Source organism: Colias philodice, chromosome 19 (assembly GCF_061535455.1).
Source record: "Colias philodice isolate Cphi_HAF_F1 chromosome 19, ilColPhil1 Martin Lab GWU primary, whole genome shotgun sequence".
In the NCBI taxonomy this organism is placed as follows: domain Eukaryota; kingdom Metazoa; phylum Arthropoda; class Insecta; order Lepidoptera; family Pieridae; genus Colias; species Colias philodice.
In genome coordinates, this window is record NC_143104.1 from 446,232 (window position 1) to 690,024 (window position 243,793).

The following is a 243,793-nucleotide window of genomic DNA, read 5'->3' on the forward strand; positions in this document are numbered from 1 at the left end:
TAATGAAAATGGGCAAATATAAAACACATTATGTAAAATGATTAAAAATAAATAAATGAAGCAACTACGATTCAAAGAAAACATCTTTTTCAGTGTGAAAATGCTCTAAGCAATCCTGGATGATGAGTAGGTATAATATCATGTACTCTCATCCCAGTACGGTCGGTACCTCGATAGCCATAACGATAAATATTATAATCAGATAACAGCAAAGTCAGAATAAAAATCATAACTTGTACAGTTGTGAGTGCAAAATTTATGTTTCATTTGGCAATAACATTTTTTTCGGTACTAAAACGTAGTAGTTTGATATGTGGTTGGCTGCCCCTCCTCTCATTCCTGAAAAATATCCTCCAAAATTACCCGAGATACTTCCAATGATTGAACCATACGTTGGACATTAACTTCAGTCAAAAATTGACGAAGCGGATGATTACTAATTTCCACTTAATCCTTGCTGCCACTATCTTCATCATCAAATCATCAATTTTCAAGTGTTGTTGTAAAATTGTCAGCAGAAATAGTCTTCCAAAGGCGATATAATTTTATGAACATTGAATCTGTAAATAAAAAATCAAACGTTAATAATTGTAAATCAATAAAAAAAGCTACTTACATATAAAATTTTATCAACAAACTACTGTTCCCAACGCACCTCAAAATCTTGTAAAAGTCAAAAAGCATTCATCATTTTATTATTTCATTCTAAAAGTGTAATATAAAACCATTATAAAACCAATAAAAAACATGAATTGCTATCATTATAAAAATAAATACCTATAAAAGTAACAACTTACCTTTTGTGGGAACGCATGGTGAAAATTCACAAAACACGAAGATTGAATTTGATATTTTTGGTTTTATGACATTTATTTTAATTTTATTTATTTATTTATTCAAATGCTTTATAAATATAAATTTATAAATAATAAATTTATAAAGAATAGAAACATTCGATCACGAAATTATGTGGGTTCGAGTCCCGCCTCGTGATCGAATTTTTTCTATTCTTTATAAATTTATAAAACACGAAGATTAAAAATGTAACCAATGAACACAATCAATATTAGATTAATTGTAATGGTGTCTAGTTTGACTTAAAATAATAAACATCTACCCTCACTTTTAAAAATGTAGTAAGTATATTCACACGAAATATAAGCGCACCTTATAGGGAAGGGAAGATATGGGTTAAAGAGTTAAATAAATAACATGATTATATTTAAATTATTAATTTTCAACAGTTGTTCAGTAGTGATAACATGTAAATTGATTTGATTTTTACGAAATCTCATAGATGGCGCTGTTTCAAATTTTTCTTTATACTACTAAATTCATTAAACTGTTTCTCTGCCCAAATTACGTAAATGACATAGTTTTTATTTTGTAAAGCTAGATAATAGCATGGCTTACTCGAAACCAACATTTAAACATGAGTCTTTAGATTGTACGCTGTCGTAGTACACGGAATATGTAAGAAAAATAAAGGCTCACAGCTCCTCCCCCGAAGGTGATATCTTGATAATATGTTTAAACTATCCTCACCCGACCTCTTAGGAATATTCATGCAAAATTTGAAGTAAATCTATGCAGTACTTTCTGAGATTAGCCCGGAAATACATACAGACAAACAGACAAACAGACAAACCGACAAACAGACAAAAATTCTAAAAACTATATTTTTGGCTTCTATATCGATTATAGATCATGGATCAAGTATTCTTTTAAAAAAATATTCAATGTACAGTTTTGACTTTCCTACGATTTTATTATATGTATAGATTAAAGCAAATGTTTGGTTTGCGAGAATTTACTGCGAGATCCCGCTCTGAGCGTAATAAAATATTGGAAAACTTACACAATAAAATTAATGTTTCCAAGGAAATGTAAATAATACTAACTATTATTATGTAAAGTGATACGAAACTGGGCTATTTATTGGATGCTTATAGTACTTTCAGTGGAAGTGTACTAAATCATTATAATGTTGTTTATTTATTTGTGTGTTTGACACCTGAACCTCTGCACTGATAGATGAAAGAACTGATATGTGAAACATTTTGCTATTTTAGTAGGACAAACGCCTATTATGATAACATTAATATACAATGTTTATTTGTACAAAAATTCAATTTTATATGTTTTAATATATACTAATACTAGCGGCCCGCCCCGGCGTCGCCCGTGGTACATATGAAAAAAAGATGTTGGCCGATTCTCAGACTTACCCGATATGCACAGAAAATTTCATGAGAATCGGTCCACCCGTTTCGGAGGAGTATGCAGACTAACATTGTGACACGAGAATTTTATATATAAGATTATAAAGCTGAAGAGTTTGTTTGAACGCGCTAATCTCAGGAACTACTGGTCCGATTTGAAAAATTATTTCGGTGTTAGATAGCTCATTTATCGAGGAAGGCTATAAGCAACAGGAGCACTGCGGGTAAAACCGCACAGCTTGTAAGTTATAATAAAGCTTTTTCTATAATATATCATCACGCTAAGACCAACAGGAGTGGAGCACTGCGGGTAAAACCGCAGGGCACAGCTAGTTCTAAATATTATCTAGTTAAGTCTTTATAATGTGCATTTAAAAACTATTAGAAGTCTTAACTTTACTTGACATTTAACTACACTATAAAATATCATTCATATCCTCCAAAGACTGTAAAAACCCGCATAGCATTGTCTCAAGGCTGTGTACGCGGTCCGTGCGCTGTTTGGCTCAAATATGTGATTTTTCAAACCAGATTGTCCATCAACCACTTATCTTACAAACATATGAATTACTAATAATTTTAGGAAATTTTATTGTCTATGTAGTTAGTTAAGAGTTTTTTTCAATTAATACAGTATTTCTGAATACCATCAAGATAACTGATCCGATGATTACTTGATTTCACTTTTAGTGTCAATTTCGAAGCTAAAAATATCTGAAATTGCTGACAGATCTAACACACAATTATTTTAACTAACTGCAAAAATCCTTATTAAAATAGTTAGTTAAAAGATTTTTTTATTTTGGACTCCCAACTTACGAAATTAAAATCCGAACAATGTGAATTTTTTTAGAAATTATAGTCGACAAAATTATTATTTTCACCAAGATATTTGACTTTATTGAATATAATTTATACATATTGCAATAAAAGAATGTCTTACTTATAAGATAAAATTTAAAAAATCAACTAAGGTACCTCTATTATTTTTCTACAATTTTTTTTAAAGTACTATAAAACACTGCGCGCGACCCGATTAAAATCAGTCGGCAGCGAGCCTTTCCAGAGAGAGGACATGTTGCTCGGCGCTCTCCTGCGGACCTATGCTGTTCATAGTAAAAGGATAGCGCAAGCCGCGATCTATCGTAATAGATCGCGGAGTTTTTGACTTGCGTTAAATAGAATATGCGCTCTTAAATGAAAAACAAAAACAAACACCACGCGGGCGAAAAGCGCAAACAGCGCTTATTTGTTTTATTGTTTGCTTGTATTGTAATACTTCGATCGAAACAGATTGTGTATTCAATTTTCTCTCGCGCTTTTATTCAGCGCTGTAATCCGAGTAAGTGCTCGGTTTGTAGTTTGTAGTTGCAAATCTGCGTCTTTTAAGCTATTTTGAATTATTTATGGCGAGGATAACGTAAAGTTTAAATAATGCGATATAAATAATCTACTAGCGGTCCACCCCGGCTTCACCCGTGGTATACATGTTTACGTTTTCTCTACATAAGAACATATATTAAAAAAAATAACGAAATCGGTTCAGCCGTTTTCCAGTGTTGCACTACACATTTGGCGATTCATTTTTATTATATAGAAGAACAACGTTTTCTTTATATATTTTCTTAGTTCTGGATAATAAGCTTACTTAAAAAGGTTTATACATAATTCATTTATTTAACTTAATCTAAATATTATACTGCTTGCATCTTGATAACAATGTTTTAATATAATAACAATAAATTTTTCTTCCACCCATGAGAAATATAATTTAGAACATTTATTTATTAATCTTTAACGTAAGTACTTCTAATGATTTGCAAATGGAAACGACTGATATAATTTTATTCTCTAATGTAACGTTCATAGTTTCTGAAACAAAAATTTCCCAGAATCAAAGTTACTAGAGTATAAGATCCTTTTACATCAAAAATAATAAATAGGAAGCTTTTCATGATTATTTCCGTAACAATATTTAAAGCTGAATATCAGCAACATCATCAATACAAGTATGTACTTAAATACAAATACATGAAGGTTTTAAGAACTTACAGTTATTAAAGTGGTAATTTCATCCTTAAAACCATACCTATTTTTATATTTTTCTCTCTTATTTACCGAAACATCTTCGTCCTAATTTATCATTTATGTTCAAAAGAACTTGAATACCATAAAATCCAAGCCGTTCAACTCTAAATTTAACTACAATTTAAGTCTTTTATCTAGAATCCTAAAAATATTTAAAGAGTCGTTATCGGCTACAATTCAAAGGAGCGTAGTCTTCGAGGCATGGAGCAGACTTCACACTCGATTAACTCAGCATAAAGCCTAATACAAGTTAATATAGACTCGACTCTATAGCTTTAGCTAAATTGTTCTGTTACAGTTTAACAGCAAATTGCTATCATTTTGAATTTTGTTAGTAGTTGGAATAGCAAAACTGTGGACACGACTGAAACATATACAAAGTAAAATCAACTATATTTTTCTATTTTCTCACATAGTAACTACTATTATGTCGTATAAATGTGAGAGTTGTCTGTTACACTACTGAACCTATTTGGATAAAATTTGGTTCAACGATAGTTCTCCAAATTATCTCTATACCAAATTTAACTATTACATGATAAAGGACATAGGATAGGTTTTTTATCAGACATCTAGCAGGTGCAAGATCTCTATAAGTTTATTTGAAAACACGGGCGAAACCGCGGGCACAAGACTAGTAATCCCTAAAACCAATAGTCCAAAATTATCGCAGCTGATCCGAAGTCTCAAACAATCCATATTGGATCAGCTTATTAGATCTTACCATTATCTAGATCCTAGAATATCTTTGAAGCACTAAGACTATGATTCAATTCAGTCTGCTCTATTAATCCTTGTTTAATACTAGCTTTCCACCCGCGGCTGCGCCCGCGTAGTAAAAGGAAAACCCGCATAATATCAGTATCAAGCTATTTTGCAACTAATTTTATATAAATCGGTTTAATGGTTTAGGCGTGAAGAAGTGACACTCGTATTGACAGTGTAAGTGACGCATATTCATGTACCACCATTACTAGAATACCCTGTACTGTATATAACTTTAAATAAAAGTTAATTTTACTTATTGTTTCCAACTATTTTTACAACACATCATTTCACTATTTTTCAACATACCTACATTTTATATAAACAATTTCAAGTTTTTTCCGGTTTTTGTAACCACATAGCAATTGAATTCTGAGTACGAAGTGGTCTTTTGTTTTCGAATGACCAATCGATACAAATATAGCACAGCCAGCAAATGGTGTACAAGTGGTGTTGAGTACACTGCAGGACATAATAATGGTATACTCACTTCACATTTGTATAATTGTTCAAAATTATTTTTAAGGGCTGATGAATATGGAGATACAAATTGATTTGTTTTCTTTTAATTAAATGTGGATTTTGATCAATTCATTCATATAATCATAACTTAAAATAAATATTAAATAGTATGTTTGTTAGTAGAATTGATAGTTTCATAAAATTTTCGAACACCCATGTCCATAAAAGACAGTTCAAACAGTACATGTAAATGTTTCGTATTCCTTTTTTGCATGTTTGTTGTAGTTTATAAGGAATAGGATGGATGAAATCCTGGAATTTAATATTCTGAGCGCTATATTAGATATTTAATTTCATATAAACATTATTTTGTGTAGCTATCTATTTTTTTATGTCCATAACCCTTTTTTAAAGGGCATATTATGTTGTTAGCCTATAATTAATTGTTGCACTTGATATTATGTTAAATTGTATTTTCCTTGTATTTCTATAATTAGTGTTAACTATAATTGTTGGCTATCCTTTGTAAATAAATAAATAATAAATAATATGTATATAATCTTATATCTTGAAAGACAAATTGGAAGTGTAATATCTATCCATTTCTTTAAATAGTTCCGATAATTTTGCACCGCACTGTACTTTTCAGTGCAAACACTATAGAAGTTTTAACTTTTGTCTAAAACTACAAAGTGGCTTGTTGTTAGCATTGATAGTGTTTTGTTTTTAGAAAATCGCGCAAAGTATTTGCGTACAAAGCGAGGGAAATGGTTGAAAAATTTTAACCAACTTCAAAAAACGCGGCTCTGAATTTGTCCGACTTTTTGTGTTGCGTTGGAGAGGTTTTGCTTGATCTTCCAAAATTTGATAATGTCTACCTATTTTTATTATTTTAAGGCACTTATACATTATTTGTTACATGTAAGTAACCTAATTATAGTTTCTAAACTACGCTCTACCAACCATTGCACCTACTTATCATAAAATAAAACCTACCCTTGAAGCAATTTTTCCTGACCTGCTTAACTGTAAGCTAATATCAAGACAGAAATGTATTCTTAAAATAAAATATTACAGCGCTGCTGACGTAATATTATAACCTGAAATACATGTAATATATTTTACGAAATATTCCTTATACAATAATGGAAAATTTTCTCGTCGCTCTTTGATCACGTATCTTCTAGTGCCTACGCGTATTTTCCATTTTCCTGCTCAAACTTGATTGAAATATACTACCTGACTTTGTCCACATTGTGTAGTTGTATGGTATAATTTAAGTTATGTATAAAATCGTATAATTGCAATTTAATATATATTTTATACTTTATTAAACAATTTAATACTTTAATATTATAAAGCTGAAGAGTTTGTTTGTTTGAACGCGCTAATCTCAGGAACTACTGGTCCGATTTGAAAAATTATTTCAGTGTTAGATAGCCCATTCATCGAGGAAGGCTATTATAGGCAACTGGAGCGGAGCACTGCGGGTAAAACCGCACAGCTTGTAATTTATAATAAAGCTTTAAGAACTGACCAACGAGAATCTTGTTTGACTACATGCATATGTCGGTATAAAACATCTAATCCAATCTCTACCTAATACAAAAATCATAAAATAATTTAACTTTTAATCGCGCTACGTGAATAAGCCAACTCTATTTAAATTATTTGAAATAGGTATCTCATTAGTACCTAAGTATCTAGATTTTCAATAATAAAACAATTCACACACACACACACTTAACCAAACACTTTCATACATTTTTGTAAGGATAAACTTATCACTAAATACACAGTATTTTATCGAATGTTATTCGAGTAGTGTTTATATTTTAGCGAGCATATTTCCTTTCTCGATGCTGACTAATGACCCAATTTAATGGACCAAGGACTTGGTAGACCTCAGACAATTATTATTATTGTGTTACGAGTATTGAAAAGAAAATTAGGTCAGTCCTGAAAGTAATCGAGTTTTTTAACATTATTGTTTCTTTTGAATGAAAAATTATGTAATAGATCGATCAAATACTGTTTTGATTGAACAACGGTGAAACAAATGTTAAATTTAAATTGCAATGTAAGAATAACTTTAATGGTTACTTTTATGTTTAGTTAAACAACGACTGCAAATCATTTATTTTATTTTATTTAAATACCAGAAAAATGAAAACACATACAGTAGGTTTTTTTTGCATTTGGGTATATCAGGAAAAGCTTCAAATGAGTGAAAATGTCGCTATTTTCTAAAACCTTTAAAATATTGTTAAAAGTTTGATATCTTCAAGCTTGCCTGGAAGAAATCGCTAAATATTACTTAGCATGACGTGTCAAATGTACAGTTAATTTGTTAATTACTATTAATTATGTTTATCAAATCAATTATTTTATTTATCAGAGTTATTTTTTACAAAAAAAAAAAAACATTATCTACAAACCATAGTACCAGGCGCACAGAAGTCAACAAGAGGTCCGCTACGCGTGTTTATTGCATTGCGCTGTCCGCATCAATCTTCATCGGCCGAATTGACAGCGGCCGCGCAATGAATACAAATGAACTGTTCATTTGTTTTCTTTAAAGATTGGATAATTGACGTTTATTGGACGGCCGAACGTTCTAGCGACATATACTTTAGTATAGTATTTTGTTTGGTCAGTAATGATAAGGGTTAGTCGCCACTATACGTGGTCTTACTAGTGGTTATTTACTTTATTTTACTACTATCTACTACGGGTTAAAATATCTGCATATATATGTAAGCAATAAACCGATAGAGTTACATTATCATAAAAGTAAACGTTAGGTATATAAGAATTCAATTAAATATATAATTAGCACGCTCCAGGTGAACCTGTATGTTTGTATGTAACCGACTCTTAGACTCGATTTTCACCCACTATAAACTATTTAATTTAAACTTTGTACACTTATCAAGGATCGGTAACAATATGATAATTTCATAAACATTAATAACAATGATATTTATAGCCTACTAGCGGTCCGCCCCGGCTTCGCCCGTGGTACATGTTTACGTTTTCTCTACATAAAAAACCATCCTCGTACTTCAAGGAATATAATAAAAAAAGAATTATCGAAATCGGTTCAGCCGTTCTCGAGTTATGCGCTTACCAACACATTTTGCGATTCATTTTTATATATAAGAAGAAAGAGAGAAGATATATTATTATAGCCTTCCTCGATAAATGGGCTATCTAACAACAAAAGAATTTTTCAAATCGGACCAGTAGTACCAGAGATTAGCGGGTTCAAACAAACTAACTCTTCAGCTTTATAATATTATAAGATTACAAACTACCTTCCTTCCTCAATACTCAAAATCGAAACCCTTAACACTAATCCCAAACCATCGTTGTTAGAAAGTCGAATAAACAAGAAGATTGGCTCCGTCTTCGATTAAACTTTGCCCGTCTCATGTAGGAACTACGAAATAGCCTATGATGGGAAGTATGTGAGAACTAGACATCCTAGGCTAAATACTTGTTGGAAATTAGTTGGTAAATGTATTGGGTTTTTATAATTTTATCGGTTATCTGTAATCCATACTAATATTATAAATGCGAAAGTAACTCTGTCTGTCTGTCTGTTACTCAATCACGCCTAAACTACTGAACCAATTTTCATGAAATTTGGTATGGAGATATTTTGATACCCGAGAAAGGACATAGGCTACTTTTTATCCCGGGAAAATGATGCCATCCCGTAAGTCCCACGGGAACGGGAACTATGCGGGTTTTTCTTTGACTGCGCGGGCGAAGCCGCGGGCGGAAACCTAGTCTGTTATATTTTGTAGCTACGAAGTATTTTTACCAAGCAAGGTTATATGGTAATGTATTTCGCTTGATGATATTGCTATTTTCTCTTTTAGATTCGATCAATTTAGGTAGTTAATATAATTTACCTTTTATTACTCAATAGGAATTAAAATACGTTAATATTGACATAAGAAGAGTGATTTTGTTGGTCGAAGAAAGAAAACCAATATTGAGCGCAGTTTCAAGTCCAAATTCCAATTTTTACGAATAAATAAGAAAATTTTCATGAAACCAAAAATTTTTAGTAAAGTTTTCAATAAACATAGATACAGTATACCGTTGTTATAAATTCCTGTTACATTAAAACGTTTACAATTAACCATGTAGAAGGGCTGAAAACTTAAAACGCATTTGGAGTATATACAAAGCATAGCAGAGTTGAATGCTAAAGTCGCCTGGAGCTTTATAAATAAAGTTTCGGTTCAAAGTTAACTCGGAGCACGTGTCAGGCGGAGCGGATTACGAGCTCGCAAGGCATAGGATGAAGCGATTTAAATTTGTAGTAACATTTCAAAGGTGTAAAGATAGTGTTTGGAAAAGTTTTTAAATGCATAGAAATAAAGTGTAATTTTTCATTTTTTCTTTTTTAGGGTAATGTACTTTAAAATAAGAGTAATACATAAAATATTGAACTGAGATTGTTTACGGTATTGCGAAGACTATTTTATTCATTCAAAATTAGTGTTGCATTCAGTATTTTAACTGCAAAAGCATCAAATAGTTACCATAACACTCGGTTATATTTCAATGTCCGTGTTCCATACATATTTACATCTCCTGTCTTATTTCCTAACACACTAAAGTTAGATTTCAAGGCAAAAATCATCAACTTTTCTCTATATTAAAATTTAGACTAATTGAATTCAATATTAAGTATCTCTCTACCAAAAACCACAATATATTGAGATTATAAAAACTATCAGACAATCTCTATTTTCCAATTTACAACGCATAAACATGCACCTTAAACGTAAAGAACACTCAGGAACACAGAAACACATCTATAAATAAAACACAATTACAATAACATTGCACCAACCGTCCCCCGGGATTACAGACACTCACATGTATTTACCCTGGGACAAAACGCTCATTGAATTTCATAAGGTGACTTATGTGACAACTTTTGTGGGAACCTTACTGTTTTAAGCTATGTACTTGAAATGTGATTAACTAAATTGTAATCCAGGGTGTTTTAGTTTTTTTTTAATGGTAATAGAAAATATATAAGGATGGAATTGTAGAATTTCTGATATTCAAAATAAGACCCATTTTATGTTTAGGTTAAAAACATGTGCCTACGTCTTTTTTCATACCATACCACAACCATACACCAAGAAAAGTTGCTGAAGGTGTACCTATGTATATTATGTTACCGTGATTAATAATATCATTATATCAGTATACATATTAAATCTCGTGATATTTTAAACTACCAACCGAAAAATTGTGTACGGTAGCAAACTATTTTCAATTCAATATTTTTCCAAGTTGGTATATACCAGGGAAGCATAAATGTACTACAAGCATAACCGTACTAAATTATTGAATCGAATGCATACTAGTAGTCCGTTTTCTTATGGGCATGCTTGTATGGAAAGGTATACATTTTTGAGTAAAGCAATGAAATTTGGTTCGAATGTTGTACTCGTCCACCTAAGCCCAAATCGCCTGGTAGCCAGTGTCTACTCCCCGGCAGAAGGGAGGGAGGGGGGAAAATTCTGGCGGATTCATTTGGCCCTTTGAGTCGAGTTTGGTGTCGTTATCAGGTAACTAGATGATGCCCGATTCATTTCCCATACCAGTTTTTGAGGGTTCCGTAGCAAAATATGTCACAATTTTTAAAATAATAAACTTTTGGCAGTGGCAAAATCCAAACAAACCAGTATATCTTTATATTTTTGTATGAAACTTGGTTTATAAAAAAATATTGTCTGAAAGGCCATTTCATGCAGATTATAAAAACATTAACATGTAACATATACCTTACCATTTTTAATGTGAAATAAATTATAGAAAGTACAGGAACGTTCGTCAGCGCAGCGTAGGGTATGGCTAATAGACCCGAAAAATAAGCAATAACATAAAACAAAAACCAGTCAAGTGCGAGTCTGACTCGCCCATCGAGTGTTTCGTACTTATTTGTCCTATACCATGTTATCTTCTCTGGTAGGACCTGGTTAACTGATACACACACACTTTCGTCTTTATAATATTAGTGTGATTTTTAATCATCTTTAAATTATAAATGAAGTCAGGTAACATTGTTAATAATAAAGATATATAATAATAGAACGTTTTTGTATTAATAATAATGACAACCACCTCCACAATTACATAATTCGGTACATTTGAGCTGGCGTATAAAACACTTCAATCTGGAATTGCAAGATTTCACGCACCGACATATTATCAATTCAAAGCTTCTCTTTTCTTTGTATTTCAGATGGGCAAGGAATATTTTGATTTTTTTAGGTCCCTAAATATATACAGCCTGTAAAACTGCCCTTAAGGTATGTTGTTTAAGGGCAGCTTCTGGGGGAGGCAAATTTTCGATTTGCTTGTCCGTTTTTGTTAAAAATTTGTTTGCGACCCTCATTTACTGTCTCAGCGGGGTACAATGTGAAAAACAAACATGTACTTATAATAATAAAAAAAAATAAAAGTTCTGGATAAGAGTATCCTTAAAATATCGTGACCGTCCTTACCTATCATGCATTGTAATCACAAACTTTTCAATTTCACTGTCTGCATATTTGCCACTGTAAAGTGCTTCAAATCCTCGTGTGACATTCGGATATGCCTTCTATACCTTAAATGCAGGTGTACCTATAGTTATTTTAGACCTTCTAGCTTTGGAACACACGATATAGTAGTAATAGCCAAAATAATATTAAGAACAGTCGACAGATATGGCTAGTACAGAATATCATGTATTCCAAGCAAGAAGGTCTAAAAGAACTATAGGTACACCTGCATTTGAGGTATGGAAGGCATATCCAAATGTCACACGAGGATTTGAAGCACTTTACGGTGGCAAATATGCAGACAGTGAAATTGAAAATTTTGTGATTACAACGCATGATAGGTAAGGACGGTCACGATATTTTAAGGATACTCTTATCCAGAACTTATATTTTTTTATAATTATTATAAGTACATGTTTGTTTTTCACATTGTACCCCGCTGTGACTATAAATGAGGGTCGCAAACAAATTTTTAACAAAAACGGACAGGCAAATCGAAAATTTGCCTCCCACAGAAGCTGCCCTTAAACAACACACCTTAAGGGCAGTTTTACAGGCTGTATATATTTAGGGACCTAAAAAAATCAAAATATTCCTTGCCCATCTGAAATACAAAGAAAAGAGAAGCTTTGAATTGATAAGATGTTGGTGCGAGAAATCTTGCAAATCCAGATTGAAGTGTTTTATACGCCAGCTCAAATGTACCGAATTATGTAATTGTGGAGGTGGTTGTCATTATTATTAATACAAAAACGTTCTATTATTATATATCTTTATTATTAACTATGTTACCTGACTTTATTTATAATTTAAAGATGATTAAAAATCACACTAATATTAAAAAGACGAAAGTGTGTGTATGTCAGTTAACCTGGGGCCTTAGACAAAGTAACAATTAAAAAACGATAACGAAGTTAGAAAAGGCAAAAATGTATGGGATTGACATACGCCGCGTTAGATCACGTGGTCTATCTAATGTCAATCCCATACATTTTTCCTTTTCTAACTTCGTTATCGTTTTTTAATTGTTACTTTGTCTACGGGCCCTGGTCCTACCAGACAAGATAACATGGTATAGGACAAATAAGTACGAAACACTCGATGGGCGAGTCAGACTCGCACTTGACTGGTTTTTGTTTTATGTTATTGCTTATTTTTCGGGTCTATTAGCCATGCCCTACGCTGCGCTGACGAACGTTCCTGTACTTTCTATAATTTATTTCACATTAAAAATGGTAAGATATATGTTACATGTTAATGTTTTTATAATCTGCATGAAATGGCCTTTCAGACAGTATTTTTTTATAAACCAAGTTTCATACAAAAATATAAAGATATACTGGTTTATTTGGATTTTGCCACTGCCAAAAATTTATTATTTTAAAGATTGTGACATATTTTGCTATGGAACCCTAAAAAACTGGTATGGGAAATGAATCGGGCATCATCTAGTTACCTGATAACGACACCAAACTCGACTCAAAGGGCCAAATGAATCCGCCAGAATTCTTTTTCGAGCGCCGGGCGCTCTGTTCTATAACCCCCCCTCCCTCCCTTCTGCCGGGGAGTAGACACTGGCTACCAGGCGATTTGGGCTTAGGTGGACGAGTACAACATTCGTACCAAATGGCGTTGCTTTACTCAAAAATGTATACCTTTTCCCATAAGAAAACGGACTACTAGTACACAAAATGTCCTTTAATTTCGATTCAGTTGTGATCGGGTGTGAGAAAGGGAAGGGGATGATATTGATAGGGGTCCACAAACTGTTTCTGGTCACATGAAATGCTACACATAAATATGTAGTAACGCCAATGTTCTGTAGAGTTCGTAAGATTTACATGAATTCCACTTTCATAATGTAATTAGGTGATTTTATCATAAGAAGGGTTATGCTTTTCTGTGTACCTATTTATTTTTTTGAGTGCTGTCGCGCAAGCGGTTTCCTAGATTTTTGAAGTGAAAACTTTTTAGCGGCGTTGGGTATAAAATCTTAAACTCGCGTCAGGACACTTGGCCTGATCGAAAAAGCGTAAGACGGATGTTTTTTTTTTTAAGCCCTTATATTCCATGCGTAAGTCGGATACCATTCCAAAATATCAAACATGCTGAACGTTAATAATCAAGTTTTCACTTCTGCCGACATTTAAAAAATATCTAATCTTATATATAAAAATGAATCGCAAAATGTGTTGGTAAGCGCATAACTCGAGAACGGATGAACCGATTTCGATAATTCTTTTTTATTATATTCCTTGAAGTACGAGGATGGTTTTTATGTAGAGAAAACGTAAATATGTACCACGGGCGAAGCCGGGGCGGACCGCTAGTAATAAATAAAGTTTATCGCGAGGTAGGATAACAATTTTCAAATAGGTACTTGTTCTCTATGTTTTCGATATAATATGTTGTTGTAAATTCGCATGGGTATACGAGAGCGGGGGGGATAGCGAGCAGGTGTATTCCGTTTGCTTAACAGTTCAGTTTGTCTAAAGGTTTAGTATAGTTTGGTAAGTAGATTCGATTCACGCAAATGTTTGTTCGCCTCTAGTTCAATGAGAACTGTACTAACTTTGGCGACAATGGTCTGTATGCGCGGTTATATATTGCTATTTAATTTGGTTGCTTTCATTCTAGTTGCTTGAACTTTTATTGATAGAAATAAATAGAAGCTTTGGTAGTTTATATTTGACAAAGTATAATTATTTGATTGCTACACTTATTATTATATATTTTTTGTATTTCTGTATATTAATATTATGTTATCGATCAAGTATTAATTAGGAGAAAAATCATAATGCCTGGGCAAAGTCAACAGATATTTCTCCTATATCTAAGAACATTGTTTCTAACCTAACCAAACCCGCCCCGCATATAATTCATTACGCCTCATAGTCATTGTTCATAACGGTCGGGCATTAGGTATCAATAGTGCCTATATACATTACTTGATCCATAACATACACATAACTTTATAATTTTTTATGTGATTTAAAATCTGCGTTAAAAAACGTCTAGTACGTTTTAACCTTATGCTATTATTTAGACCTTTAGGATTCAGCAGCTACCTTATGTTATTATTTTTTATTCCCCACAGTATGTATATGGAAGAGGCATTATAAATTGCATTTTCGCGAGCTCGAACAAACCGAGTGCTTCGAATGAAGAGAAATTTAATATAAAACTACGGACGGCTATATTTCATCCCGCGGACCCATCTGTGACGAAGTTGTATTTTTAAAACTGTAAAAATTTTCCAACTAGTTTCGTTCGAGTTTGAGAAAAAAATTGTATTAACTGTGAAATATTACTATCGGTTTTGAGGAAAGTTTAAATTAAATTTGCGTCCCGAATGTAGCTATTACGTGGTTAATATTAATTATGAAAACTACAATTTTGTAAAAATTTGCATCTAATTTTGTATAGCAGTTTTTCGTTTTGCTTGACCATGTGTTTTAAAATCACATACACATAGAATTCTTGGTAATAATTTTGTGTAAATTTTAACAGATTTTTAGAACATTCGTTTTCCTCAAATATCTTCTATGTATACGATACTTAAACTTTTAAATTAGTCCTACGGCTTTCCATCCACCTAAACTAATCGCGCTTCAGCTACAAATTTCGTATGAGAAACAAAAATTTCACTTTTTTTACTATATTCAACTCTGAAACGGCTGGACCTCGCATAGAACAATAGATACAACTAAGACAATAGAATGTAGATATATTCCCGAATAAGCATCCTCTAGATGAATAGGTACGAATTAGCTATCCAACGGGAGATGAGATCAAAAAATTAGGAGGCTTCTCTGACAAATGGACGTATTTGTAAAGGTCAGTCGAAATGAGAGTCGAGATAAGCTTTGCGTGACTTGACTCCTAACGTCGCTGTAATCATGTTTTTCAAGTGCTTTTTTACGAGATAATTCTTCAACGTTAGTGAGCTTTTTTAGTGAACTGGATAGCGTTTGGAAGCTTTGGTTTTGTTAATTGGCAAAACGAGGTAAGATAAGATTGGTTTGCTGTGTGACTGTGAAACTTCTCGTAATATTAGTCTGTTTATTTATTCGATTTTATATTAGGGACTAGTACTTATTAGTTTGAAGTACTCTTTAAAGTTTTTTAACCTATTCAACTCGTCAAAACTAAGTAAATGTTCAGAACTGCTTTTCTTTATTTCTTACTAGAGGTCCGCCCCGGCTTCGCCCGTGGTACATACCTACCTATTATTATTTCGCAATAAAAGGTAGCCTATGTCCTTTCTCGGGTATCAAAATATCTCCATACCAAATTTCATGCAAATTGGTTCAGTAGTTTAGGCGTGATTGAGTAACAGACAGACAGACAGAGTTACTTTCGCATTTATACTATTAGTATGGATTTAGCATTTCCATACACATTCACAAAAAATTCGCTAATTCCTAATTAATAATCGTAATTGCTTAAAATAACTAAGCTCAAACAGAGCATAAATTGTAGATTTCAGCAAAGAATTATGTTTTTCTGTTCACGTCTGGTTCAAAGTCGTTAAACATGCCAAGAGTTATTAGTTAGTTAACTGTTAAACGCAGGTTTAGTTTAACTAGAAAACTAGAATCTACAGTTTAAATTAAATTAATCATGAAATTTGCCTTTAAAAGTGAGACTGTGATTCTATTATCATTTTTATGAAACTTATTTATGTCTTAAATAATAAACTTAACTTAAAACTTGGAAGGTTTGAGGCATAGGAATAGGTACCTACATATTAATAATTGTCTAATGAACGTAAATATTACTTCTTAAGACATTTGAACCATATTTTGCAAAGCTTCTATTTTTAAACTAGTCATAGCATAATCGATTAATATCACTGTATTCATAACATAACACTATTTATTTTAAGTAGATACGCTTAATTATATTTTTTTTTAATATTAAGACGGACCTCAACCGCCGGTGCAGCCTGAAAATCAGCGCTGTTTTTGTGCAGCATTTTGCTGAGGCTGTATCCGTTTGCTAATCAATGTTGTTGGCTGTGTTTTTTGCAATAAATTTATTTTCTTTCTTTCTTTCTTATTATAAATGTGAAAGTTTGTATGGATGTTTGTTACTCTTTCACGTAAAAACTACTGAACCGATTACAATGAAATTTAGCACACATATAGAGGGTAACTTGGATTAACACATAGGATAGGTTTTATCCCGGTAATACCACGGGAACGGGAACTATGCGGGTTTATCTTTGAAAATGCGGGCGAAGCCGCGGGCGGAAAGCTAGTAACACTATATTTTATAACAATAACATAAAATACAGTTCCGTAATCACCATCACTTAACCGGTCAAAGAATGTTATTATTGTAATAATATACACCAGACCATATTCAAGATATAACATCATCTAGATATAATTTAGGTCATTGTTCCACATGTACCGTAGAAAACACGTTGAGAAGTGTAATAGATACCTACTATAAATAACTCGAAAACTTTGGAGTAGGTTCTACTTCGACAGGAACGCTAGATTTACTAAATTTAGAACTTGTTAATAGGTTACAGGAATAAGAACATAAAGACAACTGGAAATTTTATGTATTTATGAAATTAGATAAATGTATGAGTATATTGAATAAAATATACAGAAATGTCTTTAAGCTAATTAATCATGAATTTGGATAAATAATAGATACCTAATAGCTTGAAAAACAAAATTTAATCAAACTTTATAGTTATGCTTTAAAAATGTTAGGCCATAGTGTCATATTCTTATCACAAATACTGTATACAAATATAATAAAGAAAAACATAATATCTATACTAATATTATAAAGAGGAAAGGTTTGTAATTATATATGGTTTTCACGCATAAAACTACTGGACCGATTTTGATGAATTTTTTGAAAATTTAGACGCTGAGAAAGAACATAGGCTACCTTTTATTGCGAAATATGTACCACGGTCGAAGCCGGGGCGGACCGCTAGTCAACTATAAAACCAGAAAACAAATGAACCATTACTAACATTTGCGCACAAATTTTCAAAGATTCTCAAAGAACACTTAAGTGAAAGAAGTAAATAAGCACAGCTCTACATAATATAATACTGCCTTGGGTGTCGCTTTGTGTCGACAATCAACTCGTTTTAATTAAACACATGAAAGGAAAGGACAAATATTGTAGAACAGATAAATACTGTGTTATGGTACGAAGTTAGGGTGTGGGCACACTTGGCTTTGAAATAAATTGTGCAATTATTTAAAGTTTGTGTACTGGAAGGTTAAATGTTTGGAGGGCAATTTTTTAAATCGTTTTTCTTGTTTGGTGTATTTAAACCACATAATAATATTATTGAAGACAGCAACAACTTGTATAATATAAATTACTATATGAATATAAATTGAAATGCAACGTACTTTATTGTGTGAGATGATAATATAATAAAAATATATGATGCAGACAACGAAAAGATACACAAAAAAGTATATTTCAATAATATATCTCAGACAGTGTTTTTTTTCTGTCAGTTTTTACTTGCACCGAATTTTACAAAACCGAATACCTTCCACCCGGTGTGTACCCAGCTTAACTGACTCCTGTCATATACCAAATGCGGGTATATCACAAAGTAATTTAGCTTTATAATAGGGAAATTATACGAATTTCCGCAATGAACAATTGTTCTGCTTCATCTATATTACGTATCCATAATATTCACGGTATAATATGAGAATGCGTAATCACAAGTATTTGTATCAAAAGATGTAATGAAATGCCTATTAATAAGTTTATCAATTAATTTTAAATGACTTTCTGTACGATTTTAATCAATTGGAGTGTTTGTTATCACATAAATATATACACTATACATAAATATATACAATATATACACATAATATATCCAGAAATCAATTTAGCCATTACTACATCGATTTTAACAGAATTTCACTGACTAATGTTTCATTACTAATGACTACCCGCAATTTAAAAAAAATAGTTAAAAATTTCCGCTATTGTTAAGAAAAAATTCACGAGCATAGTTTGATTTTTGAACAATTACTTACATTATCTTTCGAAAATAAACATATTATTATTTAATACGCATTTGAAAAAGATCGTTTAAATTTAACTCAACTGTATATAAAATGTACATAGATATTGATATAATGATTAAGCTATCACTATTACCCGACAGTCCGTAATATGTTAAGCCGTTTAGTACAGCTAGTGCTTAAATTAACGACCCAGATCCATCGCAAAGGAGAAACTATTAAATATTAACAGCACACCTGAGATCTGAAATCTATCAGCTAACACTGCATTGTACCCTAATGTTATGAATTACTTGTAAGCGTAACGTATAGGTACTAACATTCCGCCCGCGGCTTCACCCGTTTTGACTAAAACTTAATAAATTATTATATACCAAAACCTTCCTCGAGAACCATTCTATCTATTTAAAATACGTAATTTAAAAAACGTTGCGTAGTTGTAAAGATTTAACTATACATAGGGACTAAAGGAGATAGACCACTATACTTAATAGTTACACTTTTTTGGGTACGTTCAGCATAAAAAGATTTTGAAATATAATATATTTTAAACGATTTTTAATAACGATTTATCCATTATTCATCCGACGAATCGAACACATATTGACTGGTCATTGGAAAAATATTTGCATTTAAATTAATTCAAATTGTTTTTTTTTTCATTCATCACAATCAACCAGACAGTATAACTGTTTTAAACTTATATACGACAACAATATAATATTATATTGTGTTAAAATAAGCAGTACCACTACATAGTAGCATCAGTAGAGATTGTGATACACAAAAAAGTAAATAAAAACAACCCTTTGTTTCAAAGTTACAAGCCTCAAATTCATTTGACACTCAAAACTCCCGAATTGATTTATTACGCTTTCAATCGCCGCCAAAAACATGAAAACATGTAATGTTATTACGAACTTCGCAAAATAACATCAAAACCGATTCTTATCAAACTCGTAAGAAAATCAATTTAAGCGTTTTAACTGGAAATGAGTGATGTAACCACAACCGCCAAAACTTGCCTACGAGTTATGTCAATCAAATTTGTACTGTAATTTATAGGTAATTAGACTTAGTTTTGAACGTCTTGTACATGGGAAAGGAAATTTGGTACAGGTGTTAGAGTCAAAATGTGCAAATTGGAAGCATGGCGTCACGGGAGGTGTGCGGTCTGCGATACACGCGACGTTTGTGACCATACCTTTATGAGTCCTACTATCCTAGTACTTTTATTTAATTTTACACAAAAACTTTAAGCATTTTAAACACTTTAATAAAATGTTCGCTCACACTCGTTATGAAGTGTTCAAAAAGTATAAAATAAAATAAATTAATACTTTGAATAAATGGTGCTTAAAATCCATTAAAAAGTCTTTAATATATTAAGGCTAAAATTAAACAGAACACTGTAAACGACACTTGAATTTAAATGATCAAATACATTATTAATGTAAAATGTTTTTAAATTATGTCATGTAAAGGTAATTAATGTATTTGTAACTGACAGTTGCTATATTCATTTTTCAAAAATAATAATTCAAAAAGAATTTGTCATATTATATAAAAGGAAATAATTTATAATTTTAAAGGAATAATTGCTAAAAACCTTTTATCAAAATTTTATTTCTTTTGATCAATGAAACTTCAAATATACCTAATAAAAAAAAACAAACGGTACTCAAACACAAAAAATAAAGGGTGTTTCCAAAATTATCAGACATTATTTTGATCATCACAAAAAATAACAAAATGACGCGATAAAACAGGGCGCACTTATTTTCGGAATAATTTGAGTGTCCAATTCTGACGCAGGCTAAATCTTTGAGGGTTTTTTAATGAGATTTTCGTATAATTCGGTGCTCAATAATCTTGCCGGCGCTGAGAACGTCACGTTCTCCTGAATAAGTTGTATCGACAATAAAAAATTATATGCTAATGCTCTGTACGTGGCCGTGCTTGTCTTGTTATTTTGAGAACACCCTCTGCCCACGGCGAATGAATTATTTATACGGAAATAAAGGTGAGACTATGAGACCATATTCGAACGCATGTTCTCCTAGTATTAAAAGCCCACGTGCGTTTACAATTTATTACATAACGATTGTTATATATCTCTCTATAAAAGAGTTTTATCTGGAGGAATAACAATGTTTTAATAATAAAATAATAATGGGTGCTCCTGTTGCTGCTGCTTGCCTGCTCCTGGTGCTTCAGGATATTCATTATTAACTCACGCGGAAGTAAAAAAATAGAAAAATCACTAAAACAAAAAAAATCTGCCGTTTTGTTACATGGGGTGTTTCAAAAAAGTCTTTCTTAATTAAATAGATTTTTTAAACTTAAACGATATTAATTTTAATTAATCTTTGAACTCCATTAAATTTTAAAGGCTTAATATTTAATAATAACTAAGTACTTTAAATAAATGAAGTTAGACACAAAGGATGGTAACACTAGCTCGTTTGATTCAATTACCCGAGGTGTTAGTAATTAGGTGCGGCCGCAACTATCGCTGTCAGTTCTTATAGCTGCTGCCGTCTTATGGTGGCCTAGTACTTTTATGTGTTGGAATGATTGACTGACTTTAAAAAAGGAGGTTCATTGTTTTTATAATTCTTTGTGAGACAAAATGCAAATTTATGTTGTGTACATTGCCATATTTGCCTGGTTTGACACAAAATCAAAACAAATTTATCTATAATATCAATTTAAAATTATATAATTTAACAAATCATCATAGTGATGCATTTATATATTTTGACATAAATTCTTGTATAAAATCTTTTTGTTTGACAAAGAATACAATGTATCTGCCATCTAGATATAAGAGAGAACTTGCTATGTTAATCTTATATATAAAATTCTCGTGTCACAATGTTAGTCTGCATACTCCTCCGAAACGGGTGGACCGATTCTCATGAAATTTTCTGTGCATATCGGGTAAGTCTGAGAATCGGCCAACATCTATTTTTCATATGTACCACGGGCGAAGCCGGGGCGGGCCGCTAGTAGCATATAAAATTATTAACCAGTCTGATACATGTTCAGTAGCAGACCATCGATCTACTATAATTTTATGTAGTAGTAATTATATACATCAACCTAGGTTAAGTGTTGATAGACAAACTAGCCCTAAGCTAGATTTAAACTAGTATGTAAGACAACAGCTAAGCAGCCTTTTTCCATTGTACATCAAAATATTCAAGGCTTGGCTAGCAAATTATTAGAAATAGAATTATTTTTAAATCATAATAGAATTAAAATATTTTGTGTAACAGAACATTGGCTTAAACAATGTCAGTTGTTAATAAATATTGATAATTATAAATTAAAAAGTATATACTTTAGGACAAATGCTATTCATGGAGGTTCTCTTATTTTTGTACACAATAGTTTAAAATGCAAGGAACGAACTGACATTGTTAGCCTTTCTGTAGAACGCACCATTGAACTGCCCTGTGTTGAGCTTGAGCGTTACATTATTGTTTGCGTATACAGACCTCCTTCCAGTGACTATAATTTGTTTGAGACAGTCATGGAAGAAATATTAAAGCGTTTAGGCAGGAGTAAAAAGAAGGTAATAGTATGTGGTGATTTTAATATTGATTTACTTTCACACACACAAACGGCAACACGAATAGTTAATTTGTTTCATTCATTTAATCTGTATAAACTTTTTGATGAGCCCACACGAATAACACCTACTTCTGCAACTTGTATTGATAATATATACTGTGATTGCAAATGTTTAGAAAAATATATTCTCAACACGCTAACTTCGGATCACTGTGGCCAGAAAGTAGTTTTTGAATGGGATTGCATACCTACATTTAAAAGAATTAATGTTAGGCCTATAACTAGAAAAGGCATTCATACATTTAGAAATAATATTGATAATAAACTACCTGACCTGAATAATCAATCCTTTCATAAAAATCCTTGTGAAATGTTTACAAATCTTTTTAAGTTCATTCATAGTGAATATGAAAAAATATTTAAAATTAAATCTTTAACTATTACCAAGGATTTACCATTCAGCCAATGGGCAACTCCTAGTATACACAGATGCAGGAACGTTCTTTACGAGTTATATGGTATGAAACAATATAACAAAGACTTGTCATTTCTTAGTTATGTAAGAAATTATTCAAAAACATTTAAAAAAGTTTGTTTCACTGCCAAGAGTTTGTATATCAGAGACAAAATACGCAACTCTGACAATAAAGTTAAAACGGTTTGGACAATTATTAATGGTGAATTGGGCAAAATCCGATCAAACGATAGTACCATAAAACTTGTCAACTCTGGTAGGGTCATTGACAAAAGTGCTGATGTTGCGCTTGCTTTTGAAGATTTCTTTAGTAGTGTCCCTGCTAGTTTAACTAAGAATTTAAATTCGTCTTCAGCGCTTGCAGAGTCTTTATTGAGGGATCACGTTGCTGAGTGTAACAAATTATTTGAATTGCGACACGTGACTGCTGATGAAATTGTTAAAACTTTTAAAACATTAAATTTAAAAAAAACATGTGATCTCTGGGGTATGTCTGTAAATTTAGTAAATAATATCATAGAAAACATTGCCAATCAACTAGCGTTTATATTTAATCAGTGTTGCGACTGTGGTATATTCCCTGATTTACTAAAGTTTAGCAAAGTTATTCCTTTATTTAAAAGTGGTGACCAAGAAGACAGTAATAACTATAGGCCAATTTCCATATTACCAACTTTGAGCAAAGTCTTCGAGAAACTAATTTTAAACCAATTAAATAGTCATTTTGCATCAAATGGTTTACTGCACGCCAAACAGTATGGTTTCACAAAGGGGCGCTCTACCACTGATGCCGGAGTAGCTCTTTTATCACATATATACAAAGCATGGGAAAATTCAAAGAATGCTTTGGGGATATTCTGTGACCTTTCTAAGGCTTTCGACTGTGTAGAACATTCCACTCTATTACGGAAACTAAATTTTTATGGTATCAAAGGTTTAGCTCAGGATCTCATAGCTTCATATCTTCAGAACAGGGTACAAACCGTTGTCGTTAATGGAGAGAAATCTCGCGGTGCGCCGATTAACATAGGTGTTCCGCAGGGATCTATCTTAGGACCGTTTTTGTTCTTAGTGTATATTAATGACCTACCTTATTATTTGCAGGATATGTGTGAAATAGTACTGTTTGCAGATGACACCTCATTAATTTTTAATGTGGATAGACATGACACAAATGTTGACGAAGTAAACTCTGCTCTTTTACGCATATCCAATTGGTTTAATGCTAATAATTTACTATTAAATACAAAAAAAACAAATTGTGTAGAATTTATCCTCCCAAATGTAAAAAAGGTGAAAAGGAATATTATTTTAAACGGGGAGGTATTATACCCTGTGGAATCGACTGTTTTTCTTGGTTTGACATTAGATGAGAAGCTTCAATGGGGGGCCCATGTTACCACCACCGCTGCTAAGCTCAGCTCAGCTGCATATGCAGTTAGAAGAATAAGGCATCTCACCGATGAAGAAACGGCTAGATTGGTTTACTTTAGCTACTTTCATAGCATAATGTCCTATGGAATTCTGCTATGGGGCAGGGCTGCAGATATAGAAACTATATTTATATTACAGAAAAGAGCCGTACGCTCTGTATATAATTTGCGTGCTCGAGACTCACTAAGAGATCTCTTTAAGAATACTGGTATCCTTACTGTACCGTCGCAGTATATATTTAATAATATTTTATATGTACATAATAACGCTTACTTACACACAAAAGTAGGAGATAGACATTGTTATGACACAAGAAACAGAAATAAAATTGAAATGCCATTATTCCGGCTAGCTAAAGTTAAAAATTCATTTATGGGCCAAGGTATACGCTTTTACAACAGAATTCCTCATAATATTAAAGAGTTTAGTAGTTCTAAATTTAAATCTTATATAAAAAATGTACTTGTCAAGAGAGCCTATTACAGTATTAAGGAATATATGGAAGATAAAAACCCATGGAGGGTTGTCGCGTAAAAACCACAGGACAGTTCTTTGATATATTATGATAATGTTAGACGTAACTTTTGATTTAATATTTTTGTGGATGAATAGTTGTCAACATAGCTGTCACTGTCACCTGTCAGAACATGCTTAGCTGTCGAATACTATAAATTGCCGCTTTCCTTTGACTCGTGGCGCAATCGTACGGATCGTGCCTAGGGGCTCGGACGTTGTTTATACGACGTTTGACCCAACTACCTTCACTTTGCTAATAGTCGTTTGACTAGCTGCGATTTGTTAATCAATTAGGTAGCTGTGTGGAATCGCAGTACATTCTTATTACATTTCAACCTAATATTTAACCTAGTCTCCCTTGTTATTTCTTACATCAGAATTGGGATAGAATTCAAGCCCACTATTTTTAAATGTGTTTAAGTTTACGTAGTTTTGTAACTGGCATTTGTGTTTTTTTTATTTCGTGCGTTGTGTAAAGTAAAAGTTTGTTACGTGGATTATTGTAACGGGAATGTAGTCCATCGAAGAAATTGTGTGTGCTATCTGGGCTGCGGTCCAGTGTTTGTAATAAAAACCTCTCAGTTCACAGGTAAATTAGATTGAGGGATGCGAGGGCCCTGCGAAGTAGTGAACATCCTGCCTAGTGATCGATACGAGTTGAAACTTGTTGTGGTGACTACGGAAAGAAGACTCAAGCCGCGGCACAGCATAATATGGTGCCCTGGCGTGGCGAGTGGTGTCCTGAAGCATGTGCCGAGTTTTTTTTTGACGATGAATGTTATTGGCTCGTAGTGATTCAAATCGCTAGTCGAACCCTGGCGTTGAGGTATTGTCTAGTCGCTGACGTATCGTAGTGATGTATTTCACTAGTCGTACGAGCGTAGATATACCGTCAAGTCGCCGTCTGCATGTCCGTAGTGAGTTGTCTCGCTAGTCGGATTTGAGCGTTGAGGTATTGTCTAGTCGCTGACGTATCGTAGTGATGTATTTCACTAGTCGTACGAGCGTAGATATACCGTCAAGTCGCCGTCTGCATGTCCGTAGTGAGTTGTCTCGCTAGTCGGATTTGAGCGTTGAGGTATTGTCTAGTCGCTGACGTATCGTAGTGATGTATTTCACTAGTCGTACGAGCGTAGATATACCGTCAAGTCGCCGTCTGTATGTCCGTAGTGAGTTGACTCGCTAGTCGGAGTTGAGCGTTGAGGTATTGTCTAGTCGCTGTTTTACTAACGAGTGCGTAGAAAAGTATGGTCAGTGTGGCCGAGGCAGTGTGTTTTTGAAATCCCGAGATGAACTACCGTTGTATTGTAATACGAGAAAAGGCGTACGAGGACGTACGTTTGTCAGTATGGCCGTGTTAGACGTAACTTTTGATTTAATATTTTTGTGGATGAATAGTTGTCAACATAGCTGTCACTGTCACCTGTCAGAACATGCTTAGCTGTCGAATACTATAAATTGCCGCTTTCCTTTGACTCGTGGCGCAATCGTACGGATCGTGCCTAGGGGCTCGGACGTTGTTTATACGACGTTTGAACCAACTACCTTCACTTTGCTAATAGTCGTTTGACTAGCTGCGATTTGTTAATCAATTAGGTAGCTGTGTGGAATCGCAGTACATTCTTATTACATTCAAACTAATATTAAACTAGCTTCGCATCTTATTTCTTACAATAATATATTATGATATTACATATGTAATTTGTAAAATTGTAAATCTGACATGATTAAAAAGAGCAACTATGGAGTTTCTTGCCGATTCTTCTCCGTAGATACTGCTTTCCGAATCGGTGGTAAATGTTAAAAACATGTACTTAATGACGTTTCAAAAGTGCTTCTAGAAGAAGTCTAATTGAATAAATAAATGTTTGAGTTTGAGTTTGAGTTTGAGTTTATTTGCGCTTATTAACAATTGCATTTTATTTTCATTAAATTCATGAGATCTCTACATTAAATATTATAGAGTATTCATTCGCTCTTTACTCACTTTTATTGTTTTTATGGTAATATTTTTTTGTAAATTTTAGTGAAAAAAGCTGCATAGTACATATGGAACGATTCCCTTTTCAAGTGCGAAACCCTAAAAATGAACCAAGAGCGAACTACGCACAAGTATTCCATAGTTCCCAACTTACGTACCCCAGATCTAAGTCGCAGACTAAGGAACTGCCATAAATTAACCTCGGTCTACAAAAGACGGCCCGTGAATGGGAGCCCCACATTGTTCTGGCAGTTCAGACAAAGACACGTCTGCTGTGAACTGCGCGACTCATTTTAATTAACTTATCTTTACGGATGATGCCATTCATGCTGCGATTTTTTAGTGTATCGATTGATATGCACTTTATGAACACTAGACAGAGATTTAAAATATATTCATTTTACAGTAATTTTAATCAATGACAGTGTCTCTTTTAACTATTTTACTTTCAGTTTATCACTTGCTCATTCTCTCGTCTATTAAGTAAAACTTATATATTAAAACGTTTTGAAATAAGCTAGAAAATTATAATATTATGTGCTACCTACTGTACTCCTTATTTTCTCTCTACAACTCTACTGAGCATTACGTAAAATTCGATGACAACAATGAATTATATTTAAATTAATAGAGATGTTTTCCTAGAAACTTACATTACGCATTTTAATTTTACAGTTATTACAAAAACAACACCACAATCATTGGCTAGGTATTATTTAATCAATTGCATACACGTCCTTTCCAGAAAACCAAGCATTTTTACTCCTTTTGTACCACCCATTATCACATTAGTACATTCCACTTCAGTTTAAATAAATAACAATCTAGTACCATGAATTATCTTTCAAGCAGGCCATAGATTATAAAGGGCGACAAATAAATCGCACCGTGAACAGGCGTCTTTAGCAATAAATCGTAACACAGGTGGGTACCTTTATCACGGACGTATTTGCGGACCGACTTGACGACAGATTACTTTTATAATTGCCTACATCCGACTTTAATAATTAAGGGCTTAAGGGATTCATTTGTTTGGGTGCGTTGTTCTGTAAAAATACAATGAATTAGTATTTTATGGGTGTTTGAGTTTTTTAAACGTTTGATAAACCATTTCATTATATTATTTGGTTTTCAAAGTTTTGAATAATAGATATTCCTGGAAAAAAAAAACAAAAATAAATTAATCGATGCGAACATGCGTATAAAATGAATAAATATGATTGAAAAAAAAATTAGTGAAATTGTAATTTTGATACTTACCTACTTGCTGAAAACATCCTACTAAAATGTGAATTATGCTTTTAAATATTATCATAATAAGATCTCCAATTTCAGTGGATTATATAAATTACAATAATGTCTGACTGTAATAAGTCCTGTATCTATAATGAATATCGAATCGAAAAAATGACTATTCAAAAATCTTATTTCAAAACACAATTTTAGCGCAACTCACAAGCAAAAACGGAAAAAGCAAAGTTCGTGAAACAAGTTTTTTAAGCTCACAAAGAGAGCCGATAAACAATCAAAGATGGAATCAAGGATCCTTAATGGATAGAAAATGGATAGTGTAGGGGTCGTTGGAAAACATTGGAGCAAATTTTGCATCGTCATACAGTTAATATAGAGATACTGGATGGGACTAGTATACTTTTTTTTCTGCTAAAAAAAACCTTTAAATTAGCATGATGCGATCGAGAGGACTCAGGATATAAGTTCAGGTCAAAAATATGTTTTGAATGATTTTGTTCAATATGATTTTCTATTATAAACTAAGGTTACTAAGGTGGCAGCACATTTGTTCCTGGAATAGCTTAAGCTGTCCTGTATTTCCAAAAAGTGATTGAAAATGGAATTTGGCTAGCTTTTATTTCAGTTTGATAGTCATATAAGACAATTCGTAATTGAATTTTATAAAACGACCTTGCCACATTGTCTACTTCTATTCAACAAAATTAGAAAAAACAATTGTTATATTGTAGTCGTTCGCCATAAATAACTTTATACATTTACACCCCATATGAAAAGTTGTATTACATTGAATAATATATTTTGGCAGTTCATATTTTGTATTTGTTTTTATTCAGGATATACATAGGTTATTTACTTAAAAAATCATAGAGCTAACGCATCCAGGTTCTTTACATCCATGTAGTAGGCAATCGTGGCCTTTGGATATCCGCCAAGAATCCACTGTTAGGATAAAATTTAATACTGACGCCATTGAATATTTATTTATGATAATATGTAATGATTTATGCCCCGTTTCTCTCGGCTAATGATTTTTATTCGGAGGCCGCTGTATTAATACAATATGTTTCAATTTTCGTTTATGATTGTTTTTATATAAATTATTTATGAATTTTCTATACTTTGTTCTGCTTTTCAATTTTAATAGAATGTTGCCAAGGTTCTTTGTATTCGGTATTATATTTTATTCAGTAAGTTTCGCTCAATTGGAATAGCGTCATAGTCCATACTAATATTAATATTATAAATGCGAAAGTAACTCTGTCTGTCTGTTACTCAATCACGCCTTAACTACTGAACCAAATTGCATGAAATTTGGTATAGATATATTTTGATACCCGAGAAAGGACATAGGATAGGTTTTATCCCGGAAATCCTACGGGAACAGGTTTTTCTCTGAAAACACGGGCGAAGCCGCGGGCGGAAAGCTAGTTGTTTATAAATTGATTAGTGATTCGGCTCGGCTCAATACAAAATGCATGGAAAGCAGCCATGAACGTTTTTTTCTGTAATATGTTTCCCATACATTAATACACTGTTAAAATTCGAATAAATCATAAATAGTGAGTTCATACTATAATAGCTACATTTCTTCAAAATATAAGGTAGAAAATTGACATCTCAGGCCTCAACCATAGAATAGCTGTTTTGTGTGTTGTTTCTTTAAACTTTTATTACATCGTCTCAAACTTTTTGGCCTGTTTAGCGCATGTCGCATGACGGTCGAACCGTCCGCGTCGTACGGTTTATTATTATCGTAAAAATATGATAATTTTGTGCCACAAGTTTCACTTTTACCGTGGTTTCATAAAACCACACAACATTTTATTAATCTAAGACGTTTGTCTGTATTGCCTTTATATTGTTACCGTTACGCGATATCAAATTATTTTTCTATTTGCATAGCTTGAAGCTGAATAATTTTATGACGCATGAATAATTAGTACTGATGGTATTTTTAGTATTGATGTCATCCTGGTACCTACTTCTTCTAGCGTCAACTATTAAACTGAGTTTGATTGTATTTTGAAAGAAAGATAGATGTCATGTAGATAACGAATTTAGTCTCAAAATCAAAACATGAATAAAGACGACAAAAAGTGTAAGTATCGGAAAACCACGAAAAGCGAAACGAAAGCAAGGATGAATACAGAATATACAATCAAAAGAACCCACGAAAAAGCTAATCCCGCCAAAATTTTTGACAAACAAACAGATATTTTATGACCATCGCAAAAAGACCTAAAATCTTTTAATACGGAAGGGGTTGCGAATTTTTTACTCCATTAATTCAGACCGTGTATAAAAGTGATGAGGTTTTTTTAACTGAAACATAATTTTAATAAAATACGGGCGGCGAGAATTTTTTCATTTGTTCCCTGTCATGTCCTTACACTGGGTGGAATTAAATGGGTGAGAGGATATGGGTAATGGTTTATAAGCAACATGTTGCGAATTCGGTACGTCTGAAACTGTTGAGCTGATATTTAACTGTCGTTAAAATATTAAACCTGTGTTAGAGAGAAGAATGTGGAAACTGTCTTTTGTAAAAATGTGTTACTTACTTAAAAAAAAACGTTTTTTTACATAATACGAGGTACGAAGGCTTCGTACAAAAATAGTAAGTAATTAATATATTTACTTAAACAAAAAGGTTATTGGAATTATACCTGCATCATTAATTTATTAGCAGATAATATTATGAATAACATTTGAAATCATTCATGAATTAATAATCTTTTATTTTATACAAAGCCCTGAAAATTCTATCTTATCCATTATTTATATAATAAATATTAGCCATACAGAAACTAAGCAAAATAAACATTACATCCAAAATGATTCGCAGCACTTCGCAAAGGAAAGCCTACAATAAACTAAAGTTAGAGCCTTCGAGCGAAATAATTGTCGATGTTTTAGGTCGTGGAATTTATAAAGGGCCGTAATGGACGCTTCATCCAGAGGGACTTGTTACATTTAGTCGGATTATACGAATGAAATGTTTGTGTATACTTTTGCGTTGATGTGATGCAAGTATACTATAGTTATAACTGTTGAAAACAATTTTATTTAAATAAACGTTTAATGTTACTGAAAAATTCAATGCAGATGATAATTTTCTGCAGAGTTGTGAAAATGTTTTTTCATCATAATAAAATTATGTAGCTTATATTTACTTATATATCAAATACTTGTAAAAAGGTTTTAAGTTGTAAATCATACCTTGTTCTAAAGTCTAGTACTATTTATGTTTTTCCAGAGTTACTTAGGAGTAAAAAGTGATGATTCACGTTTTAGAGGTACTGTTAGTTTGTATTAAATGTACATAAGGGAAAATTCGATACTTTAATTTTAAACTCTACTTTCCTACCATTCAAAAGATCTTTCTTTTATATTGATACTAAGTATATTTAATCATATAATTTAATACATAACACCACGATCTACCAAATGCTACCAAATGTAGCGAGTACCAACTACGAGGTCGGAATTATTAATTTTGTTCCACTCGAAACGATTTCCTCTAAGAGCCTAAGCGCAATTTTTCATGAAGTAATTTTGAAATTTCGGATTGAGACTGCCTTCCGAGGAATGGCGAATCATCACAACGTGCCGAAATGAAATAGATTACATTTTTGTCACTTTGTTTTGGAAAAATATCGCGTATTTTGTAAACAGAAAACGAGTAAACAATGTTTGTTATTTCTTAGAAAGTGACTTGTTTAATTAGGTAAGATTATTGATAAGATAATTAAGGTTTTCTTAAAATAATAACGTGTGTTTGTTTTGATGTAAGTATCTCTGAAACGGCTAGATCTTCACGCGAGACTTTCATTAGCAAAAGGTGTTATGAAGCTTAACAAAACTACTTTTATAAGAAACAGGAATACACAATAAATACAATAATGTATAAAGTTGTAAGCTTAAACTAGTGGAATATAAATTTAGCATAACAGTTAGTATATAATAATATGTCCTTATCTATATTGCCTAAACGGTGATATTATTTCAGGTCCATTAAATCCAACAGCTGCGTACATAATGATTGCTTAAAGCTAAGTGCTTTTGTAATGCGCTATCAGTTACGAAATAACTACAATGTAAGGGTGCTCGTACACTTGATATGCCATGCAACATCTGAATTTATGGAATATTCTAAATTATTTTTCTGGATTTGCTTTTCTGACCGTATATTATAGAATTAGTAACAGTTTAAAGGATTATAACAAAAAGAAATCAAAAGGTAAGATATATAAAACTTAAACTCTATATGTAATGGCTCTTTTAAAATAAATACCTAATACCACAGACTAATAATAATAAAATACTACGTATATAACTAATACCTTAATATCCACATGACATTCATAAGTTAATTATCACAATCCTTTACCCAATTCATACCAAAAACTATCATTATCCATTAAGTACCCAGTTCATACTTCAACCTACAAAATACCTTATATTCATACCATTTCCATGCAATATAATATAAAATATTCATAGTGAGCTTAGTCATCACTTACCCTAACTCCAAACTGGAGTGCTGGAGGAAAGCCAAAGGCGATAATATAAGAAATTTTAAAGCGAATACCGATGACCGCGGCTAGTTTCATATTAAGCTTATGAATATCTAGGGCTTATTTAGGACCGTAAAGTTGGATTTTGTTGGGTTTGAACTTATTTTAATGTTATAAGTATAGAAAAAGATTCTTCTGAAACTAATGGACGATTTTACGTTGAAGCTGGTGTAGAATAGGTTTATTTTTGCTCGTGTTTATTCAATTTATCGTAAGGTAGCAGATAGTAAGTATACATCTGTATTAAATTAATATTAATCGCCTTTTACAAAAATCGATCAACCTGCTTGGAAGGCAGGGCCACTACCAACCAAGCCAACCGGCCAGTCTATAAGTTATCTCAATAAAAAAACTTAATTCAGAGAGCAACTTTGCCCACCTGCGTTACCAGCTGCTTACATATTATAGCCATATTAGTAACTACAGCATATTAAAAAGTCATTTACTAGAATTTCACTGAATACAAAGAGCATAAGTAAGCAACAGTAAAATAATGTTAACCATTCTAACGACGAAAATTATTTCCACTCTAGAGCAATTCTGTTTTAAGGCAAAACAAATACAAAACAGCAACTAGAAATTTACCTAGATGGTTAAAAAAGATCAAAGAGTTCTAAATAAATCTTCCTTGACTTAGGAATGAGCTTAGGAATATTGTTAGCGCATTTTTTAAGGTCCGTAATTAAAGCCCTTGTACCTTAGGCCTTAGCCTAATGAGTTTGTTGGCAATTATATCTCGAAGTCGTTGTGATATTTGATATTAATAGTTATAGTTATCATCTGGGGTAATTTAATCCTTTAATTTTTCTATCTGGGTTAAGTAATAATAATAATAATTCATTCATTTATTCAAGTAACCAGGACTCACTTAAAAATTATGTTAGTAAAAATACAATTTATTATGAGTGCTAGAAATGCACTCCACCGCTACAAAGCTATCAAAGAAGCAGAAAGTTTGCAGCAGTGGTGTACACACCAGCTGCAGCAGTCGAGCCGACTCGCTATACAGCGCATGATTGCATTAATAAAAATGTTAAATGAAAATATTAGAGAAGCGACATGAAGAGCAGACTGATTTTATTTAATTGATTGATATTTTATTTATTTATATAATACTATTATTTATATAAAACTATATAATACTTATATAATACTAATAGTAGTACCATAGTATTGAATAATCCTTCTTATTCATGACTCTTATCATGTGATGAAATATACATTCGAAAAATCACTATAGATATATGTATAAAACGTTACACATACTAAAGCTCTCCAGTCCTCATAAACGATCACAAACATAAAGAATTACAAAGCCGCAAACCGAACTCGACAGATATCAATAAATAATGAACAATTGTACGGAACCACAATCATACTCACATCGACGGCTAATTTATTACCTCCAACAAAAGTTCCGTGGATCATTACACTCGGTCCAAATATTTATTTCGCTCGCACTTACATCCCTGCTCCTTTATACGTGATTAATGGCAGGCGACTTTCATTCCTTGATAAGGGATCAATAGGAGCTGCCAAGCGGAATCCTCGGATTGTCTTTCGGGGTTCCGTATGTGTTTGTAAATGAAAATAGTGTTTTTTATGAAGTGAAACTTCTTTAGGCGCGTTCAGAGTAGAATTTAAGTCGCGTCAAGGCAATTCCTTCACGTCATGGAGCAAGGCGACGATAATCGTATATTTGAATCTTATCAAAGAAGTTTTAATTTATAAAGCTGAAGAGTTTGTTAGTTTGAACACGCTAATCTCAGGAACTAATGGTCCGATGTGAAAAATTATTTTGGTGTTAGATAGCCCATTTATCGAGGCAGGCTATAAGCCTATAGCCCGATATCATCAGGATATATAGCCATATATCATTACGCTAAGGCCAATACATGAAGAGCGATGCGGGTAAAACAGCACAGCACAGCTAGTATTTATAATAAATAATAAGTTCAAACGACGACAACGGTTAAGAAAATAATCGCATAAAACATACTTGTTACGGAACCCACTTTTCAAACTCCGCATCGTTCTTAGCCAATTACAATTTGTTTACCTTTGAACCAGTGATATTCTTAATTTTCCTCGGAGATCTATTTTTATTTATATATAACGAAAATTTATATTAATATCCGAATACGAGAAAATTCCAGTAATGAAAAATAATATGAAACATATTGAAAGCATACGTACCTACTATCTTCGTTTTTGTTGAAAATTCATACTTATATTATTTTTCCGATGAAATATAAACTTTTCATACAACTATAAAATCCATTTCTGCTGAAATTTTATATGCATTTAAATGAAGGTCTGAAATAACATTACAGGTACTTTTATCCCGATATTATGCGAACAAAGTGCGGACTGAAACTGTTAAATTAATAATTCAATTGTAAAAAGATTTTAACTTTAACGTTTTACCTGGCGCTCTCGATTTTGTAAAATTCACATAATCTTATATATAAAAATGAATCGCAAAATGTGTTGGTAAGCGCATAACTCGAGAACGGCTGAACCGATTTCGATAATTCTTTTTTTATTATATTCCTTGAAGTACGAGGATGGTTCTTATGTAGAGAAAACGTAAACATGTACCACGGGCGAAGCCGGGGCGGACCGCTAGTATTAGTATAGATATAAGTATAGATTGATGGAAAATTACGTCTGCTCTCATATTAATTAGAAACAAAACCGTGTTTACAACTACAGCTAGTTAAACATTCCCCACCCATAAAGCTCCCAAACCAAAATAATAGCAGACTAATCCAAACAGCATTAATTAGAAAATAAATTCAAATACATTCAAGGCTTAAATTTCGGTGTTCACAATTAAACTGTATATTATTAGCACATCCAATTGTGGCTTGTAAAATGTATTGGATGTATTCGGTGTATGGTTCAAAATACCTTGTAATCTGTGGAATAACATTCATCGAACGTTCTAGAATTTAGATTGTTATAAAATTATTCACTTCGTTTTAGAATTATTAGCTGCGGTCCAATGTGTTGAATTTTGTGTATTGAACTTTTTACAACTGTATTGAAATTGTAAAAGCAGTATTGAAATAGTATGACATAGATGCCCTACAAAAATGGTGGTCCACGAAGTCGGAATTTATTTTTATTTTCCGACAATTGCCGGGGTAAATTTGGTCATTTGATTTTGTACGGCATCTGTGTCATACTATTTCTATACTGCTTATAATCCATTATTTCGCAACGCCGTACAAAAATCATGGAGACAAGGGGAAAAAATCTCTACCTGTACTTTCGAATTCTCATTTGCACTCAGTTGGACAGGTTACAAGTGACGTCATAGTGCTGAATCTTATTATTTTATGCTCTTGTATCGTTCTAGATAGGTCACCTGGTGGTTCAAATGACCCATACATTTCTCAAGGGCCTGTAGTCTATCCCTATTATTACTACATTTTACTAAATAAAATACATACATCGCAATACAAGAACATAAAGTTTACAGAATAAAATTCGGAATCCTTTACAACATTTCCAGAAGAATTAATGTGGATTTTATTTCCGATCACAATCCGTTCGGCAAATAAATTACATTGCAACGGCATTAGAAACCAGCTTACGTGTCCTATATTCAGTATATTGGGTTAAGAAGGACTTATGTTTATTATGTACTAGCTTTCCACCCGCGGCTTCGTCCGCTTTGTCTAAAACCAAATAAATTATGTACTAAAACATATTAACATTGATAGACTTTTTATAAATACTCCATCAGCTAAAAACAAAAATTTTAAGCTCTGCTCGAGTTATAAACGATACGATTTTATTTAATGAGTCGTTTTCTGTAACTAAATATATAAATTGTTCGCTGTTCGTGTCGTAACATTCTCAACTTTAAACAAATGCTAATATTATAGATTACTAATATATGAATAACATTATGAGCTGCAGCGGAACACAAAAATTAGTACATATTTTGGCAACATGGCGGTTGTAAGACTTTTGCTCTATGTTTGTGTCATGCGCATTTTCATCATTCATTCATTGTTCATCTAAACAGGATTTCTATATCCTAACAGGAAATGTCTTTGAGAGATTACTTTAAAAAAAATTAATTGAATTATATTTTAAGGTAAAAAACATCTACATGATTTCTCAGTTATCCATTTAACAAGACCAATGTAAATAACCAAACCAATATCAAAGGATTAAACATAAAATAAAAGCTATCCTCGATTCGTTCACATAGTTTTATTCCTTCTATAACTTTTAATATTCAGCATATTGCAGAGGTAGGAGCGAAATGGAAACGATTCAGTGCCCGGAATATTGTCCACATTTCCCGGGAAGGTCATAAAAAAACATTATAATTTTAGTCCGGACACCGATCTTGAAATGTGGGACGTCTTCTATACGGGTGTGTAGAGTAGATATTTATAGAGACATCGATTTTTATTAACATTTTGATTTCTAAGAATCAAAATATAGAGGAACGGGAACAACTTTCTTATAAAAAGAAAATATAATAAAGAAACACAAAGGTAAGTAAGAAATCTAATTTCCTTTTCATGATATGATCGAAATCGTAAGTATATTTTTAGGTTTATTACTATCGCGCGTTTTTTAAAATGAACGACTGAAGATTTATGCCAAATAGATTCGTCTTAAGAAACACTAAAACAGTAAATAGTAAACTTCTTTTCGCCACAAATCACAATTACAGTACCATAACATAATTAACATTACATAACTGCAATAAAGAATACCAAATTATCACAAAACGTTATACATATAGAGCAAAGTGAATAGTTCTCTCATACCAAATAATACCTCACACTCTATACCCCCCTAACCTGTGCACAGGAAATTGAAGCCCGTACGTTTATCGCGAGCGGGCGAGGCGTGATCGAGTGGCGAGATTGTGGCAAGAAAAACATCATACCGATACCGTATATTGCACTACTATATACAATATAGTACATAGTATATACTATACAGTACAGGGAACATACGCTAGTGACTGATTGGATATTGTCTTACAGCTGCGAGACTAAATAAAGAAAAAACAAGCTATATTGCCGGATAACAACTTGAAACTACTCTTAAAAAGTACATAAATATGGCAAGCAGGACAGAGTTAGCCATGCTGTCGGGATTAATTAACAACCAATAGATTTTTGCCTGGACTAGACTATAATGTAGTAAAATACATTAATAATATTCATGGACTGGACTATAAATTTGTGGATAATAATAATGTAAGCAAATTAATTTAAGCTTAATAAAGCAAATTCATTAAATTCTTAGCTTGCTTATTTGTATTTAATTAGTTTCATTACCTAACCTAATAATTACAATTTAGAAGATTTTTTTCTTATCTAAAATAAAGTTAAACTTTTTACTTATTAGTTTCCAATTAAATAATGATGAAATATTTTTGGGACATAGCGCCAGAGAAAGCGACTCTGTTTTGATTAACTACTAGATATAATATTCTCAATATCTCCTTCGAACTTTTATTCGAGCATTCAACGCCCCCATTGCACTTCCAAACTTAAAAACAAAAACATTCGAATAAAAATGAGTACAAAACATCGAGAGAAAAACTCAATTTCACAGTCTCGATTCGATTTTATCGAGAAGTTGCAACGATTATAACTTGCCGGTTGGAGTGAACCGAGATCTTATTCCAAAACTTGTTATTTTGAATTCGACGCCATTCCGCGGTGACTTGTTGTGTTTTGTTTATTGTGTTTCTGTTGAATTTTTCAGTTGAAAGCGCTGTACGGTTTTACTGAATTCACAGGTATAAAGAGGTTTTTATGGTAATAGGATTTGTTTGTAGTGATTGATACTGTAATAAAGATATATCTCTGAAGCGATTGATGTTGGAGGAGGCACTTATATATTTTATATCTTTCTTATAATTATATTGTCATAATCGAACCGATTAATGTAAAGGTAGAAAACAAAAACGAAATTTCAAGTGCGTGAAATAGCTGTTGGAAATGTAATATAATCGGAGATATGGATTACATATGTAGGTATACATACATACTAAATGTTTAATAGCAGATAACTACTACCTACTTTTGTGTAAAGTGGGAAGAGAAATACGAATGAATTATTGGCACGGTATTTTGATAGGTTTGCGATGAAATGAAGAATCAAACAAGGACTCCAAACAGTCCTTTGACCATATTCTCCACCTAAAATAGCTTACTTTAACAAAACAGTCCATAACTAATTGTGCCCAAACCGGTAAGCCTCTAAATATTTTACTTCCTTAGATTATATCAGTACTAGATTTCCGCCCGCGGCTTCGCCCGCGTTTGCAAAGGAAAACCCGCATAGTTCCCATTCCCGAGGGATTTCCGGGATAAAAACTATCCTATGTGTTAATCCAAGTTACCCTCTATATGTGTGCTAAATTTCATTGTAATCGGTTCAGTAGTTTTTACGTGAAAGAGTAACAAACATCCATACATCCATACATCCATACATCCATACAAACTTTCGCCTTTATAATAGTATTAAGATTAAGATTAGTAACATTATACGCGATATAGAGAGTCTGCAGATCATAAAAACAGAGGCTGCGTTATCTACCCGCTTATGGCGTTACGGCCATACGCCTCTGAGATATTACACTGTACATGTAAAATATATGTTACTGTGTACAGCTTGTATAATCGTAATGTTCGAGATTATGGTGTGTATTTTGGTGGGAATTTAAGGATATTATAGTAAAAAATCATTCAGTTTGTAGTAACTACTAAAGAATCCGCGTACTTAAATAGATTGAATTTAAATAAATGTTAAGGTTGCGTATTATTTAATTTTACTCATACCTAAGCGAAAGAAAAAAAATGTGGGTGTAGATAAATAATAACAAGTTCCGTTAGGTTAATTCAACATTATAGTTTTTAACATAGCAGATAAAGTACGAATTTATTTTATATAACTAAGATTATAATATTATGATAGAATAAATTATTATTGCATACAAATCTTCAAATTACTCAAATACAGTCGTTTAAAAACATAACCTTGTATAAACGTAAGTATATTCTCTTAGTCTTATAACAATCCACCTTTCACAAAAAGAAACACTGTATTCCCCGTAATCCCGCGTAAATAATTCTCCAAATCATGTTTCGAATCATAAAAAATAATTCCTCGCACATTCCACAAGCGCGCACTTACAGAGCGCGGGAGAATTTGAATTTCCCCGGGCATTTTCCCGAGAATTTCCCGGGCATTTGCTGGGTATTTCCCGGGTATTTTTCACGGCAACGTCGCGGGTAATCCGACATTGGAGTGAGACACAGTTTTAACACAGGGATGAACATAAAAATTAAACCCTGACGTGTTCCATGGTGCCTTTGTGCGAAACAAAAATTTGTATTTGGCAATTGTACCGTTATTTGATAAATACATTGTTTTTTTGCTACTTCCGTGAATGGATTATTTGTTTTTCCGTTTTGTTGTTTATAGAGGAACTTTTCCTTATTAATTAGTGATTCCTTGAAGGTATCAACTATCATAAACAGGTAGGTACTTACTTTGCATAAATAACATAAAATAATTTTCTTATTTTAGTATAGCATACCTTTTCATATTCCTATCATATTTATATTTAATTGTCTTTGTAATAATATTTGACAAAAATAGCATTTAAATTTGTAACAATGATCTTTAGAAATAAAAAATTTCGTAACTGCTGTTTATGTACATTTTAGCGATTTTACCCAATAAAATACACAGAAAGCTACTATTACCACATATTACTTAATAAATACTACAGTATGTACCCTTAGTACTTCTTATCATTGAAAACTATTTAGCACTAAATCTATTACATATGCGATAAATCTGTGCAACGCCACCTTGCGGCAGAAGTGGACAACTTAATACTAACTGACTGGCTAAGACTGTGATACAACAAGCATTTAACAGTGATTACACTGACTAAATGTAACGTTTAGTAATAAACTAAAGCTATTTCTCAACCTCAAGCTCAATATTTTTAAGTGAATTTTTTTTTATCTCTATTTCATGGAGTAAGGGGACGATTTTAGTAGGTTTGAATCACACCAAAAAAATTTTACTTCTGAATTAAGTATACAAAGTTCCATGAAAAAAATATAACTGTAAAAAATGAAACAAAATATAAGACAGATTATTTTCTTTACTAATCCATACTAATATTATAAATGCGAAAGTAACTCTGTCTGTCTGTCTGTTACTCAATCACGCCTAAACTACTGAACCAATTTGCATGAAATTTGGTATGGAGATATTTTGATACCCGAGAAAGGACATAGGCTACCTTTTATTGCGAAATATGTACCACGGGCGAAGCCGGGGCGGACCTCTAGTAATTAATAAGCTTAGGACATAATAATTAATAATATACTGATACTTTTATAGACATGTAGGTTATGGTTACAACGACGCCAATTTTATGTAATTTATGAATATTTGAAATATGTAGATATTCTACATACCTGTACACTAAGCGCATATTTGCCTTAGTTAAAGACTTACAAAGTGCATCAATCGAGATTTGTTTCTAGTGATAAAATTCCCTTTAAATTTCAAAAGCTTTCACAATAATGACAGTAAACATTTAACGACCGCAGTCGGGGGTAATAGCTAGTTTTATATAAAACATTATCTTTAGTGGTATTGTGACCAAATAAAAACCGTGTCATGAGTTTTATGGTCGTATTTTTCCTGGATTTCCTTGGAAGTAGGTTATGGTTCCAGATGGTTAAGTATATAAGTTAAATTATACACCAATTATCAAGATAAAAATAATAAAAATGTTAATTGTGTATATTTATTTATTCCCAAAAATTTTAAATTCAATATTATAGGTAGATCTCTGAAATAACATTTATGTTTTAGAAATAGGAGAGAGACAAAATAAAAATAAATTTGAACTAAAAATACATAATATGCCTTGTGCATGTGTGCCATGTCAAGCAAGTCATAGACAAAAGCGTTATTATAATAATGTTATGATATGAGTACCTATAGCATCATCAGTTTCAAACCTCTACATAAATCCTATCACGCATTGCAGCGAAAATCGCAATAAAAGACAAATTCCATTTCCAATCATTACACTCAATTCCAGTCTGTAAAGTTAAAACGTCACCCTTTCGAAGCCACTCACCCAATCAAGTGCTAGCTGAGAATACGAACGAACGACTCCGCCACATCTAAATCGCCAAAATGAGCAATTTTCAGGCCATTTCAGATGCATAAAACTTTATGCGGCATAACAAAATTTGCCACCAGTACAACTTGACCTATCAGAGTTCAACTGACGCTCGCATAAAGTACATTTACGCAGGTCTGGTTCCACTGGTCAGGGGAACGATGTAACTGTTAATTTTCAAGAATAGTCGAAACCGTGGCGTAACGAGCAGAGGTCATTAAGGAGTGCTTAAACACCGCCGAAATATTTGACCCGCAAGGATCACGAAGTTATATCTAATTAGCTTAAGGATCGGAGTTTAAAAGTCGGCTTTAGATTCTTGTTAGCGTTCCTTGTTTTAGAAGACTCATTTGTTGATTATTCTATCACGTCATTGATTCTATGTTAAGTACTAAAAATCGTTAGGCTTAAATATTTTGCTAGAAATAAAATCAATACGATTTTTTTACGAATTAGTTACGGTCATGTTACGGTCCAGCAAGATTGTTGCAAACACTAATGAAAAATTGTTTATTAGACAAAATTAATATTTAACACTCTTTAATTATCCCAATAAGATTTGATACATAAGAATAAAGGATGTTTTCTCAACAAAACATTATTTTTAAATTACCATTGAATTAGTACCTATTCAAAGAAAAACATGTTTATTTTAAACTAGCTGCGCTTCGCGGTTTCACCCGCGTGGCTCCGCTCCTGTTGATCTTAATGTAATAATATATTATAGCCTTCCTCGATAAATGGGCTATGTACCACCGAAAGAATTTTTCGAATCAGACCAGTAGTCCCTGAGATTAGCGCGTTCAAACAAACAAACTCTTCAGCTTTATAATATTAGTATAGATTGTGCACCAAAAAACTTTACAAATAGACAGAAAAAATCACTACCAAATTAATTAGGTACTTTGTTACGATACTCCTTGAATAATGCGAATACGTTATTTCTATTCGAAGTTGAAACATTGACGGATTAGGATCGAACGTGCTACCCGCCCATTGGCATTCGATGTACAATCATTTATCTCACGTACACGCTTAGAATCTTGTAAGCTATTTTTGAGTTGCTTTGCTGTAAAATGTACATTTCAGTTTAGAAAGAAAAATTTATTTGAGTACGTATAGCTAAGTTGTTGGGTTATTACAATCATAATGATACCTTCTGGAATTAACTTTATATTATGTACTAGCTGCGCCCTGCGGTTTCACCCGCATGGTTCATGGTTCATGGTTATAATATAGCCTATAGCCTTCCTCGATAAATAATTTTTCAAATCGGACCAGTAGTTCCTGAGATTAACACGTTCAAACAAACAATCAAACACACAAACCCTTCTGCTTTATAATAATATTAGTATAGATTAATTTTAAACACATTATATTATCAGCGAGATATTCTACTACAAGTATTTTCATACTTAAAAGGATGTCTCAATAACTGAAGAAACTAAAAGCATTGCATTCTTACTGAATTAAAATTTTTAATTTATTTACTTTTGATATAAGTATTACCACAGATCACAGAATCAAATTACTACAATCAGTGAAGTTAAACGTCCGATGAAACTGGAAAAATAAAATTCCATCTATAACTTCATAAGCATACGTATACCTAAGTGAAGTAAACCTCAAACAGCAAACGTATCGCAAATTACAAACCTCTAAAAAGTTGCCATTGAAAGGCATTTACCGCTAATGTTGTGGGTAGTGCGAAATTGTTTCCCCTCCCCCGCGCCCCGCACACCGCGGCGCTGTCAATCAGAAGGCCGCCAATTAAAGTTTTAATGGCGCGCATGTAGTGTCGCGATTTTGGATATATTGTGTGTTGAGCGGCAGCGAGCGCGTTATTGTGATTGAATCTGTTGATTGCTAACGCCTATCTTAGATTAGTATTTAGTAAACTCCAATTTATCGATATTTTTCTATCGATGTCTAATCTATATATTACTAGCGGTCCGCCCCGGCTTCGCCCGTGGTACATAATATTTAAGTTTTCTCTACATAAGAACCATCCTCGTACTTCAAGGAATATAATAAAAAAAGAATTATCGAAATCGGTTCAGCCGTTCTCGAGCTATGCGCTTACCAACACATTTTGCGATTCATTTTTATATAATATAAGAAGATTATACCAATAGGGAAACAATTTTTTAATCAATGGTTATGCCTTGTGGATACGGGTTGATTGCTGATTATTTATGCGGGCACACGCCCGATGTAAATAATCACTTGCATAATATGACTTTCTTATAATAATTGATAGTGGGTGCAATAGTATGTCCCTCTTTCCCTCTCTACTTTGACTACCTATTTGAATGCTTGCAGTAATAGTTAGCGTGATGAATGATCGCAGTGTTAAACATTTTATCAACAATTCTGTCAAAAAATGTTTATTTCCGAAACAAAAACTTCATCAATATCTAATTACCTAATGAAATAGGTATCTACGTATACCGGTATAATTTATTAAGTACGCTATCGCTGTCGCTTCCGCTCATCTCTATAAACACATCCTTACGTCTAATCTATTTAGAATATAGTGAGTACATTTTGTACGAACAGTATGAATGTTTTTAGCCATAAATCCATTCCCCGTTTTTGCAGTTAAATGGTGCATTTGAATTTTACTATCCGATACTTAAATACTTTTATGTGTTTTCCTCTCGTTATTGCACTACGTTATACACCCCGATTTACGTGTTATATCTTTTAAAACGTTTTTCTTTATTCAACCATCTTCAAAAAGAGGCGGAGATTCTCAATTTCACAGTATTGCTTGACCTCAGAACTTTCGTCTGGATAAACTGATTTTGATGATGCGATGGCGGTTCAGTTTTTATTTAAAATTTTGTTTTCTCTTTACTACGTCCTTAATAGAACAGTAACTAGTATCTAATCTGTGCTAGAACGACTCATTTTTCTTAACACAGGATATTCTGAGCTATGAAATGAGTGCAGTTTGAGCGTGTGTATGTGTATATTATGTATTTTTGTATGTTTGTGCTGTATGTGTATGGATAACACCACATCCGGTCAACCCCATACATGTTTGTATAACAAGCAAGATGTCGGTATCAAATCACGTCGCACCGGCGTCGGTAACAGCCGTAATTGTGTTTCCTTCAGCTACCTGCGTTCCGCATTGTCGATCACACTGCTGTGGTTGTAACGGGGTAAGTAGTTGCCTGGAAAAAATTATTATTATGAGGTAAGTGCTTAAAGTTTAGTATCTCAAACTTTAATGCAAAGTGAAATAAGATCAGATGTGTATGCAACAATAAAATCCATATAGATAAACCGTGACATGTAACAAATATGATTTTCTTGATATTAAGTTTTCCTTTCACTATACCGTATGATCTACATACGTCAAATGTAGGAACATAAATGCTACTTCATTTCTAATATACATATTTAAATAACATGTTCTGTATAAAACTAATAAGATTTCCACACCTATTTTTTGAATTTTTCAAACTCAAACTCAAACATTTATTTATTCAATTAGACTTCTTCGAGAAGCACTTTTGAAACGTCAAGATACATATTTTTAAAATTTACCACCGATTCGGAAAGCAGTATCTATGGAAAAGAATCGGCAAGAAACTCCATAGTTGCTCTTTTAAATCATTTCAGTATTACAATTTTAATTTTACAAAATATGTAAGTAACTGTACGTATATATTATCATAATATGACAAAGAACTGTCCTGTGGTTTTTACACGACAACCTTCCATGGGTTTTTATCTTCCATATATTCGTTAATGCTGTAATACGCTCTCTGAACTAATACGTTTTTTACATAATTTTTAAATTTAACACTACTAAACTCTTTAATACTATGAGGAATTCTGTTGTAAAAAAGTATACCTTGGCCCATAAATGAATTTTTGACTTTAGCTAACCGGTAAAATGGCATTTCAATTTTATTTCTGTTCCTTGTGCCATATCGGTGTCTATCTCCTACTCTTGTGTGTAAGTCTGCGTTTTTGTGTACATATAAAATATTATTAAATATATACTGTGATGGTACAGTGAGGATACCAGTATTCTTAAAGAGATCTCTTAGTGAGTCCCTAGCACGTAAATTATATATAGAGCGTATGGCTCTTTTCTGTAATATAAATATAGTTTCTATATCTGCCCTGCCCCATAGCAGAATTCCATAGGACATAATGCTATGAAAGTAGCTAAAATAAACCAATCTAGCCGTGTCTTCATCGGTGAGATGCCTTATTCTTCGAACTGCATATGCAGCTGAACTAAGCTTAGCAGCGGTGGTGGCAACATGGGCCCCCCATTGTAGCTTCTCATCTAGTGTCAAACCAAGAAAAACAGTAGAATCCACAGGGTATAATACCTCCCCATTTAAAATAATATCCCTTTTCACCTTTTTTACATTTGGAAGGATAAATTCTACACAATTTGTTTTTTTTTGCATTTAATAATAAATTATTAGCAGTGAACCAATTGGAATTATTAATATTTAATATTTATTGTAATTAAAAGGTTATCAACTTCACAATACTTGAACCTAATTTCAAATTAAAACCTAACAACAAATACCTAACAATATTCCGATCTTGTTTTATTAAAAAATAGAAACAATAACATACCGTATTGCGCCTGAACTACGTCACGTGCGGTACAAATTTTCACTCGGCGAACGGCGTGTGGCATTCCCCTAACACGACCTATATTCCTTGAAGAAAACGCTGTTCTATTATTCTTTATCAATGTACAATGGAAAAAATATGATACGAATTCATCGTTTTTGCGGATGGTGGGTTAAATTATACTGTATATTTTTATTTGTGGATCACTATGTTTGTATAAAAAAATTTAAACATTGCCTTTCATTTCTTAGATGAACGACCACCGGCGAATACGAACAAACACCTACAATAATAGCCGATCACAGACATTTAGGCCCTCTACACTATCGTCATTGCCTCTACTCGCCCAACGCTGCCCAGTGTGTATAAAGTAGGGCATGCACCCAGGTTTACCCGGTTTCGAAAAACCAAAGGTTTTTTGATGATCTTGAGAACCGGACTTCGCCCGTGGTACATATTTCGCAATAAAAGTTAGCCTATGTTCTTTCTCAGGGTCTTTTATCTGTGCCAAATTTCATCAAAATCGGTCCAGTAGTTTATGCGTGAAAACCATACATACATACATACATACATACATACATACAAACCTTTCTTCTTTATAATATTAGTATAGATAAAGGGAAACTTTAAATGTAGTTTAAAATAACGAATGATATAAGTTACGGGAGGTAGTGACGGAAGATAAAGTGACGGGAGATAATGTGGCGGGAGGTAATGTGACGCAAGTTAAAGTGGTGGAAGTTAAAGTGACGGGAGGTAAAGTAACGGGAGCTAAAGTAACGGGAGCTAAAGTGACGGGAGTTAAAGTGACGGGAGGTAAAGTGACGCAAGTTAAAGTGACGGGAGGTAAAGTTAAAGTGAGTTAAAGTCAAAATTATTTCGATTTAGGGAATAAATAGATACTTAAAGTTAATAATGGGAAACTTTAAATGTAGTTTAAAATAACGGATGACCAAAGTGACGGGAGTTAAAGTTAAAGTGAAAGTTAAAGTCAAAATTATTTCGATTTAGGGAATAGATACTTATAGATAATAAAGGAAAACTTTAAATGTAGTTTAAAATAACGAATGACAAAAGTGACGGGAGGTAGTGACGGAAGTTAAAGTGACGGGAGATAATGTGGCGGGAGGTAAAGTGACGGAAGCTCAAGTGACGGGAGGTAAAGTGACGCAAGTTAAAGTAACGGGAGGTAAAGTTAAAGTGAAAGTTAAAGTCAAAATTATTTCGATTTAGGGAATAAATAGATACTTAAAGATAATAAAGGGAAACTTTAAATGTAGTTTAAAATAACGAATGACAAAACTGACGGGAGGTAAAGTGACGCGAGTTAAAGTTAAAGTGAAAGTTAGTCAAAATTATTTCGATTTAGGGAATAGATACTTATAGATAATAAAGGGAAACTTTTAATGTGGCGGGAGGTAAAGTGACGGAATCTAAAGTGACGGGAGGTCAAGTGACACACGTTAAAGTGACGGAAGCTAAAGTGACGGAAGCTAAAGTGACGGGAGGTAAAGTGACGCAAGTTAAAGTGACGAAAGCTAAAGTGACGGAAGCTAAAGTGACGAGAGGTAAAGTGACGCAAGTTAAAGTGACGGAAGTGAAAGTGACGGGAATTAAATTGACGAGAGTTAAAGTTAAATTGAAAGTTAAAGTCAAAATTATTTCGATTTAGGGAATAAATAGATACTTAAAGATAATAAAGGGAAACTTTAAATGTAGTTTAAAATAACGAATGACAAAAGTGACGGGAGGTAAAGTGACGCGAGTTATTGTGGCGGGAGATAAAGTGACGGGAGGTAAAGTGACGCAAGTTAAAGTGACGGAAGTTAAAGTGACGGGAATTAAAGTGACGGGAGGTAAAGTTAAAGTGAAAGTTAAAGTCAAAATTATTTCGATTTAGAGAATAAATAGATTCTTAAAGATAATAAAGGGAAACTTTAAATGTAGTTTAAAATAACGAATGACAAAATTGACGGGAGGTAAAGTGACGGGAGTTAATGTGGCGGGAGGTAAAGTGACGGAAGCTAAAGTGACGGAAGTAAAAGTGACGGGAGCTAAAGTGACGGGAGTTAAAGTGACGCGAGTGAAATTGGCGGAAGTTAAAGTGACGGGAGGTAAATTGACGGAAGCTAAAGTGACGGAAGTTAAAGTGACGGGAGCTAAAGTGACGTGAGTTAAAATGACGCGAGTGAAAGTAGCGGGAGTTAAATTGACGCGAGTTAAAGTGACGGGAGGTAAAGTGACGCGAGTTGAAGTGACAGGAGGTAAAGTGACGGCTAAAAAGCCCATTAGAAAAAAATAAAGCTACAACCCATAAAAATCTCTAGAAAGCAAAAGTGGAAAGCCTGCACTCAATTCAGTTCATGTATTTGGAATTTGGAAACAACAACGTTATAGACAAATAAAACTACAAGTACCTATATGTATAAAACGTACGCCTACGTAAGCGTATTTCAAAAGCTTTTATACACCAAAACTTTCTGAATTTTGAATTTGAATAATCTTTCAACAAATGTAAGAATTTGCTCTTCATTTGCTCTACTCTAAATTTATTCAAACAGATGTTTAAAAATAATTAAAAGATCAATAGTTAAATTAAGATATTATTATTTAAAACATTATTGTATGACATTGAACTTTTTTATCGTTTGTTCTCGTAGAGCCGATATCATTAATTTTATGTTATTGTAAGGAAATGGGAACTATTACATTTTTACTATAAACTAATATAATTTGAGCCTATGAAATTCAAAGCAAATAATGTCTACTTCATTAGTACATATTACCTATATTATTAATTTATATATGTTTCATGTGCCCAGTTTAATAACTATAAAGGTCAATTAAACATTGATCAAACCTTTTCTAGTAGGTATTTGACTTTACGTGAGTATTATACATTTAGAAATTAAAGACTTTTTAACGGATTTTTAACGCGATTTATACATTATATTATTTTCAAACACTTTACAGTCTCCCCGTGACCATGCTCGCTGTAAAGTGTTCGAAACGTCGGGAAAATAATGAATAAATCGCGTTTAAAATCCGTTAAAGTCTTTAATTTCTAAATTGATCAAGTATTTAATGCTTCAGAAGTGAAACCTCTAAAGTCAAAAGAAATACATACTACAATATAAACATAACTCACTCTCTGGTGAAGTCGGATAAATAATGTTATCATTAGGAATTGAACGGTTAATATGTTATCTATTATTAAACAATAACGATTTACACTAGCTGTTTGTTAGTACTTACATAGCTATCGTTCAGTCAATGGCATCAAAAGCTGATTAATTGTTTAGTAGTATTCTGGATACGGTTATAAACGAACGTAATTAGGAAGAAAAATTGATTACTATAACAGTTTGAAAACTATATTTTTTTTTGGTAAAATTGAATTATTATGAATTACGGCATAATTTTTTTCTAATCAACTTTATCGTGAAGAGTGAAACAAAAAGTTAATTTTTACTTTATATCTCATGACTATTCTTATTTCGGGTGGTATAAGAGTTAAAAAAGGAATCGAGGAAGTTTATTTAAACAGTTAAAAAATGATAAATATTATGTAATATTAAATTGTGGACTCAGGTTTCCCATTTCAGTGCAAGTGAAGAAATAATTTAAAAGCTAGGTGAAGAGCCAACTTCACTTAGTTTTTTGTGTCTATTTTAAGTTTGATCTCCGTAAAAATTACACCTGTTTGAAAAAAGCGCTAATTAAAAGGTATTTTTAATCGATATTATTGTTTAAATGTATTGAAAAATAACACATTCTTTAACAGAAATGTTTTCATTCTTATAGATCATTTCAAAAACTTAACTTGCAATATTATTTCCTTTACTATTATACCTATAAGACTGTAAAACTTTTATAAGGACCCAGGTTTACGACCCGTTAAAGTTAAACACTAATCACTAAACTAAAGAGTCGAACTACTTGAGAGAATCGATCTGTGACGCAGATGTTAAATCCGGCCAAACCCCACAAGGTCTCGGATGTGGTTTTGTGTGAAATATGATATTTCTCTTCGTTTGTTTATATTATTAACGAATTAAGCTTTTGTTTGTTCTAGTGTAGTTCAATGAATAAATAAATAAAATGTGTTTTGGATAAGCTTTTATAAGAAGTTTTGATTAAATTATTGATTTAGAGAAAAGGAAAGATGAGTTTTTGTTAATGTGTTATTTGGAAATTAATATTATTCTACTATTCATTTGGATAGATAAGTATATTCTGAAGGTAGAATTATGTATTACAAAAGATACATTTTAATTTTTAACCATTAACCAACTAATGGCCGTTCCCAATATCGTATCTATCTTCGGTTTGACCCTACTAAAGATAGAAAATGTTATCTATCTTTTTTTAAGCTTACTAGCGATAAGCTAACCTATCTCTGATCGCTATCTATCGTCTGGAGGACTAACTGCTTACTAGAGGTATATTTTTCTCTTGGAATTTGTCTATTTGAGCGTCCCAATAACGTTTTGACAGCTGTCAGCCAGTAATGTCCGTTCCCAATATCGATCTTACGATAGATAGAACCTTACTAGCTATCGGAGATAGCTGTCTATCTATAACCGTAGTGTGAATATTGGGAACGGCCATAAAAGACTTGAAACATGCTGTTACCAATAAATTTATTTATTTACTAAGAAACAAAGCTTGCTCAGAATTCTTTCGCTCCATTCTTTTGATAAAATTCTTTGTAAATTATGATTTCCTGTGCAAAATGTTAATTTCATTAAATTGTATTTTTTCTTAGAAAGGGGACGAGATGGACAAACAGGATAAACATCTATTTTGTATCCCCTTTGAATCTTTTATATAAAATATTACTGTGTTACAAATGGTACTAGTGACGACTTTTTATAGAAAATAATAAGGGACACTAAAGTGGACTGGCACGTTTAATTATACATATAAACCTTTAAACATAATAATATCTTCAATTATTATTAAATCAAATTTGTGTTTAATTTTTCTTATCTCTAATTATGAAAGATGAGGTCAATCTGCGATCTTCTCACCTCTTATTTTACTAAGTCGGCAACACATCTTCTGACACGTCTGTAGATGCCTATGGGCTGTGGAATTGCTTACCATCAGCATCCACATGCTCGTTTGCCTTCTTTCATATAGAAAAAAGCTTTAGATTATGATATTTCATACACACGTGTTGTCACTGATCGATTTTCTTTGCTAAGTAGGTGACAGCTTCCTACACCGGTAATGACATGTCATGCAATAAGCTTGTCTCATAAACAATATAATAACAATATATTTATAGCAGTTTCATAACTGCTGGATATGCTTTACCTTATCATAGAGATAAAATGACAATTATAAAATAATGTACGAAACAGACACTAACATTTATGCTGCTTATTAACCTCCCATAAAACAATTACATTATGTTTTGTCTCGCATTATAAATTAAAAACGTGATTTATTCTTCAGCCTGCCCGTGAGTACGCTGGATGTATGTATTCGAATGGAATATAAATACATAATATCTGTATACCTATTAGATATTATTGCAAAATACGGGAGTTCTGGCAGCAATTAATTTGAAACCCTGACATTCAACATTCAGTTGATAAAAACAATTAACAATATTTCAGGTAAAATGTTACTCGAAGTTTTATTAACTGTGTTAATTGGCCTTATCGCTTGGTTGTATATACGATGGCAAAGATTAAAGTCATACTGGGCAAAGTTGGGAATACCCTATGTAACACCACAGCCTCTAGTGGGAAGCTTGACTTTTCTGCAACGGGAAAATCCGGTAAGTTTGATATTTTTTTTATCTAAATAACTTACTTTATAGCACACTGTAATTAATAACAAGTACACAATTTAGGTCTAGTAGTGTACAAAAGCTAAATTGTCCCTCAAAGTTGTGATGCAGATGTTATAATTGTATTTTATAAAATTTTTCTTTTGACTATGTTGATTCAAGACTTGATTAGTTTTAATAATGTCCTGTGATAATTATTTAATTTTATAAATCTTAATTAAAACCCCTTTACATTATCTTCAATGTCATCGTATATCAAGATCTTCTAAATAAGAAAGTAACAACGTTACAATAATTTAACGTTTCAATTTGTAAACTATTAAAACGAATACAAAATCGAATTCCTGAAAATAAGTTTTAATAAAGTAATAACTGACTGTTTTCTTCCATCTTTTCTGTATTATTCTAAGTGTGTTTGTAAAATTAAGGGTACCTATAGTACTATTTTAATGTTTTGTAATATTCATTTTCTAGATAACATGGCTACGTCGAATGTACGATACGTACGATTCACCATATGTCGGAATATGGCTGTTCCAAAGACCAGCGCTGCTCATCAATTCACCAGAAATAGCCAGGAATGTTCTCGTAAAAGACTTCTATAACTTTAGAGATAGATTCCTGTCTTCGGGGTCGTCAGATCCAACGGGGGCTTTGAATATGTTTACGGTTAATGTAAGTATTATAGGAATTTTGGTGATATTGACAAACTTTTATAGAGACTAGCCAAATAAGCGATATACCTACATACATATTATAAGCACATAAAGAACTACTTAAGTCCCTTCTATATTACTTTAATAGAGCGATGACTCTTTCTACGATTTTCGATTAAATATTTCGGGACAATTTACACACACGGCACGATCTGATCCCATACTAAGCTTTCGCTTATGTTATAGAAACCAGATGGCTGATAAACATACATATATCATTTTAAATAAATTCTTATATCGATAATTAACACCCAGACACAGAGCAAACATCTATGTTCATCACCCAAATAGTTGCCCCGGGTGGGAATCGAACCCACGACCTCAGGCTTGGAAGTCAGGGTCACTACCAACCAAGCCAATCGGTCGGTCAGCATCTAAATTTAACCTTACCAAAAAAAATCCAGATTTCATCTCTAATTTTATCCTATTAGGATTTATAAATTTTATTTTTCTTTAATATTCTGAACTCAAGACGAAGTTTTTTTTTTTTCGGATATATTTAACCACTTTCACTTCGTATAAAACAGTCTTGAGGACTTCTAGACTAAACATTTAAAATATTATATAATTCAATGTAAATTAATTATAGTAACAAAACAATTTATATTTAAAAACAAAAAAATTTATGAACTTCTTATCTAACGCTTAGTTAACATTAAACTTTTAATGATTAGTTTTCTTATCTTTTTTCCTAAATTGTAGAGTGAAGAGTTTATAAAAAAATACGATTGTTTATTCTACGACTAATTTAGTTAAAAAATATTGATAACATAATAATCATCAGGTTAAGGTCACTAAGTACATGTCGTCGAACTTTTGACTGTTAGAAAAATGTTTCTTCACAATGTCCCTTCTGTAATTTTAGTGTATTTATACTATGCATATTGTTTCTTATAGTTTATTACAAAAGAAAAGATTTTGTTAGAACATAATACCTTAGACGATTTTCATTCTATTTTCACTTTCGAGGAAAGTTTGAGTACATAGTACATATAGTACATACTTTCAAAGTTTAAGATAACGCAAGAGAAGCTGCAGTGAAAGCTAGCTTCATTATAAAAAGTTTAGTAATTTTATGCATTGTCATTGATGGCAGATAAGTCTAGATAGACACATGTTTTATAAGGATTATTTTTCCGACCCAAATATCGACCAATAGAATTGCACCATTCGACGTCACGTGGTACAACCTACATGGTATTATACTGATAATTTTTTGAAAATTTTCTCTGGTCGTTGACGTCAAACTGACAGGTTCAATTCAATCTCGGAATTCAATTGTGAAATTATTGGCCGACATTTGGGACGGAAAAATAATCTCCCGAATACCACACGAGCTTCAAAATTATCTGGCATTTCCCTCAAGGTTCCCTGCAAACAAATAAAGTCGTCAAGTTTTTCAGGAAAAATCACTCGCGCTTCGCGCTCGAGATTTTTTAACTTTGACTAAAAACTTGACTCCTTCATTTGTTTGCAACGAACCTATCGGAAATTACCCGATAATTTTGAAGCTCTTGTGGTATTATAAGTGAAAATACATAACAATATTATCTCGCAAAAATATCATAACAACACCACCGAAACTGCACACCTTATGATAAACTTTTTGACAATATCAAAATATGTTTCGATAACATTCGTTGAAAAGTCACCTTTTCAATCTTACCATATTATACACTTTCGCTTCACGTATCGCGAAAAAATATTAATTGTTTAAAATTGCAACATTGTCGATAGTAACAACATTAAAACAATTTAAACGGATGAAAACTTACTAAAAATTGATTCTTAGAATACGTTTTCAAACGTATTCTCCTAGTAATGAGTTGTGTATTAACGCATCAATAATTTTGAATATTATTGTATACGAAATTAAATATACAGATTATTCACTGAAATTTAAATAAGTATATTTAATTTCTAGGACCCTATATGGACAGCAGTGCGTAAGCGCTTATCCGGAGTATTCACAATGGCCAAACTAAAAAGCCTCCAACCGCTTTCTATTTCCAAATCAAATGAATTGGTACAACGTATTAGTATGGAAAAGAGTGAAAATTTAAGTCTTAGGGTAAGGATACCAACCTTTTAGTAATTAGATTTGATCAAACTGCCTATTTCTTATACAATTCACTTATGAAAACACAGGCGTAGGTACCTACTGTAATTTTTTCATCGTGTAATAATCGATAAGGCTTATTTCCAAATATTGAAATGAACCGAATAAACTGAACCATTTTCTGTAAAATTTGGTAGAAAAGACAAGATAAAACCTATTATCCCGGAAATTCCATGGGATCAAAAACTATGCGGATTTTTCTTCGACTACGTGAAGAATAGCCGTTGCTGAAAAGCTAGTAAAATATACTTTCTCCAATTCCAAAGTCTATTCTCTGACACAAAAACAGGCCATACAGAACATAGGATAGGTTTAACCGCAAATCCCACGGGATCAGAAACTATGCGGGTTTTTCCTTGACTTCTTTGAGTAAGATACTATTTTTAATATTCCAGAGTCTATTCTCCGACATAACAACAGACATAATAGGTGCTGCAGCGTTCGGCGTGGCGGGAGACGCGACCCTCACGGGAGATAGTCCGATGAGGGCCGTGACCCGGGAGTTCATGAAGTTTTCCCTGGGAAGGGGCATCGCGTGGTGCAGTATATTCTTCTGGCCGGAGCTTGTTGATATCTTTAGGTATCTTTATGCAATTTCTGAAACGTTTAAATAGCTTGTATGATTGCTTATCTTCACAGCTTATCTTGATGATTTTAACATATTGTAGTAGATATGTCACGGCTAAAGGTAGGTGAGAACATAAACTTAAGATTAGCCGGCTAAACTTAGGTTTATTTTCGACGAGGTGTTAATGTTAGTTTGTTCTATCTTTAGCCGGCTAAACTTAAGTGTAACCACAGGCCCGTGGCTAAAAATGTCGGGGTGGGTAGATTTGGTTAGCGCCGGGCCGGTGGAGGGCTTGAGGGGCCCGCACAGTGCCAGAAAACACTCGCCCTGTTCCTTACATGTATTATAGTAACCAAATCTACCCACCCCGACTCAGGGCAGAAAGCTGGTGGCTAGGTTAGGTTAGGTTAGAACTCTTAAGACCCGCACGAGCCGAGCGAGCGCAGCGAGCGTGCTGCGGCAGCAGCCGGCGAAGTGCCAGAAAACACTCGCCCTGTTCCTTACATGTATTATAGTAACCAAATCTACCCACCCCGACATTTTTAGCCACGGGCCTGCGGTTACACTTAAGTTTAGCCGGCTAAAGATAGAACAAACTAACATTAACACCTCGTCGAAAATAAACCTAAGTTTAGCCGGCTAATCTTAAGTTTATGTTCTCACCTACCTTTAGCCGTAACAGATATATAATATGTGTGTGTATATGTGTGTGTGTGTGTGTGTATATAACTATTGCCCGCTGCTTCGTTCGCGTTAGAATTGGAAATATTAACTATTCTAAAATCCACGCGAACTGCGAAGACATATTCATTCAAATCGGTCCAGCCGTTTAGGAGTTTCAGTTACATTCATACAACTTGCATATAAATATATAGGTAACTTATTACATTACATTTTCGTAACATGCTCTATTTTTAAACAATTTTATTTCTTCCAGATTTACATTATTTCCAAAATCGTCTATAAGGTATTTTAAGAAAGTATTTCAAATACTAATCGAGAAGAGAAAAGATAATGTTGATAGAGGAGAAGATGCCAAGGATTTACTCGGTGCTTTAATTAAATTGAGGCAAGAGAAAGAATGTGAAGACGTTGGTAAGTAGCAGGGTAAATAACTTTATTACATTAATGTTAATTCGAGAGAAGGCTCTTGAATCATCTTATATATAAAATTCTCGTGTCACAATGTTAGTCTGCATACTCCTCCGAAACGGGTGGACCGATTCTCATGAAATTTTCTGTGCATATCGGGTAAGTCTGAGAATCGGCCAACATCTATTTTTCATATGTACCACGGGCGAAGCCGGGGCGGACCGCTAGTTATATATATTATTATATTTTCATATTTAATATTTTCAGGACAATTTTCACACACGACACGATCTGATCCCATACTAAGCTTTCGCTTGTGTTATGGAAACCAGATGGCTGATAAACATACATATACTATAATTTTAAATAAATATTTATATAGATAATTAACAACCAGACACAGAGCAAACATCTATGTTCATCACACAAATATTTGCCACGGGTGGGAATCGAACCCACGACCTCTGGCTTTGAAGGCAGAGCCAACCAAGCCAACCGGTCAGTCAAAAGTTTAGCATTTGATTGCACAGTGAACAGCAAAAAATGTAAATTATAATGAATTTATCGCCGTTCACTTTACTTGTAAAAAAATAATCGATTTTTAAATGAAACACACTAAAACACTGCCGGAATTATTCAAAATGTTTAATCATTGTTCGAGCTTAAATGATATCTTATTTAATTCGAATATGTTGCAGTATTCACAGATGATCTAATAGTGTCCCAAGGGGCGATATTCCTTCAAGGAGGCTACGACACTTCCGCCGTGACGTTGGCTTTTTGTATATATGAACTGGCCTATAATGCTGAATATCAGGTATTCATTGTATTATTATTATTTAAATTTTCATTAAAATCGTTTTAGGTGGTAAGAAATTTTTTGAAAGATGCAAATTTTTTGGCAGATTTGAAAATTATTTCGCCGTTAGAAATTAACATTATAATATATAAGACAATGGTAAAAATACCATGGTTCCTTATAATAGACCTTCACATTGAATGGGGAATTAAATTGAATAATAATTATGATTAACTTATGAATTAAATTTTATGTTCCTATTCAACAAATAACGGCGAGATTGAATTTCATAGTAAATTATTATTGTTTAACAGTAAATATTTGTTTTAGGAAAGGTTATACAGAGAATTATTGGAAGCCAAAATTAATAATAATAATGCTGAATTAGATACACAAACGCTATCAGAACTTGTATATTTAAATTGTGTTATAAAAGGTAACTGCATACATATTTTCTTTTCATTTTTATACAATTTTATTGAATCTATTTTGCATGGCATTATTTGAATCCACCGCTTTTAAAATAAACTTACTGAATAAATTACCGGCTTTGGCATGGACGTTAGAACGAAATAAAAATAAGTTATGTTTATAACAGAATGCAGAAAGAAGATTACCTTTTAATAATTAACTAACTAAAATTAATTTTTTCGCACCAATGACTTTTGAGCTTATATGAACAACACATTTAACACATTTTATTAGTTTTATGAACTAATTATAATTAGTAATAATAAATAATGCCGCATCCATAAATACGTCAGCTTGTATCTTTGAGCTTAGGAATTCTGAGCTTTTAATATGTCCTACATAGAACAGCAAAGCATATGCGACCACCAGTGGGATTATCAAAGAAAAAGGTACTTAAGCGTTTATTCTTTCTATTTCTTCCAGAAACACTGCGAATGTATCCAGCCATGGGTTGGTTCGATAGAATCGCTGCAAACGACTATAAAATAGACGAAAAACTGACCATCAAAGCCGGAACACCAATCTACGTGAACGCTGTAGGAATGCATTATGATCCTAAATACTTCCTGAATCCTAAGAAATTCAAGCCAGAACGATTTTTACCAGAAAATGAGAAGAATATAATACCGTATACTTATATGCCGTTTGGAGAGGGACCTAGAAATTGTATAGGTAAATATTATGATGTATTGAAATCTATACTATTATTTATACTATTAATATTATAGAGCTGAAGAGTTTGTTTGTTTGTTTGAACTAATCTCAGGAACTACTGGTCCGATTTGAAAAATTATTTCGGTGTTAGATATGTGTGTACGTGAGTGTACGTGCGCAGACGGCCGCCATTTGTGGTCATCTTTCGTGAATCGTACTGTACAGGCATTTTCATAGCTTCTCAACATGAATAACTATATTCTATTAATACTTGATAAGAAATGTATTGAATCCAGAAATATTGATTTCATTATTATGCGCAGTAATCCCATCCCAATTCCAAGTAATTTGTTTTAAAATAAACATAATTTCATAATTTTTTCACTCAGTAACAAAATATATTTTTCAGGCTCACGCTTCGCTAAAATGAACCTTCAGCACATACTATCACGTATCATATTAGCCTACGAATTACATCCACTAGCAAATTCACCAAAACCGTGTGAGGAAAAAATGGAGAAACATGCGCTTTTCCTGGCTCCCGGGGAAAATCTATACGTAAATTTTATACCTAGAAAATAGATAATAAATGTTATTTTCGATATACATATACATAGTTTTTTTTTTCGATACCCGGTTCTATAAAGAGTAAACGACTATCCAAAGAGCTTACAGTAATTTAATCAATTTCAATGTTTTATATTATTTCCTTGACAGTTTATTATTTATTCCTTAAAAAATTATGAAAAAATTAATTGCTTCAATTCATATTACTTACAAAATAATTAATAAACAGATATTTGTGGCCAATTCTTCATTACAATGATAACTCCCTCGATAATTAAAACTAATTCCATCAAAAACAAGAACTTCCAAGAAATAGTATAAAATACTATTAAATATACCTTAATTCTTAACCCTTCCAATATTTAAGAACATAACAAGGCCAATAATAATGACGAGTATTATTAGAAATCAGAATTACGAACACAAGAAGACAGGTAGCATTTTAAATTTTACAGGAAAGAGAGTTAAGTCCCTACTAGACGATAATTCTGCATGACATGCTTTACGTGGTGTCATGCATGAATGATAGTTTAGATGAGGTTACGGTGGCTTTCATGATTGCATGCAAAAGCTTAGGACATGAAGCACACTCAGGTTGCACAGGAACTGTATATAAATGCATATATGCATTATTTTACTCATGTAGCATGACGATTCACGCAAACGCATGTCATGCTTCCATTATCGCCTAGGGACTCAACATTTCTATCACACTTTAACACCTCTACAGTTAAACTTATAGACTTATTTTTGACTGATTTTAAACGGGATTCATTCCTAGATATCTTAATGAATATATTGCTTTAAAATACGTTAAACTTTCTTTATATATAACTCGTGTAAAATGTAACACATAAAATACCCCTATAGTTATTGTTTCCGCCCCAAAGTTCCGCTCATTGAATTTCATAACACGGATTACACCCTTCGCGGATGTGTTTGAAGAATAGATTAAGATCCTCAGAACTTGTTAAGTACTTAGTTATATTATAGTTCGATACAGTATTACTCAAAGTGCACGGTTAATGTAAGACTCGATGAATTTAAGATGCACTTTAGGATGATGTATTCATATGCTTTAAGGCCACTAATGCGAAATTTTGGATCGTTCGTTAAGCTAGATTAGTTGATACGATATTGGAAGGAGTAAGGCGGATATACGAGTATTGGAATTGATTAATTATTAAACCGATACATATTTTGAAATTTTATAATGTGAATAATATTTCAAGACAAAAAGCTTTTTCCCTAATGAATAATCAATATGGTTAAAAAAAAACACTTCTTCATCAAACCTTTATGACGGTTGATAAGTGTACAAAGTGTGAATTAGATCTCTACATTTACAGTGAGTCAAAATAGAGTGCGGAGCACCAACGTCCGTATAAACTATTACCAACTAATCATTGCTCTAACAATAATTTTACACTTAATTAACAATAATAAACTTCCAAGTGCTTACATAAAATATGTACACATTCTTTTCTCAGTCCACATAATGCTCTTTGTCACAGATTAAATAAGTAAGGAGCGCATGCATTCTTTAAACCAGCTTGACACGACAAGATTGTACGGGAATTTTAAAAATTCTCACAAACTTGTGAGTACGGACTAGGAAGGTCTTAATTAAATAATTAGCATTTTTAAACAAGACGTCTGGAGCGAGTGAATATTTAACAACAACTAATTTATAACTAGGAAACTCCGGCGTTTTATTTGAGATGTTGAGTTTTAAGTTAAATGCACTCGACAAAGTATGTTCGTGTAGGAATATAAGCGAGTGATTTATGTAGACTATATAAATCGCTATAATTAGCAGCTCATTTCTGAAATTTCTCGCAATTTATGAATCAACACAAATGTAATTTTTGATGGACATTATATATAGGGTTCTATAGAGGTCCGTTGATCACTCGCTTATTTATTTCTTAGAAGCAAAATTTATATAGAAGATATTTCTTACGTTTCTTTTTCCTTTTCCTCAGACTACGATATAAATGCATTTTTCCCACAATTAAGGTTGCTCCGCGGAAGTAATTAGATTGAATAAAGCTTGTCTGAAGATTCACCTAAGAGGAGTCAGTCTATGATTCCACTTACTATATTTTATATTGCAATATTAGTATCAGTAATTTTCTTCTCGTTTTCTAAACTTCAAATTTAGAGCATTTTTTGAAATGATATTACAGTCTATATTAAATGTAAGTATCATAACTAATATTATAAATGCGAAAGTAACTCTGTCTTCTTCACGCCTAAACTATTGAACCGATTTGGATGAAATTTAGTTAGCTGGATACCTGACAAAGGACATAAGATAGGTTTTTGGAAATCCCTCGTGAACGAGAACAATGTGGGTTTTTATTTAACAACGAGTGTGAAGCCGCGTGTGGCAAGCTAGCAAGTATTGTGTATATTATAATGTCTGATCGTATAGTTACTAAAAAGAAGAGCTTTTACGTAGATGATATAAATGAATACCCACAAACAAAGTTGCGGGCATTATTTAGTATTTAACTCATAAACTAAGCAACTACTGTTAATATTCCTTACTTAATGTTAATACGAGATTACTGAATGCAGAAATCAAACAAACTGCTTCGAGCATTGTTTGACTTTACTTGGACAATCTTGATATTAACTAAGTTTCAGATCTCGTCTTTGTTTATTAATTGGCATTATGATGATTAAGAATTAATTAATTTTAATTTAATATACATAAGTATTACAATCAACGAATTATTTTTATTTACATTTGGAGTAATTATTATTGACAGATTTTATTAAAAACTGTATTTAATATTTTTTTAAACGCAGCATACACCAGGTATGCTGCGTTAGTACCTAGTACATAATATTAAAAGCTAATATAGGAATTGTCTTTTTATATGGTAAATTTTGCTTAGTGGAAAATTGGCCGCTAAGCCACCCATGATGTAAAATTTTTTTCAAATATTTTCCGCGGAGAAATCGAACCCCTCATGGGGTCATAACAATACGTCAAACAGATCAAATATATAGATTAAATATAATTTCACTTTTCTTCATGTTTTATAATACCAATTTATTCTTAACACTACTCCAGTATCTAATATAGTTTTATTAAAACCATAAGTCCTCAATTTTTGTTTTAATAAACCGAACGCGGGAATCTCCAAGGTGTACAGCGAAAAATTTATATCCAAATAAACTGAAATACTCGAGTAAAAATTCAATTAAGTTTTATGGGGCAGATGCTCCTTGAGGGTATTAGAATTATGAATATTCAATATTTTTGTCCCTTCAAAGGATTTTTGAGGGCGAAGTAATTTTGCGCTTTGATATTCTTAATAACATTACACCTTGAAAGCGGGTTATTTTCCCTTCCAAGGAAATTGCTTAAGCAGCACAGTACTAAATTAATAATTTAAAATGGAATACTTGGGTCCTTTGTCCGCTGCCTTTGATCGAGGGCCAGTGAAAATGTCTAAACAAACCGAACGGGGTGCGAATCGCTGGTTAATTCGGAAAATAACTTCCTGTTAATGATGATACTATGCTAATGCCAATATTAATTTAATAGTATTTAAATTAGAATGCAATTTAAATATGTGGTGTATAAATAACCAATCACCACATTATTAGGCACATCTCTCACATTAACTTTGAAAATATCTTTTACAAAGATTGCAACCCGCTTACTGATGAAAAAATTTAGGTATTACTCGATTTAACACTTATTTAGCAATTTCAATGTAGCATTAAAGATTAGGTCCGGAAAAAATAAAAAAACTATTGATCTCTAAAATATTAATACTAGATGATGGGCAAATGTTTTCATCTGTACAAATAAGTTCAAACTTCTGAATATAAGATAATATTATCTAAGATCCACTTCAATTCTAATATCTAACACAACATTTAGACAACGTACAATAATTTCTCAACTACACTTTAAAACTAAGAATAGGTACACGATTTTCGGGTTTCCCATGACGTTGATATATGTTCACGTCAGCTGAACCTTTACCCATCAAATAAAACCCGTGAACCCTCAAATTTGTACACTTTTGACATTTGAAGTGAGGTGCCTGCGAAGGGATTTTTAAGAGAAATATTTGGTGTGCTGTTTCTATCTTTTGGTGTTATCAATAATGTGTAATAATGTATGCTTTGTATTATTCTATAATATAAAAATGAATCCCAAAATGTGTTGGTAAGCGCATAACTCGAGAACGGCTGAACCGATTTCGTTAATTCTTTTTTTATTATATTCCTTGAAGTACGAGGATGGTTCTTACGTAGAGAAAATGTAAATATGTACCACGGGCGAAGCCGGGGCGGACTGCTAGTGTTTATATAAATTGTGAACTATCTGTGCCCGCGACTTCGTTTATGTAGGAATGATAATGATTGATAAAAACTTGTCGTCATAGGAATTTCAGGAAAAAAACTAGCTTAAACATCACCCTATCATTTTGATCCTAGTTTTTGGAAATTATGAAGACGTCTGATTCACGCAAATAATATTTTTAGAAAGAGTGTAATGATTAAGCTCTAGAAATCGATGATGACTCATAAATCACTAGCTGCGCTTCGCGTTTTCACTCGCGTGGCTCCGCTCCTGTTGATCTTAGCGTAATGATATACTATAGCCTAGCCTTCCTCGATAAATGGGCTATCTAACAACGAAAGAATTTTTCAAATCGGTCCAGTAGTTCCTGAGATTAGCGCGTTCAAACAAACAAACTCTTCATCTTTATTAGTATAGATAAGACCCTAAATCGTGACAGCGCTTACCAAACTTCCCAACACAACATGTTAAATCGAATAATTTAAAATCAATAGTGTTCTACCAAGAAGATGGTTAAGGCATGCATGTTTGCAGGACACAGTGTAAGGCCCAAACAGAACATAAATTAAACACAGGCTGCGGGCGGCAATTCATTAATTTGCTGTATTTACTCAGCCGCTTGGTTCGTACGGTTTAAGTTATAAGAGATTATGTTTAGTTGGAAGTATTTCAAATTACTTCTCGACGAAAAAGTAAGTACCTACCTATTAAGCACGTATTAGGTGATTCTTACCTATTGTTATGAATATGATGGCTTGGGCCGGTTTGACTGCTAATAATGTCTCGGGTGGGATTGAATATGTAATATTTTATTGACGTATATTAGATGTCATACATTACTTAGCTGACAGATAAGCTAAACATATCCATCCAGAAATTGTGAACCGGACATAAGTATTATTATAATAAAATAACGTAAATTCTGCATAAGATTAAGGGCCGATTTTTCAATGCTTGGTTAAAACTTATCCGTCCAATAAAGTATTACACGATAATATTAAAATGTCATGTAAATTGTCAAATACGGGCAATTAGAATACGTTTTTAAAATGGTAGTTTTATACATTATTCGACGAATAAGTTTTAACCAAGGATTGAAAAATCAGCCCTTAAAGTGATAAATCCATACCCTCCGATGGGCTTGAATATGCTATACTAATTAACGTATATTTTCACACATTACTTAATAAGCTAAACATATTACACCCAAAAATTGTGCAATCGGACGAAAGTATATTATTCATCGTTAAAAATTTAATTACCTATTGAGAATCAGTTATCGTTTATAATTAATTATAATATCGGTTACCTATTTAAGAACTCGTTTAGAAATGGCAAGCAAGGAAGAAATTAATTAATTTAAAGATTAAGTTACCTACTTTTAATTATTGTAATGCTAAAAACCTATAGGAAAACAAGATAATAATAATAAATAATCAATATTATAGGACATTATTACACAAATCGACCTAGTCCCACAGTAAGCTCAATTAAGGCTTGTGTTGTGGGTACTAGGCGACGATAATTAATATAATATGTAATAAATACATATATAGATAATAACACCCAGACCCAATAACAAATAATTGAGTTCATCACACAAATATTTGCCCTGACCGGAGATCGAACCCGGGACCGTCGGCTCAGTAGGCAGTTACTTTACCACTGCGCCAACCGCGTCGTCAAAATAGGTAAAAGCGATTGATAAAAAATCGAGTAATATGCAAAGTAATTTCCGATGATAAACTTGTAACACTAATTAAGTTGTCTATCAGTGTGTTGCAGTCAATCAATAATACGCTGATATAATAATCCGCTGAAATCTCGTAATTTTACATGTACGAAGTCAGAAGTGACAACGAGTATACTTGATAATAATTAATAATGTAACTTAAGATATTGTAATAAACATTTCATACTACTTAAAAATAACCTTTCTTCGAACCACATTATCATCAAAAACACCTTTCAGAATCAATCAGCAAGCGTTAATATTATTTCCTCGATCAATATTAATTATTGTAATTACTATAACTAATTTACTTTACATTATGTCCACAATGGCCGATAACAATTAATATCGCGAACAATGAACAATGTGGATGCCGATTTAACTATTTAATCGTAATTAATTCTAGTTCATTAAGCGGCTTATAATTATTTGGTGCAAAATTATTTAACGGCAAACGTTCAAATTGTAGTATGTTGGTAGGGTTAACTGATTTGACAAAAGATGGTCATACAATATACATTGTTGTAATCTGGTATACCTCGTAATATAACAGATTTAACTGAGATAATGACAAGTAACTTGAAGAATATTTATTAATGATTATTTTTTTTATTATAAAATAAAACAAATATAAGTAAATAATTAAAATATGACTTCTGAAATAAACATATAATAATAATTCTACATCACAATGTGAAGATTCAGTAGGTATTGCATTTTTAATACGTTGGTACCTACTCATAATTCTGCCCTGAAAAAAGCCATACTTAACCAAAATACATTTTTAAACATCCGCTCCCAAATTACAAAATGTTCAAAGCAGCCATAAAAAATACACCAACATAAAACACCAGTCTAATTAAGAACTTTTAAAAGTAAAAGTAAAAGGGGTGTACAATAACCGCATTAATAATGATTAAATAAAACCTGTTCCGAAGTCACCTTCTGAGAAATTGAATTTCCATTCAAAGGAAATCCTAATTATTTAACATTTTCAACCGAAAACACTTAATAAGTCCATTATGGGTTCTCAAAGAAACTTCCAACCAAGGTGACGGCTGACGAATTTTCACTCAATATTATGACACTATTCAATCCTGACTTCCTTTATTTGATGACGAATACTTAAGACCTCAGAAAGGTCTAGAATAATTCGTGTTTAAGTTAAGGAAATACCTTGTTGAGATTTCGATTAATGGGCTAGGATATTAGGCGTTTGGCTATCGTCATCATCTCCATTTCTGGCTGGTTTCTTAACTTACTATATTTTCTGAATGTTATTTTTTTAAATTATGTTCGTTATGTTCTTCGCTTAAATGGAGTAAAAATTTTATGCAAAGTCTAATAGTTTTGTAGTTAATCGTATAAAACTAGATATTAATAAAATACTGATCTAACACTCCTAATGATGTTGACACATAAAAAAAAACTGAAATAAAACCAACACATCAACACCTTAAACCATGTTTCTATTTCATCATCATTTCAAACACAATAAAATAAACGTTACCACAACTCAAATATACATACAAAAAAGCAAACACAGTTCTCATCTCATTAGACCATTAAGAGGCTAAAAGCAAAACTCAGAAATGAGCTAAATTGAACTGAAAACGCCTATTTCCTAATGCAGCGATAGGGTCTAATTGTCACCGCCTAATGACTTCTGAGTTCCCGTTCATTGCGTCGATCATTAACTCACATTCCCAGAAGCCTCTTAATTCTTTAATTACTGAGAACATTTCAGACATCGACACTTTTGAATGGAATTTTGGCAATCAAGAGAGATCTTGCTGTAAGCGATTCTATGGGATATTAGGAAGAATTGAGTCTTTGCAGTTTGAATTCATTTTATGGAATCATTCTTCATAGAAGTAATTATCTGTGAAAAATAACAAAGCATAAATTAAATTCGTAAAATGTTTTCGTAAAACCATTTATTAGTAGATACAGGTAACTTCATTAAAAATAAATCAATCAAGGGAAATATAGCCGAAAGTGAAAAAATACATTGTAATTAGAAAATGGTTGATATGATTGAATTTTACCTTGAATGATGCGATGTAAAAAAAAAATAATGTAAACATATTCGGAACCTATTAGATATTTCTTTTCTATACAAATTTCCCGTGGAAAACTAAATTATCATAACAGCTATGTTGCCCACACAAGAGTTTTGTAATATAATAACAAATGCCTAGCATAATCGTGAACTTTTCAATCATAAGTGCTTGTAAATGATTAAAAGTAATAAAATTATATTGATAAACGTACATTATTTAAAGCAAATCTGTGAACTGTTTTACTAGGGAAAAACAGTGACATTACAATCAACCCATACATACAACATTAAACTATAACATTTTATGTTTTCTATGAACACAAACACTTATTTTCTACTTCAAAATGCAATACCAACACAGCATTCCCATCGGAGTTTAATAAAAATATCGTACAAGCAAAGTTTACATGTTATAATTTAATAAGAGAAACAACATGGACGAATAATTTTCCATTCCGCTCTGCTTGCTTATCCTTTGCATTATCGTATTGATTTTTATATCCTTTGGGATGGGGTTGACAGTATTATAATATCCTAGTTCTCTAGAACACATGTTTGAGAAGGATATGTGGGTTTTATTATGCTTTAGGTGAGAATCTATACATACCTACTAATATTATTAATGCGAAAGTAACTGTCTGTCTGTCTGTTACTCAATCACGCCTTAACTACTGAACCAATTTGCATGAAATTTGGTATAGAGATATTTTGATACCCGAGAAAGGACATAGGATAGGTTTCATCCCGGAAATTCCACGGGAACTGTATAGTAAATCGTAGGATATCATAACTGAATCTACATTGAACATTTTTTTAAAGTTCTCATCTAAGATACAGGCTCGGCCTAGTTTAGACGATAATGTCCATAGTTTTAAGTATTGTGTTTTTATAAATTGAATGGCATACACAGTGTAATTGAAGGTAATATAGTAGTATAGATAAATAAAGATTTTTATTATAAAAAAAATTGTCTGTTTGTCTGTATGTATAGCCGGGCTAAACTCACAGTCAGAGATAGCTTCTAGATCTACTCATAACTTTGTTTTGTGGATCAGTTGGTAAGTGTTATTAGTGGAATGTTTATATGCAATTCAATTTTAGCTAGACATTTAAATATTAAGAACTAGCTTTCCGCCCGCGGCTTCGCCCGCGTTTTCCAAGAAAAACCCGTTCCCGTAGGATTTCCGGGATAAAACCTATCCTATGTCCTTTCTCGGGTATCAAAATATCTCTATACCAAATTTCATGCAAATTGGTTCAGTAGTTAAGACGTGATTGAGTAACAGACAGACAGACAGAGTTACTTGGTGTCACACGGTCCATGAATCATATTCGTGATAACAACGTTATGTCGGTCTAGATCGGTTTCAGGATTAGTAATCCCCGCACACTTATATATTTTATCTGCCCGAATCCTTTCGACTAACCAAATTAAAATGTGTGCATGCTGCAAGCCAGATTGTTGTCATTCGATTGAATACATCCATCATTGAATAATCCCAAAGATGTGTTCCATTAATGTAACTCATCAGTGATTGGATTTTTTGCTTGAAAACACGTGTGGTGATGTCGTGCCGATCACTTGATATTTGTCCGGGAAGCAGCAGTTGAATAATTTCCATCCATTTCGGATTACATATAAATGTAATGAATAAATCTGGCCGACCATAATGACGAACATATTATTATGTCATTGCATCTTGCGCATATTCACTTGGGCTACCTGTGTAGGTATGTCGCCGGTAAAATAATCAATAGATTAACATTTTCTGCACCTTCTTCTGTGTTAATTGCATCGCATAAATGGATGTAATCTAATTATATTGACCGACCCGCGAAGGCGCAAAAAAAAACCGAAATTTACTTATTAATAATTTATTGTAAAAAAAATTACATGATAAATTATTCCTAACTTAAACTATGTCCCTCCCGTTCGATGTTGGAACAAAGAGTGCTCGTCGTCCTCGGCGGAGCAGCTACAGCGTCGCGGTGGCGATGATTGCCGCAACACTCTCTGGAACCGCAGGTGTGCGCGATGTCGCAATTGCTAACAGGTGCAAGTCCTTCTTGGGTGGCCCCATGCATCCTCTAATAGTTAAGGCGTGTTATATGTAGGTACATAACACCTCCCTCCTGAAGTTCAGCGATTATTGGCGGGCAAGGCTCGTTAATATCGCTGAAATTTCACACTCCGCCGATTGATGTTCTATTTCTTCTTTTTGATTACCATGAACACTCGTAGTTTTAGGCTTTGATGTACGCACTCTCCGTACGACGTACCATGTCACTAGGGCAACTGCACTCGTTATTAATATAACATATATCGGTATGATGGAAGGCTGCATATAGAGAATCTCGTATCCGTTGTTAGTACTGATAGGCATTTCCATTGATATAGCTCTGTTACTAGCGTGTAATTTATCCAAATTTATCGAATTCAACTTCAGAACTTCTTCATCTGTATTATATTGGCTGGAATCTGGCAGGTTTGCAATTTTCATTATCTGTCCTTTGATATGGTCTTCTCTATTGACTATCTTGAAAGCCTCCGTTTGAAGAATGCAGTTTTTGGGTATTGTGGCTAAGTAGCTTCCTTTAATGACGTCATATTGATCTTGCGAGCATGATAGGTGAATTTTTGATGGCTTGGGGAAACTGATGACGTAGTGGGCGTCGTCTAATTTTTCTAGTGCGGGTGCTCCGAGCTCCACAGGCGTGAAGAGACAAGATGCGACGACTCGTTGCGTGGTAATAAGGTGATACACGCGGTCATTTTTGGATCGATGATGGTTCAGCTTGTCCTCACATAGATACCCTAGGCCAGACTTCGGGCATTCTGCCTCCATGTACATAAAATCCTCGTCGTGAATTGCCACAAAAGGATAGGGTGGAATTAGGACTTTACTATCTTTATTAGGAACTATGGATAATTTAAATAATTCAAAGGTAGCAGGAAGGACAACCGGGAACGTAAAAATATAACCATATTTCTATATATTCTCTATAATTAACTTGAAGGATTTGCTCTTTGCCATAAAATTTGTATAATTTATTTAACATTACTATCAAATTCTGGCAAAAGTCTAAGTGCAATAAAAGTCTGACATTTTAGATATTATCGGTATTACCTATATAAAATATATTAAATTTAATTAAATGTATTGTCTTCGTTAGATAAAAAATATATAATAATCTTTACTTAATATATTTAAATTATAAAATGAATTAATTCGTAAAATTCGAAAATTAATTCGTAATTAATTTATATTTAAACTTATTAATCTTTTATCAACCTAATATCTATATTTGAATTTTACAAATTGATTTTGTAAAATTCGAAAATTAATTCGTGATGAATTAATATTTAAACTTATTAATCTATATTTGAATTTTACAATTGATTTTGTAAAATTCGAAAATTAATTCGCGATGAATTAATTTTAAACCTACGCACTACAGTTCCTCGGTTCCCGTGAATGGGTAATCTAGGAAAACTTACAAATCTAGGAATGGCAAGTCACTAAGAGAATTAGTGTACTTACAGGTTTTTAATTTCGGCCTTTCTTGCAGTATCAATGTTCGGATACCCTTCGCGTTGCGGTGGCCAATGGTGTAGGTTCTGGATCCCCGTCGTCGTCCCTCCGATGGAATAGCGATACTCGATGCTTGTAGTTTCGCGTTCCGAGAGACGGCTCTCAAGGATTATCCACAAGACTGCGCCAATTATATTGACCGACCCGCGAAGGCGCAAAAAAAAACCGAAATTTACTTATTAATAATTTATTGTAAAAAAAATTACATGATAAATTATTCCTAACTTAAACTATGTCCCTCCCGTTCGATGTTGGAACAAAGAGTGCTCGTCGTCCTCGGCGGAGCAGCTACAGCGTCGCGGTGGCGATGATTGCCGCAACACTCTCTGGAACCGCAGGTGTGCGCGATGTCGCAATTGCTAACAGGTGCAAGTCCTTCTTGGGTGGCCCCATGCATCCTCTAATAGTTAAGGCGTGTTATATGTAGGTACATAACAATCTTAAAAACGCAATTTAGCTTGTTTATAGCAATTTGATAGCAATATTGTTGACGCAGTCGACGAAATCGCAACAAATAATTGTCAGAATTTTTACATTTTTATAGAATTTTTTAATTAATTAATCGAACTAAACTTCTTGGTTAGTTTCCCCACCAAAAATACCTTATTAATTTCTGAAAACACACGTAAACACAAACATTTGAGGAATTTTTATGTATCTTCTTTTATTGCACTTTTTAATAATTGATTTTAAAATAAATACAAACAATATTTATTCACCCTTTTTATTTTTTTATTATTTTACACATAATACATTTTTGAACGCATGAATGTCAAACATTATTGTCCGTATTTGACAGGATTGACAACTAATGATTGACATGTACGAAAATCAAAATTTTGGGAAAATATTTATTCGTCTAGTTTTTGTTGTTTTTATGATTTATTCTTCTATTCTGGACGGAGACAAATCCAACGAATCTAAAACCATGAAAATTGGTTCAGCAGAACTCGAGTTATAAGTGTTGGAACATACAGACTTTCTTTTATATATATAGATAAATTAGGTAGTTATATTCATCGTATAAACTAAAGCGGCGCGTAAATTAAGCAAAAAATTACGATTTGTAAACGCAATTTGAAATTCGAAAAACGAATACACAGCTTCTAATTCCATTGTAAATTTTCTGTCGCGATTTCTTCAATGTAATGAATATATTGCATCTCTTTCTAACACGCGTCAATTTTGGCGCCAGCGAACACATTCATTTGGCGCCATTTCTGATGTGCGAAAACGAGATAGAATGAATCTTCAAACTTTCTTTCTAATAAAATCATAACGTGATAACATTTTTATATAAGAAGTTCACATATTTTATAAGATTTTTGTATCTGTGGTATGTTTTCTTTTTAAATCGTAGATGTGGTAAGTAGATGTTTGTTGTATATTCTAAAATTGAATAATGAGTTTTCTTTGCATTGGGTGATTGTTGATTTTTTGAACTAATTGTGTGTTAATAAGTGTAAAGGTGATAATGTCTTATTCACGTTATTTTGAAGCAAAAGGATTATATGGTGATTTTTTTAATAATATTATCTATCTTGTTTGTTTCAATAAAAAATATTGTGCTATGTAAGTATGTATTCTTGCATCTAATTGACCAGTCCGTGAAACTATTATTGTGCTATTATCTTGTCAACTGGAACAAACAGATAGACAGACTCGATCCTAATTTACAAATAATTTGGAAAATCCAAAATTGCACGCCTCATAATTTTTTTTTAATAAATATTTATTAATTATTATTTTTGTTTATTTAATAACAATTAAACCACATCGAATCAGACCCTGAAAAATGAAAGGGTTCTATTCCTGAGCATACTCAAGCGTAAGAGAAAAAAAAAGACTCGATTAGTAAAGTATTTCGGTCGCTATCGTGTTAACAAGAAAAAGGATCCGCACATACAGACACACGGACGTCCAAGACAGAACTTTTTTAAACTGTTTTTTAACTAGTTTAAATAACAAAAATGACATCAAAAATATCATGAACGTTAAAAATAGTGTTTTTTCTTAATATGTGTGTGTATGTATTATCTTACAAGTGCAATGTATGATACATAAAGACATTTTAAGTTTGAAAAATCAGATGTTTTGCGCGAAGTGACAGTAGTACCCACCTCAACGCTTCGCTTATGAGGCGTGCAATAAATAAAAACGTAAAAATCCATATTATTTAACGCGATAAAAAAGCTTTTTCCTACACTTAGAATAATTACTTGTTTAGTTTCTTTGACAGCATTTATGGCCGTTAAATTATGGCGTCGTAAACCATGAAATACGAACGAAGCGGAAAACTCGTTTATGTTAAACCGTGGTTTAACCGCTGCTTATTATTTAGTTGAGGGTTTCAGTTTAACTGCAGGTGCATACTTATACATGCAGATTTGCTTTTGTTATATTTTATAGAAATATAAAAAAAGGTTTTCCGTGTCTGTAGTTCATAAGGATTTTTTATTAATTTAAAAATAATAGAGACGTCGTTGATATCCTACTTCTTACTAATATTTTAAAGTTTGTGAGGATGGACGTTTGTTACTCTTTCACGTAAATAGTGATGAACCGATTACAAAAAAGTATAATTTGTTTTGTACAAATGTCTAAAAAACACTCTTATCGATCTTTTCCTCTTCACAAACAACATAAAGATGTTTCATTCAAGGACCCTTTACACATTATTCACGAAGATACTACTGTGTATATTATGTCCATATTATCTATTTAAATCTTCTTGATCTATTTGAGTTTGAGTTTGAGTTTGAGTTTAAAGAAATACACATTGAATATGTTTTAAGTTCCCTGATTTCCATAGCACTCAGTTTCTAACGAGATACCGAAATTAATTTCCTAAGAAGACTTACAACTGACATTGCTCAAAATAAACGATTCCGACGAATTTCTTTCTCTCCTTTCTGTAATTCTATTTCAATATAAGAATCCTGCTAATATATCTTATTTTATTTACGAAGTACAGATAAAACGAGGAATTATAAGATTTTAAAAACAAAGACGTCGTACGCTCTAACATAATCCTTAATTCCAAGGGACGGGCTTTGCAACCGTTTATTCGTCTAAATTCAAAGGCAGAAATATACCTTCTGCCTTTGTATCGTTGTTTGTGCAATAAAGTACTCCCTGTACAGGGCCGGAATTACAATGTACAACACTAGAAATATTTTTAGTTAGTAAGTATATTTTACTAACTAAAAATATTTCTAGTGTTAATTTGTTAGTTAATTTGGCATAGTTTTCATTAACAAAAAGTTACTTGACAGAATGTTAAGAGAACCAATCAAAGGTATTTTTACTCAAAATTACAAAAGGGAAAGTTTTAAAGCTTTGTATATTTTTTGTAATCTCAAAAACTATTTATGGAATACTTTTTTTTTAATCTAGTGCCAGTATTACATATTCCACACTAACTTTTTAATATCTTACAATTACAAATATTTGTCCTACAACAAACACACACAAATATAGACAGAAGTAGGCTTCAGAACTGGGGCCCTATTTTATACAAAGGCTTCAAAAGTCCGCGCGTATTTATTTCGGCCCTGTCTCAGTTACAGTTTATTTGCTCTATTATAGGGAATGTAGCGAGGAAACGGTTTTAATATTTTATACTCTGTGATTGAACGAATGTGAAGAAATTTTATGCTTCGATACACTTATGTGATCTTACAGGTTTTATGTCTTCCGCTTTTGAATAAGTATGCAAAATTTGTAGAGGTTTGTGGTCGGTTCTTTATAAATACATAGTCGGTTTTTATAGTGATTATCGTTATTATAATATGGAAAATAATTATAAATTTTTAATTAGCGTACTTAACTCTGTTAACAATGACAGATTAGAAAATGTATTGATAGATTTTTGTTTATTTTCATAATTTACTTAAAGTACCTACTGTTAAAAAGGTAAAAAATAAATAATTGTAAAGATTACACTGAATTCAATAAACATTTCTGTATTCATACAGTTGATTAATTCTATTTCTTACTTTTATGAAAATATAACAATAAAACTAATAATCCAGACAACCAGTAATTATTTATGACACAGAATAATTCCCTTGGGTCAAAAGTAATCCCAGAATTATATATATTTCCACTAATAATAATAATTTCTTACGCGTATTTTCTACTATTATTTATTATCTTAATCCCCTCGTAGACCTTTGCTAAATTGTTATCTATACTAATATAATAATAATAAAGAGGAAAGGTTTGTAATTATGTATATATGTATGGCACGCATAAACTACTGGACCGATTTGAAAAATTCTTTCGGTGTTAGATAGCCCATTTATCGAGGAAGGCTATACAGGGTGTCCCTCTATTGGTATACTAAGCGCGAAGGAATTTGTAGAGAAAGCGAAGGAACACGAAAATAACACTTAAACTGCAACAAAATTACGTCAAAATTTTTTTGCTAAATTTTTCCTGAAAATCCATGTTTTCTTCTCTAGCTTCGCGCAGCCGGCATATACCGCTTCGCTTATATGAGCATTTTGTCTATGAAAACATAATCTTTAACGATAGCTGGTGGCAAAGTTGGGCGGGTTGCTTGTTATGGGTGTACACATAGAGTTTTAAGAATTCATCTATTTGAAAAAAAATGCGTCTGGAATATTATAAGTATTTTTACGAGCTCAGCGTATGCAAAACTATAACCTCCTTTGAGCTTAGTATACCAAAAGTGGGACACCCTGTATATCATCACCCTAAGATCAACAGGAGCGGAGCAATGCGGGTGAAACTGCGGGGCACAGCTATATATACTTGCTTATCTTTTATCAAATACCGCTTGTCGACAATCAAGGAAGTAAATTATGTAGTGAGACCATTTCTAATCCTTTTCCTATCTTTTTTTAATTGAAATGGAATTGGTAAAGACTAATCCCATATTAATTAAAAATTTCTTAATCTGGAGGGGCTTTTTCTAAGTCTAATTAAATTATAATTAAATGGATATTATTTCTTTCTGAGTCAATATGCAGTAATATTATGCAGGTAAAGTTTCCAATAATTATATATGAAGAAGATATAAATAGATATCTTGTTGTTAATGTTACCAACGCTTAAAGTAAAACTGAACTGCAATGAAAAGTGGAGTTTTTATTCCGTTACATTTCATCTGGGTAATGTTATGTTCGCGTTATCCTTTTTTTTTTCTGTTTTGAGGGATATTTTTGACTCAAGAAGTTATACTTCCTACACAAGAAAAGTTTTTTTTTTAATATTTTTAATGTTAAAAAGAACGTGATTCAATTCGTTTTGAAATACCAATGTAGAGCTATATTAATGTGAAGTTATAATTATTCTCTTTTGTCTGTTAATTCTGGCAAATTTAGTTGTAAAAGATATAGAAAAATTAAAATTAAAAATTATATTTCAGTCTACAACTCATCGACAATATTATAAGGACAAGCCGAAATCTAAACTTATAGTTAGTAATGTAGGTACTAATATTCCAACATTAAGAATGGTAATTAGCTATTTTAGTATTTAGTAATGTGTTTGAAATCAATTGTTTATTACACAACACAATGTAACACAAACTTGAGTATAGCTCAAAGAATAAGTTTAAAACTTCACTCCATAACCTCTAAATCCTCGCGAAACGTACTCATTAATATTTCATGAACAATATTTTATAGCTACGTAAATATAAAGCGCATACATTTTCCCATAATACGATACTAAATAAAATGTTCGTTTCACACTGCTTCTAGAAATATAACGCAATATATAAAATGAACCATGCCAGAAATATTGTATCCCTCATCCAAAAGGTCTTGATTTATAGGCTCCGAGGTATTTCACTTCTATTCCTACGAGCTAGGGATGTGTCGTAAAGAATGTAAGTTTGTAGTCACTGTTATTTTTTCCTTTCATTGCTCTGCCTTCCTGTAAGTTTTTATTGTCGCTAGGTAATCATATTTTCGTTTTGTTACTTTTTCTGATAACTGAGTGTGTATAAAAAATTTATTAACATGAAAAAGAGAACGTTAGTTACACAATTTTGGTTAGTTTTTCTTTACACTTGTGGAAATCATTTTAGTTTTATGAAATTGTAATCTTTTTAAACAAAATCGTCTTAACAAACAAAAGAAAGGCGTGAAAAGTACTTTTACACACTTTAATCAGTTGCTTAAGTATTTTTTTTCAATACAAACATGTTATACAGTGATTTAAATAATCCAGTGATTTATAACAGTGATTGAAATATTGTCACCGTTAAAATTCACTATTAACTAGCACAACACTAGCACAGTCGAGTGTGGCAAATATATATGTTTAATATTCAACTCGAATACGTAATATTTAACCGGTATTGTATTCAATAAAAATCTGATGCAATGAGGTCAACTGATACGGAGCCTTTGTCAAGACTTTGTACTTATATCTATTATGCTTTTCTATGAAGACTGTTATCAGCTAGTGATACCTAATTGTTAATAATATTATTATTAAAGGAAAGCTTATAAAAGCTTTTTGAGCTTATACTGTTTGAGCTTATACACAACTATAAATACCTACTATAGTATTTATAGCCTAACCGCCTCCTTGGTACAGTGGTTGACGTGTGAGCGTAACACGGGGTCCTGGATTCGATTCCCGGTGGAGACGAAGAAAAAAAAAATGTCTCGGTCTGGTAGGGCACAGAAGGCTGATCACCTACTTGTCCCTAAAGAAAATCAATCAGTGAAACAGATGTATAATGCTCTGCCCCTTACCCCACTAGGGGGACACGGAACTTCACTTTTTTTATAAAATAAGTCCAGTTGAATAAAGTTTGAGCTTATAATGAAGTATGTACAGATAAATGATTGTTACTCGTTCTAACTACTGATACGATCTGGGCCTTTAGACAAACGTACGTAACGCCATGGAATAGAAATTGCTAACGCTAATTATTGACATAAGCTCATGACATTTTGGTAATGGTTCGATCACACTACCAACGACGCAGACGACCACGACCAAAGTTCCAATCTTGCGGAAATTTGTCCAAAATCAATATCAAAATCTTCCGTCATTCTGGTACTCGGTAATAAAAAAAATCGAGGTCAATTAATAAAAAGAAATAGGGTTTTTTTGCGATTTTCGCCGAGACGATAAGTTTATCATACAATCACCTGAACCAAAATTGTACATCATCTAATTATCTATAAAAAAGATTAAATACATTTTTTTCTAGGAGCCACCGTTTCTATGAAAAACCTGTTTGTTTATCCATTGATCTCAAAATTTTTTTTCCAAACACCAATACGACAGGAAATTCTTAAATTTAATTTTTAATTGTGTTTTGCACAATTTAATTTAATTGCGACTGGATGAAAATTTTTTTCGTGGTCGTCGTTGTCGTTGGTAGGGTGACCGAATCCTTAGGCAAAACATCATACGCTTATGTCAATTTCTATCGATAGCGTATTCTATTCCTTGGCGTTTTGACGTTTGGCTAAAGGGGCTGAATGATATTTGACATAGAGAAAAATTATATTCTATAGCACAGACTACTACCACAGTATTACAATATTATTTCCTACAGTAAGGAATCGCCTTTGATGTCGCGCGATGCCGCCGCCAGCGTAGGTAATTACGCTGCCACACGAAAATACGCTAGGGTTGCAACAAATGGGAAATAAAACAATTGTGATTATTAATATTATGATGAAATCTTTATTCATATGTACATTCAAAATAATTGCGATTATTAAATCTGATGTAATTATTTGTTCATAAATATATAATTACAGATATTGCACTGCTAAATATTATTTACGTGGACACTTTATTTTTGGATATTCTTAATTGTATATTATAACATTTAACTAAGTAATGCATTCGCATTGGGATGTACAATCTGATTAGAAAATAATGAGGACAACATATACATAGCTTTGATTTTAATTCAACAGATACAATTAATACAATCTTTCTGAAATATTGTTTCCTTCTGGGATTTCAATGTAGATTTACATCCGTAAACCGAACAGTTTGTGCGCGCCATAATAGAATATGTAAGTACCTATATATAATAAAATTATTACCCAAAAAATACGACTGCGTGTGCGTCATCCTTTCGAGCTAGGTAAAGCAAACTAAGCGTGTTTGCTTTACGCGGCCCGCGTTGCCCGACCCCCGCCAGTTCCCCTCCGATTCTCTGCACAAGTACATTCGTCGCACTACTGTAGGAAATAATGGTAATACTGTGCTACTACTATGAGCATATCGTCATAATGCCATACGTCAAAAGTAAGTACATATTATAAAGAGTAATAAGCGTTTTAAATCCATATATTGTTCCTATTTCTAACTTGTAGGATTACTCCAAACTATAGGTTAAACAATAGGCAGGTTCAGTCATACATTGAAACCAAAGCGATTTTCAGTGGAAATCAAATTCAAAATGTGTGTGTATTGTCACGAGCAAGCATGTTTAACGTGTTTTCGTTTCATCGCTAGCCGATCTGGCAGAAGGTTCCAGAACCTTCGAGAATACAAATTAGCTCATTAGATTCCTTCTATCGATCCTCCAGAGGTTTGAATGTCCTTACGTATTTTGTCTAGCAATGTATGAGGCTTAGGTACTATTGGTGTTTAGTAGGAGAGCAGTAAAACGGTATGTACGTTGTGAAATTTGTGTGTTACAAGCTAAATGACTGAACCTTTTTAAATATTTACGTCGCAATGAACTGTATGAACTATTCGTGACGAAATGACAGGATAGTTGTGTGTGTGATATATTATTTAATACGTTGCTCAATAGATTTTGTTTAGTTGTTGTTACTGAAAAATATCTAGTATTATTTTGTTCCTTTTAGTATTACTTAATGTGTTAATTCTATGTTATCTTAGCGATTAGTCTGTTGCATATTTCGGGTAATTAACGGGTATTAATGTTGGCCTATGATTCTAAATGCAATATAATTGTTGTACTTCAACATTTTTTTGTTGTATTTAAAAATTCAAGGTACTAATAAAACCACAATATAATATGTAGTAACAAAAACTTTATTAGTATCTTATATCCCTTACTTCAATTTTATATTTCTTTCAATATGTTAACATATTATACTACATTGCAATCAAGCAGAATAAATCTATTCAATGAAACAGCTCATTTGTTTGACAAAAACTATTTCAGTGAGAAAAACATTTTCCATTCTACCCTCATTTTGTACACAAAACAACGAATAGGGATCTCGGCCGGAGCCGAAAAGTTAATAGTCAATTAATCTAGTAAGGTACTCCGTTTAAATTAGATCGCACATATAAACCTTTTCACTAAGAAGTATATATACATTGCTGCTTGAATTCGAGGGTAGTTTAGAAAATTAGAAGTGATACTTCAATGTATGCGTTTGGATTTAACGTAGTCATATCGATTACTGATTAAGTTCATGGATAATTTTAAGTATTAGATTTCTTTTTATTGTATTTATTACTTTTTGGGTGTAGGATAGTACTTAAAATCATTTTTCGGCGCAAATTGTGTTAACAGTTTCCTCATCTTGATTTGTAAATTTGTAATTAGTTTGTAACAGAAATAATAATAATAGATACAAGTGAACAAAATCTACATTCTCCTTTCATCTGAACTATTCATCCATAAATTCCATTTCAATATAAAAACAACACTACCAAAATTGTATCACCAATGAAACTAATTCCCATTCAAAAACCAAAATAAACAGCCGCTATAAAAACAATTTGTCACGAAAAAATAACCCCGGGATTCCCAGCGAAGCAAATACAGACAGAAAAACAAATATCATTAAGGAAACGGAAGGCTGCATTAGCCGTTTCCTGTCGCCTATAAATATAGGTGCTATAGAATAGAGCTAAGATAGTCTGTAAGTAATGTCTCGTTTTTATTTGAGTTCTGGAAGCGAATTGTGGAAGCATTCGATTTTGAGATTGGATTTCTTTTTTTAATTGGTCAGTTATTAAGTAACTATCATACGGGTAAAATATCGATACTTTCGAATAGGGATGTAACGATACATGATTTTGCCGATACGATACCGATACCGATATTTGTAGTAATGTATCGGCGATACCGATACCGATACCGATATCGATGGCTTGGTAGAAAAATAAATAGTGAATTATGCATAAAAAGTTACCAACATTTAACAGAGACAACTGTTAATCGTATTCTTTTAAATAAAAAATGCCAAATCAAAAAACAACAAAACCATTTATTTTAGTATTATTATTTTACAAAGTCAGTTAAACTTTAAGTAATACACATACAATCAGTACCTAATAAAAGTTTACTATTGGTAGAGTTTTTTCAGAAAACAAAGTGCGCACGCGCGTGCGGCCTCCCGCATCGTTCATTGGGCGCGGGTTTTTTAATTTTTTGATATCAAAAAAATTGGTTGTTTGTAAAGTAGGTTTACGATCGAGATGTTTACGTGATAACATAATGCAGTGGCAGCGCTCGAGATGAAACGGGAGATCGGTCCGTCTCTCTCTCGTTATACCTGCGATCGCGCTCGTGAGGTTTTGGTGTGACACAAGTTTATGAACATGTCACCCGACTAAAACGATTTTAAAAACGTTATCACGTTAAAAATTAAAAAAATTCAAAATTATTTATTTCTTTCCTTTACATAAACAAATTTGCGATTGGAACACTCCTAGTAAGCAAATAAAATGCTTGTGTCAGGAGGTTCCGCTCTTCCTTAACACTATTACAGAAGCAGAAATAAAACAATATGAATGAATACAATGCAAAAACATAAAAGAAAAGAAAGAATTTAATAAAAAAATATCGGTATCGGTTGATTTATTATCGGCGATACCGATATATCGGCTTGCCGATATATCGGCCGATATATCGGTATCGGTATCGGTATCGGTATCGTTACATCCCTACTTTCGAATATACCTATGCAAAACCAATACATATATACATTAGATACATATATATAGATATATTTTGTGAACATCTCAGTCTAATAAAAGGTTGTACAGAATAAGATAATTAAATACATATTTATCATGATGGTCTATTATCAACAGAATTTATATGAAAAATAAAAGTTCATTAGATTATTGATATAGGTATAAGTCGGATTTGGATAGATACAAACCTCTTAACAAATAACCATATCATCACATCTAAGAGAAAGAAGTAGAATACTTAAGTGAGAAAAAAGGGCAAGGAGATAGAAAATATTCAGATGGCAAGCTACTTCAGTTTATCACAAAGATAGCATGCTAGTTACAACTATCTATGTGTTACATTCTTTTCAGAGCATTTCATTTAAATTTTATTTTGTATTCGATCTCGAAAGGAAAACAAAACACTTCGATTCCATTCGAACCACCAGCAGCTATCATAATGGGCTCTAATAGAATTTAACTTGCAAAAAGACCGAAATAGAATAACGATACTGGCATACTGAGACCGACACTCGCCGACAAATGTTTACGCTCCCCAATAACGAGCAGATAAAACTCAAATGGCCGACAATGGCCGACAATGTCCTATATATTACTTAGAATCGCGCCTTCGCCCCTTATTGTTGTTTTTATGCCTTCGACAAACATTAACAAATTTACAAAAAAGAGAAAGAAAATCTTTAATTAATTGGTTTCCATCTGGTAAAGTACATAATTAAAGCCACAAAGGAAAATAAATGATGGCAGAAAAAGGTTTTGTTTTCAAACTCAGAGTCAAACATTTATTTATTCAACAAGACTTCGTTTAGAAGCGCTTTTGAATCGTCAAAATACAGAAAAAAATATCCCTGCGGTTAGAAAAGCAGTTTCTACAGCCTGCAAAAAACTCTATTGTTTCTTCTGTAAGTTTTTTAAGCTATTGCATAGCTTCTATCGCGGGCCTTAAGCGCGGGGACCGAATCGAGAAATTCCGTAACGAAAAAACCTCATGCTCCCCACTCCGACGGGCTCGGAGGTGTGGCTTGAAGGCATGTTATGCAATAGCTTTACCGCGGCAGTCCCCGAGTACCACACGTCTTTTTTTATTTTATCTAGCAGGTAGGAAAATATAGGTTCTGTTGTGAAAAACATTTCTTAAATTAAAATTCCAAGCTTGCATAGCAGGTATCCAAAGAAAATAGGACTTCCTAAATGTGTATCCAGCACAACCGTTTCAATTTTATTCCAGTCATTTTTTTGATTAATGAACACCTATTCTATATTTTTTCCCACACAAATCTACAAACAAATCTATCTCTAGAATAATATATGTAGATTATTACCCGCTAACTATACTGTTAAAATCCAACGTCTTCATAAACAAAGCAAGATGCCATAAAGTTAGGATCAATCCTAGAAGTTTTGGGTTCTCTCGTATATCATCGGGACCACAATGACCTTGGGCTATGGACTATTTATGAGACATTAATATTGCTTTAATGGCCTCTGTAATAAGGGCAATGCACTGTTTATTAGGCTTTAAATGGGAATGTTGGTTTATATAGATGTTGGATTGTAGAATGAAATTGAGTAACAAATAATTGATACTATATTTTTTATAAGTATCGTACAATAATGACCGCGTCCTTGGTACAGTGGTGGCGTGAGCGTAAAACCGAGGATCCTGGGTTCGATTCCCGGTGGAGACGCAGAAAAAAATGTCTCGGTCTGGCGGGACACAGAAGGCTTATCACCTACTTGTCCCTAAAGAAAATCGATCAGTGAAACAGATGTATAATGCATCTGCCCCTTACCCCACGGGACATGGGACTTCACTTTTTTCGTACAATATTGACAATGTGGTCAAAATAAATTTTACAAATTGCCATATGTTAATTTATAAACTCTTGATAGGTATATTGCTGTATGTATTTAAACACAGAAAAAATATACTAAAAACACTAAAGATCCCATTATCGTTTCGACATAAAAATAACTCCAATAAAGATATCCGATATCACAGCGAGCGAGCAAAAAAACAAAAAAATCTCCTTAACTAAAGTTGGTCGTTCACGTCTGAGTTACAGCATAATCGTGGTTTTCATTAAAAATTCAATGCCTATCCAAAGCAAGTTTAGTTTTTATTAAAGTAAATAAGACTACGATTGAACTATTTTCCTACTTCGTGCTGAATATTGAAGGAGTTTGAAAGAATAATCCACGGTTGGTAATAATACTTTCGTTAGTTGTTAGGATGTTATTCGTTGATATGAATTAGTAAAGTTTTAATTTATTTTATAGAAATATCTTTATTATTCCACCTCTTGTTTTTGCAGAAAGTATTATTGTTCATATTATAATTATCACAATCGTAGAATGTTAGATTATGAATATAGCTTTTATCACTTATAATGTGTGATGGTATAAGTATTTAACAATAATATTATGTTAGAAAAAGAGAATAGCATTTTTGTCTCAATATTGCAAATTTTTTTTCTAAATTGAACGAATTTTCAGACATTACTTTTTTTAATTACTTCCCAAATAAAATAATAAATATTAAAGTTTAGAAATAAATAAAAAACCTAATCTAGAGCAGCTACACAGAGTATTTCAGTCCTAGACGCTAGAAACATCTAGAAACCTAATTAGACGACTATTTCTCAACCTGTGTCTCCAAGTTCCAACAGATTGACTGTGATTTATCCACGCTCACTTTTTGTTAGCCTTGTTGGGGACAAACAAATGAAATATTCTACTAGTAATTAAGAATCTACTGTAGTGTTTATAAATTAAAGTATGTGCAAGAACTAATTGTCAGTAATTATGGAGGATTAATCCTATTTCTTTTGTTATATATTTTGTACTAGCTTTCCGCCCGCGGCTTCGCCCGCGTTTTCAAAGATAAACCCGCATAGTTCCCGTTCCCGTGGGATTTCTGAGATAAAACCTATCCCATGTGTAAATCCAAGTTACGCTCTATATGTGTGCTAAATTTAATTGTAATCAGTTTAGTAGAGTTTGCGTGAAAGAGTAACAAACATACACTCCTACACATACATACATCCATCCTCACAATCTTTTGCATTTATAATAATTATTATAAGTAGGAGATAGGACTAGTAGGATAGGATAGGATTGTTCATTTTGTTTTTGGATTTTGATCAAAACTCAAACGCCTAATATTGCTGCATGTTAATATTTCGTTAAGCCATGTAACATTTTACAATTAATTTATTACATGAAATGAAAAGTTAGTGCATTTCTTTTATAATTATAACTTATAGCACACTTATAGTAGCATTTATGCTTCTTTTAATCCGTTAAAATTTAAAGTAAATTTCTAAACACTGAACTTGATGCAAATAATTTGAATGCGAGAAACAACTACGTAGTGAGCTTACTTTCAACTCGAGAGTAAATTTTTCGAAGTTCTTTGACGTGGTCTGTAGTTGAAACTAGAATTCGGAGCACGTCGCGGGTCACAGCTAGTTAACATACCCAATAGTGAGGCTGGAACTAAAACTGAACTGCGACTTTAGTCAAGTTGGGAAATTGTGAGAGAGTCGGATAACTTACAAAAAACAAATGTGGGTGAGTAGATTTTTGTAGTTTATATTTTGTGGTTGTTAGGATTTAGCAGAAGTCAAAGGTCATTGAACTATTATACTATATTGCCAGTTAACTGCTGCTGCATGTGCTGTGGTGGTCATGTGGAATAGTCCTTAAACGGAAATATTTAATTCAAAACTTTGTACACAAATCCAGCATCGGTGACAATACAATAATTTCACGAGTTTAAGCGTGTTTTGCAGTTATCTTTAACTAAGTATGTATGCAGTAATTATTAGGAGTTATAAAATATAAAGAGTCACATCCATTTTACACATTCGGGTACAAATGAACTCCTTTGCCTTAAGCCCCAAAATCGATTACCATTGAACTTATCATTACCCAAACCACTAGGTCACCCCCCTATAAATACATAAATAACAAAATAAAACAACACAAATAGAAATGTTACCTTAAACCTTCGATTGCACGATTTGGCCCGCGGCCAGGGGCGGCTGCTTCTAAATGGAGACTGTAATAAACTGCGCACTATCTGTAATCAGCCTTTGTTCGATTATTGTATGAGAAAATGTTTTACATTTTTAATGTATTGTAAGTTATTTTAATTATTTTTTTAAAGTCATGATACTTAACTAGAGAAAGTTTCACTATTTTAAATTAAAAAAGGTTGGCCATCATTGAATCTCTTTTTGAACATTTTTCCATACAGAATAAACTGCTGAAGGTCTTCAAACAATTGGCGCAACGGTTTCATACATTAATAGAAATAAACAAACAGGCAATTATTGCAAATATTGGTTGTGAAGAAGATATAAGACACGAAGTCACGCGTTCACAGCCAAAGAAATGTCTCGAAGAATAAAAATACAATTTTATACCGACCGAAATAGAATCGATCAGAAATAAAATACAGCCCATGCAAAGTGACTCGTACCTACATTCATACCATTCAAGAACGTTATAAACCCTACAAAACCCAGCATCTCAAACGTCTGAAGTTATCTCCAAGCGGCCACGGGTCCAGGCGGCTAACCGCATGGCATCTTGCCAGAACCATAAATTACGATATATCTTCCACTGTTGCTTTCACGATGTAAACTTGCTCTTGAAAGATTACCTATTAAATTGGCTTATTTAGGGTTTGATAGAATTATTAAATGAATAAATAGTTAAGAGGACAGAATAGAAAATTTGCTTTACACAGAGAACATTAAACATGATACCTACTTATATTATCTCACAAGTTACAAAGGATCAAATTAAAGATAAAACTGTGGAATAAAACGGAAATTTAAATAGTTTTTAACAAAATTGCAAATCAAATGTAATTGAAAATATGTCTTACACTCACGGACAACTTTATGCAACTAGCTTTTTGTAAAAAAAGCGCTTTTTTAAAAAACGATCAACCTGCTTAGTAATAATAATATTATGATGAGTAAAAAACCAGGAGCATTGAACCTTTACAGCTAATAACCATATTAACAAAATTGCATCAAATGTTATTGAAACATATGTCTGACACTCACGGTCAACTTTATGCAACTAGCTTTTTGTAAAAAAAGCGCTTTTTTAAAAAACGATCAACCTGCTTAGTAATAATAATATTATGATGAGTAAAAAACCAGGAGCATTGAACCTTTACAGCTAATAACCATATATGTACGTATCCATATAAATTATAATCATAAATTGAAATCACACGCTTCTGTACAAAAACAAAGCCAGTTACCTCAACACAATAAACACAGTAACATACATCAAAATAATCACCGAAATTCACCATCCGAGCCCATACCCAAAGTTCAAATTAAGATCTACGCAATTTCCATTCAATTTGCTTTTAAAACAGCGATAAATTCGCGACTGACTCTTATATTTTATTCCTCACAATAAATTTTCGTAACTGGCGGCTGTAAAATGTTTATTGGTGGCTTAGTCGACATCTGCATCATTATCTTGTTATGAACTTTTTGTTTATATCCGTTTGTCCGTAGACTGGCTTTGGCACGCGGGGTTGTTGCTTTTTGTGGTTTTGTTTATTCTGTAATTGTCATTTCAATATTAACTTGTTATCTTAACATAAACTAATCTACTCTTTTAGCCAAATCCGTGGTTGCTAATATTTTACGCAAATTTAAGGTCGAGAAAATTACACGAGCAGACAAACAGAACTATTGATAATATTGTATACTAATCAATATTTAAATAACTTTTATTTGTTCTTAACCATTTCTTTCCCAATAAAACTTAAAAGCTTCAAAACCAAACTACAATAAAACAGCAACCAACAACATAAGCCCTCAATTTACTCAAATAATACGTACGTAGAAACGGCGGGAAAGTATACACCGAGTAATACGATGCAAAATACAGTTCCAGAACTGTATAAATTACCGAACGTAACATAAAATTATTCAAAATCCAAATTATCTATTCTATGGTGTTAAAAACCGGGCCAGGGAATTTACGTGGCGCAAAACGGGACGCTTAGTTTAAAATTCAAATTTGAAACGTCTGACACGACGTACCTACGCGAGTAAGGCTAGTACAGCCCAGTCGATTTAAGGTAGGTCCACACTTGACCATTTTCGCGTATCAGACCATCCGCGTCGCGTCGCGTAGCATCGACGCGTATCCAAAACTAGCTGTACCGCGCAGTTTCACCCACGTGGCTCCGCTCCTGTTGGTCTTAGCGTGATGATATATAGCCTATAGCCTTCCTCGATAAATGGGCTATCTAAAGCTTTGGTCTGGTGATCATGACGCACAACGCTGAGGTATGCGGTTTGCGATGCCGGACACTCAATCATATGAAAAACGTCGACAATGTTCTCTTGTTCCGTCGCAGTATGCGTCCGCGGTGAAGGGCAAGCGCGGTGAGTGGGGAGGTGTACTCCCGCACAGCGCGGCGTCATTCTCGATTGAACACTGCGGTGTGCGGGTATGCGTCACGGCATATATGAATGCGACAATATGAATTTTTTCGAAGATAATTTAATAGAATTAGTTCGCAGCTATCCTTCTTTATATAAAAATAAAGACAAAAAACATAAAAGTTTGATAATTACAGCAAAATTGTTCATGTTCACGTCTACCTTGGTAGCTGCGGCAAAATCAACTGACCACCTCTCCGCAGGGACGGTAAATGCTGCGTCGTGACGCTGCGTTGGGGCGCATACCTCAGCGGTGTGCGTCATGATCACCAGACCAAAGCTTAACACAGAAATAATTTTTCAAATCGGACCAGTAGTTCCTGAGATTAGCGCGTTCAAACAAACAAACTCTTCAGCTTAATAATATTAGTATAGATATAAATAGTATAGATGATCGCGATCATGATACATCCCGATCACTATTAACCGTGTATCGGATACGTTTCGTAAATACTAAAAATAATGAATAATGTAATGTCGTAAGATATTATGGTATGGTCAAAATGGGCGTCCACACTAGGATACGCATACTCGATACGATACGCCTGTTAGGGATACGATTACTTGATACAAATGTGGACCCACCTTGACAGGAGTACAGCCCAGTCGATTTACGTGCAAATACCGTCAAGTCGAGGAGTAGCCCCCGACATCGGTATGTAAATGAGGGATGGGACCAACCGAGCGCGGTCGGATAATTCTATTCATGGCCTGCGAAATGCACTGCAAATAGCGAATTAGTTTTATGTTCGGGAATCTAGGATAGCTTTCTTTGCGTTATGAATTGGGTCACGGTAAATTGAGCGCTAAATTTGGAGGGGTAGCGTTTAAAATTCAATCTTGTATAATGACTATGTAAGCTTACTAGCGATCAAAATCAATATGCATAAGAACGTTGTCTGCTTTAAATAACTTATAAAGTGTATTTGTTTGTATACTTTATTATTAACGTACTAAATTTTCGTTGCTTAGTTATTACATAAAATTATAGATCATCAAACCCCACTATTATACTGCCTAGGGTCTAGGGTCCACTTAAATTTATCAATTAAGGTCCCTAGCTTATTATTCATATTAAAAGTTATGTATATTTTGTTTAACCTAACACTTATTAAGTGTTAAAATCTTTTTTCTTATAATATAATGAATTTACAAAGTACTTTACAAAACCGCAGCATCCGTTGGGTTAATTTTTACTGTTTTTACACAGTTTCTCTAAATAAAAACTGAGTTGAATAGAGATTCAAAAAGAGAAGATGAAAAACACACGTGTATAAACCACAATTAGATTTAATTACCTACAGTTTATGTGAAAATTTAAACGTCCACGTAGAAGAAGATGCACAAAGATTCAAGAATCAGTTGGACACATACAGAACAACTTTAAGCAGAATTCAATCGTGTATCCGTTTAGTTTTCTTTCCATTTCCTATTGTTTTACTATTAAGATACCTATATGTTAAAATAAATTGAATAAATTCCATCCAAACATAATAGTTATAAATTTTATAAATATCAGAGGGAGAACAGATTAACCTATATCACTACATAGTATAAAACAAAGTCGCTTTCTCTGTCCCTATGTCCCTATGTATGATTTGGATGCGGTTTTTTTTAATAGATAGAGTGATTCAAGAGGAAGGTTTTAGTATATAATTTATTGGATTTTAGACAAAGCGGGCGAAGCCGCGGACGGTAAGCTAGTTCTGTATATAATAATATACGATAGTGCCAAAAGAATTGACAATAGCGCACCTCCAAAATACTCAAACATTACGAGAGGTAAAAAACTGGTACAATTCAAATCTTCGGCAGCATTTCCATATCAATGGGCCATATTTTACGAGTATCGTAGGGATAAGATGATATATGTGTTGAGAATAATGCACGTGATTTACGTCCGCGAGATACTGTGCGCTTTTAGATTCGTTACCAATTCTAGTATTGATAGGAATTAACACTTTAGTTTTGTTAGGCCGGTTATACATGAAGTGGGAAAGGTGATCTTGGGAGGGCGTAAATTTTTTAATATAGTTAGTATAAATGGCTAACTTATGAACAAAGGCGAGAAGATAATTCAATCTTAGTGTATTTTATAAATCAGAACATTTAGACTGTATATTTGCAATTAAAATAGTAAAAAAATTGTGTATATCGTAAGGCACAGACACTTCAGGGTTGTTAATAGGTATAAATTAAAATGATACACAATGGAAAAGCGATACCAACTTAATAAAATCGAATCGAACTACTGAACAATAACCCTTTCACCAAACCTCTAAATCATCAAAGGAAGACACAATTAGCTTAAAATTCTTTGTCACCACACAATAAAATTAACGTTCAGAAAGTGCCCTAAAAATTTCTTTAACAACATCAAAGATACATTCGCGGAATAAAGTAAAATCAACAATAGCCATAACGTAATTGTAACACAAAAGGAGACAAAATTATCACAAAGACAAAAGAAAAAGTGGAATGAAAACGACGGGACCATTGTTTTGTGTTCATTGATCACGGGTAACGGGTTCATAATGGAATTACTGAACAAACCGCCCGATTGTAAAATATTATAATATTTGTGTTCCTACGCTGGGACGGTTCCGTTGTATTTGTGGAAAGGTGACACCTGTGTTTGGGAAATTGTCAATACTTTTATTTTTATCGCTGTTTATAGGTGTACTGTTTGAGAATATTTCATAATTTTTCGTGTTCTTCTATTATATTTAAATTTTTCATATTCATATCCTCCTCGTAATATCTTCTCGTACTACTAACATAAACCTGAAAGTTTATCAGGATGGATCGATACCTATTTGCTGCTCTTTGATGCAAAAACAATTGATCAATCTAAAGACCTTCAGAAAAATATTATAGTCCAAATTAACAGTTTGGAAGCTTTTCACCAAATATTACAAGCAGCCAGAAGCAACATTGAAACTAGGCGTGTTTCTACCATGTACAAAATAGATATAAAATCCAACAATGATTCGTAATTGTACCAAAGAATGTATGAAAGTCAAACAATTAAACTCAAAAGTTTCAGCAGCGTGCTGAAGTCGGGACTTGGGAGCAGATGTCGAAAATTGCACGTTGTACTTTAAATTCAATATTTTGTACGTGCTAGCTAGTTCTTTGTGTGTACAATTATGTGGAGCAAGTTATCTATTGCATTTTATGTGAATGTATTTCTTTAGACTAGCTATGCAACTTCGTCTGCATTAAAAAAACGTTTTTAATACATTTTTGTTGATGTTCTGCTTCTGTTGGTCAAATTATGGTGATACATATACCTTCTTGCATAATAGACGTTCTAATTTAGCCCATGTGCTAATCAAGGCTCTACCACAGTATCAAGTTTCATCCATCCGATCAACCGCTTTTGCCTGAAAGAGTTTCTCCACACAACCTGGCATATAAAAAACCTATTTAATTTCAAAACCAACCCGGTCTTGACCACCCTGGTCTTCTATTAGAAGAAGCTCATAATGATCACTTAAAACGGCAGCAGATTTTATTAAAATAATTTCATCAAAACCAGATTAGAGGAATTCATTTACTTATGGAAACGTTTAAGCACACGAGTGTCTCGTAATTACTTATCTCTATCTCTTTCCCACTAATTAATAACGCGAGGACGTAGGGCTGTCACTTGATGGAAAAAAATGTTAATAAAATTAATATCTAATAAAAAGAAAATTTGCTGTATCATGTTTTACATATTTTATGATGGCAGCAGAATCAAGTGTTTAAATAAATAAATGCTATGAATTCAAAAGCTCTGGACACCTTGTAAGAGTGGCTCGGTGTGAAAATTCTACAATTAAAATTTCTTCTAATTATCTTTACTTACCTGAAGCCTCAAAATTTGAGAAAAATTGTAAAGAATTCCAGAACGTCGAACAATTTAAAAGACATTGTAGCTTTGAATTGTAATTCGAAACAACAAGGCCTTTAAAATATTTGTATCGTAAATAAAATTATGTAACTGGATATTTCCTTTCCACAAAAACGAACCTAAATAGAATTTAATAACAAAAGCGAGCATATTTGTTATTTATTTTTAAAACAAATAAATACTGTTGTTGTAGCCCTAAATAAACCTAACAGTTTCTATTGTTTCACAAATTCGGGGCTGGATACCAAAAGTTTTTAATTCGCTCATAAAATTATTATAGATGGGTTTGGGCCTGAGTGTAACGACATGTTGGCGTGGGCTGGATTTTATGTTATATTGTGATTGCTGAGGAATATTTTAATTAAATCATATAGTTTTAACTTCATGTCTACTCATTTAATATATCCGGAGACTTTGTCACTTTGAAATGTGTATTCTTTTAATATAACTAACTTTTAATATAATATAACGACCTGTAGGGTCGGACGCGGACAGGATAAAATAAAACTTCCTCAATTACGGAAAATATTCTTATAATAATTTTGGTATGTCAAAGAATAAAAACTCCGACCGTCGTCGATATGACATCTGCCAAACTGCACCTGAAATGATAGGTACCTATCCAATCCCATGTCGCTGGAGTCAGAATAAATATGTAGATAATAAAATATTTCCTCAATCAGCTATCCTTCCATGCATCCATCATTTATTAAGCATGATTCACGCTACGCCGCGGCCGGGAAACAAATTAAACAATATCCATACACAACGCCCTGCCCCATCCGGGCCCTGTGCGTGCACGGCACGGGCCCAAATCGTTTGACTTTCGCTATTTTTCCGTCGAGTTCGACTGACGCCCACGCGACTAAGCCGCCGGTACCAGCGTTCACACCATCATTGTTCTTTTTGTCATTGCGTACTAAGACCCCTGTAGAACCGCCATCCATGTTACAAATGACTCGTTTTGTGTCAATATCTCCCGGTCTATAATTAACGTGGCCCAAGTTCACAACAAACCTTGTCTTAAAATCACAATTCCCATTCGTAAAAAACTATAATATTTTATAATATATACAGATACTATTAAGTAAACAAGAATAAAGAGATTAAAGATAAATAAACCTAAACCCTCCGGTCCATGGAATACATATCGCCTCGCATTCGATAGTCGGGACACGTGTGAAATCTTACGGTATTCAATCTAAGGGGAATTAAGACGAGGATGTATTACTTACGTGAACTTTTTATTAAGGGCAGGCTATGAGAACGGCGATTTCATAGTTTTATATAAATAAATCTTAGTTTTGTACTCATTTATGTGCCGCAGCTTTTGGTTAAATCAGCCGTTTCGTTAATCGCCTAGGCGGATCGCTATACGCACTGATTACGCTTTAAAATAGTTCAAGAAGACCTATATATAATGATGTATAGTCTAAGTTACTTACCCTATCCTATCCTATCCTACTTCCTACTAATATTATAATAAATGCGATAGTTTGTGAGGATGGATGTATGTGTATATATGTATGTTTATTACTCTTTCACGCAAATACTGCTGTAACGATTACAATGAAATTTAGCACACATATAGAGTGTAACTTGGATTTACACATAGGATAGGTTTTATCCCAGAAATCCAATGGGAACGGGAACTATGCGGGTTTTTCTTTGAAAACGCGGGCGAAGCCGCAAGCGGAAAGCTAGTAAATATAGCTCATGAATCGCATATCTAATGGCCTATAACTGAAATTTACTCGAGCTGTATCTATCGTATATTTGCAATTAATTAATCCTTATCCCAGAGAATGTATTTATATCACGTAATATCTTTAAATAATATCCATTGTTACTTAATAAGAGGTATCTTAATTAAGCAAATAATAAATGTATGAAAAAATATTTATTTATGTAGCTGTTTGTGGAAAAACTGATATACGGTATATTTGTATAATATATGAGTATGAATGTTTGTCGGTGTATCAACCTATAATAATTAATAATCTACGTATAATAAATAATAAATATATTATTACCTATGTTATATTCTCACATCTTTTTTAATCGAGAAATTTGAAGAGCTTTATCTATCATTAAATTGGTACAGAAACGAAATAGTAAGTAAAATTACTCACGAGAAATATAAACATTTAAAAGAATCAATTAAATAACTTATTTTTTTCGTTTGTTTCAGTATTTATAAAAAGGGCCATATTTCCACAAGTCGTAAACGTAGAACATTATTGCAATATTACTCTTAAACTACTAATAACAGAAATATCTTCAATAATACTTCATCTTTTCCCTACTATATAAATGAAAACAAAAAGAAAAGAAGATAATTTTAGAATAAAAAGGAAACAGCAAAGTCAGCCTATCATTTAAATACACACACAGATTACAACTAACACATTTTTAACAATCCTACTAATATTATAAATGCGAAAGTTTGTGAGGATGTGTATGTGTGTGTTTGTTACTCTTTCACGCAAATACTACTAAACCGATCACAATGAAATTAAGCACACATATAGAGGTTAACTTGGATTAACACATAAGATGGTTTTATCCCGGAAATCCCACGGGAACGGGAACTATGCGGGTTTTTCTTTGAAACGCGGGCGAAGCCGCGGGTGGAAAGCTAGTACTGAATAAATCCTAAAACATACAGATAATATATTTTTAATTTAAACACATGAACAATATTCCTCGTTGTTTTTTCGCTAGAGCGCGTCTTGTCCCAAACCGTGAATATTTAATACGCAACAAAATAACTTGGAATTCTGAACGCTTTTTTATAATTTCGCGCCATTTTTATTCAAATGTTTTTGTTTTGCGCTTTTGTTTTATGAATAAGGAAGTCTCTATAGCATACGATGATTTATTGTGCTATGAAATTGTATATGTTTGAAATTAATACTTTTGTTGGAAATATTTGTAACAGGAGCGATGTATTTGTGACACACATTTGCAGCGATATTAGGAATCTAATTGTTCCAATTTTATTGGACATTAAGTTGACCTAATATAGTCATAATTAAGGGAAGTGTACCTAACAAATAACTATATTAATATGCTCATAGCTATTGTTATATTATCAATAGTAGATAAAAATTAAAATGGCCAGATACATTTTACACATAATGAAAAATCTTCGCCAAATTTCCGCTAACAAATAACTGAATCAAATAACAAACATTACTATTTAACAGTAGTAAATATTTCAGCTTTTCATCTGCATAATGTTATCAATTTAATATGATATTACATTGTAGATTTACCAGTAATTAATAAGAATAGGTGGTGTTGATTTCTAATTTTAATTAGAACTTACATTTAGGTCTTGAATACAAGAATGAATATAACGCAGAGTTTTTAATGATAACATAATTAGCCAAAATGTTGTTAGCATATTCGTAGTACATATTATATAATTTATTTATTTTATTTTTTTACTTCACAACCTCTATCATAACAGACTAAACGCACTTTAAACATTATGAGTGCCATACTAAAACAACATTATTTCACCAACTTATACTGTTGACTGTTGTACAGGACAACAAAACAATACTACAAAAAAATGTATATTAATAAAAAACTAAACCGTCTTCAACTTTTCAGAACTGAACCATATGGAAACACACGAGAGCTACCAATTTTCAATTTTTTTTTTTATCAAAACACAAAAAAGCAGCCAATTTGAGAACCCCTTTTTAAAATGATTGAAAATCAGTATTTAAAATACTTGATATTTATGTCCTACAAAGTTTCCTATCTTGATAGTTAAAGCCGCGCTTAACATGCCCCGTCATCCCATTTTAAAAATCGCACAAATTCAAAGAGCAATTAACCGGCAAATTGAAAGTTCCAAAGTTGAACCGTTTAATGTAAAAGTTCATGCAAAAAGAGTTTAAAAGCCACCAAGTTTACTTACGTTTTGCTTTTGATTACTAATTTATTTGAAAGTTAGAGTAGTTACTAGTTATAAATTATAATGTAGACGTTAGAAAGGCTTTGATTTAAATTTTTACATTCCTATCTATCTGTTGTGGGTTCAATTCCCTCCCAGGGCAAATATTTCTGTAATTAACGCAATTAATTTGATATAGATATGTGTCTGGGTGTTAATTATCAATGTAAGTAACTATTTATTTAAAATTATATATGTATGTTTATCAGCCATCTGGCTTCCATAACACAAGCAAAAGCTTAGTATTGGATCAGATCGTGGAGCTTATATTATGGGCTGATGATGATGATTGTGAACCTCAGAATAATTGCATCGTTTATAACGTTTGTCACTAATATTCCTTACAATGTTCTGATTATAATTAAGCCATAACCGCCGTAACTTGATCAAGGTCTGTTAGACCCTAATAAGGTTAATGTCCCTTCACACGCAATCACCTTACAATACAGACTAACCTTATTATGAATTATCATATGCAATTTTAATTATTATTATAGAGAGAATTATTGTTTAAACGTAAAAATTAATATATTAACATGGTACATAATAGTACTCATATACGAATATTATCATTTTTTTTACTTTGTAGCGTACCTACATTCCTAAATAAAAATTAATGAAAAGAAAATGTAAAAAATGAAACATAATAAATTGTCAAAAAGATTTTGCTGTTCCGCTAGATTTCCTATACCAGTGTGGTTCTTGTACCAGATATTATCAGACAAAAATAGCAGATATAACATTTAATTTAAGTTAAATTATAAACAAAGAGGTCAAAAATAAAGTTAATCGATGTTAATGGGTCAGTATTAGTATACTTAATTGCAAAATTAATCTTCATCAGGCATAAACAACGTTAAAAAAATAATACTCTTTCGACAATATTTAATTATTTTAATGTAACGGTAACACAACAATTTCGGCATTGTAATTGCTAAGTAAATTCTCGCGAAAACACCTCGAGAGGAATGTAACAATTTGTCAGTTATTATAACTTCTGATGGAATCAATTATGCCTTATTTACACTGCGAGTTGGGGTTGTAAATAATTCTAACAGTTATAAATTATATTTTTTGTTTTTATATTATGCTAATGGACTAGGTCTCTCTTGACTAATTAAACAATGGCGGCTGTATTTGAAATAACGTTATTACTTTTGACAAGTAATTATTTTTTTGCTATCTTATATTTATTAGCACTTTTTTTTACTAATTTAAAATAGAAACATTACTTAAATACAGCCTACAGTAGTTGTTTCTAATTTCCTGAAACATAAAATTTTCACCTGTAAAAGTTCATCTTCACAAAATTTTATACAAAATACAAAATTTTACATAAAACTTTTACTAAAATTCATATTTAAGTAAAACTGCGTTCCAAGTGAAATCAGTATTCACTGCAAGTCCAATGCACTCAAATACACTGACAGAAACATAAGTTCACTCGCGCTTTTAAAGCTCTCTCCAACATAATGTAAATATTACTTAAGGTTGTATGAAAATATCTAAACAATGTAAAACTATATGATTGGCGAAATAAGATGTTCAAATCAAAATGCTCCCTAGTAAATATGTTGCTAAGATTATTAATCAGTATAACAGATAGATAATAAACATAAAAATTCAATTATTGAAGTCTATTTTTCTCAAGTTTGGAACTTGCAAAAACTACGTAGTAATAAATTAAATATTACATTAAAAAAACTCACTATCAAATATAACATTATATTTTATTAAATAATAATAATATTAAATCTAAGGCAATGGATATATCGCTAAAGAAAAACATTGTTATTTATATTTTACAATGTAATCATAATGTTTATTTCGTTATCTGCCTTTGTATAAAATGGATCTCGAAATATTATATGTCAAGCAAAAGATTTTGAAATAAAACGACTTCTAAACAAATTACATTACTTCTTATGTCTGGAGAATAACAGTTACGTAATGACAAAATTAACTATTTGAAATTCATGTCAAAGACACATAATAAATCATAAGGCTATTCAGTCTCCATTTTATATGTAACATAAAAGAAAATGTATTGTGTGTAACATAACCTTTACTATACGTAGTATTAACAATTGGTTACTTTAAGTCCTTGAGCGAAAATAAATAGATCGTAATTCGTACATAAATGTAATTGTCACAGTAAATACTAAATAGCTTCTGGATAAATAACTACAGATGCAACACAATATCTTTTTCACAATATTGATTAGGTACCTATTATATAATGTCTCTCTCAGGTAGTAAATAATAGAAAATTACTTACTTCTCACATTAAATGATATGAAGGATTTGTGCGTGTGTGTAAATGTGTTTGTGTGACTGTTTATAAAACACGAGCTGCGCTTCGCGGTTTCACCCGCGTTGTTTCGCTCCTATTAGTCTTAGCATGATGATAATATACAATTTTACAAATCGGACCAGTAGTTCCTGAGATTAGCGCGTTCAAACAAACAAACTCTCAAGCTTTATAATATTAGCATAGATAAGAATAAACAACGTTGGGCCCCAAACTCCGCCAAGTCCGCGTCACAACACGTTTAACGAACCTTTTAAGCAAGCGGCGCATTTTTAAAACAATTTCATGAAACGCTTGTAATGTTTTAACATGATATCCGCAGTTTCACTCCGCTGTATCCAACTTTAATTATTTAAAAACGACAAAGTAATGCTTTTTGTATGGGAATGGATTTATTTTTGTTGGCTCGTGTCATATTTTTTAATATCGCCACGGCTGCATGCATTATTTGCATTGTGTATATTAATTTATATGATGTCATATGTGGATACATCGATGTGTTCATTTAAAATTTAATTTATCATCTAAAGCTTATTTTTTTTACTAACCATTATTTTTATTAAAATATACCAGTGTAACAAAATATGAAAATGAAATTGGCTATAATTACGAGTGCAAAATCAAAACAACGTAGGTACCATTTAAGTTTTTCGCGCATACCTAACACTGCAACTGCTATCTTCTTTTAACTTAGCTAAATCATTCAAAAAATTACGCACGAAATGGGACTCTAGACCTCTTACGTTTACAATATAGCAAGATCAGCCTTAATAAACAAAACCACACTATATAAATCTTCACAAAAACCTACGAAACATCTCTTAACTGGCACACTTAAAAATGACCCAAATTCACCCTTGCCCCATAAAAATAGCAACACCGTTAATATTTTATACGTCGTTCATCCCTGTTTACGATTACTTTACATAACTGACCCTTATATAACATTAATAATGGCCGCTAAATAAAACACCCTGTTCACTTTTATGTGAAGCAAGATGTATCGAAGATTTATTCGGGTAAGACTCGCTTGTAAAATAGTGTATGCTTCTATCTGAAATGGTATGAATGTTTCAGGCGCGATATTTTGTGTTATTATTCTTCAATGATATAAAATTTATGTTTTTTTTTTACAAAAAAACCTCGCTGTAAATTACATATAAATCATGATCTAATAATTCATTTTAGCTATATATTACTAGCTGACCCGGCAATCGCTGTCTCGACTCCGACCTATTGAATATACACAAAAGTTTCATAAAAAAAGGTCGAGCAGTTTTCGAAGGGTAGAAATATGACAGACGCGAGAATTTTTTGAGGGTTTACAGATCAAGCAATTAATTTGTGTAAGAAAACGAGAGACACATTTGCATAGACGTTATGCAACGTAGAAACTAGTTCTAAATTCGATAACCAATGGATACTTACAAAAAGCGGTCTGGCAAGACCGCTTTCGCTGACGCAATTTCTCTTCATTTTAACACGTCTAATTTAACAAAATTTAATTTGAAAAAGGATTACATTATAATATCAAACTTCAATGACTACAACCGATTTAAAAAAGAAATCAATAGAAATTTAAGTTTATTTATTTATTCACCAAATACCATTACAGGATTTCCTAAGTTATGTGAACGTTAGTAATGTGGCAGATATTTCCATTGATATCAAATTTTTTTGAAAAGGTAACAAATTTAAGGAACATCTCTTGTCTCTTCTCTTATATATATAAAATTCTCGTGTCACAATGTTAGTCTGCATACTCCTCCGAAACGGGTGGACCGATTCTCATGAAATTTTCTGTGCATATCGGGTAAGTCTGAGAATCGGCCAACATCTATTTTTCATATGTACCACGGGCGAAGCCGGGGCGGACCGCTAGTTGCTCTATAAGTCTTAAACTCTATTTTAAAAGGATTACCTAACTTCTCAAATACAATAGATCACGTAAATCCAAAGTCCAAACATACCACGTTGTATTCAAGAGTCAATAAAGCAGTTACGAATCGGAACTCTTTTTGCTAAGCCTAATGTGATTAAACTGAAGACAAATGGCGCTCGCTCGCGAAGAAATATCGTGGACTTGGATACTGGTCCGATCGTCCATATTGGTGGGGTTATTCTGAGAAACGATATTGAAACGATGTTTATTATTTTTACATGATTGGAAAGGATACGTGCAAATGATTCGATAGTTTCATAAAATGTAAGTTATAACGTTGTTTAGTTAGTTTTAGTTTAGATTTTTCTCAGTACTCTTTTCATGTAGATATTGTAATTAATCAATATTGAGTTATCATTCGTACGCAAGGTAAAGTTACCTAAAGAGTTATTAGCACTATAGCGTTAGCTATATGCGTTACAATAAAATGGATAAGAATAAGTAGTTCTAAGAATCGATGATATCGCTTTTTGATGATATTACTTTTTTATTTCAGCTTTACGATGACTTACATAACATTATATTTTAGGATTAACTACACTCAATGTCTCTCTCTTGCCATGTACTACGTTTACATTTTAATACCTTGTAATTCAAGAACAGAAACAATATCGTAACACAATCGTATCGCCTCACATTCCTAGAATAAGTGCACCACGGGCAAAATGGACATCAGTTAAAGGATTTGCCCGGACATGTATGGATGTGTGTGTCTCTGCACATACGGATGGTAGGATTATATGACTTGTTTCGTAAATACGAAGAATTGGCAAGTGCAACGTCTTGTTTTGGTTGTGTATTGTATTCTGGGTGGTCACTGGTCAAGTAGGTAATAGACAAACTAAATATATAATCTGTTTTACATTGCAACAGACAGATATATTCTCCCTAGAGTTGAGGTTCTAATCCAACACATTGGGCAAGTGCGAATGATGTGATTTTGTTAGAAATATAAGCTAGACACTCAAACTAAAATCCAACAAAATAAATATAGCTCCAAGTTACAGACGAAGCTGCGTGTATCAGCTAGTCCTACCTTTACAATATACTGCATACGGCAAAAATGTCACAAAATATTATACAAAGCGAATGGACATGAAATAGCGGTGTTCCATATTTTACGAACACTTTTCTATTAAATGCATAGAATACAGAATCAATAACCATACATTTTTCGCACGCATAAAAGTCGACGATAGGGCTCTTACAGGTAAATTAGCTTGGAGAAATTTTTGCGTTTGTAGTAGTGTATGGTCAGCAAATAAAATAAAACAACATTTTATTTTTAGTTTTTATTTTATACAGGGTTACTTGTAAAACACCAGCAACCTCGCAGGACAAGATAGCTAACATCATAAGTAACAACATTTGTTCTACGACTTTTGGCATAACGCAATAAATTATTTTTAAATGATTTTTTAAACTTTTATTGTACTCTCCTTACATTTGTAAGTCTATGTTCTATTAATTATCGGATGGACGACGCGACGCCCCCTTCCCCCTCTCGTTCGCTTTTTGTTTACGTAATTTTTGGGAGGCGTAGAGTTTATAATATTCAGACGGAAAATTAAATGAATATTTATTTTTGTATGAAAATAAAATCTAACAAATTATCAAAAGTCGTAGAACAAATGTTGTTACTTATGATGTTAGCTATCTTGTCCTGCGAGGTTGCCGGTGTTTTACAAGTAACCCTGTATATATAAGGGATTTTAAATTAAACTATATGTGTTTCTCCTCTGAAAAAGAGGAGACTTTATTTTAATATTTGCACATTTAACATACATATAACTTTTACATTAACAATGTTACTAAAATGAAAAAGGAGAATGGGCATTTTACTATGGAAGCTGGGCCTGAACCCTTGAGTTGGACCAATACACATGAGATATTGTTTTTATAATAGATCAAAACACATAGATAACGGGAAAAATATATATAAAAAAATAATCAACCGGGTTTTTGTACAGTCACATCAAGTTTTATTTCTTTGTGTATAATATTTTTTGCAGTAAATAACTGTTATAAGACAATGATAATATCTTTATGTTACTCCAATTCACTTTCACTTACAAATACGTACTAATCTTAAGCCTTCTAATAACCGAAATACACTAATATTATGTTTTGTAACAGGTACGCTATACCGTGTTTATTATAATTCAACGTAGTTAGACGTTTTTTGTGGTAAAACTCAGTCACTCCACTGACATTTAGATTTATATTTACTTCACTCGAATTAAAAACACCGTTATTGTGCGCAAAATAATAGTCAAATAAATAAAACTTTTTGCCTTGACTGTACAAGAACCCGGTTGATTTATTTTTTTATTTTATTTTTTTCATAAGGTATGTGTAATGATCTATCACAAAAACAATATTTCGTGTGTATTGGTCTTAGCCCAAGTTTCAGGCCCAATTTGCCCATTCTCCTTTACTAACCTGAAAAAGAAACGACATTTAAAGTTTAATTCTTTAGTTTGAGAAGTCAAAGGCTTGCCTCGACCATGTTTTAACACTGGAGCCATATTGAATTAACAATATAAAGTTACAACACTTACACACAAATTAAACACTAGTTATGGCCCTGCCTTCATACAAAACTGCTGAATACGCCGTTCGCACGGGAATAGAATGTGGATGCGATTTCCCTTAGTTAGCATCCAAGCTTACGTCTTTATAATTATTAAACTGTATAAATTCATTCTTTAACTCCGGTCTGCATCGTGCAGACATGGGTGTAAAAGTCTCATTTTAGCTATTAAATGTAGTTTTTAAGTACATCTGAGTTTTCATTTGGGCCCTCCGGCTGCGGGACATGTAATTCACTTCAACAAATATTATAACAATAATAACAAATAATAACAACAATCAACAAATACAAAATTTATCAATTAAACTACGTACATAATAATTATAATTTTTGAATGAAATGTGCTTTATGTTCTAACGCTACCAAACGACTGCACGTGGCACCTGCGGAGTGCGGACAGCGTAAACTGGTTTATTCTGGTTTTGTGCGTGTTTCCACTTTCCACTATCAAGTGACGATTTATTTATTTGTTTTGTTTCGTAATTATTATGGTCAAATATTAATTATGAAACAAATTATTATGGACACGATATTTTATTGTTTCACGGTAGTCGCCTTGTCTTTTGCTCAAGGACGTAAAATTGAATGATATATTTTTTTTTATAAAGTCAAAACCATTTTCTTTCAAATAAAAACTTGTTTTTATTGAAAACAAAAGTGTTGCTAGGAATAAGTATAAAATTAAATAGTAATGTTAGGATATCGAAACATTTTTGTATAGGCCAGAACGATATAGTGGAAACGCGCTCTAAGATCTGAGTAATATACACACCACTACATATGCAAAAATTTCTCCAAGCTAATTTACCTGTACAAAGTTGGTAGGGGATGCGGCCCTAAAATGCTGCTTAATAAGTTGAAATATATTTATAGACATTAAAAGAGTGAATACATGTTTAAATATTTGATAGTAATATAGTACATATTATCTCGATGTAGTAATAGGAAGAAAGAAGATCTATAGGTGTACTGATAGTCAAACTGATAACGTCAAAAGTCTGCAAGATTTATGTACATAAATATACTACTTATCAAAAAATAGTCGAGTCCATATTAATAACTTTTAGTTAACCTAGCAGTTTTACGAATTTATGTTATGATCTATTTGTTACCCATAATCCAAACAATTTTCTTATGTGAATGAGTTAAGAGTAGTATAACAGCGGTTTTATCGTGTCACGAAAATATAAACATGAAAAGCAGGATTTTAGCTACCCTGTATCCTGTAGCCCCCGTATTTCATTCCAACTGAGGTCATCGCAGAGATACGAGCGACTAAACTAGACATTCCTCTCATTCCTTCCCTTTTTATAGCATCCCAGATGTTAGGTGTCGCCGGTCTTGGACGTACTATTTTACGAACACTTTTCTATTAAATGCTGTAATGGTAATTGTCATTTTTTTTTTTATACTAAAACCGACAAAGGAGCGGGCGGTGTACTGATGAAGGTGATCACCGCCGCCCATAGCAATTACAACGTTAGGTAACCTTGCGATTGTTTTGCCGGTCTTTGAGGGACGCGTAGGCTCTTTTTTTGAAGGCATCCATGTCGTAGGTAGATGGAAACACCGAAGAAGGCAAGCTGTTCCAGAATTTTGTTGTTCGGGGCAGGAAATGCCGTGAAAAACGCACAGTTGTTGATAGCCACTCATCCAGGTGGTGCGGATGGTACTTGAGCTTGTGTCGTGCAGTGCGATTGTGGAATTTGGCAGCCGGTATTAAGCCAAAAAGTTCCTCGGAACACTCCCCATTGTACAGGCGGTAGAATACGCACAGAGACGCAACGTCCCGCCGCGCCGTAGTGCCAATGGATCGAGCTTGTATTATCATTTGTTTGTTGGATGTGTAAAGAAATAATTAATTTAAAAATGTGACAGTATCTGTAAACATGGACTTATTTTCAAAATAATATTGAGATAAAAGTAAGTTTTTAAATCAAGACAAAGGAGGTGGAGGCTGGAGAGTAGAGCATTACTGATTAACATGATTATAATTTATACAACATATTATTTCCTAAACTTACCCTGTGTTGAAGAAATGACTATAGTTAACTATTTTTATTTATGTCATAGTTATAACTACGTATTAAGTTTTCTAACTGAGATTGAATGTCAGAAAGTGTATGAAACAATTTTCCATTAATATTACCTACAAAAGATAAAACAATAAAAGACGTGTGTCACTCGGGGACTGCCGCGGTAAAGCTATTGCATGCTATGCCTTCAAGCCACACCTCCGCGCCCGTCCCCGTGGGGAACGTGAGGTTTTTCGTTACTAAATTTCTGGATTCGGTCCCCGCGCTCAAGGCCCGCGATAGAAGCTATGCAATAGCTTAAAAACATCAACCAATTTATTACAATACTAGCAATGCCCTGCGGTTTCACCCGCATAGATAGCGATATCTTTACAGTGAAAAGTCTACTATAGGTAGGACATGAAAATCACCTTTACCCCGTCCCGCACTACGGCCTTTTTTTTTTTTTTGTTTTAGTGGGGAAATCTTTCATTGATACCCACGGCCTCCAGGGGAGGGACCGTGGGTTATGTCGGATTCCTACCGACCAAAACCCCACTGTGTTCCGTCAAGACGCATATTGGTAGAATTCCTCCGTGACCCCCGCACTACGGCCTGCTCGAACAGTATACCTACTATTTTCTGTAGATTGACACTTTTAAATTCGTTATATCTTTTGAATGGAATATCCAATTCTTTTCATTTAAAAAGTATTTTGCTGGTATTGAAACAGTCTATAATAAAACATCATTTAATGGGATAAGGATTAATATATGTGTATGGATAACATGGTTTGATTACTGTCGGCACTTCTATTTACTTTGAAAACGTAAAAAAGTTGTTGTAGTAACATAACTACTGAAGATGGACATATGGTATCGCGGACTTTCTTGTAGATATTGATCCATTCTATAATACTGTAGAACATTTTTTTGTTCTATCTTCAATAGATTCCGCAGCGCACGCGATGACAGAAGTTTTATTGAGGATTTTTTTACACCTTGGGTTACATTATTGCATTTTTGGTAAGGATCTCTAATTTTTTTGAAAATGCAATATAGCCTATGTTGCTCAGTAAAGATGCAGCTTTCTAATGGTGAAAGAATTTTTGAAATCGGTCCAGTAGTTTTTGCGTGAAAACCATACATACATACATACTTACATACATACTTACAAACTTTTCCTCTTTATAATATTAGTATAGATACCATAACAAGGTTACCGTAAATAAATAATCTCCACTCAAAACTTGAGAATTTAAATTAGCCGAGTTCTGAAAACATCCATTATAAGCCAATCGAATAACCCTTCACAAGATGTTAACCTGATAACAATTAAACAATAGAATTAATAATTGGAATGTAAATAACCATTCTATCGTTATAATTGGCCGCGACAGTGAATCGGCAAATTTTGTAAGTGCCAAATTGAATTTATTAAAGTAATCGCAATTTGAACACTTCAAGACAGTTACGTTTTACGTTGTGTGACGTTTGGGGATGAAAACAATTACGAAATATATTTTTAGATGATAATTGTATGGTGATTTAAATATGTGTATGCTTATTTTACCGTATTTATCAAAAGCATTTTTAAGCTCTTTACGTGCTAAAAATACTAATAAATCGAAAAAAAAAGCAAGTTAGAAATATAACCGTGCAATTTATGCAAAAATTGGTACAAACAGCTATAAATAAAAGATAAATATTTTTTTTTATAATAATTGTTCTTAGCTCTATATTGCTCTTTTGTTTCTTTATTGATTTAAAAACCTTTTATTTTTTAATACAAGCTTATTCTTAAAAAAAACACTTGAATGTGTATTTCTACAGAAAACGTGTAAAACGAAGAGTCACGAGTAATTCAGTGCAAAAAAATCGTCACTCGGCTCGGTTGGTCCGTACACAGGACTAATCGAAGTCTGTCAACATTCCACCACACTCCATTAGTGCAATGTTTGGTCGCCAATGCCTTGCCAATGCTAGATAAACAGCTCAAATTGTATTGGGAAGATCGAGAACTTTGTACACGATGTAGACTTAGTTAAGAAGATAGAAGTAATGATAAAACATTCCAGAGATTGTAAAGTGATGGTAAAATGGTCATACCAGCATTTGTTGCATTGGCAAAAGTGGTTTTTAAGGACATACTGTTATGTAGGAGTAAAATAAATCTGCGTTTTTAGTGGTTCCGTACCGCGTGGAAGGATCGAAAAGTAAAGTCGCGAGTTCGAATTCCACATCATGAAATATTTTATATTCTGTAAAATGTCTCCAACATTTAATATAATTCAACATCACAATTTCAATTTCGTTCTAGGTAATCTACCAAACTTACCTAAATTTGTTTCGGAATGCTCTTTTGACCTCTTGCAAAGAATAATTAGTAACAAAAACAATTTTTGGGAACAAACGAACAGTTTACGTCCTCAGCTGGTCATCAAGGCGCCGCTCTTTATCGTGATAAACATCCATATCATTTTACAGGGAGTCGTAAACCGCGTAGTGCGGGAGCTGGTTTTGTAATTATGTTTGTATTCTTATTTATGAAAATTGAAAGAATTGTGAAATTTAATATTGCGAAGGGCGTCCTTACAGATGAGGTTGATTTCTCGTAACATAAAACAGCATTCGTAAATATAGTAAAGAGTGATGAATTTAATGGAGGTAATTAAGACTTCTAGATAAGAACAACGAATCGATTTCAATGAAATTAATATTTTATGTAGATCCGAATTAATCATTGACAATGTGTACCTTTTTATATTTTTTATGAATCATTACACAAGAGGAAAAACTCTCAATAGGTACAATAATTAGCAGCCAAGCAAAAAGTCTGTAACAAAAGCCAATCAACGGTTAAATGTGTAAAGGGTTTGTAGAGCGCGTTGGTTGATTTCGCCATACAATGTAACAATGCTATTTATTATATTGCTTGTCCTTTTGATTATAAAAGTAAAATAACTTTCTTTTTCGTTTCTCACAATTGAATTGGGGGCTTTAGCCTGAAACGAAATGAAGCTACGAATTGAGTATCTTTTATAGGTTTATGCTGGTTTCCTTAAAGGACTTGATGTAATTGAAATATTAGCATAACAATATTTGTTGTTTGAAAATAATGAATGATAGATTTATTAAAAAAAATATAAAATGAATACTACAAGATCAACAAACCCTTTGAATATAAGGTACATTACAGATGAAATCATTATATTATACGCAAAGATAAGTTGAATATCTCAGTATTTCTTCAAGTGAAAACTCATATCTACTTAACTGGAGCCGTGGTCACTCACACCAGAGGCAATGCATATTTATCATAAAATCAATTTGCCCACCGCTCCCTGGACTATAAATTTTATACAGAGGGAACTTTCACGAAAAACCACAAAAAATAAATAAGCAGAGTTGCTTTGCGTTCACGATTTATGACCACCGAAGTTTTCAAAATATAAGCGACGCGGACGTAAAAAGTTTTTTTTATTGAGATAACTTGTTTCGAATTTACGGTATACGATTTACATTTAATAAGTAACTTGATCCGCTTCGACAGGACTCCAGCAATTTATCCAAAACTTTAAATTATTCGATTTGGCTTCGGATTTGCTAAAATTATATCGAAATGCCGCTATTTCTTGAGGTTTCCAAACTTAACAGAAACAGAAACTTGGCTAATTTTGTAATAGCATGATTTGTCTTCAAATGTAACTTAATAAACTAAATTACGTATACGTTATTTATATTATAGTCATTTTCATTTATTGCAGGTATTAAATTATTCGTTGATCACAATTTCAAGCAAGCGTAGATAGACGCCTTTCAGTTGAAGTATTGGGTAATTTCGTAAGTAGATAATAGTAGTTAGGCAAGTGATACTTATTTTATTTGCTAATACTAAAAGTATTGTACTTTATTATTCCTTTCTTTGGATTATTTAATGTACCTAAGACATAAATTTTTTTATGAAACCTATAAAAAAAATAATATTATTACGTTTGTAATAAATAATAAAATACCCTGCATGATTGTGTCTATCTGTTATTCAAAAGATTCACTTTATACAAAATCACAGATACAGCGTACACTGTGGCTAGTAATAAAGTTCCGTTGACACCCTCTACGAGCCTCGAATCAATTCAGTAATCATCCCACCCTCACACCATAAAAACCATTGCCATAAATAATCTCTCATAAAATATACATTCGCCATAAACACATTGTTCGGTTGTTTATGTGCGCGGCTTTTCCCAAAAATTTGTAACAGATTAACGGAATTAATTTGCTAATACGTTTATTTTTACATCGTATTTTTACAAAGTCCCCAATTTTACGAGAGCGGCGTAAAATTTAAGCCCCGATAAGCCGTCACATAATCAATTCGAGCTTTCTAGAACATTTACACTTTGTAAATAAAAACCTTTCGATTGTGAAGAGAGTTTTATTTAGTTACGATGTGATAATTATTCAATCAGAGAAATGAATCAGCGATTAGGATTTTTTTCAATTGATGCAAAGTATTTTTACACGTGGTCAACGTAATAATGTATGTATTTTATAGGTATATGTGAAAATTTGTGTACATCCGTGTCATATGGTAATGACAATGTCGGTGAAAATGCCCATAGGTACTCCGGACTCCCTCAAGATTAAGATTTCAATGTATGTATTTGTAGATAGACTTAAATCTTAAAAACCTATTTAATTCATGTAACAATACAAGTACTTCTATTCGAAAGTTTTAAAGTGTAATGAAGTAACAACAACATTAAGATTCCAATACATTGCTACAACTAGAACGGATAAATATTTAACCCGGCAAATCTTGCATGAAATCTTAATGATGTTAACACAAAGTACGGATTGGTTACAGCGCCATCTAGCGGTGAGATGCGGTAAACATTCGGGAATTCCAGAACTTTTATAATACCGAGCGTAATTCAAAATGTATGAATTGTTGTAATTTATGATCTCATCGCGAATTGTTTTTGTTTCGGCAATAAATAATGTGTATTCGTTGAAAAATAATACTAGGTATTTTTATCCTGATAGAAATTTTGTGTAGGTTTTTGTGTGTAGTGAAACTCCAAAAACATCACCTCTTTTTTACTACTGTTTCGCAATGTAATTTCAATTAGCAAAATGATTAAAACATTTTTGGGTTAAAATATTTTTATTTATCCATTTCAATAAACATAAAACTATCACATAATTCACCTTTAGGTATAATAATAGTAACTTGTTAATATTCCACATAACAAGGAACTTTACAAGCTCTACAGATTCTAAGCTCAGCTAAAAGGTTTCAATATTCCACGGGAATACATCTCCATTCCGATCCGGATCCCGCAACCTCCGGGATTACGTAATCGTAGCATAGCAAGATTCGTAGAACCACCGTAGAGCTCTCGTAGCGCTCACGTAGCACATAGCTGTACATGTGCTACATAGTTTTGAGGTATAGAAAATATCTATTGAATTGTTGATAAAGGAACATGTAGGAAAACCTGTGAGGAAAACAATATATTTGTAAATAATAAAATTGTGTAATTACTAGTAATAAATAAAATATGTATACCAGATACCAGATACCTAGTGTAGTTTGCAAATCTAGGTGTGGATTAGGCTAGTGGCATATAATATATAATACTAGCGGTCCGCCCCGGCTTCGCCCGTGGTACATATGAAAAATAGATGTTGGCCGATTCTCAGACTTACCCGATATGCACAGAAAATTTCATGAGAATCGGTCCACCCGTTTCGGAGGAGTATGCAGACTAACATTGTGACACGAGAATTTTATATATAAGATAAGATATTAGAGGCTTTGGTTGATTGAATAAATAAATTATACTATATCTGTTATTATACTATCTGTGATTATACTGACATCTAGTTCTAGGCCCGCATTAATTTCCACATAAACTCAAACATTTATGATTTCAGAAAAATAAATTACCTATTTATTAGTTCATAAGGCTTCTACCCAATTAATTTTCCCTACTATCAAGTATCGAACAATAGTGACGTCACTGGATAGTAAAACCAAAATTGAACACATTGGAAGCATTAATCTGTGTCAACAGGCCGTCGAATTCGTAATTAAGAAGTTTATCATAAAGCAAAAAATTTAACATCGAGAGCACAAGGGCCGAAATATCGTTTTGGCAGTGGTCTGAGTGTTGGAGTTGAATGAAAGTATTTAAACATGTTTCAGTTAATTGGATCTAAGATAGCAAAAATATTTTCAAATCAGCTCCATCACTTATTAAATGTGATAGAGACACAATCTTTAAAAATGTGTTTAATTTAGAGGAAATAATAACACACCTTTTCAATTAAAAAAAGTATTTAAAACTTATTATTGTGTACAAAGTACTTTCAAACAATATTGTCGCGACCAAAAAAACTGTAATATTGGGTTATTTATACAAAAAAGTTAGGTATGTGTACACAAGGTGATCCACGCAACTTCATCGACTCGCAAAAAAAATTATGTATTCTGTTCCGCTTGTGATGCATATGAGTTAATAATTTCAGGGTTGTCCTGTCATACCACGTTGAATACACCGGTTCTCGTCCGATCACCGAAGTTAAGCAACGTCGGGCGCGGTCAGTACTTGGATGGGTGACCGCCTGGGAACACCGCGTGATGTTGGCTTTTTGATGAAAATTATTGTAATAAATTTTTATAATTTTATTTCAAAAATTAAAAACACCGCGAACACTTGCTACCCAACTTTACCTGATGTTATTTTAATTTGCATTGTATCCCGGCTGTGATGAATGCGAAAAAAATTCGTTTTTGATATTATCTTTATCATTTTATGTAAAAAAAGCATATTATTATTTCCGACATAAACTTACGTTCATAGTAAGTACTTCATACTAAATTGAATACAGAATAGAGATTTTATAATTAATACGCTCCAACTTTATAAGTACCTATTATTTATTATTACAAATAAATGTGTAAAGCCAATATTATTGATGTAAAACATATTATATAGGCGCACGTAAAACCGATTTCTGGCGTGGCGACGCATCAGCATGCCGTGGAGACGCGACGCGTCGCTATTCGTATAGGAGCTACCGACGTTGACAAGTGAGAATTTTAGTATAGTTGGTTCTTTGATATACTGTTCCTCTTGCTATTTCGATTAGAGTCCGGGCTGTCTGGCTGGTTGCAGTGGTTGCGTTTAGTAGTGCGCATCTTATCTGTACAGGATAATTTCCTTAATTTTAAGTCATTTTTTAACGCGTAATTTTTAATATTTTGCCTTTAGATAGATCCACCAGACATAGTTTTTTTATTGCAAGACGTTTTTTTCGTTGCTAAATAGGTGCCAGACGCAATTTTTTATTTCGTTTTTATAAAAAATTCAAATTATTTTAGAATGTCTGTAATTTTCATATTATGTTCTTCAAACATAATATTATAATCTAAAATTAATTAGCCAGACGCTAATTCGATTGTTAAGTATTAAATAATGTGTATAAATAAAAAAAAAGTAATGAAGCATGCAGCTCATCAGCTAGTGTATTTTAATTATGCGACAGGAAATAATTGCAAGAATACAATATAGTCCATTGAATAAAAAGTCCTAGAGTGCGTGAGTTAGTAACGTAAGATATTTCTTCGGAAACATGTCAAGAGTCCCTAGGTAATAAACATACTAAAACCCCGGGCCACTAGGAGGAGCCCCGGAGTGGGGGGAGGGGGGAAATGGGTCCATTTTTTCATTTTTCGCTTAAATCTCAAAAACGGTACATGTTAGAGAAAAACTTTCAAGGAAAAGTTGAAAGGCCATAAAATTATCTACAAGTTGTACCTGAATCATTTTTTCCTATATCCTACCGTTTCTGAGTTATACGCAGTAAAACATGATTTTGGCTCAAACAATTTCCACATCAATCGATCAAAAAATATTTCTTTCTTCCAAAAAACTAAAATGTGCAACTTGTGACCGGTACTGATAGATTGCTCTTAATTAGGTCTATAATTGGTAAAATAAACACATTCCTCCATGGAAGCCTTTAGGAGGAATCGATTGTCAAAATATTATATTATGGTAGTTTGAGTTACTGAACTTGATCTTTTTATTTTTTTCTTCCAAAAAACTCAAAAGTGCAACTTGTGACCAGTACAAATAGATTGCTCATAATGAGGTCTATCATTGATAAAAATACCAGATTCCAGCACGGAGGCGTTTACGGGGAATTGAATTTTATTAGGGTAGTTACGATACTTGAACTTTTTATTTTTTTTTCTTCCAAAAAACACAAAAGTGCAACTTGTGACCGGTACTGATAGATTGCTCTTAATTAGTTCTATAATTGGTAAAATAAACACATTCCTCCATGGAAGCCTTTAGGAGAAATCGATTGTCAAAATACTATATTAGGGTAGTTTGAGTTACTGAACTTTATCTTTTTATTTTTTTCTTCCAAAAAACTCAAATGTGCAACTTGTGACCAGTACTGATAGATTGCTCTTAATTAGTTCTATAATTGGTAAAATAAACACATTCCTCCATGGAAGCCTTTAGGAGGAATCGATTGTCAAAATATTATATTAGGGCAGTTTGAGTTACTGAACTTGATCTTTTTATTTTTTTCTTCCAAAAGACTCAAAAGTGCAACTTGTGACCGGTATAGATAGATTGCTCATAATAAGGTCTATCATTGATAAAAATACTAGATTCCACCACGGAGGTGTTTACGGGGAATTGAATTTTATTAGGGTAGATACGATACTTGAACTTTTTATTTTTTTTCTTCCTAAAAACTCAAAAGTGCAACTTGTGACCGGTACCGATAGATTGCTCATAATTAGGTCTATCATTGATAAAAAAACCAGATTCCACCATGGAGGCGTTTAGGAGGTATTGAATTTTATTAGGGTAGTTGCGATACATGAACTTTTTAACTAACTACCCTAATAAAATTCAATTCCCCGTAAACGCCTCCATGGTGGAATCTGGTATTTTTATCAATGATAGACCTTATTATGAGCAATCTATTTGTACCGGTCACAAGTTGCACTTTTGAGTTTTTTGGAAGAAAAAAAATTAAAAGTTCATGTATCGTAACTACCCTGATAAAATTCAATTCCCCGTAAACGCCTCCGTGGTGGAATCTGGTATTTTTAGCAATGATAGACCTAATTATGAGTAATCTATCTGTACCGGTCACAAGTTGCACTTTTGAGTCTTTTGGAAGAAAAAAATAAAAAGATCAAGTTCAGTAACTCAAACTGCCCTAATATAATATTTTGACAATCGATTCCTCCTAAAGGCTTCCATGGAGGAATGTGTTTATTTTACCAATTATAGAACTAATTAAGAGCAATCTATCAGTACTGGTCACAAGTTGCACATTTGAGTTTTTTGGAAGAAAGAAATATTTTTTGATCGATTGATGTGGAAATTGTTTGAGCCAAAATCATGTTTTGCTGCGTATAACTCAGAAACGGTAGGATATAGGAAAAAATGATTCTGGTACAATTTGTAGATAATTTTATGGCCTTTCAACTTTTCCTTGAAAGTTTTTCTCTAACATGTACCGTTTTTGAGATTTAAGCGAAAAATGAAAAAATGGACCCATTTCCCCCCTCCCCCCACTCCGGGGCTCCTCCTAGTGGCCCGGGGTTTTAGTATGTTTATTACCTAGGGACTCTTGACATGTTTCCGAAGAAACATCTTACGTTACTAACTCACGCACTCTAGACCCCCCTTGGAGGGACTCATTCAGTGGACTAATATTATTTACACTTGTTCTTATAAATAAAAGCTAAAATGAAAAAAAAACATAAAAGTGAAAAATAAAATATTAAAGTTACCATACATTGAAAATAGAATAAAATCTATATCAATGAAGGTTAAACAATTACATTGTTAAATTTAAAAAGCCATCTTCATAATCATCATCATCATCATCTTCCCTCACACTGTCAGAATTATTTATGTTATCGTCTAAGGAATTGTTATTGTTTTCCAATATTCCATCATCTGTAAACAACTAGAAAATTAGTTTCAATAATGATGTACACACATACACACACACAACACACACACACCACACCACACAAGACACACACACGTGAACACACACACACTCGCATGTTTAAGTTTGTATTGAATTTAGCTAAAGTAGTTAGCATGAATTTATATAGCTAGTATACTAGCGGTCCGCCCCGGCTTCGCCCGTGGTACCTACATGTTTAAACTATCCTATCTCTCAAGTTGGATCGAACTGCACATGGTGTGCGAATTTTATTATAATCGGTTAAGTGGTTTAGGAGTCCATTGAGGACAAACATTATGACACGAGATTTATGTATATATTTATTAAGATTAATAATTCATAATAATTCATAATTCGTTATTCACGTTAAACATGGTATTTTTAGATGTTACATTTTTACTTATAGTAGGTACAACATGTTTAGCCGTCATTAAAAAAACAGCATGCAAATTTTATAATTGTATATAAAACAATGAATAATGAATTAATATTGTTATCATCATCACTACATAGTATAAAACAAAGTCGCTTTCTCTGTCCCTATGTCCCTTTAAATCTTTGAAACTACGCAACGGATTTTGATGCGGTTTTTTTAATAGATAGAGTGATTCAAGAGGGAGGTTTATATGTATAATAACACCCATTAAATAGTGGAAAAGTACTGTTATTTTTGAGGTTTATAATGTGATGTCGTAAATAATTACATTTTTTCCACATACAGTGCAAACGCAGGCTGAACCCTACGAGTTTTATCAAAATAATGTACTAACTATAATAGTACACATTCTACATCTACAGAAAAGTCTACAGAAAAGTCCGTGATGGTATATGTCTATCTCTTATGGATAATCCACAATAACTTTTTTTAGTCATTTACTTTTTACGACAAATAATAATGGCTAATTTTCAAAGCGATTTTAACCAATACAGCATTAATCCTTAACCAATTAAAGACCTTGAATACATTGTTCATTTAATATAGATCTATATGGTCCTTTACACCGTATGATTTAAGTGAATATTTTCGAAGATATTACAGATTTAAAAATTGCGGGACGTAGCGTTTGCGGCGGTACCGGCCGGCCGCCCGGCTATATATTTTATACCCGTGCGAAGCCGGAGCGGGCCGCTATGTTTTTATATTCAACGTTCAGTTTTTCTGTAGTGTATTTAGTATCAGCATTGCACCCGTGCGAAGCCAGGGCCAGGCGGGTCGCTAGTTAGTTATAAAAAAATTGTTTTGTATAGAAGATTGTCGATGTACCCTAATAGTTTATTTTTTAGCCTAAGGAATAAAATGTACCAATGGAAGGTACCTACTTGTTCCCACAACACAGGGAATCCTAGAGTAGGAACAATTCAATTTTTATGCATCGTATATTTTCGAAAAAAAAAAGTTATTTTTTATTGTTATTTAATTTTCGCGGCCGACCCTTTCTATCTCTCTTGCACTTTAAACTATCTCTCCATATACACAATCACCAAATTGTTATACTTACCTACTTTCACTACGTTTTTATTTCATATTTAATACTTAACAATCGAATTAGCGTCTGGCTAATTAATTTTAGATTATATTATGTTTGAAGAACATAATATGAAATTTACAGACATTCTAAAATAATTTGAATTTTTTATAAAAACGAAATAAAAAATTGCGTCTGGCACCTATTTAACAACGAAAAAAACGTCTTGCAATAAATAAACTGTGTCTGATGGATCTATCTAAAGGCAAAATATTAAAAATTACGCGTTAAAAAATGACTTCAAATTAAGGAAATTATCGTGTGCAGATAAGATGCGCACTAAAAAACGCAACCACTGCGACCAGCCAGACAGCCCGGACTCTAACCGAAATAGCAAGAGGAACAGTATATCAAAAAACCAACTATACTAAAATGACTTTTTTTTAACGTTAATAGCTCCCGTACCATATAGTGTCACGTATTGGTCATGTACCATTGAGTTACTATCATGTACTACGTACTAATAATACCTCAATGCCCTCAATGGTGTGTACACTGTACAGTGTATCACATCTGCGAGGCATCCCGTGACGGCTCACATTTTTACAAACTAGGTACGTCCTAGGTACTAATATGGATGTGTGTGTGTATGTTTGTTACTCTTTCACGCAAATACTACTGAACCGATTACAATAAAATTTTAGCACACATACTTATTATAGAGGGTAACTTCGATTAACACATCGGGTTTTATCCCGGAAATCCCAAGGAAACGGGAACTATGCGGGTTTTTCTTTGAAAATGCGGGCTAAGCCGCGGGCGGAAAGCTAGTGTACAGTAATTTTACGAACTCTAGAGGAGACAGCATTTAGTTGGGATTGAAACCATTTAAGTATTTTGTAAGACCTATCGCCAACGTCCATACCACGTTGAATACACCGGTTCTCGTCCGATCACCGAAGTTAAGCAATGTCGGGCGCGGTCAGTACTTGGATGGGTGACCGCCTGGGAACACCGCGTGATGTTGGCTTTTTAATTATTTTTTGTAATATTATGACATAAACTACATACATGTTGAAAAAATTTTTCAAGATAATAAAAATTAAAAATATGTACAACAATACTCTTACATTGTTGCAGAGAGAAAAATATAGTTTTTTAATTCAGGACATGATAACATTAATAGTAACATTCGTAATTTTATCGTAATATTGTCATATAATCGTATCAAAAATATTTATACAAGTTTTTTCACACTATCCAAATTTTATTAAATAAAACGCAAGTTTTTATGTAGACATTTATTTCGCAAACTATTCTAATACATTGCTTTGCCAAACTGATGTTATCTGACCAATGAAATACACTTTGCTACTAATTGCATAAACAAATTAAACAGAGACATTTTATCAGTCTAACAAACAATGATAGATTTCCGCAAGTTCAGCCAAAAACAATTTTTGTTACCTGACACAAAAATGCATATTTATCAAATTCAAAGTGACATTTATCTTAACTCTATAATCTATGCTTTATAAACATCAGTGTGTTTATAGTTAATCTTCTTGTCTATGCCCAGCAGCTGTCGAATGATAAACTGTGGTAATCTCTTGTGTTTCCAGCGAGTGGGTAAAGGTGTATGGTTTGCTTTCTCTATCTTGCTGGCTACATACTGCTCAGCGGAGAATTCGTGAGCTTGCTTCACCATCATGGCCAGTTCGTTTTGGAATATCTTTTCTTTTTTGATGCGTCGGTTTTTCTTTACCTGAAAGTTTTAATAGTTTATTAGGTGAGTTGGAAATATGGTAAAGTGTAGTAAAATGTGTTTATGTTGATATGTATGATATGGTATTTTGTTTCATACAATATACTTAGTACCTACTAATTTGAATGAATTTCTAGTTAACAATAGTAGGTCCTAGGTGCAAAAATAAATATTGGAGTTTGAGTTAAAGCCATGAGGCATCTTAATAATTAGATTAACAATGTTTCCAAGGAATGAAATACAAAAAATATAATTTCTCCTGCTACATTTACGCCTATCTATAAATTGGTTATGACAAAATGAAGATAGCTTTGCTCTTACATTATCACAGGATATTCCTATGAGAATTAGATGTTACACCGCTGTAAAAAGTAGCCTATATTACTCCCTTGCCTCCTTGCAATGTACAGAAACAAACTAACACTTTTTCCTATATAGAATACTAGCGACCCGCCCCGGCTTCGCACGGATGCAATGCTGATACTAAATTATACACTACAGAAAAACTGTGAACGTTGTAGATGGCCGGGCGGCGCGGCCGGCCGGTACCGCCGCAAACGCTACGTCCCGCAATTTTTAAATCTGTAATATCTTCGAAAATATTCACTTAAATCATACGGTGTAAAGGGCCATATAGATCTACATTAAATGAACAATGTATTCAAGGTATTTAATTGGTTAAGGATTAATGCTGTATTGGTTAAAAATCGCATCGAAAATTAGCCATTATGTGTCGTAAAAAGTAAATGACAAAAAAAAGTTATTGTGGGTTATCCATAAGAGATAGACATATACCATCGCGGACTTTTCTGTAGACCTTTTCAATGTGTATAATACTTAGTACATTATTTTGATAAAACTCGTACGGTTCAGCCTGCGTTTGCAATGTAAGCGGATTTTTTACGACATCACATTAGAAACCTCAAAAATAACAGTACTTCTCCACTATTTAATGGATGTTATTATACGTATAAACCTTCCTCTTGAATCAATCTATCTATTAAATCTAATTATATAAAAAAACCGCATCAAAATCCGTTGCGTAGTTTCAAAGATTTAAGCGTACAAAGGGACATAGGGACATAGGGACATAGGGACAGGGAAAGCGACTTTCTTTTATACTATGTAGTGATTAGTAAGGATTCAGCTACTAGTGTAACACACATCATCAAAATTAGTACAATTTGATTGTCAAACATTAATATCTAATTATTCAAATGTTTACAATTTACAGTAAGTTGAAAGGATATAAATACTGACCCTTGCCCAACGATGCCTCATTCTCTTCCACAGCTTCCTTCTCTGATGTTTCTTCATTTTCTTCCTTCTAATTACGATCAAACGAATGGCTTGCTTCTCTTCCTGTTCAAGCGCTGGTAAACCAATTTCATCTTTCTTCCAATTTGAATCAATTAATGGCAAAATTGATCTAGGATTAACTATCGGTGTATATGATAAAGGATCTCTCTTTATTTTTCTTTCAGAAGGCTTTTCTTGGATCTCAAAGTTAATACTACGAGGACTGAAGTAAACCGTCTTGGCTTTTGACACCAAATCATATTTTGGTTTCTCTATGCATGGATTGTTGATCGGCTTGCACTCTTTTAGCGTGTTTAATGCCGTTTTTATATTCACCAACCGTAAATCTGGAATTATGTAAGGAATAATATTATTATAGCGAATGTAACATAACCTAAAATTAAAAACAATACTTGTTACTCACATTTTACGGTGTTTTGAAAGGAGCTCAACATTTTTACAACTAGCAAAATTGTCTTCTCCTATATAAAATTTAAAGCATTATAGTATAATGATTAATGTTTTATTTTCATATAATTCCTAAATATCCATAATCCCAAACCAAACGTCCTACTTTTTAATGTCACTGTGACAAATGACAACTGATAGATAAATGAGAATTGACAGTTACAGACAAAAAATGCAAAATTCAAATGTCAGTTCGCCAAAAAACTCGCAAGTCGATCTAAAAAACAAAATAAATATTGAAACTAGACAATCATCGGAATTCACATATTTTCGAAGTCTAATTTAAACGTGGTTTTATGTTCCAAGGTAACGTCCGTGGTCCAAACACTTTTGCTCATCACATGTTATTTAGTTTAATTGCCTAAATATTTTGCTTCATACAGATTCCACCGATAGAGGAAAATTAATATCTTCCTTGAGATTCAAAAGTTACATAAATTTAATGGGCTCCTTAAAAAATATCAATTAATACACATCAGTAGTTAAATAATAATTTAATTATTAATTTTTAATAACTCTCTATCATGAGGAACAGCACCAACATCACCTACTACAGCAATTGCCATCTGATTAACTGAAAACAAATAATGATTAATATAAAATAAGGCATTGTAATAAACTGGATGGAGTTCATACTTATATAGGTAGTAAAATATTTTATTTAAATTAACAGAATCTTAAAATTTCAATTTCCTTACTTTTAGTCGACAAACATTTAGCAGTGCACGCTATCTCATCCACAGTGATCGCGTCTATCATAGCGAAGCAGTCGACCACGCTGTCCAGCTGAATGTTACTGGCGAGCTGCAGCGCCAGGCCTTCAGATGATGTTGCTGCGTCTTCTTCGTGGAGAGCTAGATTTACTTCTGAAAAGCAAAGAAAGTTTTTTTTAATAATATTTTATTCGCATACGTAACTAAGTACGATTTCCATAAAATAAAGTGGTAAATAATAATATCATATTAAATACCAAATTTTAAAATTTTCTATTTACCTGCTAATGTCACTTATACCTTTTTTATACCGAAAAATAGCCTAAAGCATAGCAGTTAATTAAAAATAATATTTTAATATCTTTATTTTGTGACGTTTTTAATTATCTGCCTATTGAATTAAACTATAGAAAGATAATACAGTGCTGCGTTGGCAAAATTGTGGCAACGCAGCACTGCCATTTATAAAATAAATTGAATTGAATTGAATTACCTAATTAATAGTAACAACTAACAAAGGTGTTAGGTCATTGGAAGAATTTTAGCTTTAAACTTACTTAATCTCTTCTTGCCTATTTCAATTTGTTTAAAGTCCAAAGCGCCGACGTTTGTGAGAAACTCGACGAGTGCGCTGGCGCTCTGGCAGGCTGACTGTGCACGAGTGTTGCATAATATACCTATTGATGATTTAGTCTTAATTTAACGTAAATAACTAGGTACATATAATTATTAGTGTTAAGCAAAAGAGTTATCTAAAACTTCAATCAGCTTTGGGCGCCATTAATAAGTTTAACAACATTGTTCAATAAAGAAATTAAAAAAAATATACTGAGCCGAGACAAAAAATAATTTATACCTATTGTACAAAAATAATAATGTATATAACTATAAGTCTAAGTTCCATCCACAAAGCCCTCAGCTTAAAGGGAAAATGAACTAAATACTTTTAGTTCGTTTTCCTTTTACCGACAGTAAATCTCACATTCAAAATTAACAAATGTACCTATCCCGCAATTTCAATAAACATAATTAACTAACCAAAAACCCCCGTCTCCATATACGATATATTAAAAGCTCTGTAGTTGGTATAGATGTCATCCCCTGCCATGAGACCAAGCGGGCCCTGCGGGGTGCGGTCCAGGTCGTGCTGGCCAGAACTCATGTTACCGGTACCACACGCGGCTGCTATTATTGCATGCTTGAAAAGGTCTCTGTTGGGATTTCGAAGTAGGAAGTAGTAATGGCTATGTCAATAGTTTGTGCTTACAGTATCTACCTATTTTATTTAATAAATTAATATTAGGTTGGTTGGGCACACACAAAAACAAATATTTGAAATACTAGTAGATAACATATTATTCGTGATGTATGGGCGATTTCAGGACCAACAACAAGAGAAAATGTGACAAATGCTGTGCCTTAGTTCGTTTAATGGGTACATAAAGAAAACCATTAGGCAAAGTCAACATTTTGATTCTGCAAACTCCATAATAACTATTTGATTTTGATTTAGCTACCGTATAATAACAATTGATTTAATATCAACAAATATAAGACGTAAATACAAAACAACACCTACGTCACATCATAAGTTCCGCAGCCAGGTACGACTGCTGCGATACAAGTATCTTTTCCAGCTCCTAGGTCACAATACTCAAACCCAGCTTTTGGTCTCGAAGCCATCTGTGGGCGTTCTGGTGGTCTGATCTTTAAATCAAGGTTTTATGATAAAAGAGAAGATGTGATTTAATAACTGAACTATACGTGTTAATGTGTAATTTTCTTTTAAATATATACCTACCTCTTTCACTATTATCAAGATCATAGATCTTTTTTAGGTAATTATAACTTGTTGAAATTTTTTTAGAATGTCGGAAACTAACCTATAAAGTAACTATTTTCTATGATCTTACATCAGAAAACTTACCCTAGACGTTTCAATATTATCAGCTATCTCCAAAGTCTCTTCAAAAGGCACTCCGACACTCGCAACTGTACATTGAGAAGACTTGAAGTTCTCATAAACAAACGCACACATTCTCTCGTGAGACATGTTTGCGACCCTGCTCTCCTCACAATAAATAGAATTGGCTAAGGGTCCCGCCCAGCAGGCTTTCTGAACGAGGTCAATACAGAGTTGTTCTGGTGTTATTCTAAATAAGTCATCCCTGACTTGCGGCATGCAGTCATCGATTTCCCAATGGTTGTAACACATCCTATAAAATGTACTAATTTTTGGAAAAGCAGTTTGTTTAATGTAATAGGTACCTACCAACACTAAATTTTTTAAAGCTGCTTTAGGTACAGACTACAGTTCCGTTAATTTGTTACTAATATGTGTCCAGTAATACCCAAAAAATATTATAGAATTCTCATTAAAATGCTAAATACTATCAAGCTCCTAACAATTTTAACTATTCCGATTAGCCAGACTATGACAATTTTATTGAAATTACCTAGCGGCCGTGTCCAGCAAATAGTATTTAACATCAGTAAACACAGGAAGGGGACAGGCCAACGTGTAGGCAACGTATTGCCTATTAGAGGTAACTGTAAGATGTGCTCCAGATTGCTGTAACACCCTCATCTTCGAGAAAGCAGTATACCCGCACCCGGAGGCTGGTGACGTCGCTCTTAGGAAATGGTTTACGCCAAAGTCGTCTTTCGTCTCGAAGCGGGATCCTGCCTATAAACAGCTGATGTCTATTGTGATCTTTGAATATTATTATTGTGTATTTTAGTTATGTAAATTTATTATATTATTATATAAATTTTGTAAATGAAATTGTGTTTTTTTTTGTTTGTTTCCGTTTAAAAAACGTATTAACATGCGTCTTCTTTATGTCAAAGGAACAACTTTTTACTTTTCGTTTTACTCAGCATTACAGTAGTTAAATGTATTTTTGAAAGTAAAATCTGATAACACTGCACATAGTCATTCATAATTCCTAATTAGGTACTAATATTGAGTAGGTAGACATAAAGTTTATGTAGGTATTGAATTATTCAGTAACAACTCATTTTCAATCAATATACCATAGCTATACCAATTTTCTACACATAAACTATAATTTCTCCAATCTAAGACCTGAAACATAATAGTGCAAGCCGCCATCTGATTCCCCATGGCCTTCGCAGCGGCAATCTTGATGCCGTTCATCATTTCTGACCTCTGGACCCGCAGCGGGCCATACTGGGAGCTCGGCCAGCACAGGGTCCACACTGAGTTGCTTTGGGAAAACCTTCTAACACTCCGGTAGAGAAACGACATTATTATATTTGTTGTGGAATGACAATGAAGATACCAAATTTTAGTTTGACAGCGATAGGTGCTGAAAAAGTTTGTATTGTAAGTACCTAATTAAATTCGAAATATTATAATATAAAGCTGGAGTTTGTTTGTTTGTTGGAACACGCTTTAACTTAGGAATTGATGAAAATAATGACTAGTCACTAGGCCTAGGTAACTAATGACTTTTACTTTTTCTGTTAGATGTTTGTATATAAACGAAGTAAACACCGAAATTGAAATCGATTTGTTTTATTATTTATACTTTATAGCATTCAAATGCTTTTATAAATAGGTATACATCTTTAAGAGGAGGCTCCCTTTTTCATTTCTGGCACTGAGAGACCGGTTACGGTACTAGACGCTAATATAGCCGTAATAAAGTTGAATATCGCGTGCGCTCTTTGATCGCGTTCGAGCTCGAAAAGTAAGTCTCAATTCTTATTTCGTTTATAACTAAAGTAATAATTGATCTAGAGAAAAAATATCTTGGTATTCGATAGTAAACTCTATTTTCTTACTGTTAACATTTATTTTAGACATAATGTCCAAGTAAATCTTTAAAAAAATGTAATAATCCTTAAAAAAGGCATAATTTTTGAATAAAAAATGAATCGAGCGAAAATGTTACAATTACGTAACTGTCTTGTAGACCGAAAGAAAAAGACCCAATAAATCATATACTAAAGTTCCATTTTGATTGTATGTGTGCCTGTTTCAGAATATGTATGCAAATTCACATAAAATTTAGGGAGCTTCCCCTTAAAGAATGGAAATAATCGATAACGAGGCTCGATTCGAGCCCGCGTCTTCTGCCTTGCCGGGGCGACACCCGACCAGTCGGCCATCCGAGATCCCGCCAGAGCCATCGCATTTATTCTATTCTTTCTGCATTATGGTTTACAAAATTTATAACACCGAAATCTTAATCTTAATAAAATCTCGTGTCACAATGTTTGTCCTCAATGGACTCCTAAACCACTTAACCGATTATAATAAAATTCGCAGACCATGTGCAGTTCGATCCAACTTGAGAGATAGGATAGTTTAAACATGTAGGTACCACGGGCGAAGCCGGTGCGGACCGCTAGTAGTATTATATTAATAGGGATTGCCACAATCAGGAAAACCATTCTTATCATGAGTAAATCTTACATTGCAACTGATAAAGATGAACTACAATGTAAATTATTTAATTAAGTTACAGGGTGTTCCATTATTTCAATATCAAATTGAAAAGCTTCGGTATTATTTGAAACAAAGCAGTGCAAGAAAGTCGTAATTTCTATCTTATAAATTTCTTATTTTATTGAAACATGAGTACATAATTAATATATTTGTATATCATTGCACCCGACTTATCTATACTAATATTATAAAGCTGAAGAGTTTGTTTGTTTGTTTGAACGCGCCAATCTCAGGAATTACTGGTCCGATTTGAAAAATTCTTTCGGTGTTAGATAAGGCAGCTAATATAATTGATTGTTTTGAAAAAAATATTTCTTGTTTCGATGTTTAAAAATCATAGGAATATTTTTTTGAATAGTTAGAACAACCTATCACTTTTATGGCCCCTACTCTGTAAGACAACAGCTATTTTGTAATCGTTTTAATGCTATCCGATATACTTACCTACTTAGTTACTTTATGTTTATTTGTTCAGGTAAGTACTCAATGTCAAGTTTACATTAACAATTGATTAACATACATTTATCTCACTGTACATACAAAGTAAATATTATTGATTGTTAAAAATATATAGTACCTTAATAATGTTCATAGCCGTTAGTAGTCTGCTTACAAGCCGCAGGGGACTCATTATAGGTACTATAAATAATTTCTGCTACAAATAGTCAACATAAACAGGATCTAAGAACTTTGTTAGAACTTATAGTGTTCTTATAAAAGTGTGATTATTATAAAACGCTTATAAATCCATAGATATCTCTAATATAAATAGGCTAGGCCATGGATAATGCATATAACGTGATGGACCAACAGTTTAAAGACGGTCCAGCATTTTCCAAATTCCTCGACAACAATGATCCCCTCGGGCATTTACGACAGAGGTTCTATATCAGAAAAAACACAATTTACATGTGCGGAAATTCGCTAGGCTTAATTTCCAAGGATGCAGAAGACACAACCCTTGATTTGATACAAAAATGGAAAAACGAAGGCGTACAAATTTGGAATGTAGATGACAATAAGTACTACTTATATTCTTCTCAAATAGCAAAGCTTATGGCTCCTCTAGTGGGAGCTGACGATGACGAAATAGCGCTTGTAGGCTCGACCACCGTCAACATTCACCAAGTGATAAGCACTTTCTATAAACCCACCAAGGATCGATACAAAATACTGCTTGATGATTTAAATTTCCCCACCGATAGATATGCTATAGACAGCCAAGTAAGGTTAAAAGGTTATACACCCGAAGAAGCAGTGAAAATTGTTAAATCGGTGAACAAATTCATAAACGAAGACGACGTAATTGAAGCACTGACTGATGATGTAGCAATAGTATTCCTTCCATCAGTTTATTATAGAACTGCCCAGATACTGGATATGAAAAAAATAACCGACGCAGCGAAAGAAAGAGGTATTATAGTAGGCTGGGATTTATGTCATGCAGTGGGGGCAATAGAGATCGATTTAAAATCTATAGACGCGGATTTTGCTGTGTGGTGTACGTATAAGTATTTGAACGGTGGTCCGGGATCTTGTGGGGCGTTGTATATAAATCGGAAGCAATTCCAGCTCTTACCAGGACTAGCTGGTTGGTTCGGGAATAAAGTGGAGACTCAATTTTTATTACGTCAGAAGTTTGACCATCGTAAGGATGGTAATGGTTGGCAAATTGGAACCCCGCATTTATTCTCTATGGCACCGCTAGAAGGATCGTTGAAAATGTTTATCGATACCGGTATGAAGAAGGTTAGGCAGAAATCGTTAAAACTTACTGGCTATTTGATGTTTTTGATTGATAATAAGTTAATTCACTATGGTTTCTCGATTGGAAATATGCGGGAAGACAGTAAAAGAGGGGGACATGTATGTTTAGAACATGAAGAAGGTTACAGAATATCTCTGGCATTAAAAGAAAGGGGTGTTGTGCCAGATTTCAGAGATCCTAATGTGATTCGTTTAGCTCCAGTTGCTTTGTATACTACTTATAGCGAAGTTTATGCTATGGTTGAAATATTAGTGGATATTATGAAATCTGAAGCGTATAAGAAATTTAGTCGTAAACGGAATGTTGTAGTGTGAATAAGATGTTTGATTTAGTTGTTCTTCAGTATTTTGCATATAATTTTATGGCTCATAGCCAATTTTTCATTTTCAGTATTATCTTGAAATATGTATTTACAATACATTTTAATAAACTTTAGACTTTAGAGATTGGCGCTAAGAAAAGATTCATAATTATTGTTTCTTATGAGAACAGCGTCTTGTGAAATGGATTTGCAGAAATAAAACAATAAAATATAGTTTTTTTCATGGTTTTATTTAAAAATAAGCTTATTCTATTCATCTATTTGTAATGTGATTATACAATCCGTTCAAAACGTTTCTAAAATTTGATAAAATTTAAATTTTCTATCCTAGCTATAATCACATCACATTCGTGTTAAATAAAAAAAATCTATGTATAACAAAAACAAAATGTCAAAATATTTTGGGTTTCCGAACGAATACTTTGAATGGCAACACATTGCCAGTTTGTCAACCGAATAATCATATTATCGTTACTTACAATGTAGATTAAAAAAAAATGCCTAAACTATTAAACCTTAAATATACTCTTTCTATATAATATTTACAGTAATTTACATCACAAGAACTATGTTGCACGGCGGCCGTGCTACATTTTAAATTATTATTTTTCAATTTTTATTAACCTCAAGGAACTACTGTTAAGATCATCCGTAAATTTTTCGTTTTTTTTTGTTTTCTCTCTTATTATTAGTTATTACATTGAATATAGTAACTAATGTAGGTTTTAATACGCCAGTACATTATTTTTTAATTTTCACAAATAACATCAATTGAGCAAATTACCTATCATTTGTCAAAATTATTACAATCCTACATCGTTCAGGCAAGAGAGGAATGACGTTTTATGTTTTATTAGTGAAAACAATCTGAGCAAACTTAAATCAAAACTGCGAATTTCGAAAAACGTTTAAATTTCGTTAAAAAAGCGGGCATAGATAACATAGCTATGGAACGCGGTGTGTCTATGGTCGCGGGCTGACACTTGTCTATGGCAAGTCTTGCCGGAGCTTGTTCGTTCGTTTGTCTGTCCGTCAGCCGCCACGCGCGTGTCCGCTCACAGCGCATATTGATGTACAGATGGTTCGGGCTCCGCTTGGAATTCCTGGAAAGTAAAAACAAATATCGTAAAAAAGTACACTCCGATATAATAGAACGTATGAAATAATATATTATTTGTCTCGCTACAACTGTAACTTAATGTCAAAAGGGTTTTTAAAGTTAAAAAAAACTATTCCGATAACGTCTATAAAAAAAATAAAAATTACAAAATTTAAAAAAATACGCAAAATATCTCATCACTCGCGTGCATAATAACACTGTTTATCACTATCTAATAAAAAAATCATCTACAAACGTTAAAACTATTGCCATAAAAAATCACAAAAAATAATCAAATCACAGACGCGGTGTTTCTACACTATTTACCATTATTAATGCCACCTATATCTTTAAACTCCCCCAAAAAATTACAAAAAAAAATACAAACTACTCGCTAAAAAAAACAAATTATCTCGTCACACACCGTCACATATTGAAGCCGTCTTGTGTGCGAGTAAAAAATGCCGTGTCGCATGTCTCCTGCAAGAGAAACGTCACAGTGTTCCTTTCTTAACGTTTTGGATAATATTCTACGCAATCGCAAGTATTTCATAAAAAAAATGCTATTTCAAAACAAAAGACAGAAAAAGGGAAGAATATTTTATAGCAGCGATACATTTCCCTACATCATTTATAACCCAAGTTGAAAAAGAAAATCACACTTCAATTTTCTTTTTCAAATTTTTGTTCAAAATCAAATAAAAAATATTTCGTGCGTCACGTGTGATGTGTGATGGGTAACGTGTGATGTGTGACGTGTGATGTGTACCGTGTGATGTGTAACGTGTGATGTGTAACGTGTGATGTGTGATGTGTGATGTGTAACGTGTGATGTGTAACGTGTGATGTGTAACGTGTGATGTGTAACGTGTGATGTGTGACGTGTAACGTGTGATGGGTAACGTGTGATGTGTAACGTGTGATGTGTGACGTGTGATGTGTAACGTGTGATGTGTAACGTGTGATGTGTAACGTGTGATGTGTGATGTGTGATGTGTAACGTGTGATGGGTAACGTGTGATGTGTAACGTGTGATGGGTAACGTGTCATGTGTAACGTTTGATGGGTAACGTGTGATGGGTAACGTGTGATGGATAACGTGTGACGTGTAATGTTTCACGTGTTATGTGTGTGGTGTGTGTGCGCACGTACAGTTGGCGGCGCGCACCGGGGGCCAGTGCCGCAGGGCGGGCTGGTCGCGGCGCGCGGTGTGTGTGTGTGGTGTGTGTGCGCACGTACAGTTGGCGGCGCGCACCGGGGGCCAGTGCCGCAGGGCGGGCTGGTCGCGGCGCGCGGTGTGTGTGTGTGGTGTGTGTGCGCACGTACAGTTGGCGGCGCGCACCGGGGGCCAGTGCCGCAGGGCGGGCTGGTCGCGGCGCGCGGTGTGTGTGTGTGGTGTGTGTGCGCACGTACAGTTGGCGGCGCGCACCGGGGGCCAGTGCCGCAGGGCGGGCTGGTCGCGGCGCGCGGTGTGTGTGTGTGGTGTGTGTGCGCACGTACAGTTGGCGGCGCGCACCGGGGGCCAGTGCCGCAGGGCGGGCTGGTCGCGGCGCGCGGTGTGTGTGTGTGGTGTGTGTGCGCACGTACAGTTGGCGGCGCGCACCGGGGGCCAGTGCCGCAGGGCGGGCTGGTCGCGGCGCGCGGTGTGTGTGTGTGGTGTGTGTGCGCACGTACAGTTGGCGGCGCGCACCGGGGGCCAGTGCCGCAGGGCGGGCTGGTCGCGGCGCGCGGTGTGTGTGTGTGGTGTGTGTGCGCACGTACAGTTGGCGGCGCGCACCGGGGGCCAGTGCCGCAGGGCGGGCTGGTCGCGGCGCGCGGTGTGTGTGTGTGGTGTGTGTGCGCACGTACAGTTGGCGGCGCGCACCGGGGGCCAGTGCCGCAGGGCGGGCTGGTCGCGGCGCGCGGTGTGTGTGTGTGGTGTGTGTGCGCACGTACAGTTGGCGGCGCGCACCGGGGGCCAGTGCCGCAGGGCGGGCTGGTCGCGGCGCGCGGTGTGTGTGTGTGGTGTGTGTGCGCACGTACAGTTGGCGGCGCGCACCGGGGGCCAGTGCCGCAGGGCGGGCTGGTCGCGGCGCGCGGTGTGTGTGTGTGGTGTGTGTGCGCACGTACAGTTGGCGGCGCGCACCGGGGGCCAGTGCCGCAGGGCGGGCTGGTCGCGGCGCGCGGTGTGTGTGTGTGGTGTGTGTGCGCACGTACAGTTGGCGGCGCGCACCGGGGGCCAGTGCCGCAGGGCGGGCTGGTCGCGGCGCGCGGTGTGTGTGTGTGGTGTGTGTGCGCACGTACAGTTGGCGGCGCGCACCGGGGGCCAGTGCCGCAGGGCGGGCTGGTCGCGGCGCGCGGTGTGTGTGTGTGGTGTGTGTGCGCACGTACAGTTGGCGGCGCGCACCGGGGGCCAGTGCCGCAGGGCGGGCTGGTCGCGGCGCGCGGTGCGCGGCGGCTCGCTGCGCCGCACGCAGCCCTCGTGGATGTGCACCGACGAGATGTCGGACCCGGGAATCTCGAACATCACCTCCAGCAGCAGGTTCTCCTGCAACACGGACGGAGAGCTCGTGTTTTACGATACATACTCACCACATGCCAAAATTTTGCTTTAATCTCGACCACATGACAAAATTTTGCATAAATATCGACCACTTGACAAAATTATACATAAATCACAACCACGTGACAAAATTGTCTCTATCGCGTGACAAAATTATCTCTATCGCGTGACAAAACTATCTCTATCACGTGACAAAACTATCTCGATCACGTCACAAAATTTTGTAAATATAGACAACGTGAAAAAATTTTGCATTAATATCGACCCGTGACACAATTTTGCATACATATCGACCACGTGACAAAATTTTTCATAAATATCGACTGAGTGAAAACATTTTGCATAAATATGGACCACGTGACAAGTTCTAGCATTCGCCAGCCGCTGCCGCGGCACTAACTTAAATGACATTAAACAAATTTTTAGAATAAATTTTAATTAATAAAATCCACCTTTTTAACAAATATGTCCAATTCCGATATCAATATCGGAATTCCGATATTGAGCTCAAATATCGGAAATCAATATCGGAATTCAAAACTATTCCGATATTACATGCCTTAGTGACAACATTTTGCATAAATATCGACCACTTGACAAAATTATACATAAATCACAACCACATGACAAAATTATCTCTATCGCGTGACAAAACTATCTCTATCACGTGACAAAACTATCTCTATCACGTAAAAAAAAATTTGCATAAATCTCGACCACATAACAAAATGTTACACACATCTCGACCCGATGATAAAATTACACATAAATGCAATCACTCAAACTTTTTAAAACTAGAAACATTTTTAGGCACTTTTAAATTAAAACAACACGTAACCGAACCCACATATTTCACTCCTAACTCGGAAACATTATTGGACTTGGTTTGCACAAATATTCCAGTATCATGCGTCACAGTAGACCACATCGGAGCGCTTATACTAGGCACGGCGAACCTTGATCCGTATGACAGTTCGTCCTAGTATAGTAGAGCCATTTTAATAGGCAACATTTGACAGTTCAACAAAATTCAACAATGTAACCTAGTAACGACGACATTGAATAACATGATATTTCGTTTTGTTAGAACTGCACATTTGCTTAACTTTTTTCAAATACGATTACATATTTATAATAATAATGACCGATACAAGTAATTTTAAGATTTCATTTTACTGATAAACCATTCTAAATATAATAAACAATTTCTGAATTAAAGAACTGACGTCGCTACAATTTTGTGTCAATAAACCTTTTTTCTTTTTAAATACCAGAGACGTTACTCTAAAAATCGAAATCTGACATCTAGAATCGAATGCATTGATTACTTCTGAATAAAAATCATCTTATATTAATAAATGTGTTTCAAGTTCGATTGACAAATGTTTCAAGTCAGTATCGATTAATTCACTTTAATCGATGTTTTTAAGCAGGTTACCTCTCTTCAAAGATAAAATTGATAGACGTCAAATGTTGCCTATTAAATTGGCTCAACTATAATTGCTCGTATGATGGGTCGTGTCGATACTTTACTATTTTATAGGCAAAGGAGTGGCTTGCATTCAGCCACGTCGGTAAACATGTTTTTACAAATATTATTAACTAACTAAAATTTTTAACGTCTATTAAGTATGTTGTTGTTGTATTGATTTAAATTTTTTAGCATAGATTAAGTAGGTAAGTAAAACGAAAGTTTTCTAAATAATAATAATGCACCTTATCATTTTCTCGTAATTTTTAACCCGTTAAACACGTATGCGCTAGTGTATATTTTATCATGAAATTAGATGTCCCCATTTAATTTGTCTGAAAAAAATTTCTTTTTCAGGTATAGTCTCACTATTTGGTCAGATTGTTCGGTTTTAAAAATATGTACTCATTTCCACTGTCGACATTTTTTTATCGATACTTCCGCACTAGTCGATAAATGCCAAATATGTAAGTTTTGCAGGACGTACACGTAAAGGCAGATTGAAATAATTTCTCGTAAATTTTAAGATTTGTTATAATTCCAACGGAATATTATTGTAATAATAAGCTTATAGCTACGTAAAAATTAATAAATGCCTTTTTTAGACGCCTCCAATACATTTCTCATTTAATGGTGACGCCATTACAAGTTTGTCTCTTGAGAATAACTGTTAGTGCCATAGGAATCATCATTCGCCGAGCCGAGTTTAGTAACCACGCTTTTATAACATTCTTGTTACATATAAAAAAGAAAAACCATTGACCAAGCATATTACTTATGGATCCATTAAAACTATTGACACCGACCTTTTTAAATAATCTTTAAATAACATAGCGTGTAATAATTTACTGTTACTGGACGATGTAAATGACCTAGTGGCTGCTTACTGATGTTATATTATCTCTTTTTGATTGTTACGCACCTAAAAATATTATTATACATAATATAAGAGAGAAACATTATCCGTGGATAACCTATAATATGAAGAAAATTATGAACTGTCGCGATTAAACCCAAATTAAAGCGCGGAAAACGAAGCTTAGTGCGGACTTACCTTACTTAAGTGACACTTGAATTAAAGCACTATGTAAGGCTCGCTATTCATAGGGAAAAGGTGGCATATTTTGACACATATATTAACAATAATATAAATCGACCGTCGATAATGTGGAAACATATTAAAGAGCAAGTCCAGATCAATACAAAAAATAGACTATTTAATATTTTACAATCCCACATTAATAACCCGGTTGAAATTATTTTTTTTCTCGTTTCTGATACTCGTTTAATTGCAGGTATTGCTAGTATCGCGTTTTATTTGTTTAATTTTGTTTTTGTTTTAATTTTATTGCACGCCTCATAAGCGAAGCGTTGAGGTGGGTACTACTGTCACTTCGCGAAAAACATCTGATTTTTCAAACTTAAAATGTCTTTATGTATCATACATTGCACTTGTAAGATAATACATACACACACATATTAAGAAAAAACACTATTTTTAACGTTCATGATATTTTTGATGTCATTTTTCTTATTTAAACTAGTTAAAAAACAGTTTAAAAAGTTCTGTCTTGGACGTCCGTGTGTCTGTATGTGCGGATCCTTTTTCTTGTTAACACGATAGCGACCGAAATACTTTACTAATCGAGTCTTTTTTTTCTCTTACGCTTGAGTATGCTCAGGAATAGAACCCTTTCATTTTTCAGGGTCTGATTCGATGTGGTTTAATTGTTATTAAATAAACAAAAATAATAATTAATAAATATTTATTAAAAAAAAATTATGAGGCGTGCACTTTTGGATTTTCCAAATTATTTTATTATTATTATTATTTTTTAATTTCGTAATTGTCAACTCCAGGATCTTTTCGCGTATTTACGCGTGCCCGGGTGAAGTATCTATACTTTAAAAAAATCATTGCTTACAAGCGTTCCTACAGCTACATGATATTTCATAGCTTTACATCTGTGCTTATAAGGCTTATTAGACCACCCAATTTTTAGGGACCCTAACCCTAACTAAGAGTGGTGTAATAAGACTTAGGGAGTTAGTGTCCCGATTTAGGGCGATCGGGTCTGCCCGATCTGCCTAGCTCCCTAAGCGCCCTGCAGATTGGGTAATGTAATAACGTTTAGGGCGGTTAGGGAGCTCAGTTGCCGCGCGACTAGTGCGTGGAGTGGCTGCTTTTGTATGTAAGGTGTCACCAAACTTCCCTACTAAAGGTTTATATAACTTAAAAGGGAAGTTCCAAATGTTTGTGATCACACCGCCATGTTAACAAATAAATAAATTGTTTAAATCAATTGTTTATTTAATTGTTTTAAAACTCAACAAGTGTTCAAATTGTTCTGCACCTACTCTAATTAATTCATTAAAACTCCCGGTTCAAGCACGCTTAGTATTTGCATATTTGAAAGCTTTTCACGTAACCGCAAATACTCTTTCACCCAGATCTTTCTCTTCTTTTTTTATGTTATTGCGTCAACGGTTGCCACTGCTACAGCAACTTTTTGAAGTTTCGATACTGACGGCGGCATTATGTAAAATGCAACAATACGTTTATCTCTCTAGACATTCGCGTATAAACTGAGTTAGGGCCCAATTCGCAGAGAAGTGTAATAAGCGCCACACTAACTAGGGAACACGCCCACCCTAGATGCAGGGCCCTTCATATCGGGTAGTGTAATAAGCCTTTAAGGCCTTTCACGATATTTTCTGAATGAATTCATATACCTACTTGAGTTTGGACTATGAAAATGAAAATCTGTGCCTGTCGCGAGCGCAGTCGCGAGCGACAGGCACAGATTTTCTCAGAGATTTTCACACAGAGATTTTCACACAGAGATTTTCACACAGAGATTTTCACACCGAGATTTTCACAGAGATTTTTACACAGATTTTCACACGGTGATTTTCACACGGTGATTTTCACACGGAGATTTTCACACGGAGATTTTCACACGGAGATTTTCACACAGAGATTTTCACACAGAGATTTTCACACAGAGATTTTCACACAGAGATTTTCACAAAGAGATTTTCACAGAGATTTTCACAGAGATTTTTATACAGAGATTTTCACACGGTGATTTTCACAAGGAGATTTTCACACGGAGATTTTCACACGGAGATTTTCACAGAAATTTTCACACAGATATTTTACCATAGAGATTTTCACACAGAGATTTTCACACAGATTTTCACACAGAGATTTTCACAAGGAGATTTTGACGGAGATTTTCACATAGACATTTTCACACAGATTTTTACACAGAGATTTTCACACAGAGATTTTCACACAGAGATTTTCACACAGATATTTTTACAAAGAGATTTTCACAGTGATTTTCACAGAGATTTTCACAGAGATTTTCACACAGAGATTTTCACAGAGATTTTCACAGAGATTTTTATACAGAGATTTTCACACGGTGATTTTCACAAGGAGATTTTCACACGGAGATTTTCACACGGAGATTTTCACAGAAATTTTCACACAGATATTTTACCATAGAGATTTTCACACAGAGATTTTCACACAGATTTTCACACAGAGATTTTCACAAGGAGATTTTGACGGAGATTTTCACATAGACATTTTCACACAGATTTTTACACAGAGATTTTCACACAGAGATTTTCACACAGAGATTTTCACGTAGATTTTCACAGAGATTTTCACACAGATTTTCACACAGAGATTTTCACACAGAGATTTTCACGGAGATTCTCACATAGACATTTTCACACAGATTTTTACACAGAGATTTTCACACAGAGATTTTCACACAGAGATTTTCACGTAGATTTTCACAGACATTTCCACACAGCGATTTTCACACAGAGAATTTCACACAGAGATTTTCACAGAGATTTTCACGGAGTTTTTCACACAGACATTTTAACACAGAGATTTTCACACAGAGATTTTCACGGAGATTTTCACATTTTCACAGAGATTTTCACACAGAGATTTTCACAGAGATTTTCACACATAGATTTTCACAGATTTTCACACAGAGATTTTCACAGAGATTTTCTCACAGAGATTTTCACACAGATTTCCACACACATGCACAATTCTTATTAACCACATTCCTGGACTGAGGTGAAATAGATAGCATTATATTGAAACAGTAAGAAAGAGATAGTATACATATAACTCTCTGCTACGCACAACTGTAAGCCAAATGTGACTTATTGACCAATCACAGCAATGCATTCAAATCACGACATTCCGTCTTGTAAAAACAACTTTCTCAAAACCTAAGCGTGTCATTACTGAAAATCAGTGGCCCCTAATAGATACGAGTTCACACTCGTATATACGAGTAGATACGAGTTCACACTCGTATACGCAGGGGATGGGAATGGCTCGTTCGTCGCCAGTAACTAGGGTAAACACACGTCCGCTCACGCCCGAGGCTGCTGCGTGACTGTGCTCCCCACTACCCGCGAACCCGAGACATCCGGGGATATAGTGCCTATACTTTACTCAAACACTACAATGACGACGATGACAATGTTAGTCACTCACCATGATGGCCCTCAGCCCCCTTGCGCCGGTGTTCCGCTCCATGGCGAGCGCGGCCACCGCCCGCAGCGCCTCCTCGCTGAACGTCAGCTCGCACTTGTCCATCGCGAACAGCAGCTTGTACTGCGCTACCTGCACACACACACACACATTCTCTTTGACGAAACGAAGGAAATTCAATCAGGATTTTTATGCGTTCAGCACAGAATACATAATAGTAACTAAACGCTACAGAACGGACACTCTCTGCCTCCCGCCAAAATTAAACACCTCACCCCACACGATCACGCTATAGATGGCCCGCATTTTTCCGTAAGGACGATACGCAACGAAGATTGACAACATTAATCAAATTGACTCAAAGTAATTTTATTATTTTGGATTTGTGATTATCTTTTTCATAGAAAATGGTTAGATATTGTGCTGTTTACGGATGTATTTCATCAGAAAAACGCGAATTTCTTTACGCTAGTCACAATTAATGTGGGAACCCTAAAGCGTTAACACACATTTGCACTCTCTACAGTGTGACTGTCAAAACAATAATTTTGTATGGAGTGTCCGGGGTGTGGCGTTCAGTAAAGAAAACATTTCGATTGCGCGATTCAGAGTTTGCTCTGCGAGAAGATGCGGAAGGAGTTGGTTAGTGTGGTCCTTTACAGGCGAGCATACTCTGTATAGGCCGATTAAGAAGAGCTGGAACGTCAACACATTTACACATTGCACATGTGTAGTGTCTGTGAAGACGCGCACGGCGTGACGTCATACTGCATACGCATCATGAAAAGTCTGCACGTCTCTCTCGCGCGCAAACTAGCTTATGAGGGTGAAGGGGACAATTATTGTTTTTATTTTGCAATTGTTTATAAGTAGAGGGTGATATAATTTAAACAAAGACGTTAGGTATACTACTAACTATATTCGACGAGATACTTCGCGGCACGCGGATTAGAATTTTTTTTTTTTACTTTATCTAGGTTAAATTATGTAATAATTTTAATAAGTTTTGTAAGCAAAATATAAACGCCGTAAGTTAAAATTTTCATACATAGCTGAACAATACAGCTTTTATTGTAATGTAGCCTTGGGCTTTAGACAAAGTAACAATTAAAAAACGATAACGAAGTTAGAAAAGGCAAAAATGTATGGGATTGACATACGCCGCGTTAGATCACGTGGTCTATCTAATGTCAATCCCATACATTTTTCCTTTTCTAACTTCGTTATCGTTTTTTAATTGTTACTTTGTCTAAGGCCCCTTATCTCTTACGTGCTAGGGTAACGCTTGTCTTGTTTCTTGGGAGTGAGCGCACGTGTTATTTGTATTTTTTTTATCGTTACTTAGAATAGTTAGTGTTCATCAATTGAGTTACTTTTAAATTATAATTTTACATATAAATTATGAGAGCTTTCATAATTATATTTGTAAGTATATAATTATCTACAACGCACCCATTTAACAATTCAAGTCTACACTTAAACTAGAGTCGCATTTATTTTTGAACATACTGTATAGTAAAATTGCATAAGTGTGAGTACTGTGAACATGCCAGCTTTCCTTAATCGACCTGTATAAGGGTCCACACATAGCAGCCTCGCGAAGTTATTACTGCACAAAGCAGCTCGGTCAGTGTCGACGTGGTTAATCGCTTTGTAGACACAAACAAATGCCCGACCGCTCCAATTGACGTACTTTATTTAATTTACTATTGTGAAACTATAATTGTTTATAGTATACATTTTAATCGGCGTACATTTCAATAGAATGGCATCTATTATTATCTGCGGTCGAAACAGATGCGATGAATAATGTAAATAAAAATTAAGATTCGCTTCACTAAGAGTTATTTTTTTTTATTCGTACAAATTTTCGAAAAAATGGTGCAAAAACAAATGTAAAAAAGTACAATCAAATTCAACAAATGTTAAGAAACAATTTAACAACTTACAATAGCGTTTTTAGGCTCAGTGAGTATCCTAACGAGGAGATCTTGGTCGAGGCTGTGGAAGGGCACTAGTACTGGAAATCTGCCGACGAATTCCTGAAATAGGAAAAGCCATATTATTTTTACAGTTCAGAAATGTTTATTGGTCAATATGTCAAGCTTCATAGCATGGGATTGTTTTTATTTTTATAGCATGAGCAATGCATAAAAAATCTTTCAACTTTCTATTTAACGAAGGTCTGGCCATCGCGAGCTATTGCTTTGTTATATTGCGTTATATGTTGCGTGTTATGTGTGGTGTATCGTAAGTTGTCTGTTGTGTGCATTGAGATATACATATGGAGACGACACCGCCTACATCACATATGTTCCGCGCAACATAAGCCATATGGCTTAACTGCACTCAGTCGCTTTAGTGCGATGGTCGCGTTCGTGTCTTGTTTGTTTTAAAGCAAAAAACCAAGAAACTCATAAAATATGCCCTCGAGTGTGTTGCGATATTGCACTTATAATTCAAGTAATGCGGCAAAGTGCAAAGAAATAACTTTTCATCGGTAATTAATTAGATAATCATTGTTAAAACTTGGTTCGAGCAAAATTTTTGGCGGGCGCCATTTTGCGTCATTTGTCATAGACTAAAAATTTAAAAAAACGGCATTGGGTTTGAAAGATATTTAGATAGTAATATTAGATGACGTAAATTTTTATAGTGGAAAAAAATAATTTTACACATTTAAGAAATATTGTACTGTGGATATTATTTGAAAAAAAGTTAAATCATGAAAGACGAAAATAAATTACCTATGTATCATTTTTTTTGTTACATTGATTGGTTTCAGAGGCGGCTCGTGACAAAATTGTATGGGTGTTCACTTGAAATAAAACAACGAAAATACAATAGCGTTAGCAGGATAATTTATTACAAAAAAAAATGAGCACCACATTATAAATCCATACTTTAATATTATAAATGCGAAATAACTCCGTCTGTCTGTCTGTTACTCAATCACGCCTAAACTACTGAACCAATTTGCACGAAATTTGGTATGGAGATATTTTGATACCCGAGAAAGGACATAGGCTACTTTTTATCCAGGAAAAATGACGCAATCCCGGAAATCCCATGAGAACGGGAACTATGCGGGTTTTATTGAACTGCGCGGGCGGAAACCTAGTATGTTATAGATCGTTATGAACTCTAGGCACGTGTCACACTCACCGGGATCATCCCGAAGTCGATGAGGTCCCTCGCCTGCACGCGCCGCAGCCACCTGTCCGCCTCCTTGCCCTCCCCCTGCGGGTCGAGCGGCGAGCGGTCGGCCGCCGCGGCCGCCGCCGCCGCCCGTCTCCCGGCCCTTGGGTCCCACGCGCCGAAGCCCAGGCACCGCTCGTTGGAGCGGCGCCGCACGAGCCGGTCCAGCCCGTTGTACGCGCCGCTGGCCACGAACAGGATGTCGGTGGTGTCCACTTGCACCGCGTCGCCGCGCAGCTTGCGCGAGTTCCGCTCGGGCACCGACACCACGCAGCCCTCCAGCATCTTCAGCATGCCCTGCTGCACGCCCTCGCCTGCACGCATACACATATTTTAGTATTTCAGTAGTTTTAAATTCATGTGGGCCGTAGTTTTAAGTTATATTGAGACCTTTAACTGTTACTACATTTGTTGCCTGAAATAAATAAATAAACATTTATACTAAGGGCCGATTTGTCAATGCTCGAATAAAACTTATCCGTCCAATAAAGTATTACATGATAATATTAAAATGTCACGTAAACTGTCAAATACGGGCAATTAGAATACGTTTTTAAAATGGTAGTTTTATACATTATTCGACGAATAAGTTTTAACCAAGAATTGAAAAATCAGCCCTAAACTAAATATATTTAGTTTTATCGACTTCACCTGCAGCCTTAGAGTCTCATTCGTACTTACATACGTACACACACGCACACATGCACGCACGCACATACGAATAATCGCGTACTCGCATACGTTCTTATGCACAATATGAAATTATAATACTTACGCCTCAGCATACATACAAACACACATTCTATCGAAATGACAGTTATTAATAAATTCAAACACAATTTATTAATTCTGTTAAATTCGATTCTTTACAAAAAATTTAGTTTTAATTTATTATAAATCTAACTTGATATATGTATAACTAACCTCCAACATCTCTGAGCTGATGTATGCCGGGCACTGCGCCTATTTTGTCCACTTCGTCCAAAAACACAATCCCCGTTTGTGCGCGTTCCACACTGAAAGTATTAATTGGATATTTAAAATTTGGTCTTCTCAGTTATTTAGATCAATTTAATTGTATTGTTTATTGTACATTTCAATAAAAATAAAAAAATAAAACAATCAAAAAATATTCGTCGCAGGTCTTGGTCCAGGTATTTATTTTTAGATATGAATTTTGTAGAGAATTACACAGCACAAATTATAAATTATTCATGTTGTGGAAACATGAAGACGATTGCCACAGAAAGACGTGTGAAACAAAGGGAGGGGTATGACACCGGCAGACCGTCGACACAGGGAGACGGTCGACACAGGGAGACGGTCGACACAGGGAGACGGTCGACACGGGGAGACGGCTAACACAGGGAGACAGTTAACACCGTGGTTAATACAGGGAGACGGTTGACACAGGGAGACAGTTAACACAGGGAGACGGTCGACACGGGGAGACGGTTAACACAGGGAGACAGTTAACACAGGGAGACGGTCGACACGGGGAGACGGTTAACACAGGGAGACAGTTAACACCGTGGTTAATACAGGGAGACGGTTGACACCGGAAGACAGTTAACACAGGGAGACGGTCGACACGGGGAGACAGTTAACACAGGGAGACGGTCGACACGGGGAGACAGTTAACACAGGGAGACGGTCGACACGGGGAGACGGTCGACACGGGGAGACGGTTAACACAGGGAGACGGTCGACACGGGGAGACGGTTAACACAGGGAGACAGTTAACGCCATGGTTAATACAGGGAGACGGTTGACACCGGAAGACATTTAACACAGGGAGACAGTTAACTCAGGGAGACGGTCGACACGGGGAGACGGTCGACACGGGGAGACGGCTAACACAGGGAGACAGTTAACACCGTGGTTAATACAGGGAGACGGTTGACACAGGGAGACAGTTAACACAGGGAGACGGTCGACACGGGGAGACGGTTAACACAGGGAGACAGTTAACACAGGGAGACGGTCGACACGGGGAGACGGTTAACACAGGGAGACAGTTAACACCGTGGTTAATACAGGGAGACGGTTGACACCGGAAGACAGTTAACACAGGGAGACGGTCGACACGGGGAGACAGTTAACACAGGGAGACGGTCGACACGGGGAGACAGTTAACACAGGGAGACGGTCGACACGGGGAGACGGTCGACACGGGTTAGACGGTTAACTCAGGGAGACGGTCGACACGGGGAGACAGTTAACACAGGGAGACAGTCGACACGGGGAGACGGTCGACACGGGGAGACGGTCGACACGGGGAGACGGTTAACACAGGGAGACAGTTAACACAGGGAGACGGTCGACACGGGGAGACGGTTAACACAGGGAGACAGTTAACACCGTGGTTAATACAGGGAGACGGTTGACACCGGAAGACAGTTAACACAGGGAGACGGTCGACACGGGGAGACAGTTAACACAGGGAGACGGTCGACACGGGGAGACAGTTAACACAGGGAGACGGTCGACACGGGGAGACGGTCGACACGGGTTAGACGGTTAACTCAGGGAGACGGTCGACACGGGGAGACAGTTAACACAGGGAGACGGTCGACACGGGGAGACGGTTAACACAGGGAGACAGTTAACGCCGTGGTTAATACAGGGAGACGGTTGACACCGGAAGACAGTTAACACAGGGAGACGGTTAATACAGGGAGACGGTTGACACAGGGAGACAGTTAACACAGGGAGACAGTTAACACAGGGAGACGGTCGACACGAGGAGATAGTTAATACAGGGAGACAGTTAACACAGGGAGACTGTCGACACAGGGAGACGGTTAACACAGGGAGAAAGTTAACACCGTGGTTAATACACGGAGACGGTTGACACCGGAAGACAGTTAACACAGGGAGACAGTTAACACAGGGAGACAGTTAACACAGGGAGACAGTTAACACAGGGAGACGGTCGACACGGGGAGATAGTTAACACAGGGAGACAGTTAACACAGGGAGACTGTCGACACGGGGAGACGGTTAACACAGGGAGAAAGTTAACACCGTGGTTAATACACGGAGACGGTTGACACCGGAAGACAGTTAACACAGGGAGACAGTTAACACAGGGAGACAGTTAACACAGGGAGACAGTTAACACAGGGAGACGGTTAACACAGGGAGACGGTGGACACAGGGAGACGGTCGACACAGGGAGACGGTCGACACAGGGAGACGATCGACACAGGGAGACGGTTAACACAGGGAGAAGATCGACACGGGGAGACGGTTAACACAGGGAGACAGTTAACACAGGGAGACGGTTAATACAGGGAGACGGTTAATACAGGGAGACAATCGACACGGGGAGACAATTAACACGGAGAGACAGTCAACACGGGGAGACCGTTCAAACAGACAAACTCACTTGAAATTAGCATCTTGCAGCAGCTTAGCAATAACGCTCTCAATGTCCTCGCCGACATATCCCGCTTGTGTGAGTGTGGTGCAGTCGCAGATCGCGAACGGCACGTCCAGGCATGCTGCTATCGTTTGTGCTAGTAGCGTTTTACCTGCCAAGAGATATGGAGTTATTATTGTGATAATGATGTAAAAAATATGTACGTATGAATACATATTATACTATATTATAGTATATATACTATATTTATATTAATTAGTGCATGTTTTACATAATTTTAATATGTTCTGTATTAAAAATGAATGATAAAATTCAATGAAAATAAATCATAGCATAGATTGCTCTATGTACTATACATTGATCTATGTACTTTTGACGTGACAACGTCTTATAATTCGATAGAGCCGGCTGCACGCATGAAAAAACATGACTCATGCGGCGTTACCTCGCTCTGAGGCGTACCATGTAAGGCTTGAAGTGCGAGCGAGAGCGCGCTACGAGCGACAAAGAAGCACAATAGGCCGTTGTCACGTTCAACTATCGTCTGTATACCGACTTTACAGACAACCAATTTTTAACTGACTTCAAAAAAAGGAGGAGGTTATCAATTTGGCCGGTATATTTTTTTTTTAGTTAAGGTAATCTTAGTTTTGTTGGGAATAAAGCTTGTTATTCTTTCTTTCTTCTTTCCAAAAAATAATAACCATTCACAAAGGCCAACAAAGTGGCGGACGGCGGTAGATAAAAACTTTTTTTTTTAACATTTTTTTTCCCTCAATTTCCCCAAGTCCCAACTCACCACTCCCCGTAGGTCCCAATAACAGTACGTTGCTTTTCTCAAGCCGCAACTCGTTACTGTGCCGCTCGAGTATCTCACCGCTGGGAGTACTTCCTGTGGTCTGGCTGAGGTGCAGGAGGTCTGCAAGTGACAGACAGATAAAATATATAAAGTTAAATATAGTTATGGACTATCGTGGAAATCATTGTTTATGTATTTTTTATTATAAAGAGGAAAGGTTTGTAATTATGTATGTATGTATGTATGTATGATTTTCACGCATAAACTACTGGACCGATTTCAAAAATTCTTTCACCATTAGAAAGCTGCATCTTCACTGAGCAACATAGGCTAGGTTTTATCCCGGAAATCCCACGGAAACGGGAACTATGCGGGTTTTTCTTTGAAAACGCGGGCGAGGCCGCAGGCGGAAAGCTAGTGTATTATATAAATTTATAAAGAATAAATTAAATTCTTCTTTCTATTCTTTATAGATTAATATTTATAAAGCACTAGCTGCTCCGCGCGGTTTCACCCCCGTGGCTCCACTCCTGTGGGTCATAACTCGATGATATACATAGTACATACATATATCCTATAGCCTTCCTCGATGCTACGTTACACCGAAAGAATTTTTAAAATCGGACTAGTAGTTCCCGAGATTAGCGCGTTCAAAAAAACAAACAAACTCTTCAGCTTTATAATATTAGTATAGATTTGAATGCTATAAAACCAAAAATATCAAATTCAATTATTGTTTATGTTATAGTGAATACTAATATCCCATCAAAAACATCCTGTAAAAAACCCAAGTCTCGCAGCTCAGTCTTTCTACCGTCAAAAGTTGTGAGATCCATGTAATACCAAGTCGGTTAATCTATTTAGTGTCTACTTGAAGGACCTTCTGTCTTAAGTTATTACATAAGTTATTATCATGCCAATATTAAAAATATTTAACGTTTTAAACAAATAGATCGACTTGGACATCGCTTGATTTGATTATTAGTATGTATCACACTACACAGCACGACGGGCCAGCGACCAACAGAAACGAGAGTTTCAATCGCGTGAGGCGCGAGAGACTAAAGAATCTAATATAATATTGTAATATTCATTTTGTTTTCATGCGATGTCCAAGTCGATCTATTTGTTTAAAACGTTAAATATTTTTAATATTGGCATGATAATAACTTATGTAATAACTTAAGACAGAAGGTCCTTCAAGTAGACACTAAATGAACCCGAGAAATGGACATAGGCTACCTTTTATTGCGAAATATATACCACGGGCGAAGCCGGGGCGGACCTCTAGTAGGCCATAAACCGTAAACAGTAAGTTTTACAAAAAAATTTACAGGTTATAAAAGATGCGAAATTTTACTTTCTACAGGAAAGTCTGAGTAACTTTTCCCCTTAAGTGGACTATCCATATTCCGGGATATCGGCCAAAAACTAAAAGATTGCGAGCAGAGCACCATCTGGATATGTCAGTATTTTGTGGTCAATATGAAAATAAAAATTAAATTGGATTGGAATTGCGAGCTTAAATAATTAACGTTTAACAGAAACGGCTGTATCTTTTGATTGAGTTGGTTTATTAATTTCAGCTTGATACCGCCTCACGTTCCTGAGAAAAAAGGTCTCTTTAGACACACAGACAGACGATCCCAGACGACCCACAAAGTGATCTATAAGGGTTTTGATTTTTTCCTATTGAAGTTTGAAGCCCTAAAAATTAACCGGGATAAGACCTCGGGTATAGTTGCTAAAAACATATTTTTTTATTGTTGCCCCACCCTGTGCCCATGGCTAGCTACGCCCATGTTATATATATATATATATCTCTTTATTTTTATTTATATTATTATAATGTTTTTATTTTTAAATGCTCCATAATGTAAATGAATATTCTGTAGAGGATTTATTGTTTGTTCTGTATAGGTAGGTATTATTAGCAATAGTCACGGTTAGGGGACACTTTGGGCTTCTGCCTTGTTGTCTTGTGGGGGGCACTGAAAACCAGCGTTATGCCGACCAGGTTGGCATGACATATGCTGAGGGCCTCACCATTTAGGTCGCCACACCAATTTTTTATAGTGTTTTGATTTAATTATTTTTTATCATTCCTCCTTATTTTTTACGTGTCATTTAAATTATTTTCTCTGTTTTGTGTTCTGTTCTTTGTTTTTTTTAATTTTGTTTTTATGTTTTATGTGTCAATGTGGTGTACCTAATAAATGATTTTTCTTTCTTTCTTTCTTCTTAAATAGATTAACCGACTTGGTATTACATGGATCTCACAACTTTTGACGGTAGAAAGACTGAGCTGCGAGACTTGGGTTTTTTACAGGATGTTTTTGATGGGATCTCACTTCTTTTTGTAGAGCCTTTCTTTTTGATACCACCACCAACCACCAACTGCATAAATAACTTTGTAATCCCATATATTTATATGGGATTACAAAGTTATTGATGCAGTTGGTGTATTTGGAAAACTGGACCGAAATTACAAAATATTTAAGTTTTCCCATGATTAAGACACTAAACTCTATATGTATTCCAAATATGAAGCTTCTAAGTCTGCTAGAAGTGCCTTGGACTTTTGATGATCGGTGAGTCAGTGAATGACAAAATTTAGAAACTTTAACAAGTTGTCATTCTTAAACTACTGGTTCAAATTGACTGAAATTTTAAATATTCCGTGTTTATACAATGCCGGATTAGTTACTGAAGATTCAGGTTTCTTGCTTTATCCACAACCGAATTATAGGGGGTCGAAAAAGGCCCGAATTGCTTCGAGAAAAGGATGGTACGGCCGTGCCGCTTTTTTTTTGCTCGACTTGGCGGGGGCACTGCCGTGCCCCCAGAACCGAGGGCGTCGAACAAAAACGTTTTTGACTGATTTTGCGCAGATATAAGTGTTATAGTATAGTCTGGAAGTGAGGGAAATTGGAGTCAAATGTAATATACTACATATTATTACTTCAAATGTAATATTTAGTATGAATTAGCTAAAGGATATACATTTTATACACAGTACACTTGTAGTAAATTTCCGAGTGACACAGATAATGAATTTCGGAATAATAATCTAATAGTCCGGGATACATCTCCCATTTTTGCAAGTGATTACTATCAAGCTAATTTTTCGTGAGTAGCTTTATTTTGATGAGATGCCCAATAATTTCATGTACGAAACTCTCGATTGTGGTAGCTTACAGAGGTAACAAGGATAAAAATTTTTGATTTGACGGTTCTCAAATATTTATTACGCAATTTGTAGGACAATATATCTGTTGAATTATATAAGTATTAAATAAGTGAAAATAAAAAAATCTGCTGGTTAGTAATCATTTATGATGACTTCGTTATCGATACACATTGGAAAGGGGGACTCTTTGATCAAACCATAGATTTTGTAGGACAAATATTTTTTCGAATAATTTAGATAATTATCTTGAGATTGAACAAAAAAAAACATTCAGTTAGTAATTAATATTTGAGAACCATCAAATCAAAATATTTTATCCTTGTTTCCTCTGGTAGCTACCACAATCGAGAGTTTTGTACATGAAATTATTGGGCATCTCATCAAAATAAAGCTACTCACGAAAAATTAGCTTGATAGTAATCACTTGCAAAAATGGGCGATGTATCCCGGACTATAAACATTAAAATTTAAAAATATATCTCAATTTAGTTTACTAGCATCACTTGTGTGTCATGTCCTAAAGTTTAAAAAAATTTGGAACATATTTTATATACTGAGGACCTATACTAAGCTTATATGTCATCACTAGATTTCTGCCCGCGACTTCGCCCGCGTTTTTTAAGGAAAATCGCGCATAATTCCCGTTCCCGTGGGATTTCCGGGATAAAACCTATCCTATGTGTTAATCCAAGTTACCCTTTATATGTGTGCTAAGATTCATTGTAATCGGTTCAGTAGTATTTACGTGAAAGATGAAGGTTAAATTTTTGATTCGATGTCCCCGAATTTCATTATTTTGTGCTGTTTAATCAATAGCTGGTTTAGCTGGCTTAACAAACTGCTTTTATTTTCCAACGAAAATGCGTAGTTTTTGTGAACAAACACACACACATCCTCACAAACTTTCGCATTTATAATATTAGTAGGAAGGAAATAGGAAGTAGGAAGGATTACGATATATTTTTTCGTAGCAAATCGACAATATTTTGTTTTTGACGTGACATCGTCTTATAATTCGATAAAACCGGCTGCACGCAAAAAAAACATGACTCATGCGGCGTTACCTCGCTCTGAGGCGTTTCATGTAAGGCTTGAAGTGCAAGCGAGAGCGCGGAACGAGCGAAAATGAAGCACAATCGGACGTTGTCACGTTCAACTATCGTCAGTTAACCGACTTTACAAACAACCATTTTTTTACTAACCTTTATGCGCCTGATGCAGCGGATGGTGTGTGTCGGTCGCCGAGTTGCTCGTGACGTTATTGTAGATCCTCTTGTAGTGATTGTACACGGCTACAGAGAGCACCTTCTTTGCGAACTCCTGCCCTACCACGTGTTTATTGAGATATTCGAATATCTTCTTGGGTGGGGGCGGCGGTTTTCTGCAAATAAAAGGGAGGGAGGTGAAAATATTGTTAGAATTAATCTGTAAAAAACAATTAATTTTTAAGGAAATTTTAATTTTAAGATCGATCTCGAAGAATCGAATTCAAAAAATTGCATCATTATTTCAATCAAAGAAAACATCACCACACACATTATTAACTCCTACAAAATAAAGAAATATTCAAAGATAATATCTAAAGACAAGAATAATTATTTAGGTAAACAATAATATTTTCCCAATCGTACGATCCTACGTAAAACATGCGCAGACGCGAATAACCGATTGTATAACATGCTAATAGATAAGAGAGATAAAACAATGTCTTCGATAAACGAGTTTAATATGCATATAAATTGAAATAATCTTTATATGTCTATATAAAGATTAGGTATTGCAACATGTTTTAAAACAATTGTTATCATTTTAAATTTACAAACAATATCAATCTTGATGTATTTACTAGCAAAAAGTGGTCCTTTAGTAGTGTTCGCGAAGTTTCCTACCGAAATTGACAAACTTCCAATTTTTTTCAGTACGTAACGACATTATGATTGATAACACATATACACTTTAAAAAATGTTTTGCCCAAACCCAAACCTTTTAGTTTCATAGTTTCTCAATAACATTTACCAAAAAATGCATAGATCGTGGTATTTATAATAGCTTCTTTCCGGTCATTCGCTTTAGCTTCGTCATAAGTCATTGCTTGATTACAACTATAACATTTTTCTACACAAGATTATCACGGCTTACACTCACACACAATTATCTCACTGTACAATGACATTGTACTGCGATACTAGCAATTATCACTTTCATAGGTCAACGAAACTCGCGATACAAAGTTCACTTTTATACACTCCCTATCCTATAATAAATGCGAAATAGCTCTGTGAATCTGTGTATCTGTCTCTTCTTCACGTCTTAACCATTAAACCAATTAGGGTGAAATTTGTTCAAAGATAGTTTCAGAGCCGACCAAAGGTCATAGGATAGTTTTTAACCTGGCAATCCTACAGAAACGGGAACTACCTATAACAAGTCTTTCTTTCTTCCGAATGTGCCATACAATAATGAATTTCAGTGGATACTTACTACGCAAACAAAAGGTAAGAAAACCATCTACAAATCATAAAAATCATTTCAACAAATTGTCACTACACTTTCTCTATTTAAAATGTAGATTAAACTTCACTCGATGCAAAACGATTACCCAAATTTAGGTTAAGCGAAAATGTTTGTGAAAATGGCCAAATTGTACGAGCGCATTCACCTATTATGTTCAAAAGTGGTATTTTTTTCATTTCACCGAAACGCTTTTCTAATATGTATTGTCTATTTGGACAATAGTCCTTTATACTGTACGAGGAACACTCATTATTCAAGACAATGGAGTTATGTGGAGGAAATTGACACGCTCGGAGCGGAATCGAAATGAAGCTTCGTGTCTGTGACGTACACTAATCTAGTAAGAATAGACGATTGAGATATATCTTTGACTCTGCGACATTAGCTTAAGAAGATGTAGTTGGGATCTCTTTTCGAAAAACGAATTTTTTATTTATGAATTTTGTTAAAGTACATAATATAGTATAACAACAATTTCGACTGTACATATGCTTTTTTAGTTCATCTTCGAAAAGGATGACATGCTCGTAATGTAAATCGATAAACTACAAAATAGTGTTATGCAGAAGATACACAATTTATATACGACGTAATAAACAAAATGCACATAATAAATTACACACTTATGAGTTATGACTAATACAAAACGTGTTTCTATTAAACACACGTGTCAAAAATTTGGCAATGAATGAGGCTAAGTTTGATTGAGCAATATTTTAATATCAATGAAATTTAATTCATTTTTCATGGCATTTAAAATATTATATAAATAAATAAATTTATGTTGAGACAATTTTATAACATAAATTGATTTTATAACATCGGCAAGGTTATTGAAGATATGACAAATGATAGTTCATTCACTCAATTTTAGTGTATGTACGTGAAAATTTCATTATATGGTGTGTGATAAATGACCCTTAGTAAAAACCTGTCGAATCAAAACACTAACATATCATGCATTCAATGAGAAAATATTTAAAGACGTTTGATTCCAAAAATATAAAAAATATTCCCTTTGTAATTTTGTATATAATATTGTGATGCGTATTTCGTTACAATATTTTTAAATTATACAAGAATATTCATTTGCACTCCAGAGATATCGTTTTCCAAAAAAATCGATATCTTCGAACCTAATCGACGTCGTGCATTAATCTCATTAATGTATGTTTGCTTATAGATAACAATATGAAACTACAATTATTTTTAACCAGATATTGACAAAACATTTAAAAATACATTTAATCAATGACAAAAGACAACACGAATGCAATTATCCGATAGATTATTAACTTAGCATAAGAGTAATGATCTCATAAATCATAGTTTTTAATTAAACAATCTTAATTTCATTCTTGTACACAAAATATAAAAATAATTGCTTGTATGAATGTGAAATAAGATGTTCATTGATGTTCCACACAAAAACTACTGAATCTTGATTTTCAAACATAGATTAAGAATAAGAATATTTGACCCTATTTTATGGGAGTATCTACTCGTATAAAATACCGCACTAATACCATAAAACATTAGCATTTCAATATTTGTATCGAATAGGTATACATAATATATTGTATACTAGCTTTCCACCCGCAGCTTCGCCCGCGCAGTCAAAGAAAAACCCGCATAGTTCCCGTTCCCGTGGGATTTCCGGGATAAAACCTATCCTATTTCCCGGGATAAAAAGTAGCCTATGTCCTTTCTCGGGTATCAAAATATCTCTATACCAAATTTGATGCAAATTGGTTCAATAGTTAAGGCGTGATTGAGTAACAGACAGACAGACAGAGTTACTTTCGCATTTATAATATTAGTATGGATGTATCCCGGGTCAACTCGGGCAGAGTTAGAACATGAAGCTAGTATATAATAGTACAAGTTTAATTCCGATAACAGGCAGATGTATCAGACGATTGAATAGTGTACCTAGTAACTTATGTAGGCCACGCACTAATTTCGTAAACCATTTTATATAACTTCCTTCCGAGATCCATTACATACAATGCGAATTAAAATTCGTTCCCAAATTTATTCAGCAGGAAAATGAAATGTGTTACACACGTCTTATTTACATTATTCAACATCAAAAACAGAATTGTGTCAGAATACATTTCTTTACGCAACCGAAGTAAAAGATATTTGTATACTTATTTATTCTTAATTTTCTACCTTCCTCAAATCAAATTAATTGATTTGCTCTTTTTGCAAGGTTCAATGATTTTGTAGCCTATTTTCGAAATGAAAACTTCTTCCACGGAAATAATGAAACTTTGTCTATTATAAAAACCTTAGTAGTTAGCCTATGTTTTATTCTGGGTCTTCAGCTATTTATACATACCTATAAATACCAATTCATTATAATCGGTCCGTAGTATTTGCGTGAAAAAGTAACAAACATCCTCCTTTTCGCATCTATACATATAATAAAATCGTAGGAAAGTCAAAACTGTACATTGAATATTTTTTTAAAAGAATACATATTCCATGATCTATAATCGATATAGAAGCCAAAAATATAGTTTTTAGAATTTTTGTCTGTTTGTCTGTTTGTCTGTTTGTCTGTTTGTCTGTATGTTTGTCCGAGCTAATCTCGAAAAGTACTGCATAGATTGACTTCAAATTTTGCATGAATATTACTAACAGGTCGGGTCAGGCTATAGGCTACATATTATCAAGCTATCACCTGCGGGGGAGGAGCTGTGAACCTTTATTCTTCTTACGTATTCTCTGTACTACGATAGCGTACAATCTAAAGACTCATGTTTAAATGTTGTTTTTGAGTAAGCCATGCTATTGTCTACCTTTACACTATAAAAACTACGTCATTTAAGTAATTTTGGCAGAGAAACAGTATAATGAATCTTAGTAGTATAAAGACAAATTTAAAACAGCGCCATCTATGAGATTTCATTAAAATCAAATCAATTTACATAATATTAACGCTTCTTGGAAATTCATAATTTAAATATTATGATGTTGGTGAGGTTGTTTTTTTTTAAAGTTAAATAAATAATTCATATCTTCCCAGAGTCCATTTCAGGTGCGCTTATGTGAATATATTATGTACTAAATTTTTATAAGTGAGGGTAGATGTTTATTATTTGATGTCAAACAAGACACCATTACAGTTAATATCTCAGAGGAATTTATTCCTCTGAGGTTAATATAGGTAATAGTAGATAACAGTGATTGTGTTCATTCGTTACATTGTTATAAATCTAATAAGCTTTTTTTTAAATTTTCGCCTTCTTGCGTTCCCACAAAAGATAAGTTGTAACTTTTGTATTTATTCTTTATAATTATAATTATATAGTTAGACTCATGTTTTATTAGTTAAAGTTAAGTATGACAAAATAAGAAAATGATGAAATTTTATTTTTATGTAGGTATAACTTTTACAAGACTATAAAGAAGGTCACTTTAGTTCTTGATAAAACTTTATTTGTTAGTAGCTTTTTAATAAAATAAGGTACGGTTATCTTTTGATTTTTTTTATTAACAGATTCAATGTTAATAAAAATTGGCGATTTGCGTGAGGATGTAGTGGAAATTAGTAACCTTGCGCGTGGTCAATCATCAATCATCAATCATCAATACATATAATAAAATTCTAGAAAAGTGATGTCTGTACAATGAAAATATGTAAAAAAAATTAGCAGGGGTTAAATTATTAAATCGATCCCAAACCCAAAACTGTAGTTAAAGCATATTTTCCGACGCTGGTTCTTAGATAAAGTGTATCAAAATCGGTTCATCCATTTATTATACCTTTATAGGGGTAAAAGTGGGAATGTGGGAAAAAATATTAGTTATATTTTTATCCAATTCGGTTTATCCATTACAGCTTCTATTAGATTACAGCGGTAAAAGTGGGAATGAACAATAATGGAATGTTGTCAAATAATAGATATACTCAAGCGGTAGATAATATATCAAAATATGAAAGAGCAACGTGTGAATTACAATTAATAATGTTTTATCGAAATCGGTTCATCCGTTTATTACATACAAGACAAGCACTTTAGGGGTGACAGTTAGATAAATAAACCAAATGGAGCATCAAACGACAGGATATGACGTGTACATATAGGTACAATTAGATAATATGGTTTACATCAAAATCGGTTATCCCATTTACTAGGGGTGGAAAGGGAATGGGTTGAAAATCTATTAAAGAAGAGGGGGATATGGGAGCGAGAGGATAGCCACACACTGGAAATTTTGAACTCTACTGAAAGCCACATAGGCTTGGCCCTTGGCAATTTTTTTTCCTAAAGATACCACTTCTTTTGTCACTGTGGTCCATTACAATTTGTGCACGGTTGATGATGATGTCAAGGAGCAACAAACTTATAGATATCAATATGATATAGGAATGTAAAATGGAGGTAGGTCTCGCTTACTTGAAAATAAGAAACCGAAGTTTAAAATTTAAAAATTAAAAAAAAAACCAACGCAACGAATGTAAAGGAATAAATAATAATTTTACAAACTTCCCGAGGATCTTTAAAATTAAGTACCATTATAAAAAAAATATAATATATGATATGATAATGATGGTATGGCAGCTCCGACGACTTTGTTTTTTTATTTTTATAAATATTTAAAATGGTATTTATTAATTTTTATTGCACGGTCTAAACGGTTTAGTTACTACAGGCGTGAGACAGGAAAGATCTGCAGGCCGAGACGGCAGAGATTAGAATAAACGCTATGGAATAGAAACTGCTATCGCTAATTATTATTGACATAAGCTCATCACATTTTAGTAATGGTTCGGTCACACTACCAAAATTACGATGACGACAACGACCAAAATTCTCATCCAGACCAAATTTGTTCAAAATAAAATATTAAAATTTCCCGTCATACTGGTACTCAGAAGAAAAAAAATTTCGAGGTCAATTAATAAAAAATAGATTTTTTTCGATTTTCTAGGAGCTACCGTTTCTACGAAAAATTTATTTATTCATTCATTCAAAAAAAAAAAATTCCAAGCACCAGAACGACAGGAAATTTTAATATTTTATTCTAATTGTGTTTAGCACTATTTTGTTAAATTGCGACTGGATGAAAATTTTGTTTGTGGTCGTCGTCGTCGTTGGTAGGGTGAACAAATCCTTAGCAAAACATCATACGCTTATGTCAATTATTAGTATCGATAGCGGATTCTATTCCTTTGCGTTTTGACGTTTGTCTCGGCGCTCAGTTGCTTGACGATTTATTAACAAAAACATCCATACAAGGAAGGAAGAAAAATAAATTTGCTCCCTTCCCCTCTGGTGCCTAAAAATAAATTTTACGTAGAAAATTAATTAGGTATTTATTTTTTTATTTTTTAGCTCAGTTTAGTAATAAATTTTACTAATAGTTCTTTGTATTATTTATGGTAGTACGTGTTTTTCCTTTAAATTCAATAAAAAAGAAGGGTTGCACTCCGGGAGTGCCGGCAGAAGTGAATACTTGATTATTAACGTTGAGCATGTTTGATATTTTGGAATGGTATTCGTCTTACGCTTTTTCGATCAGGTCACGTGTCCTGACGCGAGTTTAAGATTTTATACCCATTACAGAAAAAGTGCTCAACGCCGCTAAAGAATTTTTCACTTCAAAAATTAAGTAGTAACTACTATACAGTCACTATTCCACGCGGACGAAGTCGCGGGCACAGCTAGTTTAGAATATTATAGTAGGATTAGTAGGATTGTCACGACACTTACCTATAGAACCCGGACTTGTTTTCAGCGTTGTCCTTAATGCTCTTCTTGGTATCCACTTCGCTGAGCACCACAAAGAAGTGGTGGCACTTGTCGCACTTGACGAACCGCGTCGAGCTGACGAACGTCTCGACGTGAGTGCACGGGTCTCCGCATTTAGGGCACGTTAGCACACCACTGCCCGACTTCTTGCCTCCTGAGGAGCCTGGAAGGTTGGTTTTATGTAAATTGTAGTTTGCTGAATGCTAATCTGTACTTAATATTATAAAGCTGAAGAGTTTGTTTGTTTGTTTGAACGCGCTAATCTCAGGAACGTCCGATTTGAAAAAATATTTCGGTGTTAGATAGCCCATTCATCGAGGAAGGCTATAAGCTATATATCATCGCGATAAGACCAACAGGAACGGAGCCACACGGGTGAAACCGCGGAGCGCAGCAAGTTTATGCTATAGGTATAGGTAATTCAGCTGGTGGTTCGGTAGATACTAGATAGTAAGTGACTTGAACCACTCGTAAAGAGTATGGAATATGGCAGGAGTAAATGGGCATTGAAATATGGCAATGTTTGTTGAGTTAGAATAGATACAGCTGGAGTATGAAGAAATGTTGTTTGGGGAAATTCAGCGGATTGGAAATCGAAATAGGCTGATTCAAAACTAGTATGAATGATATAATTGAAATTCAGTAATGTTGAATAGCGTTCGGTATAATATGATAAGTGAGAATTTGAATAACCGATTCAAAATAGGGACAAATATTTTTCGTGTAATTATTTTTAATCATTCAGATATAATCACAAAGTTATAACAAACGAAGTAACTTTCTTTGCTCTTATTACACAATCTAATCTAAATCCCTTTTATACGTGATTGCGATACATCGCACATGTCAGATTATGTTTTTGTATCATTAAACATTGTTTAACTTTCACCCATTCTCTGTATTTCTAATAGTTAAATAAACAATTTTGAAACTAAATCAAACAAAGACAACTAAACTTTCTTGATTATACTATGTAGAAAGGAAATAGGAGTGCCTTTACTAAGTGAGGAAAATGGTACTTGCATTATGCAATGTTCTAGTTCCCTTGCGGTTTCTCCGTGTCACAAATTACTCCCGATCATTACATTTAAGTACCCCAGTAATAACTCCTCAATTAACATTTCGTACATCACAAGAATGTCACTGAGCAGCGATATCTTTGAGATTATGATGTTCTGAATATTTATTACTTAATTGCATGGTAATGATAGTGCCCTTACAGCAGACCATAATCTCCGTCTGTCTGGTACGAGTTAATCACGTCGACGTGTCGGGGAAGAATTATCACCTGTCCGTAAAGTTCATGAGCCGTTAAAGGTAATGTGCAATGACTCGAAATATATGTGAAGTCAGTGTGTTATCTGTAGAATCAAGTCTTTATTCATCCAATTAAATCGTTGAAAACTTGACAGTTTTCTGGAGCTTCTGTTTTACTTACTAATTGGATATCGTTTTGTTTCACTTTCTTTTGTACTGTGCAGGACCAGTGATTTGTTCGTCTATTTATATATCACAAAGTTCTCTCTCGATTTAAAATCGCATCAGGGTTGCATCTTTTGCTGAATCAGATACAGAACAAAAATGAAAGAAGTAAGGGAAGTACGGCGTCATAAAACTATATTGCAAATGCGATTAGATCTAGAAGTGGAATTTTAGATAGCAATAGTAAATTCAGTTAGCTTATTGCTCTTATCATCTATTTGATTTGACTGTACAATTCCGTACTGAGTGTTCGCCAAAACTATTTCCTCTCTAGCACTGCCACCTCGGTGTCGTTCACCTCTCGCCCATTTGTTTATCAATTCTTTATTCTATTATTTACATTCGGGTCACATATTGTTATATTTACGTTAGGCCTTTTATCTACAATGTTGCTGCCGGGTGCGATAACAGATAGTACTAAAAATAATAGTACATTATTATTATTATCATGAACTTTGAAAAGGTAAGGAATATTCCGCTTGGTTTCAATAGAAGTTATGACAAATAACGTGAAAGTTTAAATTTGTCTAGAACCAAAGTTAAGCCTTGATGACTTGATGGATATAAAATTATACCTATAGATACAATACATCATGACTAGAGAATCCAATCCCGCATCAAAATCGCGATCCCGCAAGCCTGCGGGATTAAGATCAGCAATCCCGCGGATCCCGCGGGATTTGCGGGATTGATTTTAATTATTATTATTTTTGTTTCATGTAATTTAAAGAAAGAAAATACACACAAATATTTTTAATTATTCTTATCAACATCTAAGCAAAGTTATCACTTATATTATAAATGAAATATAATGATGTTTAAGACAATACAATATTCACAATATTTCACGTTTCATATTTAGATTTTTATTTGAAATAGAAAATATTCATTGGTTTTAGAGGCATTTAAAATCAGCTTTTTTTTTTTTTGAAAATACTTTCGAAGAAATGATAAAGTATCTAACGTTTCATCTTTTAGATTTGATCTTATCTTGTTGCATAAATAGCCAGCGGCGGAAAAAGCAAGCTCGGCTTCCACACTTGTAGGCGGAATTGACTTTACATATGTATAAACAGCTTCCAAATACTTCCCCCTATTCCCTCCACATTCAAAAAGTGTCAATATCAAATCAGTTGAATTATCTCGAGTGGGTACACGCACAGCAGCTCTAAACTCTGCCACCCATTCAGTACGCGCAAAGTTAAATCCCTGTGCGCCGTAGGGGAATCCCCAGTCATAGAGTACTGGAACTGACATTGATTACGTTCCGTTCCGTCCGATAATAGTTCCGATCATCGTCTGAGCCTATTTTTCTTACTTTTTTTCAATCCCGCGAACGTGCGGGATCCCGCATGAGTAATCCCGCATTTTTGATCCCGCAAAAAAGGTGCGGGATCCCGCATTAGCGGGATCCCGCGTTTGCGGGATTGGATTCCCTAATCATGACCAAACAAATTATTCATTCGTATAGGCACCCGAGCAAAATCTATTTCACATTTTTTAAGGTTTTAACAATAAAGGTGAATCCAATCATGATCAAGTGTTTTGTAACCATTCGAAAAAGGTTCGGAGCGAGAGAATCTCATTTTCTTTTATATTATTGCAAACCCTCTACCAAAAGCTGTTCACATTCCTTTTCATTTTCTATTTAATCCTATCCCAATTTTCCATTTAAATCATAACTCATCTCAACAAACTCAATCTCGGAAACATAACGATCTACCTTACCTAACTGTCCAGGTACTTTTACATTCATCAAATTTCAATGTATTGGTATATTGGATACCTATACGCTATCTTGTTCTTTAAAAGCCGGTCAAAATGAAGTCTGCACTGACTCTTAATCACTAGATATATATTTAGTTTGTCCACCGATTAACATTAACCTTGTTACGGATGTCGTAACGACTTCTGAGCAAGGCGTTTGACCCGCTTGGGTTTTTTCTAAGTCGAGTTCGTAACCTTGCTGTTTGAAATGGTGGTAGTGAGGTTAAACGTGAATGCATATCTTTATATGTACGAACGAAGGCCACAGTTAAAGCTGCAGCCGACACAGATTTTCGTTTTCGAAATAAATATATTTAGTATGTGCTTGTCCAGATTGTAAGCTGTGTGCCAAACTGCTTCATTTAAATCTATTTTGGCGGCTATTTCTACTGGATTGTGTAAGAAACACTATAAACTTTACATTTTGCACGCCTCATAAGCGATGCGTTGAGGTGGGTACTACTGTCACTTCGCGCAAAACATCTGATTTTTCAAACTTAAGGCTGCAGTCTAGCAAAATTGCGTTTTCAACAAGTTATTTGACAATTTTTTCCCGGCTAATGAAATGATAAACTGAATTTTTTTTTCTTGTTTATCAATTAGTGTTATATACGCAATGCGCGTGAATTTTTTCACATTTATAAAGTTACTTTATGTTACCTTAATCAGGCCTTCAAGATAAGTCTCTTTCCCCCAAAATCATTTCGAGCTAAGTTTGTGCACTCACTACGTTGCAACCGATTACAATTTACACAATCTGATCAGCGCATTATTATCCTTATATAGTCGTTATTAAAAACTGCTGAATACAATTGCCGAAAAACTTATGATTTTCTTAATTAGAGCGTTATAAATTCATTAAATTTCCCATTTTTTGCCTTACAAAATCGATTGATAAATACTGCTAAAAGTTATTTTTTCCATTAATTTATTCGAGTTGGTTGAAGACCAATGAGTATTAATCCTTTAAAAAATTTTTTTTTTAATTTTGATAATTCTTTAAATATTAAAAAAATATTTAAAATAATAAGGAAAAATCCTAGCGAATTTCTTTAGTCGCGCTCCTTAGGCCGGAGCGTTCTGACGTGTGCTCTACGCTCGATTTTCCTTCATACCGAAGTGAAAGTTGCTCTACTTCATTAAATTTAATATTTTTGTTAATTGATTATTTTTATCTTAGTTTTGTGCAAATATTCGTATTTTTAAACATTTGATTTCGATATGGAAAATAAACGAAAAAAATACGCGTGTAACTACTAGAAAAAAAATTATCTTCGAACATAAAGTTAATGAAACCAAATAGATTGCAAAGGTGATTGGCAACAATTTCTTTATTTTACGGGGTGTCAGTAAAGGGATGTATATTTCTTTAAAACTAAAGTAAGCTCATAAATTTTCTTATAATATAATTTTTTTGAAGTTTCAAAAATATTTATTTTTCGTTTGAGAAATACGAAATATAATATAAACTTGTATTGAGAACTTGAACTTCCCAAGTTCATCCGGGGAAATCCCCATACGGGGAAAATGATTTGTTTACTCCAAAATTAATCCGAGGTGTTTTAATTTTTTCTTCTAGTCATTTTCAACGTAGCGGCATGTTGTTTGATTATTAATTTTGTAACTTAAATACAGGATGTTGGTTTTATATTCTGATCTTACAGACGCGCTGACAAATTTAGTCCACCATTTCTAGTTTAGTCTACCAACTCTAAGTACCAATATTAAAACGAATGGATTATCATCACATCATCAAAATTCAGTGGGGTTGAGAACTAAACAAACAGAAGTAACAGAGACGCGAAGAATAAAAAAAGAGGACGAAAACGATAATTCGTTGATGCTTTCCCTTTTCGACGTATTGTTAGGGTACATCACCAATCTGCAAAAAACAAAACTGATGATTCCCAATTGCTGATTAAAAATGAAAAACAAATAATCGACAACAGTGGTGAAAATTTGCTGATCACAATGAAACATCCTTCAGTGGTAGCAGATTTACTCATTTAAAATGTATCGGTGAACAGCGTAAAGGAGAGGAGGACAGGAAAACATTATGAATGTGGATGGTGGATTGTATACAGGGTGTAATCGATAAGTATGTGCAGGCGATTATGACGTTATTATTGCAGGTATCAAAAAACTTAAAACTGATATCGAAATTACTTTACCTAATGAGCAAAATGACAATAATAACTTTTTAAAAGTATAACGAGAAATATCTAAAAAATTTACTTTATACACTCCCATAATATCAAAAAGGGAAAATGGGACTAGTAGAAGTTAAATGTCTAATTCCGGCAAAAGACATGAATGCGGAAGATGCGGTTAAAAAAATTTAATATTTGAAATACAATGCAAAAAATAACACTTTTGTCATAGATAAGAATCATGACTATTTTTTCCAAATTCAGGGACAACTAAACGTTGCAGAAGCAGAAGTCTGCTTATTTGCTGTTTGGACTGGAGTGAATCATTCGTTAAAAATAGAATATATAAAATAGAATATATAAAAAAGTATGTAACGTTTAGGCAAAATAAAATGATGGACCATTATTGGATTTTACATAAATTGCCTACTGTCAGAATTGATTGATTCGAGACTTCAGAATTCGATGCCTTCAAGCGATTGAAAAAAAAGAGATAAATCCAGTGCAACCGATAAAGCATCAGAATGCTAGCAAAAGATTTATTAGGTTTATCAATATAAATCTATATACATAATATAATAAATCTGTAGAAGACGCGAAGACTGACATCCGCGCGGACGGAGTCGCGGGCGGAAGCTAGTCAGAAATAAATATCTTTTGTTTTCATTTGCGTATTTTTCTATTTTATAATTTTTTAACACAAACATTACATTTTTTTTATTAGTAAATACAAAATTTGTTTATCCGTTTTATTAGTTAAACTGAACAACTTTCACTAAGAAACTTAGGTCGAAAAAAATGTATAGAGTTATGCATTTTGTATGGAAAGCTTATTTTTTTTATATTTCGTCCAAATTTCTTTGTAAAAGTTGATCAGTTATATAAACATGAAGTTGAAGATATCAATAGAAAGTATTCGCAAATTTTGTGTACTGATAAAAAAAAATCACCCGGTGTAATTTTCACGAAAATTGTTTCAAATTGTCATTTTTGGTACTTATTACGAATATTAAATTATACGAATGATTTAATTTTTAAAAATTAAGTGGAGCAACTTTCCCTTAGTACATTTGTATTATTTACATATAGGATGACAGGATGCATTTGTTTGCACTACTAGACCAAGCCCTTAAAATGTCTTTATGTATCATACATTGCACTTGTAAGATAATACATACACACACATATTAAGAAAAAAAACCTATTTTTAACATTCATGATATTTTTGATGTCATTTTTGTTATTTAAAATAGTTAAAAAACAGTTTAAAAAAGTTCTGTCTTGGACGTCCGTGTGTCTGTATGTGCGGAGGATTTTCTTGTTAACACGATAGCGACCGAAATACTTTACTAATCGAGTCTTTTTTTTTTCTCTTACGCTTGAGTATGCTCAGGAATAGAACCCTTTCATTTTTCAGGGTCTGATTCGATGTGGTTTAATTGTTATTAAATAAACAAAAATAATAATTAATAAATAATTATTAAAAAAAAATATGAGGCGTGCACTTTTGGATTTTCCAAACTATCTAGTCTATTTCTGTCTGCTTTCAAACGGGATAAAATATTTCAACATTCTGTATTCTACGGCTGTTATATTTGACTTGGAAAAGTTCCATTGTTTTTGATTCTATCAGCAAAGGAAAGACAATCTCACCTGTGCTAGACGCATCTTTCCCCGAGTGCGGAGGGCCGGGCGGCTGCTCCGTGGGGCTCTTGCACAGCGCTGTGGTCGTGCTGAGCGCGCGCGCGCCGGACCGCCGCAGGCCGCGGCATGTTTGTGCAGGACCTGGTGAAAACAGAACTGCTGTTATTGCTTGTTTGATTTATAAGTAGGGGATTGCCCCGGCGTGACTTGGATACAAAAATATTTAACTTATGTGTAGGGTTATGTAAGTGAAATATTTTTTTAAGATTACCACAAACCACAAACAAAGTTAAAAACTGTACTTCTTTTTACTATAGGTATCTAAGTACCTATAGGTAAAACACATACCTAGTAATTGTACCATATTGTTGAAATAATTGTTTAAAAAATATATCGCAGACTTTTTGTCAATTACGTATGTAATGAGATTACGTTTATAACTTTGGAAAATCGACATACATAATATTTAAAATCTTATTACTACAATATTTTCAATTGAACAGTTATGTGTAAAATTATGTAGATCATAACAATGTCGCGAGTTGCGTAGGCACCTACGTCAAATACACGTTAGATAATGTTTACTTTAATAATTGTTAAGTACATAACGTAACGTTGGTAATTTCTTCCGGATCAACAATAAAAACAGTGTAAGTTACCTACTACCTATATTATTATACTATACTTTCCCTGTCATCTAACCGTTATGGTTGTAAACAGAACAGACAGACAATTTTATTTATATACGTTAATTAATATAGTGCCAAATAGCGTGTAAACATTTAAATAAATACATTATTATTCATAAAGCGTATAAGAGATTACCAATATATTTTATTGCTTAGCATAACACGATGTGTCCTAGAATACACTATTATAATTAATGAGAATGCACTAAAAGTTATGGAAATGATAATACCTTTTAAGCGAATTGCGTTTCAAGGTCACTTGCGCAAGCGCAGCCTTATACTTTATTATAATTTTTAGTGAATAAAATATATTAGAAAGAAAGAAAGAAAGAAGAAAGAAAATACATTTAATCACAAATACTTAATTACAATTTTTCACTTATAACTAAATACACTTTTGAGAACAATACACATTAATAAATTTTAAACCTTAAAATACAATAAATATATTCAAATATTAGTCGGTATTCGTGATTAGGTGGACTACTCAGCATTTGCCTCTCCGTGCTAGAGGAGAGGCGCCGGTTTTCAGTAGTCCCCTCGACTTGCTACGCTTGGAGCACCAGAACGATCTTTTGTGATGTAAAATAAAAAGCTGATAAAATAAATATTTCAAATTTAAAAAAATAGGAGAATATAAATATATTGAAGTGTTTAAATAAAATTGTCAATACATAATATAAACTTACTTGTACATACTTGTTATTTAAATATAAAGGGTTAAGGAATAGATGTAATGAAGTAATTTATACGTATAGATAAGATAAGAGTGAATATATACATAATAAAATAAAATAGATACGGCTATACATTCAACGCTACTAGGGCTGGTTAAGAAATTCAGCAAGTATAACTTTTTTGTACTGATGTTTAAAACTTTGCAGTGTTTTGCAATTTCTTATTGGCGGAGGTAAGTTATTCCAGCACCTAGTAGCGCTGTACGTAAAGCTTCCCCTGAAAGCCGCTGTATAGTTTCTGGGGGTTGAAAGCTTATACATGGACGCCCGTGTATCATACATGCGATTGCCATCATCCATCCATGTGAGTTTACTGTAGAGGTAGGCGGGTGCCTTGGTCATGACCACGCTGAATAGTAGGGAGGCTAGGTGCAGTCGCCTACGACTCTCCATATTTAAAACTTTGTTGGACTTTAGGATGGGTGATATATGGGTCCGAGCTGGTATGTCCCAACAAAAACGAGCGCAGGCGTTTTGTATTCGCTGTATGGAGTTTTTAGTGCGTACCAGCAATCTAGGACCATACATCACATCTGCATAGTTGAATTTTGATAGTATGAGTGATTCACAAAGCTTTAAACGTAGGTCTGTGTTCAAATATGACCTAATATTATACAACACTTTCAGGCGGTAAAAGCAGTTTGAAATTATTGAATTAATATGTTTTTCGAATCTAAGTTGTTCGTCGAATATGACCCCTAAGTTACGAGCCTCACGTACACGCTCGATGACAGTGCCTTGAATGTTAAGTACAGGATTTTGCTGCTCGACACTTTTTACCTGTTTTGGTGTACCTAGTATCATGAATTTCGTTTTGTCAGCGTTTAGCTGCAAGGTATTATTTGCTGACCACGTAGAAATTCGATCTAGGTCACCATTTAGTTTTACTAAGCTATTCTGTGTATCATCGGGCTTGAAAGATAGATAAAGTTGTATATCATCAGCGTAGGAATGAAATTTACAACATTGAATATTATCAATAATGTCTGCAGTGTATAAGATAAATAATAGCGGCCCCAGAATTGAGCCTTGGGGAATACCTCGTTCAATAGATCTGCACTGTGAAAACAACCCCGCGCCGTTTTCCCCAGTTATCATAACAGTTTGAGTTCGATTGCTAAGATAACTGCCGAACCATGAGACTGCATTTTGTGTAAAACCATAATAGGATAGTTTAGCCAGCAATAGAGGTATGTTCAGCGTATCGAATGCGCGTGAATAATCGAGGTATACAAGGATTGTGCTCATACCTCTATCCTGTGCTCTAATAATGTTATCCACTACATCCGTTAGCGCTGTAGCAGTTCCACGTTGCCGTCGAAAGCCCGATTGTAAATCCGGTAAGATTCGATTCATCTCAAGGTATTCAACGACTTGTTTGTATACAATTTTTTCCAGTATTTTTGACATGCACGGGAGAATGCTAATTGGCCTTAGATCTTTATATGAATCAGGATGATCTTTTTTTGGTATCGGCTGTACTAGAGCATTCCGCCATAACGCAGGAAAGGTGTTCGAGGATATTGATATGTTAATTATATGTGTTATTATTTTTAAAGTTGTTGGTGTGGTTAATTTTAGCATATCAAGCGAGATATCATCGCTGCCTACAGCTTGGGATGTTAGTTCTCGAATAGCCTTCCATACGTCTTGGTCAGTAACTGGCTTCAAACCAAGGACAGTATCATTATTGTATCGATGTGATTTGTAATACGATATGTATGACGCTGGTGAGTATCTAGGACCTGGAGTGTTCAGAAAATGCATATTAATACTATCAGGATCACGCAAATGGGGTGGTAAGAGCGGTTCTCTTTGCGGCTTTATCCGTATATGTTTTTTTAAATGCTTCCAAAGGACCTTAGGGTTGCTTGTGTTAGCATTAATATAAATATCAAAATAGGCTTTTTTTTCTCGGTTTAGAGCACCTTTAACATAATTTCTGAGCTCGTTGTAATAGCGTATATGGGACATTTTTTTGGTTAATCTCGCCCGAATTTGTGCCTCGTCCCTATTCTTCATGATTAGTTTAATATTGTGCGTTATCCACGGATATTGTTCTGACTTAACTTTGAATGTTTTTTTCGGTGCGTGAATATCATACAGAGCTAGAACACTGGCAGTGAAGGTAGTTAAAGCTTCGTCCACATTATCAATTGAAAGTATCGCGTCCCAGTCATAGGAGATTAAAGATTGGTTGAAATCAGTTATATTAATATTTTTGAGAGAGCGCCTTGACATCCATTTAGGTTTAGGTTTTTCCTTTATAATATTTAAAATACAAGTTACAAACGCATGATTGCTTAAGTCACTTATGTAATCTACTTCTACCCGAGATACTGAACAGTCTGAACATATTAGATCTAACAAGGTCTCACTATCGCTTTTAAAATGTGTGGGCTTAGTCACATGTTGTTTCAAGTTTGTAGTTATTAAGAAATTGTTAAATTTTATAAAACCAGCAGTTTTTTCACTTAGTATATTAATATTAAAATCGCCTACCAATATCATATAATCACTCCATACAAAAGAGCTGATAGATTCTGTGAGGGCCGCGAAGAAGGTATCAATATCTAGCCAGGGCGGTCTATAAGCGGTTCCGATAACGATTTTTTTACCCCGGGAAATTAATTTGAGCCACATCTGTTCAACCGTGTTTACCTCAGGATGTTTTAAAACATGAATCGTCAGACCATCTCGGACATAAAACCCTACTCCACCACCTCGTGAGCGGACATCAGGCGGGCGTGGGCGGTGGCGCAAGCGGTAACCAGGCACCGCTGGCGCACGTCCCTCTTCGCCGGCGCGGAGCCAGGTCTCATTAATGGCCATAATATCTACAGCGTGGCGCATGATTGCGGCTAGAAACTCGTCATGTTTATTTCCCAGCGATCCGGGGTTTAGAAAACCAATTTTTAACTTGCTAACTACACCAAAAATAATAAATAGTGATAATTATTTGTAATACAAGACATTGATACCTTATAAATGTATACGCTATTGTAAGTATGAGAGATTTTTGAAATGTATTTATTTTCTATATATATTAGTAGGTACTTCAAAAGTTGATAATAATTAAATAAATTGTATATGTTTTTTTCGGTTTTATTACGTGTATATAATATAATGTAGATGTAGATAGATAATATTGTGTCTTTTGAATTTGAAATATAGTATATATTTGACAAGAAATAATTTTATAGAACAAAAGTGTTAGTAAATAGCATATTATTATATCATACACACCAAGTTCAGTTATTGTACACAAAAGAAGCTTATCAAACCATATAATATTCCTTGTTAAGGTCGTATAAAGATGACAAATAACAAAACCATTACAAAATTGTTTAGTTACATTATTTAAAGATAACTTAACGGTTACTTCAGATAAACAGTATATTTTTCTTTTATTTTTATACGTATAAATGATAACTATAAAATAAGTCAGTAATATTTTTAACAGACTGATTGACCATTCCAGATAGCATATGATTGTCGATTTTATAAACAGTAATGTGATGAATTTAGTAAAAATAATTAACAAACAGTCTCCGAACCAAAAACCGATTTCAGATCATCGTCTGAATGAATACGGTAAGCCTTAGATTGAGGTTCTTTTCTAGCGTATATATACCCTCCGCGGGTCCATACATATCTCCATTTTTTCGCACTACCCTCTTGACGAGCTAAGTAAAATAGCCTACGATTTATACTCGTTAGGCGTTCATTGATATAGAATCGGTGGGGCGCGCCGGCGATGCCAGTACCTGCAGTGTCAGTCGCCCGCCGTACGCGCGCAGCACGTAACATCTCGTCGCGCAGGTGTCTCCGCGTAAAACGTACTACCATCGCGCGCGCACGCACACGGTCTTGGGATTCATTCTGTGGTACACGCGTAGATCCGCTTCTCTCCGCGCTCACTATATCACTTTCTTCTAAGCATATGCCTATTTTTTTAGCTAACGAAATGACTATATGTGTGGGATTTTCGCCATTGCTTTCGGGCAAACCCGTTATCTCCACATCGTTAATAAGATTTCGTTGCTCGGATTCATTCAAGCGTTTTTGGAGAAGGTTGATACTACTATTTAATTCCACTATTTGCTTATTTTGTGACTCCAATTTTAACACTTTATCCTCGATAATATCAAGTCTACTAGTAAATTCTGAGACAATATTTGCTAGCTTGGACATCTCATTTCGAAAACCCGTAAGTTCTGTGCGTAATAGTTTTATCTCGTCCGCTAAGATGGATTGCCCCGGCTGAATGGAACCTGCATCACCCGGGCTGTTATCGGGCATCGGCTTGTTTACTTTTTCAGGTTTGTTTTTGCATACTTTACACAGCCAATTTGGACCAATTCGTGATTTAGGGCTTATACATGTTTTGTGATAAAGGTCCTTGCACTTAGTGCACCTGGCATCATCTGTGGACGCAAATTTACCACATTTGCCACATTTGTTACTCATGATTGCAGTTTAATCAGCTGTAGCTTCGTACAGAGTACCAATAGATGGCAGTGTTTTGAGTGGTGCAGCGAGACAATGAATTTGCAGTTTTTTGCTCAATATATAATTATTTGTTATTGTTTTTATTTATAACATAAACTTATCGATGGAAAGTAATCAAGAATACTTGCGTAGGATGTAATAGTAACCCTTTTGTGTTAACTAAAATTGAAGTTGTATTTCACGAACAGCTGACGGTCAGCTGTTTTTCTTGGACACTTTTATACACTTATTATAGTTTTTTATTCACTTATCCACGATTGTCTACTGATAACTGTATATACGTCCACTGAAAATACTTCTTTTAATTGCGTTTTTGAGCTTTAATTATATTTTTAATTATTTAAAATACAGAGAAACGAACTGTCACTCCAAACGTCAACAAGACGTCCAGTTATAGTATATTATACAATAATACTTAAAATTACATTCTATTTATATTGTTTTGCTTATAAATTATGTAATGAAACTGCCTTTCAAATTTCGCCAAAATGATGACGAATTAGAATTTTAACTTTAGAAGAAACAACAATATAGATCGCTTCTAACTTACACTTTTATTCACTTGTAATTAGATGTAGACATTTTTTTCGCTTACAATTTAAATACAACATCAATTGTTATAAGATTTTTATATTTTTTTTATTAGTATCCAATAAGACTTATACGTGAGTAGGAATATTTAATACTTTTACAGCAATAATTTTGATCTATAAAAATACCTACATAACCTCCAACGCATATGAATAATAATATGTAGTTTAAAAAAACTAAAAAACACGCTTTTCATAGAAAACCGAACTAAAAAATAGAAAATTTTATCAAATTATTGTATTGTCATCGGTCCTCAATAAATCTACAAAGTTTGAACGAAATCTGGCCGTTTAAAGTGGGTCAAAATCGCGCCCAAAGAAGTCGGTTACAACTTACAAACATACAAACATACAGGTGAAGCTAATATAAAGCGTGTAAAAAGTAAAAACCCCAAGGCACGAAATATTTCGTACTTTCCTCAATATACCTTTTTTCATTTCCAAATAAAAAACAAGTAGGTAGTTAAACATTGTAAATTTCTCGTTAAACAAACAAATAAATAAACGAATGATGCACATGCAATGTTTAGTATTCAAAAAGAATAAAGTTCGCAGCTCGTAACTTTGGTGAAAACAAAACAAAAAAAACAATAACACACAAGATATAATCAGACACTTTCTCTGCTTAAATTTTATATCCATTTCAAAGTGCTGAAATTTAAGATTACTTAATTTAATCTTAATCTTATAATTGCATTTGAAAATCAAACAATATCAAAACTTAATTAAATTAACGTGCTTGAAAAAGTCTCATTGAGTTGTCAATTTTATTGTATTTACTAGCGGTCCGCCCCGGCTTCGCCCGTGGTACATAATATGAAAAATAGATGTTGGCCGATTCTCAGACTTACCCGATATGCTAAGAAAATTTCATGAGAATCGGTCCACCCGTTTCGGAGGAGTATGCAGACTAACATTGTGACACGAGAATTTTATATATAAAATACTAGCGGTCCGCCCCGGCTTCGCCCGTGGTACATATTTACGTTTTCTCTACGTAAAAACCATCCTCGTACTTCAAGGAATATAATAAAAAAAGAATTATCGAAATCGGTTCAGCCGTTCTCGAGTTATGCGCTTACCAACACATTTTGCGATTCATTTTTATATATAAGAAGATTATTAAGTACATAAACTTGTGGAAAAATAATTTATTGTAATTTTACTTTTGTAGTTTATTCAATTTCAGTCAAGATAAAAATAGTAACAATAAGTTCACATACAAAAAGTTACTAACTCGATTGCATTTCTACATTGATTTATTTTATTTTACAGAAACATTGTCTGAAACTGGACAGCAGGCTTCGAGCCGCAATAATTGCCTCACTAGGCTGCTCGCGATTTGTGGGCACCGGGACCCCAAGACAACGGAATCGATTTTCTCAAAAACCGTACCAATTTAAATTTTTTGTTATTTTAAATCATGAATCTTAGGATACCTACCTACTCGTATAATGATACAACGTACATATCAATCCTCAATTTTAAATCAGCTCAAATCAAATCTTCCCCATCGAGACTAAACCAAAAAATAACAACTCAAAAAGGTCACAGTGCACAGTTCGACTAAACACACACGCTAATCGCTTCCCTCGCGTTACCATACCAAAAGCTCTCGCATCCAATGTAGGTTAGAAAAGAAACTCGATTGTACAATACCGAGGGAATCCGCTGGCGCCAAACACCGGGTGTCGTGACGCAGCGGTTACACCAACCAATGGACAATAATGCTTTTATAATAGCATCAAAACATTTTAGAAACACAGTGGTAACAAGCGAACATGGTGATTGTCTCAATTTGGCCGTAATGAGACAACTCGAGTACGTAGAAAGTTCTGTATAAGCACTTAGGAATAGTGGTAGAAATCTATACATATAATAAATCTGTAGAAGGGTCAATTCTGTACATTGAAAATATTGAAAAAATAAATAGCAGGGGGTGTTACTGGATCGATACCAAACCCAAATATGTGATTAAAAAAATTTTTGTCTGTCTGTCTGTCTGTCTGTCTGTATGTTCAGGCATCACGTAAAAACTAACGGTTCGATTTCGATGAAACTTGGTATAATTATACCTTATTATCCTGGGCGTAAAATAGGATACTTTTTATCCTGGAAAAATACGTAAAAAAAAATTAATCTTAATTTTTCAGTTTTATCCATAGACGTTGTTCTGTAGAACCGCGAACACACGTTGCGTATTATTATAGGCCTAGCCGTATTTGGGTCCAATAGATATTTATAAGATGTCATTGTCAGAGTTACTCAAAATGGAGAAATAAACCATCCACGCGAAGACCGACATCCGCGCGGACGGAGTCGCGGGCGGAAGCTAATAGAAAATATTCGTATCGAAATCATTACATAACATTGTTATGTTTATAGTAAATCGCAATTATTGTTGTGTCTCGTTTGGGTATTAATCCATCAGTCCTCGGAATCACAGACACAATAGAAAATCTATTGTGTCGCGCCCCGATCGGGGCTTACGGTGGTCAATGGGTTAAGAAGCATTTTGGTCAATCAAAATCACTTCTTAAATCCTATCTAGCTAATTAATAATAGAATAAAAAAAATGTAATACATACCTACAAAAGGGATGCTGTGTCAGGTGTGATAATTAGATACACAATTTAATATTTATTTAATACAATTAATTGAACAAATATGGGCAATTAGAATTAATAAGCGTAAGCAATTTACATAATATGTAGGTAAAACAGCAAAATGAAACATTAATTACATTTTCTTCAAGAAGTTATACGCTACATAGCTCGAAAGATACGTAATCCATACATTACGAGCCAGGACTTTCCAAAGAAATATAAGGTGGCATATTAAAGTAGGGATTATATATACAGGATTTTCCCCAGTTAATGATGCAATGGTATTTCTTCGTGTACAGTGAGAGTCAAAGTACTTGTGATTATTGTTTACGACTCGCTTATACGTGTGACGAAAGCTTAACATAAGCTTGTTGGAACTTTACGACACTTCTCAATAAGCGTATAAGGATAATAGTAAAACCTTTGGGCTCTAACAGTTTACGCACAACATTTTGCAAAATTTCCTTCTTAAAATAACATTGGTACCAAGGAGCGACACAGCGAAACAGAGAATTTTAGACAGGCTTATTATATTTTGGTTTCGATATTCCCTTTGCTTCCTTTCCTCAGATTGCCAAAAATATATATCCAAGAAGAAACAGAAACCATAGTCCAGTAGTATTTTAGCATAGTAGTATTTTTTCATGTGTTTGGTGAAAAAATACTATTTGATCAAAATTAATATTTGATGAAAATCCGTTAGTCATTACTCATTTCTATCGTCCACCATCCGTCGAGTGGACCATCTCTACTATTTTTCCCCTCACTACACTACATACAGTCCAAGTGTCGATTGGAGCATGCACAATTGCACAGTTGCGCAACGTCCGTGTTTATCACCGGCGAGTTACATCAAATCAATCTATATTACCTCAACTTTCTTCCGATGCATGTACTTTCAATTTGGCGAACGCTCCGCGGACTGTAACTGCGGAAATCGTGTAATATGACCGTCTTTGAACGAAAGTTTGTACGTTACGTGATTGATGGACAATTGGATTATTTTTGGTTAAGGCCAAGATTATAAGCCGATTAGAACAGTACAGCTCTAGTAACTCTGCAAGCGTCTTTTGTATTTGAGGGAAAGTTGTATTGTTTACGTGGTTGATAGACAGTTGGATTAATTCTGACTAGAACAAGGGTATTTAAACAAGCGTTTTATGCCTATTTCATTTTCATAGCAAATCTGTCATCAATTTTACACGCTTTTACCGGTGGTAATCATTTTCATTGCGAATTGATTTACTTGAAATATTTAGTTTGGCAGTAAATAATAAATTATAGCTAAATAACATCTGGCGATGGAAGATAGAATAATAGGCAAAAAGTTGTTAAAATCCATTTGTTTTATCTGCTCGACGTTTATCTATCAATTATATCGCTGATTAGTCACGTTAGGTTATGCTCTGTCGATTTTGTAACACTTTTATTTATCGCATCTTAATTTTAAGTTTTGTTATTTGCAACTATTCCATTTATTACAAGGGTATATAAAACTCTTAAAACGATTGTTGACCATAATATAATAACTTAAATAAGTAACACACACACACACACACACACACACACACACACGCAGACCCTAACACACACACTCATTTACACACCCACTCTTTCTCTCACATAGTCACCTTAACAGGCTCAATTTCATTTCTGTTTTTCACAACTTTAACCCTTCTTTGCATGATTTTTTAGATTTTTGTAAAATAAATCAGGGTGATGTAATTCATGCTCTAGATTAAGGGAAAAATATTTAAAAAATCCTAGTATATATAAATAATACGTAATAAATAAAAAATTGTATGATGGAAATATCCACCATCATGCAATTCTGCATGTTTAGCTCAGTACTAAATTAATAAAACTAGAATATCCTTTTACATTCTTTATTCTTTATGATAATTTAGAAAACAATTATTATTCTTATTTAGGCACAAATTAACTCCACATTTACTGCATGATATTGTCGAATAACCTTTACATTTAGGATATTTGCACCGGAGTGACCCACCTACTATTGGCCAATGTTCAGAACCATCCCTCCTTATGTCTTTTGGAGGTGGAGGAGCTGGAGAACCTTTTCTTTTTTTTGACAGCAATTCTTCTTCTAGGGTACTGCTGCTAGGACGCCCTCTTCTAGCAACTTTGATGGTTCCTTTGTTGCAAAGCACAAAGGCCAATTCATTTCTGAATTGCCTCATTGTAAGCAGACTATTTTTAGGTTCACCCCTTTTCTGAGCATTTTTTTTATAGACAATCCAAGCATTTATAACTGCAAGATCAAATAAATGAAAAAAAATACGTAGGTACCACTTTTTGGACCTCAGTGTTATGTGATTTCTACCCAAATAGCTATCCATGAGGTCTACTCCTCCCATGTGTTTATTGTATTCATGGACAATAAATGGGCAAGTAATATCAATTTTTTCTCGTTTTGCCTTGTCATACCTGTTTACTTTAGCCACAGGCAATGCTCCAGCATAAGTAGATAGTAGGGTCACTACCTTATTATCTTTCCACACTACACAACTCATATCTATACCATCAAGCATAGAAACTCTCTCTTCATAACTACCTCTGGGCACTGATTTCTTCATGAAATCTTTTTTATCTGGTAATTTATTATTTGGAATCCTGTTTTGTTGCACAGTCCCCACAGTATGTATTCCTTCTTTAGCTAGAAAATATACCAATGGCAAAGAGGTATAAAAATTATCAAAGTATATTATGTGGTTTAGCCTTCTTGGCACTCCCCGAAGCAAACGCACTACAACATTTCCTGTTGCACCAAGATCTGGTTCATTGGAGAGTTTTTCTGAATTCTCTTGTCCAGAATATACCTCAAACTTATGAGCATATCCCATCAAATCACAAAGAACATATAATTTGAAGCCCCATTTGTGGGGCTTATTGGGCAGATACTGTTTTAAGAAGTGCCCTATTTTTGTTGAACACATCTGTTCATCCACAGAAAGTCTTTGGTCCATTGGCACTGTAGCAAACCTCTCATTGAGGTGCTTGATTACAGGGCGGATTTTAAAAAGCCTGTCATGTTCCGGATGGGCTATAGGTTTATGAAGTTCATTGTTGTTGAAATGTAATGATAATTTAATTTTTTCAAATTTGTTTAGTGGCATTGTTGAAGAAATGGGGTCATAACCAAACTTTGGTGACCAGTAAGATCTTGTGCTAGGAAATTTTTGCACTGACATGTAAAGCAGGATACCAAAGAACTTGTATAAATCATATTCTGTAAATGTTACAGATGAATTGGGATTACTTTGTATTATATATAAATTTGTTTGCTCCACTAATATATTCATAAAATCTTTCGTTATGAAATGGTTGAAACATTGATATGGGGTTTCCAGATGTGATATTTCATCTGGAGCAGCAGAACTCCCCAAGAAAGTAATCTTATCTGCATCATACACAAGATTCCTTTTTTTCCATATCAAGTTTCTTTTGTCAAATAAAAAACTGGATGAAGACTGCAAATTGGATGAAGATGATGAGTGTGAGGGTTCCTGATCTTCTGTGGTGACCTCTTCTACAAGAGGAGGATCAATGTCAGCAGTTTCATCTTCCACATCATCATTATCATTTTCCTCCTGCAACACTCTTATAATTTCATCAGCATCACAGTACTCATCGTCGGAATCTTCGTTATCAAGGCCATCTTCCGAGAGCCAACCGCCTTCTAACTGACTCAAATAAGCTTCAATATCTCTGTCTTTCAAGTTTCCCTACAAAAAAAAAATATTACTAAAAAACATTTTCGCCATACATTACAAGTGAAGTTAATGCACGGTGATGTAAATTTCTGTCACATAGTTTTGAGAAATTTATTCAGGATATTTCAATATAAATTGCACATAATTTAAGAGAAATACTAAAAACAAACCTTTTTTTCACTCATTTTCACTTTTATTAGTGGATCAATCTCAGATTAGTTTCCTAAAACAATTTATAAATTCACTCGTTTCTTCGAATCACAACAAACAGCTGAATGACAAGTTCAAGGCCTTGTTATTGACAGTGACGTTTGTTTTTTTTTGACAACTGCGTTTCGTCTTATGCCTTGGTCGTGTAAAAAGTTGCCAGCAACAAACCATTTACAGTACGCCTGTTTGGTGTACTTTTTTTTTCCACTAAATGTTTGTGATGGAAATTTCCACCATCATGCAAAGAAGGGTTAATGCTATATTGTTGATATTGCTTGTTCACGAGAAGTCACATTTAATTTAATTCATTTATGTTTTGTGTTTCATTAAGAATAATTGTATTTTTTGTTAAAGTAAAAGAAAACAATTATTGCACCTTTGTAGTTTGCCGTTTTTTGTCACACAATTTTACTATTATCGGTGTGCCTTGTAATTGGCGTTTTTACATGTAATTAGTATAATTTATCTTATCAACAGCTGTAAGGTACCTTTTATGAATAAATAAATAAAATAAATAATCTCTTTACCATATCCAAACTTCCATCCCATCTGCCTACGAAAGATTTACGAAAGCTTTTATTGCCATTAATACTGTTTGTTTGTATTTTTGCACTATTCCATAATCTTCTTGCATTTCCTCTCCCGCCAGGTTTCCTGGTAGAGATTGCTGTAACACTAACGCCGCCTTTTATGCAAATTATGATTTTGTAATACTATGTTTGCATACTATTGTTTTCTCGTATATTGTACAATAAAGAATTATTATAAATAAAATAAATAAAAAAAGATTCAGAATAGAGAAAGAACTTATAACTTGGATTAATATACATTCATTCTTATCACAAAACACTTTCGATTTCCAAGCAGTAAGCACTGGCATTAAATTGTCGCACTAGTTTGCAGCAAGACAGCTTTCTTAGTTACCACTTACAGGTACTTTTAAGCACTAGGTAGATAACTTGCCTCTATCATTAAGTTAAGTTGTTTAAGCTTTCTGACACACTTAGATGGAGATATAACCGAACTTGGAAGATTTAATTAAAATTAACATAATATAGGGAGTTGAACTTTAACCGAATTGGTTTAGGGGTTTTTGGATTTTTATGTGAGGACGCTTTGTGAAAAATAAGTGACAAGTCTACAAACACACACACATAAACGAAAGGGCATGGCTTGATTGCTTGATAAAATGAAAAAATTGCGTTTGCAACAGTTAATAACAAAAACTGCCAATCTTAACATTACAAAATAATGGGTTTAATTCGATGATTTCGACAAAGTAGATTTATTTTCAAATTGTCGAATGTGATTCGCGATGCATGCAATACATCGCCTAGAGCCGTTAGACTGATCACTGAATGTCCAATTTCGACAACCGTGCACTTAACGTTACTTTGTAAGACCATAATTTATGATTATTATCCTGTGTGAAGTGACTCAATTCAATTTGAAACAGTAGTCTAAGTAAACAACAGTTTAATAGCTTCACTTGAGCTGCAAAGAACAAGTACTAGGAATGTTTTATAGCATCCAACTCCCTTCTTCTCCTACATTTTATACCTAAGTATCGTTCAAAGAAATCGGGTCACCGACATATGCATATTTTAATGTTCCGGCCTTTATTGTTTACTGACCTCGCGTGTACCTTGAAAATCAGGTTCTTGGTGAGACATCATAATTGTTACCCGATATACATATTGTCTTGACCTATTTCGGCTGGGTTGAAGGTTGCTTTCGTAAACAAACTGCATGAATGCTGTGCAGTTGGTTATATTTAGCGATTGGGAATATTGCACTAAAACTACAGAGTAGGTAATCCGTTGCATGACATGATAGAAGATTTTTATAACAGATAAGGGAATCATTTTTAAGGTGTTACCGTGACCTAAATACATGGTGGTCTGTACATGCATATTGCAAGTATACAGGGTGTCCCAAAAAGTAGTGATATACTGAAGCTGGGAGGTAGAGGACTTAGAGGGCTATCCGAATCACCCCCATGTGTGTTATGCGATTTTTCGTATTTTCGGAGTTATTACATTTTTTTCAATTTTTCATCTATCGCCGAGTACGATGAGATTTTTATTTATGGTGACGTGAATTATTGCGCTAGATGCTTGATTTTTTTTGTGTGCTAAGCTGAAAGATAGGCCAATTCAGTATGGTAACATTTACTATCGTTAGATCTTCGAATGGAATAAAAAAAAGAATTAAATGCCAAGAAAGATAAAATTACCCAGTATGTTCATAACTTCAAGGGCCCATAAAAAAATAAAATCACATAAAAAAGGTTTTCCATTTGGCTTTTAAAAACTTGCTCTATCGATCAGGTAGCTACCCTAAAAATTTCATTTTATTATTCTGAAGGCTTCAATCGAAAAATTGAAATCTAAATGTGGTAAGTGCAAAATTTTTAGTAACATGATGATCATTAAAACCAATAAATAGGTGTTTAAAAATGATTTTTTTTTTTAAATAGCCCCGCTGTTGCTCAATGCAAGTGCGACATCACCGTAAAAAGTTGTCTTTTTAATGTCTGAATGCTCTTTTATCATTTTTAATGGTTTCTTCTGCTACTATGAATTTCCGGGTTATTTCGTCCAAATTGTGGCAGTCTCTCGTCTTTGTAGTATCCCCACGGAAAAAATTCAATAGGGTTTATGTCCGGAGACCGTGGAGGCCAGGCTAAAGGGCAAAAATACCCTGAAAGATGGATTGGTCGTTGCAGCCTGCGCATGAGCCCGTGAAACGCCTGCTTTAAAGCCTAGCCTCCACGGTCCCTCGACCTAAACCCCATTGATTTGTTTCAATGGGGATACTAAAAAGACTTCGGCTACTTGAGAGAATGCCCCAATTTGGACGAAATAACCCGGAAATTCATAGTAGCAGAAGAAACCATTAAAAATGACAAAAAAGCATTCACAACTTTTTACGGTGATGTCGCACTTGCACTGAGCAACAGCGGGGCTATTTAAAAAAATTCTGGTAATTAAACACCTATTTATTGGTTTTAATGATCATCATGTTACTAAAAATTTTGCACTTACCACATTTAGATTTCAATTTTTCGATTGAAGCCTTCAGAATAATAAAATGAAATTTTTAGGGTAGCTACCTGATCGATAGAGCAAGTTTTTAAAAGCCAAATGGAAAACCTTTTTTATGTGATTTTATTTTTTTATGGGCCCTTGAAGTTATGAACATACTGGGTAATTTTATCTTTCTTGGCATTTAATTCTTTTTTTTATTCCATTCGAAGATCTAACGATAGTAAATGTTACCATACTGAATTGGCCTATCTTTCAGCTTAGCACACAAAAAAAATCAAGCATCTAGCGCAATAATTGACGTTACCATAAATAAAAATCTCATCGTACTCGGCGATAGATGAAAAATTGAAAAAAATGTAATAACTCCGAAAATACGAAAAATCGCATAATACACATGGGGGTGATTCGGATAGCCCTCTTGGTCTTCTACCTCCCAGCTTTCGTTCATCACTACTTTTTGGGACACCCTGTATAATAATAGATTATAATAATACAGGGTGTACCAAAAAGTAGTGATGAACGGAAGCTGAGAGGTAGAGGACCTAGAGGGCTATCCGAATCACCCCCATGTATGTAATGCGATTTTTCGTATTTTCGGAGTTATGACGATTTTTTCAATTTTTCACCTATCGCCGAGTACGATGATATTTTCACTCATGCTGACGTCAATGATTGCGGAAGATGCTTGATTTTTTTTGTGTGCTAAGCTGAAAGATAGGCCAATTCAGTATGGTAACATTTACTATCGTTAGATCTTTGAATGGAATAAAAAAAAGAATGAAATGGCAAGAAAGATAAAATTACCCAGTATGTTCACCACTTCAAGGGCCCGTAAAAAAATAAAATCACATAAAAAAAGTTTTCCGTTTGACTTTTAAAAACTTGCTCTATCTATCAGATAGCTACCCTGAAAATTTCATTTTATTATTCAGAAGGCTTCAATCGAAAAATTTGAATCTAAATGTGGTAAGTGCAAAAATTGAATTAACATGATGATCATTAAAACCAATAAATAGGTGTTTAATTACCAGAAATTTTTAAAATAACCCCGCTGTTGCTCAATGCAAGTGCGACATCACCGTAAAAAGTAGTCTTTTAAATGTCTGAATGCCCTTTTATCATTTTTAATGGTTTCTTCTGCTACTATGAATTTCCGGGTTATTTCGTCCAAATTGTGGCAGTCTCTCGTCTTTGTAGTATCCCCACGGAAAATAATCAATAGGGTTTATGTCCGGGGACCGTGCAGGCCAGGCTAAAGGGCCAAGATACCCTGAAAGATGGATTGGTCGTTGCAGCCTGCGCATGCACCGGTGATGCCTGCCTTAAAGCCTGGCCTCCACGGTCCCTCGGCCTAAACCCCATTGATTTGTTTCAATGGGAATATTAAAAAGACTTCGGCTACTTGAGAGAATGCCACAATTTAGACGAAATAACCCGGAAATTCATAGTAACAGAAGAAACCATTAAAAATGATAAAAGGGCATTCAGACATTTAAAAGACAACTTTTTACGGTGATGTCGCACTTGCATTGAGCAACAGCGGGGTTATTTTAAAAATTTCTGGTAATTAAACACCTATTTATTGGTTTTAATGATCATCATGTTAATTCAATTTTTGCACTTACCACATTTAGATTTAAATTATTCGATTGAAGCCTTCTGAATAATAAAATGAAATTTTCAGGGTAGCTATCTGATAGATAGAGCAAGTTTTTAAAAGTCAAACGGAAAAATTTTTTTATGTGATTTTATTTTTTTACGGGCCCTTGAAGTGGTGAACATACTGGGTAATTTTATCTTTCTTGCCATTTAATTATTTTTTTTATTCCATTCAAAGATCTAACGATAGTAAATGTTACCATACTGAATTGGCCTATCTTTCAGCTTAGCACACAAAAAAAATCAAGCATCTTCCGCAATCATTGACGTCAGCATGAGTGAAAATATCATCGTACTCGGCGATAGGTGAAAAATTGAAAAAATCGTCATAACTCCGAAAATACGAAAAATCGCATAACATACATGGGGGTGATTCGGATAGCCCTCTAGGTCCTCTACCTCTCAGCTTCCGTTCATCACTACTTTTTGGTACACCCTGTATAATAATAGATTTCACAGAAACAGTCTTTAAAATTTCTGCATGAAATATTACAAACTTAGATCTTAGAAGTCTAAGTGACGTAATTGACGTATTGCTTTTGACCCTCCAGAGCTTTTACTAGCGTCTCAATTTATTATATCGTCTCAATAGTCCATTTTTTTTAGCATTATGATTGACGTGTTTTATCCAATCTCACTGACGAGATTGAAGGTAAACAACCCTGTGCACTGGACTCTGAACACTTTAGACAATATTAATGATAGTATTTATTATATGAAAGTTGTTGATTCTATAATACATATATCAATACGGAGCGGATCGTCTCGTAAGTAATTCGTTGTTTCAACACTCACGAATATGTCAATATTCTAGTAATAAAATTATTATTTTTTGTTGTTGATTGTTGCGATTGTTGTTAACGGCGAATGTAGAATATCTTATTAACATCAATTACTCTTTCGACATCGACAATGGGGTCAAATACTTACAGATAGCTCAAAAAGGACAAAAAATGGACGTACACGCATGTAATATCAACTATCAATATCCCAAAACTTGTATGGCCACCTATAAATAAGTGATCTTTAACGTATTGCTACTAAACTGCGTTTTATCTTGATTGTTATTATTTACATAACTATTTCGGAACATTAAGTAGAGTTCACGCGTACAGCACGGTTAACTTCGTCGCTTATCATGTGATCATGACATATTAACGTATTTCGGTCATGGCGGCAAATTTCGAGAGGCACTAGACACTATGCAGTATGCTCTAGTATAGTATAGATAGAATTAGAGAAAAGTAGTATTTTCTATACTAATATTGTAAAGCTAAGGCTAGTTCGTTTGTTTAAGTTAATACGTATCAGGAACATCTGGTTTGAGTAAAACAATTATTTGTGAAGACCATTTATTTATTAAGGAAGTAAAGGCAAAGCGAATGGTTAATGACACAGAACTTGAGGTCTTCAAAAAAAGAGTGTATAATGTATATGTTACTGAAAGACCAGCAAAGCACTTGGAACACCACCTTATTACAAGTGGTTATGAGCGGAAATCATCAATGAAAAATGTTGCGAAAAAGGGAAAAAATATTTTTAAAAATTTCTTTTTGACGATAAACAAAATTGAATGTGTCAGCTAGAACAAAATAATAATAATTGTTTAATTACATAATACATACAATTATTAATTTAATGGGGATTTATTTCACAAGTGTTATTTTTGTAAATTGTATGTCGTGTATCTGACTCGAGTAACTGCATAACAAAAAATAAAAATTACTATCTTCATAGAGGCTTTATGATATTTATAGCAAAACTGGATCCAAGCCGGTTTTGTAGATGTTGTTTATGTTTTAATATGTAACAATATTATGAAAGATATCACCATATTTTATACAACATTTTTACGTTTGCAAAGTAAATAATTTGGAAAATCCAAAAGTGCACGCCTCATAATTTTTTTTTAATAAATATTTATTAATTATTATTTTTGTTTATTTAATAACAATTAAACCACATCGAATCAGACCCTGAAAAATGAAAGGGTTCTATTCCTGAGCATACTCAAGCGTAAGAGGAAAAAAAAAACTCGATAAGTAAAGTATTTCGGTCGCTATCGTGTTAACAAGAAAAAGGATCCGCACATACAGACACACGGACGTCCAAGACAGAACTTTTTTAAACTCTTTTTTAACTAGTTTAAATAACAAAAATGACATCAAAAATATCATGAACGTTAAAAATAGTGTTTTTTCTTAATATGTATGTGTATGTATTATCTTACAAGTGCAATGTATGATACATAAAGACATTTTAAGTTTGAAAAATCAGATGTTTTGCGCGAAGTGACAGTAGTACCCACCTCAACGCTTCGCTTATGAGGCGTGCAATTGTAACATTGACATGATTTTAAATTAAAAGAGCAACTATGGAGTTTCTTGTCGGTTCTACTTCATAGATACTGCTTTCCGAATTTAATGAGTCTCCAGTCAATCATCAATGACATATTCTTGTAAGAATTAAAATGCTTGAATGTAGAAACAACTTGAATAACACAAATAAAGAAGTAAAGATAAGCCAATATTTATAATAGATAAAAAGAAAGTTCATAAAAACTATTATCACAAACAATTAGTAGAATTTTGACCCGCACTGAAAATTAAACAATAAGTTTAACGAACCTGATTATTATTTGACCTGAATAAATTCAGATTAGAACAACAATTATTTGCTTATTGCTATGTGCAAAATTAATAACCCGACTTGAAAAAATAGGGAGTATAACTATTTAGTTGACGGTAAACTGAATTAAATATTAATCACCTTAATGTTTTGCCATATAAGTTAAAATATATGAACTTTTATTTATTTATTATTTAGAGGCATATTAAATAGGAAACAACCTTTCTTGGGTTTTTAAATTCAATTGTTATTTATACAGCTATAACTCAAGAAAATCTGAAATTATTTTAATGAAGTTTTAATTGTTTCACTGATAGGCGTTCCCATCGCAGTTGAACAACAAAAAAACAATAATGAAACTAGGATCTATGTAAAAATATTTTTTTTTAATAATATAGGAGGAACATAATATATATCAAACAAGCTGTGCCCTGCGGTTTCACCCGCATTGCTCCTTTCCTGTTGATCTTAGGGTGACAATATTATATAGCCTATAACCTTCCTCGATAAAGTCATATTTTTGGGAAAAGGATTAAAAGTATAAAGAAATAAGGCTTTTTATTTGGAGACCTTGGACCAAAAACTCTACAAATATGAAAAATGAGAAAATAACTGTCTGTCTTTATAAATGCAAAAGTAATTCTGTGAACCCGTATCTTTTCCACACTTTAATCATTGAACTGATTAAGTTTAATAAAATATATAGTTTAAGACCTGAATTTCGACATAGGATAATTTTGACAACAATTACGAAGCCGCCTTCATTTAAAACCTTGATTGTACTTATATAATTCAATCTGAGACTAAATGGTTAATGTGTATATTTTTTTTATCTATACTAATATTATTAAGCTAAAGAGTTTGTTTGTTTGAACGCACTAATCTCGGGAACTACTGGTCCGATTTGAAAAATTCTTTCGGTGTAAGATAGCTCATTTATCGAGGAAGGCTATATACCATCACACTACAACCAACAGGAGAGGAGCCACGGGGGTGAAACCGCGCGGAGCGGCTAGTTATAAAATAAGGTAAGTATGTATTACATATTTAAAAGAAATTGGTTCTAATTTAACTAGTTTTCAAATGTAAACTGGTTAGATATATTTGCAATTTCTAAAAAGGAACATAACTTCATTAGCACTAATGCATTGTTTCGTACAACCAATTAATAGTCTAATAAGAATTGGTGCATAACAAATTTGACAGTTACTAATTTTGGAATCACTAATTGGTTCCACCAAAACATCCTGTATTTTTACTGCATAATTCATTACATATCCACACGAAGCGTTCCAAGTTGTTGTTTACAATAACCTACCAGTAAACCTGATGTTTACGATATGAAAATGTGATAATTAACAACATTCATTTTATTTTGACGAATCTTACAACATTTCGTGTGCATTTATTCAAAAACCTTACATTTCAATGTCATGTTATACAATTTAAATGCTATTGACCTTCTGATGGAACCTCGACACCGCTGGGATAGCTAACTATCATCTAAAACATTGAATATTTTATCGAACATCGTAAGCGAAATGGCAAATACGCGTTTTATGCATGACGTATTATTATCAAACATCATTTACACTAGTATCGAAATTGCGACGTACTTTGTTGGAAAACAGCCAATTTAGAATATAAAAACTTGAATCAACTCACCCGATGTCAACTGCGAATTTCTCCTCACCGCGATTCTGCCCACAGAAATGAAACTTAGACGAATGCTAGTCATGATCTTGCGTTTTCAAATTCTACGTGCACGATTCACATCAGCCCGCGTTAAACAAGCCAAAACGAAACACGAATGTAATGGAAATGCTACAAGTTTGCCGTAATCCGTGGTTACAATTTTTTATTGTATTTGTTTGTCAGTGAGAGGCTATTCTGTCATGACGCAACACTTTTAGTCAACATCAACACCGACACTAGTTAAATAAAACACAACTAAAATGCAAACACTTTTGCTGTACTTTCCTATTTTTTGCGCAAGTTTTGAAAATAAAATAAAATAAAAATCCAATTTTATTTTTTTGCTAGATGAGCGGCCATACTGATATTCACAGCTGATTTTGATGTGTGAAATTTTTCTTCAACCAGTACCACGTTGTTTCGGTAGTGCGATTAATATGCCATCTAGTAGTTATATTTGAACTAAAGTAAATTACTGTTTTACCACACCGGGTGCGTTTTTATTTAGAAACATTCTGTATCATACTGTGAAACCGAAAATACTTTTTACTTTTACTTTCTATAGTTTCATATTTCATAAAATAAAAGCATAATTATTATCATAATAAAAAATAAAGCTTTTTAATTATTTTTCTTTTTTTTATGAAGTGATTACACAGGTTCATTGCAAAAAAAATATGATTAGCTACTAATAAGTAATATTGTTTTTTTTTTTCGATCTTTGTTGTGTCGGAGAAAACACGTGCCATTGAGATTTTTGTTAATTAAATTGTTGAGAACACTCTTTTTTAGTGTAAACTGGTAGTGATAACCAAATCTGTGATTGTCTCTATATATATATTGGGGTAAGCGTTTATTTACTAACTTTCCTCACCCATCATGAATCCTGATCCTCCCGACCCTGGTAAACCTCCTGACATCCAGGGTGAGGTGATGGAAGCGGAGCACACAAGTAATAAAAGACAGCGGTCAGAGCCATCCGTTGCTGATACAGATATTATCCCGTCTAAAAGACACGTAACAGCTACTAACTACGCGATCGCATCCTCTCAAAGTTTATATGTGGATCCCATCTTATCTAATCCCATTACATATTCCGACAATGACTGTGGTCCGTTTGTTGTTTACGTGTCCCGTACAGAGGCCGATCCTGCGGCGGGTTTAACTATTAGGCCGATTAAATTTGGTTCATTCTTATACAATAATCGTGTAGCTAATATAGCTAAAGATGGAGTTAAAGCTATTGGGCGAAATAAAATTTCTGTGCAATTCAATACCGCTTGTGACGCAAATAATTTTATAAATTTCCCCCCTCTTAAAGATTCAAATTACCAAGCCTCCATTCCAACTTTTCACATCACTCGTATGGGCATTGTCAAAGGTGTCCCTACGGAGTGGTCTATGGAAGAATTTATCAGCCATGTGGATTTCCCAGGTGGAAGAGGCAAAATATTGAAAGCCAGACGGCTTAATAAAAAAATTAGAATAGATGGTGTTACTTCATGGTCACCATCTCAAACCGTTGTTTTGACCTTTCAGGGCCAAGTTCGCCCAGACAGAATTTACTGCCTTTTTAATTCCATGCCAGTAGAGGTATACCAATACCCTACAGTTCAATGCTATAAATGCTGTCGGTTTGGACATGTACGCGATCAATGCCGCTCCAAGGAACGCTGTTTCAAATGTTCACAGGCCCACTTGGGTGACTCTTGTCCAACTCTAGAATCTAATGCAACATGCCTTCACTGTACTGGTAAGCATTATGCAACCGATAAGAAATGCCCTGAGCAATCCAGACAAAAGGCCATTAAGCAATTAATGGCATCCGAAGGGATATCATTTGAGGAGGCTTCTAAAGTCATCCCATCAACACGTAGGTCCTACGCTGAGAATACCCAGATTCAGAATACACTATCTGTGAACTCCCAAAGCCTCCCCTCTTCCCAATTTAACCCTCCTATCCAATCAACTCCTAATATTTCATATAGAAAAACTGTCACTCAGACCCCACGTTCCCGCGCTCCTCTTGGTAAGTCTTATGATAAGACTGTACATCAATCCATCATCCGTGAACCCTCCTCCTCCCTTTCCAATGGTTGTGCTTTCCCTAATACAGGCTCTTCTCCTCCTTTTGATGAACATCTTCTTAATATGTGTTTGTCATTTATAGAAACTTTACTTTCTTACCCCCATCAGTTACCGTCCAACGTTGCCCAAAGACTATCCCGCTTCACATCAATTCTTAATTATGGATCTAGTGTTTCTACAATGGAACGCTCAGAGTATCCGTCCCAAGAAGCATGAGATTTTCGATTTGATAACCAATCATAAACCTCTGGTTCTTGCTATCTCAGAGACATGGTTATTGCCCGGTTCTCGCTTTAGGGTTCCAGGGTATTCCTGTCTTAGAGATGACAGAGCTGATGGTTATGCTGGCTGCGCTCTGATCTTGAATAACAGTATTTCCTTCTCACACATTTCACTTCCCCACCATGGCTGTAACTTTAATGCAGTTGCAGCTAGAGTTGCTAATATTTCCGTCTTATGTGTTTATATCCCTCATCCCCATTCTAGTTTTATTCCTGAGCTTTCCCTAATCATCTCCTCTCTCCCTCCTCCGATCCTTATTATGGGTGACTTTAACGGGCACCATACTTCTTGGGGTTCGTACATGTGCGACTCCTTTGGATACCTTTTGGTTGACCTCTTTGAAGATCTGAATATGTGTATTATTAACGATTGCCTACCTACACGGAGAGTCTCCCCAGTACAAAACCCTAACACTGTAGTGGACTTAACTATTTGTTCTTCCATTTTAGCTCCTTCCTTTTCATGTTCTACACTTTCCTCTACCCATGGCAGTGATCATTTTCCAATTCTCATCTCCTGCTCCCGCATAGTCCATGTTCCCACTAGAACATTTCCACCTTTGCTCAAATTTAAATTAGGTAATGCTGACTGGGAGAAATTTACTAACTCCCTTGAGTTCAAAATAAGTAACCTCCCAAATGCATCTCTTGAGAATTGTCTGGAATGTTATTCCCTTTTCGTCAACTGTCTCGATGCCACTGCTTCCGAATCCTTTCCGTTGAAATCCTATTCCACATCGTCTATTAAGAAGCTATCTCCTCCCTGGTGGGATCATGAGTGTACTAACGTGGTTAAAGAGCGTAAAGAAGCTGAATTAAATTATAATTCCATCATGTCGAATGAGAACTTTATTCAATATAAGAAAGTTGCAGCACGCGCTAAACGGCTGCTATCTAAAAAGAAGAAAGAGGGCTGGTTTCGATTCTGTGAGAACTTATCTCCCAAAACACCACCATCACTGATGTGGAATAGTATTCGGCGTTTCCGTGGAGCTTTAAATGATAAAAATAGAATATCCAACAATTCAGATATTTGGATTGATGATTTTATTGACAAACTATCCCCACCATTTGTTCCCTCTTTTGACCATTTTCCTTGTCCTCCCCATAATATAGTATCGCACGACAGTATGGATTGCCCTTTCACCTTGCAAGAACTTATTACGGTTCTTGACGGCTTAAAAGACTCATCCCCTGGGGTTGATGGTATACCATATTCTTTTCTTTGCAAATCTGGCGATCAGACTAAATCTTATTTTCTAAATTTAATTAATATCTTCTTTTTACACGCTATCATTCCCGATTCTTGGAAAACACAGCTTATTATCCCTATTCCTAAACCCGGCAAGGATCCTCTTAGCCCCAATTCCTATAGACCAATCGCACTGTCTTCTACCTTAGCCAAAATCTCTGAACACCTTATTAAAAATCGCCTGGAGTGGCTTGTCGAAAATAGGGGCCTCCTATCTAGTTCTCAATTTGGCTTTAGAAAAGGCTTAAGTGTGCTGGATAGTCTTAGTATTTTAACCACTGACATACGCTCCTCTTTTCACAACAAACAGTACCTAGTGGGTGTATTTTTGGATGTAGTTTCAGCGTACGATAATGTTCTTCTTCCAGTGCTCAGACAGAAAATGTTACAGCTGAGTTTGCCTGAGAGGATGATACATTTCATCTTCAACTTATTAATGTTGAGGACAATACAGGTACGCTCTTCTAAAGATACATCTACTAGACTTATATTCAAGGGACTCCCTCAGGGTTCCGTTTTGAGTCCATTACTATATTCTATCTACACCTGGGATTTGGATAAAGCTATCCCATCTTATTGTAGTGTTTTGCAATACGCAGATGATATAGCGCTATATGCTTCGTCGGAGAATATGGATATGATTACCTTCAGACTTAACAGTGCTTTAGCTTATCTGGAGAATTGGATGAACGATCACGGCTTGTCACTATCGCCCGGCAAAAGCAATGTAGTTGTGTTCACAAAAAAACGTTTGATACCACAGCCAGTTATACTACTTGAAAACTCCTCAATCCCGGTAGTCAACAAGATTAAATTTCTAGGGGTGGTGCTTGACCAAAAGTTGAATGGTATGGCTCACACTAACTACATTTCTCAAAAGTGCGAGAAGGGTATCAATGTTTTACGCTCCTTATCTGGTGTTTGGTGGGGATCACATCCATATTGTCAAAAACTAGTATATAATGCTATCATTCGGAGTCATTTGGATTATGCGTCGTTCATATTAGAACCTTGTAATAAGACAGCTATAGTAAAATTGGATAGAATTCAATATAAATGTCTGCGAATCATTATAGGGGCTATGAAGTCTACCCCAGTCAATGCCCTCCAGGTGGAATGTGTTGACCCTCCCTTACCTCTCCGCCGGCAATATCTGGCAGACAAATATTTCTTTCGGCTAATTCAATTATCTTCCCATCCCCTTCTCCCTAAAATCCGTAATCTCCTTCACATGCTCACCTTAAATAATCTCCGTCGTCCATCTGATTTTCCATGCCTACTTAAAAGCCTTATTAAATTTAATCGCCTCCCGGATCCAACATGCCAATTTAGTATCCATCCTTTATATTCAACTCCGTTTCATGCTTTAGTTTTTAACCCCAACCTTAGTTTGAGTTGTGGTATTCAAAAATATGCTCCCGATTCTAATGTTGCTTTTAATTTTATGGTTGCCTCTCACTGGCGTGGTTATAATCTTTTTTTCACGGATGCATCAAAAGTGGCAAAACATCTTGCTGTAGGGGTTGCTGTATGGCACCATAATTCTAACACTATTTTACAATTTAAATGTCCCCCTCAATCCTCTGTTTTCACAGGTGAAGCCACGGCTATCCTGGAGGCTCTGAATTTTATCAACTCTCATAATCTCCAAAATTCTGTAATCTTTTCAGACTCTCTCAGCTGCCTTCAGACTATTACTTCTAACCCTTTCCGTTCTAAGTCTAAATTTCCTATTATCTTTCTTATTAAATCCACACTTTATGACTGTTTCAGGAAAGGACTTCAAGTAGATCTAGTACACATTCCTAGCCATTCTGGTATTATAGGCAATGAGAAAGCTGACGTTTTGGCTAAATCAGCCATCCAACATGGTACTCTCGAACATTACTACAATTATGCCCATGATCTCTCTTCTCTTTCTAAGGATCGTTTGGATTATACATGGAACAGTCAGTGGAAAAATTCTACTAAAGGGAAATTTTATAGAGATATTCAACCCTCAATTCCATGTAAGCCCTGGTTCTTCCGTTTCCCTAATATAGACAAGCCTACTGTTTCCACCATTTGCCGCCTCCGTTTAGGTCACAATACCACTCCTACCCATTTATTTAAAATTCATGTCCGTGATCATTCTATCTGTGAGTGTGGTATAGACGAGGGAAGTTACGATCATTTATTCTTTGTCTGCCCAAAGCTTCGTATCTCACTTCTGGATATCCTCCCCCCAGATGTTCCCCTCCCTACTAATTTTAAGTGTTTACTTTGTCTTATCCCTACCTCATTTGTCAATATCCTATCAAAATTTATCAATTTTAACAAACTAAAATTTTGAACCCCACCCAAGTACCTATATCTATTTTATGTTATGCTTTTGTGATGTGTTGTGTTGTCTATAACTAATATTTGTTCTTTGTCAGGTTATACAGCTCCATGTAAGAAATCTATGAGTAAACAAAACTGAACCATCTCAATCGTGATTTTTCCTTAGCACAGAGTATGCTTAACATGAGCATTAACTTAAACTGACCATCCGTTCAAAACTTGACATTGGCAGAATCCGTCCTCACTGGGATCGGGAGTTGCCATTTGCTAAAAAGAAGAAGAAGAAGAATAAGTAATATTATATTATGTTGTTGTGTAAACTAAAATATAAATGTCCCTATATTGCCCTATATATTCAATTTTTATCAACGATGAACTTAAACTTATTTAATTTATCGTTTTACTTTCCAGTATAATTATTAAATAGTTGTTTTGTTCTTATTCTTTTGACATTTAAAATAGGAATATACCTAAATATTTTTATAAATTTTATGTTCAGGTGGTTTAGAGTGTTCCGAACTAGTTTGATGAGAGTGATAATAATAAAAAAGACCTATTTAATTATTGCTAATACAATATGCTATTAATTTCATTAAACAGCTTGCAAAATACAAAGACATGAGATGAGTAAAAATAGCGCCTCTGGTAAACTTACTGGTAACTTAGCTTAGTGATTAGAGATTTAAAACATTTTGGAATACGAATTAGGTTCATTATGTTTTAATATGTATGTATTACCTAAAATTAAAATTATTGCTTTGTAATAAATTTTATTTCAAACCCCATATCAAAAGCATTTTTTTTCCATTGGGTGCTTTTATAATTTACCGTGGCACGGCACGGTACCGCACGTTTTTATCGTCACGGTAAATTAGGAAAGCAAAATGTATGCATTTGTATGCAAACGCTTTTAATTTACCGTCCACGGCAACGGCACGCCGTGAACGGCAACGATCTACCGTGCCGTTGCCGTAGCATACTGCGCTCCCTATAAAATCGTCGCGGCATTGTTGAGAGTGTAGTGTGTGCGTACAAGAAATTTGTATGTGTGCGTGCGTAGCCAAGAGGCGCGGGAGATTAATTATTACTCAGATGAGAAAGTATGTAATAAAACGATTTTGTTGACATCCGAAAATAATTGAAAAACTTATTTGGGTCTTCCTTGAGCTTATCAAATAGCGTGTATGACCCTTCTAAATATTTTACTTTTAAAAGCGGATGTTGCCAATACTTTCTAGTAATATGTCTTTTTTTACGTCTTAAATATAACAAATAGAGTAGGTATAAGTAGTCGCTGTCTCTTCGAGAACATGTCTGCACTTTGAAGACGCGCAAATTTAACGGCGAATTATAAAATCACCCTACGGCACGGCATGCCGTCCACGGCCACAAAACTTCTATCTCGTCCACGGTAATATCGTGCCGTGCCGTGAAACGGCAAATTATAAAAGCACCCATTCTGTAATTTTTACCAAATCTTTGAGTAAACTGTGATTTTTTATCTGTGAAAAAGAGAACGTTATCTCATGCAGTCTGTGCAATCAGTTGTCCAAAATGGCCGAGACAGAAACTGATAATAACAGTATTGTTAGGCCTGAACGAAATAATAAGAATTTAACGCCAAGCAATGGCCCCCGTCGCGTTACTATTTACAAAACAGAGACAGGTTTTGGTTTTAATGTCCGCGGTCAAGTGTCTGAGGGTGGGCAGTTGAGGTCGATCAATGGTGAACTTTATGCTCCTTTGCAGCACGTCAGCGCTGTTCTCGAGCAGGGAGCAGCGGAACAAGCTGGGATAAGAAAAGGAGACAGGATACTAGAAGTGTAAGTACCTTCCGATAAGATTTTCAATAGTTTTAGTCAGTATGGTAATTTTTTTTAAGTTTACCACTTGTTTGCTTTGCTGCCGGGCGTAGCATGATACAGAATACAATAATAATATTATTATAAAACGCGAATGCTGTCTAGACAAGTAATGAATCATAAACCAGTTCTTGTAGGCTGGTTTTGGAAGCATTCATATGTGTGAAACATCTTCTAAAATTAATCCAATTATTATTCTTCAAACTATTTATTTAGAATTAATTTAATCGAAAGTTTGTGTGGCTAAACCATAATTGATTGTAGATGTAGACCTCCTGTCTAGTGTCTATATTTTACAAAGAGATAAACATACCAATTACTGGTTGCTCACAATTAAAATTAATGTAATAAAACCACAAAATTTATTTAGACACTGTATGTTACATAAACTTGTTAATGTTATACAATTCTGTTATATGATTACCGGAATAGATCATGTCTTTTGCTTAATTACAACTGTTTTTTTTCATTGTTATTTTTTTTTAACTTATTTATTATTTAATAGCTTACATGATATGTATGATACGCAATTATTACTTTTAAAAAACAATTGTTTAATTTTATGTAAATTGTAATTCTGACGATTTCTTATTTGAAATTTTCATTTAAATTTAAAGTTATATAAAGTTTCAAAACAAAAAAATGTTTTGAAAATTGGACATGACTATAATTATTTACTTACATGAAGTAAGTAAAATAGAAAATCTCATAAGGTAAATCTTCCAAAATATATTAAAGTAGCGGTCTGCCCCGGCTTCGCACGTGGTACATATTTCGCAATAAAAGGTAAAGATTATCTGTGCCAAATTTCATCAAAATCGGTCCAGTAGTTTATGCGTGAAAACCATACATACATATAAATTTATAAAGAATAGAAAAAATTCCTTGAATTTTTTCTATTTATATTTTTAAAGCATTTCAATGCCATAAAACCAAAATATTAATTTCAACCATACATAGATACATACAAACCTTTCCTCTTTATAATATTAGTATAGATTATATTTATATATAAATATTATTATAAAATACTTATGTTCTTTTAAAAATATCTAGTCATGCCTACTTTTAAAGTACATAATATACAAATATTACACATCATCATATTACATTGATATCCAACACCTACTCATATAATACCATGACCTAAATGTTGTAATTCTATCTAATTCATTATTTATTTGTGTTTGATATAGATTAAATCTTGTTAAAATAAGTCATTATCAGAATAGATTAAAATATTTGACTGGTAGAGCACAGAAAATTCATGTACACATCAAGAGTTGAGTAAAAAAATCTTTGTCTCAATCTCATTTCTATATTTTTTTTTTAAGATGAAGTACACATCTTTAGTGCCTCTCGTCAATTTCCCATGCAGGAATAATGTTATTTCCTACTAGTGAAAGAATTTAAACAGTCTACGGTTCTGTTTGGGTTTTCTATTATAGACAAAAAATCAAAACAGAAATTGAGTGTCGAAATGACAATTTCAAAACAATATTGCATAATAATAACTAGAACAAAACAAAACAATTATCAACAATTCCCACAAAGAACGTGAAGCGAGACATATCTAGTTGTCTAGTAAATATTTAGAACTTATTGACCTTATGCACTTATATACGCATTAGATATTTAATCTAGCGCTATTAATGATCTAGTAACCTATTTAATTTGTTATCAGTGCTAGAAATTGTAGACTCGTGTTATGGACTGTGCATTTGCAAAACCATGCAAAGAGTTAAAATCAATATGTTGCATTGTATGACTAAATATGGATAGTTGAACATAAGGTAAATGGTAACATAAGTATATTATTTGTTCTGTAATTTCACATGAACATATGAATTGTTAAATAATTATGAAACACATTGAGTTGTAAATTTACCATAATATATATCGTTGTAAATTTACCATAATATATAGCTTTCCGCCCGCGGCTTCGCCTGCTTTATCTAAAACCTAATAAGTTATATACTAAAACCTTCCTCTTGAATCAGTCTTTCTATTAAAAAAACCGCATCAAAATCCGTTGCGTAGTTTTGAAGATTTAAGCATACAAAGGGACATAGGGACAGAGAAAGCGACTTTGTTTTATAGTATGTAGTGATTGATATGGGGATGGCAATGGTTGCTCGCGTCCGCAGGCTTAGACCTTCATTACCCTGTACGTGCCTCCCGGGTGGTGCTAAAGAGCAACAACGCCGTATCTCGGGCGGCGGAAATCCCTGACCCGAACAAACTGAGCTTGGCATAACACAAACGCTATCTTAGGCTACCACAAACCTGAAAAGTATCATTTTCGAAAGAGTGGATTCACCAACACGCACTAGCCAGCGTGGTGTCTTAAGGCTTTATTACCTTCATGGAAGCACAACACAAAAGAAGGCCCTCAGTCCCCAGCAGCCCTGTCAGGCCTGGCTACGACAGCGGTCAGAAAACCTACAGGGCAGAGGGTGCTAAGAATCCCTGGGTAAGATCCGGCTGTCAACAGACGATCTATATAGCTACTTACAACGTACGCACCTTGCGTACAAAAGACAGGTTCATTGACCTTGAGACGACTATCTTGGATAAAATCAAATGGCACATTCTAGGATTATGTGAAACAAGAATGAAAGGGGAGGAACTGACAAAGTTACCATCAGGACACATAATGTTCTATAAAGGACAGGACAACACATCCGAAGGAGGAGTTGGTCTTCTCGTACATAAAAAGTTTGCAGATAGGCTGAAAACTGTCGTTGGAATTTCCCAAAGAGTTCTGTATGCTACCTTTAATATAAACAACCGGTTAACGATGAAAGTGGTTCAGGTATATGCTCCTACTAGCGCAAGCAGTGAAGACGAATTAAATAACTTCTATGCCGATGTTGAGCGAGCCCTTAACGAAAATCCATGCTTTTATACCACTGTAATTGGTGATTTTAATGCGAAAATTGGCCAAAGTTTCCCTGGTACTAATGAAGAATATATAGGAACACACGGGTTAGGCACAAGAAATGAGAGAGGCCAGATTCTTGTCAACTTTTTAGCAAAACACAATCTCTATGCTATGAACACCTTCTACCAAAAGAAAGACCAACGCAAGTGGACATGGAGAAGCCCAAATGGTTCAACGAAAAACCAAATAGACTACATACTGAGCAATAAGAAACATGTTGTTAGTGACGCTAGTGTTTTAAATTGTATAAACATCGGAAGCGACCATAGGATAGTACGTGCAACGTTCAAAATAAACGCCAAAACAGAACGAATGAGGTTAATTCGGAAACATAACGCCAAACTGGATTATGCAGCTATTGAAGTTAAGAAAGATCATTACGAGCAACGCATCAATGAGCTTCTGACCACAAGCCAAATACCTGCTACTGTGGATGCTGTAGATGAACGACTCACGCAGAGCATAAGGAAGGCAGCCGAGGAATTTGGCAAGACAACAAACAAAACAAAACTATACTTTCATATATAGATTTGACTATACTTTCAAAATAAAACTATTTTGTCGGACCGAACAAAAGATCTGCTCGAAACGAGACGTGCTCTTCATAGCAAACCGGAAACAAGTAATGTAGTGCTTTCTGATATTAATAAGCAAGCAAAGCAAGCGGTAAGGCGTGATGTAAGGCAACATCGGTACAAAACTATTGTCAATACTATTGAAAAGTATAGAGGCCCAAAGGTTTTTCGGAAGAAATTGGTAGAGGGTAATAAACAAATACACAGAATCAAAGATGCTAACGGAAGAGAAACAAATGACCTCGATGAAATTATGCATGTGGTAGAACAATTCTACGAAAAACTGTACACCTCCAGAATAGTGGAGCCACTGAAGCTTCAATGCCCACGCGCTAAACTGATACGTCACTTTACAGAAGATCTACCAGACATAAGCTTGTATGAGATTAAATCGGCGCTTAAAAGTATGAAAAATGAAAAGGCTCCAGGTGAAGATGGTGTACCTGTGGAACTTTTAAAGTTAGGAGGCAAAACGGCTTTGCTAGAGCTTCAAAGGCTTTTCAATCAGGTTTTAATGGAAGGTATTACACCGAAACCTTGGAAAAACGCATTGGTTACGCTTATATATAAGAAAGGGGAAAAAACCCAACTCAATAATTATAGGCCAATATCCATATTGCTCCATACCTACAAGCTATTTACTAAAGTTCTGACGAACCGTCTAGCCAACAAACTTGATACTGCACAGCCAATAGAACAGGCAGGTTTCCGTCGTGGTTTCTCCACTATCGACCACATATTTGTAGTGCGGCAGTTGATTGAAAAGTGTGTGGAGTACAATCAGGATCTATGTGTTGCTTTCGTAGATTATGAAAAAGCGTTCGACACTGTAGAACACTGGGCTGTGTTTCATTCACTGCAAAGATGCATGGTAGACACAAGATATGTGGAAGTTCTCAAGGAGATTTATAAAGGTGCAACCCTCCAAGTAAAGCTGCACGAAGTATCTCGCCGAATACCAGTTGGTCGTGGTGTAAGACAAGGCGATACAATTTCTCCCAAGCTATTTACAGCTGCTCTAGAAGACGTTTTTAAACTATTGGAGTGGTCTGAAAAAGGCGTTAGCATCAACGGGTCAATGTTGTCACATTTGAGATTTGCTGACGACCTCGTGCTCTTTGCTAAAACCCCGGACGATATAAAAGTTATGCTCGAAGAACTACATGATGCCTCACTAGCTATTGGATTAAGAATGAACATGCTCAAAACTAAATTTATGAGTAACAGCAAAAACATTACACCTGCGATCACAATATATGGTCAGAACATCGACAGAGTAGAAGAGTATGTTTATTTAGGTCAAATGGTTACGCTGGATAGGAATGCACAAACGAGGGAAGTAGACCGCCGCATTCAACTTGGCTGGGCAGCGTTTGGCAAACTATCAGACGTATTCAAAGACAAGCAAATACCAACCTTCCTGAAGAGGCGAACGTTTGAGCAATGTATTCTTCCAGTAATGACGTACGCCTCTGAAACCTGGACACTAACCAAATACCTAGTGAATAAACTCCAAGTAGCGCAAAGGTCGATGGAACGCGCTATTCTCGGGATTTCATTGATAGACAGAGTTCCAAATACGACAATAAGAAAGAAAACTGGAGTTATAGACATAGCACTCAAAGTGTCTCGGCAGAAATGGAGGTGGGCGGGACATATCTGCAGATTAAGTGACAACAGGTGGACCAACAAAATCCTAGAATGGCGTCCTTGGACCGGACAAAGAAAAGTTGGCCGTCAGCCTACTAGATGGGTTGACGACATAGTGAAGATCTTGGGAAAGAAGTGGATGCGAGTGGCGACGAACCGAAAGAAATGGCGTGCACATGAAGAGGCCTATACCCAACTTTGGGTCACACCGGGCTGAAAAAGAAATGTAGTGATTAATATCATTCTGAACATTTTTTATAATAAATGGCTGTTTCTACTGACTTGATGCAATGTACTTATCAATTAAAAGTTCATTATCATTATTATGAGTATGTAGTTACAAAAAAATAACACTTTAAGGTAGAAAAATTATGATTATATTTGATTATATCTCTATGCACAAATTCTGCATAGACAATAATATCAGTTTTATATCGTTTGAGTTGACCAGGGATCATAGACTTTTACAGCAAAATCATATTGGAATCTTATAAGAATGTCAATGTTTCTATTACGATTTCATTTACAGAAACATCTCTGATAATTACCAAGTTATATTAGACAAATATATTGCAATAGTTTATAATTATTTCGTCATATTAACACATGTTTATCTTATGTCAATTTCGTTGTTCTTAATGATATTTTGTATGAGTGGGTGAACGTCGTAATAAAGTTCACTCATTTGTTGAATTTGTTTTGTTTATATTTAATTGATTGTCGAGTCCTGTTGGAACGACCTGTGTGGATATAGGGGAATGTAGTGTGTTGAAAATTTGGTGTGCTTTTTGATTTTAATTAGTTTTCGTATTAAATGTTGATATTCTCATAGTTATTATTGTCAGTGATCTAAGTGCGTGTGCATTCTAATCATGTGTTATTATTAATAATTAATAAATTGCGTAGTTTTAAATTGATTGTGTGGTAATGAATCAAGATGTCTCTCCAAAGAGGTGGGAGAGGCGATTTTCGTTACTGTTTCTATTATTGTGATAACACGGGCTTTGAAATATATGATCTGGAAGGGCCGGGGCAAACTGTAGCGTTAGTGAGGTGTGTATATCATACAATAATTTTATTAATAAAAATATATGATTTAAATCACTACGTAGTATGCAGCAAAATTGCTTCCCATGTCTGACTGTATGTATGTATGTAGGCTATAAAACTATGCAACGTTTGATGAGGATTTTTATCTATTAAAAATATGTATTTACATAGAATGTACCTATACTGTAGATAATTTGTGTGTGGTTGCATTTTGTTTGTTGATTATATAGGCCATTATTATCTTTAACAAACATACACAATAATAAGTAAGAATTGAAGAATAGCAACACAATGGAATATAAATTATTTTCGATCATGATCATAGATACTTACTACTACAGTTTGTCTGATTATGAATATAGGTATGCTTTGTTTCATAAAAATTCTAAAGTATTTAAATATCATGAAACAGATGTGTGATTGGCTGTTATTACATGGGAATTAACAGATACGACATCTGAATTATACAGATTTTCTCACAGACAAGCTACTAAATGTAGGAGGTGAGACAATTTTGTGATGTACAGCGTTTTTCTGAGAGATTATATAAACTAAGAATAATTTACGATCTAACATTTAAACAGTTTTGTTACTGAAAAATGTAATAATATGAACATTATCTTCATAGTCTTAAACAAAAATCCTGTGATAAAAAATAAAAAATAAAAATTCTTTATTTGGAACAATAAAAACACACAATACAAAAAATGTTGTGTGGTTTTATGAAACCACGGTAAAAGTGAAACTGTTCGAACGGTTCCGAACACTGCTTTGTGTAGCGCATGTCGCGTGTCGGTCGGCTGCCGAGTAGGTATACCTACTCGGCAGCCGCGATACACGCGACATGCGCTACACACAAGCGCGGATCCAGGGGGGGGGTCACGGGGTCATGACCCCCCCCTGGGCTAGGTGATAGGTCCACGACCTAAGTGATTTAATAAATTTAATATTAACTTTTTTAAATTAAAAAATTTATACTGTTCAATATGATGTTTTTATTGAATTTTGAGACATAAAAGTAATATAGAACAATGAAATCAATTACAAACGGTATCGGACGAGAATATAACAAAAATTATAGAAAAAGTTTATTAGGGTCGACCTGTGGTCGTAATTTAAGGACAAATAACAGGTTTTTCGATTTAAAAAAAAAACTATAACTGCGGAATAAAGTGTAATGGTAAAGTTGTATGTAATTAATTTTTTTTCTACAACTTTTGCTGTTACACTTTTCACACAAAACCTCAAATATCGAAATATCCCAGTTCGTGGATAAGACATAAAATAGCAAAAATTTTTTTAAATGAACAATAGAAAATACAGTCAAATTACAACAAAAAATCGGCCAAGTGCGCGTCGGACTCGCGCACCGAGGACTCCGAGCAAACATATTTTTTCATTATGTTGTATCTTACAATTTTGTTTAAAGGATTTTTTTCTTTATCTGTGCTTGTAAGTGCTTAAGTCGTTGCTTTTAACCAAATTTCAAGACTGTGTTTACGGGAAGTACCTTGTAGGTTTTTATTGATGATTCCCTTGCAAGTAGTTGCGAATTACAGAATATGCGGCTCTAATGGGGAATATTCATGTTTTTCTTTTTTCTCTTAAATTAATAGTTAACTATTCTATAACGTAGAAAAAAATATTAATGGGCTTCAAAATACTCTAGATATTTTTAATTTTTATAAATGTAATTTAAAACTTTTAAAAATTTAAGCAGTTCAAACGCTGCCATTTTGCGCGCGCTTTCCGTGACGTCACATGACACGTCCAGTGGGTGTTCACCTTAGTGTTTACTGTGGAGTGATGAATTTTTTTTTTATGTTAGGATTAGGCAAGCATTTGACCATCGCTTCGCCTGATGGAAAGCGACAAGCGTGGTCTAGTAAGTGTCTATTCACATTTCTCTTGAATAAATCCAGATTGTAGTTTCTGGGATAAATGAAAATACAATGTCTTGTCAGATGACGTCACATTTCGTTCGACCAGTGGTGGCACGTTTTGGAAGTTTGAATTTCGCTCCCTTACTTTTCACTTTTTGAATATTATTTTAGGGCTTTAAATAATAAGTAAATAAAAAAAACCTTTTCATTATAATATTACGATAATAAGTTTTCGAGAAAAAAATATTTTAGGCCATTTCAAATTTTATGCATATTCCCTATTGCTTTTTCTTCAGATTGCGTTAACACTTGACATAGAATTTGAATTAAATAACAGATTTAAGTTATTATAGACCTGAGCTCTGATGTGAATATCAATTAAATACATGTAGACGTTCATGAGTAAAGGGATTGTAAGTTTAAAATTATTAAAAAAATATATTTTCATTTAATTTAATTAAATAATTAGGGTTTTCGCAGTTATTACTACATCTGTGCTATAACACGATACTTTTTACTCAATTTCAAGACTGTATTTACGGGATAGGGTGCTCTCTGCAGGTATTGATTCCCTTGCTAATGTGGAAATCCTACGGTCTACGGTCCCTTGATGCTGTGAAAAATTCAAACGTTTTAGTCAACGCAATCAAAAGATGCAGCTGTAATTGCTGAAATTTTTCGACACTCCCTAAGAAATCAAAACCTACAGGGTAGTTCCCGAGTACACAGAGTCATGAAATTTAGTACAATCAAACGTCTTATAACGCAGACTAGCTTACCACCCGCGGCTTCGCCCGCTTTCTCTAAAACCTTATAAATTATATACTATTCCTCTTGAATCACTCTATCTTTAAAAAAACTGCATCGAAATTCGTTGCGTAGTTTTAAAGATTAAATCATACATAGGCACAGAGACAACGACTTTGTTTACTAATTGCGAAAAGCATGAATTTTCCTTAGATTATAATCAAACTTCTATGTCAACGAATGCCGTAATGCCGAAAAATTTCGCAAATTTCGACATTCGCAAGGGAATCAAAACTCAAAACCTACAGGGTACTTTTCGTAAACTCAGAATCTTGAAATTCGGTACAAAGCAACATCTTATAGTACAGATACAGGAATAATTGCAAAAAATATATATTTTTCAAGTTTGTCTGCCTGTCAAGACCCTTTTTCTCAGGAACGCGTGGAGGTATCAATCTGAAATTCATACCGAATACTCAAATCTACGGTGAAAAAATCAAACTTATAAGCCAACGCAATCAAAAGATACAGCCGTTTATGCCGTAAATTATCGCATATTTCGACATTATCGCAAGGGAATCAAAATCTATAGGTATTGTAGGTACTACTTCCTGTGAACACAGAGTTCTGAAATTTGGTTAAAAGCAATGTCAGCACAGATGGAGGAAAAAATGCTAAAACATACATTTCATGCTTATCAACATTCGCAAGTGTTGCCAGGAATCAAAACCTACAGGGTACTTCCCGTGAACACAGAATCTTGATATTTAATCTTTATTTAATAGAAATTTACGTCTTATAGCACAGATAAAGGAAAAATCGCAAAAGGCATAAATTCAATATTAAAACATATAAAAATGTTTGTACGGAACTCTTGGTTCGCCAATCCGACTCGCACTTGACCATTTTTTTTTAAATCTACGTATCTATTAAATTACCAAAATATAGCTTTTGAAAATTGACCACGTCTATGTGACCCCCCCCTGGCACTAAAGCTGGATCCGCCCTTGGCTACACAGACCAAACAGTTTGAGACGATGTAATAAAAGTTTCACTTTAAAAACTTTATGAACGATGGCACCTATAAAAGCTTAAAAAAGCTGTGGCACAAAACATTGTTGCTTGTGAATAAATCTTGTTTTTCTTTAACGATAGGAAATCATTTAATTTACTCAATAGTGTTCGAGTTTCGTCTTCAATTATAGTAAACTAGTGGTCCGCCCCGGCTTCGCCCGTGGTACCTACATATTTCGCAATAAAAGGTAGCCTATGTCCTTTCTCGGGTATCAAAATATCTCCATACCAAATTTCATGCAAATTGGTTCAGTAGTTTAGGCGTGATTGAGTAACAGACAGACAGACAGACAGAGTTACTTTCGCATTTATAATATTAGTATGGATAACGGATTATAACAATGAGTATGTAATTTTATTTTGAACTGCATCAGTATGCAGTTCTAATATAAAGACAGTTATTTATTCACCATAAATTTTTCTTTCAATTTATTACACCCAATCCATTCTTATGTATTAACTAAAATAGTATAAAAGCATTAGAATATCGTACACAATAAATGTAATTATGACGCCGTTAGATAAACAGCTATAAATATCCCGCACACAATAGAATTGTTTTATCCATTTATTTAGAGCAGGATTACATAAGATAAGCTTAAGGTCGAAGGATGTGATTGTGGAATGTCCGGAATTAGACGTGCTTTATCTTTGTCTATTTTATAAAATATATTATATCTATTTATATGACAGAGGACATATTTTTTGACGAAGAATAATTTTATGAGTAATCTTATACCGTATGAGATATATCGTATATCGTATGCTTATACAATTTTTTATTTGAATAAAAATTTTAAAGTTAAGATTTGAACTATATTCACAAACAAAAATGTATTCAGCTATCTTGATTAAAATTTTTATGTTAAGCCCTACAAGTATAAAAAATTAAATTTAATATCTTAAGCTTCCTACAAAGTGAATTAGAATGTAAGTCACTTATCAGAATTAGCCCAGTTTTAATATTTTCAATTAATTTTAATATTTTTAATAAATAATGAATTTTTCTTTACAGCAATGGCGTGAATGTAGAAGGTGCAACACACAAACAAGTTGTCGATCTCATCAAGTCCGGTGGTGACTGTTTGACGCTTACTGTCATTTCTGTTACACAAAAGGTATGAAATAATACTCCTTATTGTGAGTGCCACTTAAATTACTGCTAAAGTCATTATGAGAATTGCAAATTCTACGCGCTCAGTATAGGTGTCCAGAATCATATACAATAAGTAGTGCAGGTTGATAATAATTAAGGTGCTCTGAAAAAAACATTAGTAAGTATTGTTGTCCAAAATTTTTGCGCTCTTGGTCCTTCGAAACAAATATTGCATGCATTCTAGCATTGCACCATCCATACGCGAAAAGTTAAAAGAGTTGTAATCAGCTGGAGGCTATCCACTTTAGGTTTTAGAACATACATTTCCAGCAGTCTGTATCCAGCGGCTTAGCAGCTAAAATACAAAACCAATTACACACAATACCAGTACGATCTCACGTCTCAAAATACGATATTGTCACCAGGAGGCCGAGCGTCTAGAGCCATGCGACGACGGCTCAGCGCCGATAGGCGTTATCGGCGGCGCTGCCAACTCACGCGCGACAGTGTACCAACGTTACGACTATACGGACAAGAGATCCTTACCAGTGTCCATACCGGACTACAGGGTGGTCATGGAACGGAATACGGGCAGGTCGTATGTGGCCTTCAATGTTCATATGGCAGGGAGACATCTCTGTAGTCGCCGGTATAGGGAGTTTGCGGCGCTACATCAGATATTGAGGAAGGAGTTTCTTGGTAAGGATTAGGGTGATGGTGCTATATAGGGCAGAAGATCTTATTCCCTGATAGTTGAAAACGTGATTCCGAATCTAGTTACAGTGTGGTTGTTTTCCAGTTATACATATTTTTAGTTTATGATGGTTTGTGAGGCAGTATCGTCGTATTAATTGTTATTATAGTGGCCAGAATATATTTTTTCCAACATTTAAAGATTCATCAATAGGACTAAATCATTTATTTAATTGTTTAAGAAGGTTTCATAAAAAATTACGAAGAGATTATTTATGAGTGCATTTCACATATTTCAGGTTTCAATTTCCCAAAACTACCCGGGAAATGGCCATTCACACTCAGCGAACAACAGTTAGACGCGAGAAGAAGGGGCTTAGAACAGTATTTAGAAAAGGTATATAAAAAAAAAAAACAATAATATACTACTTATTAATAAATTCTATATGTGGCGAGAAAATTCACCAGTAAAACATTTTATACTGATAAATTGACAAAAATAGATAGCCTAATAAACCTATGGCTATAAAAATGTTGGGCTACTAAATTTTGCCAATGAAATAAAGAACGCAATAAAAAGCCGATATTATTTCGTTAGAGTTCCAGACTTTACTTTATAGGCCGTTTCGCAATTTCTGCCTATGTTCTGTTTAGCTTACCTGTGAAATTGGCTATTTATCTCCTTAATTCATTTATTTGAAACTGGATAATCGATTTTGGACCCCAAAATGTCTTACACTACCACCTTTTAAACTTTCAGGTATGCGCAGTTCGCGTGATAGCAGAATCGGACGCAGTACAAGAATTCCTCACGGATTCGGACGATTCCTCTAACCCCTCACCGGTAGACCTCAAGGTGTTATTACCAGATAAAGCTGTGGTCACAGTGTCCGTGCTAAAGTCGACTAATGCCGACGATGTGTACAGAGCCGTTTGTGAGAAGATTGGTCTGTCCAGTAGTGTGCAGAAGTACTTTTACTTGTTTGAAATCGTGGAATATAATTTTGGTGAGTTTTCTTTTTTATTGGGTTGGGTAAAGTTGGCTAACGTGGATATTTTGTTGAATGCCGTCTGTGAAAGACTCTTGGTTTCTAGTAGTGTGGAGAAGTACTTCTACTTGTTCGAAATCGTGGAATATAATTTTGGTGAGATTTTTTATATCGTATTTTTTTGCATATTTGGTAATATTCATGGATTTAAAATTAATTAAGTGATAAATAACAAGTTCATATTGTTATGGTGTTAATTTAGTGAGCTACATTCAAGGGTTGCATTGTGTGAACTTTGGGAGCCAGAAATATACAGCACAGGCTGACCTAAAATTTTGATAAAAAGCTGTTTTTCCAAAAATTGGCTTTATCTAGGTTATTATTTTATAGCTATGCAACTTATGTGCCACAAAATCAGCAAAAACTGTAAAATGACACATTTAGGATGATTTTTAGTAAGTTATTTATTTATTTATAATTTACTAGCAAACCGGGCGAACTCCGTTTCGCCACCAGAGATACCTTTTCTTTGCGATAAACCTCACGGAGCCCGAGACCTTTCCAACGAATGCAAAACCGTGGAAATCGGTTCGTGCGTTCTGGAGTTATAGCGTCAGGAAGGAAAACCCGACTTATTTTTATATAGTAGATTTATTTATAAGTAAGATTAACTTTAAGGGACTTGGTTGATCCACAATTAAATTGTCTATAACATATGCAATTCCAGAACGCAAACTACAACCGAACGAGTGCCCCCACTCGCTGTACATACAGAACTACTCGACCGCGTCGTCGAGCTGCCTCGCGCTCCGCAAGTGGCTGTTCAACCCGCACACTGAGCTCTCTGTTATAGAGGACGACCCGAAAGCAGCGGAGTTTATATTCTGGCAGGTAATGTTTAATATTCATATAATGATAATAATATTGGGAAATGAATTAAAGACAGTTGCGTTTTTTCGTTGTAATAAAAAAACAACATTTAAAGCCTTTAATCCATATTGGTATATTAAGAAGAGCTGGAACATCAACACATTTACACATTGCACATGTTAGGCCGGGAGATACTGACACAAAATTTCGGGTCATTTGTAACAGGATGGCGGTCTAGAGGGGTCTTAGTACGCAATGACAAAAAGAAAAATGATGGTCAGAACGCTGGTACCGGCGGACTAGTCGCGTGGGCGTTAGTCACACTCGTCGGATAAATAGCGAAAGTCCAACGATTTGTAACACAAAAATTTTAGAATTTACCGATAGCCCTTAAAAAAGATGTAGGCGGTAGTGTCATGCCATACTTTTACGATGTGACTTACAGTCCGCCATACCGACGTGAATGCGTTGATTAAAAAAAAAACAATTCAACCATTTGTACCGGGCTCACTTTTGCACAGGTAACCATCGTCGTGCAGCCATTTACTAAAATCGCCATGCCATACTTTTCGGACGATTCCAAATGGTCGCCATACCGCGGAAAATCTGCAAATTTTTGAATTTTTTTTTCTCGCCAAACGATTTGTACCACCCTATATTTTTTTTTCAACAACTCCTGAATGATTATAAATAGAAGTGTGATAATGCCATACCTGTGGGAGGTGGCGAATGTGTATAAGATTTTTTTCTTATTGTAAGATTTTATTCGTAGTTTGAACGATTTGGCGGTATGGTGGCCATTTGGAATCGTCCGAAAAGTATGGCATGGCGATTTTCGTAAATGTCTGCACGATGATGATTACCTGTGCAAAAGTTAGCCTGGTACAAATGTTTGAATTGTTTTTTTTTTTAATCAACGCATCGCGTCGGTATGGGGGGCTGTAAGTTACACCGGAAAAGTATGGCATGACACTACCGCCTACATCTTTTTTATGGGCTATCGGTGAATTCTAAAATTTTTGTGTTACAAATCGTTTGACTTTCGCTATTTATCCGACGAGTTCGACTAACGCCCACGCGACTAGTCCACCCGTACCAGCGTTCTGAGTTCTGACCATCATTTTTCTTTTAGTCATTGCGTAATAAGACCTCTGTAGAACCGCCATTCTGTTACAAATGACCCGAAATTTTGTGTCAGTATCTCCCGGCCTATGTATGTGTCATATTTTGCAATTGTTTATAAATACAGGGTGATGTAATTGGTGTAGTACGAATATCTAAAAATCTATGAAGAATTTTGTGATACAGTAAATGGAAGAATTATAGACTATTTTACAGTATTTAATAAAATCATTTAATTTTTTGTTCATTTTCATTAGAAATGTCAATTTTTCTCACTAAGGTGGAAATTTGGATGATAAGGATCTTGTTAGAAAAATATAAATTTTGACTAAAATCGGCATTTTTTTTTTCAAAAATCAAATTACTAATTGATAATCAGAGTTATCACATTATTAAAAAAACGCCCGTTATTTAAATCATTATCAAAACAACCATCCGTGTGTTGGGAACTTGGGAGTAAGCGCACGTGTTATTTGTATTGTTTTTTTGACCTGAAATTTAATTATTATTTGATAATTGAATGATTATTAATACTTTTATCCAATTGATTATTATTAGAATAAATAATTAACTTCATCAATTGATTTACTTTTAAATTATAATTTTACAGGTAAATTATGAGAGCTTTCATAAGTATGTAATTATATTTGCATATATTTATCTATAACGCACCCATTTTACAATTCAAGTCTAAAATGAAACTAGAGTCGCATTTATTTTTGAACATACTGTAAGTGAAATTGCATAAGTGTGAGTACTGTGAACATACCAGCTTTCCTTAATTGACCGATAAAAAAAGTTGACAATCAGAGAAATCAGAAAATACAGAGAATACAGAGCCTCAATGTCACTTTTAAATGTTAAACACACACGTCACAACACACAACAGATAATAAATAGCACAGAAAAAACAAATGTATTCTTTACATTCATAGGAATTAATATGGAAATAGATACTGGGGTAAAAATGAGAAATTTTTTTTTTCGGGTAGTTCTATTTTTTTCAAGTTGTGCTGTAGTCCCCACCCCAATTTATTTGGATGTATTTACTTCATTATCTTTGTGTTGGTAAATTTTTAATTCCAAACGCATTTGGCTAATAATTTTTTATTTATTTTATTAAATAATGATAACATGTTAAATGTAGTATTTGGATGCTTCACCGCTGCCTCCTACTTAAGCGACATGCATACTCTCGCTCAGTATAAAATGTCGTGTACACACTCGCTGAGCATAAAGCTAGGTGTACACTCTCGCCAAGCGGCTCGTGTTGCAGGCGGTGGAGGACGTGAACCGCGGCGTGTGCTCGGCGGGCGCGCGGCTGTACCAGCTGAAGGCGCTGCAGGACGTGCGCCGCGCGCGCGACTACCTCGCCCTCGCGCGCTCGCTGCCCGGCTACGGGCACGTCGCCTTCCCGCCCGCGCACGCGGCGCGCCAGCTGTCGCTGGGTATAGATAAACAATTAAAAAAATAAAACATTTTTTGTCCATTGTTTTCCCCTCAATTATTTTTCTTACGACAATCATCATAATTCTGGGAATTGCTATGTATACCTGACTGCGTGACATCAGGTTGAACTGAACTCACCAGCTACATCAATTCCAGGCTGGTCGGGGCTGCAGCTGGGCCCGCTGGAGGACGGTACCGGCGGCGAGGAGGCGGTCCCGTGGCGCGAGGTGGTGTCGTGGCGCGCGGACGACGAGGCGGCGGCCGTGGCGCTGCTGTACCGCCGCGCGGGGCGGGACCGGCCGAGGGCGCTGCTGCTGCACACTCCTTATGTAATTATATTAAAGCATCTGTTATAGCTCCCTGACCTGTTAAAGCACCTGTAAAAGCTCCCTGACCTGCTAAAGCACCTGTAAAAGCTCCCTGACCTGTTAAAGCACCTGTAAAAGCTCCCTGGCCTGCGAAAGCACCTGTAAAAGCTCCCTGACCTGTTAAAGCAACTGTAAAAGCTCCCTGACCTGTTAAAGTACCTGTAACAGCTTCCTAACCTGATAAAATACCTGTTACAGCTCCCTGACCTGCGAAAGCACCTGTAAAAGCTCCCTGACCTATTAAAGCACCTGTAAAAGCTCCCTGACCTGCTAAAGCACCTGTAAAAGCTCCCTGACCTGCTAAAGCACCTGTAAAAGCTCCCTGACCTGTTAAAGCACCTGTAAAAGCTCCCTGGCCTGCGAAAGCACCTGTAAAAGCTCCCTGACCTGTTAAAGCAACTGTAAAAGCTCCCTGACCTGTTAAAGTACCTGTAACAGCTTCCTAACCTGATAAAATACCTGTTACAGCTCCCTGACCTGCGAAAGCACCTGTAAAAGCTCCCTGACCTATTAAAGCACCTGTAAAAGCTCCCTGACCTGTTAAAGCACCTGTAAAAGCTCCCTGACCTGTTAAAGCACCTGTAAAAGCTCCCTGACCTGATAAAATACCTGTTACAGCTTCCTGACCTGTTTAACCACCTGTAAAAGCTCCCTGATCTGTTAAAGCACCTGTTATAGCTCCCTGACATGTTAAAACACCTGTAAAAGCTCCCTGACCTGATAAAATACCTGTTACAGCTCCCTGACCTGCGAAAGCACCTGTTAAAGCTCCCTGACCTGTTAAAGCACCTGTAAAAGCTCCCTGACCTGTTAAAGCACCTGTTATAGCTCCCTGACCTGTTAAAGCACCTGTAAAAGCTCCCTGACCTGATAAAATACCTGTTACAGCTCCCTGACCTGCGAAAGCACCTGTAAAAGATCCCTGACCTGTTAAAGCACCTGTAAAAGCTCCCTGACCTGTTAAAGCACCTGTAAAAGCTCCCTGACCTGTTAAACTACATGTAACAGCTTCCTTACCTGATAAAATACCTGTAACAGCTTCCTGACCTGTTTAACCACCTGTAAAAGCTCCCTGATCTCTTAAAGCACCTGTAAAAGCTCCCTGACCTGTTAAAGCACCTGTAACAGCTTCCTAACCTGATAAAATACCTGTTACAGCTCCCTGACCTGCGAAAGCACCTGTAAAAGCTCCCTGACCTGTTAAAGCACCTGTAAAAGCTCCCTGACCTGTTAAAGTACCTGTAACAGCTTCCTACCTGTTAAAGCACCTGTAACGGTTTCCTAACCTGATAAAATACCTGTTACAGCTTCCTGACCTGTTTAACCACCTGTAAAAGCTCCCTGACCTGTTAAAGTACCTGTAACAGCTTTCTAACCTGATAAAATACCTGTTACAGCTTCCTGACCTGTTTAACCACCTGTAAAAGCTCCCTGATCTGTTAAAGCACCTGTAAAAGCTCCCTGACCTGTTAAAGCACCTGTTATAGCTCCCTGACCTGTTAAAGCACCTGTTATAGCTCCCTGACCTGTTAAAGCACCTGTAAAAGCTCCCTGACCTGATAAAATACCTGTTACAGCTTCCTGACCTGTTTAACCACCTGTAAAAGCTCCCTGATCTGTTAAAGCACCTGTAAAAGCTCCCTGACCTGCGAAAGCACCTGTAAAAGCTTTCTGATCTGCGAAAGCACCTGTAAAAGCTCCCTGACTTGTTAAAGTACCTGTAACAGCTTCCTTACCTGTTAAAGTACCTGTAACAGCTTCCTTACCTGATAAAATACCTGTTACAGCTACCTGACCTCTTTAACCACCTGTAAAAGCTCCCTGATCTGTTTAAGCACCTGTAAAAGCTCCCTGACCTGTTCAAGCACCTGTTATAGCTCCCTGACCTGTTCAAGCACCTGTTATAGCTCCCGGACCTGTTAAAGCACCTGTAAAAGCTCCCTGACCCGATAAAATACCTGTACCAGCTCCCTGACCTGCGAAAGCACCTGTAAAAGCTCCCTGACCTGTTAAAGCACCAGTAAAAGCTCCCTGACCTGTTAAAGTACCTGTAACAGCTTCCTACCTGTTAAAGCACCTGTAACGGTTTCCTAACCTGATAAAATACCTGTTACAGCTTCCTGACCTGTTTAACCACCTGTAAAAGCTCCCTGGCCTGATAAAATACCTGTTACAGCTCCCTGACCTGCGAAAGCACCTGTTAAAGCTCCCTGACCTGTTAAAGCACCTGTAAAAGCTCCCTGACCTGTTAAAGCACCTGTTATAGCTCCCTGACCTGTTAAAGCACCTGTAAAAGCTCCCTGACCTGATAAAATACCTGTTACAGCTCCCTGACCTGCGAAAGCACCTGTAAAAGCTCCCTGACCTGTTAAAGCACCTGTAAAAGCTCCCTGACCTGTTAAAGCACCTGTAAAAGCTCCCTGACCTGTTAAACTACATGTAACAGCTTCCTTACCTGATAAAATACCTGTAACAGCTTCCTGACCTGTTTAACCACCTGTAAAAGCTCCCTGATCTCTTAAAGCACCTGTAAAAGCTCCCTGACCTGTTAAAGCACCTGTAACAGCTTCCTAACCTGATAAAATACCTGTTACAGCTCCCTGACCTGCGAAAGCACCTGTAAAAACTCCCTGACCTGTTAAAGCACCTGTAAAAGCTCCCTGACCTGTTAAAGTACCTGTAACAGCTTTCTAACCTGATAAAATACCTGTTACAGCTTCCTGACCTGTTTAACCACCTGTAAAAGCTCCCTGATCTGTTAAAGCACCTGTAAAAGCTCCCTGACCTGTTAAAGCACCTGTTATAGCTCCCTGACCTGTTAAAGCACCTGTAAAAGCTCCCTGACCTGTTAAAGCACATGTAAAAGCTCCCTGACCTGTTAAAGCACCTGTTATAGCTCCCTGACCTGTTAAAGCACCTGTAAAAGCTCCCTGACCTGATAAAATACCTGTTACAGCTCCTTGACCTGCGAAAGCACCTGTAAAAGCTCCCTGACCTGTTAAAGCACCTGTAAAAGCTCCCTGACCTGTTAAAGTACCTGTAACAGCTTCCTTACCTGTTAAAGCACCTGTAACAGCTTCCTAACCTGATAAAATACCTGTTACAGCTCCTTGACCTGCGAAAGCACCTGTTAAAGCTCCCTGACCTGTTAAAGCACCTGTAAAAGCTCCCTGACCTGTTAAAGTACCTGTAACAGCTTCCTAACCTGATAAAATACCTGTTACAGCTTCCTGACCTGTTTAACCACCTCTAAAAGCTCCCTGACCTGTTAAAGCACCTGTTACAGCTTCCTAACCTGTTAAAGTACCTGTCACAGCTTCCTAACCTGATAAAATACCTGTTACAGATTCCTGACCTATTTAACCACCTGTAAAAGCTCCCTGATCTGTTAAAGCACCTGTAAAAGCTCCCTGACCTGTTAAAGCACCTGTTATAGCTCCCTGACCTGTTAAAGCACCTGTTACAGCTTCCTAACCTGTTAAAGTACCTGTCACAGCTTCCTAACCTGTTAAAGTACCTGTCACAGCTTCCTAACCTGATAAAATACCTGTTACAGATTCCTGACCTATTTAACCACCTGTAAAAGCTCCCTGATCTGTTAAAGCACCTGTAAAAGCTCCCTAGGACCTGTTAAAGCACCTGTTAAAGCACCTGTTATAGCTCCCTGACCTGTTAAAGCACCTGTTATAGCTCCCTGACCTGTTAAAGCACCTGTTATAGCTCCCTGACCTGTTAAAAGTGACAGCCATAAAAGTGACAGCCGTGACAGCCAACGATCACTTCGGCTCCGTAAATAAAAATTATTTAAAAATAGTTAAAGTAAACTCAGTGTGATAAAAAGTGATTTAAAAGGAACATTATATATCAAAGTTTATTCGAAATTGTTTACGAGATAATCCGACGTGAATAAGTGCATCAAAACAGTGTGACAATAAGTGCTACCAAAACAAACACAAAAGTAAAATAATTACAAAATTATAGTGTTAATTGTTTTTGTGCTATGCCAAAACGAACAATAAATTGATGGCTATGTGATAAAAGTGATAATAACTGCTCAAAAGGGACTAAAAATCAAAAACAAATTATGTTCTTTGTTTGAAAACCGTTGACAATTAGACTAAGTTTATAAGATGTCAACAAATCAACAGCTGATTGGTTGACTATTTCACGGCGGTCATTGAACCAAGTCTCATAAAAAACAACCGAGTCGCAATAGTTACACTAAGTTGCTTATTTTCAACTGTTCTATTAAAGCATAGACGGCTCTGAGGACGAATGTACATTTGTGCACTGAGAGATTGGAGATCGATCCTGGACGGGGGCTGCTCTGAAGTTATTTATTTTCAAGTTTTTTTCTTCTATTATTTGAATAGTTACAAATATTATAACTTAACATGTTTGTAGAAATAATGATAACTACTTAATGAAAAAAATACAATTTGTGGCTGATTAAGCTATACCGAATCGTCTATTAAATACGTGCAAATTCACCGAAAGATGGCGGATAAAACAATTTGTTCCAAGTGTAAAGATGTTGTAGATATAAAACGCTGTTTAAAATGTTCACATTGTAAGCAAATACTACAATTTGATTGTGCTGGAATATCACAGAAAATGTACTTTTTAATGTCGAAGGAGTCTAGAGATAAATGGGCGTGTAAAAAATGCGTTTCCCGTCTACAATCTAATGATCAAGAACTAACAAATAATAAAACAATGCGCAAAGAACAGTACGATCATACAATTACAGCCACAATTCAGCAAGATATAGATGAACCTAAAGAATCTCAAATTGTAGATTCTCACATACTAACTGACTCATCGGATGAACTTTTCTGCTCTCCTTTAAAATTAACCCAACCTCAAAACAAAATTATAAACAATAATCAACCTACAATAGAGGACATAAGCAAGCTAATAAGTCAGTTAAAAAATGACCTTAGAAATATGGAAACCACTCTGTCGGGCATAAAAGTAGATAACATTGAACTTCGTCAACAGCTTAGTAATATGAACACTGAAATAAATACGCTGAAGTCATTTCATTTATCATCGAAAATTCATTCAATAACACCTTGTTACGACAAACAAATCAGCTCTTTTTCCAGTATGTCCGTACCATCCTCTCCTGTTACACAACCAATAATCGTGCGCCCTCCTACTATCAATATACAATACCTCAAACAACAAATGGAACAATTACAGCAAAAGCAAGACCTTACAAATAAAGAAATTGAGTCACTCACTAAACGATTGGAGATAATCTCAAGAAGTTTACTGACTACAACCATAGATAGATGCGATAAACTGAAAAGTTCTACAAATTTATCAGAGAGAAAGAAAATTCTTATTTATGGTGCACAACGATGTTCTGGTTTGGCTGCAGCTCTTTCTCGTTCTAGATACAATACAACATATGAAACGTATCGTGTATATGGTGAAACGCGACCAAACTCCCGCAGTATAGATATTGTACAAAACTGTCAAAACGTCAAACTATCATCACAAGACAAATTAGTACTATGCCTAGGTGAAAATGACAATAATCCAAATGCTGTTCTTTCTTGTTTACGCACTATTTTGCAAAAGTTTGATCAAAATTGTATTATAATCTTAAACGTTAATAAAAATAACTTTCTAAATACATTTAAATTAAATGACAGTATTAAAAAGTTATGTAGGTGGTACAAACATTGTAAATATGTCCATTGCGGTAATGTTCTTCTTGATATCTGTAAATCTGTAAACTATTGTATTGATTCTTATGACTACGATGAACAATTTGTCAATCCGTCTAATCTCAAAAAAATTATGTTTAATAACAGACACACAAATGAATCGTATTTGCGTAATATTCCTAAAAAGGGAACGCTTCCTTATTATTGGACCCGGTATCAACATCATGACAAAAATAACAATTATAATAATTCTGATAATGCCACAATTCAAGAAAGTACATTTTTTCGTATCTAAAACGCAAGAACTAAATAAATTAAATTCAACATTTAAAATCCTTCATCAAAATATAGCCAGCATCGCATCTAAAAAAGAAATTTTGGAATTAACTTTAAGAGATCTGGAGGATATAGATTGTTATCCGGATGTTATATGCTTAACAGAAACGTTTTTAAAAAAAGGCCATGAAAATTTTATCAAAATCAATAATTTTATAATGGCAGCTTGTTTTTGCAGAGACAAACAACGTGGTGGCTCGTGTATATTAATTAAAAAGAATATATTATTTAAAGAGTTGCATTTTGTCAAAGAATATGCATCACAAAACATATTTGAAGTATGCAGTGTAGAACTACCTAAGATTAGAACAATAATTATTTGTGTTTATAGAACACCATTATCGGACCCTTTTCTTTTTTTAAATACTCTGGATAAACTCTTACATGATTTTATTAAAAAATTTAACTCTAAAACAAAAATAATTCTAGCTGGGGATATTAATATAAATACGCTTAAGAAAGGTAAAATAAGTGACGACTTTAAATTCTTATGCCACAATTATAATTTTACAATGCATATAAACGTTCCCACTCGCAATACCGCATGTATTGATCATATCATAAGTAACATATCTGACGCTTCGGGATCAGTGCTACCTCTTCACCTTTCTGACCACGAGACTGCACAGCTATTATCTTTTCCCATAAAAAATGTTAAATTGTCAAGACCCCAATATATTTATAAAAGAGATTATAGTGATGCTAATGTTAAAAAATTTAGAGAATGCTTGCGGAATCTTTCATGGTTAGATGTGTACGATGAATTAAACTTTAACAAATCATTTAATATATTTCATGACCTAATGTGTCTTTTTTATGATCTATGTTTTCCAAACGTAAAAATTAAATTAAAACTATGTAATAGGATTGACAATAACTGGATAAGTAAAGGAATTCGAAAGAGTTGTAAAACAAAGAGACTTCTTCGATATAAATATTATCAAAATAAAGACGCAGTTAATAAACTTAAGTACATAAAATACTCTAATGTATTAAAAAGGTGTATATTTAAATCCAAAAGACACAGTAACATTAAATTCATAAATAAATGTGAAAATAAGAGTAAAGCAGTATGGAATGTTATAAAAAACGAGATCTATAATTTAAAAGAAAAAGATATTATACATGTTATTAAATCTGACGAAAAATATTTAAAAGAACCTATACAAATAGCTAATGCATTTAATAATTATTATATAAATTTCACTAAAAATACTATTTCTGCCCTAACACAAACTTCATTCTTAAATAAAAATTCTATGTTTTTAGCTCCAATGTCTGTAGATGAAGTAAAAACTATAATTTTATCATTAAAAAACACAAGCTCAGTAGGCTACGATAATATTAACACAAAAATAATAAAAGCATGTAGCATGGAGATAGTTAATGTTTTGACACATCTTGTGAACGCCTCATTTTCTGAAGGAATTTTTCCTGAAAGACTGAAAAAATCTATTATCAAACCATTATTCAAAAAAGGGAGCAAAGAAGATATTAATAACTATCGTCCAATTACATTAATACCCATCATCTCAAAGATTTTTGAAAAATGTATGTACAAACGTTTAATAAGCTTCTGTGATAAATTTAACATTATAAGACAGGAACAATTTGCATTTCAAAAAGATAAATCCACGGTTCTCGCTTTACATTCCCTAATCAATACAATTCTACATAGTATAAATAAAAATAAAATAACTACAGGACTTTTCTTTGACTTAACAAAAGCATTTGATTTTGTATCTCACGAATGTTTACTGAAAAAATTAGAAAATTATGGTATAAGAGGTCCAGCATTTAATTGGTTAGCCTCTTATCTATATAACAGACAGCAATGTGTTATGATTTCTAACATTAATAAAATGAATGAAGTTGAAACTTATAACTCGGAATACAAATATTCAAAATGTGGCGTTCCACAGGGCAGCATTCTAGGCCCTATCCTTTTCATTCTATATATTAATGATATTCTGAATGTAACAAATCATAAGGTTATTTTATATGCTGACGATATATCAATAATTGTGACATCTGAAAAGAAAAATAATACGCTAAAGGATCATATTAATGAGATTAATGTAACTGTTGACAAAATTATAGAATGGCTGACTTTTAATAATCTAAAAATTAATTTAAGTAAATCAATGTATGTACAATTTAATAAATATTCTATTGACATTCCGAAATTAGTAGCAACAGATGACCTAAAATTTCTTGGACTTAATATCAATCAACGTTTAGATTGGAAATCACACGTTGAAATAGTTTGTGAAAAAATTAATAAATTTGTTTACGCTCTTAGAAAAATTAAAATTGTCACAAATATAAACACGGCTGTTACATTTTACCACGCCTGTGTAGAATCAGTACTTCATTATGGACTTATTTTTTGGGGTAATAGCACGGATGTACAAAAGGTGTTTATTGCACAGAAGAAATGCATAAGAGCCATATGTAGCAGAGCTCCCGATGAATCCTGTAGACCAATGTTTAAAAAACTTGGTCTATTGCCGCTTCCGTCACTCTACATTTACGATGTTTGTGTGTTTGTATCAAAAAATCTGCATCTTTTCAAAAAGGCTTCTTATGTAAATGATCGTAGTCGTAGGGATCCTAATAAACTTATTTTAGATGAAAATCCTCGACTAAAGTTGTATAACAAAAATTGTATTTTTATGTGTATTAAAATTTATAATCACGTACCTAATAAATTTAAAAATAATAATGGCAAATTATGTAAAAAAGCACTAGGAGAATGGCTAACTAATCGGTCCTTCTACAGTATTAAAGAATTTTTTGATGACGAGAAATAAAATTATAATTGACAAGCTAATTTATATGATATAAGTAATAATTTTGTAATTAACATTTGATAATTTAATTGGACCCATTGTTTTATATACAATTATAAAATTTGCATGCTGTTTTTTAATGACGGCTAAACATGTTGTACCTACTATAAGTAAAAATGTAACATCTAAAAATACCATGTTTAACGTAAATAAAGAATTATGAATTATGAATTATGAATTATAAAGCACCTGTAAAAGCTCCCTGACCTGATAAAATACCTGTTACAGCTCCCTGACCTGCGAAAGCACCTGTAAAAGCTCCCTGACCTGATAAAATACTTGTTACAGCTCCCTGACCTGCGAAAGCACCTGTTAAAGCTCCCTGACCTGTTAGCACCTGTAAAAGCTCCCTGACCTGTTAAAGCACCTGTTATAGCTCTCTGACCTGTTAAAGCACCTGTAAAAGCTCCCTGACCTGATAAAATACCTGTTACAGCTTCCTGACCTGCGAAAGCACCTGTAAAAGCTCCCTGACCTGTTAAAGCACCTGTAAAAGCTCCCTGACCTGTTAAAGCACCTGTAAAAGCTCCCTGACCTGTTAAACTACATGTAACAGCTTCCTTACCTGATAAAATACCTGTTACAGCTCCCTGACCTGCGAAAGCACCTGTAAAAGCTCCCTGACCTGTTAAAGCACCTGTAAAAGCTCCCTGACCTGTTAAAGCACCTGTAAAAGCTCCCTGACCTGTTACAGCACCTGTAAAAGCTCCCTGACCTGTTAAAGCACCTGTAACAGCTCTCTGACCTGATAAAATACCTGTTTCAGCTCCCTGACCTGCGAAAGCACCTGTAAAAGCTCCCTGACCTGTTAAAGCACCTGTAACAGCTTCCTAACCTGATAAAATACCTGTTACAGCTGCCTGACCTGCGAAAGCACCTGTAAAAGCTCCCTGACCTGTTAAAGCACCTGTAAAAGCTCCCTGACCTGTTAAAGTACCTGTAACAGCTTTCTAACCTGATAAAATACCTGTTACAGCTTCCTGACCTGTTTAACCACCTGTAAAAGCTCCCTGATCTGTTAAAGCACCTGTAAAAGCTCCCTGACCTGTTAAAGCACCTGTTATAGCTCCCTGACCTGTTAAAGCACCTGTAAAAGCTCCCTGACCTGATAAAATACCTGTTACAGCTTCCTGACCTGTTTAACCACCTGTAAAAGCTCCCTGATCTGTTAAAGCACCTGTAAAAGCTCCCTGACCTGCGAAAGCACCTGTAAAAGCTTTCTGATCTGCGAAAGCACCTGTAAAAGCTCCCTGACTTGTTAAAGTACCTGTAACAGCTTCCTTACCTGTTAAAGTACCTGTAACAGCTTCCTTACCTGATAAAATACCTGTTACAGCTACCTGACCTCTTTAACCACCTGTAAAAGCTCCCTGATCTGTTTAAGCACCTGTAAAAGCTCCCTGACCTGTTCAAGCACCTGTTATAGCTCCCTGACCTGTTCAAGCACCTGTTATAGCTCCCGGACCTGTTAAAGCACCTGTAAAAGCTCCCTGACCCGATAAAATACCTGTACCAGCTCCCTGACCTGCGAAAGCACCTGTAAAAGCTCCCTGACCTGTTAAAGCACCAGTAAAAGCTCCCTGACCTGTTAAAGTACCTGTAACAGCTTCCTACCTGTTAAAGCACCTGTAACAGTTTCCTAACCTGATAAAATACCTGTTACAGCTTCCTGACCTGTTTAACCACCTGTAAAAGCTCCCTGACCTGATAAAATACCTGTTACAGCTCCCTGACCTGCGAAAGCACCTGTTAAAGCTCCCTGACCTGTTAAAGCACCTGTTATAGCTCCCTGACCTGTTTAAGCACCTGTTATAGCTCCCTGACCTGTTAAAGCACCTGTAAAAGCTCCCTGACCTGATAAAATACCTGTTACAGCTCCCTGACCTGCGAAAGCACCTGTAAAAGCTCCCTGACCTGATAAAATACCTGTTACAGCTTCCTGACCTGTTTAACCACCTGTAAAAGCTCCCTGATCTGTTAAAGTACCTGTAACAGCTTCCTAACCTGATAAAATACCTGTTACAGCTCCCTGACCTGCGAAAGCACCTGTAAAAGCTCCCTGACCTATTAAAGCACCTGTAAAAGCTCCCTGACCTGTTAAAGCACCTGTAAAAGCTCCCTGACCTGTTAAAGCACCTGTAAAAGCTCCCTGACCTGATAAAATACCTGTTACAGCTTCCTGACCTGTTTAACCACCTGTAAAAGCTCCCTGATCTGTTAAAGCACCTGTTATAGCTCCCTGACATGTTAAAACACCTGTAAAAGCTCCCTGACCTGATAAAATACCTGTTACAGCTCCCTGACCTGCGAAAGCACCTGTTAAAGCTCCCTGACCTGTTAAAGCACCTGTAAAAGCTCCCTGACCTGTTAAAGCACCTGTTATAGCTCCCTGACCTGTTAAAGCACCTGTAAAAGCTCCCTGACCTGATAAAATACCTGTTACAGCTCCCTGACCTGCGAAAGCACCTGTAAAAGATCCCTGACCTGTTAAAGCACCTGTAAAAGCTCCCTGACCTGTTAAAGCACCTGTAAAAGCTCCCTGACCTGTTAAACTACATGTAACAGCTTCCTTACCTGATAAAATACCTGTAACAGCTTCCTGACCTGTTTAACCACCTGTAAAAGCTCCCTGATCTCTTAAAGCACCTGTAAAAGCTCCCTGACCTGTTAAAGCACCTGTAACAGCTTCCTAACCTGATAAAATACCTGTTACAGCTCCCTGACCTGCGAAAGCACCTGTAAAAGCTCCCTGACCTGTTAAAGCACCTGTAAAAGCTCCCTGACCTGTTAAAGTACCTGTAACAGCTTCCTACCTGTTAAAGCACCTGTAACGGTTTCCTAACCTGATAAAATACCTGTTACAGCTTCCTGACCTGTTTAACCACCTGTAAAAGCTCCCTGACCTGTTAAAGTACCTGTAACAGCTTTCTAACCTGATAAAATACCTGTTACAGCTTCCTGACCTGTTTAACCACCTGTAAAAGCTCCCTGATCTGTTAAAGCACCTGTAAAAGCTCCCTGACCTGTTAAAGCACCTGTTATAGCTCCCTGACCTGTTAAAGCACCTGTTATAGCTCCCTGACCTGTTAAAGCACCTGTAAAAGCTCCCTGACCTGATAAAATACCTGTTACAGCTTCCTGACCTGTTTAACCACCTGTAAAAGCTCCCTGATCTGTTAAAGCACCTGTAAAAGCTCCCTGACCTGCGAAAGCACCTGTAAAAGCTTTCTGATCTGCGAAAGCACCTGTAAAAGCTCCCTGACTTGTTAAAGTACCTGTAACAGCTTCCTTACCTGTTAAAGTACCTGTAACAGCTTCCTTACCTGATAAAATACCTGTTACAGCTACCTGACCTCTTTAACCACCTGTAAAAGCTCCCTGATCTGTTTAAGCACCTGTAAAAGCTCCCTGACCTGTTCAAGCACCTGTTATAGCTCCCTGACCTGTTCAAGCACCTGTTATAGCTCCCGGACCTGTTAAAGCACCTGTAAAAGCTCCCTGACCCGATAAAATACCTGTACCAGCTCCCTGACCTGCGAAAGCACCTGTAAAAGCTCCCTGACCTGTTAAAGCACCAGTAAAAGCTCCCTGACCTGTTAAAGTACCTGTAACAGCTTCCTACCTGTTAAAGCACCTGTAACGGTTTCCTAACCTGATAAAATACCTGTTACAGCTTCCTGACCTGTTTAACCACCTGTAAAAGCTCCCTGGCCTGATAAAATACCTGTTACAGCTCCCTGACCTGCGAAAGCACCTGTTAAAGCTCCCTGACCTGTTAAAGCACCTGTAAAAGCTCCCTGACCTGTTAAAGCACCTGTTATAGCTCCCTGACCTGTTAAAGCACCTGTAAAAGCTCCCTGACCTGATAAAATACCTGTTACAGCTCCCTGACCTGCGAAAGCACCTGTAAAAGCTCCCTGACCTGTTAAAGCACCTGTAAAAGCTCCCTGACCTGTTAAAGCACCTGTAAAAGCTCCCTGACCTGTTAAACTACATGTAACAGCTTCCTTACCTGATAAAATACCTGTAACAGCTTCCTGACCTGTTTAACCACCTGTAAAAGCTCCCTGATCTCTTAAAGCACCTGTAAAAGCTCCCTGACCTGTTAAAGCACCTGTAACAGCTTCCTAACCTGATAAAATACCTGTTACAGCTCCCTGACCTGCGAAAGCACCTGTAAAAGCTCCCTGACCTGTTAAAGCACCTGTAAAAGCTCCCTGACCTGTTAAAGTACCTGTAACAGCTTTCTAACCTGATAAAATACCTGTTACAGCTTCCTGACCTGTTTAACCACCTGTAAAAGCTCCCTGATCTGTTAAAGCACCTGTAAAAGCTCCCTGACCTGTTAAAGCACCTGTTATAGCTCCCTGACCTGTTAAAGCACCTGTAAAAGCTCCCTGACCTGTTAAAGCACATGTAAAAGCTCCCTGACCTGTTAAAGCACCTGTTATAGCTCCCTGACCTGTTAAAGCACCTGTAAAAGCTCCCTGACCTGATAAAATACCTGTTACAGCTCCTTGACCTGCGAAAGCACCTGTAAAAGCTCCCTGACCTGTTAAAGCACCTGTAAAAGCTCCCTGACCTGTTAAAGTACCTGTAACAGCTTCCTTACCTGTTAAAGCACCTGTAACAGCTTCCTAACCTGATAAAATACCTGTTACAGCTCCTTGACCTGCGAAAGCACCTGTTAAAGCTCCCTGACCTGTTAAAGCACCTGTAAAAGCTCCCTGACCTGTTAAAGTACCTGTAACAGCTTCCTAACCTGATAAAATACCTGTTACAGCTTCCTGACCTGTTTAACCACCTCTAAAAGCTCCCTGACCTGTTAAAGCACCTGTTACAGCTTCCTAACCTGTTAAAGTACCTGTCACAGCTTCCTAACCTGATAAAATACCTGTTACAGATTCCTGACCTATTTAACCACCTGTAAAAGCTCCCTGATCTGTTAAAGCACCTGTAAAAGCTCCCTGACCTGTTAAAGCACCTGTTATAGCTCCCTGACCTGTTAAAGCACCTGTTACAGCTTCCTAACCTGTTAAAGTACCTGTCACAGCTTCCTAACCTGTTAAAGTACCTGTCACAGCTTCCTAACCTGATAAAATACCTGTTACAGATTCCTGACCTATTTAACCACCTGTAAAAGCTCCCTGATCTGTTAAAGCACCTGTAAAAGCTCCCTAGGACCTGTTAAAGCACCTGTTATAGCTCCCTGACCTGTTAAAGCACCTGTTATAGCTCCCTGACCTGTTAAAGCACCTGTAAAAGCTCCCTGACCTGATAAAATACCTGTTACAGCTCCCTGACCTGCGAAAGCACCTGTAAAAGCTCCCTGACCTGATAAAATACTTGTTACAGCTCCCTGACCTGCGAAAGCACCTGTTAAAGCTCCCTGACCTGTTAGCACCTGTAAAAGCTCCCTGACCTGTTAAAGCACCTGTTATAGCTCTCTGACCTGTTAAAGCACCTGTAAAAGCTCCCTGACCTGATAAAATACCTGTTACAGCTTCCTGACCTGCGAAAGCACCTGTAAAAGCTCCCTGACCTGTTAAAGCACCTGTAAAAGCTCCCTGACCTGTTAAAGCACCTGTAAAAGCTCCCTGACCTGTTAAACTACATGTAACAGCTTCCTTACCTGATAAAATACCTGTTACAGCTCCCTGACCTGCGAAAGCACCTGTAAAAGCTCCCTGACCTGTTAAAGCACCTGTAAAAGCTCCCTGACCTGTTAAAGCACCTGTAAAAGCTCCCTGACCTGTTACAGCACCTGTAAAAGCTCCCTGACCTGTTAAAGCACCTGTAACAGCTCTCTGACCTGATAAAATACCTGTTTCAGCTCCCTGACCTGCGAAAGCACCTGTAAAAGCTCCCTGACCTGTTAAAGCACCTGTAACAGCTTCCTAACCTGATAAAATACCTGTTACAGCTGCCTGACCTGCGAAAGCACCTGTAAAAGCTCCCTGACCTGTTAAAGCACCTGTAAAAGCTCCCTGACCTGTTAAAGTACCTGTAACAGCTTTCTAACCTGATAAAATACCTGTTACAGCTTCCTGACCTGTTTAACCACCTGTAAAAGCTCCCTGATCTGTTAAAGCACCTGTAAAAGCTCCCTGACCTGTTAAAGCACCTGTTATAGCTCCCTGACCTGTTAAAGCACCTGTAAAAGCTCCCTGACCTGATAAAATACCTGTTACAGCTTCCTGACCTGTTTAACCACCTGTAAAAGCTCCCTGATCTGTTAAAGCACCTGTAAAAGCTCCCTGACCTGCGAAAGCACCTGTAAAAGCTTTCTGATCTGCGAAAGCACCTGTAAAAGCTCCCTGACTTGTTAAAGTACCTGTAACAGCTTCCTTACCTGTTAAAGTACCTGTAACAGCTTCCTTACCTGATAAAATACCTGTTACAGCTACCTGACCTCTTTAACCACCTGTAAAAGCTCCCTGATCTGTTTAAGCACCTGTAAAAGCTCCCTGACCTGTTCAAGCACCTGTTATAGCTCCCTGACCTGTTCAAGCACCTGTTATAGCTCCCGGACCTGTTAAAGCACCTGTAAAAGCTCCCTGACCCGATAAAATACCTGTACCAGCTCCCTGACCTGCGAAAGCACCTGTAAAAGCTCCCTGACCTGTTAAAGCACCAGTAAAAGCTCCCTGACCTGTTAAAGTACCTGTAACAGCTTCCTACCTGTTAAAGCACCTGTAACAGTTTCCTAACCTGATAAAATACCTGTTACAGCTTCCTGACCTGTTTAACCACCTGTAAAAGCTCCCTGACCTGATAAAATACCTGTTACAGCTCCCTGACCTGCGAAAGCACCTGTTAAAGCTCCCTGACCTGTTAAAGCACCTGTTATAGCTCCCTGACCTGTTAAAGCACCTGTAAAAGCTCCCTGACCTGATAAAATACCTGTTACAGCTCCCTGACCTGCGAAAGCACCTGTAAAAGCTCCCTGACCTGATAAAATACCTGTTACAGCTTCCTGACCTGTTTAACCACCTGTAAAAGCTCCCTGATCTGTTAAAGCACCTGTAAAAGCTCCCTGACCTGTAAAAGCACCTGTTATAGCTCCCTGACCTGTTAAAACACCTGTAAAAGCTCCCTGACCTGATAAAATACTTGTTACAGCTCCCTGACCTGCGAAAGCACCTGTAAAAGCTCCCTGACCTGTTAAAGTACCTGTAACAGCTTCCTTACCTGTTAAAGCACCTGTAACAGCTTCCTAACCTGATAAAATACCTGTTACAGCTCCCTGACCTGCAGAAGCACCTGTAAAAGCTCCCTGACCTGTTACAGCACCTGTAAAAGCTCCCTGACCTGTTAAAGCACCTGTTATAGCTCCCTGACCTGTTAAAGCACCTGTAAAAGCTCCCTGACCTGTTAAAGCACCTGTTACAGCTTCCTGACCTGCGAAAGCACCTGTAAAAGCTCCCTGACCTGTTAAAGTACCTGTAACAGCTTTCTAACCTGATAAAATACCTGTTACAGCTTCCTGACCTGTTTAACCACCTGTAAAAGCTCCCTGATCTGTTAAAGCACCTGTAAAAGCTCCCTGACCTGTTAAAGCACCTGTTATAGTTCCCTGACCTGTTAAAGCACCTGTTTAAGCTCCCTGACCTGATAAAATACCTGTTACAGCTCCCTGACCTGCGAAAGCACCTGTAAAAGCTCCCTGACCTGTTAAAGCAACTGTAAAAGCTCCCTGACCTGTTAAAGCACCTGTTACAGCTTCCTAACCTGTTAAAGCACCTGTTACAGCTTCCTAACCTGATAAAATACCTGTTACAGCTTCCTGACCTGTTTAACCACCTGTAAAAGCTCCCTGATCTGTTAAAGCACCTGTAAAAGCTCCCTGACCTGCGAAAGCACCTGTAAAAGCTTCCTGATCTGCGAAAGCACCTGTAAAAGCTCCCTGACTTGTTAAAGTACCTGTAACAGCTTCCTTACCTGTTAAAGTACCTGTAACAGCTTCCTTACCTGGTAAAATACCTGTTACAGCTACCTGACCTGTTTAACCACCTGTAAAAGCTCCCTGATCTGTTTAAGCACCTGTAAAAGCTCCCTGACCTGTTAAAGCACCTGTAAAAGCTCCCTGACCTGTTAAAGTACCTGTAACAGCTTCCTAACCTGATAAAATACCTGTTACAGCTTCCTGACCTGTTTAACCACCTCTAAAAGCTCCCTGACCTGTTAAAGCATCTGTTATAGCTCCCTGGCCTGTTAAAGCACCTGTAAAAGCTCCCTGACCTGATAAAATACCTGTTACAGCTCCCTGACCTGCGAAAGCACCTGTTAAAGCTTCCTGACCTGTTAAAGCACCTGTAAAAGCTCCCTGGCCTGATAAAATACCTGTTACAGCTCCCTGACCTGCGAAAGCACCTGTTAAAGCTCCCTGACCTGTTAAAGCACCTGTAAAAGCTCCCTGACCTGATAAAATACCTGTTACAGCTCCCTGACCTGTTAAAGCACCTGTTATAGCTCGCTGACCTGTTGAAGCACCTGTAAAAGCTCCCTGACCTGATAAAATACCTGTTACAGCTCCCTGACCTGCGAAAGCACCTGTAAAAGCTCCCTGACCTGATAAAATACCTGTTACAGCTCCCTGACCTGCGAAAGCACCTGTTAAAGCTCCCTGACCTGTTAAAGCACCTGTAAAAGCTCCCTGACCTGTTAAAGTACCTGTAACAGCTTCCTAACCTGATAAAATACCTGTTACAGCTTCCTGACCTCTTTAACCACCTCTAAAAGCTCCCTGACCTGTTAAAGCACCTGTTATAGCTCCCTGGCCTGTTAAAGCACCTGTTACAGCTTCCTAACCTGTTAAAGTACCTGTAAAAGCTCCCTGACCTGTTACAGCACCTGTAAAAGCTCCCTGACCTGTTAAAGCACCTGTTACAGCTTCCTGACCTGCGAAAGCACCTGTAAAAGCTCCCTGACCTGTTAAAGCACCTGTTATAGCTCCCTGACCTGTTAATGCACCTGTAAAAGCTCTCTGACCTGTTAAAGTACCTGTAACAGCTTCCTAACCTGATAAAATACCTGTTACAGCTTCCTGACCTGTTTAACCACCTCTAAAAGCTCCCTGACCTGTTAAAGCACCTGTTATAGCTCCCTGGCCTGTTAAAGCACCTGTTACAGCTTCCTAACCTGTTAAAGTACCTGTAACAGCTTCCTAACCTGATAAAATACCTGTTACAGCTTCCTGACCTGTTTAACCACCTGTAAAAGCTCCCTGATCTGTTAAAGCACCTGTAAAAGCTCTCTGACCTGTTAAAGCACCTGTTATAGCTCCCTGACCTGATAAAATACCTGTTACAGCTCCCTGACCTGCGAAAGCACCTGTAAAAGCTCCCTGACCTGTTAAAGCACCTGTAAAAGCTCCCTGACCTGTTACAGCACCTGTAAAAGCTCCCTGACCTGTTAAAGCACCTGTAACAGCTCTCTGACCTGATAAAATACCTGTTTCAGCTCCCTGACCTGCGAAAGCACCTGTAAAAGCTCCCTGACCTGTTACAGCACCTGTAAAAGCTCCCTGACCTGTTAAAGCACCTGTTACAGCTTCTTTACCTGTTAAAGTACCTGTAACAGCTTCCTAACCTGATAAAATACCTGTTACAGCTCCCTGACCTGCGAAAGCACCTGTAAAAGCTCCCTGACCTGTTACAGCACCTGTTAAAGCTCCCTGACCTGTTACAGCACCTGTTAAAGCTCCCTGACCTGTTAAAGCACATGTTATAGCTCCCTGACCTGTTAAAGCACCTGTAAAAGCTCCCTGACCTGATAAAATACCTGTTACAGCTCCTCGACCTGCGAAAGCACCTGTTAAAGCTCCCTGATCTGTTAAAGCACCTGTAAAAGCTCCCTGACCTGTTAAAGTACCTGTAACAGCTTCCTAACCTGTTAAAGTACCTGTAACAGCTTCCTAACCTGATAAAATACCTGTTACAGCTTCCTGACCTGTTTAACCACCTGTAAAAGCTCCCTGATCTGTTAAAGCACCTGTAAAAGCTCCCTGACCTGTTAAAGCACCTGTTATAGCTCCCTGACCTGTTTAAGCACCTGTTAAAGCTCCCTGACCTGTTAAAGCACCTGTTACAGTTTCTGACCTGCGAAAGCACCTGTAAAAGCTCCCTGACCTGTTAAAGCACCTGTTATAGCTCCCTGACCTGTTAAAGCACCTGTAAAATCTCCCTGACCTGATAAAATACCTGTTACAGCTCCCTGACCTGCGAAAGCACCTGTAAAAGCTCCCTGACCTGTTAAAGCACCTGTAAAAGCTCCCTGACCTGTTAAAGTACCTGTAACAGCTTCCTTACCTGTTAAAGCACCTGTTATAGCTCCCTGACCTGTTAAAGCACCTGTAAAAGCTCTCTGACCTGATAAAATACCTGTTTCAGCTCCCTGACCTGCGAAAGCACCTGTAAAAGCTCCCTGACCTGTTACAGCACCTGTAAAAGCTCCCTGACCTGTTAAAGCACCTGTTACAGCTTCTTTACCTGTTAAAGTACCTGTAACAGCTTCCTAACCTGATAAAATACCTGTTACAGCTCCCTGACCTGCGAAAGCACCTGTAAAAGCTCCCTGACCTGTTAAAGCACCTATAAAAGCTACCTGACCTGTTACAGCACCTGTAAAAGCTCCCTGACCTGTTAAAGCACCTGTTATAGCTCCCTGACCTGTTAAAGCACCTGTAAAAGCTCTCTGACCTGATAAAATACCTGTTTCAGCTCCCTGACCTGCGAAAGCACCTGTTAAAGCTCCCTGACCTGTTAAAGCACCTGTTAAAGCTCCCTGACCTGATAAAATACCTGTTACAGCTCCCTGACCTGTTCAAGCACCTGTAAAAGCTCCCTGACCTGTTAAAGCACCTGTAACCTGTGTTAAATATCATAACGAACTTATTAATATTTACATATGTGTATTATATCTTTGTAAACAAAACTTAGGCAGATCATTTTCTCAACAATTGCATAACTTTCTAGAAGCACTAAATAATATAATTCTCAATCACCCCTCGGATAAAATAATTATTGCGGGCGACTTTAACATGAGTAATATATCCTGGAATTTAAATTCTGAAGGTCTACTTCTTCCTTCAAACTATTCGAATGGTGATGAATGTTTGTTTATTGACGAATTATACACTCACGGTTTGCAGCAGTACAACTTCATACATAACGCTAGCAACCGAATACTCGACTTAGTGTTATCGAACGATTCTATTGTTGTGTATGAATGTGTCCGTCCGCTTTTACCGATCGACCCTTACCATAAAGCACTCATAATTGATGTAGAATTTGTTCATATATCGTATTTAAAATCGAATACTAGGAAGAAAATATTATACAACAAAGGGGATTACGAGGGAATAAATGCAGAATTGTTTAAAATTAATTGGTCACAAGAGTTTGACAGGACTCATTCCATTGAAGAATGTGTGAATTATTTTTATTCGATTGTTAATAATCTAATACACACTTACATCCCAAGCAAAACCGTGGTCGACAATAAGTTTCCTATTTGGTATTCACCAGCTTTAAAAAAGATTATTAAAGAAAAATTTAAACATTTTCGCAAATACAAGATTTACAAAAACCTAAGTAGCTTAGAATCATACAAACTGTTAAGGGATAGAGTTAAGAATGTAGAAAATGACTGTTACCAAAAATATATAAATTCTGTTGAAAATTCCATTGAACAGAATCCTAAATACTTCTGGTCCTTTTTCAAATGTAGATCGAAATCTAAAGGCTTACCTAGCAATATTAAATACAATAACAATTTACTCACATCCGGAAACAATATTTGTAATGCATTCTCAGAATATTTTTATTCTACATTCCTAGACAAAACTGACACAAATTTATCAAATTATGTATCTGAACTGGAATTAAGTAATTTTGAATCAAATTTTGACCTTTGTTCGATAAACATTGACTTGAAAACGATAAAAAAGGCATTATCCCAACTAGATCCTTCGAAATCTGCAGGTCCTGATGAAATCAGTCCACTGTTTCTTATAAAATGTGCCGACTCAATAGCCATTCCACTAGCCTATTTATTTAAGAAATCACTTACTCTTATGGAATTCCCCTCAATGTGGAAGAGGGCATTTGTTACACCTGTCCACAAAAAAGGTTCTAAGTTGGAAGTTGTCAATTATAGACCTATATCTAAATTGTGTATCATAGCCAAAGTCTTCGAAAGAATAGTATACGACCAGGTTTATGCAGTATTTAAAAACACATTCATGAGTTATCAGCATGGATTTCTTAAAGGTCGATCAACCGTGACTAACCTGGTGCTTCTGAATGATTACATTACTGATGCTATGGAGACAGGCCATCAGGTCGATGTAATCTACACGGACTACAGTAAATGTTTTGACCGCATAGATCACAAGATTCTCTTGCATAAATTATACATAATGGGCATTAGAGGTAACTTACTCAGATGGTTTTCCTCGTATATCAACAATAGATCTCAAGCAGTTGTAATAAGTAACTATATATCAAGTTGGGTGGTAATACCAAGTGGAGTACCTCAGGGCTCCCTTTTGGGTCCTCTTATGTTTTGCGTATTCATAAATGATATTCCAAATTGCTTCACACACTCAAATCTTCTTTGCTTTGCTGATGACATGAAGATATTTAGGACTATTAAATCTTCTGCTGATGCTGCTATGCTTCAAGATGACCTTAATAAATTAGACTACTATTGTACTCAAAATAAATTAGATCTCAACCCTGGTAAATGCGCAGTCGTCTCATTTAGTCGTAAAAAACAAACACTGCGTTTCAACTATCGAATAAAAAATCAAGATCTTGGAACTAGCCCTGACATAAGAGATCTAGGAGTGATACATGACCCAAAACTCATGTTTGATAAACATATCGATTATATTCTAGCTAAAGCTTCTAAAGCTTTAGGCTTTATAATGAGAATTTCGTCAGATTTTAAAAAGGCGAAAACGTTTAAAATTCTGTTTTGTGCTTACGTACGTAGCATTATAGAATATGCGTCGCCAATATGGAATCCGCGATACGATAAATATATAACTAGAATTGAACGAATACAGATGAAATTTTTGAAATTCCTATGTTACCGATTACACGTCCCGTACACATCTGAGGATTATTACGAGGTCTGCAGCAAATTTCACTTCCTACCCCTAACATATCGCCGGGAGATTTCTGATATTTTATTACTTTTAGGCATTACATCCAATAAAATAGACTGCCCAGAACTACTAGCCAAAATTTCTTTATACACACCCTCAATTTTATCTCGTAAATATAATCCTATCTTTACTTCCGCAGTCAGCACTAACTATCGTCAAAACTCGTTTATTCTACGCGTAAGCAATAATTTTAACAAGCTATCAAAACAGTTCGATTTTGACTTATTCTGCAGCAGTTCTTACTCCATTAAGCGTCAGTTAGCTAATGAGTTCTTCTGTCAGTTTGGTGGTCAAGTTGATATGCAATTTGATTAGTGTTACAATAGCATTGGTTTTAAGCATTTGATTCGTGTACGTAATCGCTCACATTTGTAATTGTTATATATTAACATTTTTCTAGCCGTGAGAATCTGTAAATGGCTTATTGTAAGTATTATATTATGTGACTATCTTTAAGGATACAGCTGTAGATTCTCCTAAAATATAAATAAATAAATAAAATAAAGTAAAAGCTCCCTGACCTATTAAAGTACCTGTAACAGCTTCCTTACCTGTTAAAGCACCTGTAACAGCTTCCTAACCTGATAAAATACCTGTAAAAGCTCCCTGACCTGATAAAATACCTGTCACAGCTTCCTGACCTGCGAAAGCACCTGTAAAAGCTCCCTGACCTGTTAAAGCACCTGTAAAAGCTCCCTGACCTGTTAAAGTACCTGTAACAGCTTCCTTACCTGTTAAAGCACCTGTAACAGCTTCCTTACCTGATAAAATACCTGTTACAGCTCCCTGACCTGCGGAAGCACCTGTAAAAGCTCCCTGACCTGTTAAAGCACCTGTTACAGCTTCTTAACCTGTTAAAGTACCTGTAACAGCTTCCTAACCTGATAAAATACCTGTTACAGCTTCCTGACCTGTTTAACCACCTGTATAAGCTCCCTGATCTGTTAAAGCACCTGTAAAAGCTCCCTGATCTGTTAAAGCACCTGTTATAGCTCCCTGACCTGTTAAAGCACCTGTAAAAGCTTCCTGACCTGATAAAATATCTTTTACAGCTCCCTGACCTGATAAAATACCTGTTACAGCTCCCTGACTTGCGAAAGCACCTGTAAAAGCTCCCTGACCTGTTAAAGTACCTGTAACAGCTCCCTGACCTGTTAAAGCACCTGTTATAGCTCCCTGACCTGTTAAAGCACCTGTTAAAGCTCCCTGACCTGAAAAATACCTGTTACAGCTCCCTGACTTGCGAAAGCACCTGTAAAAGCTCCCTGACCTGTTAAAGCACCTGTTATAGCTCCCTGACCTGTTAAAGCACCTGTTAAAGCTCCCTGACCTGATAAAATACCTGTAAAAGCTCTCTGACCTGTTACAGTACCTGTAAAAGCTTCCTAACCTGTTAAAGTACCTGTAACAGCTTCCTAACCTGATAAAATACCTGTTACAGCTCCCTGACCTGCGAAAGCACCTGTAAAAGCTCCCTGACCTGTTAAAGCACCTGTTCAAGCTCCCTGACCTGTTAAAGTACCTGTAACAGCTTCCTAACCTGATAAAATACCTGTTACAGCTCCCTGACCTGCGAAAGCACCAGTAAAAGCTCCCTGACCTGGTAAAGCACCTGTAAAAGCTCCCTGACCTGTTAAAGTACCTGTAACAGCTTCCTAACCTGATAAAATACCTGTTACAGCTCCCTGACCTGCGAAAGCACCTGTTAAAGCTTCCTGACCTGTTAAAGTACCTGTAACAGCTTCCTTACCTGTTAAAGCACCTGTAACAGCTTCCTAACCTGATAAAATACCTGTTACAGCTCCCTGACCTGCGAAAGCACCTGTAAAAGCTCCCTGACCTGTTAAAGTACCTGTAAAAGCTCCCTGACCTGTTAAAGTACCTGTAACAGCTTCCTTACCTGTTAAAGCACCTGTAACAGCTTTCTAACCTGATAAAATACCTGTTACAGCTCCCTGACCTGCGAAAGCACCTGTAAAAGCTCCCTGACCTGTTAAAGTACCTGTAACAGCTTCATAACCTGATAAAATATCTGTTACAGCTCACTGACCTGCGAAAGCACCTGTTAAAGCTTCCTGACCTGTTAAAGTACCTGTAACAGCTTCCTTACCTGTTAAAGCACCTGTAACAGCTTCCTAACCTGATAAAATACCTGTTACAGCTCCCTGACCTGCGAAAGCACCTGTAAAAGCTCCCTGACCTGTTAAAGTACCTGTAAAAGCTCCCTGACCTGTTAAAGTACCTGTAACAGCTTCCTTACCTGTTAAAGCACCTGTAACAGCTTCCTAACCTGATAAAATACCTGTTACAGCTCCCTGACCTGCGAAAGCACCTGTAAAAGCTCCCTGACTTGTTACAGCACCTGTAAAAGCTCCCTGACCTGTTAAAGCACCTGTTATAGCTCCCTGACCTGTTAAAGCACCTGTAAAAGCTCCCTGACCTGTTTAAGCACCTGTACACCTGTAAAAGCTCCCTGACCTGTTAAAGTACCTGTAACAGCTTCCTTACCTGTTAAAGCACCTGTAACAGCTTCCTAACCTGATAAAATACCTGTTACAGCTCCCTGACCTGCGAATGCACCTGTTAAAGCTTCCTGACCTGTTAAAGTACCTGTAACAGCTTCCTTACCTGTTAAAGCACCTGTAACAGCTTCCTAACCTGAAAAAATACCTGTTACAGCTCCCTGACCTGCGAAAGCACCTGTAATCGGTTCGTTGTGACAGTTAGAGTGACACTTCTAGTCTCAGCAATAAAAAGTTTTAAAAATAGTAAACTTTATGCTATATGCTTCATTGTGTGTTTTTTAAATAGACTTTTATGTGTTTCATAACGTGTAGTGTTATCCTATCGATCGAGAATATACTTTGTGTTTTTAACAGTGTAAACAGTCATCAGCTGTGAATCAGCTGTTTTACAAGTACCGACAAATTTGTGATTAAAGGTATTTAGCGGTTTGGTTTGGTGCTTTTAATTTGACAAACTTGTTCGTGATATACTATTTAATAACTTTAAATATCATATTATTCTCTTAAATCCTAATTCAATAGTACCAAATTATAAAACATTGCGAACTATTATTAATATTATCGCCCTCTTGTGAACCTTACCCGAACTCATTGAGTGACAATAATTATTATAGATCCAGTAATTATGGCCAATAAATGCACAAACTGTGGTAAATTCTTCTCGTCGACAACAGATGGCGCCAAGTGTACTAAGTGTAGCAACTTATTTCACAAACAATGCAATAACATTAGCCCCAAGTCCCTTTCGAATGGGAAATGGATGTGCAAAATATGCAAAAATAAAAGCCAAAAATCGGCTGAAAACTTACACACGCAGCAAGATAGTAGTGCAGATAGTTTTGAGGATGCTCCGGATAATATGTCATGCCTTGCACAGGAGATCAAGTTGCTTCGTTCTGAACTATCTAGCTTTCGGCAAGAAATGTCCAAAATAAGTACTGTTATGGCGGAATATGATAAAAGGCTCGACAGTATTGAGGAGCGGCTGGATCGTATGGAATGTACCTTGTCTGAATCGCAGTCTCAAACACAGGAGCCTAGTGATGTAACTAAAAAAATAGATTCTTTAAAATCACGTCTTAATGATTCCGAGCAATACAATTTACTTAATGACATAGAGATTGCGGGCGTCCCCGAAACAAAAGGTGAAAATCTACTACACCTAACTATAACATTGGCCCAAAAAATAGGTATATCACTAGATGAACGGGATATAGTTAATGCCTACCGTACTGGTACTCGTAAAAATCCGGAGGACTTAAATACCAGTAGTGATCGCAAAGCGGCCGCACGTCCGCGGCCGATCGTCGTGCGGCTAACCCGCCACCACCTACGCAACGAGTTGCTGCGCGCGGCGCGCGTGCGGCGCGGGGCGGACACGGCCGGCCTGGTCGCCGGCGAGCCCCGCCGCTTCTACGTCAACGAGCACCTGACGCGCACCAACCGCTGGTTGTTCCACCTGGCGCGCGAGCAACAGCGCGCTAAACACTGGAGCTATGTGTGGACGCGGGGCGGCCGTACTTACGTCAGACGCGATCAACACTCAAAGTATTTTATTGTTTCTTCTGTAGAAGATATAGATAAGATTTTTGGCTAATGTTTGGTTTGTGTCTAAGAACAAATGCATGGGACTCTAATGATAGGTTTTATGTTCTTTATATTATAACGCAGTATTATCCGTATCATATTTTGAATGTAATGTGTAATAAAATAATTGCTTGCAGAGTTTTAAAAATCTACTCTTTATACGGTATATCTATGAATATGCATAAATATTGTGAGAAAAGTTTAATTTGTCATATAAAAAGTAGTGAAAATTTAGTTGTTTTGTTTCATCGGCTTTTAATTTTATATTATAGTACAATCAACCTTTCAATACTTTGTTATGACAATATAATATTGTATTTAATTATAGAACGTTATTTTAAGATAGAAATAGTAATAAAAATTATGTATAAACGTACCTACCTATTAATTTTGTGTATAACTGTATCCATTATCATATTATTATACTTATTTTGTTTACGCTTTCATTGTAGAACAGTCATGTTACTTTATAAATCTAGTGAAGGATTAAAAAAAAATATTACTTTTCATCGTATAATCGTTAAAACCATAAATTTTCAAATCATCTTTCTTTGTTTTCCTACCGTGATTATTGCTTGTTGCATTGTGTTCTATGTAAGTTGCGCCTCAATAATTTTGTTTAGTATAATATATTTTTATTTTTATGTTCTTCTAATGCACGGTAGGGATGTCCATGGCTTAATTATGACATATATAATATTAGTACTAGTATCGTTTTTAAACTATCCTCATATCACATCTTTAAACCTAACTTACACTACTATTCATTTAAGTATATATTATTATATTAATCCCCATCATAAAGTTATTTATAATGACTTGTAAAGGATCAAAATTATGTGTTGGGTTTTTAAATCCCGGTTCATTATGTACAAAACACGACGAGTTCCTTGTGGCGATGGAGCGTCATAATGTAGATATCATGGCCATAAACGAAACCTGGTTACGAGTGGGTGAAGATGGACGTGCGCCTGCCGTACCTGGTTACAGACTGCGTCACATACCGCGACCGTCTAGTGTCCGCACTCGCGGCGGGGGTGTTGGATTCTATATTAGGGAAGGTATATCGGTTCGGATAATATCTCACCCCGTCGTTGACAGTGTCGAACAGATGTGGCTGAATTTGTCCCTTAACGGTCAGGTAACTATCGTCGGTACAGCATATAGGCCGCCTTGGTTGGACATAAACACGTTTTTAGATGCTTTGATAGATACAATTAGTTCTTTCACATGGTACGATAATCTTGTGGTTTTGGGTGATTTTAATGTTAACCTATTAAATAGTGATAATGTTAACAGTAAAAGAGTTGCAAGTTTTCTTCAAACCTTTAATCTTATACAACATGTTTCTCAGCCCACGCATTTTACGGATTCTAGCGAAACTTTGCTTGATATAATATGTACTAATACGCCTGTTCAAAATATTGTGATTGATTATATCGAAGAACTTAGCCATCACGCTTTCTTATCGTGTGCACTTAATATATCTAAACAAAAAGTTTTGCATAAATATATCACCTTTAGACCGATACAAAATATTAATAGTGACGAATTTAACAAATCTTTGCAAATAATCAACTGGTCTTCGTTGCTTGCACTTGATAACGTGGACGAACTAGTGAACAATTTAACTTCGTACATAAAATCGCTCTTTGACGTTCATGCGCCCTCCAAGAAAATACGTGTAAAAAACAAGCAACCGCCGTGGATAACTTTTAATATTAAAAAGATGTTTAGACTACGCGATGAAGCCCGAAATAAAGCACGACTTACCAAAACAGATTCACATAAAAAATTCTATATTGATTTAAAAAAATATGTAAGTATGGCATTGGAACGCGAAAAAAAGGCGTACTTCGATTTATTTATCAATGCAAATTTGAGAAAGCCTAAAATTATGTGGAAACACATTAAAGCAAACACGGGTATAAACACAAAGAAACAGCCTTTACTTACTGGTCATCTTGGAAATCCTGATGTTCTAAATAATCACTTCCTTAATGTGCCTGGAAATAATGTACCGCTATCCATGCTAACTTACTATGAATTCCATCGCCACGGTGATACTTCCTTCTCCTTTAAACCTGTAAATGAGTCGACTGTGCTACGTACTATTCAGGAACTCAAATCACAAGCTGCTGGAATTGATGATATCTCATTGGACATGCTCAAACTTACACTCCCAGCATCTCTGTCAACTTTAACCCACATCATAAATCTATCTTTTGCATCTGGTACCTTCCCTAGTCTGTGGCGAAACGCGCTTGTACATCCCATTCCTAAAATTGATAACCCGCTGGATTTGAAGGATCTCCGACCGATCAGCATATTACCATGCCTATCGAAGGTTCTAGAAAAAATAGTGCACAAACAGCTAATGGATTATTTAGAAAAAGAAAATATCTTACCTGATCGTCAGTCTGGTTTCAGGAAACGCAAAGGTACAACTACAGCTGTGACCGATGTGATGGATGATATTCTTTGCGCACAAGATGAAGGGAAAGGTACAGTGCTTGTACTGCTGGACTACTCAAGAGCTTTTGATACTATAAATACTTCACTTCTGTTATCCAAGCTAACATATTATGGTTTAAGCCCACCTACTATAAAATGGTTTAATAGCTATTTGAGTGGTCGAACACAAAGAGTATCAGTTGCGATGGAGGATGGTAGTATCAGGTTATCAGAATGCAAAACAGTAACAAAAGGGGTTCCTCAAGGCTCTATTTTAGGACCCCTTTTATTCATATTATATAGTGCCGATATTGTAAAGCAAATAAAATCATGCAAATATCACATTTACGCTGACGATGTTCAACTTTTTACCTCTTTTTACCCGGATGAAACATGTTCCGCAATAAACAATTTAAACTTGGACTTAACTTCAATATCCGCATGGTCAAGCCGAAATTCACTTGTCCTAAATCCTAATAAGTCGAAGTTTATGGTTTTAGGTACACCTAAAGTAGTTTGCTCAATTCAAAATCGTCTCATTCCAGTAACTATCAATGACGAAGTTATAAAACGTGTTGCGGAAGCTCGAAACTTGGGGATCGTTTTTGACGAAAATCTACGATTTGAAAAATATATTAATGTTACAACAGCTAACTGTTTCTATCGTTTAAAAATTCTGTACCGAATTAGAAAATATCTGAATACGGAACTTCGTGTAAGGCTTTGTGACAGCCTTGTCCTATCTAAGTTTAACTATATGGATGTGGTATATGGTAGGCGGATTTTGAAGCGAACGAAACGAGCAATACAGCGCGTACAAAACGCATGTGCCCGTTTCTGTTTTAACATTCCTCCACGGGAGCACATTACGCCATTTTTAAATAAAGCCTGTTTGTTAAATATGGAAAATCGACGACGACTCCATTTCGCCTCGTTCCTTTTTGATATTATTAAGTTTGAGTCCCCCAAATACCTTTTTGAAAAGTTGGTTTGGATGGGAGATCATCAGGCAGCGTACAAAACGAGACAAGCAGCGACTAAACTGATGATTCCTAAACACCACTCTGCCAGTTTCCGAGGTAGCTTCAAATACAGTGCCACTAAGTGTTGGAACAATTTACCACCGCCGCTGCCTAGCCTCCGCGCGGTTGAGAACTTTAAAAAAAAATACACTGTTATATTACTTGAGAAACAGATCCAACCTTAGTGGCTACTGCAGGTGATGATAATTGGATAAATATAATAAATAGTATCTGTCTCCATCTAATATTTGTAAATCTATCAAATGTATAATATGGAATATAATATATAACTAAACTTACCTTTATCTATTTATACACATATTTATTCTACACATACATCATATTTATTCTATTAATTTGGTTTAATTCTGCACACAGACGTATTATTCTTGTTTGGTCTAATTGTTTATATTTTATTACTGTTATTTATTTATTTCTATATTTTACTGTTGGAATGGAGGTCACTCTAATTGCAACAACGTTTAGGGGCCACTGAAAACCAGCGCTGTGCGTACACTTGTGTCGTACAGTATTTAGCTGAGTTGGTCACCCTTTTTCGAGGACACTACCGTGCAAATTGTTTTATTTATTTTTTTTCTCTTTTTAAATTTACTTTTATTTTATTTTTTTTGCTGTTTTGTTTATTATTTTTTAAGATTTTGTTTATTATGTCCTTGAAATAAATGTATTTTCTTTCTTTCTTTCTTTCTAAAAGCTCCCTGACCTGTTAAAGTACCTGTAAAAGCTCCCTGACCTGTTAAAGTACCTGTAACAGCTTCCTTACCTGTTAAAGCACCTGTAACAGCTTCCTAACCTGATAAAATACCTGTTACAGCTCCCTGACCTGCGAAAGCACCTGTAAAAGCTCCCTGACCTGTTACAGCACCTGTAAAAGCTCCCTGACCTGTTAAAGCACCTGTAAAAGCTCCCTGACCTGTTAAAGCACCTGTACACCTGTAAAAGCTCCCTGACCTGTTAAAGTACCTGTAACAGCTTCCTTACCTGTTAAAGCACCTGTTACAGCTTCCTAACCTGATAAAATACCGGTTACAGCTTCCTGACCTGTTAAAGCACCTTTAAAAGCTACCTTACCTGGGAAAGCACCTGTAAAAGCTCCCTGACCTGTTAAAGCACCTGTAACAGCTTCCTTACCTGTTAATGCTTCCTGACCTGTTCAAACTCAAACTCAAACATTTATTTATTCAATTATACTTCTTATAGAAGCACTTTTGAAACGTCATTACATTTAAAATTTACCACCGATTCGGAAAGCAGTATCTACGGAGAAGAACCGGCAAGAAACTCCATAGTTGCTCTTTTATGTCATGTTCATGTTAAAGCGTCTGTCATGTGTAATGTATGCAGGTGCACAGTTTCACTGCTGTACATGTTACAGACAATGCAGGTGCACTGGTACATTAGTATTTTTTTCTGTTTTAAGTACGTCACCAATGTTCACTTTGTATATTTTAATAGACACTGAAATAATACCGTTATTATTACATTTTATTCCAGTATCAATTCCTATGCAATTGCATGGACAGAATAGCAGAAGAGGCGAAATGGGTCGACACAGGTGAATAAAACTCCCCACTCTTGATAGACCATCTCACGTCTTGAATGTTTCAGTATTTATATAATAATGTTTAATTGTCATTAATTTTATATATCGGTTTATAAGTATAATCGTAAAGTATTAAACTTTCACGGAAAACAATCATTCCTATTTAAGTGAATTGTTAAAAAAATTGTGTGTATGTATGTTCACGGTTGCAAATTGATGTTTTCGCTAGCTCACTATACCACTGTACACCACTCGTACTTATTATAGCTTTTTTATAAAATGATAATTTTTTAATTTTTACAATAACGATATCGAAATATATTATAATGGTGAGTAATATACTTAACTTATTTATATGGATTTATTAATATTAAGTGTAAAAGAAGTAGTCGTCACAAAGAAACAACGTGGTGCCAACAGTCACAAATACATATACTGCCACCTTTTCCATAGTGAATACTGCTAAAATAATAAACGAACAAAGCAGTTAGCGAATTTTTTTTAAAGTTTAACGAATTAATCGAAAATAGAACGAAAAATAACCTTTCTGTTGGTACTTTAGTATAATAAAAAGTTTAATTATCAAGAAGGTAGAAGTAAAAAATATCTCACTGTCTATCCTTTTCTTAAACATTACACGCGTGTCACTCTGTCCTTGTCTAAAGTTGAATTAAGAGCATGAGCACGCGACATTCGTCAGTCGACCGCCGACCGCCGGCGAGGTAACACGTCTCTATAGAGATTATACGTTTCGGAACTAGGGAAAGATCTCATCAAAATTGCTTGTTTATTAGTGTAACTTTTAAATAAAAATATTTTAAATTAAACGTAGTAAATATTGTTATAACATAAATAGATGTGTCGTCTGCTTGTTATTGTTAACATTACATATCTCGTTAGTGTAATTAGCGAAATTTAACTTAAGTTGAAAACTTACTGTCATATAACGATATATGCGTCAATTAAATATCCACTATTTAGCTAAATTTTGTATCTTTATATCCTTCTTGAATCCTTGTTTAATTTTAATTATTAATTGTTTTGTTGCTAAAAGCGCTAACAAATAGTTTGTTAAATGTGGTATTTCTGTCTTCATTAAATCTCTCTTTCTCTCTCTTATCAATTGAACATGAAAGAGATAGCATGATCATCAGATGGAAATTTATGTTATTCAGCTAAATTTAAAGTATAATCGAACTTACTTCGTCTAACTTTTTCTTTAATAAAAATATTGATAAAACATTATTTAGTGACGACAGAACAACCACAAGTAGTAATTTAATCGACTCTTAGTGCAATCGTGGAAATGAACAGTCTCAAAATCTATATTACATAATATATTTAAAATTAAAACAGACCCGGTTTTAATAGCAGTATTAAAATATGAAATACAAAAAAAAATATCGGTGCCATAACGACATTGTACCACCTGTTATAAAACGCTTTCAGCCTGCTGTTTAAATTAATTTAACGGTTTTAAATCGTGGTTTTATTACAATTTAAATTGATTACTAAGATTTTTTGATACTTAATGAAAATCAGGTAATTGCCCGACTCGTGTCGGTGACCGAGAGGTAGTTTACATACCTTATATGCAAGAGAGTAAAAGAGCGCGGCTTATCGTTGCTGTTTTAAAACACACTATGGCTGGTATATAACCTTTGTATCTCTTATTGATATGTTTTTTGGTAAATTAGAAATTTTTAGTATCATCATAATCATTATTATTGACAACGTGATCATTTTTATTGTATTACAACGTTGGCCAAGCATAGGTCGGCAGAAACATGTAGATAATAAAACCAACGATTTAAAACCGTTTAAAAGATATAATATATTTGGCGTACAGTATTTATAAGTTCAAATAGCTTGTGATAGTTTATTTTACTTGTATTGTATATAGATATATTTATGTCACGTTATTCGTTAGATTAGTATTGATATAATATTATCATGACAGTTGTACTTAGTTTTATAGGTTTTGGCTGCAATATCTCTTCTCGACTCTTTCTTTTCTCTTTTTAACTCTGTTATTATTGAAATTGGTGATTTTGTATGAGGTAATTGCATTTTAACTATGCATTGTGTAGAACAAATTAGATTTTGGTGATGTTTTTGTATTAGTACAGACGGAAGAACGATGTTATGCGGGAATTCATTTATAATTTTGGCGGGTTATTTTTTTAAGTGGTGTCTGAGGAACATTTATTTATGAATTATTATGACGCGTTAAATTTTTTTTAATGTTAAAAATACAGTATTTTTTTATCAGTCGCAGCCAAAATAAAAGGTAATAGTATGGTATGGTTTAAAATCTCATTTTATTGTAACTATTGATTCTTGTAGTTTTTATTGGTGTAGTTATTTAGAGTTTGTGGTATATAAACTCGATTAAAAATGGTTGATTCTATCAACACTTCAAATGTCCTATTGTAATAATGAATTGATTGCATTAATAATTTTTCTATTCATTCTGATTTTTAACTAATGCTTTTTGTAGTATTTATTTTTAATGTGTTTTTTATTATTCATTATTTATTCATTTGTTGTGTACAACATGTAGTCTTATTGTTTTTTTTCAAATAAATGAATATAAATAAAACCCATGAAACTCTAAGACCGTTGCTTGCGCAATTTCGTTTGTGCCAGTTTGGGCAAACTATATAATATATACATAATATATATTCAGGTTGAAACCTTCGTGCAATAATGTAGCCTTAAAGACAGCTATATCAACAGTTATTCACAGCTTACACAGTCTATAACGTTTTTATTGTATTGTGATAGATTTTATTTATGTACGAGTATCCGAACGGATGAAAAACATATTATGTCTATGGTTAGTTTGGCGCGCGATTTACTGTCATGAAATAATTTTTTATTATTATTCTTTAATTGTGAT

General features: G+C 34.8%; 8 protein-coding genes, 1 non-coding gene and 1 pseudogene across 11 annotated transcripts; 7 read left to right on the forward strand and 3 right to left on the reverse strand.

Moving 5' to 3' along the window:
* Window positions 1–52,419: 52,419 nt before the first annotated feature.
* LOC149479693 (putative cytochrome P450 6g2) lies at window positions 52,420–59,591 on the forward strand. The gene is made up of 9 exons (XM_089707349.1): window positions 52,420–52,578; window positions 53,065–53,265; window positions 55,231–55,377; window positions 55,821–56,005; window positions 56,931–57,088; window positions 57,784–57,902; window positions 58,215–58,320; window positions 58,779–59,027; window positions 59,419–59,591. Exons 1-9 carry the CDS (start codon window positions 52,420–52,422, stop codon window positions 59,589–59,591), a joined length of 1,497 nt encoding a protein of 498 aa, XP_089563475.1.
* A 52,383-nt stretch (window positions 59,592–111,974) lies between these two features.
* Window positions 111,975–112,090, forward strand: LOC149479694 (5S ribosomal RNA; annotated as a pseudogene).
* Window positions 112,091–117,832: 5,742 nt separating this feature from the next.
* LOC149479695 (5S ribosomal RNA) lies at window positions 117,833–117,951 on the forward strand. The gene has a single exon (XR_016317183.1). It is a non-coding gene; the product is annotated as a 5S ribosomal RNA (ribosomal RNA).
* A 256-nt stretch (window positions 117,952–118,207) lies between these two features.
* On the reverse strand, window positions 118,208–120,579 carry LOC149479696 (uncharacterized). Its single transcript, XM_089707600.1, has 3 exons — window positions 120,410–120,579; window positions 119,947–120,332; window positions 118,208–118,686 (listed from the first exon to the last, which is right to left on the reverse strand). Exons 1-3 carry the CDS (start codon window positions 120,438–120,440, stop codon window positions 118,447–118,449), a joined length of 657 nt encoding a protein of 218 aa, XP_089563726.1. The 5' UTR covers window positions 120,441–120,579; the 3' UTR covers window positions 118,208–118,446.
* A 355-nt stretch (window positions 120,580–120,934) lies between these two features.
* LOC149479697 (uncharacterized) lies at window positions 120,935–124,437 on the reverse strand. Its single transcript, XM_089707612.1, has 8 exons — window positions 124,255–124,437; window positions 123,623–123,852; window positions 123,094–123,382; window positions 122,746–122,873; window positions 122,205–122,377; window positions 121,724–121,843; window positions 121,152–121,319; window positions 120,935–121,027 (listed from the first exon to the last, which is right to left on the reverse strand). Exons 1-8 carry the CDS (start codon window positions 124,435–124,437, stop codon window positions 120,948–120,950), a joined length of 1,371 nt encoding a protein of 456 aa, XP_089563738.1. The 3' UTR covers window positions 120,935–120,947.
* A 4,219-nt stretch (window positions 124,438–128,656) lies between these two features.
* ClpX (Caseinolytic protease chaperone subunit) lies at window positions 128,657–185,823 on the reverse strand. 2 transcript variants are annotated; one of them, XM_089707595.1, is made up of 12 exons: window positions 185,355–185,823; window positions 163,284–163,415; window positions 156,193–156,394; window positions 149,154–149,332; window positions 144,762–144,881; window positions 143,969–144,113; window positions 141,502–141,593; window positions 140,545–140,891; window positions 139,329–139,421; window positions 137,383–137,511; window positions 131,219–131,359; window positions 128,657–128,836 (listed from the first exon to the last, which is right to left on the reverse strand). In XM_089707595.1, the coding sequence occupies exons 1-12, from the start codon at window positions 185,425–185,427 to the stop codon at window positions 128,789–128,791; spliced, it is 1,701 nt and encodes a 566-aa protein (XP_089563721.1). In that variant the 5' UTR covers window positions 185,428–185,823; the 3' UTR covers window positions 128,657–128,788. The 2 variants fall into 2 exon arrangements, with proteins under 2 accessions (XP_089563721.1, XP_089563722.1); XM_089707596.1 differs by having other exon boundaries at window positions 128,747–128,836; window positions 131,203–131,359.
* Window positions 185,824–186,222: 399 nt separating this feature from the next.
* On the forward strand, window positions 186,223–188,338 carry LOC149479699 (uncharacterized). Its single transcript, XM_089707113.1, has one exon. It carries the CDS (start codon window positions 186,264–186,266, stop codon window positions 187,686–187,688), a length of 1,425 nt encoding a protein of 474 aa, XP_089563239.1. The 5' UTR covers window positions 186,223–186,263; the 3' UTR covers window positions 187,689–188,338.
* A 4,505-nt stretch (window positions 188,339–192,843) lies between these two features.
* Snx27 (sorting nexin 27) lies at window positions 192,844–243,089 on the forward strand. Of its 2 annotated transcripts, none has more exons than XM_089707479.1 (9): window positions 192,844–193,150; window positions 204,128–204,230; window positions 204,634–204,907; window positions 205,201–205,298; window positions 205,662–205,908; window positions 206,618–206,781; window positions 209,159–209,330; window positions 209,488–209,660; window positions 240,843–243,089. In XM_089707479.1, exons 1-9 carry the CDS (start codon window positions 192,882–192,884, stop codon window positions 240,909–240,911), a joined length of 1,569 nt encoding a protein of 522 aa, XP_089563605.1. In that variant the 5' UTR covers window positions 192,844–192,881; the 3' UTR covers window positions 240,912–243,089. The 2 variants fall into 2 exon arrangements, with proteins under 2 accessions (XP_089563605.1, XP_089563606.1); XM_089707480.1 differs by lacking the exon at window positions 192,844–193,150 and adding an exon at window positions 199,020–199,411.
* LOC149479701 (uncharacterized) lies at window positions 213,606–215,730 on the forward strand. Its single transcript, XM_089707138.1, has one exon. The coding sequence runs from the start codon at window positions 214,197–214,199 to the stop codon at window positions 215,670–215,672; it is 1,476 nt and encodes a 491-aa protein (XP_089563264.1). The 5' UTR covers window positions 213,606–214,196; the 3' UTR covers window positions 215,673–215,730.
* Window positions 234,899–235,891, forward strand: LOC149479702 (uncharacterized). Its single transcript, XM_089707485.1, has one exon. It carries the CDS (start codon window positions 235,025–235,027, stop codon window positions 235,859–235,861), a length of 837 nt encoding a protein of 278 aa, XP_089563611.1. The 5' UTR covers window positions 234,899–235,024; the 3' UTR covers window positions 235,862–235,891.
* Window positions 243,090–243,793: the final 704 nt, after the last annotated feature.

Excerpts from the sequence above, each read along its gene's own strand:
- LOC149479693 (XM_089707349.1), top strand. The coding sequence starts at position 52,420 with ATGTTACTCGAAGTTTTATTAACTGTGTTAATTGGCCTTATCGCTTGG. Across the intron at positions 56,006-56,930 it reads GAGCTTGTTGATATCTTTAG|ATTTACATTATTTCCAAAAT; the intron begins GTATCTTTATGC and ends TATTTCTTCCAG. Across the intron at positions 58,321-58,778 it reads TTTAAATTGTGTTATAAAAG|AAACACTGCGAATGTATCCA; the intron begins GTAACTGCATAC and ends TATTTCTTCCAG.
- LOC149479696 (XM_089707600.1), bottom strand. The coding sequence starts at position 120,440 with ATGTTGAGCTCCTTTCAAAACACCGTAAAAT. Across the intron at positions 120,333-120,409 it reads CTTTCAAAACACCGTAAAAT|ATTTACGGTTGGTGAATATA; the intron begins GTGAGTAACAAG and ends ACATAATTCCAG. Across the intron at positions 118,687-119,946 it reads TGAGGCATCGTTGGGCAAGG|GTAAAGAAAAACCGACGCAT; the intron begins GTCAGTATTTAT and ends TAAAACTTTCAG.
- LOC149479697 (XM_089707612.1), bottom strand. The coding sequence starts at position 124,437 with ATGTCGTTTCTCTACCGGAGTGTTAGAAGGTTTTCCCAAAGCAACTCA. Across the intron at positions 123,383-123,622 it reads TTGCTGGACACGGCCGCTAG|GATGTGTTACAACCATTGGG; the intron begins GTAATTTCAATA and ends TACATTTTATAG. Across the intron at positions 121,320-121,723 it reads AATAGGCAAGAAGAGATTAA|AAGTAAATCTAGCTCTCCAC; the intron begins GTAAGTTTAAAG and ends TTTGCTTTTCAG.
- ClpX (XM_089707595.1), bottom strand. The coding sequence starts at position 185,427 with ATGACTAGCATTCGTCTAAGTTTCATTTCTGTGGGCAGAATCGCGGTG. Across the intron at positions 156,395-163,283 it reads GAAAGATGCGTCTAGCACAG|GCTCCTCAGGAGGCAAGAAG; the intron begins GTGAGATTGTCT and ends CCAACCTTCCAG. Across the intron at positions 131,360-137,382 it reads GGGGGCTGAGGGCCATCATG|GAGAACCTGCTGCTGGAGGT; the intron begins GTGAGTGACTAA and ends TCCGTGTTGCAG.
- LOC149479699 (XM_089707113.1), top strand. The coding sequence starts at position 186,264 with ATGAATCCTGATCCTCCCGACCCTGGTAAACCTCCTGACATCCAGGGT.
- Snx27 (XM_089707479.1), top strand. The coding sequence starts at position 192,882 with ATGGCCGAGACAGAAACTGATAATAACAGTATTGTTAGGCCTGAACGA. Across the intron at positions 193,151-204,127 it reads GGAGACAGGATACTAGAAGT|CAATGGCGTGAATGTAGAAG; the intron begins GTAAGTACCTTC and ends TTTTCTTTACAG. Across the intron at positions 205,909-206,617 it reads AATCGTGGAATATAATTTTG|AACGCAAACTACAACCGAAC; the intron begins GTGAGTTTTCTT and ends ATGCAATTCCAG.
- LOC149479701 (XM_089707138.1), top strand. The coding sequence starts at position 214,197 with ATGGCGGATAAAACAATTTGTTCCAAGTGTAAAGATGTTGTAGATATA.
- LOC149479702 (XM_089707485.1), top strand. The coding sequence starts at position 235,025 with ATGTGCAAAATATGCAAAAATAAAAGCCAAAAATCGGCTGAAAACTTA.